Source organism: Globicephala melas, chromosome 6 (genome assembly GCF_963455315.2).
Source record: "Globicephala melas chromosome 6, mGloMel1.2, whole genome shotgun sequence".
NCBI classification, from domain to species: domain Eukaryota; kingdom Metazoa; phylum Chordata; class Mammalia; order Artiodactyla; family Delphinidae; genus Globicephala; species Globicephala melas.
In genome coordinates, this window is record NC_083319.1 from 37,721,697 (window position 1) to 38,010,054 (window position 288,358).

At 42.4% G+C, this 288,358-nt stretch overlaps 4 protein-coding genes, 2 non-coding genes and 1 pseudogene across 14 annotated transcripts; 4 read left to right on the forward strand and 3 right to left on the reverse strand.

Moving 5' to 3' along the window:
• Window positions 1–16,728: 16,728 nt before the first annotated feature.
• On the reverse strand, window positions 16,729–25,685 carry DNAJB5 (DnaJ heat shock protein family (Hsp40) member B5). Of its 6 annotated transcripts, none has more exons than XM_060300799.2 (5): window positions 25,556–25,685; window positions 24,576–24,889; window positions 21,982–22,226; window positions 18,294–18,895; window positions 16,729–18,151 (listed from the first exon to the last, which is right to left on the reverse strand). In XM_060300799.2, the coding sequence occupies exons 2-5, from the start codon at window positions 24,755–24,757 to the stop codon at window positions 17,918–17,920; spliced, it is 1,263 nt and encodes a 420-aa protein (XP_060156782.1). In that variant the 5' UTR covers window positions 24,758–24,889; window positions 25,556–25,685; the 3' UTR covers window positions 16,729–17,917. The 6 variants fall into 6 exon arrangements, with proteins under 6 accessions (XP_060156782.1, XP_060156783.1, XP_060156785.1 ...); XM_060300800.2 differs by having other exon boundaries at window positions 24,576–24,717; window positions 25,556–25,683; XM_060300802.2 differs by having other exon boundaries at window positions 24,777–24,889; window positions 25,556–25,679.
• Window positions 25,686–30,547: 4,862 nt separating this feature from the next.
• LOC115838715 (U6 spliceosomal RNA) lies at window positions 30,548–30,654 on the forward strand. Its single transcript, XR_004033733.1, has one exon. It is a non-coding gene; the product is annotated as a U6 spliceosomal RNA (small nuclear RNA).
• Window positions 30,655–35,225: 4,571 nt separating this feature from the next.
• On the reverse strand, window positions 35,226–61,392 carry PHF24 (PHD finger protein 24). Of its 4 annotated transcripts, none has more exons than XM_060300805.1 (8): window positions 61,250–61,392; window positions 43,279–43,660; window positions 42,449–42,634; window positions 38,974–39,052; window positions 38,472–38,677; window positions 37,966–38,126; window positions 37,551–37,646; window positions 35,226–37,232 (listed from the first exon to the last, which is right to left on the reverse strand). In XM_060300805.1, the coding sequence occupies exons 2-8, from the start codon at window positions 43,654–43,656 to the stop codon at window positions 37,136–37,138; spliced, it is 1,203 nt and encodes a 400-aa protein (XP_060156788.1). In that variant the 5' UTR covers window positions 43,657–43,660; window positions 61,250–61,392; the 3' UTR covers window positions 35,226–37,135. The 4 variants fall into 4 exon arrangements, with proteins under 4 accessions (XP_060156788.1, XP_060156789.1, XP_030740013.1 ...); XM_060300806.1 differs by lacking the exon at window positions 61,250–61,392 and adding an exon at window positions 60,541–60,722 and having other exon boundaries at window positions 35,226–36,296; XM_030884153.2 differs by lacking the exon at window positions 61,250–61,392 and adding an exon at window positions 60,541–60,722.
• On the forward strand, window positions 61,006–229,881 carry LOC115867787 (ras and EF-hand domain-containing protein-like; annotated as a pseudogene).
• SPATA31F3 (SPATA31 subfamily F member 3) lies at window positions 104,541–110,303 on the forward strand. The gene is given in 6 exon segments (XM_060299967.1): window positions 104,541–104,679; window positions 105,033–105,037; window positions 105,173–105,218; window positions 105,763–105,823; window positions 106,746–107,260; window positions 109,843–110,303. Coding segments are annotated over 6 exon segments (1,227 nt in total).
• On the forward strand, window positions 129,899–136,047 carry SPATA31F1 (SPATA31 subfamily F member 1). Its single transcript, XM_060300804.1, has 5 exons — window positions 129,899–130,042; window positions 130,712–130,757; window positions 131,301–131,361; window positions 132,327–132,429; window positions 133,822–136,047. Exons 1-5 carry the CDS (start codon window positions 129,899–129,901, stop codon window positions 136,045–136,047), a joined length of 2,580 nt encoding a protein of 859 aa, XP_060156787.1.
• Window positions 197,829–197,901, reverse strand: TRNAW-CCA (transfer RNA tryptophan (anticodon CCA)). The gene has a single exon. It is a non-coding gene; the product is annotated as a tRNA-Trp (tRNA).
• Window positions 229,882–288,358: the final 58,477 nt, after the last annotated feature.

Here is a 288,358-nt window from a genome sequence, read left to right on the forward strand (position 1 = left end):
CTTATAGACTTCATTTTAAAAATTGGATTCTATTTCAAGCTTACGTGCAGATTTTTACCATGGAATCTCTGTCAAATACTTTTTTGCTTTTCTTTTGGTTATATTTAAAATTAGTGTTTTTTGTTTTGTTTTGTTTTTAAAAATCAGAGTAATATATGAACATTGCTTTGAAAGTCAGATAGTAATTTCTTTTAACAAAAAGCAGGCTTGGGAATTCCCTGGCCATCCAGTGGTTAGGACTCGGCACTTTAACTGCTGGGACCTGGGTTTGATCCCTGGTAGGTGAGCTGAGATCCCGCAATCCGTTCAGCGTGGGCAAGGCTAAAAAAAAAAAGGCAGGCTCTTTGCTCCCACCTTCTTCTACTGCAAGCTCTGCTTACCAGAGGTAACCACTTTAAGTTCTTTCGGCTATTTTTTGCATTGTTCACATCCTTATTTTTTTATTTTTAAAAATAAGTTTAGGGCTTCCCTGGTAGCGCAGTGGTTGAGAGTCCGCCTGCCAATGCAGGGAACATGGGTTCGTGCCCCGGTCCATGAGGGTCCCACATACCGCGGAGCGGCTGGGCCCGTGGGCCATGGCCGCTGAGCCTGCGCATCCGGAACCTGTGCTCCGCAACAGGAGAGGCCACAGCAGTGAGAGGCCGGCGTACAGCAAAAAAAAAAAAAAAAAAAGTTTATTCATTTATTTATTTTTGGCTGTGTTGGGTCTTTGTTGCTGTGTGCAGGCTTCCCCTAGTTGTGGCGAGCGGGGGCTACTCTTCATTGTGGTGCGCCGGCTTCTCATTGCGGTGGCTTCTCTTGTTGCGGAGCATGGGCTCTAGGCGCACGGGCTTCAGTAGCTGTGGCACATGGGCTCAGTAGTTGTGGCTCGTGAGCTCAGTAGTTGTGGCTCGTGGGCTCCAGAGCGCAGTGTCAGTAGCTGTGGCGCACGGGCTTAGTTGCTCCGCAACATGTGGGATCTTCCCAGACCAGGGCTCGAACCTGTGTTCCCTGCACTGGCAGGTGGATTCTTAACCACTGAGCCACCAGGGAAGCCCCACATCCTTATTTTTAAGTAACAAACTTTTACCAATATTTCTTGATTTATTAATTTTAGACAGTATATATTGATTTTTTAATTGAAGTATAGTTGATTTACAATGTGTTAATTTCTGCTGTACGGCAGAGTGATTCAGTTATATATATTCTGTTTTGTATTCTTTTCCATTATGGTTTATTACAAGATAAACATAGTGCCTTGTGCTATACAGGAGGTCCTCGTTTATCTATTTTATATATAGTAGTTTGTATCCATTAATCCCAAACTCCTACGTTATCCCTCCCCCACCCCCTTTCCCCTTTTGTAACTATAAGTTTGTTTTCTATCAAACACTTGATTTTAAATGTGTTACAGGACATGATCCATTTTCTCATAAATATTTTAAAGTATTTATATAGAAATCTCAAGTTTTTAACAACATACACAGTTGTTTCTTTATGTATTTTTTGGCATGTTATAGTTAACTGTGTCATTATTGTGCACATAATGTTGTGTGTAATAATGTGCACTGCAATTGCTTTTGACAGATGATTTCCTTTATGTCGTGTGGAGGAAATTCACTTAAATGAGTCCTCACAGTTGACTACAGAGTGAGACCCAATGTTCAATGAGGGTCATCAACGATGCTGCAAAAGTCTGTTGTGAAAAAGTGCGTTTCTGAGCGATAAACACCAAAAGAATGCTCTACAGCAGAGAAAAATGAAAAGGCTGGTGGTTGTGTAAAAAATTTTCAGATAGTAAAATGGACAATGTTAAGAGACATTTGAGCAAATATTAAGAGATATTAAGAGCAAATTTGGTAAGGAGTTTCCTTTCAACTGTCATTTCAACATGTAAGCAATATGAAAAAATAATTACTGAGACATCTTTCATCCTTTTTGGTACTGTATTTGAAATCCAATGTATATTTTACACTTACAGCACATCTCAATTCATACTAGCCCGATTTTAAAGTGCTTTAGCCACGTGTGGCTAGTGGCTGTCATATGTAACAACACAGGAATAAATTATGAAGACAGTTCAGGATACTTAGAGAACAGTCTTTCAACACACATTCATCAGTCACGGTACCTTCTCAGGTATCTCTGGATCACATGTTTCCTTTGTGATTGAGCTGATCTGGAGCACAATCCTGAGATGCTAGAGTCTAAGCTCCATACCCAGGGGACAAAATCCTATCGAATGGAACATTCTTGCACTTGTTGGTCTGAGATTATTTACCCTTTTCATTAAGGAACACTGACTAAAAATCAGTTAAGGATCACATACAGAAAACATTTGTTTGAGATTTTCAAAGGAGAAAAATTAGAAAATACTTTAACCATTTTAAAAATTATTTATGGGTAAGAACCCAGAATTTCATTAATTCAATGTAGAAAATCATATTGTTCATATATAATGAATGTCTGCAGCTTGCCTAGAAGGAGGAGAATAAGAAGTGAGTCCAAGCACCTCATTCCTTTTTTGTTTTGCAGCATCAGTGCAGGGAAGGAGAGGAGAAAAGAGGGAGCATTTTGTGGGTAAGGTTCTGCCTATTCAATCTGGAGCTCTCAAGGGTTAACCTTAATCTCTCCTTTCTGTGAGACCCAAGTCTATATCCATAGTGTCTAAGGATGTCAGCTGCTAGAGCTCATCACTCTTAGAAAACCAAGCTCTCAGCAGGGAGAGTCATAGGAAGGAGTCAGGACCAAGAGCACTTCTCCAGTTCCCTGCTAGGTCCATCCCTGGGAATGGAAGAATGGTGGAGTGGGCCTGTAGGTCTTGACCACTAGGTGGCAGTGTGAGACACGGTGGAATGGATATCTGGAGGCAGACCTTTTGGGTCCTGTTTTGGGACAAATTGTTTAATTTTCCTAAGGCTCAGATTCCTCCTTGAGATACACTTGACCTTCATCCCTCACAGCGTGGTTATGAGGATCAGATGGGATAAAGTATAAAATGCTATTCCATCCTTGAGCCTGTCTATTGTTGTCACTGACTGTTTGACCTTGTGTACTAATGCTTGGGGCTCTTGGAGTCTAGTCTCCCAAGAGCCTCCCCCAGAGGACAGTTTTGCTCAGCTTCCTATAAGACCCTTTGCTCCTACCTTCACCGCATGTGACCAAGTCTCCTTTCCCAGCTTGGAGAGTTTGCCAGAAAGGAGCGCACGTGACATGGGACCTGCTTGCTCTTTGGAAAAATGGGTATTGATGAAGCTCTTCTCCTTCTTTCCTTCCCCCTCTTCCTAGCACGGCCTCTGTGACTGCAGGGTCCTTGCGCAACCGAGGTTGACATGAGAGGGTAATCCTATAGGGGAGGGAATGTGAAAGAAATCCCTCATTGAGGAATAAAAGAAGCGACTTGAAGTCAGTGACATAGGGAACGTGACTCCTGCCAGGCTTGCTGGGCCCTCCTATCCTCATTCTGCTCTCAGCTGCAGCTTGTACATCCTGTCTTTTGCAGCCATCTGGACAAGCTTCTTGATGAGGACAATTTGTAGCAAGATCCCTGCTGAGAGGATCATGATAGAGTGACTGTAGGAGCTGATCTTCTGATGTCTGGGGAGGTTGGGAAGCTGCTGCTTCCTCTGTGTCCCTTTGGCTGTGTCCCATAGGTTCTTTGCCTGAGCCACCCACTCTCTGTCCTCCCCACTCTCTCCAGCCCCTCTAGAAAAGGAATTAAGAGCCCCTCTGAGTGACCTCTCTGACACTGTCCTATTTATCCCTCTGTTAGCCCGAGAACCTACAGAGACCCATCTTCCCACGCTGTACTCATCTTAGTTCATTGTCTCCCTTCCTTTAATTGTACCCCAACACCCCAGTGGGCCCCAGGCCTACATCACTCTTTTCATTCACATCACTGGCCTTCTTTCTGCCATGAGAGGTCACTCTGCCATTTGCCCCCATATTTTCACTGACTTATTTTTCTCATCCACTGATAGTTTTATCTCCTCCATCTGTAGAGCTTTGCCACTGGGTGCCCTCCTTGCCTTTTTATTCACTTAACCTTCTTAGAGGTGTAGTCACACCTCTAACTTACTTTTTTTAAAAATAAATTTATTTATTTATTTTTATTTTTTATTTTTTTGCGGTACGCGGCCTTCTCACTGCCGTGGCTTCTCCCGTTGCGGAGCACAGGCTCCGGACGCGCAGGCGCAGTGGCCATGGCACACGCGCCCAGCCGCTCCGCGGCATGTGGGATCCTCCCTGACTGGGGCACGAACCCGTGTCCCCTGCATCGGCAGGTGGACTCTCAACCACTGTGCCACCAGGGAAGCCCAAATTTATTTATTTTGTTTATTTTTATTTTTGGCTGTGTTGGATCTTTGTTGCTGTGCGCGGGCTTTCTCTAGTCGAGGCGAGTGGAGGCTACTCTTTGTTGTGGTGCACGGGCTTCTCATCGCGGTGGCTTCTCTTGCTGCAGAACACGGGCTCTAGGCACGCGGGCTTAAGTAGTTGTGGCATGCGGGCTCAGTAGTTGTGGCTCGCAGGCTCTAGAGCACAGGCTCAGTAGTTGTGACGCATGGGCTTAGTTGCTCCGCGGCACATGGGATCTTCCCGGACCAGGGCTCGAACCCGTGTCCCCTGCATGGGCAGGCGGATTCTTAACCACTGTGCCACCAGGGAAGCCCGGACACCGTCTCTAACTTTTATCTTTGTTCCAGGATCTCTGCTGCTAGACCCTACCTCCCCCCAAACTCTCAAGACTGAGCCTCTCTTTATAACCAGTCTTTTTTATTACTCTCACCACCTTTTGGCCACTGCCCTTTTTGCCACTGATTCCCACTTTCTTATTGGATTGTCCTCCATCTCTAACACTTGCCTTTTCCCCTCTTCCTTCAGAGCACACTCAGATCCTATTCTCTAGCTAGACTTTGTGTCTGGACTACTTCATCTCACTTAACTCCACCTTTTCTCAGGATATCAACCTCTTATGCATGGATCTCTCTTATTCATTTTAAAAAATATTGTTTCTAAAAATTGAGATATAATTCCCATACCATAGAATTCACCCCTATGAAGTGAACGATTCATAGTTTTTAGGATGTTCTCAAGGTTGTGCAATCATCACCACTATCTAATTCCAAAATACTTTCATCATTTCACCAAGAGGTATGCCCATTAACACACTCCTCATTCCTCCCTTCTCCCAGCCCCTGGCAATCACTAATCTATTTTCTGTCTCTATAGATGTGCCTGTTCTGGATATCTCATATAAATGGAATATATAATATAATTGAAATTTTGTGTCTAGCTTCTTTCACATAACATAGGATTTTGAAAGTTTATCCTTGTTGTAGCATGTACTAGTACTTCATTCCTTTTTATGGCTGAATAATATTCCATTGTATCGATATACCACATTTTGTTTTTCCATTTGTCAGTTGGTGGACATATGAGTTATTTCCATCTTTTGGTTATTATGAATAATGCTATTATAAACATTTGTGTGTAAGTTTTTGTGGAAATATATGTTTTCATTTCTCTTGGGTATGTACCTTGGAGTGAGATTGTTGGGTCATATGATAATTCTATGTTTAACTTTTTGAGGAACCATAAAATTATTTTCTAGGTGACTGCACCATTTTACATTTCTCAGCAATGTACAAGGGTTCCCTCATGACCAATGGCATTGACATCTTCTCATGTGTTTGTTGGGCATTTAAGTATCTTGTAGTCTGGCAAAATTTCTATTCATGTCTTTTGCCTGTCTTAAAATTGGGTAGATTGTCTTTCTGTTGTTGAGTTATAAGAGTATTTTATGTATTCTGGATACTAAACCCTTATAAATGTATGATTTGCAAATACTTTATCCCATTCTATGGCTTATCTTTTCACTCTCTTGATAGTGTCCTTTGACACACAAAAGTTTTTAATTTTGATGAAATCCAATTTTTCTGTTTTTCCTTTTGTTGCTCACATATTTGGTGTCATATCTAAGAATCTGTTGCCAAATCCAAGATCATGAAGATCTACTTCTGTGTTTTCTTCTAAGAGTTTTATGGTTTTAGCTCTTATATTTAAGTCTTTGATCCATTTTGATGTTATTGTTGTTTCTTTTAAATCATTAATTAATTTTATTGAGATATAATTGACACATAACATTGTATTAGTTTTAGATGTAGACTTCATTGTTTTTTATTGTGATAAAATACACATAATATTTCTCATTCGTAAGTGTACAATTCAGATTCAGGCATTAGATACACTCACAATGTTGTGTAATAATCACCACTATCTGCTCCTAAAACTTTTTCATCATCGCCAACATAAACTCTGTACCCATTAAATAATAACTCCCTCTCCTTCCCCCTCCCACAACCCCAGCTTCTGGTAACCTCTATTTTACTTTCTGTCCCTATGAATTTTCCTACTCCAGGTACTTTATATAAGTGGATTCATACAAAATTTGTCCTTCTGTGTCTAGTTAATTTCACATGTTTTTAAGATGCACCCATATTGTAGCATATATAAAAAATTTCATTTCTTTTTTTTTGGCTGACTTATATTCTATTGTATATATGTACTATATTTTGTTTATTCATTCATCTGTTGATGAACACGTGGGTTGTTTTCAGTTTTGGGCTATTGTGACTAATGCCGCTATGAACATCGGTGTACAAATATATGTTCAAATTCCAGCTTTCAATTTTTTTGGATGTATACCTAGGAGTAGAATTGCTGGGTTATATGAAAGTTCTATGTTTAACTTTTTAAGGAGCCACCAAATTGTTTTCCTTAGTGGCTGCACTATTTTTACATTCCCACCAGCAATGCACAAGTGTTCCTATTTCTCTATATCCCTGTGAACACTTATTTTCTGTTATTTAAAATTTATTATCCTACTTGGTGGAAGTGGAATGTCATTGTGGTTTTGATTTGCATTTCCCTCATGACTAATGAAGTTGAGCATCTTTTCATGTGCTTATTGGCTATTTGTATATCTTCTTTGGAGAAATGTCAAGTCCTTTTATCTTTGATTTGGATTGTTTGCTTTTTTGTTGTTGAGTTGTTTATATGTTCTGGATATTAATATCTTATAAGATATATAACTTGCAAATATTTTCTCCCATTCTGTAGGTTGTCTTTTCACTTTCTTGGTAGTGTCCTTTGATGCATAGAAGTGTTGAACTTTATGAAGTCTAATTTATCTATATTTTTCTCTTGTTGCCTGTGCTTCTGGTGCCGTACCCAGGAAACTGTTCCAAAATGCATTGTCATAAAGTTTTTTCCCAGTGTTTTCTCCCCAGAGTGCTATAGTTCTAGTTCTTAAGTTTAGGTCTTTGATGCATTTTGAGTTAATTTTTTTTTTAACATCTTTATTGGGGTATAATTGCTTTACAATGGTGTGTTAGTTTCTGCTTTATAACAAAGTGCATCAGTTATACATATACATATGTTCCCATATCTCTTCCCTCTTGCGTCTCCCTCCCTCCCACCCTCCCCATCCCACCCCTCCAGGCGGTCACAAAGCACTGAGCCGTTATCCCTGTGCCATGCGGCTGCTTCCCACTAGCTATCTACCTTACACTTGTTAGTGTATATATATCCATGCCTCTCTCTTGCCCTGTCACAGCTCACCCTTCCCCCTCCCCATATCCTCAAGTCCGTTCTCCAGTAGGTCTGTGTCTTTATTCCTGTCTTACCCCTAGGTTCTTCATGACATTTTTTTTTTCTTAAATTCCATATATATGTGTTAGCATATGGTATTTGTCTTTCTCTTTCTGACTTACTTCACTCTGTATGACAGACTCTAGGTCTATCCACCTCATTACAAATAGCTCAGTTTCGTTTCTTTTTATGGCTGAGTAATATTCCATTGTATATATGTGCCACATCTTCTTTATCCATTCATCCGATGATGGGCACTTAGGTTGTTTCCATCTCCGGGCTATTGTAAATAGAGCTGCAATGAACATTTTGGTACATGACTCTTATATATGGTATAATATAAATATTCAGTTTTCTCAGCATCATTTGTTGAAAAGATTGTCCTTTCCCCATTGAATGGTATTGGAACTCTTTTCAAAAATCAATTGACCGTATATGTGAGGGTTTATTTCTGGGCTCCTTTTTGATTCCATTGGTCTGTATGTCTATCCTTATGCTAGTACTATACTGTTTTAATTAATGTAGTTTTTTAAAAATAATTAATTAATTAATGGCTGCGTTGGGTCTTTGTTGTGGTGTGCGGGCCTCTCATTGCGGTGCCTTCTCTTGTTCTGGAGCATGGGCTCTAGGCACATGGGCTTCAGTAGTTGTGGCACACGGGCTCAGTAGTTGTGGCTCGCAGGCTCTAGAGCGCAGGCTCAGTAGTTGTGGCATACGGGCTTAGCTGCTCCACCGCATGTGGGATCTTCCTGGACCAGGGATCAAACCTGTGTCCCCTGCATTGGCAGGCGGATTCTTAACCACTGTACCACCAGGGAAGTCCCAATTAATGTAGTTTTTAGTAAGTTTTGAAGTAAAGAATTATGAGTCCTCCAACTTTATTCTTCTTTTTCAAGATTATTTTGGCTATTTGAGACTCCTTGCAATTCCATATGATTTTGATGGTGGCTTTTCCATTTCTACAAAAAAGATAGTTGGAATTTTAATAGGGATTACGTTGAATCTGTAGATCATGTTGGATAATATTGACATCTTAACAATGTTAAGTCTTCCTGTCCATGGGTACAGGATGTCTTTCCATTTATATAGTTCTTTAATTTCTTTCAGCCATATTTTGTAGTTTTCAGGATATAAATCTTTAACCTCCTAGGTTGGATTAATTCCTAAGTATTTGATACTTTTATATGCTATTATAAATGGAATTGCCTTCATAATTTCCTTTTTGGATGGTTTATTTGTGGTGCATAGAGAAACACAACTGATTTTTGTGTGTTAATCTTGTACCCTGCAACTTTGTTGAATTTATTTATTAGCACTACTAGCTTTCTTGTGGATTCTTTGGGATTTTCTATATATAAGATCATGTCATCTGTGAATAGAAATAGTTTCACCTTTTCCTTTCCAATTTGGATGACTTCTATTTCTTTTTCTTATCAAGGAGAACTTCCAGTACACTGCTGAACAGCAGTAGTGAAAGTGAGCATCTTTGCCTTGTTTCTGATCTTAGGGGGAATACTTTCAGTCTTTCACCAGGGAATATGATGCTAGCTGTGGATTTTTTTTTTTTTTTTGCTGTACGCGGGCCTCTCACTGTTGTGGCCTCTCCAGTTGCGGAGCACAGGCTCCGGACGCGCAGGCTCAGCAGCCATGGCTCACGGGCCTAGCCTCTCCGCGGCATGCGGGATCTTCCCGGACCGGGGCACGAACCCGCGTCCCCTGCATCGGCAGGCGGACTCCCAACCACTGCGCCACCAGGGAAGCCCTAGCTGTGGATTTTTAAAAAAAAATATTCATTGTCATGTTGAGGAATTTTCCCTCTATTTCCTATTTCTGAGTTTTTGGCATGAAAAGTTTGGATTTTGTCAAATGTTTTTTCTGTGTTAGCTGAGATGATCATGTGTTTTTTTTCTCCTTTTTTCTATCAATATGATGTATTACATTGATTGATTTTCTTATGTTGAACCACCCTTGTATTCCCGGAATAAATCCCACTTAGCTATGGTAAATAATTCTTGTAATATGCTATTGAGTTCAATTTGCTAATATTTTGTTAAAGATTTTTGCGTCTATTTTTTGTGTCTGTGAGGAATGTTGGGCTGTAATTTTCTTTTCTAATCTAATTTTATTATTTAAATTTATTTTCTAATTTTAGAAATTAAAATGTATTGTTTTCTAATTTTTCATTATCTGGCTGTGGTATCAGAGTATTGCTGACTTCATAGAATGAGTTAGAAAGTGTTGCCTCTTCGATTTTTGGAAAGAGTTTGAGAAGGATTGGTATTAATTCTTTAAATGTTTGGTAGAATTCACTAGTGAAACCATCATTCTAGAATTTGTCTTTGTTGGAAGGCTTTTGATTACTGATTCAATCTCTTTGCTTGTCATTTGTCTGTTGAGATTTCTATTTCCTTTGAAGTCAGTTGATAATTTCTATGTGTATTAATCAGGGTTCACCAGAAAAACAGAGCCAATAGGAGATCATATATATATATATATATAACCTAGGATCTCCTAATAATATGTATAATTATATATATATATATATATATATATATATATATATAATCTAGGATCTCACATTGGTTATTTATGTGTGTGTGTTTGATTTTCACATATACACGAATTTCCCCATTTCCCTTCTCTTATTGATTTCTTTCATTCCATTGTGATCATAGAACATACTTTGTATGATTTCAGTCCTTTTAAGTTTATTGATATTTGTTTTAACGATTAATATGTGCTCTCACTTGGAGAATGTTTTATGTGTACTTGAAAAGAATGTATATTTTGCTATTGGATGGAGTGCTCTATAGATGTCTGTTAGGTCTAGTTGATTTATAATGTTGTTCAAGTCTTCTATTTCCTTGTTAATCTTTGGCCTAGTTCTATACATTATTGAAAGTGGCATATTGAAATCTCTCATTATTATTGTTGAATTGTTTATTTCTCCCTTCAATTGTGTCAGTTTTTGCCTCATGTATTTGGGGTTCTGTTTTTAAATGCATGTATGTTTATAATTGTTATATCTTCTTAATGAATTGACTCTTTTATAATTATAAAATGTAATCTCTTTTTTTTTGCCCCTTGTAACAGTTTTTCTTTTAAAGTTTGATTTGTCTGATATTAGTACAGACACTTTAGAGCTTTCGTTTTGTTATTGTTTGCATGGTATATCTTTTCCCATCCTTTTACTCTCTCTTTTTTTTTAAAAGATGACCATATTTAAAAAAAATTATTTATAATTTTTATTTATTTATTTATTTATGGCTATGCCAGGTCTTCGTTGTGGCATGTGGGATCTTCATTATGGCATGCGGGATCTTTAGTTGCAGCATCCAGACTTCTTAGTTGTGGCATGCAGATGCTTAGTCGCAACATGCAGACTTGTTAGTTGTGGCATGAGGACTTCTTAGTTGTGGCATGTGGGCTTCTTAGTTGCAGCATGCAGACTCTTAATTGCAGCATGCGAACTCTTAGTTGTGGCATGCATGCAGGATCTAGTTCCCTGACCAGGGATTGAACCTGGGCCCCCTGCATTGGAAGCCTGAAGTCTCACCCACTGGACCACCAGGGAAGTCCATACATCCTTTTACTCTTAATTATCTGTGCCTTTGAATCCAAAGTGTGTCTCTTGTAGATAGCATATAATTGGATTGTATATTTCTTAAAATCCATTTTTCCAATATCAGTCTTTTAATTGGAAAGTTTTAATCCACTTATATTTAGTGTAGTATATGGTAGGGGTTATATCTACAATTTTGCTTTTGGTTTTTTATATTTCTTATGTCATTTTTGTTTGTTTGTTTCTCAGTTGCTCCTTTACTGCCTTCTTTTTTTTAAATAGATATTTTCTGGTATGCTATTTTTTTTTTTTTTTTTTGCGGTACGCAGGTCTCTCACTGTTGTGGCCTCTCCCATTGTGGAGCACAGGCTCCGGACGCGCAGGCTCAGCGGCCATGGCTCACGGGCCCAGCCACTCCACGGCATGTGGGATCTTCCCAGACCGGGGCATGAACCCACGTCCCCTGCATCGGCAGGCAGACTCTTAACCACTGCGCCACCAGGGAAGCCCTGGTATGCTATTTTAATTACATTGTCATTTCTTTTACTATATTTTTGAGTTATTTTCTTAGTGATTGCCTTGGGGATTATAATTATCATAATTTATTGTCTTGGGGATTATAATTATCATAATTTATCTTGCTAATTTAGCCTGATAAATCTTATCTGTATCTTATTTTATCTTAATAAATCTTAATTTATGACAATTTAGTTTGGACTAATACCAATTCAATTTCTATAGTATATAAAAATTTTGCTCCTATACAGCTCCATTTTCCTCCCCCTCCTTTGTACTTTTATGGGCGTACAAATTATATCTTTATACATTGTATGTCCAGCAACACAGATTTATTGCTTTATGAAGGTATTATTTAAATCAGATGGGAGAAGAAAAGAGTTACAAACAAATATACATTTATACTCTCTTTTATATTTTCCTCTGTAGGTATCTTTGCCAGTGCTATTTATTTTTTTCATGTGGATTTGAGTTACTGGTCTAATTTCCTTTTTTTTTTTTTCCAGCCTGAAGGACTCCGCTAGTATTTTTTGTAGAGCAGAATTGCTAGCAATGGGTTTTCAGTTTTTGTTTATCTGGTCTTAATTCTTCCTCCATATTTGTGGATAGTTTCGGTGATTATAGAATTTTTCTTTCAGACCTTTGAGTATGCCATCCATTGCCTTCTGGCCTTCATAGCCTCTGATGAGAAATAAGCTGCTAATCTTATTGAGGATCCCTTGTGCGTAATGAGTTACTTTTCTCTTGCCTCTTTCAGGATTGTCTCTGTCTTGTCTTCTGATAGCTTGATTATGATGTGTCTAATTGTGGATCTCTTTGTGTTTATCATACCTAGAACTTGTTAAGCTTCTTGGATGTGTAGACTAGTCTTTCATTCAACTTGGAAAGTTTTGGCCATTATTTTTCTGGGTATTATTTATGCCCCTTTCTTTCTCTCCTCTCTTTCTGACACTCCCATTATTTGTATGTTGTATACTTGATGTTGTCCCACAGGTCTTCTAGGCTCTGTTAATTTTTCTTCATTACTTTTTCTTTCTGTTCCTCACATTAGATAATCTCAATTGACTTATCTTCAAAATCACTGATTTTTCTTTTACCTGTTCAGATCTGTCTTTGAGCTCCTATTGAAAGTTTCATTTCAGTTATTGTACTTTTCAACTTCAGAGTTCCTATTTGGTTATGTTTAAAAAGTAATTCCTATCTCCTATTTATAATCTCTATTTGGTGAGCCATTGTTTTCATACTTTCCAGTTTTTTCTAAAACATAGTTTTCTTTACTTCTTTGAACATATTTTGAATGGCTGATTTAAAGTCTTTGTCTAGTAAGTCCAGTATCTGGATTTCCTCAAGGTCAATTTTAATTTATTTTTATTATTTATTTATTTATTTATTGGCTTCACCATGCACGTTGTGGGATTTTTTTTTTTTTTTTTTCCACGTTGTGGGATTTTTAGTTCCCTGACCAGGGATCGAACCCAGGCCCTCAGCACTGAGAGCACAGAGTCCTAACCCCTGGATCGCCAGGGAATTCCCAGGGTCACTTTCTATTGACTGTTGTTTTTTCTCCTGCATATATGTATGGGCCATATTTTTTTGTTTCTTTGCATGTTTTGTAGTTTTTATTGAAAATTGGACATTTTAAATGATATAACATGGCAACTCTAGAAGTCATATTCTCTCCAGAGTTTGTTGTTATAGCTGTTTTGTTGTTTGCATACTGACTTTCCTGAACTAATTCTGTAAGGTCTATATTCTTTGTTGTGTGTAGACACTAAGTCTCTGCTTGATTAGCTTAGTGGTCAGTTAACTATTGAATAGAGGTTTTGTTAAATCATTAGAACAAATGAGTTGCCCAGTCTTTGCTGAGAGGATATCTGGGACTATTTTAGAGTCATTTGCTGACAAGCAGGACACGCAAGCTCCCAACCACTGTGGAACACTGATGACAAACCAAATCAACTGCACAGTCTTCAGCAGCTCCCACATCCTCAAACCTGGGAGGACCATTTGAAGCATAAATGGAGCCAGCTTTTCTAGGGTCTCCCCTCTCTGCTCAATGAGTCCCTTGTAGCTGCTGTCCTGATTTCTGGTGGTTGCTCCCCACTGGAGTCTCCCTTTGAGTCTCCCTTTGAGTCTCCCTTTGAATTTCTAATGCCTGTTCCTTCATCCCCTCTAATTTAAATGCAGGCTAAATATTCCCCACTGCTTCCCCAGCCCTGAACCCTGTTTCATGCCCAGCCCCTACCTAAGGCCCACCTTCAGTCCTTGCTCCCATTCTTACTACTTTCTTCTCCACCCAAGATTAGGGCCTTTGGAGTAACCTTTCCTAGGACCCAGTGTGAGGTACAGTCTCTCACTCCAAATGAAATAATACCTGTTATAGAAGCAGACTGAAAATTTGTAGATTTTAACTTCTTTTAGTATAGCCTGGGCTCCCAGCCCTATGTTCCAGTTTCCATTTTTCTTAGAGAATTTCCTATAAATAATATTTGGAACCAACTAAAACACCACCTTTGAAAGAGTTCCATGAACACTAGTGGGTCCTGGCCTGCAGGATCCAAGAGTTTCTGGCACTGATGTGGCCTCAGGGCAACTAACAGACAAATCTCAGAGAAGGAATGATCATAGACTTTCACAGCCCTCTGTGTTTATGAGCCAAGTCAGCGATGATCTAAGAATGATTGGATTGGGCACCTAGGAATTTTCTATGTGAGGGACCCAGCAAAGTTCCAGTTAGAAAATGACCTAGGGAAGAACCTGAGGCATAGCCTGAGAAAAGGCCCCAAATTTAACCTGTCAAGAAATTCAGAAAGCAACCTAGTGAAGGTTTTGAGGGACCATTCTTCAAAGGAGATAAAAAGTGACTTGAGTCACTCAGGGAATGGACCAGGAAATGACCTATCAATGTGTTTAAAAGAGAACCTAGACTAGAAGCAACTGGAAAATGTCCTGAAGGTTTACTTGGGCAAGAAGCTGGGGCAGACCTGTTAGAATGTGATCCCTATAGATATGTATTGTTCATGGCTTGCTGCCAAGTATACTCTAGAGTCCCCCTCCTGGAAAGTCCTATAGCCACTTGGAAACTGGATATTTGGTTTACTCAGTGAGTCAAGAACACTGCCTGAATACCTCTTGGAAGCTTTCCTTCCTTGATCTAGGCATTAGACAAGCATTAGTAAGCCCAGATTATATGGTTTGGGGTATGGTAGAGGTAGAGCTTACCTCTCAAGCTCCTTGAATCCATAAAACTGTTTAGTTTTATAGAGACTCAATCATGGCCCATTCCTCAGTCCACCCTTCTCTCTCAGCCACCCAACTGTGCAGTTGATTTGGTTTGTTTGAGGGATGGCTAAGCCGAGGTTGCTTAGCTGTTTGAAAGAAACCCCGAGGCAGGATGAGGGACAGACCGATCATAGTTATTATATAAATGAACAAATGATTGTCATAGTACTGTCACACAAAATTACCCCCTGACACACACACAACTACTATAAAAGGATTCAGGGGCTTGTTCAAAGTGAGAGAACCCAATAAAGACCCCATTCCCCAGGACCTGGCTGAACCAGACTTTCCCCCAGTTTCTTTACTATCTTGATTTTTATACAGGGGTGTGTGTGTGTGTGTGTTTAAGGTTACAAAGGTATTAAAGGACCACAAATCCCGCATGTAATCTCCAAGAATGATAAGGCTCAGATTGTAGGCAGAGCTGCAAGGCCAACTTCAGGGCTTTCTCATTGAAGTGCCCCTGGCCTCTAAGGTCTCATAGTCTATCCCCAGAAAGTACTCAGTGGGGACATGATAATTTCCCAGATCCCAGATCCTCCGCATCCACAGGGAGGTCAGAGGGAGCAGTTTGGCCCAGCATGCCTAGATCCCAAAGCTTCAGGCCTCAGGAAAGAGCTAGGGTAAGAATTTAGCCCTGGGTGAAGAGAGCGACAACCCTAGGAGACCTGGAATAGGAAAACATTGAGTAGAGGATGAAGGATTAGGGATCTCCCTGCCCAGGCTGGGGGATTAGCAGACATCCTTTTGAACAGAAACCCCTTGGTTTCTGCACTGGAAGGAACAGGCTCCACCCAAAAATACTCTGAATAAAAGAATGAGCTTTTTTCATTGGTGGTGTCCCAGGATAAAAAACAAGGGCAGGAAGATCCCTGTTAAAAGCCTAGACCTTGTCAGCCTCTATGTGGAGCCCAGGTACAGGTGAAGGCAGAGTTGTCTTCATAGCACTGGGGACACTGAAGTTCAGTAGGGCATGGCTGTCATGGGCCTGATCCTGGAAAAGAATCTGGGAGGAAAGTCAGCACCAGGAGAAAGTCCAGGCCCAGGCAGAGCCTGCAGATGAGCATTCCTGCGACTTCAGGGCTCCTCCCTACCCAGATCCAAGGAAAGTGACAAGGGCATCATGCAATCAACACACAGGCCCTGAGGACCAGTGTCTCAGCAGGGACAGTCAATTCAAAGACCTGGACAGACATCCCTGGACAATTTAGACTTAAGTATCAGTAACAGTGTTCAGGCCTCACAGGAATCCTGTGTCTTCAGCCAGGCCCTGCTAAGCATGGGCCAAGGATGCAGGTACCTCCAGCCGCCCTCTCCACTTGCCTCAGGCTCTGTCTTTGGGAATGTGTCTCTTCTAGTCAGCCAGAAAGTCCTCCTCCATCCCTCCTAGGAGGAAAATTTCTCTTAAAGGAAAATTCCAGTCCATGTAGAGAAAAATCTATTGATTCTCATGCTAGCACATCCTTAGAGGATAGTCTCTATTTCTCATAACCCAGGATATTTATTCTTTCCAAATATTTTTTGCTTCCTCTAATAGCTGAGTGATATCTTCTGTCTTTGCTGTGTTTTGGGTGTACATTTTGGAAATTCTGGGAATCTGGGCTTAGAGGAAGGAAGGAGTCAGCTTCACCTTATATCGAGGGCTGCTTGGGCTTCTCAAAGGTGAGCGGGGCTCAGGAGGGAGGCTGTCAGTGCACATCCACCCCTATCACAGGTTCGTTGCTCCTGCTCAGATTCCGTAGTTTTAAAATACTTTATTTTTTCCATAATACTGTCATTACAAAAAAATACAAAAAAACTACTATAAAAACATTCAGGGGCTTGTCAAAGTGAGAAAGCCTAAAAACCCCACCCCAGAACATGGCTGAAGCAGTCTTACCCTAGCTCCTTCACTATTTGATCTTTACACAATTATGGGAGTGAGGTGGGGTCACACAGGCGTCAGAGGGCTAGAAATTCCCCCGCAGCCTTCATGAAGGGTAAGAAATAAGTAGCTTCATATATCACAGAAATGGGATTTGGGAGTTTAGGGGTGGCTAGGCCCTGAGTTCAGAGGTGTGGGGAGAAACCTGTGACCCTGAATCTCTTGGTGGGGAATAGCTGCCACCTGACCCAAAGCCCTTTCCCTTCCTGATGAAGGCTAGGAGACAGACCCTGCCCTCCACCTCTTAGACTTAATACAGCAGCCCCCTCCCCTTCTTCTACCCTTGCACACTCTTAAGAGCAGCAGGGAGGACAGTACTTCCAGCTCTGCAGAGTCTGGGCAGGGGAGCTGTCAGGGAGGCTGCTGAGGGCCCCTTCACCTCCCTTTCCCAAATGAAAAGTGTCTCGTGCTCAATGGCCCGGTTCATGGGTTATGGACCTTCCCTTCCTATCTCAACCCTGGAGAGGCACACACAGCTCTAGGTGTGTGCTTTGTGTGCATGAATATGTGTGTGATAGCCTTGGACACTGTGGACTTGGGGGTGGGACTGGGGTGGGAAAGCAGTGTCCTTTTTATCCTCTTCCTCCCCCAGTAGGAGGAAGCTGAAGGGAAGGGAAAGGAGAGGTATTAGCAAAGCTGAGAGGGGAAGGAGGACATGCTATTTACAGGCGTGGACAAGGAATCTCTATATCTTCAAGTAGCACTCAGGTCACTCTCCAGCCACTGGAGTGGGAACTGGATTCAAAGCTTGTGACATGAAAATTAACCCCTGGCCTGGGCTAGCTCTCCCCACCTCCCTCCCACTCCCCCAAGGCAGCCCAGCTCTGAAAGGGGTCAGGGACAGGAACATTTTCCCTGAAAACCAGTGAGTTTTTTTTGTTTGTTTTGTTTTTTGCATTTAGAAAGAGTTGCTAGTGTCCAGTGGACATCAAGCTGGGTGCACAATGGGTGGGGTGAGTGTGGGGCTATTGCTGTGGAAGGCTCTGGGCTGGCTGGGGCAGGGCCTAGGAGCATGGTAAGTGCTGCTTAAGGATCTGTCTTGTCTGTGGTGTTAATCTATCTGGGAAGCGAACTTTGAACTCGACAATGAGGTCTCCCCGCTGGGTGGGCACCTTGGGGAAGGGAAGGCCCTCCCCACGGAGTCTCTTCACGGTGCCTGGCTTGATGACATCATTGCAGGGCAAAGGGATCACTCGGCCATCAATGGTGGGAATGTTCACGGTACAGCCACACAGTGCCTGGGGAAAATGAGACAGAAAGTGAGGAAAAGGTAGGGTAGAGTGATTGGGAGGGGAAGAAAAGAGAGAGTGGGGAAAGAATGTCTCCGTCACCCCCACCCCCCACCCGATAAAACCACACACAATCTGGTCCAGGCCCCACCTCCTTGAGGCTGATCAGGGCACTGTAGAGCACGTTGGTGCCATCTCGGCGGAAGTGTGCATGGGGCTTGTCTTTGAGCACAAAGACGATGTCAGCGGGGATGTTGTCAGGTGTGGCATCGCCCTCTTTGGGGAAGGTGATCTTGGTGCCTTCCTTCCAGCCACGCTTGATGACAATGTGCAGGATCTTGTCCTCGGTGCGTACAGTTCGCCCGTCAGGGTTGAGGCGCCGCCTTGTGATCTTCATGCGTTTGGTGGAGCCGTGGTAGATTTCCTCCAGGGACACCCTCAGCTCATGCACCACAGGTGGGTCCTGCACCTTGCGCCGAGAGTACAGTGGTTCTGGGGCTCGCCTTGGACCCCTACTCAGCCCATTGAACCCAAAGCGGCCAAAGGAGCCAAATGGGTCCTCATCTTCATCCACGTCCATGTCATCTGGGTCAAAGCCACTGAAGGGACGAGTGGAGCGAGTGCTGGCAAAGAAGATATCGAAGGGGTTGGAGCCGCCGAAGAAGGAGGCAAATGTGGCGTGGGGGTCCCCATGAAAGGTGTAGTGAAAGGAGCCACTGGAGCCCCCTGATGAACCGCCGCCGCTCTTCAGGCCTGGAGGGAGGAGAAGTTAGGGGCAGTATGGCTGGTCTCTGCCCCACCCCACTCTCCTCCCCCTGCCCTCTAGCTCCTAGTTCATGGGCCTAGAGGAAGAAGCAAGCTTTAACTCCCACAGAGAGGGCTGGCCTAATAGAGTAAGAAAAATCTCTGGCAAGATTTCTACTCTTAATTATATGTTTAATAATAAGGCACATCTTGAGGTTCAAAGAAGCTGAAAAGCTAAGACTAGAAGACTGGTAAGATGTGACTTCCAGCACTGTAAACTCTTCCATGTACCTGTGACCCAAAGATGTCTCACAGAGCCTTGAATGACTGGCCTGGGGTCACATTACAAGTCATACCTGGCTCCCGTATCTTTGCTTATCTCCAAAGACAGGGAAAGAGGCAATCAGACAGAATTTGACCATACAGAGGGCTGTAAGTGACCTGTCCCAAATAAGGTGGCAATACAGTCCAGGAGGAAGTCCACTCTCACTCTACTTCTTTTTTTTGTTTGTTTGTTTTTTGCGGTATGTGGGCCTCTCACTGTTGTGGCCTCTCCCGTTGCGGAGCACAGGCTCCGGACGCACAGGCTCAGCGGCCATGGCTCACGGGCCCAGCCGCTCCGCGGCATGTGGGATCTTCCCAGACCAGGGCACAAACCTGTGTCCCCTGCATCGGCAGGCGGACTCTCAACCACTGCGCCACCAGGGAAGACCCCACTCTCACTCTACTTCTAGCATGGTTTCCTCTTTCTCTGACTCGTGCCCAAATGGGAAATGAGGAGGGCCCCAAAAAAGCAGGAAAGATCATTAGCTTGGAGAAGAGGAGCTATTTCTCTACAAAAAGTTTTCAAATGCTTTGTTCCCACACTCAGGGTTCACAGTGTTGCACAGCTCCAGGGGTTGCCATTCACACATTGGACAGACATAGATTGCAATGGGAAGGGAGCTCCTTGGAGTTGTACAACACCAAGACTTACACCCCATACCTAATGTCAGAGCTGCCAAAAAGGATGAGTGAGCTGGCACACTGCAGGTGGTGACCCCAGCTACTCTCTCTCAAGTCAGGTTCTGTCTAAGGGGCTCAGATTTGTGGGGGCAGTCTTCAAGGGGGATGGTAGTGGTGGTGATTGGAGTAGTTGGGGGGCTTGTGTGGGAAGGAGGGAGGAAGGGGATTAACACTGAGAAATGATCTAGAATATATAGACTTAGGGGTGGGGCCCAGGCTTGGGGAAGGGACTTTTCTCTTTGAGGGCTTTATCTAGAATTTCATTGGCTGTGGAAGCCTGAGCCTAAATTAGCCTCTTACTTCCTGGGACCACAAGAGGAGATTTGGGTTTCATTAGAGAGGCCAAGTGGCAAGCAATTCAGTGACTTGTGACAGCTGCCTCTTCACCGTTCCCCTAAGACTCAAGGTCTGTTCTTTCCTTTTATTGAGGGTCTGATTACCAGGTGAGTTCAAGAAGCTTGGCAGAGCTCAGTGAGAGAGGGAAGTTGGACTGATGATGACAGGAGGGGGTGACTTCTCTGCAAGGATTCCTGCTGTACCACTACCACCCCCCATTCAAGCTGGGAACAACTTGTCCCCAGGGAGGGCTGCACACAGAGTCTATGTGCACAACTGTTCTAGCTGGCTACTGGGGAAGGGGCAGGGCAGACAGAAATACAACCCACATTTCCAAGGCTGCTTCTCCCTTCCCAGGCCCTGGATGTCTCCTTAAGGTTGTGCTGCATCCTCAGGAGCCCTCCTGGGATGTAGATCTCCATTAGAACTGGTGCCTGGACCTAGGGCATGAGCTTTGCCCTTTGCTTAGGTTTGGTCATGCAGAAAGCGGAGGTCTCCCAGCTCCTACCTTCTTCCTAATCAAAGGTGAGGCCGAGCAGAGGAATGAGTGCAATTCCTAGACAGGTCACATGGTGGCATGGTGTCTGTACTGCTTCCCTCTTCCCCACCACTACCCCTCCCATCCCTCTACCCCAGAGAGAAACATTTCTTAGCTGAGAGAATATTGGGGATTCCAGAAGATACCTGGTGAGTCTGGGAATTGGCAAGTCTAGTAGGTGAGGAGGGAAAAACGGAAGGAACTAGTGGCATGGAGAATAAGAAGAGGGGGTTGGGAGGACTGGGGTGTACAGAGGACAGGGCCATGGAACATAAAGCAAGGAGGAGGAAAGGAAAAGAACATTCTTTTGAGCACCTGCTTTGTATCAGGTACAGTATATATCATTAGCCCATCTAATTTTGAGACTAGAACAGGGGGAGTGAGGAGGAGAATGTGGAAGAAAGGTGGATGCCACTGGGGAGGAAGGACAGTTCCTCCTGGAAAGGAGAGTCCTCAGATGTGACAATGTCTCTTAATATAGCCTGACAGGTGCTTGTGGCTGGCGGGTGGCAGGCGGCCCTGAGGGGCAGGCCCAGAATTAGCAGCTACATCATGCCCGTGGGATGTGCTGGGAGGAGCCGCCCTCTCAGAGGCTTTATTTGGACCTTTCCTGACACCCTGTGCGTGGCCACCAGCTACCCCAGGAGGGGGCAAGGTGCCAGCAGCAGTTCCCCTTCCACTCTTGCTTGGATGCCTGCCACTTCCTCAGGGAGTCGAAACTCTACCTCTGTTTTGCTGGCCTGAAGTGGGCAGGAAGGGGGCAGGGAAGGGGACAACCATCTCTAGCTCAGAGCTCCAGTGGTTAATTCCCCGGCTGCTTAAGGGCCAAACTTTTATGCTGATGACTGTAAATGCGCTGTCCTCAGAGAGCCACACACTCCCTTTCCTAACCTTCCCCATCAGCCAATGAAGAAGCGGGGACTTCAGGCAGGACTAATAAGGCTGGGAGGGAAAGAAGGGCGGGGAAGGCCTCTGGCTCTAGCTTTTCTAAGGCCTTAACTTGAGGAGGGAGAGGGGCAGAGAGAGGCAGGGAGAGCTGTGGTGAGCTGAGGCTGGGTAGTGGGTGGTCTCTTCTTTCCTCTGGATGTCAGTGCTGGGAACACTTGCCTCCCTCACCTCCTTCTCAGTCTCCAGTTCCCTGCTTTGAGAACTGGGTCACCCAGGACCCCAGACAAGGACAGGTGTCCAGTATCAGGCTGGAGCACTGCCCTCTTACCTTCCTCCCCATACTGGTCATACAGGCCCCGTTTCTTAGGGTCACTCAGCACATCATAGGCCTCTGCGATCTCCTTAAACTTCTCCTCAGCGTTGGGTTCTTTGTTCTTATCTGGGTGGTACTTCAAGGCCATCTTCCGATAGGCTTTCTTGATCTCATCCTCATTGGCTCCCGACGGGATCCCAAGAATCTTGTAGTAATCCTTTCCCATCACAGCCACTGGACCGGCACTGGTGTCCTTGTTTCTGAAAGAAACCAGGGCCGATCCTTGATGCCTCTGTTCCCTTCTACCCCAGTCCTGTTCCTGCTGATCCTGCAACCCCTAAATGACTCACTGTGTAACTTTCAGCAGGTCATGCCTGTTCTGTGGGCCTCTGTCTCCCCATCAGTAAAATGAAAGGGTTGGATTAGATGATCTCTTCCAGCTCTGACATTCTAGGATTCTGTGATTCTTTCCTTAGCTCCTGGGTTTTCCCAACAGGAAGCTGGGGGCTGTGGCCCACTTTTTGGGGCTATTCTAAGACCCAGGTCCTTGGGCCAGACTGAGGACTCCCACGAGCCCTGCTGAGTGAGGTGGCACCATGGACTGACAGACCCACGCACAGAAGCTGGTGAAGATCAGCGTACTGGGTGAGGTCACCTGAGCATCGTGGTCTCCTGTGCCATGCTTCAGGCATAGTGCCCAGGCTAAGGGCAGCTGGGGCAGTGGCCCAGGGCTGGGAACAGGCCTGGGTCTTCAGCCAGCTGCCTTGGCCAGCCAGGCTGAGTCAGGGTGTGTGTACCTGAATTCCTCTCAGCCACTGGAGACCCCAGGCCTCCCTGCCCCCGCTCCCCAGACTGTGCTAAGCCTCACGTGTGATTCAGATTAGAGGATGACTCACAGCCTTTGGTTACTGCTGTTTCTAACCCTCTCATTAGCGGGGCGGGGTGACACCGTCCTTCCCCCAACCAGGGCAACAGTTCCCTTTAGTCATTTCCCGGTGTCTACACACAAAACTGTGTGTGAAGACATGCCTGTGCCACCTAAGCATCAGTGTTAGTGAACAAAAGCATCCTGGAGGTGGGGCTTTTAAACCTTAGCTGTTAGGAGACAATTGGGCACTAACCACCAGTTCCTTAGTACCTTCTCTACCAGTCCCTCCCTCTCACCTGCCTCAAGGTTTAGGATCTGGCCCAGTGCCAGGTCCACACTCCTCTGATAGTCCCTGACTTGCTGGGTGCAGGGGCATTTGTTATTTATATGAGGGAGAAACACAGGACTCTCATTCTTTCACTCTAATCTCCCTCCATCAATGTCTCTGTGGTGGATAGAGGGAAAGGCACTTTCCTGTAGCTAGAGCTAGTAGGGGGAATGGCCAGAAGCCATTCTCTAACCCATCTGAGACTTGGCCAACCCCTGCCAAAGCCCAGAGAACCGGAGTCTTTCTAGCAATGTCATGGGCTGGCAGCCACAGCTAAGGCCTGCCTTTTCTGCCTCTGACTGCTTCAGAGAGATTACAGGGTGTCCTGGCAAGAGTGAGGGCTGTAATGGGTTAGGGGAGGCCTCAAGGCCCCAGGTAGACAGGGACAACAGCCCTAACTCCTGCCCCCACAGGGCCTGTTACAGGTGGCTGGGTTGACTCATGGTTCTGGGAGTCACCTCACTCTGACGAAGAGAAGGCTCCATTAGGGCGGGCACTCCCCCTTTTCCCCTACCAGCATGTCATGCCTGGTGGGGGAGCCTGTGGCTGGGGAGGCAGAGAAGAAAGGGCATCTGGGGGAGGGCAGCCATTTTCGGAAGCAGCAGTAAAAGCAGTCTGAGAGGGAGTTGGGGGTGGTCTGCCGCCATCTCTGCCTCAGCCCACACCTTCTTTCCCCCGAAACTGGAAAGGAAACCTAACACACCAAGAGGGTGCCCCCAGAGAACTGTAGCAGCTTTTAGGCTGAGGGCGAGTGGAATGCCTTGCCAGTGCTTTCAACCCTCCCCTCACTGTCCCTGCATTACCTCTTCATCCGGCCAGCTTCCTCCCTTGCACCCCTGTGCTAACTGTTCTAGACCTCGAATTCTCTTGCCTCCACAGACATAGGGCAAGCTCTTTCAGGAGTTGCCTTTTTTCCTCCTTCTTTCCTCCCTCCCTCCCCTACCCACAAGCCACGTGTTGGAATGACAAAGGAGCCCCATGGCATGGCACTGCCTTTGATGGAGAGAATGAAGAGGATGTTAATGTAGAGGCAGGACTAAAAAATAAGAAATGGCAAGGGGCACTGGTACAGGGAGGGGGATGGTTGATACAGAAAATGAAGTACTGATGGAGGGGGATGAAGGATGACATGGAAATGTCTGAAGTGGCAAATGGGTTACCAATGGGATGTAGAGAGTTGAAATACTAGAGGAGGTGTTTGTGGAAAACGGATGCCTGAAGGGTTTGGTATAAGATGAATGACAAGGGGTGCGGTTCATTCAAATGTAAGGGTGGGACAGAAGGGGGGTTCTTATACGTAACTGGGGATGAGACGAGGATGAGATGGAGGAAGCGGGTAGGCAATGGAGGGGGATATGACATGGAGAATTTGACTCGGTATGGGTATGAGTGCCCTTCTCCAGAGGGACTTACCGAAACTTTACAAACCCATTCAGCGTCCACGCTCGAAGTTTTAAGGGCTCCAGCTGAATTTTAAACATCAAGCTGGCTAAGAAGTCTTCTCCCCAGAAGTGTGGGAAGCTCCGGAAAGCGCCTCGGGCCTGTAGTGGGGGTGCTGCTGGGGATGGGCAGGAGAGCACTGTGCGCTTAAACATGCCCAGCCCAGCCCCTCACCTCTGATCGCTCCACCGGAGCCTGCTTGGAGAGCTGCAGCTCTGGAAGCCGCCTCCTCGGGTTCTCAGAGGCACTTGCCCAGCAAGGCCTGTCCGGTGCAGCAGGAGCTGGACCTGATCCCCAGGTGTGGAGAGTGAAGGAATAGGGTCCAGCGGTCACCTGCTCTCAGGTGCAGCGATGTCTGGCTGATTGTGAATGGCAGTATGGCTGTGTGACAGTAAGGCTGGCAGTGCGAAGAGTGTGTGCTTGTGAGTGGCAGCGTGTACCTCTGACAGGTGTGATTGTCTGTGAGGGCCTGAGAGGCAGCGTGTTCTTCTCGCCTCTCTCCCCGGGGAGGACCAGACCCCAATCCCCAAGAATCTACTCAATGAAGTCACTGACAGGGAGTCTCCTCCCTCGCAGATGGGCGGGGCGGGGCGGGGCAGAGCTCGGCTGGGACAAAAGGCGCGGCGAGGAGAGGAGGGGAGGAGAGGGGAGGGGGCTCCGGCGGGGGAGGGTGGTCGGTGATGTCACCGGCGCTGGCTGACTGCGCTGGCTCAGAAACGCCGCCCCGGAACCCAGTGCGACCCCGCCCGACCCTCCCCCGGCTCAGACGCGGGCTGCCCCCTGTAAGAGGGTCGCGGACATCGAGCACCTTGCAGACCCTGAACCTCCACACCCCCGCGGTGGAAGAGCCGAAGGGCCCTCAGTGTCCCGACATCCCGACACCAGGACCCCTGGCTTCGCGACGCGCGACGCCCCCCTCCCGGGACCCTCGAGTCCTGGCTCGGTGCCCTCACCAGTGAGGAGCTGCGGGCGCCGCCGCGGTCCGTCAGACAGCCGCTGCCCCCTCCCCCGGCTCTGGCTCCGCCGCCTCCACTCGGGACAGGAGTCGCCCGCCCGCCGGCGGCGGCCAGCGGGCCCGGGAACCCGCCCCCACAGCTCCGCCTCCGCGCTGCCCATTGCGCCGTCTGCCCGTCACTCAGCTCAGCCTCTGCTGTAATTGGACAGCTTTCAACGAGTGGCTCTGTGGTAGCCGCCCATTCTCCGCCCCTGTCACCCGGCCACACGCGCACACATTCCGGGCCGTGATTGGTGTGGGTCTGATTGGTGCACTTTGGGATCAATCAACCACACCTCTTCGCTATCTCGTCGTGCCATTGGTAAAAGGGACAGAGGGCGGCAACTCCACGCGCCCTTTGATTTTATTGGTTGGTCTGTGGGGCTCAGACCCCAGTCGGGGGACAACTATTTTAGTCCAATCTCCGGTTTGAGAACGTGGGACGTACTGGCCACTGCCCGAATCCCGGGAGAACCTTCTGGAACCCGTGCAACGTCAAAGGCAGCCTTAAAGGAAAACTGCGCCCACCAGTTGGCGGTGACTCTGGGCATTCTTTCCTGTCTTCATTTAGGAGGGTAGGGGAGAGAATAGTGCACTCTGGGAGGTGTGGTCCCTGGACCGGGGTGAAAAGGTTACCATTCTTACCTGTCTTCCATTGAACCGTGAACTGTCCTAGCCCTGACCTGATTTAGCTTTACCTTACCGTGACCCGGAGTTGACCTGATATGACCTAACTGAATCTCAAAACAGACCCCGGTAGATGAGCATAGTTTAAGTACCCTTCTGCCCTCTCCTTTGTAACCTAGCAGTTCTCCACGGTTTTAGCACCTCCAAGATTCCCTTTATGAGTCCCCTTTTCATCCTCTGTATAATCCCCTCATCCCTGCTCCCTCATGAGCAGCCCCTTCTCAACAATCCCCACAATCCTCATTAAAGTTCTCCCTATAATCTTTCATCCTACTTCCCTTTTGAGTCCCCACATTTTATCCCCCTTTTACTCCCCCCCATTCCTGGCCCCATATGATCTCCTGTCTTTCCCCCATGATCTTCTGTCTTATCCTATTCTTAATCCTTATCTACTCCCATGTGCTCCCCTATCCTAGCCCCCCGCCCCTTAACCCTTCGTCTCAGCTCCACATGATCTCCTTTCTTAACACCCTCAGAATCTCCCATTTCAGTACCCCCGCCCCCACCCCCATTAATTCTCAGCCCCAGTGTCCCCGATGTTCAGAGCAGGCAGGGCTGCGTAGGCGGTTGCCAGCGGAAGCCGACGCTTGAGCAGACACGGTGCCTGGCGCCCACGTCACTGTCTCCCAGGCCCATCTGTGCTAGAGGGAGCGGGGGTAGGGAGGGGGTAATCCAGGGGTGAAGAGGGGGAAGGAGTTCTTGGGGGTTTTGAGGACAAAGGAAGGGCCAGAGCAGAAGCTCTCACTTCTCTTTCCTTGCAGTTTCCCTGAGGCAATGTATGGACACCCATGAGGTCATGCAAACTAGACAGAGCTGGAAACAGGCTTGGAGAGCATCAATACCTAGGCCACAGAGCAGAACAGGAGAGCAGTCTAGGGATCCTGAGGTTACGTCTGCCTATTCTCCACTATATGCCTTCTTTCTAGTTATCACGATGGGGATCCCAGGTATAAAGGGGTGTGAAGTGTGAGGCAAGGAAAGGAAATGTGGTAAGAGGAGGCAGGGTGATGGGGAGAAGGAGGGGAGGGAGGGAAGATGGGGTAAGGGAGATGGGGAGGGGAGGGGTGGTGAGGGGAGGGAGAGGGGGAGAGGAGAGAGGGAAGATGGGGTAAGGGAGTGGAGGGAGAGGAGATGGGGTGAGGGGGATAGGGAGGGGAGGGAGGGGAGATGGGATGAGTAGCAAAAGGATGGGACAGAGAGATGAGGTGAGAAGAAATGAGGAAGGGAGGGGAGGTGGGGTGATGAGGGAATGGAATAGTGTGACATGGAGATGGGAAAGGGAGGGTGAGGGGGCCCAGGAATGGTACTGGCTCCTTATATCTGAGGGCTCTCACTCCCCCACCTCCAGATTCATGGGGGCCTGGGCTGTGGGCGGCTCTGCTTCTTCCTATGCCAGGTTTGTCTATTTTACCTCCTCCAGCCTTGCCTGTGCCAACACGGAGGCAGAGTTTAGTCACCGGCCTTTACCTGGTCCCTGCTAATGCTGAAGTGTAGGCTTAGACCTTTAAGGGTGCAGGGCTGTGCCTTCAGGTATTGGTGGCACAGATTCCGTTGTTTGCTGAGTTTTCAGTTGCTGTCCTGTGTCCCATTGCCCTGGGTATCAGGAAGGTGTGAGAGGAACCAGGGGTGCCTCAGGGTGTGGCATAGGGTATGAGAATGTAGGCTCTGAAGGCAGACTGTTGACCTTGTGAGGTTACTTGCCACATTGGTGCCTCATTTCCTCCTCTGTAAAATGGGGACAGCAGTACCTCATAGGGTCGTTGAGAGGGTTAATTAAGGTAACACATGTAATGCACTTAGTTCTGAGCTCGGCCTGTACTTAGCGCTCAAGAAAGTTAACTTATGCTGTATGTTCACAGATATCTCGGTATGTGAGTGCATCTGTAAATGTTTGAGCCTGGGAATTATTTGTCTTGTTGTATCTATCATGCAATTTGTAAGTGAGTGTATCTGGGTAATTATTTTTGTGCGGTAGTGTGCCTGATTCTGTTATTTGCTGTAGGTATGTGATTTTGTGTTATTGTACATATGTGATTAAATGACTAAGTAGGCCTGTGTCTACATGACAAAGAGTGGATGAAGTGTGGCTTCATGGCTGTTGATATGCTGACACCATGTCTGCCGGTGTATGCATGCATCTGTGATCATGTCAGTTCCAAACACCCCCACTCACCCTCCCTCCCTCTGGAGATGTCACAACCCTAGATGTCCCTCATTTCCTCACCCTGAGGGAACCAGAACTCGGGGGCAGGGGCGGGGGTGGGTGCCAGTGAGGAGGTGTTTAGACAGGAGCACATGTTCCCTCCCAGACTGTGTATGGGAGGGGGAGCCCTATCTTGCACATATCCTGAAGCCTCCACAGGAAGTGCTCCCCCCCAACTTGTTCTCAGTTCCCTGTCTTGTCACCATGGCAACAGTTGCCAGGGGCTCCCAGGGTTGCTAAGATCTGGGTGTGGGAGGCTGCCAAGCCTTGTTGCCAGTAGACACAGAGAATCCTGGGGGAAAGGAAGACTACCCCCACAGTGCCGGCTTTCTGCAGTGACAGGACTGGTCCTTGGACCTCTCCTGTCCCCAAATTGTTCCTATAATTTGTATATGGCAGTACTAGGGTTAGTGGGGGGCTTTAACAGGAAGCTGGAACTAGAATACTGAGATTAACATTCTGAGAAGAAAGGGGCACTCTAGCTTGGCTATTTCCATCTTTAAGGTCGGGAGGTCCTTGGAAATTAGTGACTTGCTTATTCTGTCCCCCATCTCTTATACTTCTTCTCTGGCAATATCTCTGCTTGAGTTCTCCAATGGCTGGTGCTTATTATCTACCTGATGTTTCCACCTGGTGTAGGAATACTGCATTGACCCCATTACTCTGGATGCAGACTGACTCCTTCCTGTGGTCAGACTCTTAGCATATCACCTGGATACACACTTCATGCTGACACTTGAGCCCAGAGTTCAGTCCCACAATGAGCCCTAACTTTGGCCTCAGCCTGAGACACTGACCTTGGTGTTAGTCCTAGACCAGAAAGTTCCCTACACCCAGCCTCAGTATAAGCCCTCCTCCTAGACACAGATGAGCCCTAATCTTGATACTGATACTTGAACCATCCACAGATTCAGTTATGATCCTGTACGTTGACTGAACACTGACCAGTGATCTTACTCCCTGGTACTTGCCTCGGGTCTCCCCAACTGTTCTGAACCTACACTGACTAGTACCATAAAGGTTCAAATGGGTTTTTTCTTGGGGGTGAGAGAACAGTACTGGGAATGACCAGCAGAGGGCGTGCAACATCAGGTTCCAAAGGCATGCTTCCCAGAGCCCACCTGGAAAGGGGATTAATAGCTATATTGGGATCTTGGATCTTTTCTCTCAGGTCAGGACTCAGAGCTGGAAGCACAGCAGTTGGTTTAAGAGGTTGAACTAAAAAAAGGTTCCCAACCCAGTGATGCTGATGCTTTGGGGTCACTTGGGTCTGTATAAGCATGGGTTTCCCTACAGCTCAGCCCGCCTCAGGGCTGGGGATGCACCAGAAAGCGCTTAGCCATTTACTGGCATCGCAGGTCTCAAGAGGACTGGACACCTGGGAAGACATTTCACCCCCAACTCCACATTTCTGTCATATGCTCATACAGCTTCACTACCTTCCCTGGTATTCAGTTATCTTTTGGTCCTATTGAGCAGAAATCTGTCTCTCTTCCACCTTTGATCTTAGCTCTGTGCTTGAGGTCACATTGACTTCATTGGTCCCATCTACCAGACATCAGCCATCTGCATCCCTTGAGTCTGCTCCTTGATAGGGTGAACACCTCTCAGGCCTTCACGGGTTCTTCCTGTGCCTTGTATCAATTCCAGCCACTAAGACCATGTTCCCCTGGCTGGGTTTCATTTTATGATGCCTGGCTCTGGTTAGGTTTTTCCAGGAGTGCTGGTGCAGCATACTAGCCAGCCTGCATCCCTCCTCTGACCCTGAACTTCTTTCCGTGTAGCCTCAGGTTACATCAGCTTTTTAGTAGTTCACTCACACCAGGTGAAGACTGCATCCTCTGTTCTCCCTGACCTGCTAAATCACATCTTGCCCGTTTTGTACCTGTTATAATTTTGAAAGGAGTGTTATTATTTATTTATTTATTTTTTTAAAGACAGATACTTGAAATTAGTGAAATAAAAAACATTTTGGCACTACTTTCTGAGCTTTAGGGCAATCCTTGGGCTTGGAAGTCTCTGTATTTGATGCTTACTTAGATGGGACAAGGAGGGACTCAAGTGCTCACTTCAGCAGCACATATACCAAAACTGGAACATTACAGGGAAGATTAGCGTGGCCTCTGCGCAAGGATGACATGCAAATTCATGAAGGGTTCCATGTTTTTGTTTTTGATGAATATTAAAATGTAATAATGTAAAATGAATGTATATATGGATAAATTAGTATATTGCCAAAAAAAAAAGAGGGACTGAAGATCCCCAGCTGGCTTGGCTGTGACTTCAGCACTGTGGACAGAGGCCAATGGAAGTTCCCCCGGCTATGCCTGGGACTGTGGGTGGGTGGAAGATGATACACACACAGCCTTCAGGTGGGGCCAGAAATTCTTGCTGCTCACTCAATGCCTTACACTGTACCAAGCTCTTTCCTCTCACCAAACGTATTCTGTCCTCACTCAACTATCAGCTCAGGAAGCAGACAAAATGAACTGTTTTCCAGATTTTTACAGATGAGGAAACTGAAGTTTTGCAAGGCCAAACTCCAAGCAACCCTATGAGTGGGATGGGAGAGAGAACACTAATTACTCCATATTTAGCAAATTTAGCAACCACTGCCCTGCTCTGGCTCAAGTGCACTCCTCTTTATCTCTAGGGAAAGTCAGGGTCGGTGGAAGTTTTTGTGGAACTGAGGTTCCAGCCAACCCTGGGAACAAGTGGCAGTTGGTAGCAGGAACAGTGCTGGGAGGCTCTGAAGTTCCAGTCAGGACTGCCCGAATGAGGGTGGGGAAACCTTGCTTGTCATTAAGGTTCACATAGGTCCAGCTTTTATGCCTCTTCCTCTGTCCCAATGCTTGGCTTCACTGAGCCTGGAGATAAGGAAAAGGGACGTGTAGGATATTATTAAGGTGTTTCTGAGCCTGATGGACCTTCGTGGGAAATTTCCAGGAAGGGTGTGGGAGTCTTTGTGAAGGGGGTGAGTTGTGCAGGTGGTAAGAAATCCTCTGACATGGGCTACAGGTCTGGCTATCTGTGTATGCCTATTCCCTGGGTGTGGAAACAGGATGTGCTGGACCACACAGCAGCTTTCTTTGAGGTGTACTCTGACAGGCAGCACAATAAAGTAGTTAAGAGCATGGGCACTGAAGCCAGACTACCTGGTTCCCCTGCTTCCTAGCTGTGTGACTGTGGAACCTTGAGAAATTCTCAGCCTCTCGGTTCCTCACTTCCTCATCTGTAATACAAATCACATAGGGTTGTTTTGAAGATTTATTCGTTTATGCAAAGCACTTAGAATTGCCCAGTGCATAGTAAGTGCTCAAAAATGTTAGTAATTACAGTTGGCTGTTGAACAATGTGGGAATTAGGAGCGCCAATGCACCCGCTGCAAAAATCCTCTTGTAGCTTTATAGCTGGGTCTCCGTATCCCCGGTTCCACATCTGTGGATTCAACCAACTGAGGACTGTGTGGTACTGTTGTACCTATTTATTGAAAAAAATCTGCATGTAAGTGGACGCATGCAACTGAATGGCCTCTGGTCCCTCAGGGGTTAACCATATTTGTATCTGGGGCTCCTGTGGTTTTGAGGTAGAATATCTGCCTCTGATCCACAGTCTAGAGATGCTTTCCTGTCTACAAGTACTGGCTCTGTTCTTACCAGGCAAAAGGGATGAATGGAGATTTCATGGTCCTCTGAAAGCTTCTCCAGACCTTAGTTTACCCAGCCCTATAATATCACATTAAAACAGTCTGCAAAGATGGGGAGGAAACTCAGACCAAGGAGAGCCCAGAAGACCCGGAGAAACCAGCCAACTAGCTTTCCTACTTTGTAGCTCAGCAGAAACTGGGAAGGGAAAAATGTCTAAAGCTGGCCCTTGGTGTGTGTTTGGGGGCAATACATAGCAGACAGGCTTGGAGGGCTTACCTTTTCCTTAATTTCTTCAAAAACTTTGGCTCTTCTCTTCAGTGCCCTCGTCTCCTCTGTGTCCATGGTGGAGACCCTGCCTCCTCCCACCCCCACCTATCTTATGGGTTCCCTGGAGGCCACAGCTGCTCCTGTTTTAGACTCAGGAATTGGCCGATGATAGGAAAACAAACAGAAACTTGGTAGGTGCCCCAAACAACAGGAAACAAGAAGCCAAAATAGCATCACAATCTTTTTATTATGATTCCCACTGTGCCCAGCCTCTGGGAACATCAGCTCCTTCTGGAGTGAAGGCTGAGCCATGGGAAGGAGCATGCAGCTGTAGTGATGGGAAGACAGGGCTTGAGGATGTTCCCCTCAGCTTACTGTCAAGTTACCTTCTGCAGAAAAGCACATAGGAAGGGCATAAGGGACCAGAGGCCATTGGATCCTCCATTGTTACTTGAGTGCTCTCAGAGCCCTTCTCACAAGCCTGTGTTTGGTGGGGAGACAGATCGGAGGCCATCTCTTATAGGAGGCTAGGCTTGATGGCCTTCGTTTTACCATGGATATGGAAAGGCCTTGTTCCTTACACATTGATGTTCTTATCTGTGGTCATGCCAACCCATGCTATACAAACCGGAATGTGACTGGGCTTCTTAGTCACTGGCCTGAGCAGACCTGACACCCTCTCCATGATCTGGGTCATCAGGGCATTTGGCCCAGAGGGAAGAAAGTTTTTCCTTAGTGCTAGTGGGGTCTATTGAAGATTCTGTAACCTGTTCATTTTCTTTCCTTTCAAGGTTGCTAAAAGCAGTGGCAGCAGAAAAGCAACAGCAGAGAAAATGCCCAGTCCCACCCCACTCCAGCGTGGGCTGTCGGAGCAGGTAGGATGCATTAATATCCCCCAATCAAGAACTCTGTTGTATGGGCTTTAGCTAAGGGCCCAGAGAGATTCTGGGCAATTCAAACTAAGTGGCATGGAGAAAGCAGCAATTTTATTCCACTGTAAATAGAGGGGTAAAAAGGGGTTACGGTTACAGGTGCTGCCTGGATGTCCTGAAATTCTGGCGTCAATGTTGTTTTGCCTTTTAAACTCCAAGTATGTATCTGCCTTTACTCTGCTGGTTTAAAGGGGACATGCCTGCAGGATCACTAGAGCCTGCCACCAGTCCTGTCTGAAAGTTACTCTTGGCTCTGTGGTGGTCATGGCTGGCCTGTGACCCTGCCATACAGCTTCTTCTGAGCTTCCCTCTTGCCTTTATGGTTTCTTGCACCAGCTTTACTGAAGCCACGAGACATGCAGTGGTTGAGGTTGAGGCTTAGAGGCCTAGGCACAATCCTGAGCCCACCCCCCAGAGAGGTGCCCTCTTCCCAGGTGGTTTGATTCTGTGCTTCCCATACTGTTGATAGGAATGGGGGACCCCTATATTGGGCCACTCTAACAAGGCCAGGGTGACATCCCATAGGGAGCACCAGGGCCAGAAAGGCCAGTGTCTGGCCTGCAGCCACAGTTGCTTAGGCTGAGGACAGAAAGAGGCAACGTGCTCATAGCTTCAGCCGTGGCTGTCCTCAGAGGAAGAGCTCTTGAAAGGGGTCGGTACCTAGGAGTAAGGAAACTGCTCCATCCCTGGGATCAAAGGGGCCCATTGCTCAAAAGCGCAGAGGCTGAATCTATTGGGGAAGGCTGATCTCAGGAGAGGAAGCCACGGAGCAGACCTAAAGAGGCTACATGGCCACAGCTATTGCCTCAGCTGACCCTGTGTCCCTGAAGCTCCGTCGTGTCGTCAAATGCCCCTGTCTTTAAATCTGAGCATGGAAAAGAGGACTTCTGGGGGAAAAACAGACTTAGGGCAAGTAGTCTTCAAAGGAGCATCTGTGTAACCTCAGCCTCCCTTGGCTGGGGGGTGGGGCGGGTGGTGCTTGGGAAAAGAACTGATCTCTGCAATTTGGGGCAGCCAAGAAGAAAAGACTGAAACATTTTCTCATACTCTTATCAGAGTCAGTCGCTAATTTCTGTACTTGGCAGAATTTCAGACAGTCACAATGATGAAAGGGCTTGAAAAGGAAAGGAAATTGGCTTCACTAGGTTTATACAAGTTTGACCATTTCCATATGTACTGGAGGGGGGCTCCGTGGATTAGGACACTGCAAAGGGAGATCTCAGAAGGGGGCTTGGGGTAGAGCTTCTGCAACTCTTGACTGAGGGAGCAATGGAACCTCTCCTTTGGTAAAAAGCTAGATGCCTATGGAGAAGAGGCTGGTTACTTCTGTGTGCTTTTCTGCTTCCTAGGATTCTTGTGACTGGGCACTCTGTCTTTTGCTGAGGGCAATGTCCCCTGGACCCTTTGCAGCACACCCCCATTAAGGAAGCTTGCCGCCCTGGAATAGGGAGAGGGTGATCCCAAATGGGCCAGATCCTGTTGTGGAAGAACTCTGGGGTCTGCTTTGCCAGGCCCTGGGATACAGCTGGCCTGATCCAGTGGCCCCCAGTCTTTACCACTCACCCACAGAAAGCTAGAAGCTGCAGCTCCAGAGAGGTAGGCATCGCCTTGGTCTGTGAAGGATCAGGGAACAAGAAGATGGACTGCCAATCCTTTTGATTGATGACGAGGCAGGAGAAAAAGCTACCGAGCTCTCGAAGCCCAGACCTTGTTTTTACTCAAAATGCCCTGTCCATGAGATCAAGCAGCGCAAGGCCATTGACACAGAAGGTGATTTGCCCGAGAGTAAGCAAAAGCCCTTGTGCTTAATGTGCTTTAATCTCAGTGCAAAACCCCAGGGCTGGCTGCTTTGGATGCAGTCCTTGGGCCCAAAAGTCATATGCTTTCTCTTTCTTTCTTTGTTTTTTTTTCTTTTTTTGGCTGGACTGAATAATGGCCCCTCCTACTGATTAGTCTTAGGAGTATGGCTATGGAGTATTTACAAAGAACTGGGGGTTTTGAAATGTTCAGAGCCATACACATGAACCCAGTTCATCTTCTGTATGCTTCCTTTCAGTCCTAAATAATCCAACCTCAGAAGCCTCTTACCTGGCTTCTAGGTCTGACTCTAAGGGAGGAGACCATATAGTGCTCTTACCATGCCCCAGGTTACAGCTCCCTGCCTTCTTCTGAGCAGCACTGAGCTGTATGCTGCTGCTTCTATAGAAATGCCTTGAGCAATGGGGTTGTGTTAACTTCTGCATGACTGAGCCAACCCCCTCTCAAATAACTCTTGGTTGTCAGAACTGGCTAACCTAAGCCATTAGCTTGGAAACAGAAACTTGAACTCCAGGGCCTGTGCTTACCTGTAACATACACTGACTGGGGAATTTAATGAGAACTTAGGAAGGACAGCTGGGGCTGGGAGGCCAGGCTTGGTGGCCTTCTGGCAGCCTCTCCTTGCCCCCAAAGTCTTCCCATGCCAGGGCCAGGCCCTAAGCTGGTAGGGAAGGACATGTAGTGAGCAATGGGGAAAAGCAGCAGCTCAGGCCATATCTCAGTAACAGGGAGAAGGGAACACCTCTTCCTTCTGTGAGGCTTTGCTGGGACTTTCTCTGTTCAAGAGAGTTGAGATGCAAATCCTCTTCTTAGCTCCAGTGTCTTATCCTCATTGTCAGGTGGTTTGAAAGGAATCCCTTTTGAGGGCTTCTGTGGAGTTGCTCTTTCCTGGGCTATGAAAAAGGCTGGCTCTGTACTCCATACCATGGCACACTTTTCTAGGTCTGCAGTTGAGCTGAGCTGGAAGAATAGAAAAGCATGAGCCTTCTTCTCTCCTCTTCCATCCAGGCCTTGTCCTCATTGGAGCGCAGGCTTTGGGTCTCTGTGGTAGCTGACTTGGGTGAAGCACTTAACCCAGAGGGCTGAGACTCTTGCCATCATACCTGTTCCATTCAGGCCCCTGGGCTCTGGGCCATGAGCACCCACCTAAAAAACAGGGGCCAGGATGGCTCACCTTGGTTTTGGACTGTTCTGTTAAATAAAGACTTTTGGACTTGAAATGACCTGGCTGAGAGGTTCCTAGAATTCTGGGTCCCTGGGAGGGGCTGCCTTCCCTTTTCTAATTAGGACTCCACAGACTAGTTGCCTTCTCTGTCACCAGGAATTGAATTTAAATAAATAATAAATAAATAATAAGTGCAGTGGTGGTTTTCAACCATTTCCCCATCCCACCTGAGGGACATAGTACACACCTACCAGAACAGTGGCTCACCACAGAAGGGATTTTCAGTGTGGGAAGAGGGAGCCTGTCAGCATCTCTAGGAGAGTATGTGAGTCTGATATGCCCCCTTATTAAGAATCACTTGGCCAGAGACTGATCTATTGTGAATCAGAACTGGCCAATAGAAGGGCTGAGTAGAGACCCCTCGCTTATATCAAGGGCTTCACGAAAGAACTTTGGTCCTTCTTCAACCAAAAAGAACCAGGTCTCTGCAGGCATGGCCAGCTAGGCATGTGTGTATGTGTGCATGTGTGTGCACACATATACGTGTGCAGTGGCAGGTCCAGTCTACGGTGTGAGGGCAGGGGGTGGTCCAGGAGCAGATACTGACACAGCTCCCAGGGCTTCTCCCTGTGGCAATGCATTTACTGTCTCTGTTGTGATATGAATGGTGATTTCAGTGCCATAAAGCTTAGTGACAAACTGAGATGTGGCCAGTGCTCCATCCCCATAAGTCTCAGTACCAGAGGTTGGTGGGGGGATGGAAGAAAGTAAAGGAGGGAGAGAACGCCACTGTCCCCAAACTGAGCTTTTCTGCTCCATGCTATCCTGGGGGTTTCAGGTGAATGGCTGCACTGTTGGGGCGAGCAGCCAAGATGTAGACGACATTCTCCTGCAGGAAGGTAGGCCAGTCCACAAATCTGGAGTGGAAGCAAAGAACAGGTTTGTGAGGCCGGTTGCTGAGCCTGGAGGCTCATGAGACCTGCTCCCAGTGGCAGCATGGCTTGAGGTGGGCAAAACTCAGGGAAGCCCTGGCTTGTGCGTGACATGGTGATGGCAGGCTGTGCTTCCAGGGTGACAGACCAGCTCACTGGCCCTATGGATCTGGGGTCAAATGTGTACTCTTGAAGTCTGGTTTCTGGGGTGGGCATTTGCTGTTTTGGGGTGATGGTGGGGGTGTGTTTGTGTGTTTGTAGGGGTCAGGGGTGTAGACAGCCCAGTGAGGAGGTGTCACTCACCTGGACTCAGGCTCTGTGGGCAGCGGGGCCTTGTCCTGACTCTTGCTGCTGCTGCTGGCTGGGCTGCTGTCTGCTATGGGACCCACATGGCTGACGCTGTTGGGCACAAGGACATGTGGTTAGGAGCGGGCCACTGAAAGGCCCGGCCCCTTCCACATTCTGGTGAACCCAAAGCTCTGGATGTGCTCGTCCAGGCTTTTCTGACATGGGGCGATGGAGCTTGGAGTAGAGGCTGCTCTATGCCGTGGCCAGTAGGAGTCACTGTCCACTGTCTAATGCACAGGAGGATCTTCTGGCTGTTTGAGGAAACTGGCAGGAGAAACAGGGAGGTAGGTACCTTTCATACCAAGGGCCATTTGGCATGGAAAAAGGAGGAGGGTACGTGAGTGGGGGCAGGGATTGGTAGGGAGCAGACCTGACACTGCAGGAAGAAGCATCTGGGGGGCGTTTGCAGAACCAAGAGTGCTGGGCACGGCGGCACTCTGCCTCACTGATAGTGCTCCCGCTGCCCCGGGCCAGGAAAGTGGCCCGGGCTCGCTCCCGCTCCTTGACTGTCAGAAGCCTTAACAGAGAGTTCTGGGGAAGAAGAGATATATTAAGACCTAGAGGTGAAAATATTTTGTAAACTGTCAAGCCACAGAGAATCCTACCTCCACCATCACCTCTGCACCCTCCCTTTGAAGCAGCCCAGAGCGGTTCTGGTAACACCAACATTTGCAGTGGGGTCCAGCACTAACCAATCTTCCTTGGGCAGTTTCCCCAGCCTAGGCACTGGATCACCTGTTACTGGATAGAACCTGAGCCCTTTCCTGGTACTGGTTCCTGCTCAGAGAGTACCCAGTGCTCCTCCAACCTGCCTGGCATGTTTCCCTGGTCTCTCACCCAATACCCCACAGACGTTTACCCCCAGCTGTCCCTTACCTGGGGACGTATTTGCTGTAGAAGTAGGAGGGACTCATGGGACAAGAAATCAGGCCACTCTATGTGTCCTCGGTGTTCAGGGTCCAGGGCTGCAAACTGGCGGGCTGCCTGCTCCTCTTGCTCCTCACTTAGAGCCCTGTCACTGTCCCCTCGCTTCGCTGTTTGGTGGCGGTAGCGCAGGAAATCATCCAGCGTCAGGGAGCAGTCTGTGGGGAGGCACCCCGTGCTAGCCAGGCCCACCCTTTCCGCAGCCTCTGGAGTACCTGCACTCACCTCTAGGGTACCCTCCAGAGCCCTACCACCCACAGCTCTCATCCAGTCTTTGTCTCCATAGCCAGGATAACTCAGGCTGTGGCCAGTGGTGGGCCAACAGCTTGCGGACACGGTCCCATTTATGCCCTTGCCCCACAAATTCTGGAATACTCCTTTCATGGTTCATCCTAGAAAGTATGAAGAAGAAATCTGCCTGGCTCTCTCCATTGGCAGTGCCACCCAGCCTTACCGGGGGTAACTTTACACTGCTGAAAGGTCTCTGTGAGGCTGTACATTTCTTCCTCAGTCAGCAGCAAGTTGAGGTTGTTCTGAAAGAGAGGAAGAGCTAAGTCAGTGGCCATGTTGGCCAGTAAGAAAGAAAGGCCAAGGATCAAGAAGGATGGAAATAGTATACCAGCTGGAAGGCAATTATTGGATCATCTAATCCCAGCCGCTCATTCATAGTCAAGTAGACTGAGGCCCCAGAAAGGGGAAAGGACTTTCTCAGAGCTGTCCCGCTCTGGACAGGATCTTTCCCAGAACCCAGATATCCTGGCTCCAGCCCTGAGTCCCTTTTACTAAAATAGTGGTTTTTGAATTATTCTCTGAGATAGCTTAGGGGTTCCCTGGAGGTGCCTTAGGAAGCTGTTGCAAGGGAGAAGGGGGCAAGTGGGCAGGGTTCTGAATCCCTAGCTCCATCAACCAGAGCAGCTCCATCTTTATCCATTTTATGTATCTGGCTTCTGTGTTAGGCTGTGTTCAAAGAGTATTTTAGTTAAAAAAGTTTAATTCTAACTCCAGTTTCCATATTTCTAAAAATTATTTAATCCTAAAGTTGTATCACTTTAACTCCAGAATGGTTTTGAAAGAGATGCCATCATGAAAAATTTCCTAAAACCAAGTGAATTTTTTTGTGGTGCCAGGGAAGTTTTAATTCCAAAAGAGCACTGATGTGTTATTTCGTTAGCATTAATTTACAGTCTTACAGTCCTTAAACTACCAAATATTCTTTATAGTAGATCATTTTCTCTCTAAAGTACCAGTAAAGAACAGGAGCAGACATTTCATGACTATTCATTTTTGGATTTCATGAAGAACTCAAACCATTCTTTCAATAAACACTTTTTGAGCACCTAGTATATGCTTGGCACAATGGTGCTTAACATTGTGTGATGTTTAGTATGGCTGGAATGTAGAGAGAGTGTGTGTGTGTGTGTGTGTGTGTGTGTGTGTGTGTCTTGGGAGAGGGTAGGGAGGGGATAAAAGATAAGGGAGGGGAGGTAGGCAGAAGCCTGACTTTGAAGTGCTTCAAATGCCCTTTATTGAGCCCCTCAAATTGGGCCTTTTTTTCTGAGGGCAAATGGGAGTCACGGAAGGGTTTTTAAGTGTGGAGTGTCATAGTCAGCTCTTTGTCTGCTGTGTGGAGAATGGATTAGATGGGCAAAGTCTGGAGGCATGGAGGGCAGTTAAGTAATTGTTGCAATAAAGAAAAGATAAGTGGCTAAACTAAGACATGAGAATGAAGAAAAGGGGAGAGATTTGAGAGAGATTAGGAGGTAGAGTCTATAGGACCTGCTGACTCACTGGACGTGAGGGGTGAGGGAGAGAAATGAGTTGGGATTGGTAACTGTGGGGTGGTGGTAGTATTACTATTCACAGAGACAAGGAAGGGAGGGAGAATGGGTTTGGGGAAAAAGATGAGTTCATGTGGGGGCATGTTGAAGTACCTGTGAGACATCAAGATGGATATAAGTCCAAGAGACAGGAAATTTAGATCTGGACCCACAGATTTGGGAATGATTGGTATTTAGATGGTGGAGTAGCCACCGAAGTGGATGAAGACCCAGAGAGAGAGAGTATAGTGGGAAAAGAACCCTGAGAAACACCAGCATTTAGGACTGGGACAAGAAACTAAGGGCACTTAGAAAGAATGGTCGGGACTTCCCTGGTGGTCCAGTGGTTAAGACTTTGTCTTCCATTGCAGGGGGTTGTGGGTTCCATCCCTGGTCGTGGAACTAAGACCCCACATGCCTCGTGGCCAAAAAACCAAAACATAAAAAAGCAATATTGTAACAAATTTAATAAAGACTTTAAAAAATGGTCCACATCAAAAAAAAAAAATCTAAAAAAAAAGAAAGAATGGTCAGAGAAGAACCTGGGAAGAGAATCAGTAGAGGGTACTGGAAGCCAAGAGAAGAGAGTTGTACAATGTAGCAGGTAATGTTAACAGTGGTTATACGAGTCAGGTGGAATTTTATTGATTTTCTATTTTCTCTGGTTTCTGTATTTTGTGTAATACTTCTCACAAAAATACTCATACCCTAAGAAAAGAGGGGGCAGTAAGGAAGTGCTAAATATATCAGAGAGATCAAGTAAAAGATTCCTGAGAAAAGGTCACCGGACTTGACAATTAGGTCACTGGTGACCTTAGAAGAGCTAATTCAGCAAAATGATGGATGAAGAAGCCGAATTACAAGTGGTTGGGGAACCACAAGGAGATAATGAAGTCCTTTCAAGAAGCTTGGCTGTGAAGGGAAGGAAAGAAAAGCGAGGAGCTTGGAAGAAGTCTTTGTAAAAGGTCTCGTGGAGAGTGATGGTAATGAAGGCAGGACTGTGACAGAAAGCCAGGAAGGGAGCCGTGTAATCCTGAGGGTTTAGGAAGGAGACACTCAGTCCTACATCAGCAGAACACTGCCAAGCAGAGTTGCTGTGAGTGAAAAGTCTAGCATTTGGAGGAGTGGTGACTAGAGAAGATTGCCTGTAGAGCAGGCTGTGCTGTGGCATATTCCAGCTGGGGAGAAGGTATTTTAAGTGACTGGAAATAACTCTTCTATACTTCATTTTATGGACAAGCCATAGAGAAAGTGTTATTTGTTAGAAAGTGGCACATCTTTCCTTTCTCCTAGGCAGTAGGAAGAAGAGGGAAAGAGCAGATACTCCTTACTCTGAAATCAGTGGATGAAGATATCTGCAGGGCAACAGATCAATAAAGCAAGACTTGAACTCTATTCAGGTGTGCTGAGAAAGGGATATGAATCTGGCTTTTAATCTTTTCAAAATTTGGAAGGCATTTATGTATAATTTGCAAAGTTCTGAATCAACAGGCCTTTGTTACTTAATTCACAAAATGATTGCTTCAGAGATGAAGAAAAATGCTCCTAAGACTTAGGTAGAAGACCAAGTGAGAATCTTAGGACTGAGATGTTTTCCTTGGATGGAATCCATCCCTATTGGAAGCAAGCCGGTTAGGATTTCAGGTTGGTTTTTCAGATGAATACAATGAATGACAACTATAGACTAACAGAGAGTAAGTACTGCTCCAAGCAGAATTAGTTGTGAATAATTAGGTCTCGTCCTACCCATTCAGTCCTCTAGCTCAGTGGTTCTTAACTGGAACGATTTCGTTCCCCCACGATACATTTGGTAATATCTGGAGATATTTTGGGTTGTCACAACTGGGGGTGGGTGTTACTAGCGTCTAATGGGTAGAGGCTAGGGATGGTGCTAAACATCCTACAGTGCACACAGCCCACTCAACAAAGAATTATCGTGCCCCAAACGTCAATAGTACTGAGGTAAGGAAAGTCTGTCCTAACTCTAGTGACCCGAATCTGAATATTCTTCAGGTTACTGCCTAGAAACCAGGGTTCTAAGACTGGGCCTCCAGGAATTGTGCCAAATCCCTGGCAGTGCAGGAGCCCACCATCCCTGCAGTCTAGGCTTACACAGTAGTGGCAGCTCCAGCCTGTTTCTGTGTTTGCTGTCTCAGTCACCTCCGCGGCACTGTCTCCTTGGATGTAGCCCACGCGGCGCAGGCAGCCATCATGGAAGACCCTGGTGCAGACCCTGCACGGAAAGAGGCTCTCGGCTGTCCAGACCTCACAGACATCACACATCTCATCATTAACAACCTGGGGAAAGATGGCAGGAGTGTATAGGGATGTATAAACACAGCAGCAAGATCCTAGGCCACCAAGCACAGTGCTACTTGCCTGGGGCTGAGTGACCCTGGAGCAGCCTAAAGGAACAACTCCAACTGAAGCCAGTGTTATGGCAATAGAGCTCTCTCTCTTGAAGACAAGAACCAGTAGGTTCTTCCAGCTGCTCAGGTCTCTGTGATCATGTTTCTGAGCAGGGATGCTACTAGCATTTTTGGAAAGAATAATCTGTTGTGAGAGATTGTCCCAGGCATCGCAGGACCCTTATCATCCCTGTTTTTCTTGGCACCAAATACCAGGAGCAACTCCCAGTTTTGTGACCTTCCTGAACTCCCCCTACCCCCACCCCAAATTTCCAAATGCCTCCTACAGGGGACAGTATTATCCCTTAGGTGGGAGGGCTGCCATGGTATAATTCCTTATCACCCATTTCCTCAAGTCTTTCACTAAGACAAATCCAGGATGTAACATTTTTATTCTTGGGGAAGAAATTCAAAGACTCAGCTCCATCCTTCTGGTTTTGAGTCTCACTTCAACCATACCCAGGCCTCCCCTTCCTGCTCCCTGATCCCCAGAAGGTCTAAAACTGCGGGATTCTGCCCTTATTGGACACTCACAGGCTCTCTGGGCTCCAAGCGGATATCTGGAGGCTTGTCATCATCCAGCTTCCGGGTGGGGCGGATGAAGGCAGGGGGTGTGAAACGACTGGTCCTGTCAAACTCCTCCGGCTCCACTCCACGCCCATCCCGGAGCCTCTCCCAGGCGGCACGGCTGACACCGCTCTCTTCTTGGAGTGCTGGGGTGCTTGCCTCTGCTTCTTTCTCTTCCTGCACCTCCTGGACAGAGCCCTCTACCGTGCCACGGTGAGACCCCGAAAGTTCACCTGTGCGTCGGATGGAAGGCCTGTCCCGCAGCCCATCCTTGAAGGCAGACACAGCCAGGGTCACCTTCTGCACCTGCTCCACTGTCTGCCGCTTGGACATCAACACCCCCATGGCTCTGTGGACAGAAAGCAGAGGGGCTCAGACTCAGCCAATGGCTGACCACATTAGGGCAATTTGTTTCAACCATTCACCTAAGTGGCAAGCGCTATTAAATAGCTTCTCCCTTTTCTGGAACTCAGTAGCATGGCAGGGTGCACAGAGCACTTGTTAAGGAGTCAGAAGACCTTGGTTCTATTTCTGACTGGCCCTGTGACTTTGGTTTTCCTGTCTATAAAATGAGGGCGATCTGCTCAGCACACTTCACAGGGCTATCATGAGGATAACATCAGAAAAGGGGCTTAACAGTGCATGTAGACTAGAAAGCACTCTACAAATGTGAGATGGTCTCTCTGTCTCCCTTCCTGTCCCAAAGCCAATTAGGTCTAGGGGTCCCAGGCCTCTGATACTTTGAGACAGTAGGAGACTCCAGAGCCCAAGTCTCTCCCAAAGATGACCCAAGGCATAAAGCAAGACTACAGCTACACATTTCAGAATTCTGACTGAAGGAGTGCTCCTCTGACAAGTGCTGTGCGCAAGAATCCATATCAAACGCCTACTTTTTGAGTCAGAGTGAATGAACTGCTATTTTTAGAGGACTCCTGAATTAGGCATCCAGGAAACTCTGCCACCTCACCCATGTGGTCAAGGTCTCAGACACTTCTTTGCTCCTTCTAATTAGTAGCTATGCCTGTTTACGGGTCTGTCACAGACAACCTGCTCATCACAAGCTCTCAGGTGCTTCTCACACTTCTAAGGCTTCACTAATGTCACTGCCACATTTTCTGCTTTGATTCTCAGAACTGTTCAAGAAAGGTCCATATCCTTTACAGGTTAAAAAGGAATGTTATTCTTGCTCTTCTTCTGTAGTACCAGGGCATTGGGAAGTGAGGGCATGACATGGCACACTGCAAAGCTGGTCTGCTATTTCCTAGCCTGAAGGGTCTTAGTGGAATTCAGTTGCGGAATGTTTGTTCTAAGTGGAGCAGAGAGTCCATTTTAGCCTTGCTATCAATCCATCATAATCAAGGCTTATTGAACAGTACTATATGCAAGGCACCGACTGCTCATCATTGGAAATAGAAGATGGGAGAACAGAGTCTCATCACTCAAGGTACTTAATATCAGAACTCAAAGAAGAGTAAGACAGAGTGCTGGAAGTGCCTAAAGGAAGGTGAGACCATATTACTGGAAGTCAGAATGGGCCTTGAAGGATGGGTAGAAAGTTATCCTCAGTTTGTTTGAGGAAAAAGGTGACAGAGGGAAGGAGGAGAGATTCAGACCAACTAGAAGGCTACTATAATAGTCCAGGCAAGAGGTAGAGGGTTTAAACTGAAATGGTGGCAGCAGGAATGATACTGAGTTGATTTGATACAATGGAAATAGAGAAATTTAGGAATAAATTGATAACTTGATTGGATCAAGTGCTACGTGGCTGCTTCCCACTAGCTATCTATTTCACATTTGGTAGTGTATATATGTCCATGCCACTCTCTCACTCCATCCCAGCTTACCCTTCCCCCTCCCCATGTCCTCAAATCCATTCTCTAGTAGGTCTGTGTCTTTATTCCCATCTTGCCCCTAGGTTCTTCATGACCATTTTTTAAAAATTCCACATATATGTGTTAGCATATGGTATTTGTTTTCTCTTTCTGACTTACTTCACTCTGTATGACAGACTCTAGGTCCATCCACCTCACTACAAATAACTCAATTTCGTTTCTTTTTATGGCTGAGTAATATTCCGTGGTATATATGTGCCACATCTTCTTTATCCATTCATCTGTCGATGGACACTTAGGTTGCTTCCATGTCCTGGCTACTGTAAACAGAGCTGCAATGAACACTGTGGTACATGACTCTTTTTGAATTATGGTTTTCTCAGGGTATATGCCCAGTAGTGGGATGGCTGGGTCGTATGGTAGTTCTATTTTTAGCTTTTTAAGGAACCTCCATACTGTTCTCCATAGTGGCTGTATCAATTCATATACCCACCAACAGTGCAAGAGGGTTCCCTTTTCTCCACACCCTCTCCAGCATTTATTGTTTCTAGATTTTTTAATTATGGCCATTCTTACTGGTGTGAGGTGACACCTCACTGTAGTTTTGATTTGCATTTCTCTAATGATTAGTGATGTTGAGCATCCTTTCATGTGTTTGTTGGCAATCTGTATAAATCCTTTGGAGAAATGTCTATTTAGGACTTCTGCCCATTTTTGGATTGGGTTGTTTGTTTTTTTGATATTGAGCTGCATGAGCTGCTTATAAATTTTGGAGATTAATCCTTGGTCAGCTGCTTCATTTGCAAATATTTTCTCCTATTCTGAGGGTTGTCTTTATTCTTGTTTATGGTTTCCTTTGCTGTGCAAAAGCTTTGAAGTTTCATTAGGTCCCATTTGTTTTTGTTTTTATTTCCATTTCTCTAGGAGGTGGGTCAAAAAGGATCTTGCTGTGATTTATGTCATACAGTGTTCTATGTTTTCCTCTAAGAGTTTGATGGTGTCTGGCCTTACATTTAGGTCTTTAATCCATTTGGAGTTTATTTTTGTGTATGGTGTTAGGGAGTGTTCTAATTTCATTATTTTACATGTAGCTGTCCAGTTTTCCCAGCACCACTTATTGAAGAGGCTGTCTTTTCTCCATTGTATATTCTTGCCTCCTTTATCAAAACTAAGGTGACCATATGTGCATGGGTTTATCTCTGGGCTTTCTATCCTGTTCCATTGATCTATCTTTCTGTTTTTGTGCCAGTACCATACTGTCTTGATTACTGTAGCTTGGTAGTATAGTCTGAAGTCAGGGAGCCTGATTCCTCCAGCTCCGTTTTTCTTTCTCAAGATTGCTTTGGCTATTCGGGGTCTTTTGTGTTTCCATACAAATTGTGAAAGTTTTTGTTCTAGTTCTGTGAAAAATGCCATTGGTAGTTTGATAGGGATTGCATTGAATCTGTAGATTGCTTTGGGTAGTACAGTCATTTTCACAATGTTGATTCTTCCAATCCAAGAACATGGTCTATCTCTCCATCTGTTTGTATCATCTTTAATTTCTTTCATCAGTGTCTTGTAGTTTTCTGCATACAGGTCTTCTGTCTTCTTAGGTAGGTTTATTCCTAGGTATTTTATTCTTTTTGTTGCAATGGTAAATGGGAGTGTTTCCTTAATAATTTCTGTTTCAGATTTCTCATCATTAGTGTATAGGAATGCAAGAGATTTCTGTGCATTAATTTTGTATCCTGCTACTTTACCAAATTCATTGATTAGCTCTAGTAGTTTTTTGGTAGCATCTTTAGGATTCTCTATGTATAGTATCATGTCATCTGCAAACAGTGACAGCGTTACTTCTTCTTTTCTGATTTGGATTCCTTTTATTTCTTTTTATTCCTTTTATTTCTTTTTCTCTGACTGCTGTGGCTAAAGCTTCCAAAACTATGTTGAATAATAGTGGTGAGAGTGGACAACCTTATCTTGTTCCTGATCTTAGAGGAAATGGTTTCAGTTTTTCACCACTGAGAATGATGTTGGCTGTGGGTTTGTCATATATGGCCTTTATTATGCTGAGGTAAGTTCTCTCTATGCCTACTTTCTGGAGAGTTTTTATCATAAATGGGTGTTGAATTTTGTCAAAAGCTTTTTCTGCATCTATTGAGACGATCATATGGTTTTTCTCCTTCAATTTGTTAACATGGTTTATCACATTGATTGATTTGCGTATATTGAAGAATCCTTGCATTCCTGGGATAAACCCCACTTGATCATGGTGTATGATACTTTTATTGTGCTGTTGGATTCTGTTTGCTAGTATTTTGTTGAGGATTTTTGCATCTATGTTCATCAGTGATATTGGCTTGTAGTTTTCTTTCTTTGTGACATGTTTGTCTGGTTTTGGTATCAGGGCGATGGTGGCCTCAAAGAATGAGTTTGGGAGTGTTCCTCCCTCTGCTATATTTTGGAAGAGTTTGAGAAGGATAGGTGTTAGCTCTTCTCTAAATGTTTGATAGACTTCACCTGTGAAGCCATCCGGTCCTGGGCTTTTGTTTGTTGGAAGATTTTTAATCACAGTTTCAATTTCAGTGCTTGTGATTGGTCTGTTTATATTTTCTATTTCTTCCTGGTTCAGTCTCAGAAGGTTGTGCTTTTCTAAGAATTTGTCCATTTCTTCCAGGTTTTCCATTTTATTGGCATATTGTTGCTTGTAGTAATCTCCAATGATTCTTTATGTTTCTGCAGTGTCAGTTGTTACTTCTCCTTTTTCATTTCTAATTCTATTGATTTCAGTCTTCTCTCTTTTTTCTTGATGAGTCTGGCTAATGATTTATCAATTTTGTTTATCTTCTCAAAGAACCAGCCTTTAGTTTTATTGATCGTTGCTATTGTTTCCTTCATTTATTTCTGATCTGATATTTATGACTTTGGGGTTTTGTTGTTCTTCTTTCTCTAATTAGTTAGCACATCTTTTATCTCACACAATTACCATTTTGTTGTTGTTCTTATGGTGAGAACATTAAAGCTCTACTCTCACAGCATCTTTCAAGTACACAATATAGTATTGTTAACTATGGTCACATGCTGTACCTTAGATTCCTGGAAGTTTTTCATCTTATATCTGAATGTTGGTACCCTTTGATCAACATCCCACCATTTCCCTCACCCCTCAGCCTTTGGCAACCATCATTCTGCTGTTTCTATGAGTTCAATGTTTTTAGATTTCACACACAAGTGAAGTCATACAGTATTTCATATTTCATACAGCCTATCTCTGCCTGACTTAGAGGGCAGTCTTAAATCGACTAACGAGAAGAAGGGTAGTACCATTTACAGAAATTGGGAAATAAGAAAGAGGAATAATGAAATTGGATTTTGTATGTATTGAATTAAAGATGTCTCTGGGACATTCAGCTGATATGTTATCTGCTGCTTAAATCTTTTCAATGGCTTTCCAAAGCTTTCAGGATAAAGTCCTCCAAATTAGTTTCTTTATTATGGTCTGTGAGGCTCTCCTCGGTCTGGTGTCCCTTCTTTACTCTGTTCTAACCACACTGGTTTTTCAGTCTTTGTTTGCCATGCCCCCTCTATTATTATTATTATATATTTTTTGTGGTACACGGGCCTCTCACTGTTGTGGCCTCTCCCGTTGCGGAGCACAGGCTCCGGACGCGCAGGTTCAGCGGCCATGGCTCACGGGCCCAGCCGCTCTACGGCATGTGGGATCTTCCCAGACCGGGGCACGAACCCATGTCCCCTGCATCGGCAGGCGGACTCTCAACCACTGCGCCACCAGGGAAGCCCTATTTTTTATAAGTCTATTTATTTATTTTTGGTTGTGTTGGGTCTTTGTTGCTGCGTGCGCGCTCTCTCTAGTTGTGGCGAGTGGGGGCTACTCTTCGTTTTGGTGCACAGGTTTCTCATTGTGGTGGCTTCACTTGTTGCAGAGCACGGGCTCTAGGCGCATGGGCTTCAGTAGTTGTGGCAGTCGGGCTCAGTAGTTGTGGCTCGCGGGCTCTAGAGCACAGGCTTAGTAGTTGTGGTGCATGGGCTTAGTTGCTCTGTGGCATGTGGGATCTTCCTGGACCAGGTCTCAAACCTGTGTCCCCTGCATTGGCAGGCAGATTCTGTCCCCTGCGTCACAAGGGAAGTCTCCATGCTCCCTCTATTTTGGACCTGTGAACATTCCTTTCCCCTGATTAGAGCTCAGTTCAAGTACTGCTTCCTCATGGAAGTTACTGCTGTCTCCCCAAGCCAGGTAGGTGTGCTGACAGCACCATGCTCTTCTGCTCTAGAACACTCATCTTTGTTATTACATATTCAATAGGATGATTATCGTCAGTGTCAGTTTCCTCTCTTAGATCGTTTTACCATGTGTAGTGCCTGTCTCCACTGCCTAGCAATATGTCTAAAAGAGGAAAGGCATTTAATAATATTTCCCAATTAATTAATTGTGAATAAGTCTTTCTGATTTTTCAATAAAGTCTTAATACTCATAAAATCTGATGACAGCCAAGTCTTCTTTCTAGAAACAACTATTTTCTGGGCCACAGTGGTGCAAATTCCTACCCTGTCTGGGTGCTTGCCCTGCCATCACTTGTTGTCAAAGAAACCCAACCCATATTTTTAAATTTATAAACCTACTGATAAGAAAGGAAAGATCCCCTCTCCCCACTTGTAAAATTTGTTTGTAAAATTAAAATATATGACTAAAGAATATTTGCTTTGAATAAGTGACTGTCATTTACAGGATGGTGGCAAAGGAGATTTATTGAGGAAAGATTTATTTATTTACTTATTTATTTGGCTGCATTGGGTCTTCGTTGCTGTGTGTGGACTTTCTCTAGTTGTGGCGAGTGGGGGCTACTCTTCCTTGCGGTGTGCAGGCTTCTTATTGAGGTGGCTTCTCTTGGTGTGGGGCATGGGCTGTAGGCACATGGGCTTCTGTAGTTGTGGCTCGTGGGCTGTAGAGTGCAGGCTCAATAGCTGTGGTGCACGGGCTTAGTTGCTCTGCGGCATGTGGGATCTTCCCGGACCAGGGCTCAAACCCATGTTGCCTGCACTGGCAGGCGGATTCTTAACCACTGCGCCACCAGGGAAGTTCAAGGAAACATTTACTGATCAAATTAGGAAACTGTTTAAGGTGATTAAAAACTCATTCTTTTCCTCAGTTGCAAACAAATATGGGACAATAGGGGAATGGTTAAATTATGGTACAATGTAAGAATGAACAATATGAAAAACATTAAGGTAAAAGTAAATTTATTAATGTGGAAAGATATTCAAAATATATGAACATATTTATGAAAAATGCAAGTTACAGAAATGCTCATGTTATGATCTAATTTTATAAGAATGTATGTTTTTTCATATTTTTGTTAATCTGTTTTTTTCTAATTTTCCTACCTTGTACATTAATTATATAATTTAAAAAGTCACAGAGGCAACCTGGTGACTTGTTTTAGTTCTGGATCTGCTGTGACCCAGGACACGTTATTTTACTGCTTTGGGCTTCAGTTCTCTATCTGTTAATGCGTATGCTTGGAATATGTAGTCAAGCATTTAGAATGCTTCTTTTCCATATTCTTTTAAAAGTCCATGTGACCTAATGAGGGTATCCAGCCTTGGGTGGCAATGGGGCTAGGGGTGGAGAAGGGAGTGTGTGTATGTTAGAGCTTTTGCTGAGGCTGTGGACCCAGGCCTGTGGTCTGCAGACACTGCCCACATGGCTTATGCATACTGGCTGTGCTCTACAGTTAGGTGGAAAAGCGGGTCCCCAACTTACAGCGAGAGGAACAGGCATACCATCGCAAGAAGGAGAATGCAAAACTAACACCCAGCCCTTCACTGCAAACCTTCCTCATGATCAATTACTATTTCCAAGGCCACAGTGTTTTCCTCAGAAAACTTTCTGTGGTATGTTTTTCACATTTTTTGACTGTGACCCATAGTAAGAAGTATAGTTTATGATGTGACCCTGTATACACAAAATTATAAACACATGTTCATAGACCTATAACTGAACCCAAAGTTTTGTGAAAGAATCCTAATTTTACTACATGTGATGCTCCCAGATATTTTCTATCCTCTCTATTCTAGTTCATTAAAACAATCATGATAGTGACTCTCTAAAATGATTTGATGAGGGACTTCCCTGGTGGTCCATTTGTTAAGACTTTGCTTTCTAATGTGGGGTGTGTAGGTTTGATCCCTGGTTGGGAAGCTAAGATCCCACGTGTCACGGCCAAAAAACCAAAACATAAAACAGAAGCAATACTGTAACAAATTCAATAAAGACTTTAAAAATGGTCCACATCAGGGACTTCCCTGGTGGTCTACTGGTTAAGACTCTGCGCTCCCAATGCAGGGGGCCCAGGTTTGATCCCTGGTCAGGGAACTAGATCCCACATGCCGCAACTAAGAGCCAGCATGCTGCAATGAAGATCTCACGTGCTGCAACTAAAAGATCCCACATGCTGCAACTAAGACCCCGTGCAGCCAAATAAATAAATAACTATTAAAAAAAAATCGTCCACATAAGAAAAAGATCGTAAAAAAATGATTTGGTGACTTTGTAATGGGTCCGGACTGGCAATTTGAAAAACACAGCCTTAGAATCACTATACTTTTTTGATTAGAGAACTACGCTTTTGTCTTTTGATTTAAAGATAGTTACCCCTGAAAGACAAGGATGACATTGTGGGGTATAAGGTATGCTTTTCCCTTGACTGGAGTGACGCAAGAATTGAATTCTCAAGGCTGCCTTAAGAGTCTGTGTGGTTGGACGGTCTAGCAGATCTGGACTGATACGAATATACTTTTGAATGAAGAAAACCGTACTACATACAAGAGTTTGATCCTCTACCTGTGGGCCTATTTAAAAGAATATTTATCAAAGCATTAAAAAAATTTTATTGTTTATTTATTTTTGGCTGAGTTGGGTCTTTGTTGCTGCATGCAGGCTTTCTCTAGTTGTGGCAAGTGGGGGCTACTCTTCGTTGCAGTGTGCAGACTTCTCATTGCAGTCGCTTCTCATTGCAGTCTCTTGTTGCAGAGTACAGGCTCTGTACTAGGTACAGAGCAGAGTACAGGCTCTGTACTAGGTTGCAGAGTACAGGCTCTAGGCATGCACGCTCAGTAGTTGTGGCTTGTGGGCTTAGTTGCTCCTCAGCATGTGGGATCTTCCTGGACCAGGGCTCGAACCCGTGTCCCCTGCATTGGCAGGCAGAGTCTTAACACTGCGCCACCAGGGAAGTCCCTATCAAAGCATTTTTCACAGTGATAAAAAGGTGGAAATAACCTTAGTAGGAGAATTATTGGATAACTTGTGATATATTATTCATGCTATAAAAATAAAGAGAAAAAACTGGTTTAATCCAGTACGAACATAAAGATCAGAGCAATGACTCACATTGGCTGGATCCTGGGGCATATAGGGGTTTATATATCAGAACTCCAGGAGGAGGGAAGAAATAGTGGATTGAAAAATCATATAAATTATAATATATTTATATTTGGAAAGCAAATATCAAAAGCCATTACTTTTTTTTTCGTAACATGGACAACAAAACAGCAGAGCTTGACAGTATCCTCCTGGTTCCTGGGGGAGATACAGAAGGTGCTAGCTTTCCAAATCGTTGGGGGCAGCCCCCTCCTAGAAGTCATAGTAGAAGTTTTAGGGAGCAGTCATAAGACATTAATTAAAAAAATTTTTTTTAAATTTTATTTATTTTTTTGGCTGCACTGGGTCTTTGTTGCTGCGCGCGGGCTCTCTCTAGCTGTGGCAAGTGGGGGCTACTCTTAGTCGCGGTGCGCGGGTTTCTCTTGTGCTCTAGGGCACGTGGGCTTCAGTAGTTGTGGCATGTGGGCTCAGTAGTTCTGGCTGGCGGGCTCCAGAGTGCAGGCTCAGATAGTTGTGGTGCACAGGCTCAGTTGCTCCGTGGCATGTGGGATCTTCGCGGGCCAGGGATTGGACCTGTGTCTCCTGCATTGGCAGGCGGATTCCTTACCACTGCACCACCAGGGAAGTCCCGACATTAATGTTTATCAGCTAGAAGGCATGGGTTAAAAAAAAGGTTGATAAACACTTACGTGGAGACGTGGAATAACCATACGAAATTCACTTTTTCAAGAATGATTCACTGGAGGAAAATCAATGGTATTCATTTGGTTCTTACTGGCTTTTTCAGATAATGTAACAAGAGTTTTGAACAAAGGCCAGCCAATTAGGAGGGTTACTCTGTAAGTGACCTGACTCATTGTGTATTGGCAAACTAACCACAAGCATATCCCAGCACACTGCAGTCCTGCACAACCACTACTCTCTGTAAGGATACCAAGAATCACTATTAAGCTACTCAACTGTTAATGATGTCACTGCAGTGGATTTGGAGTTTATCTTCAAAGGAATTTCAATGAAGACTGAAGATAACATCCACCAGCAAAACAAACAGACAAAAACAAATAAAAAAACTACTTTCTAGCCCTGACCACAGGATCTTGGAGTACTGCTATTCCCCCTTCAGTTTTCTAGGCCATTTTATGCCCATAAGGGCAGCAAATGTAGAGCAGAGCCATTAAAAAGAAGGCATCAAAATCCAAACAAGACCCCAAGTCATTTTCATCACAAGGCTTTGATTTTGAGAGTAAATTGTGAGGACACATCAGAATTAGGCTTTAAGAGTGAGGCTAAAACCCCTTAATTCTTAATGGAGAGGGTTGAAACTATATGCAAAAGACACCCTGATTAAAAGCAAGTATGCTGAAATATCCACGATGTGCACCTGGGGTGTTGGAAAAATTAACAAAATCAGTTCTAATTTCTAGAGAAACAAGTGGTCCTGATTAGTGAGGAGTTAAAAACAAATGCCTGATGAGAAAAACCGGCCTCTGCTGTGCTGGAAGGAGTCCTAGGAAGAAGAGTGAGTTAAAAGGAAATCAAGTTGCAAAGATGCCACAAATTATATCTAATGATTACTCCTTTGGCTGATGGGTGGAACTGGGGTTTTCTGCCTCCCTAACAAGGATGAAAGAGGGATAAAAAGACATTGTCCCAAGAATGATGTGACTGTCAGAGGATTTGTAGAACCTAGGGAAGGCTTGGAAAAAAACCTCATGGGAGCAGGAGCAGGTGGTGGTGAATAAGAGGGACATGAGGTAGAACAGGGCTCTCTGACTCTACGATTTGGAGGAAATGAAAACAGATGACAACCAGAAACTTTCTTCAGGGAAGAGAAGTCTGTCTAGATGAATCTGTCAGGCAGTAAGACATATGTGGGCAGCTTGAAATGTGTGCGTGCAAGACACACCCATTCTCTGCAGAGCACATGCTTAAAACGCAGTGGGATGATTTATAAGGGCAAAGTGGTGGGAGTAAGAGGAGGAGGGGCTGCTCCACAGCAGGAGCTGGTGGCAAAATAAGGAAAAGGAAGGCAGCTAGGGAACCTCTTCCAAAGCTCTCGATAAAGACTTCTGGCTGTGAGGAGCCTCTCAACAGGCAGGAGTCTCCTCACTGGGCATGCTAAATGTAAAGCACATTTACTTGCTTTCATCTGATTCTTGGTATGGGAATGGCAGCTGTTTGAAAAAGGCTCAAAAGCAACTAAAAGTGATTGTTTGGAGGTTATGAAGGCTTCCCTAGGCAGGAACAAGGCAAAGAAAACCTCTGAGCTGGGAGACAGGGGAAAACAACCAGAGTGGGTTGAGCAGATGGAAAAAGGAATCCCAGTTTTTCACTGAGATTGAGAAGGAGGAAAGTCTAGATGGTTCCCACTGCCTTTCACAGAGTATGTGTTCTATAAATCTTGGTTCAACGAATGTTGCAGAGATAACTAGGCAACATAAAAAGTTTGAGATCATGGTGTCACTACCTTTTCTCTTCCTCAAAGTTGGCCAGAGAGACTGATCAGACCAAATCTTCAGAACACAATTCTAGAAACTATACAGTCACCTGCTCATCTCATCACATCTACTCTGCTTCCCCAGAGGGGACCCTATCTGCTGATTCAGGGCTAGCAGGGATGAGAACAGGTAACCATACAGTAGTTATGGGTGATTTCTTTGACCACAGGAGAGAGCTACAGAATTTTAGAATTTGGCCAGTTTCCACAACCACAATTATAAAAAAAGAGAGACTAATATTACCAAAGTCAACAGTCCCCTGCATTTATGCTGTGTCCTGGGGGCACTGTGAACTGGCCGACAGGCAGGCAGCTGCCCTGAGGGCACGTGCAGTAAACTTAAAAGTGTATCTCCTCCCTCCTGGGTTTGGGCTGGAGAAATTTAGCATGAGATGAGCAGCATCTGCAAATAAGGGTGAAAAATTTCAAGGTGGTTGACAACTGGCTCCAGGTATAGCATGTGCCTAAAAGGTTGTCTGAGAACCTCAAGGAAGCCATGTACCTAACACAGCAGGTGATTAGCCATAAGGGTATGGAAAACCAGCAGAACCAGGGTCTACAAAATGCAGAATGCACAGCAGAGACCCTAAGTTCACTGTGCACATCAACATCAATCTAGAGACTTTAAACAAAAATTATCAAAGAGTCTCCTTACCCTCTGCTCGTCTTTGAGGAATTCAAGCCCGAAATAGTTTGGCTGATCTCCAGTATCTTGGTCCTGCCTTAGGAATCCATTGCCTCACCACAGTGCTCCTGGAGCCTGTTTCTAGTCAGCCATTCTGTTGCCTGGCAGTAGCCTATGGGCTACTTTTAGTTTTCATGTCTAAAGGGGTCTAACTGATGATACCTCCCTGTCTTCTTCCAGTCTCCTCTGTTTATCCAGTGCAGTGGCACTGGCTTCAGTCAGCCCAGGAAGACACAGTCACCCCTGACTGCACAGGACTCTTCTGAGATTTCCAAGGAGCAGGAGGGCTGAAGACTGAGTAAAAATGTCTTCTTGGACTCAGCTCAAGAGAATGAGGTGTGAGGGAGGTGCTGTTGTTGTTTAATATTTACTGGAAGTCCAAAAGCTCTAATAAACATGAGGCCAAAATTATGGCATGATCTTTAGCCTCTAGGGGCCTGGGATGGGTCTTCATGAGAAGCTACAGTGCAGGCTTCCCACAGAAGCAGAGCAACAGAGCACACCATCAGTGACTGGCTGGTGTGACTGCACTTAGCAAGCAGAGCTTTTCAGCAAGATGGAGAGACACTCCCTGTTCTCTGCTCTGGGGCCCTGAAGCACAGATTCAGCCCCATTTAATGCACTCATTATACCTTAATTATCATGACTTATTTGTTGATTCTACAAATATTTGCTGAGTGCAGCCTACTATGTGTTAGGCACAAATTAGGCGCTTAGTAACTGTTGGTAGATTGAACAAATGGAACCTCACTCAGCCTGTGAGAAAGCAGTGTGAGTATGTGCGTGTGTAGGGGGCATAAGTGTAGGATTAAAAAAAAAAAGTGTTGCTTGAGCTAAATTTTGAAATCTGAGTGGGAGTTACCCCAGTGGATAAGGGAAAAAAAGGCATTCCAGGAAGAGATAAAAGCACATGCCAAGGCATGGAGCTATATGGAGACTCCATGATGGCTTAGATGGTATGAAGCCAGCCGGGTGTTAGATAGAAATAGGCAAAGAAACCTGCCTTCACATAAGAATTAGCCCAGAGAACTGGTTTGAGATAGTATGCTTAAACTATTTGTCTAGAAGGGAATATGTATTTAGATTTCAGGGAGGAAAGAAAACATAGAGAATTGGATTTTCTAAGGCCAGGTAGCAGGACAGCCCTGATAAGTCCTAGGGTTGACCAGTGAGTGCATTGCTTGGCCTTTGGACCCAACAGGAAACTCCTCTTCATAGCCTAAGGGCTGGTAGGTAGAGGCTGTAGTAAATCATTGGGGCTTTCCCTCTGGAGACCCGTAACCCTGATTAGGAGGCTCAAAAAACAAAACAAAACAAAACAAAATGAAACAAAACGAAAAAAAGGAGAGAAAACCAGCCAGCCAACCAACACGCTGTTGTTTTAGTAAGAAGACCACAGTTAAGATGAAACATTTCTGAAAACCAAATGAGATCATGTAAGAGGGCTTGTAAATTGTCACATATTATCCAAATATAAGGTACTGTCATTATTATCATAGAGAGCCAAGAGTGGCCAGTTCACTCAAAGTATATGGGCGGAAGTAATTCTGGCAGGGCAATGGCACGGGGCTAAGGACGTGGCTGCCAGAGGAGGCACAGAACAGCAGTGGTGCTTCAGTGATGCCTGGGAAAAGGCGTACTGTATGATGATTCCTATAGATACTCTGTAAAGCTGTACTTCTCTTTTTTCTTCTTACTTTTTGTAGTAAATGATTAGAGAAATGCAGACTGATCCTATGTGAACACCTCAAGGGCAAGGAACTCTCATATTTATCTAGCATAGTGCCCTGGCAAGTGGGTAGCACTTAGTAAATGTATATGGGTCTCTGAGTGGATTGCTGGAAAGGAAGGAAGGATGAAGGGGGATGTTATAATAGAAAAAATAGTCATGTCTCCAGCTGGACACTGATGGTCTTGGTTTCTTGGTCAAAAGCTGGTAAGCATTTCTGTCAGAACTTGGTCATTAAGATTGAGGGGTTGGAGTAGATAATGATATTCCCATTAGAAATGAATAAAGCAATTTGGGAAATGAAGATAGCAGAAACCAAGAGCACTGCTGGAGAAAAGCATGTGGGACTGGAAGATAATAGACTCTGTAGCTAAAAAGAAAGGAAACTTTTTGCATAAATATGATCCACTTAGGAACAGGTGTACTGAAAAAAATATAAGGAGTGTGAGAAACGGGCAGGGGAAGGTCCTACTATTTATGTGTTTGAGGAAGAGGAAGCATTGTCTAAAGATGGCAAATGTAGGAGGAAGAAAACCATAAGAATGTGGTCAGAGATGATGAGGAAGATTAAAGGCTAAAAAATCCAGACTCATTTGTGTACACTCAAGTGAAATTGTGTGAGCCATGCTCTCCCCTTTTATTTCTCTTTAGAGAGAGCTTTTTTTTAAAAAAAAGAAGATTAAGGCCACCTGATGACATCCTTCATCCCCACTGTGGAATGATTTGATTTGCAGACTCATGTTGTGATTAGAGGAGACAGTCAGTATTCTTAGGATTTTGTAATCTTAACGTTTACCCAATGCTGGACATCAAAGAAGTGATATCCAAGGTCCAATATTTGGGGAGCACCTGGAGCCATCTAGCAATTTTTCCAGGGTCATGAGTGGGTGTGATACCAAGAGCCCTCAGTAAAAAAGACCAGTTTAGGAATAAAACCCAGTGACAAATCTCTGAATCGGAGCAAAGATCATATTTGCAGGCTTGCTCTGATTTTCTTAAAAAAGATATATATCCCTGTTTATTTTGGTGTGTTAAACTGATGAAAGGTGTTTGAACTGAAAGGGGATTATAAACAATTCTCTAATAGGCAGGTGCTTAACCAATATCAGCCTTTGTCAGAGTTTGTTCCACTGAGCTGTGCATGAGATGCCACACCCAGGTTGTTCTGTTTTCTCACAAGCCTGATCTCCCTTCTCACTATGTAACCCCAGGAGCCCAGGGAACCCACCTCTGTTAAAGGAGGATGTCACTAGGTTTGGCTATGTGGAAGGAGAAAGGAAGGGGAACAGGAAAACTCTTCCAGAATACTCTGGTGAATTCCACTGCTTAGCCCCCTCACCACTCCATTTTTGGACAAGAAACCAGAGTCTATCCTTGGCTCCAAATTCACACCCTTGGGATTCAGATGGAATGAAAGCTACTACAGCCCAGGGGGTGAGATGAGGGTGCATCACTATGTCAGGCACAGACCCTTTGCATTCCCCCAGACGATGGACTCCCAATAAACCTTCCTTGGCTCTAAGCCTTTCCTGCCCTCCTCCTCATCATGCAGAGGCACTGCTGGGCAAGTATCCTGAGTGGTATCTGTGGACCAATGTCTGCTAGTGCATGGAGTCAGATGGCCACAAAGACACTGTAGGTCATGCTTCCTAAAAGTGATCCTGTCTCTCTGTCCTCTCCCTCAAGGATTCTGCAAGCAGGGAGGGTAGTCTCAGAATACTCCATCCTCCGAAGGGTTCCACTAGATCCCCAGAGCAAGTCCTGTCAAAGACTACACCCAGAGGCCTCTCTCAGACCCAATTAAGTGCAGAGCCACCCAGAGGCATAATTACAGTAGGGTTGCCAGTGAAGGAAGCCACACCCTGAAATTTGGGGGTTCAGTGGAAATCAGTTCCTACAGCACACTCATCCCCAATTAAACTGTCTTCATCCACTTAATTAATCATCACATTTACTGAGCGTATACTATTGCAAAGCCCGGTGCTTGGTATCTTAATGCAATTTATTAACAAATAAATATTCTTGCTTCTGCCTCTCCTTGATACCCAAATAAACTTAGAAAAACAGATTTCATGATTCCATGCTTTGTGACCTTGGGCAAATTGCTAAACCTGAGTCTAAAGTGCCAAATGTTTAAAAGGGGATAATTTCATAAGGCTGTTGTAAGGATTCTATGAGATGTTAAACATCCCTGGTTTAGTATTTGGCACACTGGTGCTCAATAATCCTACATATCCTTTTTTCCTTCCGTCAAAGGATTTTCTCTACAGGACCTGGCTGAGTCAGTTATTCTACCTGATTTTACTGCTTTCTTCCTGAGGGTCAAGCTCAGGGGCTCAAATCTCCTTTCTTTGCTTCAGAGGCCTCACTGGTCCTCCCCTCTCTTGCACCCTGTGCTCTGAGAGAAGTTCCTGCCTTGAGCTTGGAGCCAACTGGGCTACCACGGAGAATACAAACTCTAATGGGGTGGGGGACGAACGGACAAAGGCGCAGCCCCACAGGACCCCTGCCTCTCGACCACGCTGGAGAGATACAAGTTAGGAAACACTGAGCCCTGAAGGAGGTCAAAGCCAAAGACCTTTGTGCGTACGGGAAGTTACTCCTGGCCTGGATCCCATGGCAGGATCCTCTCCTTCCAGTCAGAGGTTTCTTCCAGGCAGTTCTAGGGCACAGTCTCGGGTCCTCCTATATACACGGGTCCTCTGTGGGGTCCGTCCCCACGGTGCAGGCTCCTAAGGCTCCCCTATGTTCCCGAATGGTCTTCCACTGAGACAACACCAGAGACCACCCTTGCCCTCCCGTAGGTACACAGTCTCTCTGGGTATGGCGTCCTCCACACTGGGCCTCCCCGTGGCAGCAAATGCCGAGAGAGCCCTGGGAATCTCCACTCGCACAGGGGTCTTCCATGGGGGCGGCTCCGCACACCGCCTCCGGGACTCTCCCAAGGGGTAGAGGCAGGGATACTCGGGGTTCATCCACTTACACAGGGAGACCCTCGGGACGGCTCCCACACAGCACCTCTGAGTCCACGGAGGGCTGTCCGCGGCCCGCAGACCCGCCCCTCACGGTGCCTGCCTGGTCCCCGCCGCCCCCGCCCCCGCTTACCGGGACTGTCAGGGTGAGGGATGCGGGTCCGGGGCTGGCGGACTCTACACCGCGGGCCCCGCGCAGCCCATGGCCGCTCCGGAGTCGGCGTGCTGCGGCCGAGCGCCGGGAGCAGGCTGCGCGAGCGGAACACCAGGCTGAAGCGACGGCGGTGCGCGCGCCCAGAGCATACCCACCCTCCCCGCCCCGCGCGGCTGCGGCGCGTGCGCCCGCGCGAGACGACCTCCGCGGCCCGGGGGGCGCGCGGCGCGCCGCGCGCCGCGCCCCGCCCCGCCCCCCGGCGCCTAGACGCGCGGCCCCCGCGCCTCAGCCGGCGACCGCGCGCGGAAATGAAGCGCCGAGGGACGGCGGGAGGGCGGTGGCTCCACATGGGCTCTGCGGCCCGCCCCGACGAGCTGTGGGTCCGGGTGCCAGTGGGCGCCCCCCACCAGCTCCGGGCTCTGCGGCGCTGGGACTGCGGCAGCCCGGACGCCTGCGGCAAGGTCAGTGCCCGCCCGGAGGAGGCGGCCCGGGGGAGGCCTCCGCGGGGAATGCCGCCGCTCCCAGTCCCGCCCGCACCGTGGCGAAGCGGAAGCATCCTGCCGCCCGCACCTGCCTAGAGAGGTGAGAATGATTCATCCAGCGGCCTCGGCCGGGCTCTGTCTCTCCTACCGAGACCAGCTGCCCACTCAGGCCTCCGGGCCCGCGACCCTGGCATCAGGACACTCACCTTCATAGTACCCCACGGCGGAGGGTCTAAATGAGCCTTCACAAAGTGCTTGGCTGGCCCAACTCTTTCTGTGCGCTGTTTTCTGGGATTACTGGCCTTTCATCTCCAGCAGAAAAGTAATGTACTTTAACCCAGTTTTTGCTGCAGTAACCTCATCACTCAGACTAAATAGCCAGCTTGTCAGGAGGCCAGCAGTTCTGAGAGACATAACCTGTATTACACCAAACTACATGCTCTGAGAGGGCAAGAAAAAGATAAAGTCATAAAGCACCTAGCAACTAATTATAAAGCAATAACTGAAGGTATGCAAATGATATGCCAAGAACTCTTTTTATTTAAATTAATTGTGTTTACATTTTAACCTACCTTCATTTTCTTGTGCATTTGATCTCTGTGTCTCAAATACAATTCACGTCGTAATTTTTTGAACGTCTAGTATTTGTTTCACTCTGCTAAGTGCTGTAGGAGATAAAAAGAAAAAAACAAACAAACTCATTTTGTTCTTAACATCATGAAACTTACCAATAGGGAATGTAAGGTAAATGTAGTGCTACATATTGCAATCACTTTTAAACAAAGTGCCAGGTATTCTATTCTAAACACTTTAAATATTCAATATATTAAATCATTAATTTTTCACACCATCCCTTAGAGGGACTGTACTGTTAAGTTTCTACCTTTTACTGGTGATGAAAATGAGGCACAAAGATATTAGACAACTTGCCTAAGGTCCCATAGCTAATATGTGGTGGAGGTAAGATTGAAATCCAGGTAGTCTGACAGCAGACCCCAAGTTCCTAACCATGTTACTGTACTGCTACTGAGAAAGAACTGGCTGCTTGCTAATCATTAATATACGGAATGCTAAAATTAGCACTTATTTCTCAGGAACCACTATCTGTTTTTTTTTTTTTTTGCTTGGGAAAGTAACACAGAAGAGAAGACAGCTTTCTGTATAGTCGGGGGGCCCCAAACCTACTTTAGAATTACATTGTACCAACAATTTCACAGATAGGGTTCTCTGAACTGTTTAAAGTGTTTTATTTCTAGGCTGTTCGACAGGCTTATACGGAAGATGAGACTGTAATAATATCACCATAGAAATCTCTGTTGGTTAATACCTTCCTTCATTATTTAAGAAAAAAGTGTGTTGTGCTGAGAACTAGAAGGGGTGCACATTAGAGTAAGACACAGATCTTTCCCTCAAGGAGCCATAATCTCACAGAAGAAACAGGTATTGACAGAGAACCATAATGCAAAACAGAAAACGACTTGTGCTCAGTAGAGGAATGAAATGTAATGGAAGTTCCAAGGAGTGGAGAGACAGATTACCTCATGAAGGGAGGTGCTTGGGTTAAGGAAAACACATAATTATCGTTTAACTTATTCTTGATACTAACGTATTACAAATTGGATAAAAATTTATCCAATTCCTTAATTTTTGAAAAATTACATGCAAAGTTCTTCTCATACTCAGAAAAGACAGCTTTTTGTTATGTTACAAGAATTGTTCAGAGTATGGAGAGGTTAGTAAGCACAAATATTTTGAAGATGGTTACCGTATTTCCTCGAGTGGGGGGCACAGAATAGAGTGATGATGCACAAGATAAGATTTTCAAGGTCAAAGGAATAGCAAAAGAAAAGCAAGGTGGGCATGAACAAGGTAGACCTGGGGGCAGCCTGGATTCTGAACAGGGTCAAAGGTTGCTGGGCAGTAGCCTGTACCACACAGAACTACTCTTGCAAGATAGAGACTATGTTTTCAACTTTTTTTTTTGGTGTGTGTGATATCTTTTAATTATGGCAAACATGCCACAAATATTCTGGGATGGTCTCAGTTCAGATATTTGGTTCCATTATGCCCATAAATTCTTGTCAATAAGATTAACAAATAAGGTCATCATATTCATGTTAGTGTCTAGAAAGTAGAGATCACTGTATGTTCAACAGATGTTTAATAAATGAGGAGTTGGAAAAGTCAGGGAGGGGCTATTTGATAAGGAACTCTAAATTCTCAGATGCTTTAATGTGGTAGGTAATAGGGAGCCTCTACAAGTTTTTGAGCAAGGTAGTAGCATGTTAAAGCTACTACTTAACATACCCTAAACATTTATTTATTTATTTTTATTTTTTAAATTAATTAATTTTTACTGGAGTATAGTTGCTTTATTTCACTGTTGTGTTAGTCTCTACTGTACAGCAAAGTACAGTGAAGCAGCTATACGTATACATACATCCCCTCTTTTTTGGATTTTCTTCCCATTTTGGTCACCACAGAGGATTGAGTAGAGTTCCTTGTATACAGTAGGTTCTCATTAGTTATCTATTTTTTACATAGTATCAATAGTGTATATATGTCATAACCTAAGCATTTAGAGGTATTATCTTTTAGATGAAGGACCGAGTGAGAATGCATATGATCTTTTGTCAGTAGTTTAAACAAAACTTTAAAATATAAACATGAGAATGACGGTAATTTCTCCTAGGCTGTAGACAAAAACCTGTTGGGATATTAAAGAGACTGTGGGGGAAAAAGTAATGAGAATGCCACTGAACTCTTTTTGTCCTTTCCATATCCTGTTGGTGACCTCTAGTGGAAGAGGACTGGTGCATCCTTTTTGCTTATAATACACATTTCTTGGGGCACCTACCTAGCACACAGTTCCCCTTTGCTGTGAGTGGCTCCAGTGCACAGGGACAAGTCCCAGCGACTTTCTCAGACTTAGGTAACTTGCCCACTGCCTACTGCCAATTTTGTCCAGAGGTAGACATCCAGCTTAAAGCGGTGCAATCATAGTCTCTCCCAGGAATCTGAAACTCAGAACCAAGCAGCAAAGAGCTTGGGAATTGCTAGATCTGAGTTAGTGAGAATGTGTTCTAAAGAGAAATTCCCACTGCTGCTGCTTAGACCCCAGATCTGTTTCAGTCCCTGCTCTTCCTGCATCTTGGATCTTCTCTTCCTTCCGTCCCTTTTCCTTATGCTTTGGCCATCCAGTTGAGGGACATTAGGTCTGTTTCTAATTTTTGGTGATTATGAATAAAGTCACTAGAAACATTTACATATAGGTTTCTCTGTGATAAGTTTTCATTTCACTTTGGTAAACACCTACAAGTATGATGACTGGGTGGTATGGTTTGACTTTATAAGGAAAGTGTTTTTCAAAATGGATGTGTCATTTTGCATTCCCATCAGCAATGTATGGGTGGGTGTTCTAGGTGCTCCACATCCTCTCCAGTACTTGGTATTATCAGTTTTTTTGTTTTTAGACATTTTAATAAGTATGTATTGGTAGCTTACTGAGCTTTGTTGGATTTTTGTAGTGACTAATGATGTTGAACTTCTCTTTTCCTGTGCTTGTTTGCCATTCATTTAACATTTTTGGTGAAGTGTCTGTTCAAATCTTTTGCCCGTTTTTTTAAAAAATTGGCTTGTTTGTCTTCTTATTGAGTTTTGAGAGTTCTTTGTATATTCTTTTTTAAAAAATTAATTTATTTTATTTATTTTTATTTTTGGCTGTGGTGGGTCTTTGTTGCTGCACACGGGCTTTCTCTAGCTGTGGAAAGCGGGGGCTACTCTTCATCGTGGCGTGCAGGCTTCTCATTGGGGTGCCTTCTCTTGTTGTAGAACACGGGCTCTAGGTGCGTGGGCTACAGTAGTTGCAGCATGTGGGCTCAGTAGTTGTGGTTTCTGGCTCTAAAGCGCAAGCTCAGTAGTTGGGGCGCACGGGCTTAGTTGCTCCATGGCATGTGGGATCTTCCTGGACCAGGGCTCGAACCCGTGTCCCCTGCATTGGCAGGCGGACTCTGAACCACTACACCACCAGGGAAGCCCCTTCTTTATATATTCTGATACAAGTCCCCCCTTTTTTTTTCATGTTTATTGGAGTATAATTGCTTTACAATGTCGTGTTAGTTTCTGCTGTATAACAAAGTGAATCAGCTATATGCATACGTTATCCCCATATCCCCTCCCTCTTGCGTCTCCCTCCCACCCTCCTTATCCCACCCCTCTAGATGGTCGCAAAGCACAGAGCTGATCTCCCGGTGCTATACAGCTGCTTCCCACTATTCCCACTAGCTATCTATTTTACATTTGGTAGTGTATGTATGTCCATGCCACTCTCTCACCTCGTCCCAGCTTACCCTTCCGCCTCCCTGTGTCCTCAAGTCCATTCCCTACATCTGTGTCTTTATTCCTGTCCTGCCACTAGGTTCATCAGAACCTTTTTTTTTTTTTTTTTAGATTCCATATATATGTGTTAGCATACAGTATTTGTTTTTCTCTTTCTGACTTACTTCACTCTGTATGACAGACTCTAGGTCCATCCACCTCACTACAAATAACTCAATTTCTTTTCTTTCTATGGCTGAGTAATATTCCATTGTATATATGTGCCACATCTTCTTTATCCATTCATCTGTTGATGGACACTTAGGTTGCTTCCATGTCCTGGCTATTGTAAATAGAACTGCAGTGAACATTGTGGTACATGACTCTTTTTGAATTATGGTTTTCTCAGGGTATATGCCCAGTAGTGGGATTGATGAGTCATATGGTAGTTCTATTTTTAGTTTTTTAAGGAACCTCCATACTGTTCTCCATAGTGGCTGTATCAATTTATATACCCACCAACGGTGCAAGAGGGTTCCCTTTTCTCCACACTCTCTCCAGTGTTTATTGTTTGTAGATTTTTTGATGATGGCCATTCTGACTGGTGTGAGGTGATACCTCATTGTAGTTTTGATTTGCATTTCTCTATTGATTAGTGATGTTGAGCATCCTTTCATGTGTTTTGGCAATCTGTATATCTTTTTTGGAGAAATGTCTATTTAGGTCTTCTGCCCATTTTTGGATTGGGTTTTTTTTTTTTTTAATTGAGCTGCATGAGCTGCTTGTTAATTTTGGAAATTAATTCTTTGTCAGTTGCTTCATTTGCAAATATTTTCTCCCATTCTGAGGGTTGTCTTTTGGTCTTGTTTATGGTTTCCTTTGCTGTGCAAAAGCTTTGAAGTTTCATTAGGTCTCATTTGTTTATTTTTGTTTTTATTTCCATTTCTCTAGGAGGTGGGTCAAAAAGGATCTTGCTGTGATTTATGTCATAGAGTGTTCTGCCTATGTTTTCCGCTAAGAGTTTGATAGTTTCTGGCCTTACATTTAGGTCTTTAATCCATTTTGAGCTTATTTTTGTGTATGGTGTTAGGGAGTGACCTAATCTCATACTTTTACATGTACCTGTCCAGTTTTCCCAGCACCACTTATTGAAGAGGCTGTCCTTTCTCCACTGTACATTCCTACCTCCTTTATCAAAGATAAGGTGACCATATGTGCGTAGGTTTATCTCTGGGCTTTCTATCCTGTTCCATTGATCTATCTTTCTGTTTTTGTGCCAGTACCATACTGTCTTGATTACTGTAGCTGTGTAGTATAGTCTGAAGTCAGGGAGCCTGATTCCTCCAGCTCCGTTTTTCTTTCTCAAGATTGCATTGGCTTTTCGGGGTCTTTTGTGTTTCCATACAAATTGTGAAATTTTTGGTTCTAGATCGGTGAAAAATTCCATTGGTAATTTGATAAGAATTGCATTGAATCTGTAGATTGCTTTGGGTAGTATAGTCATTTTCACAATGTTGATTCTTCCAATCCAAGAACATGGTATATCTCTCCATCTGTTTGTATCATCTTTAATTTCTTTCATCAGTGTCTTATAGTTTTCTGCATACAGGTCTTTTGTCTCCTTCGGTAGGTTTATTCCTAGGTATTTTATTATTTTTGTTGCAATGGTAATTGGAGTGTTTCCTTAATTTCTTTTTCAGATTTTTCATCATTAGTGTATAGGAATGCAAGAGATTTCTGTGCATTAATTTTGTATCCTGCTACTCTACCAAATTCATTGGTTAGCTCTAGTGGTTTTCTGGTAGCATCTTTAGGATTATGTATAGTATCATGTCATCTGCAAACAGTGACAGTTTTACTTCTTTTCTGATATGGATTCCTTTTCTTTTTCTTCTCTGATTGCTGTGGCTGAAACTTCCAAAACTATATCAAATAACAGTGCTGAGAGTGGGCAACCTTGTCTTGTTCCTGATCTTAGAGGAAATGGTTTCAGTTTTTCACCCTTGAGAACGATGTTGGCTGTGGGTTTGTCATACATGGCCTTTATTATGTTGAGGTAGGTTCCCTCTATGCCTACATTCTGGAGAGTGTTTATCATAACTGGGTGTTGAATTTTGTTGAAAGCTTTTTCTGCATCTATTGAGATGATCATATGTTTTTTCTCCTTCATTTTGTTAATATGGTGTATCACATTGATTGATTTGTGTATATTGAAGAATCCTTGCATTCCTGGGATAAACCCCACTTGATCATGGTGTCTGAGCCTTTTAATGTGCTGTTGGATTCTGTTTGCTAGTATTTTGTTGAGGATTTTTGCATCTATGTTCATCAGTGATGTTGGCCTGTAGTTTTCTTTCTTTGTGACATCTTTGTCTGGTTTTCCTATCAGGGTGACAGTGGCCTCGTAGAATGAGTTTGGGAGTGTTCTTCCCTCTGCTATATTTTGGAAGAGTTTGAGAAGGATAGGTGTTAGCTCTTCTCTAAATGTTTGGTAGACTTCACCTGTGAAGCCATCTGGTCCTGGGCTTTTGTTTGCTGGAAGATTTTTAATCACAGTCTCAATTTCAGTGCTTGTGATTGGTCTGTTTATATTTTCTATTTCTTCCTGGTTCAGTCTCAGAAGGTTGTGTTTTTCTAAGAATTTGTCCATTTCTTCCTAGTTGTGTCTTTTATTAGCATATAGTTGCTTGTAGTAATCTCTCATGATCCTTTGTATTTCTGCAGTGTCAGTTGTTACTTCTCCTTTTTCATTTCTAATTCTATTGATCTGAGTCTTCTCCCTTTTTTTCTTGATGAGTGTGGCTAATGGTTTATCAATTTTATTTATCTTCTCAAGGAACCAGCTTTTAGTTTTACTGATCTTTGCTATTGTTTCCTTCATTTCTTTTTCATTTATTTCTGATCTGATATTTATGATTTCATTCCTTCTGCTAACTTTGGTTTTTTTTTCTTGTTCTTTCTCTCATTGCTTCAGGTGTAAGAGTAGGTTGTTTGAGATGTTTCTTGTTTCTTGAGGTGAGATTGTATTGCTATAAACTTCCCTCTTAGAAGTGCTTTGCTGCATCCCATAGGTTTTGGGTCATCGTGTTTTCATTGTCATTTGTTTCTAGGTATTTTTTGATTTCCTCTTTGATTTCTTATTTCATCTCTTGGTTATTTAGTAGCATATTGTTTAGCCTCCATGTGTTTGTATTTTTTGCAGTGTTTTCCTGTAATTGATGTCTAGTCTCCTAGCGCTGTGCTCGGAAAAGATACTTGATACGATTTCAATTTTCTTTTTTTCTTTCTTTTTTTTTTTTTTACATCTTTATTGGAGTATAATTGCTTTACAATGGTGTGTTAGTTTCTGCTTTATAACAAAGTGAATCAGTTATACATATACATATGTTCCCATATCTCCTCGCTCTTGCGTCTCCCTCCCTCCCACCCTTTCTATCCCACCCATCCAGGTGGTCACAAAGCACCGAGCTGATCTCCCTGTGCTATGTGGCTGCTGCCCACTAGCTATCTATTTTACGTTTGGTAGTTTATATATGTCCATGCCACCCTCTCACTTTATCACAGCTTACCCTTCCCCCTCCCCACATCCTCAAGTCCATTCTCTAGTAGGTCTGTGTCTTTATTCCTGTCTTACCCCTAGGTTCTTTTTTTTTTTTTCACATCTTTATTGGGGTATAATTGCTTTACAATGGTGTGTTAGTTTCTGCTTTATAACAAAGTGAATCAGTCATACATAAACATATGTTCCCATATGTCTTCCCTCTTGCGTCTCCCTCCCTCCCACCCTCCTTATCCCACCCCTCCAGGCTGTCACAAAGCACCGAGCCAATATCCCTGTGCCATGCGGCTGCTTCCCACTAGCTATCTACCTTACTACGTTTGTTAGTGTGTATATGCCCATGACTCTCTCTCGCCCTGTCACAGCTCACCCTTCCTCCTCCCCATAACCTCAAGTCCGTTCTCTAGGAGGTCTGCGTCTTTATTCCTGCTTTACCCCTAGGTTCTTCATGACATTTTTTTTCTTAGATTCCATATATACGTGTTAGCATACGGTATTTGTCTTTCTCTTTCTGACTTACTTCGCTCTGTATGACAGACTCTAGGTCCATGCACCTCACTACAAATAACTCGATTTCATTTCCTTTTATGGCTGGGTAATATTCCATTGTGTATATGTGCCACATCTTCTTTATCCATTCATCTGATGATGGACACTTAGGTTGTTTCCATCTCCTGGCTATTGTAAATAGAGCTGCGATGAACATTTTGGTACATGACTCTTTTTGAATTATGGTTTTCACAGGATATATGCCCAGTAGTGGGATTGCTGGGTCATATGGTAGTTCTATTTGTAGTTTTTTAAGGAACCTCCATACTGTTCTCCATAGTGGCTGTAACCAATTCACATTCCCACCAGCAGTGCAAGAGTGTTCCCCTTTCTCCACACCCTCTCCAGCATTTACTGTTTCTAGATTTTTTAATGATGGCCATTCTGACTGGTGTGAGATGATATCTCATTGTAGTTTTGATTTGCATTTCTCTAATGATTAATGATGTTAAGCAATCTTTCATGTGTTTGTTGACAATCTGTATATCTTCTTTGGAGAAATGTCTATTTAGGTCTTCTGCCCATTTTTGGATTGGGTTGTTTGTTTTTTTGTTACTGAGCTGCATGAGCTGCTTATTAATTTTGGAGATTAATCCTTTGTCAGTTGCTTCATTTGCAAATATTTTCTCCCATTCTGAGGGTTGTCTTTTGGTCTTGTTTATGGTTTCCTTTGCTGTGCAAAAGCTTTGAAGTTTCATTAGGTCCCATTTGTTTATTTTTGTTTTTATTTCCATTTCTCTAGGAGGTGGGTCAAAAAGGATCTTGCTGTGATTTATGTCATAGAGTGTTCTGCCTATGTTTTCCTCTAAAAGTTTGATAGTTTCTGGCCTTACATTTAGGTCTTTAATCCATTTTGAGCTTATTTTTGTGTATGGTTTTAGGGAGTGTTCTAATCTCATTCTTTTACATGTAGCTGTCCAGTTTTCCCAGCACCACTTATTGAAGAGGCTGTCCTTTCTCCACTGTACATTCCTGCCTCCTGTATCAAAGATAAGGTGACCATATGTGCATGGGTTTATCTCTGGGCGTTCTATCCTGTTCCATTGACCTATCTTTCTGTTTTTGTGCCAGTACCATACTGTCTTGATTACTGTAGCTGTGTAGTATAGTCTGAAGTCAGGGAGCCTGATTCCTCCAGCTCCGTTTTTCTTTCTCAAGATTGCTTTGGCTATTCAGGGTCTTTTGTGTTTCCATAAAAGTTGTGAAATTTTTTTTTCTAGTTCTGTGAAAAATGCCAGTGGTAGTTTGATAGGGATTGCACTGAATCTGTAGATTGCTTTGGGTAGTAGAGTCATTTTCACAATGTTGATTCTTCCAATCCAAGAACATGGTATATCTCTCCATCTATTTGTTTCATCTTTAATTTCTTTCATCAGTGTCTTATAATTTTCTGCATACAGGTCTTTTGTCTCCTTAGGTTGGTTTATTCCTAGATATTTTATTCTTTTTATTGCAGTGGTAAATGGGAGTGTTTTCTTGATTTCACTTTCAGATTTTTCATCATTAGTGTATAGGAATGCAAGAGATTTCTGTGCATTAATTTTGTATCCTGCTACTATACCAAATTCATTGATTAGCTCTAGTGGTTTTCTGGTAGCATCTTTAGGATCCTCTATGTATAGTATCATGTCATCTGCAAACCATGACACCTTTACTTCTTCTTTTCTGATTTGGATTCCTTTTATTTCCTTTTCTTCTCTGATTGCTGTGGCTAAAACTTCCAAAACTATGTTGAATAAGAGTGGTGAGAGTGGGCAACCTTGTCTTGTTCCTGATCTTAGTGGAAATGGTTTCAGTTTTTCACCACTGAGAACGATGTTGGCTGTGGATTTGTCATATATGGCTTTTGTATGCTGAGGTAGGTTCCCTCTATGCTTACTTTCTGGAGAGTTTTTATCATAAATGGGTGTTGAATTTTGTCGAAAGCTTTTTCTGCATCTGTTGAGATGATCATATGGTTTTTCTCCTTCAATTTGTTAACATGGTTTATCACATTGATTGATTTGCGTATATTGAAGAATCCTTGCGTCCTGGGATAAACCGCACTTGATCATGGTGTATGATCCTTTTAATGTGCTGTTGGATTCTGTTTGCTAGTATTTTGTTGAGGGTTTTTGCATCTATGTTCATCAGTGATATTGGCCTGTAGTTTTCTTTCTTTGTGACATCCTTGTCTGATTTTGGTATCAGGGTGATGGTGGTCTCGTAGAATGAGTTTGGGAGTGTTCCTTCCTCTGCTATATTTTGGAAGAGTTTGAGAAGGATAGGTGTTAGCTCTTCTCTAAATGTTTGATGGAATTGACCTGTGAAACCATCTGGTCCTGGACTTTTGTTTGTTGGAAGATTTTTAATCACAGTTTTAATTTCAGTGCTTGTGATTGGTCTGTTCGTATTTTCTATTTCTTCCTGATTCAGTCTTGGCAAGATGTGCATTTCTAAGAATTTGTCCATTTCTTCCAGGTTGTCCATTATATTGGCATATAGTTGCTTGTAGTTATCTCTCATGATCTTTTGTATTTCTGCAGAGTCAGTTGTTACTTCTCCTTTTTCATTTCTAATTCTATTGATTTGAGTCTTCTCCCTTTTTTTCTTGATGAGTGTGGCTAATGGTTTATCAATTTTGTTTATCTTCTCAAGGAACCAGCTTTTAGTTTTATTGATCTTTGCTATGGTTTCCTTAATTTCTTTTTCATTTATTTCTGATTTGATGTTTATGATTTCTTTCTTTGTTCTTTGTTCTTCTTTCTCTAATTGCTTTAGATGTATGGTTAGGTTGTTTATTTGAGATGTTTCCTGTTTCTTAAGGTAGGATTGTATTGCTATAAACTTCCCTCTTAGAACTGCTTTTGCTGCATCCCATAGGTTTTGGTTCGTCGTTTCTCCATTGTCATTTGTTTCTAGATGTTTTTTTATTTCCTCTTTGATTTCTTCAGTGATCACTTCATTATTAAGTAGTGTATTGTCTAGCCTCCATGTGTTTGTATTTTTTATAGACCTTTTCCTTAATTCATATCTAGTCTCATCGCATTGTGGTCAGAAAAGATACTTGATACAATTTCAGTTTTCTTAAATTTACCAAGGCTTGATTTGTGACCCAAGATATGATCTATCCTGAAGAATGTTCCATGAGCACTTGAGAAAAATTGTATTCTGTTGTTTTTGAGTGGAATGTCATAAATATCAATTAAGTCCATCTTGTTTAATATATCATTTAAAGCGTGTGTTTCCTTATTTAATTTCATTTTGGATGATCTGTCCATTGGTGAAAGTGGGGTGTTAAAGTCCCCTACTATGAATGTGTTACTGTCGATTTCCCCTTTTATGGCTGTTAGTATTTGCGTTATGTATTGAGGTGCTCCTATGTTGGGTGCATAAATATTTACAATTGTTATATCTTCTTCTTGGATCCATCCCTTGATCATTATGTAGTGTCCTTCCTTGTCTTTTCTAATAGTCTTTATTTTAAAGTCTATTTTGTCTGATATGAGAATTGCTACTCCAGCTTTCTTTTGGTTTCCATTTGCATGGAATATCTTTTTCTATCCCCTTACTTTCAGTCTGTATGTATCTGTAGGTCTGAAGTGGGTCTCTTGTAGACAGCATATATATGGGTCTTGTTTTTGTATCCATTCAGCCAGTCTGTGACTTTTAGTGGAGTATTTAATCCATTTACATTTAAGGTAATTATCGATATGTATGTTCCCATTCACATTTTCTTAATTGTTTTGGGTTTGTTATTGTAGGTCTTTTCCTTCTCTTGTGTTTCTTGCCTAGAGAAGTTCCTTTAGCATTTGTTGTAAAGCTGGTTTGGTGGTGCTGAACTCTCTCAGCTTTTGCTTGTCTGTGAAGGTTTTAATTTGTCCATCAAATCTGAATGAGATCGTTGCTGGGTAGAGTAATCTTGGTTGTAGGTTTTTCTCCTTCATCACTTTAAATATGTCCTGCCAGTCCCTTCTGGCTTGCAGAGTTTCTGCTGAAAGATCAGCTGTTAACCTTATGGGGATTCCCTTGTGTGTTATTTGTTGCTTTTCCCTTGCTGCTTTTAATATGTTTTCTTTGTATTTAGTTTTTGACAGTTTGATTAATATGTGTCTTGGCGTGTTTCTCCTTGGATTTATCCTGTATGGGACTCTCTGTGCTTCCTGGACTTGATTAACTATTTCCTTTCCCATATTAGGGAAGTTTACAACTATAATCTTTTCAAATATTTTCTCAGTCCCTTTCTTTTTCTCTTCTTCTTCTGGAACCCCTATAATTCGAATGTTGGTGTGTTCAATGTTGTCCCAGAGGTCTCTGAGACTGTCCTCAGTTCTTTTCATTCTTTTTTCTTTATTCTTCTCTGCAGTAATTATTTCCACTATTTTATCTTCCAGGTCACTTATCTGTTCTTCTGCCTCAGTTATTCTGCTATTGATCCCATCTAGAGTACTTTTAATTTCATTTATTGTGTTGTTCATCATTGCTTGTTTCATCTTTAGTTCTTCTAGGTCCTTGTTAAATGTTTCTTGCATTTTCTCTATTCTATTTCCAAGATTTTGGATCATCCTTACTATCATTATTCTGAATTCTTTTTCAGGTAGACTGCCTATTTCCTCTTCATTTGTTAGGTCTGGTGGGTTTTTATCTTGCTCCTTCATCTGCTGTGTGTTTTTCTGTCTTCTCATTTTGCTTATCTTACTGTTTGGGGTCTCCTTTTGCAGGCTGCAGGTTCGTAGTTCCCGTTGTTTTTGATGTCTGTCCCCAGTGGCTAAAGTTGGTTCTGTGGGTTGTGTAGGCTTCTTGGTGGAAGGGACTCTTGCCTGTGTTCTGGTGGATGAGGCTAGATCTTGTCTTTCTGGTGGGGAGGTCCACGTCCGGTGGTGTGTTTTGGGGTGTCTGTGGACTTTTTATGATTTTAGGCAGCCTCTCTGCTAATGGGTGGGGTCGTGTTCCTGTCTTGCTAGTTGTTTGGCATAGGGTGTCCAGCACTGTTGATTTCTGGTCGTTGAGTGGAGCTGGGTCTTAGCGTTGAGATAGACATCTCTGGAAGAGCTTTCACCATTTGATATTATGTGGAGCTAGTAGGTCTCTGGTGGACCAATGTCCTGAACTCGGCTCTCCCATCTCAGAGGCACAGGCCTGACACCTGGGGAGCACCAAGACCCTGTTAGCCACACGGCTTAGAAGAAAAGGGAGGAAGGAAGGGAGGGAGGGAGCAAGGAAATAAAAAGAAAGTTATTAGAATAAAGAATAAAAATAATTATTAAAAATAAACAATTTAAAAAGTAGTAAAAAAAAAAGAAAGAAGAGAGCAACCAAACCAAAAAACAAATCTACCAATGATAACAAGCGCTAAAAACTGTACTAAAACAAAAAAAAACGGACGGAGAGAACCCTAGGACAAATGGTAACAACTATACAGACAAAATCACACGAAGAAGCATACACATACACACTCACAAAAAGAGAAAAAGGGAAAAAAAATATATATCTCTATATAAAAAGAAAAAGGAAGACAGCAACCAAATCAGTAAACAAATCTACCAATGAAAATAAATGCTAAATACTAAACTAAGATAAAAATTAAAACCAGAAAACTGTCAGTCGCATACAGCAAACCCCAAGTCTACAGTTGCTCCCAAAGTCCACCTTCTCAGTTTGGGATGATTCGTTGTCTATTCAGGTATTCCAGTGATGCAGGGTACATCAAGTTGATTGTGGAGCTTTAATCCTCTGCTCCTGAGGCTGCTGGGAGAGATTTCCCTTTCTCTTCTTTGTTTGCGCAGCTCCTGGGGTTCAGCTTTGGATTTGGCCTCGCCTCTGCGTGTAGGTCGCCTGAGGGCGTCTGTTCTTTGCTCAGACAGAAGGGGGTTAAAGGAGCTGCTGATTCGGGGGCTCTGGCTCACTCAGGCCGGGGGAGGGAGGGGTACAGAAAGTAGGGCGAGCCTGCGGCGGCAGAGGCCGGTGTGACGTTGCACCAGCCTGAGGCGCGCCGTGCGTTCTCCCGGGGTAGTTGTCCCTGGATCACGGGACCCTGGCAGTGGCGGGCTGCACAGGCTCCCCGGAAGGGAGGTGTGGATAGTGACCTGTGCTTACACACAGGTTTCTTGGTGGCAGCAGCAGCAGCCTTAGTGTCTCATGCCCGTCTCTGGGATCCGCGCTCATGGCCGCGGCTCGCGCCCGTCTCTGGAGCTCGTTTAGGTGGTGCTCAGAATCCCCTCTCCTCGCACACCCGAAACAGTGGTCTCTTGCCTGTTAGGCAGTTCCAGACTTTTTCCCGGACTCCCTCCCGGCTAGCTGTGGTGCACTAGCCCCCTTCAGGCTGTGTTCGCTCAGCCAACCGCAGTCCTCTCCCTGGGATCCCGAGCCTCAGCTCCCAGCCCCCACTCGCCCCGGCGGGTAAGCAGACAAGCCTCTCGGGCTGGTGAGTGCCGGTCAGTACCCATCCTCTGTGTGGGAATCTCTCCACTTTGCCCTCTGCACCCCTGTTGCTGTGCTCTCCTCCGTGGCTCCGAAGCTTCCCCTCTGCCACCCCCGTCTCCGCCAGTGAAGGGGCTTCTAGTATGTGGAAACTTTTCCTGCTTCACAGCTCCCTGCGCGAGGTGCAGGTCCTGTTCCTATTCTTTTGTCTGTTTTTTCTTTTGCCCTACCCAGGTACTTGGGGGAGTTTCTTGCCTTTGGGGAAGTCTGAGGTCTTCTGCCAGCGTTCAGTAGGAGTTGTTCCACATGTAGATGTATTTCTGATGTATTTGTGGGGAGGAAGGTGAACCCCACATCTTATTCCTCTGCCATCTTGAAGGTCCGAGCTATAAAGAACTCTTAAAACTAAATAGTAAAAAAAAAAAAGAAAGAAAGAAAGTGATGCCCAATGTTGAGTGAAGTAGAAATGCTTGAGCTATCTTGGCAGATAGTAGAAGGCTGAGGAAAGTGGCCAAGGACGAATGACTATATTATGTGAGGATACAAAACATATCCATTGATTGTATTCCATGAGAGAGCTCAGGAAACACACCATTCACCAAGGCCATCAGGAAAGCACTGGTGAGAGTAGCACTAGCATCACAGTGGTGGCTCTTCTCCACAGGTCAGGGCTCATTGTAGGAGAGGTGGTCGCAGAGCTGAGTTCATACATATCCATGGGGATGAGGCGCTTCATTGTAATAGAGACCATAATAATTGAAATGACCTTCAGGGTCTGAGGGAACAGCCAAGGGACTTGAGCTGCATGGAGTTGCGGAGATGGTAATAGAGCATGATGTCCCCAGGAGAAAAATAGGTAGCAAAGCATGGCAGGTATACACTATGATGATTTCCCTAGTTCTTTTCCCAAAGGGACCTGTGGATGTTTACTTGGGTGATTGTATATTGGGAAAGGCAAAATACCCAGACATTTTTAGACCCACAGTCTGAGTTGACATTGATACCTGGAGACCCAAAGCATCAGCATAGTTCTAATAGAGTGGACCTCTAATAGGCCTACAGGGACCACGTAATAAATGAAGTCCTTGCTCACATCTGGCTCCAAGTGGGCCTGCTGGGTTTGTGGATACACTCAGTGGTCATTTCTCCTGTTCCTGACTGCATTGATATAGTTGCATGTTAGGGTAGCCCTCATGTTGGGTTCTTAGTCTGTGGGGTAAAAGATATAATGAGGAAGGCCAAGTGGGAAGCTTTGAAATTGTTCCTTCCTCTCCCAGCCACGATAATAAATCGGAAACAATATCACATCCCTGGAGCACGACTGAAGACTATTGCTGGCTTAAACAAGCAATAGCCGTCATCATAGCTACTGTGCCAGATATGATGTAATTGCTAGAGTAGATCAATAAGACTTCAGGTACATGGTATATGGCCATTGATCTGACAAAAGCATTCTTTTCAGTTCCAATCAGAAAAGAGGGTCATAACAGTTTGTATTCACGAGGGATGGCCAACAATATTTACATTTTGGCCTCAGGGCTATGTCAGCTTTCCTGCCCAGTCATAATATAGCTTGATGAGATCGGGACAGCTTGGGCATTCCACAGACCATCACACTGATCCATTTCATTGATGGCATGCTGATGTGCTCTAGAGGATGGGAGAAAAACCCTACAAAGATTCAGGAACCTGCCATTTCAGTGAAGTTTTTAGGATTCCAATGGTCAGGAGTATGTTGGGATAGCTCTCCAAAGTAAAAAACAAATCACTGTATCTTGTGTCCCCTACCACAAAGATGGAAGCACAGCACCAGTAGTCCTCTTTGGGTTTGGAAAGCAATATTTTCTACAGCTAGGTTTATTGCTCTGGCTCACATAGAGTGACCAAAGGCTGCCAGCTTTGAGTGAGACCTAGAAAAGGAAAGTCTCTGCCAATAGGATCTGGAGGATACTATGGTGTTGGAAGTGTCAGTGGTAGAAAATGGTGCGGTATGGGCATATGTTAAGCTCCAGTGGGACAATCACGTTGCAGGCCCTTGGAATTCTGGCTCCTGCTGCCTCTGAATATTCAACCTGTCAGCAATAGAGACCAATGCTGAGCCCTTGATAGGGCACTTTTCCTTGAGGAGACTAACCAGCTACTTGGTGGCAAGTCAACTGCTTTGGGCCTCTCCCACAATGGCTGGGCCAGTGGTTCATCCTCACAGGAATATATGACTTATTTGGGGTATGGGTTTGCATTTCCTACCTGTAATGGCTCAGCCAGCATCACTATTTAGGGGCTTACGGAATCCCTGATCTACAGGCAGGGATTCTCACACAGCTTAGCATCCAAACATGGGAGCCTCTTCATAGTGAAGGAAGTGTGGAGTGGGCCCATGATCATAGGTCCACTGGTCATATCACATACTATACCAACCAGGGGCAGCTGGTCTCAGAAAATGTTGAATAGCCTTTTAAAGGCACAGCTAAAGTGCCAGTGTGTGTATGGGAAGAATACATGGCTCTGGGAAGCAAGGGGTACAAGCAGAAGTAACCCCACTTACCATTACTCACAATGACCCAGTGGGGGATTTTATACTTCCTATCCCTGCACCTCTGAGCTTTGTAGAGTTGGAGGTTCTGATCTCTAAAGAAGGTGTACTCTTGCCAGGGGACACAGCAAGGATCCTATTGAACTATAAGTGATGGCTGCCACCAGGGCATTTTGGACTCCTGTGTCCAGGGACCAGCCTGAGAGAAGAGCCACCATATTGGCAGAAGTAATTGACCCTGATCAGCAGGAGAAGGTAAGGGTGTTTTTACCCAATGGGAACAGAGAGGGAATATGTGTGGAATCTCTGTGATGCAGTTGGGCATTTCCTTGCCCTCTTGAATGGACACATGCAGCAACTGTAGTCTGAGAAGGATGTGGTTACCCACAGCATGATTACCTACTTCAGGAATGAAGGCTCAGGTCACACTACCAGGTGAATCAACAAGACCAGCCAAGGTGACAGATGACAGTGAGGGGAATTTAGAAAGGAGGAGGCAGAGTATGAGTACCAGTTGCAGGCCTGAGATCAGCAGCAGTGATGAGGGCTGTAGTTTTTTCCATTCAGTGGGCCCTTGCTTAGGAAGAGAGGCCCCATGGAACCATGGAGGAGCTGCTCCCCAGTCCCCTGTGGAGAAGGAGATGTGTGCGACCATGGGAATGTGTCTCTCAGATCTCCTACTGTGGGCAGCGTAGTTGATGCCCCACCTGCTCTGATCTACATACACCACCACATTTGCTCCGAGGCCACGTTTCCTGTGGTCTTTTTCCAGACAGTGGTGGTACACAGCAGGCCCATTCCTGTGAGACAGAGGACGCCTCTGACAGATGATTTTGGCCTGAGGATTCTACATCAGCTTTCAGATACTCTCTGAAAGCTTCATGGCATTCTAAGGCCCCTCCTACCTTCCTTCTTTGCCTCACTTCTCACAGGTTAGATGTGTGTCACTGTCTGGCAGATCTCAGCCTTCTCTAGCTTTCTCCCCATTTTTTTCCACAGGCATTTCCCCCAGTTTCTTGCAAGTCTAGTCTGATCTTGGTGTCTACTTCTTGGACCTGAACTGACACAGGTAGGTAGAAATTTACTCACTTTATAGATGAAGAAACTGTGCTTCAGGGAGGTTGAGTAACCTGCTCAAGGTTATATAACCAATAAGTGGCAGAGCCATGATTTAAATCCAGGATCATCTGGCTTCAAAGCCCATGTGCCTAGATTTCATATTTCTGTTTTCTTGCGTCTGCAGTTTCTGTTAGCTTCATTCTCCCCCAGTCTCCTGGAAAGGCTTTTGAATGTTCTAGTCTGTCTCTACCCTGCAAAGGCAGGAGGACTTTTGAGTACTACACTTGTAACAGAATGTGAAAGAAAGAACATTGTACTCTTGGGGTCAGTTACAGTTCTTGGGTTTAAAGAACCCACCTGGGAAGGAGAAATTAAGGGGACAGGGTTGCTGAACTTCCCCTCCCTTCCTGGAGAGTCTTTCTGGAGAGTTAAACCATGAAAGTTCAGAGTTTTGTTTTATAAGAGAAACTGTATGCCTTTATACCCATGATCTTACTAGTACTTGTCCCTCCTTTATGCCCCTCATCTTCTATGAATTTGTGAGTTTTCCTCTTAATTAAATACGACACAAAATTTTTAAGGAGTGAAAATCAAGGGCTGTGTGGACTTTGTGGCTAGGCATCACCTGTGGAATTCATTCACCCTTTCCTGATCACAGTTTCCCTCACTGCCCTGGCTGGCCTCAAGGAGATTGTGCTCTTTTACCATGCGGATTCTCACGTGAACATACGGTTTTTGTGAGATTCTTTATCGAAAACTGGAATATCTGAATGAGATGTTAGTAAAGGATAACAAAAGGAAAACCAACCTAGGGAGTGCTGTTTGCCTATTGCAGGCAACATGGCTTTCAAGTCAGGTTTGTTTTCAGAGTCTGCAGGATGCTTTCCATCCCTGGACAGCTCAGCCAAAGTCTTCCCTTCCTGGCCCTTTCCATTAGGTGAAAACCACTACCTTTTACAGGAGTGAGGCCAGCTAGCTGTCTGCCTCAGGGCCCACCTTAATTGTTCTGTTTCAAATAAATTGTTCTCTTTCTTTTTTGAGGACCCTTGCTTACCCTAGATGTTTGACACAGGGAGTCTCTTCACCCAACTGCTGAAACTCCCTTTCCAGTAAGGATGCAGTTTCCACAGTGTATCATAATTTAACCTCTTCTCCTTGCCCATCTTCATCATCATTCTCATCTCTACTGGATCATTCCCATATTCTCATCAGCACACAAGCATGCTGTGATATACCATCTTAACAAAAAACAAACCACAGAACTGCAAATCACAGAACTACAAACCACAAACAGTACAGAAATGTACTCTATTCTACAACCATTTTCAATTTATGGCTCTTTTCTCTGTTCTCCTTTCTAGCATAACTCTTATCTGTTTCCAGTGCCTCTCTCCCCATTTTTTCCTGAACCTACCACATCAATTAGACTTTCATTCCTACCATTCCACTGAGAATGCTCTTGTGAAGGCCACCAGTGGCCTGCAGTTTATGAAACTCAGGATTTAATTCTAAGTCCCCATCTTGCTTATCCATTAGGCAATATTAACATAGTCGATCACTCCTTGAGACCTTCAAAACGATGTTCACTTGACTTTGGAGATACCACACTCCCCTGGTTTCCTGCCTATATCATGAACTGCTCCTCCTCATATTTTTTATCTCATATTTCTTATCATATCGGAGCGCCCTAGGACTCCGGCCTCAGACCTTTTCTCTACATATATTCATACCCTATTAAAGGCTGACAAACCACTTTTATAAAGGACTAGATAGTAAATATTTTTGGTTTTGTGGGCCATATGCTCTTTTACAACTACTCAAGAAGCCATAGACAGTACAAACATGAATGTTGAATTGATCAGTGTCATGATTGCTATAAGTATTCAGTGTTTTTTATGAGCCTTACATTGCTAAATAAACAATTTATCAACCTGGTATTTTAGCATAGTTACCTGAGCATTACTGGAACTCAGAGGGAGGAAAAGTTCCCTACCTGTGTAGGGCAGGAGGGGGAGTTCTAGTTTGAAATGTCTGTATATTTTTCCAGGACCTTGTGCCCAATTTTGTTTAAAATTCAAGGGTTTTAAAAGGCTCAAGGCTCAATCTGAACTCTTTTTTCTTAATAATGTCAGCATTCAGCCTTTGCTCATCATGTGGGAGAAGGATGTGTGTAGGGGGTGGAGGGTGGCTTGGGCATGGCTGTGGGGAGGAATGAGGAACAGCTTCTTAGTAGGGTCTGAGAAAGAGGGAGGTTACTTTATTTGTTGAGATGGGGTGATTAAGCTCCCAAAGTGAATTCTGAGAGACAGCTGCACACAGAAAATAGATGGTGATTAGAACTAATTATTGTTGTTGTAGATGTTTTGCATTTCTATAGCACTTTGTATTTACAAAGAATTTTGTAATCGCTTATTAACTTTCCCCCACCAGAACCTTGTGACATAGGCAACAGTACCACAGATGTTTGTATTTGCCTTCTGGGAAGAAATTTGAGCTGCTTTGGCCATATACTAGAATTAAGGAATCAAAATCCTTATTGCACCTCTTTTACTTCCTTTGTGACTTTGAGAATCCGAATAAGAAGAACTTGAACACTGTTTTATTCTATAATTTTATTATGAAGAGTAACTCATGAAGATGGTTTAGTACTTTGCTAAATTAAAAAAGATATTATATGTAGGTCCATAATAATACTAACTTCTCAAAAATTGTTTTCTTCAGATTTTTAAAAAATAAAATTAATAATAGTGTCTATATCATATTTTTACATATCAAGTGTTTAGCATAGTGCCTAGCGTATTTACCTAATGAGTGCTTAATAAATGTTATCCATTATTAATACTGTAACAAGACCCAAGTAACATAGGCATTCTTATTGCCTCCACTTGATTTCTTTCTTTAGTGTTCCTGTCTTTGGGTAAAGATGCATGCAGATGTACATTCACTTATTCAGCCATATTTATTGAGTGACTACTGTTTATCAAGCATTGTTCTTGGAGCTAGGTATAGAGTGGTGAACAAAAAAGGAGTACCTGCTCTCATGAAGCTTATATTCTGGCAGGATGGGGAAGACTCACATCATTGTGGAGGAGGGATTTACATTCTAGTGGGAGTTAGGCTAGGATAGAGAGGATAGAAGCATGATTAGGGTATATTTAGAATATGTGTGGAAAAACTTTTTCCTGAAATTTTTATATAAAAATAGTATTTTGTTATAGCAATAGGTTAAGTGTTTATGTTTAACCTATTCATTTTTATAAAAGTATTTAAATATATACTTGTTTATTTTATTTTAGAAAAAATATACTTAGGAATTTATAAAATATTTAAAGAAAATATTATTTTATTTATTATAATATAAATAATAATACCACCATACTGAAATTTTTTAAGATAGGAAAAGTATCTATAATTTCATTACAGTATTATTCCTTTTAAGTCGCCTGCTTCAACGTAGGAAAAATGGGCTCAGTTTCCTGACATTTGGGCATGGCTTGGAGCGGCAGACAGCTCAGTGGTATGGCAGCCATGGGAAAGGATATCACATAAAGGCATCCTGAACTCCCTTAGCCGAGAGCCTACTTTGAAGGGATGAGGTAAAGGGAGAGGAATATTGGCCATGCTGAAAACGATCAGGTAAAGATGAGTAGACTGGATCAGGATTAAATCCCTGGGACATGCCAGGTGCCAGAAGACCAGAGAGAAGGTTCTGGAGGTTGAGAGGAGCCCCAGGTTCTCACTGTTGCCTTTTCAACCTCAGGTGATTTCTGGGGAAACAGTTGCTGCTATCCCCGCAACGTAAAGACTTAACACTTTTCTTTCTGTTAGGGTATTAGGGCTGTGGATTGACATGCAAGCCAGAGTCCTTGCTAAGATGACCCTGAAACAAGTTAATTTGTAGTTCCACAATCTGTGATTTTGGCCTCTTGCCCTCTTTTCCAGCTTCAACCAATGTCTTCTCAGTCTGGGTTCTTGCCTGGATACATCTAAATTGTGATGCAGTTTCCCAATTTATTCCTCACTCTTCAGACACTGAAATGAGTTGATGAACAACTTGTAGATTTTTAAGGTCAGAATTAGAGTTATGGAATTGAAAAATATGCCCAAAAAGGTCATCTGGGAAGTTTCTCTCCATGTTCCTGACCCTGTCTGAAAAGTTTGTTTCTTTGTCCTGCTTAAACCTTTAGTTCTCTGACAGCAAGATTTCATAAAATGAGACCAGCAGTCACACAAACAGTCACCAACAGTCATACCAGAAATCTTCATCAATATCAGGCGTAAATGTCCCCGATCTTGATGGAAATGTGTTGGGGGCTCTTCTGCTTCTTCTAGGCCCCTTCCTGAGACACTCCCTTGGTTCTGCTCTGGGTGTGAGCACTAGCTGCAAAGCTCTTAAGCTTTCTTTATTCTGGACACTAGAACCACTGGCTTCCTGGCACCTCCTTTAATGGTGCAGCCTCCATGCTTTGTCATTTTGTTGGAAAATCCTATAAGGGTTAGGAACAAGAGATGTTGTTTTAGGAGAAAACTCCCAAATGGTGTCTCTGATCTCAGGTTCCTTCTGTTTTACCAAAGGAAAAGTCAGCCAGGTCATCCGCTGACATGAAGAGACCCAGGTGGGAGTCCACAGCAGCACTTCAGTGCACTGAGAAACTTGCATAAACAGATGTCTTGTCCCAGGTGCTGAGAATTTAAACTTCAGGCTTGGATGAAGCCCCTAGACACATTAGGGAGACGACCAGCAGTTTTTCTATTTTATATGGAAATGCTAATCTCACTTGCAGAAGAGAAGTACCAAAATAGTATTATGATTATAACAGTAGAAATGTAGGAGTGTAGAATTTGTAATGTTTTAGACAAATTAAGCACGAAATGCAAATACCATATCAGAGTGGGCTGTGTATCCAGATCTCAGCTTAAATTCTCGGAAAGGGTTACAATGGCTAACTAGTGCAGCTGAATAAAGGGCTGCGGTGTGAGGAGATGGAGGGGGTAAAAATAGGTGATGTAGAAAGAGGAGGAGGCAGTCTTAGGTTTGTGACATCTCCTCAGCTCTTCTGGGGAAGTTGTTCATAGATTTGAATATCTACAGTAATGAATTCTCCCACTGAAATACATATACTTGAGAACTAATTTAATAACTGTTACTTGGGAGGATAATACAGACTGCTGCTTATGATGACGTGACAACTTGAAGACTTAGTACGTTTGGGCTTCTATAACAATACCATAGACTGGATGGCTTATAAATAGCAGGAATTATTTCTTTTGGCTGTGGAGGCTGGGAAGTCCAAATCAAGGTGCCAGTCAGTAGGTTCAGTGTTTGGTGAGGACCCAGTTCCTGGTTCCTAGATGGCCATCTTTTTGGTGAAATCTCAGATGGTGGAAAACAGAGGGCGAAGCAAGCTCTATCATGACCCTTATAAGGGTACAATCCCATTCATGAGGGCTCCACCTCCATGACCTCATCTAATCCTAATTACCTCCCAAAGGCCCCACTTCCTAATACCATCACATTGGGGTTAGGGTTTCAACATGTGAATTTGTAAGGGGGTCATAAACATTTAGTCCATACAGAGACATTTGATAACCTGCAAATCTGATTGCTTCAATCCTCTGCTCAGAGTGCTCCAAAGGATCCTAGTGCCAGTAGCACAAGTCACTCATTATTTATTGGTTTGCTCATATTATTTTTTTCATTCTTTCCATAAATATTTGTTGAGTAGCAGTCTGTGCTAGGTGCTGGAGATGTAGCAGTAAAGAAGACAGACAAGGGAGACCCACCCCTCTTGGAGCTTGTATCTTGTGGAGACAGACAATAAACAAATAATTTAAATGGAGGTGGTATTTTAATAATAAACTAATGTGGATTTGTTTCACAGACATCCTAACCCCAATCATGTTTCCCAAATCCAATCGTATTCCCTTGTAGCCATTCCACCAGTATGTTCTCCACCATAAAGAAGAACCATATGATGGAGGGGAAACTACCTCCAGAGAAAATGATGAAGTAAAAGAAAGCACTTTCATTGAGAGTAGGGGTATGGAGGTGGGAGGATGTACAGAAATATTCAGATAGTGCGAAGGTGATCTGAGACCCTTTGAGCCTGATGGCAGGTACAAACCTTGGAGAAGCTCTATGTTTGATGTGGAGGTGGGGAAGGGGAGAGTAGGCAACGAAGGAGCATCTGTGAAGGCAAGTGTCTGGGTAAAACTCCTCCCAAAATGCTGCTCGTTTTCAGTGGTCTGTATTTAGAATGCAGAGATTCAACAGTCCCTGTGTAGCTCTAGAGTACTGTGAGGACAGCAAGACCAAGGAACACCGGAGCCACTGAGATGATGGCCGTAATGGAGGTTGGTGGTGGTGCTTGTTGATCCCAAGTGGATTCCAGAAGGACAGAAACTAACAGTCAGGGGTGGATTAGAGATAAACAGGGTGAAACAGCTCAATTGAAGACTAGCAGAAAAAGAGTACGGAGGGCTTCCCTGGTGGCGCAGTGGTTGAGAGTCCGCCTGCCGATGCAGGGGACACGGGTTCGTGCCCCGGTCCGGGAAGATCCCACATGCCGCGGAGCGGCTGGGCCCGTGAGCCATGGCCGCTGAGCCTGTGCGTCCGGAGCCTGTGCTCCGCAGCGGGAGAGGCCACAACAATCAGAGGCCCGCGTACCGCAAGAAAACACACACACAAAAAAAGAAAAAAAACAAAAAAAGAGTACGGAGACCATCTGTACTCCCATGTTTCCAGGGAAGAGTAGTAGACTTTCCCTGACACTGGGACACTGTGTTTGAGAAGCGGGAGGGGGAAGGGAAGAACACTCCTATGAGGGCTGAACTTCGAATTGGCTTAATACTTACCAGAAAGTGACTATCACATGTGAAAAGATCAAGGGGCAAAGGAGAGAATGAAAAGAAGCCTGGACTGATAGGAAAAGTTTAGCTCATGAGAGACTTTTTTTTTTTTTGCCACAAAGCAGAAGCATAATATTTGTCAATTGATTAATGTTTTAAAACACAAGGTTCATGATGCCACACCCCTACTTAAAATCCTTCAATAGTTTTCCATTACATTTAGAATGAATCCTAAATCTTTAATAGGGCCTAAAAACCTCTATGATATTGTGGCCCTCCAACATCTTGTAGTACTGCTTCATTTTAATCTCACCAGTCATAATAGTAATAAGCTAATATTTACTGAACAATTACAAACACCCTATGAGGTGGGTATAAATGAGGAAACCAAGGTCCAGAGAGGTTATGTAACTTTTCCAAGGTCACACAGCAAGTTGGGGGCATAGCTGGGATTCAAACCCAGGCCATTTGACTTTGGAACCTGGGCACTTCATCACCACACTGTACTGTCTGTTTCAGTTCCTCATAGTGCAAGTGCTTTCCCACTTCAACCCCCTTGTGTACATTATTCCCTGTCTAAAACGTTCTTCTTCAGATAAACTCACTCTTTCAGTTTCAGCCTAAATGTCACTTCCTCTGCAAGGCTTTCCCTGATAGCCATATCCCAAAGGTTAGGCTACATGTCAGTCCTATACACAATCAGGATACCCTTCTTATTCCTAAGTAGCACTTTTTGTAATTTTATATTTATTTTGTGTGGTAACACTGCTGGTGGGAGGTTGGGTCAAAAATTTTAAACTCGAACACATACACCAAAAAAAGTAGCTTTTAAAAAAAAAACCTGACCTAGGGAATTCCCTGGCGGTCCAGTGGTTAGGACTCTGCACTTTCATTGCTGAGGGCCCGGGTTCCATCCCTAGTCAGGGAACTAAGATTCCACAGGCTGCGGTGCTGCCAAAGAAAAAAAAAAAAAAAAAAAAAAGCTGATCTAATCTTACTTTTGAGCCCCAGCCCCCTTGTTTGTATTTCTGAATTGTTTTGAAGAGCATTAGGAAAGTCCTTATACGTATAGATAAGCGGTTGTAAAATTTATTTTTATGTACTGTCTTTCAGTCTCAGGATTTTCTTCAGTTAAACAGCCATTAGAGAAGTTTTATTCCAATTTTTGTAAGACTTCATAGTTTGGTAGTTTGCAGTGTGTTAAAAATTAGTAGAGGGCTTCCCTGGTGGCGCAGTGGTTGAGAGTCCCCCTGCCAATGCAGGGGACACAGGTTTGTGCCCCAGTCCGGGAAGATCCCACATGCCGCGGAGCGGCTGGACCTGTGAGCCATGGCCGCTGAGCCTGCGCGTCCGGAGCCTGTGCTCCACAATGGGATAGGCCACAACAGTGAGAGGCCTGCGTATCGCAAAAACAAAAACAAAAACAAAAATTAGTAGAGGGCCCATTAGAGAGTGCATGCTATTGTGTATTTATTTTTAAAAAGTAAAATGTTTATGGATAAAACAGAGCAATGGGCTTGCATGACATCATGCTTATAATTGAAACTAGTAGTCCTAGGTGGAGTATTTGCTGGTGCTAGGGGTTAGGTTCCAGGGGCTGACGCTAAGATGCGTAACTTACTGAAGCAGCAAAGAACAGGATGATTAGGAAGAGTTATAAGGAAAGTTTGTAAGAAAAACTGAGAGTCAAGCTGAGAAGCCAAAAGCAGTTGAGACATCTGGTGGCAGGATCAAGGCTGAAAATGAGAGGAAAATGAGAAAAATGTACATACAGGTTTTTGTGTCATCAGAGGCTTTCATTTCACTTAGGTAAATACCTGGGACTAGGATAACTGGGCTGTATGGTAAGTCTGTTAAATTTATAAGAAACTGCTAAAATATTTTCCAAAGTAGCTGTACCATTTTGCATTTCCACCAGCAATGTATGAGAATGAGAGTTCCAATTGTTCTACATCCTGATTGGCACTTGATAACATCAGTTTTTTGTTGTTGTTTTGGTTTGGATTTTAGGCATTCTATTAGGTTTATAATAGTATCTCATTGTGGCTTTAATTTGCATTCCCCTAATGACTAATAATATTGAACATCTTTTTACGTGCTGATTTGTCATCTGTGTATCTTTCTTTGGTTAACTGTCTGTTCAAGGCTTTTGTCCATTACAAAACATTACAGATAATTTCCTGTTCCTCTACATCCTTGCCAGTATTTGGTGTTGTCAGTGTTCTGGATTTTGGCCATTTTAATAGGTGTTTAGTGGTATCTCATTGTTTTTTGTTTTTGTTTTTAATTTTAACATCTTTATTGGAGTATAATTGCTTTACACTGTCGTGTTAGTTTCTGCTGTATAACAAAGTAAATCAGCTATATGTACACATATATCCCCATATCCCCTCCCTCTTGCGTCTCCCTCCCACTCTCCCTATCCCACCTCTCTAGGTGAACACAAAGCACCGAGCTGATCTCCCTGTGCTATGCAGCTGCTTCCCACTAGCTATCTATTTTACATTTGGTAGTGTATATATGTCAGTGCTATTCTCTCACTTCGTCTCAGTTTACCCTTCCCCTTCCCCGTGTCCTCAAGTCCATTCTCTACATCTTCGTCTTCATTCCTGTCCTGCCACTAGGTTCATCAGAACCATTTTTTTTTTTAGATTCCATATATATGTGTTAGCATATGGTATTTGTTTTTCTCTTTCTGACTTACTTCACCATGTATGACAGACTCTAGGTCCATCCTCATTGTTTTATTTTGTATTTCCTTGATGACATGTGATGTGGGGCATCTTTCATGTGCTTATTTGCCATCTGTATATCTTCTTTTGCCCATTTTAAAATTGGGTTGTTTCTTTTATTACTGTGGAGTTTTGAGAGTTTTTTATATATTTTGGATAAAGTCCTTTGTCAAATATCTGATTTGCAAATATTTTCTCCCAATTTGTGGCTTGTCTTTTCATTCTCTTAACAGTATCTTCCAAAGAGCAGAAGTTCAGAATTTTGATGAAGTACAATTTATCAGTGTGATCTTTTATGAATCTTGCTTGGATAGTATATTTAAAAACTCTGTTCCTAGCTCAAAATCACAAAGGTTCTCTTGTGTTTTCTTCTAAGAGTTTTAGTATTATACATTGCCTTTAGGTCTGTGATCAATCTTGAGTTAATTTGGAGTGTGTGAGGTATAAGTCAAGAATCAGTTGGTCTTTATTGTGAGGGGGGTGCAAATGGATGCACAATTATTCTGGCACCATTTGTTGAAAAGACTTATCATTTCTCCATTGATTTGGCTTTCCACTTTGATCAAAAATCATTTGTCCATTTATGTGTTGGATCTATTTCTGGGCTCCCTGTTTTAGGAATTGACTATTATTTTTTCCCTAAAGGGCCAGATATTAAATAGTTTAGGCTTTGCAGGTCAGATGGTCTCTGTTGCAACTACTCAGCTCAGTTATTGTAGCATGAAAGCAACTATAGACAACATGTAAACGAATGAGCATGACTATGTTCCATAAAACTTTATTTTCAAAATAGGCTGTCGGTCACATTTGGCCCACAGGTCACAGTTTGCCAATCCCTGCTCTATTCTGTTCCATTGACTTTTGTGTCTCTCTTTTCTCTAGTACCACACTGTGTTGGTTACTGTAGTAAGCCTTGAAATCAGGTAATGGGAGTCCTCCACTTTACTTTTCTTTTCTTCAGTTGTTTTGGGTATTCTACTTTCTTTGCTTTTCCGTATAAATCTATAAGAAATCCTGCTGGGAATGTACAGATCAGTTTGGGGAAAGTTGAAACATTAACTAAATTAAATTTTCCAGTCTTTAAACTTAATAGGTCTCTTTGTTTATTTGGGTCTTCTCTGATTTTTTTCATCAGCAATTTTTTTCCATCAGCGTTTTGTAATTTCCAAATATTTGGGGATTTTCCAGAAATCTTTCTAGTCATTAAATAATGACTTGCAGTTTAATTATTTTATGATCAGACAATATACTTTGTACAATTTTAGTTTTTAAAAAATTGTTAAGGTTTGTTTTACGGCCCAGAATATGGCTTATCTTGATGAATACTCCATGTGCACTTGAAATGAATGTGTATTCTGCTCCTGTTGGGTGCCGTGCTCTATAAATGTCAATATGGTCAAGTTGGTTGATAGTATTGTTCAGGTCTTCTATATCCTTGCTAATTTTTGGTCAACCTGTTACAGAGAGAAGGGTATTTAAATGTCCAGGTATACTTGTGGATTTGTCTCTATCTCTTTTCTATCAGTTTTTGCTTCATGTATTCTGGAGCTCTGGGTTCTTAGGAGCATATACATTTAAAATTGTTCTCTTCTTGGGTAGTTGTTCAATTCTTCACTATAAAAGTTTCCTCTTTACTGCTGGTAATTTTCCTTGTTCTGAGGTCTGCTTTTTCTGACATTGAAAGAGCCAATCCAGCTTTTTTTCTGATTAGTGTTTGCATTATCTATCTATCTATCTATCTATCTATCTATCTATCTATCTATCTAGTAGGTTTCTTGAAAGCAGCATATTGTTATATAGTTTCGTCTTTTAAAATTGAATGTGAGAATTTCTTTGTTTTAATTGATATATATAGACCATTTATATTTACTGTGATAATTGAAATGGTTAGACTTAGTTGTACATTTTATTATTTTCCTGTTTGTCTTCTTTGTTTCTTGCTCCTCTTTCCTGGCTTCTATTGGAATTTTTGCATATTTACTAATATTCTGTTTTAACTTATTTACTGGCTGTTGGCCATGTAGCTTTGCATCATTTTTAGTGGTCGTTCCAGTGATTATAATATATAATACATACCCAGCTCTCACAGTCTATTTAAATTTAATATCACTTCGAGTGAAACACAGGAGCCTTACAACCACAAAGCTCCCTTTATCATGTCCCTTTATCAGTGTCTTATGTATTACATCTATAAATACAATGTTGTAATTGTTGGTTTCAACATTCATACATATATTAAAGTACTTAAGAGTAGAAAAATCGTCTGTTTATCCTGATATTTACACTTTCTTTTGTTCTTCCTTAATTCCTGAAGTTTCAACTTTCCTTCTGGGATCATGTCTCTTAGGCCTGAAGAACTTCCTTTAGAATATCTTTTAGAGCAGGTCTACTGGTGACAGATTCTGTTAGTTTTCTTTCTTATGAGAATGTTTCTAGTTCATCTTAATTTTAAAAAACTTTTAAAATTAAGACATAGTTGAGGTACAATATTATATAAGTTACAGGTGTACAACATAGTGATTTATAATTTTTTTTTTGATTTATAATTTTTTTTAGTGATTTACAATTTTTTAAGGTTATACTCCATTTATAGTTATTGTAAAATATTAGCTATATTCCCTCTGTGTTTGTATAATATATCCTTGTAGCTTATTTATTTTATTTTATTTTAATTTTTTTAAAACTTTATTTATTTTTGGCTGCGTTGGGTCTTCGTTGCTGCGCGCGGGCTTTCTCTAGTTGTGGTGAGCGGGGGCTACTCTTCGTTACAGTGCGCAGGCTTCTCATTGCGGTGGCTTCTCTTTGTTGTGGAGCACGGGCTCTAGGTGTGCGGCTTCAGAAGTTGTGGCACGTGGGCTTTAGAGTGCAGCCTCAGTAGTTGTGGTGCATGGGCTTAGTTGCTCCGTGACATGTGGGATCTTCCCGGACCAGGGCTCAAACCCATGTCGCCTACATTGGCAGGCAGATTCTTAACCACTGCACCACCAGGGAAGTCCCTGATTTGATACATAATAGTTTGTACTTCTTAACCTGCTATCCCTATCTTGCCCCTCCCCACTTCCCTCTCCCCACTGGTAACCACTAGTTTGCTCTCTATATTGTGAGTCTCTTTCGTTTTTGTTATATTCACTCGTTTGTTTTATTTTTTAGATTCCACATATAAGTGATACCATACAGTATTTGCCTTTCTCTGTCTGATTTATTTCACTTAGCATAAGTACCCTCTAAGTCCATCCATGTTGCAAATGGCAAAATTTCATTCTTTTTTATGGCTGAGTAGTATTCCATTGTATATATATACCACATCTTTATCTAGTCATCTGTTGATTGACACGTTGCTTCCATATCTTGGCAGTTTGAACACTTGGGTGCATGTTAGTTCATCTTCATTTTTGAAGGACATTTTAGCTGGCTATAACATTGTGGAATTTTAACACTTTAAAGATGTTGTTACACTGTCTTCTGGCATATATATATATATATATATATATATATATATATATATGTATTTTTTTTTGTGGTACTTGGGCCTCTCACTGTTGTGGCCTCTCCCGTTGCAGAGCACAGGCTGCGGACGCGCAGGCTCAGTGGCCATGGCTCACGGGTCTAGCTGCTCTGCGGCATGTGGGTTCTTCCCAGACCGGGGCACGAACCCATGTCCCCTGCATCAGTAGGCGGACTCTCAACCACTGCGCCAGCAGGGAAGCCCCCTATATGGTTTTTGATGAGAAATTCAGTCATTCAAACTGTAACGTAGTATTTTTCTTTTTTTTTTTTTAGTTAATTTTTATTGGAGTATAGCTGTTTTGCAATGTTGTGTTAGCTTCTGTTGCACAGCAAAATGAATCAGCCATACATGTACATATATCCCCTCCCTTTTGGATTTCCCTCCCATTTAAGACACCACAGTGCCTTAAGTAGAGTTCCCTGTGCTATACAGTATGTTCCCCTCAGTTGTCTACTTTATGCATAGTATCAGTAGTGTATATGTGTCAGTCCCAATCTCCAAATTCCTCCCACCCCACCCCTTTCCCCCTTGATATCCATACATTTGTCTCTACGTCTTGTCTCTATTTCTGCATTGCAAATAAGGTCATCTGTACCATTTTTCTAGATTCCACGTATACGTGTTACTATATGATATCTGTTTTTCTGACTTACTTCACTCTGTATGACTCTGTAGGTCCATCCACGTCTCTACAAATGACCCAATTTTGTTCCTTTTTATGGCTGAGTAATATTCCATTGTATATATGTGCCACATCTTCTTTATCCATTCATCTGTTGATGGACATTTAGGTTGCTTCCATGACCTGGCTATTGTAAATGGTGCTGCAATGAACACTGGGGTGCATGTGTCTTTTTGAATTATGGTTTTCTCAGGGTATATGCCCAGTAGTGGGATTGCTGGGTCATATGGTAGTTCTACTTTTAGTTTTTTAAGGAAGCTCCATACTGTTTTCCATAGTGGCTGTATCAGTTTACATTCCCACCAACAGTGTAAGAGGGTTCCCTTTTCTCCACACCCTCTCCAGCATTTATTGTTTCTAGATTTTTTGGTGATGGCCATTCTGACCAGGGTGAGGTGATATCTCATTGTAGTTTTGATTTGCATTTCTCTAATAATTAGTGATGTTGAGCATCCTTTCATGTTTGTTGGCCATCTATATGTCTCCTTTGGAGAAATGTCTATTTAGGTCTTCCACCCATTTTTGGATTGGGTTGTTTGTTTTTTTGATATTGAGCTGCATGAGCTGCTTGTATATTTTGGAGATTAATCCTTTGTCAGTTGCTTCATTTGCAAATACTTTCTCCCATTCTGAGGGTTGTCTTTTTGTCTTGTTTATGGTTTCCTTTGCTGTGCAAAAGGTTTTACGTTTCATTAGGTTCCATTTGTTTATTTTTGTTTTAATTTTCATTATTCTAGGAGGTGGGTCAGAAAAGATCTTGCTGCGATTTATATCAGAGTGTTCTGTCTATGTTTTCCTCTTAAGAGTTTTATAGTGTTTGGTCTTAAATTTAGGTCTTTAATCCATTTTAAGTTTATTTTTGTGTCTGGTGTTAGGGAGTGTTCTAATTTCATTCTTTTACCTATAGGTGTCCAGTTTTCCCAGCACCACTTATTGAAGAGGCTGTCTTTTCTCCATTGTATATTCTTTCCTCCTTTATCAAAACTAAGGTGACCATATGTGTGTGGGTTTATCTCTGGGCTTTCTATCCTGTTCCATTGGTCTATATTTCTGTTTTTGTGCCAGTACCATACTGTTTTGATTACTGTAGCTTTGTAGTATAGTCTGAAGTCAGGGAGCCTGATTCCTCTAGCTCTGTTTTTCTTTCTCAAGATCGCTTTGGCTATTTGGGTTCTTTTGTGTTTCCATATAAATTGTAAAAATTTCTGATCTAGTTCTGTGAAAAATGCCATTGGTAATTTGATAGGAATTGCATTGAATCTGTAGATTGCTTTGGGTAGTATAGTCATTTTCACAGTATTGATTCTTCCAATCCAAGAACATGGTATGTCTCTCCATCTGTTTGTGTCATCTTTGATTTCTTTCATTAGTATCTTATAGTTTTCTGTGTACAGGTCTTTTGCCTCCTTAGGTAGGTTTATTCCTAGGTATTTTATCTTTTTTTGTTGCAGTGGTAAATGGGATTGTTTCCTTAATTTCGCTTTCTAATCTTTCGTTGTTAGTGTATAGGAATGCAAGAGATTTCTCTGTATTAATTTTGTATCCTGCAACTTTACTTAATTCATTGATTAGTTCTAGTAGTTTTCTGGTGGCATCTTCAGGATTTTTTTTTTTAATTTATTTTTTGGCTGCATTGGGTCTTCATTTCTGTGCGCACGTTTTCTCTAGTTGCTGCGAGCGGGGGCTACTCTTTTTTTTTTTTTTAAAAAAAGATGTTGGGGGTAGGAGTTTATTAATTAATTTATTTATATTTGCTGTGTTGGGTCGTCGTTTCTGTGCGAGGGCTTTCTCTAGTTGTGGCAGGCGGGGGCCACTCTTCATCGCAGTGTGTGGGCCTCTCACTATCGCGGCCTCTCTTTTTTGCGGAGCACAGGCTCCAGACGCACAGGCTGAGTAGTTGTGGCTCATGGGCCTAGTTGCTCCGTGGCATGTGGGATCCTCCCAGACCATGGCTCGAACCCGTGGCCCCCACATTAGCAGGCAGATTCTCAACCACTGTGCCACCAGGGAAGCCCGGGGGCTACTCTTCATTGCGGTGAGCAGGCTTCTCATTGTGGTGGCTTCTCTTGTTGCGGAGCATAGGCTCTAGGTGCTCAGGCTTCAGTAGTTGCAGCATGTGAGCCCTAGAGCACACAAGCTTCAGTAGTTGTGGCATGCAGGCTTCAGTAGTTGTGGCACACGGGCTTTGCTGCTCCGTGGCATGTGGGATCTTGCCAGACCAGGGATCGAACCCATGTCCCCTGCATTGGCAGGTGGGTTCTTAACCACTGTGCGGCCAATGAAGTCCCTTTAGGATTTTCTTTGTATAGTATCATGTCATCTGCAAACAGTGACAGTTTTACTTCTTTTTTTCCAATTTATATTCCTTTTATTTCATTTTCTTCTCTGATTGCCATGGCTAGGACTTCCAAAACTATGTTGCATAATAGTGGCGAGAGTGGACACCCTTGTCTTGTTCCTCATCTTAGAGGAAATACTTTCAGTTTTTCACCATTGAGAATAATGTTTCCTGTGGGTTTGTCATATATGGCCTTTATTATGTTGAGGTAGGTTTCCCTCTATGCCCACTTTCTGGAGAGTTTTTATCGTAAACGGTGTTGAATTTTGTCAAAAGCTTTTTCTGCATCTATTGAGATGATCATATGGTTTTTATTCTTCAGTTTGTTAATATGGTGTATCACACTGATTGATTTGCATATACTGAAGAATACTTGCATCCCTGGGATAAATCCCACTTGATCATAGTGCATGATTCTTTTAATGTATTGTTGGATTCTGTTTGCTAGTATTTTGTTGAGGATTTTTGTGTCTATGTTCATCAGTGGTATTGGCCTGTAATTTTCTTTCTTTGTGATATCTTTGTCTGGTTTTGGTATTGGGGTGATGGTGGCCTCCTAGAATCAGTTTGGGAGTATTCAATCCTCTGTGATTTTTTGGAAGAGTTTGAGAAGGATAGGTGTTAGCTCCTCCCTAATCTTTGATACAATTCACCTGTGAAGACATCTGGTCCTGGATTTTTGTTTGTTGGAAGATTTTTAATCACAGTTTCAATTTCATTACTTGTGATTTGTCTGTTCATATTTTCTATTTCTTCCTGGTTCAGTCTTGGAAGGTTGTACTTTTCTAAGAATTTGTCCATTTCTTCCAGGTTGTCCATTTTATTGGCATATTGGCTTGTAGTACTCTCTTATGATCCTTTGTATTTCTGTGATGTCAGTTGTAACTTCTCCTTTTTTATTTCTAATTTTATTGATTTGAGTCCTCTGTGTAATGTAGTATTTTTCTCTTGTTTTTTTCAAGATTTCTTTATCTTTGGTTTTAAGAAACTTGATTATGATGTGTCTGGGCATGGTTTTCTTTTAATTTGCCCTGTTCGGAGCTCACTGAACATTTTGAATTTGTAAATTTATGACTTTTATTAAGTTTGAGCAATTTTCAAGTCATTTTTCTGAAATTATTATGAAATCCTTACAATTCTAGAACTCATAAGGGTATATTAGCTAAAATTATATTTCCAGATCTTTAACCTTAAGAGCTTAATCATTAAACAAATGATTAAGTTAATTAAAAGACCATCTTTGGATACCTGAACTATTTCTAAGAAACAGATGCAAAAATACTGCTCACTAAATATAATTTTTTTTTTTTTTTTTTTTTTTGCGGTACGCGGGCCTCTCACTGTTGTGGCCTCTCCCGTTGCGGAGCACAGGCTCCGGACACGCAGGCTCAGCGGCCATGGCTTGCGGGCCCAGCCGCTCCGTGGCATGTGGGATCTTCCCGGACCGGGGCACGAACCCATGTCCCCCGCATCAGCAGGCGGACTCTCAACCACTGCGCCACCAGGGAAGCCCACTAAATATAATTTTGATTTACTCTCATTTCTTGGAATGGCAGTATATTAACAAATATGTAAAATTATGCAAATTCACTGGATGATTATTTACTACCTCAGTTTTCTTAAGATGATATGTAGTAGATGCCTATGGAAATACTAGCTAAATCACTCTTGCTTTTCTGTCTTCTAGTTTTCTCCTATGTCTGGAGAAAAGAAAAGCTTGTTACTTTAGTTAAAGATGATCATTAATATAATTGGTTGACTATTCTAGGCATTTTTCCCTGTTTCTTCAGTAACTAGAACAATGCCTTTAACATAGACCAAAGCACCCAATTAAAATCTGTTGAATCCACCATGGCAGTGAAGATAAACGCCTAAGATTGAGCCTAAAATATCTTTACAAGAAGTACCCGTTTCGCAATTTAAAAACATTTGTTTTCTGGGGTATGGGTGGGGTATGGTATTAGCTCCATAAGTGAGAAGAGAAAGGAAAAACTTACAGAAAGACAAAATTCCAATAAAGAAATTAATAGGTCTGGGAGGATAAGAAAATAAGACACCAAACGAAAAAAAAAAATACAAAAAGAGGACTAAATTGGGTGAAAGGAAGGACAAATGAAAAGACATAGAATGTGATGGGTAAAACATAGCAGTTTGAAACACTAGCCTTTTACCAATGAATGTTTTATTATTAGAAAAAGAACTTCCAAGCTCGATAGGATGATCAGTTATCAACTACTTAAAATACTAATGATGTGTAGGAGTTTCACATTTGGGCTTTGGACAGAGGTTCAGCTCAACAGCTTCTCACTCCCTTTCCTCTCTTTCTTCTCCTTCTCACCTCTACTCCTTCCTCTCTCTTTCCTTCCCATTCCCTCAGGACTGCATGTGCACACACCCACAAAGATCAAAAAGTCTGTAGAGAAATGCACCCACGCAGAATTTATACCTAGAAACACGTATGGTCAGATTCAGGAGACCCATCTACACAGTTCATGTCCACATGATGCAGAAAAACACACCCACAAGGAGATATCCACTACCTCAGTTTTCACACAAAGACAAAAAAAAATCTAAACCTCACTTCATTGAGATGGAATATATACAAAATCAAATGTACCCATAGTAAAATAAATATTTCAGGAACCCTTCTGTTATTTCCACATATCATTACACAGAGGCACCAGCCGCTTTATCCATGCTGACTCCTGCATGTGGATCACCCTCTTCCAATTCCACGTATTAAAATCCTCTGTCTGCTTCAAGCACCAGTTTAAATGCCATTTTCTACAACATGGAGCTTTCCCAGATCACTTCAGCCAAAAATAACCTCTCTCCTCTTTAGAGGAGATTTATATAGTAGTTTACTGTACCAGGCACATTCTGAGATATTTTGAGTGTTTCTGTATAACTAACTGTTACTTCCTACTTTTAAGTTATCGGAATTCACTTATGGATAACATTTATTACTCTCCCCCCCACCCAAATGCTTTATTCAATAAATAGCCTTTGATAGATACTACTCTGTACTAATGGGAGAAAACTGAGGCACACAGAGGAAGGTAGCTCAGACTGAGAAATAGTGGTGCTGCTCTCCTCTGCGGGAGGCCGGGGATTGTGGTCTTTGCAGCAGCCTCGTGTTTAGAATTGCCCTCCCTGCCTCTGCAACTGGTCAGGAGAGTGGAGACTAACTAGGAGGAACGGAAAGGAGGGAGAACTAGGAGTCAGTGTTCCTCAGCTGTGCAAGTAGAAAGACTACATGTTGTCAAGGTTCTCTGAGCCAGTTGGTTTCCTGAAGAAACCAACTGTATTTAAACTGAATTACCAACTGAAATTAAACTGAAAGGAGGCTGAGTCATAAAATCATCATGCTAATTTATGAATTTATACTGAGAAATATAATCCCGAGGGACCTGGAATACTCCTACATGCTAGTCAGGTCATTCTCTTCGTATAGGTCCATTTACACTGTAAGTTACATTCTAGTCAGAAGGCACTTGATGAGCCTGTAATCAAGCCAGGCGTGGGAATGGGACAGTCTCAGATGCTAATGTCACTGGGCTGTTGCCCCTGGGGGACATACCTGATGAGAAGTAGGTATAACCTGGACGACATTGGACACCTTTGGACCCAGCCTTGCTCTTTCGCTCCTGTTTTAGAGTCCTTTTATTACTGTGGCCCTTCTTTTCAAAAACAACTGGACATGTGAGTAGTCTGCAGTTTCAAACATCTTATAATCATATGTTATGTCCATTTCCTCTCAACTTGATTGAATTGAAGGTTGCAAGGCTTAGTGGAGTTTAGAAACAAACTTTTTATCCATCACTAAGTTGCTACGTGACCTCAGGCTAGTGTTACTTTACTTACAGGTGATTCAGTTTCCTCCTATATAACATGAGATAACAGTACCTGGGTCTGGTTGAGGGTAAGGACTGAATGAGGTGATGTGTGTAAAGGGCCTGCCACATAGTACTTTTTCTCAGTCAGGGTCAATTCTCCTTTCTTCCATGTGTTCCTGAATTCTTAACTTCCATTTACAGATCACTGTCTAAGTTAGGTCATTGCCAGAGATGGCCAAACTTACCTATTATAGGAGAATTTTTTTTTTTATAACATCATCCGCAGATAGTTGCTTCAAATTTCATCCAGCAATCCCACTTCTGGTTATATATCTGAAGGAAGTGATATCACTATCTCCAAGAGATATCTGTACACGCATGCTCATTGCAGCATTATTTATAATAGCTAAGACATGGAAACAACCTAAGCGTCCATTGACAGATGAATGGATAAAGAAGATGATATCATGGAATATTTTTCAGCCATAAAAAAGAAGGAAATCCTACCATTTGCAACAACACGGATGGACCTTGACAGCATTATGCTAAGTGAAGTAAGTCAGATAGAGAAAGACAAATATTATGTGATCTCACTTATATATGGAATCTAAAAAAAACACCAAACTCATTCAAACAGAGAACAGATTGGTGGTTGCCAGTGTCAGGGAGTGGGGATGGGAGAAATGGATGAAGGTGATCAAAAGGGACAAAATGCCAGTTATAAGATTAATAAGTTCTGGGGGTCTAATGTATAGCCTGGTGACTGTAGTTAATATATTTGAAAGTTGCTGAAAGAGTAGATCTTAAAAGTTCTTATTATAAGAAAAAAATTATAACTCTAAGGTGATGGATGTTAACTAAACTTATTGTGGTAACCATTTCACAATCCCTACATACATCAAATTATTATGTTGTTCCCCTTAAACTAATACAATGTTATGTGCCAATTATATCTCAGTAAAACTTGGGTGGGAGGAAGAATTGTTGCTCTTTGGAGGCCATTTGCTCCCCAATACACACCCCAAAGCCCAGTGCTCTATTGCTTGAGGATTATTTTTGACACTTATTTAATACATAGATTGAAAGACTGTGCCCCTAGAGATTCTGATTCATTAAGTCTGGGCTGAGGCCAGGAAATGTATATTTTCACAAGCTTCCCAGTGATTGTGATGTAAGGCCAGGATTGAGAGCCACTGGAACAGATGGCCTTTTAAAGTTCCTGAAACGGAGTCCTCGGGACTCATTGGGTGGGCAAGTGCTGCCCTCTAGTGCCTCTAGCTGCTTGCTACACTTCTGTGTAGCGTAGTAACCTGCTGTGAAGCGCTGGTGGTCTTGCAGATACTACTCTGGGGTGTGTCCAACTCTTCCTGTCCAACTCTTGGGCATTAATAAAAATGCTAGCATATAAAAAATGTTGCTTCTGAATGGAAGCAGCTATGCCTCTGTCCCCATCACCTGAGACATCTAAGGTATTCACTAGTGTTTTCTGAGAATGAGACACAGCAAAACTCCTAAGTAAGGCTTGTGTGGAGGGACAAAATCACATCAGTGTCCTGTCAGGATTTTTCTTTATCGGGCAGTGATATGACCCATGGTGCATATGAATCAGTAATCATGAACAGTTTCCTGAAGAAATTCTACTATTACAGTAATTGTGGCACTGTAGCATTATCATGCAAGCGGGGTCCAGCTTTAGCAAGTTTTCTAGAAACAGACGAATCTGAATCCTTTACAGTTGTGTAGCCCTCCAGAGTCCACAGAGGCCTTTGATGTACTTCATCTCCCTTGTTTGCCGTTCACGATAAACCATGAGGCAGGAAGGGCAAAGCTGAAGGTCCATGCCCACATCATTAAAAGCAACAGTGGCCATCATCAAAAAATCTACAAACAGTAGATGCTGGAGAGGGTGTGGAGAAAAGGGAACCCTCTTGACTGTTGGTGGGAATGTAAATTGATACAGCCACTATGGAGGGCAGTATGGAGGTTCCTTAAAAAACTAAAAATAGAACTACCATACGGCCCAGCAATCCCACTACTGGCCCAGCAATCCCACTACTGGGCATATACCCTGAGAAAACCATAATTCAAAAAGAGTCATGTACCACAATGTTCACTGCAGCACTATTTACAATAGCCAGGACATGGAAGCAACCTAAAGTGTCCATCGACAGATGAATGGATAAAGAAGATGTGGCACATATATACAATGGAATATTACTCATCCATAAAAAGAAACTAAATTGAGTTATCTGTAGTGAGGTGGATGGACCTAGAGACTATCATACAGAGTGAAGGAAGTCAGAGAAAAACAAATACCGTATGCTAACACATATATATGGAATCTAAAAACAAAAAAAAACTGGTTCTGAAGAACCTAGGGGCAGGACAGGAATAAAGATGCAGACATAGAGAATGGACTTGAGGACACGGGGAGAGGGAAGGGTAAGCTGGGACGGAGAGGGAAGGGTAAGCTGGGACGAAGTGAGAGAGCAGCATGGACATATATATACACTACCAAATGTAAAGTAGCTAGTGGGAAGCAGCCGCACAGGGAGATCAGCTCGGTGCTTTGTGTCCACCTACAGGAGAGGGATAAGGAGGGTGGGAGGGAGATGCAAGAGGGAGGGGATATGGGGATATATGTATACGTATAGCTGATTCAGTTTGTTATACAGCAGAAACTAACACACCATTGTAAAGCACTTATACTCCAATAAAGACGTTTAAAAAAAAAAAAAGACAGTGTGTGGACTTCCCTGGTGGTGTAGTGGTTAAGAATCCGCCTGCCAATGCAGGGGACACAGGTTCGATCCCTGGTCCGGGAAGATCCCACATGCCACGGAGCAACTAAGCCCGTGTGCAACAGCTACTGAGACTGTGCTCTAGAGCCCACGAGCCACAACTACTGAGCCCGCATGCCACAACTACTGAAGCCCGCGCGTCTAGAGCCCGTGCTCTGCAACAAGAGAAGCCACCGCAATGAGGGGCCTGCTCACTGCAACGAAGACCCAACGCAGCCAAAAATAAATAGATTAAATAAATAAATTAAAGAAAAAGGAAATGATCCATTAAAAAAAGAAAAACGATAGTGTGTTCATTACATGAATGTGCCCTTGTTTAGGAAGACGCTGATCCCACTGTCCTATCCACACAAGCACCCTCTGTCAGTGGGTACCAAATCAATAAATAAACCAGTACTAAAAGTCTACTCTGCAGAAAGGCATAAGATTGTCATTTGACTCTACCTCGGCTCTGAGACAGAGGAGCAAGGGTGGGTAAGTTGCTATAGAGCAGTTTGCAGCATATGGTTTTAACAGTTTAGTGGGATGACAGTGGCTGTGGATTATCTGTTAAGTAAATAGTATACTCATTGGAGCTGGTGCCAGTGTTGCCAAATTTGGTGATTTTGTCTGGGGCCAAGAGGTCAGGCTAATGGGAGACTAAGCAGTGTTGCAGTAGTAGCTGCAGGAAGCAGGAGCTGGTTGTGTAGGAGATATGGTGTCCTATGCACCTCCTCTTCATCCCATTGGTAACCCTGGGGTTCTGGGGATGGCCGAACGAGCAACATCTGACACTGGACCTATAAGACTGAATGAAGTTTATTAATTACCTACATTCATAGTCCAGGGAAGGAGGACCCCAAGTACCACGCAGTGCCATACTGGGTCAGATTAACGGGAGACTGAGAACCTTTGCAGCAGCATAGAGGCCGGCAGCAGCTGCAGGAAGCCGGAGCTTGGTTTGGTAGGAATAACACCAGTAATAAAAGATTCAAGCCACTTTGTACGTATCTTGATCTACTGCTAAAAAGCTGATGCAAGATGCTTTTTCACTGATTATTGTTAACCTGTCATTCAGTGCTCTTTAGTTGGAAAAGTCTTCTCATTCCTGTATTATGGAATTCACAAGTTCAGGAAAGATGTTGAAATGGCTCAAATTCATCCCGTCTTCACGGTGAGACTCTTCTTAAATTATCTTAAATGTAAGGATCTATTTTGTATTTATTTTGTTCTGTAAAAAAGGACATTTAGGAAAAAACATTCACTAATCCATTATTTTGCCAAATTATTTTCAGAATATTCTTCCTTATAGGTAGCAAAAAAAACCCTCATGCTAACAATTGGGTTTTCTTGGCCTTTTGTTTTTTAAATTGTGGTAAAATATACTCAGTATAAACTTTACTATTTTAACCACTTTTAAGAGTACTTGTCCCTGACATTAAGGACATTCACAGTGCTGTGCAACCATCACCACCATCCATTTTCAGAACCTTTTCATCATTCCATACAGAAGCTTTGTACCCATTAAATAACTCCCTACACCTCTCTTTCCCAACTCCTAGTAAGGCTGTTTCTTGATTCAACTCTTAATAAGGTGGGTTCTTGATTGTGAATTAATCTTGTCTTTGAAACTAGGTTTTTAAGTGTCTTGAGAGCAGGCAGGTAACATAACTCAAATGTTTTTGTACCTTTGACACTGTTCAGCTTAGGGAATGAGACTGGGAGGACTCCTTCTTTAACTCTTCAGTAAGTTATTTAAAAGAACAGAAGCTATGTCCTTTCCTTGTCACATTAATCACTGTTCTTTTCCTGAACTTCTTGATACTGACTACCTATTGCCTGTGGCATCAAAACCTTCACTGTCCAAGACTTAACAAGACAATGTGTGCACTGTCCTCTTGTGTGTTTTCTAGTTATCTTCCCAGTACAGGTGCTATAGTTCATGGAGTTCCTTTGTAGTAGGAGGAAGAGAGACAGTAGCCACTGTCTCTGTTTTAGGGCATGCAGTGTACATAAAGACTCAGTTATCTGGGGATAGATGCCAGACTATTATCTGAAAGAAGAAGGCTGAGCCAACAGAATAAAGAGAATAGAGCATGAAAGAGTATTTGCTTCCTGTGACTTGGCACCTTTAGGCTCAGGCTCTGCACTGTGTCACATGAGTTTCTCCTAGACAAATAAAGGTCTGTGATGCTATGCATGACGGGAAACAGCAGGGCTTTTTGATGCAGTCTACTGGTCTGGTTCTGTGCTCTGTGAGGCAGAGACGATAGGTCTAGAATTTGGAGGCATTAGGTTCTAAGACCCTGAAAGCCTAGGAAGCCTAGAAAGGGGGATGGCTAGTGAGGTTTAGATTATGTTGAGGCCTACCTTTATTCTGTGGGATGTTGCATATCCTCTTTACACTTATGGTTCCATCATCATTATCCCATTAATTATTTGGCAAGTGAGAAAGAATCACCAAGATTTAAGATTGGGACCTAACAGGAGCTGCTGCTGGTAGGGAAACACTATGACCGCAACTGAACCAGTTAAGCCTTGATCAAGGTTTTATCCCCTCACTGTCTCTTGTTACCCTTAACCCCTTACCCCTGTTTTTTTTTTTAATGGAATAAATTTCCTCACTGGATCCCAGAACAGCTTCATATTTGGGTGATTCCTCTGGTTGGTGGACATTTAGGGCCTTGGATGGCTAAGGTCCTTCGGCTACTGTACCACCGTTCCTCCCTTTCTCTTGTCTTATCCTGATCTCTCCACAGAACTTCAGGGAATGGGGGTGGAGGTATGGAGTATGAAGAGCCTAAAAATGAATCAGAAATAAGAGAAAGGAAATGATGGTGTGAAAAAGGTAGAGTAGGAAAAAGAAAGGTAGGAGAATGTGTAAAATTGGAACACAGAAAAAGCTTGGGAAATATTTGCAGGTTTTGTCTCAGTTTAGACATGAAAAGAAGAGAGCACCCCAGCTTCACACTGTCTTTTGCCTTTAAGCATCACCGGAGAGTCAAACAAAGGGCTAAAGATAAAACATCAAGAGGTAACGTTACAGTCTCTGCTCTGACTTCTCTCCACTGTGGGTGAGGCTCCCATGAGCCCTGTCCCTCAATGACCCCTGGTGCCAGGCACCAGGTGCTCTAACCACTGAAGGCCCAATTTCCCCAAGTTGACAGATTCTCCCAGAAGACTTTTTTGGGTGGTAAATCAGAGCCTGGGAATGTTCCAGAATTCCCCACCTTACCCCTGGGAGTGAAGAGGAAGTAGGGGAGTGAGGAAGTAAGGGCTCTGTCCTTAACTGTGTCATTTACTAGTTTTATGACCCAGTGGACGTCACTTCAGCTCTCAGTCTTGTTATCCATAAAATGGGCATGATGATGCTGTCTCACTCACAGTGTGGTTGTGAAGGTCAAAGGAGATTAGGTCCAGGAGAGCACATCATACCTGGTTAAGTTGTAGTCAGACGTGCCTCAGAGCACTGGCTGTTGGGGTTTGCCGTCTCCTGTCATTCAAAGGTCTCCAGCTTCCTGTAGGATGTTCCCTGAATCCTCTCCCGTTCCATGTAACGCTGTCTCCTGGTTTCTCAGCTAGGAAACTTTCCCGGGAAGAAGCTGAGAAGCTGTGGGAGCTGCTCTCTGTCATGAGAAGGTGATCTCTTGCTCTTTGCAGTCTCCCAACTCCCAGCCTGGCCTGTGATCATTTCTCCGCTTGGCCTGTGGCAGGGTTGGGGAGGAGCATAATGGCTGGGACGTAGCCAGACACAGTGGAGCCTGGACACTGGTTGGGGGTTCCCAGAGGAGAGGGTGGGATCAGACGCCTCAGGAGACAGGAGTCCTGCAGTTCTGGTCTGGACTAGGCTCACAAAGGTCCTGGAATTCAGGATTTGACTAGTGCAGGATTTAAAACTACATGGGTTTTCACTCAACCACAAGACAGGTTAGGAGGATAGATAATTAATTAAGTGCATAAATCAGTCATCATTTTCATATTCTCTTTACAGCTAGACCCTTTCAAGGGCAGACCCCTGGACCCTGCTGACATACCTCCTCTGGTTTTATCTTCAGGGAGGCCAGTTCCTGGGACAGCCCTCAGGCAGGAGCTTATCATATTGTCCCCCTCTTCAGATCTCTAGAGAATAGGGATTGTCTTCCAAGAGATGTTGTGTATGCCCTGTAATCCCCAGAATGCAGAGTTCCCACAAGGACCTCCGTAGCCCCAAACGAGACTGACTCCAGGTTCTATCTGGTGATGTTCCTGGTGCTGCGCCATCAGCTAACCATTGGCTCCCCCATCTGCCTGGTTGCCTTCTCCTAGTTCAGCTACTCAGCACAGGTCAGCAGAGAACTCACCCACCTCCCAGGCTCTCAAGGCCCTGCGTTCCTTTCAGTTGTCTGAGACTTTGCCCAGGTTAGCTAGCCCTAACCTGCTGAATGTTTCTAGAGCATAGCCGTGGCAAAAACAACCTGGGGGTAGAACACAGAGCTTACAGGCCAATCTCCAGGCCACACCCTTGAAAAGAGGCAGATGTCATTCCATCAGTAACAAACGGTTGCCATGTTTCCCTTCCCAGCCAGGGTTGGCTTCCTCAGGAGGGGAGTGTGCGGCAGCTGCTGTGTGCAGATCCCTGCTGCCAAACCTGCAACGCTGTGGCTCTGGAGATTCAGCAGTTGCTATCGGGTGAGAACACCCTGACCACCACTACTTCTTTGGGGACATCGCAGGGCTTCTCTTGCCTAGAGGTTTTGTCCACGTCTAGTCTCTCTTTTGAGCAGAGTCAGGATTCCCTGCACTCCAAAGAGCTTTTGCTTCCATCAGCAACCCGCATAGTGTCACAACTAACAAGTCAGAAATCCTTAACCCAGTTAGTTGCCAGGTCAGCCACTAAGTCAACCACCAAGTCTGCCAGTGCAGTCAGCATCCACGAATACTGGGCGGACGACCAGCAGCTAAGGCAGGAATGTCAAGGGCCAGAGGTACCCTGGGACGTGGGAGCTCTGTCTTCTTCAAGCCTTGAAGAGCCTAGGATTCCTGTGAACCAGCAAGACAAGAAGAAGAGCAACTCTGAATGTGTTCCAGAGAAATAAGGCCAGCAGCCCTTGAATATCTGATTCCCTTTCTTTCCCTGAACCCAAAGCTCACAAACCTAAAATACCCCATGACCTTTCATTCCCTTCATCTCATGTTCCTGTGTCCCCAAATCCCTGATGTATCTTTAAGTATGTGTATATAAATGCATGCGTTTCTACACCTGAGGGCTCCCAAGATCTGTGGAAGATTCCTGTGGCAACTTATGTCACACGGCCCCCAAATTTTCCAAGCCTGGGGGAGAACACTACCATTTCTTTCATCATGAATGCTACCTCTAAGGCCTCTGTTGAAAAGATAGGCTTTTATCTTCCTGACCTGGGGTTCATGGGAGGTAAGCAAGTCCACCCAAACTTTCTGTTTTTCAAGGATACGTTATGGATCCAGTGCAGATGTCACTGCAAACAAATCCCAAACTCTGTGACTCTGGCTCTACCCTCTATCATCTTTTAGTTTATAAGTGTCTCTGTCCATTGCTTGGGGGTCATGCTGAGGCCTCAGTGTCCTGTCTGCAGCAGAACACAGCTGCCTTTCTATGGTTCCTCTTTTATGCACATTGAGTCCCTGGTCCACCCCTAGACATCTTGCCACAAAAGTGGAGCCTGGTTTCTTTTTCTTCAGTGATTCGTTAATGTCCAAACTGTCTAAAATTTCCTCTTACCTCAGTTAGACCCACCTTCTTCCCACATACCTGAATTTGGGCTTCTTCATCTTTCTATCGACAAGCCTATGTCAATGTCCCATTTCTGACTCTGGCCAAGTGTGAAGCCTTGCAGTGGCACCTTCACTTCAAAGGCAGCTCCAGCTTCTGTGGGGCTTGCCAGCTGTTGCCCAGAGATCTCTGTAGATGCATAGAACCATACAGCATAAGCCCTGAGACATGCTGAAGCCTGGCTCCTGAGACTTAGGGGCCTACCTGTTTGGGGAAGCCCATTTCAGTCCTCAAGAGCAAGGTAGTATTTTCCTGGAGCATGCCCTGAGCTGGTGGAGTTCCACCTTCAGAAGTGGTTGATTTGGCTGTTTGATTTACTATTGCTGGGGTCTGCCCCAGAAGATCCAGCAGTCCAACCAGTTGTTTCTATCCCCTGCTGACCAGCAGCCCCTGCCCCAGTGCAGCACACTGACCAGGGTGAGTGTCCCCTAGCCTGCAGACCCAGAGGCCAGAGGGGATAGTGGCCTCTTCTGATCTATTGTGGCCAGTAGTGCCAGCCCACAGTTGCTTCCCAGGCCATGGTGATGTTGTAGAGCCATATTGGCTAAAAATATGAGAGGATCTGCTAGGGGATTGTCCCTACCCACATCTGCAGCAGTTGGGACTCAAATCACTGGGTCTGCAGAATTCCAGGGGCCCTGGCAGCAACTCGGCTCCCTTGCACCCCAGAAAGTAAGCCCTTAAGACATAGAGGCAGCCATCAGTCCCTACATGGACTAGGAAGTGACACCCTGAATACTGACAGGCCTTAACCGGCAGCAGTAAGCCTCACCAGACGCTGTTACTGATCACCTTGATTAGCACCTACCCAGGTGCCCTCCCAGGGAGGCTTTGAGAAACTGGAGACAAGTTTTGGCCTTCCTGTCAGAACTGTGGGCCCTTTGTACTGTGGCACTCTCCAAGGCCATGGCTCTGGCAATCACTAGCCAATCTCCAATCACAAAGATGGTGCCTGGGCCTGTTGGGGGCCCAACAGAGTCTCTGGCTCAATCTCATGTAAGCAGCAGTGTATAAATCCTGTGCAGTGCAGCAGAACCAAAAGCAAGCTAGTTCCAGAGCAGTCCTAATGGTTCTTCCCCTGGGCCTCCAGGATCTCACAGCCCAGTGGGGACATAACAGAGGCCCAGGTGCTTGTGTTCAGCTGGAGGCCAGTGTGAACAACCCCTGCCTGGAAGATCCCTGAGCCCCAGGCCTCTGCAAAGGTGAGAATAACTCCCTGCACCAGCAGGGAGAACAGAGGACCCAGGGAAACTCAAAGCATCAGAGAATCACAGAGAAGGGGGTGCAGCGCCGAGGCTCTCTCCAACCAGAGAGAACATCTACCCTGCCAAGGTTCCAGTAGGGACACTTCTAAGTAGAACCCCCAGAGCCCCTGACTTCCCAAATGTATCTCCAGGATCTTTCTCAGGTAAAATTTTAGTTTGGCCAGGATGGTTGTGTTGAGTGAGTAGGGACTAGCAAGGATCTGTCTGGGTCTTTAGAGCCACCATCTCCATCCTGTCAGCTTAGTGCCCCCTGTCAGTACCTTCACCAGCTTCTCCCTTTACCTTGAGTTCCTAGAGCATCCTCCAGGATTCCTTGGGACAAAAGGACCAGATAAGAATAGTCTGTAAGGCTGTTAGGGCAAGTTGAATGACCTCACCCAAACAAGGATTCCTGAGAATGTCAGATCTGGAGTGTTCAGGGCTTAAAGGGCCAGATCTTACAGGACCAACTTGCTGGCCCACATTTTGCAAGTCCAGCATTTAAAGGAGCCACATTTTTCAGATCCAAGCTTTGCAGGGCCAAAATTTGTAGGGCCACACTTTGTAGGGCCAAGAGCAGGGTCTGGTAAAGACAGCCCATATTCACAAGAGCCCTACCCTCACAGAAGCTGCAGAAGCTGGACTGGGAAATAAGATGAAGCATTTTACACACTGGATTAACCCAAAGGTGAAAGGTCAAGGGCACAAGGAATCCATTCTCCTCTCTAAGGATGAGAAGGTGGCCAAAACCAAGACAGAAAATGTTGAGAAGAGACCACCTCCCACCAAATGCCCTGTGAAGGGAGCTCAGTCAGAGAAGGAGGAGGAAGATGTGGCCTTCTTTGATGTCCTCCAGTGCCTAGACAATGAGTTCCAGCGACACTCCCTTCAGTCCAGCCAATCCTGGTTCCTGCGCCTTTCCTGCAACAGCTCCAAGCACTGTCCTCAGCTGACTTGTGCCACTCAGCCAGAAAATCCATCCCATGTCTCAACTCTCACCTCAGCAGAAGGCACCTGTCTATACAAGGAGAATACCCAGTCCAGGAAAAAGGAGTTCATAGGTTCCCAAACTTCTGCATCCTCCTGAAGAAGGCTGTCGTCATCATTTCCATTAATATGCAGGTGAGGCAGGGCCCTCTCCAAATATACTGTGTACCTCTAAGCAAAGAACCACCTGTTTGTGCCTCTTTGTTTTTAATGTGATATGTGACGGAGAGAGTAGAGGAGGTAGATTGTACTTCCCATATGGTATGGGAGCTTAAACCCATTTTACAAATGGGCCAGCGTTCCACACAACTCTTTCAGCTCCACCCTGGATTGTGGATAAAGGGACTTGAGCAGAGAAGGAAGACCCTCATCTAAGATGCATTGGAGGTAAAGATCAGGCTTGACTTCTGTCATGGCTTCCCGTGTTGTCTTTGGGCCCCAGAGGAGCAAAGTGTGCATGATGTAGTACAAGAAGTAATAGCCAAGAATCCAGTGCACTTTTGGCCCACAGGCACAATTCATTGATAACTTTTATATATTCCCACAATCCGGAGGGAAGGTTTTTAGAGGAGTGTTAACAGTGCTTCATTCTTGAAGAGGTGCTTTGTGTTTATCAAAGGCACATAGCTAATAGGATCGATGTCAGAAGCAATTGATAGAATCTCCCCTCTCTGCACCCTGTTGTTATTGATTAGATTTTAAGGGGTAACCCATCTGGGAGCTTGCTGTAGCCCTGTTACCTGTTTGACCCCCCACTGCCTTTCAGCTGCATGGAATAAATGCCTCCTAGAATGAAAATCAGTTGATGATAATGTCTCCAAAGAGTCACAATAAAAATGACTTCGAGAGGCATCTTGCATTCAACAGTTAAAATGTTTGAGTACTTACTGTGTGCCAGGAACTATGCCAGACACAGCAGTCACCTAGACACAGGCCTTGCCTCCATGCAGATCATTATCTTATGGGGTAGACAGTCTCATATGCCCAAATTGTCTAATCAAGAGTATATACTCGGATGTCCAGTATTTGTTTCAAAAGTGAACTGATTCCCCAGACCACCACCACCACCCAATCACACATACCAAACCTGCTCCCACATCAGTTAATGGCACCTTTCTCTTGCCAGTTGTTCAGACCAGAAATATTGGTGTCAGCCATGACTTTTGCTTCTAACAATCTGCTTCTGGTCTATTAGTAAATCCTGTTGTCTCTACCTTCAAAATTCAGAAAATGACCTTGTCTTACCTCCTCTGCTGCTACTAATACTACAATAGTTTCACAATCTCCTGCTTCTTCCTGAGACCATATCTCCAACAGTCTGTTCTCAACACAGAAGCCTTATAGTGTTCAGGGAGTGTCCTGGCTGGAGAGAGAGAGAAAGAGATGGAGAGATGGATGTATAATTGTGGGACCAGATAAGGTTACTAAAGGAATGAGTATCAGTGAAGGAGAGATCTAAGGACTTGGCTCTGGGACATTCCAACATTAAGAAATTGGGAAGAAAAAGAGGAACAAGTAAGCAGAGGAGACTGAAAAGCAGGAGCCAGGGAGGAAGGAGGAAATCCAGAAAAGTGTGGCATACTGGCATATTGCAAGGAGAAAATGATCAATTGCATGAAAAGTTGTGAATTGGCCAAGTAAGATGAGGGTGTGGAGTTGACCACTAGATTTAGCAGCACAGAGATCACTCATGGCCTTGAGAAGAACAGACTCGCGTGTGATGGAGGTGAAGTGGAGTGGATTCAAGAGAGAATGAGAGGAGAGCAATTGGTGATAGCAAGTGTGGTGATAGCAAGTGTAATCAATTCCTTCAAAGGAGGTTTATTTCACAGAGGTGCAGAAAAATGGGGCTAGAGCTGTAGGAGGAAGTGGAACCCAGAGAGGGTTTTTGTTTGTTTGTTTGTTTGTTTTTCTTTTAAAAGATGAGAGACATAAGATGTTGGATGTTGACAGAAATGATGCAGTCGAGGAGGGGTAAACTGATGATGCAGGGAGAACTACTGGAGCCATGTAGTGGTGTAGAGGTGAGGGGATGGGAGTGAACGTCCAAGTTCATGAGATGGCCTTGGAAAAAGCACAGACACTTTGCTGGTGGTTAGTAGAAAGAAGGAAGCATTAATGAGGTAAGACTTTGTGTATTAGGAGAAGAAGGGTTTCGCTCACATGTAACAGAATTTGGGCAAAGACTCAAAAGGGTAAGTGAGGATCTGGGAAGGTACCATGGCTGTGGGGTGGAAGGAGTAGTATGGAGAACCAAAGCTGGAGGCAGAAGTAGAGGTAGATTCTGGAAGTTACCATGGCAAGTTTCTATTAGGGCCTAGGAGTTGGTGGCCAACTGAGGGCCCGTGTGGGTATAAAAGGGTGGTTGAATGTGCCCTTGGAACACTGGATCAGCAAGAGAGATCACAGAGAAACTCTAGATGCACAGAACATGAGGAAGAGGATGGGACTAGGGACACAGAAAGGGGGCAGGTGTGGCATCCTGGTGTTCAGACACCAGGCATGTTTGGGGGTGGGAGGAGAGAACTGGGACTCAGAAAGACAAAGAGGCTGCCCTGAGTGTTTGGGAGGGAACTCTGTTTTGGACACCTCATTCCTCTCAGAAGGTGGCACCTCTCCTCTGCATTCCCACCATCTGACCTACCACGGAGGAGAGAGTAAGGGCAGGAAGTGCTGTGGCTTCCTCATGGTGTGGTATGGGGGACTGTGAGATGCCCCCGCCTCACTGTTTCCTAAGGAAATCCAGGATGGCTCAACATACCATCAAACCAGGAGGCAGGGGCAGGAATCTCTTCCTCTGATAGGACTCAACACTTAGCAAAGTGTATCCACTGCTAGCAGGATGCAGAAAAGCCAGATGGGAAGAAGCATGAATGTGTCCCTCCTCTGAATGGTGATTCTTTTTTTTTTTTTTTTTAACAATTTCTGTTTATTTATTTATTTTGGCTGCGTTGGGTCTTCGTTGCTGCATACGGGCTTTCTCTAGTTGCGTCGAGTGGGGCCTACTCTTCATTGCAGTGCACAGGCTTCTCGTTGTGCTGGCTTCTCTTGTTGCAGAGCACGGGCTCTAGGCACGTAAGCTCAGTAGTTGTGGCGCATGGGCTTAGTTGCTCCATGTCATGTGGGATCTTCCTGGATCAGGGCTTGAACCTGTGTCCCCTGCATTGGCGGGCGGATTCTTAACTACTACGCCACCAGGGAAGTCCCTGAATGGTGATTCTGTGCCTAAGGGTTGGGGGCCCAGCCCCTATTGTGGCCCCCAGGGTGAGGGACACAGGGCCCAGGCCGACTGAACCACACTCTTCGGTGTTTTCCTAAAACATCCCCAAAGATCATAGGAAGTCTTGTGACAGGCACATCCTCCCTGCCTGGTGGGAGTTGGGCTGAGAGCCATGCAGGAGGATGCCCAGGCGAAGGAATGTGACTCAGAAGGGTCACAGCAGCGTCAGGTGGGATGCCAAGGTTAATGTGCACACATCCTGGCTTAAGTGGACCAGCCTTCCCATGGTCCCTCACAGGCTCCCACGTGCCTCGGCAGATTCCTGTTACGGAAATTTCAGACAACTGACCATCAAGATTGCTTGTCTTTTGTACCTGCTCACTCCACCCTAGCAGGAAGGTTGTTGCTGAGCTCAGGAGTGACTTGCTCAATCGTGTCATGCCAGCCTCTTGCCAGCAGGGGACTGGGACTCCCTGAGCATGAACTGAAATTCCCTGCCCTGCTCGAATTCCCAGCTTGCTGGAGACGCTCAGACTCAAGGGCTTAGTTAGTCTGTTGGTCCACTCAAATTCTAGTCCCTCTCCTCTGTGGGTCTTTTGAATAAAACATCCCCTGCCCCTAAATTCCCACATCCTCTGAATCATCCTCCTTCCACAGCCTCATCTCTATCCTTGACTAACTTTCCCATCGCCACCCTGTCCAGGCTGAATCCCTGGAAATATGTTAATAATATATGAACATAGTAGTGGAAAAAAGCAAGTTACAAAAATATCCATGTTATAGTCTCATATAAAAAATATTAACAGACTTAAAAAATTTTTTTTTACTGTGGTAAAAGTCACATAATGTAAAACATACTACTTTAACCATATTTAACTGTACAGTTCAGTGGCACTAAGTACATTGACATTGTTATGCAACTCTCACCATCATCCATTTCCTGAATTTTTCACCTTTCTAAACTGAAACTCTATCCCCATTAAACACTAACTCCCCATTCCCACTCCCCACCTCCACACCCCCAGCCCCTGGCATCTACCAATGTACTTTCTGACACTATGAATTTGACTATTCTAGGTACCTTGTATGAGTGGAATCAAACGGTATTTGTCTGCACCTAATGTAAAAAATATTAATAGACTTTTAGAGAGCGGTTTTAGGTTTGCAGAAATATTAGGCAGCATGTACAGAGTTCCCATATACTTCCTCATCCTTGGTCACATACACAGTTTTCCCTATTACTAACATCGTGCATTTAGTGTGGTACATTTGTTAAAACTGATAAGACAATACTAACATCCATAGCTTATGTTAGGGTTCACTATTTGTGTTATATATGGGTTTTATGACATATATCCACCATTACAGTATCAGAAGAGTTTCATTGCCCTAAAAATCCCCTTTGTTCCACCTATTCATCCCTTTCTCCCTTCCCCCAAAGCCCTGGCAACCATTGATCTTTTTCTTTTTAATTTTTATTTTATATTGGAGTATAGTTAACAATGTGTTAGTTTCAGGTGTACAACAAAGTGATTCAGTTATACATGTATCTATTATTTTTCAAATTCTTCTCCCATTTAGGTTATTACGGAGTATTGAGCAGAGTTCCCTGTGCTATGCAGTAGGTCCTTGTTGGTTATCTATTTTAAATATAGCAGTATGTACCTGTCAATCCCAAACTCCCAATCTATCCCTTCCCCCACCCCGGTAACCATAAGTTTGTTTTCTAAGTCTGTGAGTCTGTTTCTGTTTTGTAAATACGTTCATTTGTGTAATTTTTAAGATTCCACATATAAGCGGTATCATGTGATATTTGTTTTTCTCTGACTTACTTCACTTAGTATGATAATCTCCAGCTCCGTCCATGTTGCTGCAAACGGCATTGTTTCATTCTTTTCAATGGCTGAGTAATATTCCATTGTATGTATTGGATTGGCCAAAAAGTTCATTTGGGTTTTTCCGTATGATGTTACAGAAAAACCTGAACGAACTTTTTGGCCAACCCAATATGTACCACATCTTCTGTATCCCTTCATCTGTCAATGGATATTTAGGTTGCTTCCATGTCTTGGCTATTGTAAACAGCACTGCAGTGAACACTGGGGTGCATGTATCCTTTCAAATCTTGTTTTTCTCCGGATATATGCCCAGGAGTAGGATTGCTGGATGATATGGTAGCTCTATTTTTAGTCTCTTAAAGAACCTCCATACTGTTCTCCATAGTGACTATACCAATTTACATTTCTACCAACAGTGTAGGAGGGTTCCCTTTTTCTCTACAGCCGCTCCAGCATTTATTGTTTGTAGGCTTTTTGATGATGGCCATTTTGACTGGTATGAGGTGGTATCTCATAGTTTTGATTTGCATTTCTCTAATAATTAGCGATGTTGAGCATCTTTTCATGTGCCTCTTGGCCATCTGTATATCTTCTTTGGAGAAATGTCTGTTGAGGTCTTCTACCCATTTTTTGATTGGGTTGTTTGTTTTTTTGCTATTGAGCTGCATGAGCTGTTTGTAAATTTTGGAGATTAATCCCTTGTTGGTCGTATCATTCGCAAATATTTTCCCCCGTTCTGTGGGTTGTCTTTTCGTTTTGTTTATGGTTTCTTTTGCTGTGCAAAAACTTTTGAGTTTAATGAGGTCCCATTTGTTAATATTTGCCCTTCTGTGTCTAGCTTATTTTGCTTAGCATAGTGCGTTCAGGGTTCATCCATGTTGTAGCAAGTATCAGAATTCAGTTACTTTTTAGGCTAAATAATAGTCTATTGTATGTATATATTGCATTTTGTTTATCTGTTTATCCATTGATGGACACTTGTGTTGGTTCCACCTTTTGGCTGTTGCAAAAAATGCTGCTGTTGAACATTGGTGACGAGGTGTCTGAGCCCGTTTTCAGTTCCTTTAGGTATATGCCTAGGAGTGGAATTGCTGGATCATATGTTAATTCTATGTTTAACTTTCAGAGGAACTGCTGCCAAATTATTTTCCACAGCAGCTGCACCATTTTACATTCCCACCTGCAGTACACAGGGGTTCCAGATTTTCCACATCCTCACCAACAGTTATTTTCTGTTTTTGTTTTTTTTTGATAGTAGCCATCATCATGGATTTGGAATGGTATCTCATTGTGGTTTGGATTTGCATTTCTGTAATGACTAATGATGTTGAGCATCTTTTCATGTGCTTAATATCTATTTGCATATCTTCTTTGGAGAATTTTCTGTTCAAGTCCATTGCCCATTTTTGAATTTTTGTTTGTTGACCACTGATATTTTTATTGTCTCCATAGTTTTGCCTTTTCCAGACATTATATAGTTGTAATCATAGTATGTAGCCTTTTCATTTTGCTTCTTTCACTTAGCGATATGTATTTCCTCCACGTCTTAAATGGCTTGATAACTCATTTCTTTTTAAGGCTGAGTAATGTTTCATTGTATAGATTTACCACAGTTTGATTAGCCATTCACCTATTGAAGGATATATTGGTTGCTTCTAAGTTTGTGTTGTAAAGCTGTTATAAATATTTTTGTGTAGGTTTTTGTATGCACATAAGTTTTCAATTAATTTGGGTAAATAGCAAGAAACACAATTACTGGATCATATAGTAAGAGTATGTTTAGTTTTGCAGGAAACCACCAAACTGTCTTCCAAACTGGCAGTACCATTTTGCATTCCTACCAGCAATGAATGAGAGTTCCTGTTGCTCTACATCCTCACCAGCATTTGGTGTTGTCAGTGTTCTGGAATTTGGATATTCTAATAGGTGTATAGTGGTATCTTACAGCTGTTTTAATTTTCAGTTCTCTAATGACATATGATATTGAACATTTTTTGATATGCTTACTTGCCATCTGTATATCTTCTTTGGTGAGGTGTTCAGGTCTTGCCTGTTTTAAAATTGGGTTGTTCATTTTCTTTTTTAAATTTACTTATTTTTGGCTGTAGTGGGTCTTTGTTGCTGCACGTGGGCTTTCTCTAGTTGCAGTGAGCAGGGGCCACTCCTTGTTGCAGTGCGCAGGCTTCTCACTGTGATGGCTTCTCTTGTTGCGGAGCACGGGCTCCAGGTGCATGGGCTTCAGTAGTTGCAGCATGCAGGCTCAGTAGTTGTGGCTTGTGGGCTCTAGAGCACAGGCTTAGCAGTCGTGGCACACCGGCTTAGTTGCTCCGTGGCATGTGGGATCGTCCCAGACCAGAGAAGTGTCCTCTGCATTGGCAGGCGGATTCTCAACCACTGCACCACCAGGGAAGCCTGGGTTGTTCATTTTCTTATTGTTGAGTTTTAAGAGTTCTTTGTGTATTTTGGATACCAGTCCTTTACCAGAATATGTGTTTTGCAAAGATTTTCTCCAACTGTGACCTGTATTTTCATTCTGTTAACAGTGTCTTCTGGAGAGCAAATATTTTTAATTTTAACGAAGTCTAACTTATTTATTTATTTATTTTTTCATGGATTGTGCTTTTGTTGGTGTATCTAAAAAGTCACTACCAAACCCAAAGTCATATAAATTTTCTCATAATCTCATTTTTGAAAGAATAAAATGTATATATGTTTTTCATCTTTTTAGTAATCTGTACTTTCTAATTTACCTACATTGCAAATTAATTATATACTTCCCAGGGTTGGCAACATAGTGGCTTCTTTTAGTTTTACATATAACATTCTGTGACTCAGAAAACACAGCTTTTATTGCTCTGGGTTCAGTTTCCCTGTCTATCAATGAGTATTGGAACAGAGAGTCACTGAGTTCCCTTTCTGTCCTAAACATCTAGAATGATCATGTTTGTTTTCAAATTCTTTTAAACATCCACGGACCTAATTGCAGCATCTAGTCATGGGGTATCCAGCCATGGGGCAGGGAAGGAGTCTGTGTGTATGTGTAAACATTTTTTAGACTATTCACCTAGGAATTTCTTGAAGCGAGAGGCTGGGCCTGTAGTCTGCAGCAGACACTGCCCACATGCCTCATGTACACTGGCTTTGAAAGCCCCCAACTTACAGCGAGAGGAACAGGCACACCACACCAAGAAAGAGAATGCAAAACTAACACCCAGCCCTTCACTGCAAACCTTCCTCAAGATCAGTTACTATTTCCAAGGTCACAGTGTAACCTGAGGCGGTATATTTTTCACATTTTTTTGACTGCGACCCATAGTAAGAAATGTAGTTTATTGGGCTTCCCTGGTGGCGCAGTGGTTGAGAGTCTGCCTGCCGATGCAGGGGACACGGGTTCGTGTCCAGGTCCGGGAAGATCCCACATGCCGTGGAGCGGCTGGACCTGTGAGCCATGGCTGCTGAGCCTGCGCGTCCGGAGCCTGTGCTCTGCAACGGGAGAGGCCACAACAGTGAGAGGCCCGCGTACCACAAAAAAAAAAAAAAAAAAAAAAGAAATGTAGTTTATGATGTGATCCTATACACACATAAACACATGTTCATAGATCTATAACTGACCCAAATTTTATGAAACAATCCTAATTTTACTACACATGATTCTCCCTATATTTTCTATCCTCTCTAACCTAGTTCATTAAAACAATCCTGATAGTGACTCTCTAAAATGATTTCATGACTTCCTCATGGGTCTGGACTTGCAATTTGAAAAACATAGCCTTAGGATCATTATATATTTTTGATTAGTGAACTACGCTTTTGTCTTTTGATTTAAACATGGTTATGTCTAAAAGACAAGGGGAACATTGTGGAGTATAAGGTAAGCTTTCCCCTTGACTGGAGTGATGCAAGAATAGAATTCTCAAGCTTGTCTTTATAGAGTCTGTGTGGTTGGAAGGTCTAGCAGATCTGAACTGATACTGATATACCTTTGACTGAAGAAAACTACTGTATACGAGAGGCTGATCCTGTGACCTGTGGACATATGTAAAGGAATACTTATTGGAGCATAGTTTATGGTAATTTAAAGGTAGAAACAACCTCAACAGGAATAGGAAGTGTAGAGCTAAGCTTATTATATGGTGAACTGGCTGGATCCTAGGCAAGTGGGAAGGGTATGTAAGAAACTCTAGGAAGAGAGGGGGAAATGAGTGGACTGAAAAAGCATATCCATTATAATATACATATTTATGTTTGGAAAACAAATATTAAAAAGCCATTACCTGCTTTTTTTTTTTTTTGTGGTAACAGACTACAAAACAGCAAAGGTTTACAGTATCTTCTTGGTATTCAGGGCTACATAGAAGGTACTAGCTCTCTAAATAGTTTGGGAAAGCCCCTTCCCAGAGTTATATCAAAAGCTTTAGGGAGGAGCCAAAAGATTTTTATGTTGAAAAACTGAGAAACACTGTTCAAAGACCTGGAACAAACATACTTGGAAAATTAATTTTTTAAGAATGATTCCTTAGAGGAAAATCAATAAAATATGCATTTTGTCCTTATTGACTTTTTCAGGCAAGACAGTAAGAGTTATTGAACAGCATCCAACTGATTAGGAGGGTTACTCTATAAGTGAACTGACTCATTAATAGTGTATCAGCAAACTAACCACAGGCACCCCCTAATACACCGCAGTCTTGCTACAACAGTTATTCTCTAAGGATAACAAGAATCACTATTAAGCTACTCAGTTGTTAATTGGTGGCTTCAGGAGTCTGTCTTTAGAGGAATTTCAGTGAACTAAAGCTGACATCCACTAGTAAAATAAACTACCCTCACACACACACACACCCCCCTCAAAAAAAACACCCCAGCACTTTCCAGGCTTGACCACAGGCTCTAAGAATACTTCTGTTCCTTTTACTTAAGATGGCTCCATTTTCTTGGCCAATTTTTTTCCCCTCTAAAGGCATAAAATGTAAAATAGAACCTTAAAAAGAGTACATCAAAATCCAAATAAGAATCCCAAGTCATTTTAAATTGACGTGGCTTTGATTTTGAGAGTAAACTGTGAGGGCACAACAGAATTAGGCTTAATGAATGAGGCCAAAGACTTTAGTGGTTAATGGAGGAGACAAACCTATGTACAAAAAACACCTTGATTAAAGCGTGTGTTCCCAGATATCAGTGCGCATGGAGTGTTTGAGAAATTGACAGAATCAGCTCTAATTTCCAGAGAAACAAGTGGTAGTGGTAACGGGTAAAAACAAGTGTCTGGGAAGTCCGAGCTAGTGTAATGAGGCACAAAAAGGAAATAAGAGGTATAAAGACTGGGAAAGAAGATATCAAACTGTCTTTGTTCACAGATGACATGGTTGTCTATGTAGAAAATCCAAAATGGTTGACAAACTGGAACCAATAAGTGATTATAGCAAGATAGCAGGATATAAGGTTAATATACTAAAGTTCATTGTTCTCCTGTATACCAATAATGAACAAGTGGAATTTGAAATTAAAAACTCATTCCCATTTACATTAGCACCTCCCCAAATTACTTAGATATAAATCTAACAGAATATGTATAAGATATATATGGGGAAAACGACAAAACTCTGATGAACGATACCAAAGAAAAACCAAATAAATGGAGAGCTATTCCATATTCAAGGAAAGGAAGACTCAATATTATCCAGATGTCAGTTCTTGCCAGTTCTATAGGTTCAATGCAGTCCCGATCAAAATCCCAGCAAGTTATTTGGTAGAGATGAACAAACTGATTCTAAAGTTTATATGGAGAAACAGAAGACCTAGAATAGCTAACTCAATTTTGAAGAACAAAGTCCGAGAGGCAAAAAGTGGGACAAAAGGTATAATAGGACCATCTATCTGGCTGTTATGACCTAGAGGAAATTAGATGACTGGCTGTCTAGATGTGTTTGTAAGGTAGTAATATATATGTGGCAACTTGGGCTGTGTGTCTATGTGTGTAAAAAACATGTATTCTCTGCAGGGAACTTGCTTATTTATAAGGGCAAATTGCGGGGTAGGGGGCGGTACTCTGCAGCAGGAAAGGGAAAGAGGGAAACAGAATGCAGTTTAGGAACAGCGCTCTGTAAGAAAAAATTGCTGAGAAAGTCTGAGGAGCAGCCTCCTAAGCAACCAAAGGTGTCTCATCCTATGTTAAATGCAGTTGTAAAAGATGAGCTTTTGCTTACATTTGATTCTTGGCATGAGAGTGACAACTGTTTGGAAAAGACTCAAAGGTAAGTAACAGTGATCTCCTGAAACATGAGAAGGCTTCATTAGGCAAAAACAAAGCAAACGAAACCTCTGAAGGGGAAGATGGGTGGAAGCAACCGAAGAGCGTTCCAAAGGTGGGAAAAGAAGCCCTAACTTTTCATTGAGGTCAGGAGGGAGGAAACCAGATCTAGACAGCTCTCACTGCCTTCTACAGAGCACGTGTTCTGTATACCTTTGTTGAATGAATGCTGCATCAATGACTTGGCAACAGAAAAGTTTGAGATCATGGCATCAGTACCTTTTCTTTTCCTCAAAAATGGGCCAGAAAGACTGATCAGACCAAGTCTTCAAAACTCACTTCTAGAAAGTACACGGTCACCAGCTCATCACAGCCACTTTGCTTCCCCAGAGGTAGAGCCTGAATGTGAGTCAGGCTAGCAGAGAAGGGGCAACACATACAGTAGCTACAGGTGATTTCTCTCACCACAGGGGAGAGCTACAGAATTCTGGAATTTAGCCAGTTTCCACAAACCGCAATGATAAGAAAAGACCAAAATTACCAAAGTCAGAAGTTTCCTGCATTTATCGTAAGTTCTGGGGCATCGTGGCCTGGCCCCCAGGAGGGCAGCTTCCCTAAAGGCATGTGCAGGAAGCTTAAAAAATGCATCTCCTCTGTCCTGGGTTTGAGCTGGGGAAATTTAGCATGAGCAGCGTCTGCACATAAGGGTGAAAAATTTCAAGGTGGTTGATAATTGGCTCCTGGAAGCATGTGCCTGAAAGATTGTGTGAGAGCCTCAGGGAAAGCCACATACCTAACACAGAAAGTGGAAAACCAGCAGAACTAGGATCTGTAAGAAATGCAGAATGCACATACCAACACCACTGCACATCTGGGTGTTATCAACCCAGAGGAGACTCTAAGCAAAACCAAAGGAACAAAAGTCTTTTTATTTTTAACCCCTCGATGAGACTCCAGCTCTTTGAGGAAATCCAAGCCGTAAGTGATGTGCCTGTTCTCTAGTGACTGTTGTTTTAGGAATCGAGTGCCTCACCACAGAGCTTTTGGAGCCTATTTCTAGCCAGAGTCATTTGGCAGTAGCCTATGTGCTGCTTTTAGTTTCCACCTCTGTAGGTACAGTGTCTCTCCATTCACTCCTGTTTATATAGTCCAGCAGAGCTGGCTTCAGTCAGCCCAGGAAAACATGGCCACCCTAAATTAACTGAATTGTTTTGGGGTTTCCAAGGACTGAAACTGAGTCTTCCTGGACTCAGCTCAAGAGAATGAGGCGTAAGGGAGGTGCTGCTGTTGTTTAATATTAACCGAAATTTCCCAAAGCCCTAATAAACATGAGGACAAAATTATGGCATGATCTTTAGCCCCTGGAGGCCTGGGAGGAGCTTCATGAAAAGCTGTAGGGCTGGCTTCCCACAAAAGCAGAGTAACAGTTAAGGAACATCACACTATCGGTGACTGACTGCTATGATTGCACTTAGCAAGCAGAGCTTCTCAGCAAGATGGAGAGACACTCCTTGTTCTCTGGTCTGGTCCCCTGAAGCACAGATTCAGCCCCATTTAAGGCACTCATTACACCCCATTTATCACCATTCACTAGTTTGTTAGTTCTACAGATACGTGCTGAGTGCAGACTAGTATGTGACAGGCACAGATCAGCCTCTTAATAAATGTTGGTAAAAGGAATAAATGGAACCTCACTCAGCCTGTAGAATGCAGTGTTGAGTATGTGTGTGTAGGGGGCATTAGTGGAGGATTTTTTTTTAAAAGGTATTGTTGCATAAGTTAAATCTTAAAAGTCAATTAAGAGTTCCTACAATGTATAAAGGAAGAGTTATTCCAGAAGGAGGTAAAAGCACAGACAAAGGCAGGCACATAGATCTACAGAGACCCTATTGTGACTCAGAATGAAACCAGACTGAGTGCGGGGTAGGAATAGGCAAGGAAACCTCGTTCCACATAGAATTATCAGTCCAAAGAATTGATTGGAAATAATATGCTTAAAGTGAGTAGAAGGAAATATGTCCTTGGATTTCAGGAATTAAAAATAAACTGACCCGGACCTCACGAAGGACGGCAGGAGCGCCACAGGTATGGCGTCGCTGGCGCCGTCCTGGAGCCGTCTGGACCGAAGGCAAGAGCGCAACGTGCGCGAGCTCGTCCGCCTTGTGGCCGGCGTCCAGGACGAGGCGGACCCCAACTTCCAGCTCGCCTTGCACTTCGGCTGGTCCAACTTCAGATTTCATCATTTCTTAGATGTCAACAGCCACAAAATAGGAAAGACAATAGAAAGGATTTATGAAAAATTCATCATTCATTCTGATCTCAGCAAAGCTGCTAGTTGGAAGAGATTAACTGAGGAATTTCTAAATGCATCACTTCCAAGCATAAAGGAAATCAAGTACTGTCCACTGACTAGAACCAGAATCTCCTGGAAATTGACTTGTGTTGCCATCCAATCCAATGTGTCTAAAGCTTGTGATGAAAGAAGTATGTTCTTGTTTAATCATCATAGCCCCAACCTACTATGGAAATTGAGATCAGAGATTGGCAGAAATAATAGCACTGTCTTGCTATCCTTAAACCTTTAAATGACTTCTCTGCACTTGGCAATAATAATTATCCATATATTGCTCACTAGATGCCAGGTGCTGTTCTAAGGACTTCCATATTCCATCACAGGTCCCCAAGACCACCCTTAGGCTCAGTGGTTCACTGGAAGGATTCACAGAACTCCAAAAAAGAAAAAAATGCTATCCTTACTGTTATGGTTTATTACAGTGAAAGGATACAGATTTTAAATGAGCAAAGGGAAAAGGCATGGGGTGAAGTCCAGGAGAAACCAGGCACAAGCTTCCAGATGTCCCTTCCCAGCGAAGTTGCATGGGGATGCACTTAACTCTCCCAGTGACAAAATGTTGCAAACCAGGGAAACTCGCCTGAGTCTTGGTGTCCAGGGTTTTCTTGGGGGTCAGTCACATGGATATGCAGTGTCCATGTGGCTGCTCTTAGCTACTCAATGTCCAGCACTCCCAGAGGTCAAAGCAAGGACTTCAGGCCTACAGAATCATTCACTGTAAGTCACATTGTTAGCATAAACTGGTCAGGCTGATACAGTGTGGCCCAAAGAATGGCATACAAATATGCTGTACTAGCAGGATATTCCAAGGGCTCAGAGGATATCTCAGGAGCCAGTCAAGGGCCAGTCCTGAAGATCTTTGAGATGTTCAGCGTTTGGGCAACCCAGGCCTCCTGAGTTAACCCTTTAGTGCATACATATATTAACTTAATCTTCACAATAACCTCTGTGGAGTATTCTGTTACTGATAGACTTTCCCTTTGTCTGCACTGAGTTGGTGGCCTAAGAAAGAAAGCTTTAGGTGATTTTTAAAACTGTCCATAAATTCAAGGAAGGGCTATAAAGGTATTTCTGGAAGAGAGAACTGCAGTGCTATGAACCCATGCCCTGAGGATTAGAAATACACTTCTGTGTATTGTTCCTGCAAGGATCATTTTGAAAGAGAAGGAGGCAAATCTTTTTTTATATCTCTTCTTGATTCATTTTGTATAGCTTTCTGGGTAGACTATAGAATTTAATAATTTAGGCACTATGACACCATAATATTAATAATAAACATAATGGCAAGCATTTTTAGAGCATTTACTACATGCCAGGCACTGTTAGTCCAATAAAGACCATCTTCAGTACATACTGTTACTATCATTTTGCCAGGCAAATGCCCTCTCAGTTTCATCTGTACCAATGAAAATACCTATGTGGTGCAGAATAATTAAATGAAAGTGACTTTTGATTCCTACTTTGACCTTTTTGTTGCCATCTTTGGTTATTTTTCTGTACACCCCCAGTCATAGGGCTCACTGAACACAGTGGAACCACATACCCTAGTTCTTCTATGGCACATCCTACGTCCTGTACCTGCCCTTCCCCTTGTGCCTGAGGAATCTCATCATTTAATATTAAATTCAAATCTTGTCTATACATACTATGCATTTAACTTGTTTATTATATTTGTTATTGTTTATTTCCTATCTCTCCTTTAGCACAGGAGTTTTACAGGTGTAGGCTTTGCTCCTGATCTGTTCTCAGGCACCTAGAACAGAGTAGACAATAGATATTTGTTGAGGAAATAAATCTGTGTATTCCTTTCTGCCTTGCTGTCCCTCTCTGTGCTTGGCTTCTGCCCCACTTACACAGGCAAAGTTGGTTGGTTGCCCTTTTCTCCTTTGCTGTGGCGTCCTCGACACATCTGTTGTAGTACAGCAATAACTTCACATTTTTTTCAGCTTTATTGATATATAACTTACCATAAAATTCCTCCATTCTGAATGTACAGTTCACTGATCTTTAGTAGATATGTAGTTATGCAACCACAGTCCAGTTTTAAAACATTTCTGTCACCCCAGAAGTTCTCCTCAAGCCCAGTTTTTTTGTTCCCACCCCAACCCCAGACAGCTACTGATCTACTTACTGTATGTATAAATTTGCCTTTCTGGACATTTCATATAAATGAGATTATACAATAAAAATAAATAAATAAATAAACGGACCCAGAGAACTGCATTTTCTGAGGCCAGTGTGGTGGGCAGCCTCTGAGATGACTCCCATTGAGCTCTGCCTCCTGATTCTCATGGCATTGTATAACCTCCTCCTCTGCAGTACCTTGCTTTTGGCCAATAGATTATGGCAACACTGAGGGGTATCACCTTCCATGATTAGGTTACTTCTATCTTGTTAGCCAACTCTCTGTTGCCTTCTTGGTGTGCATGCTTTTATGAAGTAAGCTGACATGTTGGAGAGGCCCACATGGCAAGGCACTGAGGGTGGCTTGTGACAAACAACCAGTGAGGAAAAGAAGCTCCTAGTCCAGAAGAGTCTGAGGAACTGAATTATGCCAACAACCACTGAGTGAACTTGGAAGCAGATCCCCACTTGAAACTTTGGATGAGATTGCAGAACCTGGGCTGACACTTTGATTTTGGCCATGAGGCAGAATATCCAGGTAAGCTGTGTCTGGATTCTTGACCCACAGATACACTAAGATGATAAATATGTATTATTGTAACTGGCTAAGTTTTGGGTTAATTTGTTATGAAGCAATTTAATAGAGACAGGAAGTGGGGAAGCTCTGATAAATTCCAGGGCTCTTGATGTATGCACTGCAGTTATGGCAAAGGCCTTGGACACAGCATTCCTGTGCCTTACCAATTCTGTGGTGAAGTGTGTTAAAATTTTTTCCTCTTTTTAAAATTGGGTTGTTTGCTTTCTTATTGTTGAGTCTTGAGAGTTCTTTATATATTCTGGATATGAGTCATTTCCCAGGTATATGATATGCAAATATTTTTCTCCCACTATATAACTTACATTCTCATTCTCTTAACATTATCTTTCAGAGGGCAGCCATTTTAAATTTTTGATGAAGTACAATTTATTATCCATTTTGTCTTGTATGGGTCATACTTTTGGAGTTATGTCTAAGAAATCTTTGCTTAACTCATGTTCATGGGTTTTCTTATATAAATTTTATACTTTTAGGCTTTGCATTCAATCTATGATCCACTTTTTTTTTTTTTTTTGCGGTATGCAGGCCTCTCACTGTTGTGGCCTCTCGCGTTGCGGAGCACAGGCTCTGGACGCGCAGGCTCAGCGGCCATGGCTCACGGGCCCAGCCGCTCCGCGGCATGTGGGATCTTCCCGGACCGGGGCACGAATCCGTGTCCCCTGCATAGGCAGGCGGACTCTCAACCACTGCGCCACCAGGGAAGCCCTATGATCCATTTTGAATACGTTTTTGTATATATTGTGAAGTGAGGATTGAAATTCATTTTCTTGGATATTGATAACCAATTATTCCAGCACCATTTGTTGAAAAGACTTTTCTCCTTTGTTGAAAATCATCTGTCTGTATGTGAGTTAGTCTATGTTTAGATTCTCTATTCTGTTCCATTGATCCGTTTGTCTATATTTATGCCAATACCACACTGTCTTGATTGCTGTAGCTTTATAATAGGTGACTTAGTATATAACACTTAGTATTAATCCTCAAACTTTGTTCTTTTGTAAAGTTGTTTTGACTATTCTGAGTTCTGTGTATTTCCACATGAATTTTAGAATGAGCTTGTCAATTTCTCAAAAAATTGCTGGGATTTTTATTGGGACTGACTTTTATATCTAAATCAATTAGAGAGAGGTGACATCATAATAATATTGAGTCTTCTGACTCATGGACAAGTTGTATCTATATTTTGAGTTCTTTAATTTCTCTCAGCAGTGTTTTAAAGATGCAGTGCATTGTTCTTACATTTTTGCTAGATTTATCCCTATTTCATGTCTTTATGATATTTTCAATGGTATTGATTTTTTCAAATTTCAACTTCTATCTGTTCATTACCAGTATACAGAAATACAGTTGTATCTGTATATCAGCTTTATATCATACAACCTTGCTAAATTCACTTATAGTTCTAATAGCTTTTTTTTTTCAGATTCCACAGGATTTTCTATGTAGATGATCATGTCATTTGTGAATAAAGGCAGTTTTCCTTCTTTCTTTCCAACCTGGATGCCTTTCATTTCTTTTCCTTACTTCATAGCATTTGCTAGGACCTTCAGTACAATGTTGAATAGAAGTTCTAAAAGTAGATATCCTTGTATTATTACTAATCTTAGAGGATAAGCATCTAGTCCAGGGGAACTGGGAACTGGGCTGCACAGCAGGAGGCGAGCGGTGGGCGAGTGAGCGAAGCTTCATCTGCCGCTCTCCATCGCTCCGCATTGCTCTCATCACCACATGAACCATCCCCCCCCCCCACCGTCCGTGGAAAAATTATCTTCCACAAAACCAGTCCCTGCTGCCCAAAAGGTTGGGGACCACTGATCTAGTCTGTCACCATTAAGTATGACCTTAGCAGTGGGATTTTCTTAGATTTCCTTTATCAGGTGGAGGAATTCCTTTCCTAGTTTGCTGAGATGTAAAAAATTAGGAATGCATGTTGGATTTTGTCAAACGTTTTTTCTACACTGTTGAAATGATCATATTGTTTCTTTTTAGTTTGTTAATATGATGAATTATATCAGTATGATGATTTTCAAATGTTAAACCAATCTTGCATTCCTGTGATAACCCCACATGGTCATGGTTTATTATCCTCTTCATAATTTTTTGTTTCAATTTGTAAAATTTTGCTTAGAAGTTTTGCATCTATGCTTATGAGGAATATTTGTACTTTTTTTTTTTTTTTCCTTGTAATGTCTCTGTCTGGTTTTGGCATCAAGGTAGTGCTGGCCTTATGGAACGGTTGGGAAATAGTCCCTCCTCTTCAATTTTACAAAAGAGTTTGTGGAGAATTGGTATTATTTCTTCCAATGTTTGGTAGAAATAACCAATAAAGACACCTGCGGGGACTCCTCTAGGGGTGCAGTGGTTGAGAATCCGCCTGCCAAAGCAGGGGACACGGGTTCGAGCCCTGGTCCGGGAAGATCCCACATGCTGCGGAGCAGCTAAGCCTGTGCACCACAACTACTGAGCCTGCGCTCCAGAGCCCATGAGCCACAACTCCTGAAGCCCGGGCACCTAGAGCCCGTGCTCGGCAACAAGAGAAACCACCACAGTGCGAAGCCCGCGCACCACAACGAAGAGGAGCCCCTGCTCACCGTAACTAGAGAAAAAGCCCACGTGCAGCAATGAAGACCCAACATAGCCAAAAATAAATATAACTAAATAAATTTAAAAAAAAAGAATCTGCTGTAAAAATAAATAAATAAATAAAATTAAAAAAAAAATAAATAAAAGCCTAAGGAAAAAAAAGAGCTCTGTAAGGAAGTCTCATTAGTGAGTCTCAATGGAAGGCAGTGTTTACATTCTCTTCTCACTCATCTGCAAGCTTGAGGCCACACAGTCTGGGAGGCATTCCTTTCTGACTCCCACAATGTCATTTAAAGATGCTACCACCGTGGCCTTGCCGTGGTCCCTTCATGCACCTCTGATTTCCCATCATCCACTGCCTGTAACATCAAAGCTCTCCATTTCCACGCCATAACCAGACTCTGGCCATCAGGCTGGTGGAGGGTGTGGAGAGTGGAGACAAAGTGGGAGAACAGACAGTGACTGTGAGAGGCACCTTCAGTCCTTGCAGACAACCAGACACCCTCATCTGCAAACAGAATCACCACATTCACTTCTCTAGACAGGTAGAGGTCTTTGACACCACAGCTGCCTTGTGAAAGAGGAGAGCTTTGTGATGCAGTCTGGTGGCCTGGTTCCGTTGTCTGTGAGGCGGAGATGACAAAGTGTAGCATTGGAAGTCACTAGGCGCCAGGACTCTGAATGCCTACATATAGGGATGGTTGGTCTCCTTGTGCTAATGAGTAGATCATGTTGAGCCCGACTTTTGTTCTGTGGGATTTGGGGTTTCCCTTATATACCTATGGCTCCATCTTCATTATTATCCTAATTGTCTGGCAAGTGAAAAAGTGTTACCATGGATTAACATTGGAACATAAAAGGAGCTGCTGCCAGGTAGGGAAACACTATGACCATGACTGAACTAATTAAGCCTCAGATAAGAAGCTTTTAAGCTCTCAGTGTCTCTCCTTTTATCCTTCCTTTTCCCCTCCCTCCCCTTGATTTTTTTTTTTTTTTTTTTTTTTACCATCCGTTAGTTACTCTTATAAGGTATTTCCCTTCTCAGAGCCTACAAATAATTTCTTACCAGGCTATCCCTGCAATGTATTCTAATTGAAAACTCAAGAACGTCTCTCTGACTTGGGTTGAGACTTGGGTGAAATGGAATGTGCCTCACTGGATCTTAGAAGACTTCCCATTATGGGAGATTTTTCTAGTTTTTGGTCCATTAAGGCATTTGTAAATTGAAGTTCTTTGGTTATTAGACCTACACACCTTTTATTCTGTTCCACCCTTTCTCTTGTTTCATCATAAGCATGATACACAACTTCTCTTAGGAAAAAAATGCGAGGTATTGAGGATGAAAGAACCTCAAAATGAATCAGAGTAAGAAGAGAAGGGAAATATTGGGGTGAAAAAATAGAAATATGGAAAGTTAGGGAAGTTAATAAAATACAGATAAATTACAAGGGATTGGGAACTGTATATTAGCTTTGTCTCAGTTTGGACATGAAAAAGAAAATGGTGTCCCAACTTCATACTCTTAACTATTTTGTCTTTAAGCGTCACCGAAAAGTCAGACAAAGGGCTAGAGATGCAGCATCAAGAGGTAATGTCCCAGTCTCTGCTCTGACTTCTCTCTACTGCGGGTGAAGCTCCCATGAGCCCTGTCCCTCAATGACCCTTGGTGCCAGGCACCAGGTGCTCTAACCACTGAAGGCCCAATTTCCCCAAGTTGACAGATTCTCCCAGAAGACTTTTTTGGGTAGGAAATCAGAGCCTGGGAATGTTCCAGAATTCTCCACCTTACCCCTGGGAGTGAAGAGGAAGTAGGGGAGTGAGGAAGTAAGGACTCTGTCCTTAACTGTGTCATTTACTAGTTTTATGACCCAGTGGATGTCAGTTCAGCTCTCAGTCTTGTTATCCATAAAATGGGCATGATGATGCTGTCTCACTCACAGTGTGGTTGTGAAGGTCAAAGGAGATTAGGTCCAGGAGAGCACATCATACCTGGCTAAGTTGTAGTCAGACGTGCCTCAGAGCACTGGCTATTGGGGTTTGCCGTCTCCTGTCATACAAAGGTCTCCAGCTTCCTGTAGGATGTCCCTGAATCCTCTCCCGTTCCATGTAACACTGTCTCCTGGTTTCTCAGCTAGGAGACATTCCCGGGAAGAAGCTGAGAAGCCGTGGGAGCTGCTGTCTGTCATGAGAAGGTGATCTCTTGCTCTTTGCAGTCTCCCAACTCCCAGCCTGGCCTGTGATCATTTCTCCGCTTGGCCTGTGGCAGGGTTGGGGAGGAGCATAATGGCTGGGACGTAGCCAGACACAGTGGAGCCTGGACACTGGTTGGGGGTTCCCAGAGGAGAGGGTGGGATCAGACGCCTCAGGAGACAGGAGTCCTGCAGTTCTGGTCTGGACTAGGCTCACAAAGGTCCTGGAATTCAGGATTTGACTAGTGCAGGATTTAAAACTACATGGGTTTTCACTCAACCACAAGACAGGTTAGGAGGATAGATAATTAATTAAGTGCATAAATCAGTCATCATTTTCATATTCTCTTTACAGCTAGACCCTTTCAAGGGCAGACCCCTGGACCCTGCTGACATACCTCCTCTGGTTTTGTCTTCAGGGAGGCCAGTTCCTGGGACAGCCCTCAGGCAGGAGCTTGTCATATTGTCCCCCTCTTAAGATCTCTAGAGAATAGGGATTGTCTTCCAAGAGATGTTGTGTATGCCCTGTAATCCCCAGAATGCAGAGTTCCCACAAGGACCTCCGTAGCCCCAAATGAGGCTGACTCCAGGTTCTATCTGGTGATGTTCCTGGTGCTGCGCCATCAGCTAACCATTGGCTCCCCCATCTGCCTGGTTGCCTTCTCCTAGTTCAGCTACTCAGCACAGGTCAGCAGAGAACTCACCCACCTCCCAGGCTCTCAAGGCCCTGCGTTCCTTTCAGTTGTCTGAGACTTTGCCCAGGAAGCCCCAGGCTCTCAGTCCAGCACACCATAACTTGCCAAGTGACATTTTCCTAGGAAGAAAAGTAGATGAGTAAACCCCCAGTGGGTGCAGGCCTCAGAGTTTACAGGGCTAAGGGGAGCAGTGTCAATCTCCAGGCCACACCCTTGAAAAGAGGCAGATGTCATTCCATCAGTAACAAACGGTTGCCATGTTTCCCTTCCCAGCCAGGGCTGGCTTCCTCAGGAGGGGAGTGTGCGGCAGATCCTGTGTGCAGATCCCTGCTGCCAAACCTGCAACGCTGTGGCTCTGGAGATTCAGCAGGTGGTGGTGGGTGAGAACACTCTGATCTCCCCCACTTCAGGGGGCCCATTGCAGGGCTCCTCTTGCCTAGAGGTTTTGTCCACGTCTAATGTGTCTTTTGAACAGAGTCTGGAGCATGGCCCACACTCCAAAGACCTTTCATTTCCATCTGCAACCCTCACAGTGTCACAGAAATCCTTAACCCAGTCAGCTGCCCAGTCACCTGGTGCAGCCGGCGTCCACGATTTCTGGGCTGAATACCTCATGCTGAGGCAGGGATTTCATGTGCCAGAGGTGCCCAGGGGCCCAGAGACTATGTTTTCTTCAAGGATTGAGGAACCTAGGGTTTCAGTAAAGCTGCAGGAGATGATGCAGAGCAACCTCAACCTTGTCTGTGGGAACCAAGGCCATCAGCCCTTAAATTCCCAGGTGTCTCTGCTGCCCCTGAACCGAGAAATTACTACCCTGACACATCCTGTGGCCTTGCAGATGGTCACTGTCCTCCATGCCCACCTGCCATTCCTGAGTCCTGAAGTCCTGAGGCGGCTTGAGCTACATGTAAAAAAATGGATGCATTTCCAGAGGTGGGGGCTCCCCAGACGTGTGGAAGAGTCTCTGAGGCAGCTTATGCCAAATCCACCATTATTTTACCAACCTGTATATAAGCAACCAGTTTCTTTCATTCAGAATGATACTTCTCAGTTCTCTGTTGAGAGATTTGAGACCATTTCATACCAGAACTTGGGTCCGTGTATGGCTGGCCAGCCTACCCAGGCCTTCTGGGTTTCTGAATGGTCCATTACGGACCCAGAACAAATACACTGCTACCAGCAAATCCCAAACCATATGGCTCTTGGCTTGCCCACTTCAGCCCTTAAAGAATTAAGTGGCCTTTATCTAATGCCTGGGCAGCAGGCTAATGACTCAGTGGGCCACGTGCAGCCGAAATATAGCCAGCTATTCTGTGGTCTTCCTTCTCTGCACAGTGAGTCCCTGGTTGATGCCTTCTTGGGTTCTCAAGGCCTCTCCATGAGTGAGAGCATGTCCAAGCCCCACTTGAAGGATCCTTTTCTCTTCAAGGAACTCTCCTTCCTCCCTCTGCTGCCTAAAGCTCCACCCCAGTCAGCTCCACCCTCTTTTCTGTCTTCTCAAAATTGGGTTGCTCCATCTGACAACCAACAAGCTCAGCTCAGTGTCCCATTTCTGACCCTGGATGAGTATGAAGCCTTGGAGTGGCACCTGCTGCAGAGGCAGCTCCAGCTTCAGTGGGACTGGCCAGGTGTTTCCCAGAGAGATCAACACACCCAGAGCCCTGTGCAGTATAAGCCCTGTGACAAAGCCCAGTCTTCTGAGACTGTGAAAACTTCCTGGCCAGGGCATCCCACCTCAGTCCTCACACGAGAACTACTCTTCCCACAGCAGCATGCCAGGAGACAGCTGGAATTCCGCCTCCAGAGACAGTTGATTCACCACCGCTGGGGCCTGCCGCAGAAGATCCAACAGTCCATTCAATTGCTCCTGTCCCCCACTAATCAGCAGACTATGTCCCGGAGCAACACATCCCTAGACAGTGTGAATGGCTCCCGGCCTACATCTCTAGAGACCGCTGGGGCTGATGACCCATTCTCACCCATTGTGGACCCAGTGACAGTCCCCATGCCACACTTGTTTGACCAGGCCAAGGCAATATTGCAAAGCCATATCGACTCCAAATGTGGGCAGATTCACCAGGGCAATGTCCCTGCCTGTGTATATAGCTCTTGGGAGTGCATAATTCCTGGGGGCCTGGAAGTGACTCCCTTCACCTGCATCCCAGAAAGCAAGCCCCTGGAACCACAGGCAGCAAGTGACCCGGACCTACAACAGAAAATTACACCCTGGATGCTGACAGCCCTTGATCAGCAGCAACAAACCTCACCAGATGCTGTCATTGAACATCCTAAGCTGCCCCGAGCCCTGTCTGAGGACTCCATTGAGAAACTGGAGACAACTTTACGGCACAAGTATCTGGCCTTCTTGTCAGGGCTGCCGGCTCCTTATTATGTGGCTCTCTCTAGGGACATGGCCCCAGCAATCACTTCCCAAGCTATGATCACAGAGATGGTACCTGGGCCTATCGAATTCCCAACAGAACCTCTGACTCAGATGACCTCACCTGAAGAGCAGGGTCTAAGTCCTGGGTCAGGCTTTCAAGATGCCAACAAGGCTTGTGCAGACATTGCAGATGAAGTCCAGGCTGAAGTGCAGGCGGAAGAAGTAATTGAGATGGTGCCTCTAGAAAGTCAGGCAGAGCCTGCGAGGCCCTCCTCACTTGGAGAACACAAATTGGCCAAACTAAATTTCCATCTGAGAAATAAGATGCTAGAGATGCAACTGGGAATTCCCATGACGGCAAGGAAGTCCAGGAAACAAATTGTAGCAGCCTCAGAGAACATATGCACACAGGAGTCTCTTGGGAGTCTAAACAACCAAGGAAACACACTGCTCCAGGAACTCCCCATCCCACGAGATATGCCACGTGCCCCAGATCCAGAATGCCTCTATTCCAAAGAACAGCTGGCCACTGAGTTGAAGGCAGCGTATCAGAAACAGAAGCAACCCAGTTCCAGTGCAGTATCCCACGGTTCTGTCCACTGGGCCTCCAATATCTCGCAACCCAGTGGGGACCTGACAGAGGCCCAGGTGCTTTGTGGTCAGCTGGAGGCCAGTGTGAACAACCACAACCTGAAGGAGCCCTGGAGCCCTGAGCCCCAAAGCCCTGACAAGAGCAAGGACTCAGCCCAAGTACCCACACTGGCAGAAAAGAGAGAGGAGCCAGGCAAACCCAAATCGGCCGGGGACCACAGAGAAGGGGATGCCGGGTTTGCAGTCTCCTCCACAAGAGAGAAAAGCCACTCTGCTGAAGCCCAGAGGCCAGAAGGGATGCTTCTGAAAGGGACACCCTGCAGCCCCTGGCGACGGAGACATCGCTTTCACCCTGATGCTCCCTGTCAACACAGTCCCCAGCATCGCCCTCAGCTTAAACCCCCAGAGCTACCTCCTGGAGTCCCTGGGGGGAAAGACTCTGAGAAGAATGACCTGCAAGAGAATCAAGCCAAGCTCAATGTCATCCTCAAACCAGCAAGGGTTCCTGAGAAGGCCCAGCCTGTGGTGCCCCAGGTGTCACAGGGCCAGCCTTTCCTAGGCCAGCTCACTCCGGGTAAGCCGTCGCAGGGCCGAACTTTACAAGGTCAGGTTTTTCAGGGGCAGGTGATGCAAGGCCGTACTCACAAGAGGCCCAGCTTTCCAGAATCTGGCTGGAGAAATAAGATGAAATCTTTTCTGCACTTTATTAACCCCAAGACAAAAGGCAAAGGGCGTGAGGAATCCATGTCCTCCACATCTGAGAAAGTGGCCAACACCAGAAAAGAAAATGTGGGAAAGAGCCTGGCTTCAGCCAAAAGTCCCAAGGGGCAAACTAAGACGGAGAAGACAAGAGGGGACCCTAAGGCCCAATTTCCGCCCACTGGGAAGCAGGTGGGCTTGGCGTTCTTGGATGTGCTCCGCTCCCCAGACAGTAAGCTCCGGCACCGCCCCCGCTCCCATCAACTCCACTCTGCCTCAGTCCCGGGCATCCCCTGCTGCCGCCCTCGGCACCGTCCTTGAGTGGCATGTGTCACCCAACCAGGGAACCCACCCTAATTCCCAACTCTCACCTCGGAGGGAAGCACTGGTCTGCTCAAGAAGACCCCGCTCAGTCAAGAGACTTTGTAGTCTCTCCAACGTCAGCATTCCTTGAAGAGAACTGCTACTGTCATTTTCATTATACAAAAATACACTGTATATCTCTAAGTAGAGTGGTGTGCATCTGCTCCTTCTCTCCACTGCGGTGTGTTCAGGGAAGGCATAAAGGAGGTAAATGTCCTTCCTATCTAGGGAAGGGGCTTTAACCCACACTTAAGTTGGGTAGCATTCCACCCCACCCGCACCCCGGACTACGGATAAAGGGACTTGAACAGAGAAGGAAGGCCCTTGTCTAAGGTACATTGAAGGTAAAGGTCAGGCTTGAATTTTATCATGGTGTCCTTCGGCCCAGAGGAGCAATGTGGACATAAGGCTAGAATTGTCAAGGAGGAGTGGCCAGGAATCTCACAGGCAAAATTCGCTGATGACTTCTATATGTGCTCACACTCTGGAAGGGAGGTTTTTAGGAGAGTGCCAGTGTTCCACCCTTGAGCAGGTGCTTTGTGTTTATCAACAGCCTATAGATAATATGACAACAGTCAAAAGCAAATGATAGAATCTCCCCTCTCTGCTCCCTGTTGGTTATTGGTTAGGTCTTTCTGGAGAACTCACTTGGGAGGCTGCTGTAGCTCTCTTGCCTCTGTCCCACTTCCACTGTCTATCAGCTGCATGGACTGAATGACAGTGGGAATGAAGATCACAGTAGAACATGGAGAGGGGCTGGTCCCCACTCCCAAGGGTAGGCAGGGAGAGAAGCAGGGAGGGAGAGCATGTAGATGGAGGTCTGAATACCTGGGGTAGAAGTTGACATGTTCCTGAAGAGGGCATGATAAGAGAAAAGGCTGGTTAGCTATGCACTCTAAAGAACCTTGAGCCAGGAAGCCAACCCAATACCCAAGTGCTTTTAGGGGATGGAGATGAATAAACTGAGTTTTGGTCTGTTGTCCGTAGTGTGATGAAGAGCAGTGAGTTGAGCCTTGTTTTCAAAGGCAATGCATATTAATTTAAAATTTCTGAATACTCACCCTCAACCCCAGAAAACTGTTTTCCAGTGTCAGGAATTGGTATAACTATAATTCTGTGTTTTTGCTCAGCTCAAACATGAAGTCAGTGACTGTGTTCTAATCTTGATATATCTCAAGTTTGCCCCCTTTTTTCTGTGTTTACTGCCTCTGCTTGTTAGATTACTCATCCATTCTTGCCTAAATAATACAATAGTGTCTCATATCCCCAGGGCTTAGGATAGTGGTGGCATAATAATACCTTAATAGTACTTGAATTGAAAGTCTGGGCTTAGGAAGCAGACAAATCATTACATTAGTGTGATGAGTGCTATGGAATAGGGAATACTGACACACGATTACTGGGGTACTGACCTCAGGTCACAATAAAAACAACCTTGATTATGCTGTACACGTTAAACTTATACAGTGCTGTATGTCAATTATATCTCAAAACTGGACAAAAAAAGAATTTAAAAAATAATTTTGAGAAATATCTTACACTCAGTTAAAATATTTACTTACTATATGCAAGGGACCATAGCTAACATGACAAAGGCACAGGACTTGCACAATGGAGCTCATGATTGCATGGGATAGTCTCACATGCCCAAATTGTCTAATCAACACATATACTTGAATGCCCAGTATTCACCTCAAACTGTAGAACAGTGAACTCCTGATTCCCTGCTCCAAGCCATCATCTGCTTACACATATGAAATATTCTCCAGTCACAGTATTCACAACATCACTTAATGGCAGCTCCATCTTTCTAGTTGTTCAGGACAAAAACATTGGTGTCATCCTTGATATTGTTTCCCTAAATGCCCATATCCAGTCCATCCTGTTGTCTCTACCTTCTGAAATGAATTCGGAACGTGACGATGTCTCTCGCTCACTCTGCTGCTATGATTACTGCAGTAGCATCATAACTAATCTCCCAGCTTCTTCCTGAGACCATACTTCCAACAGTCTGTTCTCAGCACAGAAGTTTGATGGTCCTCAGGGAAGGTCCTGGCTGTAGAAGACTAGATAGAAAGATAGATTAAGATTGAATGATGGGCTTCCCTGGTGGCGCAGTGGTCGAGAGTCCACCTGCCGATGCAGGGGACGCGGGTTCGTGCCCCAGTCCGGGAGGATCCCACATGCCGTGGAGTGGCTGGGCCCGTGAGCCATGGCCGCTGGGCCTGCGCGTCCAGAGCCTGTGCTCCGCAACGGGAGAGACCACAGCAGTGAGAGGCCCGCGTACCGCAAAAAAAAAAAAAAAGATTGAATGATGATGATGATGATGACGATGAAGATGAATATGAAGGAGGAAGAGGAGGAGAAGAAAGAAGGAAAGAAAGAAAAAGGAAGGAAGAGAGAAAGGAAGGAAGGAAGAAAGAGAAAGAGAAAGAAAAGGAGCGAGGGAGGGAGGGAAGGAAGGAAGGAAGGAAGGGAGAAAGATACGTAAAACTATGAGACTGGTTAAGATCACCAAGGCAATGATTGTAAATGAAGGGAAGATCTAAAGACAGGCTCTGGGACACCCCAACATTAAGAATTTGGAGGAAAAAGTAGGAACCAATAAGCAGAGACTGAGAAGTAGCAGCCAGTGAGGTAGGAGGAAAACCAGGAGAGTGTGGCATACTGGAAGGCAAGAGAGGAAAATATTTCAAGCAGAAAGTGATCAACTGCATGAAAAGTTGCCAATCGCCAAGTAAGATGAGGACTCAGAGTTGATCATTAGATTTAACAACACAGAGATCATTCATGGCCTTGAGAAGAATAGACTCAGGTGAGAAGTGGAGGTAAAAGCATGATGGGAGTGGATTCGAGAGAGAGGAAGAGCAATTGGTGATAGCACGTGTAATCAACTGCTTTAGGGAGCTTTGTTCCACAGAGGTGCAGAAAAATGAGATAGCATCAAGAGGGCTTTTTAAAGGTAGGAGATATAGCATGTTGGATGCTGATGGAAAAGATCCAGTCAAGAGGAATAAACTGACGATGGAGGAGGGAAAGGGAGAACTGCTAGAGCAATGTTATGGTGCAGAAGTAACATAATAGGAGTGAGTCACAGGTTGAGGGGTTGGCCTTGGCTAAAAGCACAGATGTTTCACTGGTGGTAAGTAGAGACAAGGTGACAGTAATGAGGGACTCTGTGTATCATGAGAAGAATGGTTTTTCTACAATTAAGAGAGCAGGGCAAATACCTAAGGGGGTGAATAAGGAACTGGGGAGGATCATGGCTGGGGGGAGGGGCTGATACATAGAGCCAAAGCCGGAGACAAAAAGGAATTCTGGAAGTTGCCATGGCAAGGTTTTTTATTAGGGCCTAAGGAGTTGGTAGCAGCATGTGAGCCCAGGTGGGCAGAAAAAAAAGTTGAAGTTGGTGATCACCTGGTAACAGGTATGGCATCCTAGTGTTCAGCCAGGGACTAGGGAGTTTTGGGGGTGGGAGGAGAGACTGGGACGCAGAAAGACAAAGAGGCTGCCCTGAGTGGATGGGAGGGAACTCTGTTTTGGACACCTCATTCCTCTCAGAAGGTGGCACCTCTCCTCTGCATTCCCACCATCTGACCTACCACGGAGGAGAGAGTAAGGGCAGGAAGTGCTGTGGCTTCCTCATGGTGTGGTATGGGGGACTGTGGGATGCCCCCGCCTCACTGTTTCCTAAGGAAATCCAGGATGGCTCAACATACCATCAAACCAGGAGGCAGGGGCAGGAATCTCTTCCTCTGATAGGACTCAACACTTAGCAAAGTGTATCCACTGCTAGCAGGATGCAGAAAAGCCAGATGGGAAGAAGCATGAATGTGTCCCTCCTCTGAATGGTGATTCTGTGCCTAAGGGTTGGGGGCCCAACCCCTGGGGGTAGAGAGATGAGCTGGAACCAAGACCTTCAGGATTCTCAAGTCTCAGCAAAGTTAAGAGCTGAGAGAAGACACGGTCAGAGCCTATAATTCATGCAGGATGTTGTAGAGGGATGAAGCCTTGCTCATTCCATCCTATAACCCTAGCACAAGCCCCACCTTCCAGCTCCCCCTAGGCTCAAGAGGTAAAATCAGAATGAAAACTCTCATGGCAGGGCACAAACTCAAGTATTTACTCTTCCAGAATTGGTGGTAGATGCTAGGAGTACATCAGTGCTTGCTTGGGAGCTTTGGAGTTTCCTCTGCCCTCTGAGGTACCATATTGTCATGGCGAAAGGTTTTGACCTTCTGGAGCCCTTCTGGTCTCTGAGGAAAGCATTTCAGAATTCTATAGAGAGAATTTAAGGCAACTGCCTTCCTGCAGTGGAGGAGAATGGCTTCTCCACAAAATCACTTCTGTTAAACAATGAGTCCCAGCGAACAGGGAGCGTGGCTGCTTCCTTTTTGTACCTCCTCACTGCAGCCCACACAGAGAGGGCAACAAACACAGGACGGCACAGGAATAAACCCCACGGAGATGCTGCATCCTGCACCATGTGAGAGAACAATAAGGATAATCTTATTTTAATAAGCCAAATCCTCTTAAATTTTATAAATATTTATAACACAAAAGTGTACAGATTTTTACACAAAATATCATGGGTTTGATTCTCATCAACATTTCTAATCTTAATTTCTATGATTAAAATCTATTAACTCAAAAAGAAAACAATTTAAAATAACAGAGTATCCTTGTGATTCTAACTTAAAGTATATAATTATATAAATGTTTCATTCATGTAAGCTAGGATTTACATCCTCACCACTCTAAGGTCTGTTTTTCCTCCTCCTCCATGCAAATACGGTAAGAAAATGACTGATTAGTATAACTCAATTACCAGTAAACAGGTGAATGCCTAATTTCTGGGTGCTGTTTCCTTTTGTGTACCAGCTATCTCACTTTCCCTGAAGGTACTATGTACTTTCACCCCTATATGTGTTTCTTCAGGCTTTTCTAGACACCCATTTCTGCTTGGAAAAACTTAACCCATCCTTTAAGGCACAGTGGAAATGTGCCCTTGGCTGACGTTTTCCCCCTCCTCCTCTAGAAGCAGGGTTTTCTACGTCCTCTGTGGTGTTCTGCTTTCCCTGCCCTGAAATAGGTATGTATGACTGCCAATGGTGGGATCATGCGTCCATAAAGGCACAGTGTCCGGTCCATAATAATCACTTAATACATGTTAACTTGAGCTAACCTAATGAGTTAAATTGGCATGAGGTAAATATGCTGACCAGCTAGATAAGAGATTACTCGGCCAACTCTTATTTAGGATCCTATAGAATCATAGATATTTGAAATAATCTAGCTCTGGTTCATATTTTTGTGTTTTATGGAGAATTTAATTTGAAGAAAGATTTCTATGGCATAAAATAGCATAAAAACCACTGATTCTGGACAAACTATTTTCAGATGAGTAAATTGAAGATTTTTTAATATAAAAATCTAGGTAATCTGATTCGAAAAATTAAAAGACCCAGCAATAAGGTTTTGTTTTTTCATTCTTGAAAAGTGTCAATCTTCTGGAACTCAGTCCAGTTTGCCACAGTCCTCACCATTCCCTGAAGTGTCCCTGATGCAGAAGCTAAGTATCGAGAGTAGCACTAAACTCCCAAAATGATGAGTCTGGCATACCATGGAAATACACCTGACCTTCTCCCTGCATTTGTGTTACTTGCCTGTCCCTGAAGGCAATTGAACTTGAGTCCTCAGATTTGCAATAGATGTGTTTCTATGAAGTATTGGGGAAAAATATTGTTTACAAATTAAACTTCATCTGAAATGTATGCAGTTTGCTATTCAGAGGAATCAACTGTAACTATATACTAACTCTTTTGAACATCAAATGAGCACACTTGATTATATTTCTATTCCCTTGACAAGAGCTACATCTTAGCCTGGCATATAATTCTGAGAGCTCAGTTTGTCCTATTAAAATTTCTTTCTTTTATTATCATGACATTTACTTTTGCACAGGAGAAGCTTGGGTTCAGTGTGATTATTCTTCCTTTGCAACTAATCTTTTTGTTTGGCTTTCTTTTCCTGCATGGATAAGATCATAGTTCTTATACAGTTTTTATCACGAAAATAAAACTGTTGCCAAGACAAGTTGAAGACTGAACAACATTAAATTAATTTTTGCCAGGGGCATGGTGAGCTCATTAGAGCTGTAGATTTGGAAATTTTTTTTTCACCCTAGCAAGTTTTCCTTTGTGTATATAGTTCTAAAAAAACTTTTATCGGTGTATTGATTTCATATAAAATTTACACATGCTAAGTGGTAAACAGTTTGATGATTTTTGGTTTCAGAACATTTTCATCATCCCCCAAAGTCCTTTTGTCCTCATTTGCAGTTAATCACTGCTCCCACCCACCCCAGCCCTAGCCAAGCTTGAGCCAGAAATATACTTGCCCCGCTTATGACCTCAACCTTGGGCAGGTATTGGCCCTCCTTAATCACTCATCACTGAGGTCATCACCTCCACCAACAATGCCTTTGGACATAGGTGTTGCCAACCACTCCACATGGAGTGAACTCCCTTCCACCAAAGCACAGCCTGCCTGCTGCCCTGGCAGAACCTTACTGAGCTGAAGGGGGCGGGAAGTGATTGGATATTTGAATTACCATTCAGGAAGACACAAACGGAAAATTCTGCAACATCTCCATTTCCAGACTCACCAAGGGCCTAGTGCTCTGTGACCCCTGCCTCCAAAGCAGAGACTGTCACCAAAGAATTACTCCATCAATACTCGTGTGCCATTTCACATTCAGATATGACCTTTTTATCTGGGAGGAGACTGTTAGAGTAAGGAGGTGGTACCTAGAGATATGACTTATCATTTTCATGACACCAATAATATTTATTTAATTTATTTAGTTGCCCTGGGTCTTAGTTGTGGCTCACGGACTCCTTAGTTGCGGCTCGCCAGCTCCTTAGTTGTGGCATGTGAACTCTTAGTTGCAGCATGCATGTGGGATCTAGTTCCCTGAGCAGGGATCGAACCCGGGCCCCCTGAATTGGGAGCACAGAGTCTTAACCACGGCGCCACCAGGGAAGTCCCTTATTTATTTTAAAAAACTTCTAAAAGTTTGAGTTTGTTGTGTGTATAGCAGGTGGTGTCATAAAAATTCGGACAGTCCTTTGAGGCCATGGATACGGGAGGAGGAGATTACAGAGCTCCAAAAAGGATTTCTGAAAAGAATGCAAAAATAGCCAAGAGTGTATTTGGAGCTATGGGAAAAGAAACTATGGTTAAAAAGGTTGGCTCCGCTCTAGAAGAGCTGAATTGTTGATGTTTTAGCATTCAATAAAAATAAATACCCTTATTGATTTGGAAGATTTAACAGTCAATAAAAATAAATGCCCCGGGAATTCCCTGGTGGTGCGGTGGTTAAGAATCCACCTGCCAATGCAGGGGACAGGGGTTCGAGCCCTGGTCCGGGAAGATCCCACATGCCACGGAGCAACTAAGCCCGTGCACAACTACTGAGCCTGTGCTCTAGAGCCCATGAGCCACAACTACTGAGCCCGCGTGCCACAACTACTGAAGGCTGCACGCCTAGAGCCTGTGCTCCACAACAAGAGAAGCCACCACAATGAGAAGCCCGTGCACTGCAACAAAGAGTAGCCCTGCCCGCCACAACCAGAGAAAGAGCCGTGTGCAGCAATGAAAACCCAACGCAGCCAAAAACAAATAAATAAATTTAAAATAAATAAATAAATACATGCTCCTATTGATTTGGACGATATGTTGTAGAAGACCCCTCAAAATAGATTCCGTTTTAGTCTTTTGTTTGTCAGTTTGGTATTTGCCTGGTGTTAAACTTAAATCAGAGTTAATTTTCAGGATAAGACTGCTTTTATTCCCCTGCCTGCTTGTCATCCACTATATTCTACACCTCTCCTCCAGCATAATTACTTTCTTAGTCTAATATTTTCTTTGGAGAATCTTCTTCATGATCGACAATTTCAGTTTATGGGTTATGCTGTAGCTCAGAATTACAAGGCATTTAGCTAGAAATGCCTAAAGAGTAAACTTGAGCCCTCACGTAAAACAAAGATAATGGTGTCATTTTCAGGGATAGCGCCATCTGAAACTAGCCTGCTGGGATTATTTGGCCAGTGGGTACAGGTAGGAAAGCAACGTGCCCAGGAAGCTTTAAAGGCCTTAGATGTTTGGAAAAAGCAGATTAACACAAGTACCACTGACACCAATTCTATAGCCTTCGACAAATCATTGTAGTTGTTTTGTTTGTTTGTTTTTTATTGGAGTATAATTGCTTTACAATGTTGTGGTAGTTTCTGCTGTACAATGAAGTGAATGAGCTATGTGTATACATCTATCCCTTCCCTCTTGGACCTCCCCCCCCCCACCCCATCTAGATCTTCATCTAGATCATCACAGAGCACCGAGCTGAGCTCCCTGTGCTATACAGCAGGTTCCCACTAGCTATCTATTTTACACATGGTAGTGTATTCATGTAATCTCCCAATTCATCCCACCCTCCTCTTTCCTCCCTGTGTCCACATGTCCGTTCTCTACATCTGCATTTCTATTCCTGCCCTACAAATATGTTCATCTGTATCATTTTTCTAGATTCCACATATATGCATTAATATACGATATTTTTCTCTTTCTGACTTACTTCACTCTGTATGACAGACCCTAGGTCCATCCATATCGTTACAAATGACCCAATTTCATTTCTTTTTATGGCTGAGTAATATTCCATTATATATATGTACCACATCTTCTTTATCCATCCGTCGATGGACATTTAAGTTGCTTCCATGGCTATTGTAAATAGTGCTGCAATGAAATTGGGGTGCATGTGTCTTTTTGAATTATGGTTTTCTCAGGGTATATGCCCAGTAGTGGGATTGCTGGGTCATATGGTAGTTCTATATTTAGTTTTTTAAGGAAACTCCATACTGTTCTCCATAACTAAAAATTAGATTGCATTTACGTCTTAAAATAGGTCAGCTCCTTAGGATAATGTTCAAGTTTTGTATATCCTCTACCAAAAAAACAATCTTTTAAGTATCTTTTGTCTTACTTCTGTATCATTCTGATAAAGCATCGTCCAGTGGACCCTGCTGCAGCTGATCCAACTTATGACTTCAGTCAGCAAGCTTTCTTTTGCTTTTTCTTAAATATTTATTTATTTATTTGGCTGCGTTGGGTTTTCGTTGCGGCATGTGGGATCTTTCATTGCGGTGCAAGTTGCAGCATGGGCTCTTCATTGTGGCGCACGGGCTTCTCTCTAGCCGTGGAGCATGGGTTTTCTCTTCTCTAGTTGCGTGGGTTCCAGAGTGCATGGGCTCTGTAGTTTGTGGCACACAGGCTCTCTAGTTGAGGCACGCGAGATCAGTAGTTGTGGCACGTGGGCTTAGTTGCCCCGCAGCACGTGACATCTTAGTTCCCTGACCAGGGATTGAACCCTTTGCATTGGGAGTCGGATTCTTTACTACTGGACCACCAGGGAAGTCCTAGTCAGCAAGCTTTTGAATATTTATTTGTACCACTCTATTTTTCTTATTCCCAGCATGAACCCATCTGTTACTATCTTCCTGTCTCTAGCTCTTTGTCCTTCTTTTTCAACATTCATAATTGTCCTCTTTTCTATCTACTAAATTGTGTTCCACTATTATAGGAAATCTCACTATAAGACAGACCTAGCAATACATTTTTCAAGATTAACTTTTAGTACAAATATTTCACAACTCTTAGCTCCCTACTCCAACTTACTCAGTTTTTATGATTATTATTTTTTATTACATACTTACTAACTTACTCATTTTGCATCTAGTGACTGTGTTCTTTTTTAATGTGTACTATCAGGGTTAGTCCATAAACCTACAATTCCCCAAATAGTATTTGCTACAATAAGGAATACCAATTAATACAACAGACTAGAGAGAGTACCAACGTAGACAATTATATGTATGCAAAACTCTGTATGTATGTTTAAAGAGGTTAAGGAAGAGTTGTTTAAGATAGGGTATTATAGAAACAGGATAGCATTTCAGTAATTTAAGGTGAATCCCTGCTTTATCATGTTTCAAAGTCAATCTATATGGAATAAAAATATAAACATTGAATCAAATTATAATAAAAATTGACAAAGATTAAATCATTTATTCAATATATAGAAGGAGGATAACGTCTTCATTTTTGAAGAAATTAAAAAATTGTAAATGGATGATTGATAGCTTCAAGAATATATGTATATAAAATTTCTATACCATTAAAAAACCCCAAAGGGGCTGATATATACAATACTTTTAAAAATTCATGTTTATAAAGAAGACATTCAAACTTGGAAGGATAAACGAAAAAGAGGATATCAGTGCATTTCACTAGACTGTAAGCTCTGAGAGGACAGGGACATTTCCTTGTACTTCACACATAATAGGTATGTAATAAATATTGAATAAATAAATGATAATAAATGAAATAAAAGCCAACTTCTAAAAGCTTATTACTGCAAGAATAAATATGTGAAATAAACAACTCTGGACAACTAAAATATGCCAGCTAAAATAGTTTAAAAAATTATACAGTATCAGCAGTGTTGTAGTAGAATTGGTACACATTCCTTGTAGTGGGTATAAATTGGTTATCTTTTGGAGGTAATACGATAATTTGTAATAAGGGCGCATCATCCCCCATGCAGAAATTTATCCTAATGAAGTAGCCAAGGTTAGATATTTCATCAGATTTGCATCACTGGTGGTGTTTATGTCAGCAAGACAAGGATTACAGATCTACATTTCAATTTTAAGGGTCACCTGAGTTGAAGAACCTTGTAAAAGAGTTCTGCAATTTTTTTGATTATCTGCAGGGTTCTACTTGCAGAAGCATTTCCTTTAGTGATAGAAGGCCGGCGTAGACCTTGTATCAGTGAGGAAAAGCTAGATTATGTTGTGGTAACAAACAACCTTCAGACCTCAGTAGCTTAAAACAATAAAGGTTTTGCTCATGCCCGTCTTGGATGGGTTGGAGGCTCTACTCCACAGCTTTGTCATGCTTGGTCCAGGGCCTGGGCTAGGAGAGCAGGCACTGGCTGGAGTACTGGCCACTGTCATGGAAGAAGGGAAAGAGGACGTGGTGAAGCATGCACTGCATCCTAAAGCAACTGATTACATTTCATAGAGCAGCGAGCTCCGTGGAACGGGGAATTGGAATCCTGCCACATTCCTGGAAGGAAAGAGAAAACCAGACAGTTGTGAACAGCCGTCCTGATATCACAATCTCTTAGAGTAGAATTGTGGCCAAGGTAGTTTTAGTTTTCCACCTGCCTCTCTAATCAACAAATCTCTACTTGTGATGAATTTGATGATAACTATTCTGGAAGGAAGCAAGGCCTCCTTCAGATATTTTAACAGAAACTTTGATGTCAATATATATCAGATGCAGAAGGCAATGAGTCATTATGGCTTTCCATCCAAAGCAGCAAAATCAGATGTGCTGTCAAGCATCACAAATATACTTTCTGCACACAGCGTCCATAAGAACTGTTTGGAAAATACAGTATCATTTTAAAGATATCAGTGTCTTTACCAGTTTCCTAAAAGGTGAAAGCAAAACAGAAGTTCGTTGTTGAGGGTGTCGACATGTAAATAAGAGATGAAAACCAGGAAATGGCTCCACTGAGTGATAGCAATAATTTTCTCCAACTACCTGTGTAATGAAAATGGTGAATCTGCTGGCTCTCCACGGCCTGCTTCAAAATGGCAGATGGCATGCCTGATGGGGAGGGGAAGTCTTCATCTCCAGGGCTATTCCTTCAGTTTCCTTCCTTTGCTTCAAGCCTTAATGTAGGATAACCATTTCTATGACATGTAACTTTATCAAGGGTCCTCTGATCATTCTTCTCAATGTAAAAAGCTTCCCTGTAGGATGTTTTAAGATAAAGACTTTATATTAAATCAACTCCATGTTTTAGTAAAGTGCCAGCTTTTTAGAGTTGAGCCTCGTGTTCACAAAGAGTACATACTGGCGGTGTAAATTTGTGAGTGTCAGGTAAGATTCTCTTTCAGCTTCTCTGATTTTGTGCATCCAGTGGGAAGAAGTATATCATATAAAAGCACTGTCACTTTTATGTCCCATTATATGTGGTGATAAATCTAAAAACAAATGCTATGTAAGCCTCACTATATTTCATTTCTTTGTCAATTTCTGACTGAAGCTTGGCCTGGTGGTAAGCAAAGTGACTCTGTATAATGATCATGATGTCACTGTATGTTTTCCTTAATTTATCTTCCTAGGAAACTATTCTTGGCCGAATAACATGGTGGTGATGATGGAAACTATACTTGAAGTGGCCACGCCACTTAAGGAGCATTCCATATCCCTTACACAACCATATTCTTTGGTCACAATCAAAGCCTTGATAAAATAATTTGAAATAAAAATATGTTTTCTACAAAGACAAAATCAAAGCAACAGAAAAGAAATCCAAGAAACAAAGATACATATGTCTGTGCCTGACTTACTGAGCCCTGCAAAGTTGATGTAATTAAGGTGCATTGTTTACCAAAACAAACTCCTCTTTAGATAATTTTGTGGTTATTTGAATAACTAATAAACTGTGAGCTTTTGGTATTAAATCCTTTTTTTAAAATAAAGATGTTATTTAGAGATTTCTTTTTTTGGTAGACTTTCAGCCTTCAAGGACTCTCCATTAGTGTATGTCATATTACAGACAAAGCCATTAAAACTTTAGTTGAAAAGCGTGGGAACAGGTAAGTAACGATAAATTTCTCATTTACATGTACCTTAACATTTTTATATCACTTATTAGCTTACAGAGTACGTTCTGTTGTTGTATTTGTATTTAATTATTTGGTGTTTTCATCAAGCATTCATTGAGGTAGGCATTATCCATATTTGTCAGTTGAGTAACCTGAGGCCCAGAGACATTAAGTGACCTGCTAAGTGACACAAAGTATGTTATAGAAGCTAGACCTTCCAGTCTCAAGCATAGTGTTCTTTGTGTTATAGCACAGCTCAAGGAAACATCTTGAAAACATTTCCCCTCTCTCCTCTTGGTCAGAACTTCAAAACTAATCACAAAAAACTAGAGACTTTCCCATCGTGATTTGATTTCCACTGTCTGGGGCTGAAAGAGTTGATGCCATGCTTTCCCCCCATCGTTCTGGAAAGATCATCAAATAGCTGACTTACAGGATTCCTAAGCTGACTTACAATCCAGACTTACAGGATTCCTAAGGGTCTGATGAGGTTTGACTTCTGTAACCTGAAGGCTCATCAAGGGAGAGCATGTGGAATCCTCAAATAAGGTGGCATCAAAGATCCATGTCCGGTCTCTCAGGGCAGCTGCTGCTGCTCCCACACCTATAGAAACCATCTAGAAAGAAGCTTCATGAACAGCAGTGTGGGCTTCTTCCGTATTTGTGAGGTGAAATGATTCGGTGGGTGGCAGATTTTCATTCCTCTAATTTAAGTCTGCTTCTTATTTGAGTCTGCTTCTCCTTTGTTCCAAAGGAGTCTGGTGAGTTTTACCCAGTGTGAAAACCAAGGTGTAGGCTCTGTGCATAAACAACCCCTGGACAAACAGAATTTTTCTCTTGGTCACTCCCTCTGGAGAAAGGCTACTGCCTTCTCTTCAACTTTTTGTTTGTTTTTTTTTAAAATAAAATTTCCCAACGCCATCAGCCTGGGAAAGTCTAATTGAATAGTACATTGGATGTGATGATGTGTTAAAAATATGGTGTATGATGACCCCAACGCGAACTGGAAGTCTGATGTATTCTCAAGAATCTGTTTGAAACATCCTCACTTTGATCAACTCACTTCCTTATTATTTTATAAATCATGAAGCATAAAAATCAGTTTATATTATGTTTTTGGAAAGAGTAACTGAGAGACTCTAGATATTTGCTTGATCCTGTGGTTATTTTGATGCTTAGACGTTCTACTTTATAAGCAGAAAAAATATTCTACTAAACTGATGTAAGTAATTGGCCAACTTGTTATGAGGAGGAAGTATTGGATACATTATAATTTGTTTACAGATTACCTGTCCTTTTACCTATTGATATAATACTCATCTCCCCCCTCAAATTCTTACTTCTCTTTGAAGCCTTCTTTGAGTAGTAGGGGGGAAAAGGTGGGACTCATATAGACCTGTTTATTAGTTATGTGAATTTGGGAAAGTTATATATTTTCTGAGCCCAAGTTATTTATAAAGTGTGGGTCATAATGATTATTGTGGAGAGCTGTTGTGAAAATTTAAAAAGATAATGTATATAAGACCCTTAGTGACTAGTATTTAGTATGTGCTCAATAAATGCTACTTTAATTATTTTATTCCAGCCTACATTTGTTGTCCCCCTCTCTGAATGCCTGTGGCACATACTGTTCCCTAATATTTCTCTAACGATAACCTTGTCTCCTTAACCAGCTTTTAAAGAAAGAATACTTTTTACACCTTCAGGATCTGGCACAATGCAGGAAATAATTTGGGGAAACACCATGAATCCTCCCAACGTCAACAGCCTGTGAATTGTGTAATAACTTATTTGGTAGAAAAACACACCAAGGAGTGTGGCCCCTATGATAAAGAAAGGCTGGAGCTAGCCAATAAAAACCTCATCAAATCCAATTCTGACCGGCAAAGTATACAAGTAAATTAAGGAGGCCAACATTTCTTACGTAAGTTGGCAACAGGTTGTGGTTTCTCTGCATTATCTCAAGTCTTTTGAATCCTAGCCCTTGAACAATTTTGACATAAGTCAACATTAAATGGAAAGATAAAACGAGAAATGAAGTCTTGGCAGGGAATTCCAAAATGGTCTGTGTTGCCACAGTTTCAAATCTCACCTTTATTCACTTTGGAATATTAATACCAATGCTGTGGTTCAGAAAAGTTCCAGTGTATTTTTTCTTGTGTCTTTTTTAAAAGTTTTACTATCTGGATATATTTGCTTCTAATTGTTTCTAATGCATAGGTTAATTTTTTGAATAGCTGTACCTTTTTTTCTCTTTAAAATTTTAGCAAATATTTTCCTACATTATTAAAAACTTGCCATTAGCATCATAAGCTTTGAACATTTAGGATGTTTCTAATATTTTGAATCAAATGCTGCCCCAATGATACATCTTTTTACACGGAGATTTCCATCTCCCCTTTAATGACTATTTAGGCTAGATTCTCCAAAGTGGGATTTCTGGGTCTAACTACATGAAAAAAACCACTTTAAATCTTGATTTACATTTCCAAATGTTCTTAAGGATTGGACTAATGTGTACTCCATCAACAGTGGAAGGGAATGCCTCTTCATCATACCCTTGCCAGTCACTGTTCTTTGAGGCAAGGTGGGGAGTTGAGGCAGATTCTCAACCACTACGCCACCAGGGAAGCCCTCATTTTTTTTTTTTTTAAGGTAAGTCTTCCTTGATGATACTTTCTTTTTTTAAACAATTTTATTGAATTATAGTTGATTTACAGTGTTGTGTTAACTTCTGTATAAATTCTGTATAGCAAAGTGACTCAGTTATACATATATATGTATATATACACATGTATACATATATATATGTATATATACATTCTTTTTCATATTCTTTTCCGTTATGGTTTATCACAAGATATTGAATATAGTTCCCTGTGCTATACAGTAGGACCTTGTTGTTTATCCATCATGTATATACTAATTTGCGTCTGCTAATCCCAAACTCCCAATCCTTTTCTCCCCACCCACCTTGGCACCCACAGGTCTATTCTCTATGTCTATGTGTCTGTTTCTGTTTCATAGGTATGTTCATTTGTGTTGTATTTTAGAATTCACATGTAAGTGGTATCATACAGTATTTGTCTTTCTCTTTCTGACTTACTTTGCTTAGTATGATAATCTCTAGGTCCATCCATGTTGCTGTAAATGACATTATTTCAGTCTTTTTATTGCTGAGTAATATTCCACTGTATATATATATCACATCTTCTTTACCCATACATCTGTCGATGGACATTTAGGCTGTTTCCATGTCTTGGCTATTGTGTTCATAGCTAGTGCTGCTATGAACATAGGGGTGCATGTATCTTTTCAAATTATAGTTTTGCCTGGATATACGCCCAGGAGTGGGATTGCTGGATCATATGGCAACTCTATTTTTAGTTTTTTGAGGAACTTCCGTACTGTTTTCCATAGTGGCTGTATCAGTTTACATTCCCACTAACAGTAAAGAGGGTTCCCTTTTCTCCACACACTCTCCAACATTTGTTATTTGTAGACTTTTTAATGATGGCCATTCTGATTGTTGTGAGGTGGTACCTCATTGTAGTGAAAATAATTTTTAATGGTTCCATAAAACGAATGTGCAACTTCACTAACAGATATTTGTATAATTACTAAATATTTGCTATTATGTGTAATATGATGAAAATTTTAGGATAGAATCTTAGAGGTGGAATTATTGGATCAAAGGGCAGGGACATAAATACTGCAAAATAACTTTCTATAGAGAGGTAACAATATGCATCCCAACAGAATGTGAAAATGTAATCTAACCTCATTTTGCTAGCTTTGAGCACTATTATAACTTTAACTAAAAATATTTGCTTCTTTAATTGGGTCATTTGTAGAGACGTGGATGGATCTAGAGTCTGTCATACAGAGTGAAATAAGCCAAAAAGAGAAAAACAAATATCGTATATTAACGCATACATGTGGAATCTAGAAAAATGGTACAGATAAACCGGTTTGCAGAGCAGAAGTAGAGACACAGATATAGAAAACAAACATATGGACACCAAGGGGAGAAAGCGGGGGTGGTGGAGTGGGGGTGGTGGTGGTGGGATGAACTGGTAGATAGGGATTGACATATATACACTAATATGTATAAAACAGATAACTAATAAGAATCTGCTGTATAAAAAAATATATACAATAACATTTAAAAAACTAAAATTTCCTTCTTTGATAGATTTGAGTTATACATCATCATTTTGCTTTGCTGCAAAGTTGAACATTTATTAGAACATTTGTTTATTGATTATTTGCCTCTATTCTTCTGTGGAATACATGTTTGTATTCTTTCCACACTTAAATATTTATTATTTTTTGGAATATATTATTCTTAGATGTTATTGGATATTGTTCTTTGGAAACTAAAAATGTACAAAAAACATAATTATATGTATTCTTAACACCCCCAATTATCTACTATTAATGTTTAATTTTTTTCAATCTTTTATATTTTCAAGGAAAAGTCATCTACTTATAATTTATATGGTCATTATACATAATTTATTTTGCTTTTCTTCATAATTGGAGGATTGCTGAAAATTCTCAGCATTTTATTGACAGCATGAATTCTGGGGATGGTGGGGGGGGTTGGAAACCAAGTCATACTAATCCTTCTCTGATCCAGAATCTGTTTCTTTCCTTTCAAAAGTTTTTGAAATTTATTACATTCAATGACCCTTGTCTTTGTTGGGTTGCCCTTGAGGAGTTTTAGATATTTTCAATTTTTTTCTTGTTTCTGTTGTTCATTTTATTGGCTACTGGGGAAAAGAGATTTAATGTTATAGTTAAACATTAGACAACCCAGAAAGTCCCTTCTTACTCTTACAGGGTAAGAGTGAGGATTTGGCATAACTTCTATAAGCTGGGCCAATTTTCTAATACTACCTGCCAGATAGTATTAGAAATGTTTCTAAATGGTATCTGGTTGGTTTGGAATGCTTTCTTTAACATATAGTAATTTTTCTCCTCATCAGAAAATATTTAATGACTATCCATTCTATTACATTAATTTGTCAATTACTGTGCTAATATCCTCTTTTTCTATATATTTTTATTAAATATTCTGATATATGAAAGAAGTTCCTTATTTTTATTTTATTTTATGTTTTGTGGTACGCGGGCCTCCCACTGCTGTGGCGTCTCCCGCCACGGAGCACAGACTCCGGACGCGCAGGCTCAGCGGCCAGGGCTCACGGGCCCAGCCTCTCCGCGGCATGTGGGATCTTCCCGAACCGGGGCATGAACCCTTGTCCCCTGCATCGGCAGGCGGACTCTCAACCACTGTGCCACCAGGGAAGCCCCAGTTCCTTATTTTATTTGTAAACATTTTATTCTCATTCTTTCCTGTTTGCTTTTCTAGAAAATATTTATCAATAGAATTATTTTCTCATCAAAAATTCTCTTTGAACTTTTCTTATTAAATTCTTTGTAAAACTTTAAGCTATTGGTGCTTCCCTGGTGGTGTAGTGGTTAAGAATCCGCCTGCCAATGCAGGGGACATGGATTCGAGCCCTGGTCCGGTAAGATCCCACATGCCACGGGGCAACTAAGCCCGTGCGCTACAACTACTTAGCCCACACGCCGCAACTACTGAAGCCCGCGCGCCTAGAACCCACACACCACAGCTACTGAAGCCCGCGCGTCTAGAGCCTATGCTCCGCAACAAGAGAAGCCACCGCAATGAGAAGCCTGCACACTGCAACAAAGAGTAGCCCCTGCTCACCACAACTAGAGAAAGCCCGCGCACAGCAATGAAGAACCAACACAGCAAAAATTAATAAAATAAAATAAATTTATTAGAAAAACCACTTTAAGCTATTTTGGAAGAATTGTTAGCATTTATAAACATTTGCACTATGCATATTGTCTCCAGATCTTTTTCTGGTTCATTAATTCTTCCATCACATGCAATTTGCCATTTAATACATCAATTGTTTTAAATTTTAATTTTTACATTTCATTCTTAGAAATTTTCTTTTTTTTCAAATCTGCTTAAACAATTTTGATAGTTTCTTGTTATTTGCTCATACTTTCAATGCTGTCTGTTATTTCTTTAGTGTTAATATGCATTCTTATCTTATATTCTGTACCTAAAAACTCCAATATCTGCAGGCTTTGCCCATCTGACTTTGCTACTTGTTTCTGGTAATTCTTGCTCATGGTGCCTTGTTTCCTCTAGTGGTTTGACTTTTTAAATGTCAGCTTATGTTTCAAGTTCCCCTGGAAACACCTGGAGGACTGGGTGAACACACATTTCTCCAGTAAGGATTTGCTTTTACTTCTTCCTGGTTCCTGGAACACTACTAACCCAGAATCACTTTAAAAGAAATTCTGGACTTAGGGCTTTTCAGACCAAACAGGTGATATAAATTTAGGCCACAAATCAGTGTGAAGGCCAACTTATGATTACCATAAATACTCAGGGGAGATGGGCAATTTCTGTGGTGTCTCCTTTTTTGAGGAAATAATAGTTTATTCTTTCACTGAAGGTGGAGACATTTAAGATCCTGGCTCTGTGGGCACATTTCTCTCCTGACTTCTCTCTTTGTACACACCCTAGGCTTCAAAATCCCACGTTGTGCAGTGCCCTTAAAATATAAGGTTTGAGACAAGTACCCCCATCTTCATTCTAACTCAAGATGGTAGGCCACCCATATAGGACATGCTAAGAGAGTATAATATTAGTTTTGCAGGATGGCAAACACTTAGCCTCAGCCTGTATGAGAAGTGGAGGTTGAAGAGTTGGGGGGAGGGATTTTTTTGGAATGAGTCATTGGTATACCCTTATGGGGGAGGGAAGTGTCCTTGACCTCAAGTCAAGAGGGAAGGGGTGATGAGAACAACCAGGAGAGTTTGACCCAAGTTCCCTGTGGTTTAGGAGCCCCAGGGCCTACTGTCTTCTTTGTGTTCTTTGAGTCCATTCTGCCTCCTAAATGTGGTTGTTCTGATAGTTGTCACCTGTCCACATTGAGATGATCGCCACTTTGCGCAGGCTGATGTGTGCCAATTGCTCCGAGGCCTTAATAATGCTAACTACTAGAAAGCAATACAAACATTTAATTTTCTTTAAAAATATAATTGGTAAGCAACAAAATGCTTTTTTGGTAAACTTGTAAGAGTTCAGTGTCCACATAAATCTGTGGATTCTTATCAACTTGGTACAAGAAGTAGCAAATATGGACAAAATATGTTCTCTCCACTTTGGAAATTGATTCTTTGGAATTAGAGAGATTTAGCCTCTTGATGAGCCCATAAATGCATTAGGAAAAATGCATTGAATCTCATTGAAAGGGGAATATATAACATTGCATCTGGGAAGAAATTTAGATGGGCTAAAGCTTGCATGGAGGTAGAAATGACAATTTTTTGATGAACAAATTGTCAGCATGGGGCACATTCTTTCAATTTTCAGCAGTTTGAAATCTCAGCATTAATCAGCTTTTGTTGAATGCCACCCACTGTTCATACAGCAGTGAGGAAGGCAGTAATGAAAAATTGAAGAACAAGCATTAGATCAGAGATCATGCTGGGTGCCGTGTCTGTTTTGTGTGAAGACTTTTTTTGTTATTCTGGAATTGGTCAAAACATGCTTTGTACTCATCAAATGACTTCTGTGAATGCTTTCTTTCAGAACAATAAAGGGTGCTACTAAGTTGGCCAGCCTCCCACCAACTAGACCTTTGATATATGTTGTGTGAGCACATTCATAAGAAATCAGAATTACAGAAACATAGGGACTGTTCCGCACTCATAATTGTCTTTTTCTGTGATGCAAAATAAATAAAACTATCATGTTGCTCCCAGGAAGCCTAAACCATTTATAAAATCATGACTTTGTTTTTATAAATTGGTTTCATTTATCCATTTTAAAATTGCTTATTAGTTTCCTACAACGTGCAAGGCACTGCAGGGACTAAGTAGCTGCACAAAAATGGCCCTGCTGTGAAAGAGCACACAGCATCCACATACACTCCATCATTTGGTCCACAAGTTTTTACTTCCTCTATATTCTTGGTCTGTATTCTTCCTCGACATTTTTGGTCTATTGAATAAACGTACCAATGTTCTTCATATGTGAATGTGACACTGCTCACTCCTCTGTCTGTAAGCCATTTTTTTTGTGCTTTTTTCTAGTATTAAGGCTAGGGACTGCCAGTTCATCACTTCTGGTGTTCTTGGTCTCCCTTGGTACAAAATTATATCACATTTTCAGAAAGACTTCTCAAGGCTAAGTAGCATATAGACTGTCACCTAGATGGAGAACAAAATAAATCGATTGATACAGGACTGGATATTGTGACCTGGGCAACTTTGTTATTGGCTGTAACTATGAGTAGTTCCGTGGAGCGAACAAGAATGTGAAATGGAAGTTCAATCATTTGTGGTTCAAAGAAAAGAGAGCCAACCTGTGGACTGTTCTCAGTAGAGTGGTTTAGTAATTTGTGATGAAAACCTCAGACAGAGAGTCTTAAGTTGGGGTTAGTGACTGCTTCAGAGGGTCTGTGAACTTCCTGAAATTATGAATAACATTGAAAAAATTTTTTACTGAAGTATAGTTGATCTACAATGTTGTGTTAATTTCTGCTGTACAGCAAAGTGACTCAATTATACATATATATATTCTTTTTCCTGAATAACATTTTATATTTAAGAAGCTGTGTGTTTTCTTGAGTAGATAATCTATAGCTTTCACTGGATTCTTTGAGACAGTCATGAATTCCTAAAAAAGTTATGAACTATTGACTAAGTCAGGAGTTGGTGAATTTTTTCTGAAAAACATGAGATAGTATATATTTTAGGCTTTGAAGAACATAGAGTCTCTGTAAACAAATGAGTGTGGCTGTGTTCCAATGCAACTTTATTTACAAAAACAAGATGGTCCAGGGGCCGTAGTTCTCCCACCTCTGGTTTAGGCTATGATTTGGTAAGATGGAACTTTCAAAATACTGTGCTGAAGTACATCCAGGTCTTCCTTTTTATATAAATCATATTTAATGTATGAATTTTATTTATTTAATTTTCTTTTTTCTTTCTTATTGAAGTATAATTTACGTGGAGTAAAATGAACAAGTCTTAAGTGTACAACTCAGTGAATTTTTGCATATGTATATACCCATGTAACCACCACCCACATCAAGATATAGAGTATTTCCGGGCTTCCCTGGTGGCGCAGTGGTTGAGAGTCCGCCTGCTGATGCAGGGGACACGGGTTCGTGCCCCAGTCCGGGAAGATCCCACATGCTGCGGAGAGGCTGGGCCCATGAGCCATGGCTGCTGAGCCTGCGCGTCCGGAGCCTGTGCTCCGCAACGGGAGAGGCCACAACAGTGAGAGGCCCGAGTACTGAAAAAAAAAAAAAAAAGATATAGAGTATTTCCATTACTCCAGACAGGGCCTTCATGTTCCTCTTTAGTTATAATCTTCTCCCTCCCCTGGAAGTAACCACTCTTCTCTCTTCTATCATCATAGCTTAGTTTTACCTTTTCTTGAACTTCATTTAAATGAGATTGTAGTTCTACCTTTTAAAAAATTGTGTGTATTTGAAAAACTCCTTGTATATAGACTGATATTTGTAACACACAGACAATTTAAAAGATAATTGTAAAGTACGGAGACTAATTGGAAATCACTCATATATCTATCACCTATCTTAAGAAATGGAATATCATCTATTGCATAAAAAGCCTCTGTGTACGTCACCGTGCCTCTGTAATACAGACCATCAATGGCCTGACCTTTGTGAGAACCATCACCCTGTTTTTATTTATAGTTTTACCACATATATATGCATCCTTTAAAAATAGCTTAATTTTGCCACTTAAAATTTTTTTATAACTGGAATCATTCTATTTATATCATTTTGTGATTTGTTTCTTTTTAATATTGTTTGTGAGATGCACTGTTGTTAAAGCATATGGTTATGGTGTATTCATTTTAATTAATGTATAGTATCCCATTGCATTGATACATCGCACTTTTTGTATTTATCAGGTCTATTATTGATGGACATTTAGGTTGTCCAGTTTGGCTTATTGCAAATAATGTTTCTATGAACAGATAGAGAAAACTTGGAAATGAATGTTATTTGAGGAGGAAAATTTGGAGTGTGTTCTTGGCTATACTCAGTTTGAAGGGCTTTGGGATATATCAGTGGAGATGTTGAGTAGGTATAAGGATATAGGACTCTGGAGCTCAGACCAGGATCTGCCTGGAGATGTAAGTTGGAGAAGCTATGGCCATGGTTGACATCCAGAGAGATATTATGGTGTAAGGGAGAAGAGGATCTTGCCTTTAGCCTTGAGAAGCTCCAATAGTCAATGATCAGATAGAAGAAGCTGAGTCTGCAAAAGAGAGTGAGAAAGAATAGCCAAAGAGATATGAGGAAAACCAGAAGAATATGGGTTTTTTTTGTTTTTTGTTTTGTCTTTTAGAAATGAAAAGAATAAAACATTTTAAGAAATAGGCAGTGGTTAACAGTCCTGTGCTGCTTAAAGTATATAAAATCCATGTTTGTTGGATTTAGCTACTAGCAATCATTAGTGACCTTCATGAGAATTATTTTGGGGGAGTGACAGAGTAAAAAACCACATTGGCATGAAATGATGAATGAATGGGGCATAAGAAAATGGAGATAGAAAATAGCAATTTTATCTACAAGGGCAGGAAAGAAAGATAAAGTGATGACTGGATAGGAACGTGAGGTCAAAGGAACCTTTTGGTTTTTCATTGATGAAACTTGAACGTGTTCAAATTCTGGTGAGGAGGATCCATTTCAGACAGAAGGATTGGATATATAAGATGGAAAAAGTATAGATGACAGCATATAGTTCCGGAAAAGGCTGGAGTTAATGGGATCCAAAGATTAGGAATTAGCTTTTGAAAGGAAGAGAAGTGGTCAACTAATGTAGCAGGAGTGGAGAAAGTTGAAAGAATATGTGGAAGGATATGGTAGTGGAGTGTTGAGCATGAGGTAGGAGGCAAGGTCACTGGCTATGAGGAAAAGGGAAGTTGGAGCTCTAAGGACATGTCTAGAGATGAGTGACATAGGTTTGAAAGCCATTTCAGAGAGTGTAGTGTGTTGGCCAGACAAATGTAACAGGTTGCTGATCATTTGTTTAAAATGTAAGTATATTGTGTACCTTGCTCCAGTGCAAGGCCAGAGAACATGGATAGCAATTTATGTGGATTCTGACTATGACAGACAAGTGAGACAGGACTTTGGGATAGTGGCTAGATTATCGGTGAAATGGTAGGTCATGGGATTTAAGTATTAAGAGAATAAAGTGAGTCTTTTTTTTTTTTTTCTTTGCGGTACGTGGGCCTCTCACTGTTGCGGCCTCTCCTGTTGCAGAGCACAGGCTCCGGACGCGCAGGCTCAGCGGCCATGGCTCACGGGCCCAGCCGCTCCGCGGCATGTGGGATCCTCCCGGACCAGGGCACGAATCCGTGTCCCCTGCATCGGCAGGCGGACTCTCAACCACTGCGCCACCAGGGAAGCCCAAAGTGAGTCTTTTGTATATATGTAGATACTTGCATGATATACTGTAGTCAACATTGATTCCCCAAAAGGTCTTGCTGCTGTCAGGTGTTATCACTACATTCATCATAACTGCGCTAAACACATTTCACATGTAAATAAACATGGGACATCTGGCCTTGGGGAAAAAAAGGATAAAATGAAGAAATTAGAAGGCTGATGTTAGGAGTGAAAGCAAAGAAGACAGATATTTGGAGGTCCTGATGACGTGGAAGAAGGTCTCAATGGGAGTAGGTAGAAAAGTAGTTATAAGCTGGAAAGAAAAGGTCCAAGGCCATACTAACGGAGTGGGTGGCTGATGGGGTGCAGAGGACAAGGGTCTAAGTTATGGGGTCAAGAACCCAAGGTTAAGGTGTTAGATGGGTCATCGACTTGGCTACTGAAGTCCCCCAGGATATTGGCAGGACTTAGGGTGAAGAGGAAGACTGTGATTGTGTACTAAAGTCCTTCATGAAGGGTGGTGATTGATGTGTAACTGCAAGGGTGGTAACTGACAGCTAAGAGGAAGGGGAGAAGCTGTCATGCATGATGTGAGGGGAGGTGATAATTTTTGGCAAGTGATGATGGGGAGCACAGAGGACAAAAACTCCCTGTCCTGATTTTGAGCTACATGACAGTGAGAGAATGAACAGTCTCCACTTGTGAGGGGTGTGGGAAAGTATTTGCAGCAGGGGTCTCCCTTAAGGCAAGGTAGAGGGATTAAGCAAAGAAACAGATAAATTCATAGAGGATTTGGTGTATGGAGCAGTATTTCCATAGAGCTCAGTTCATGGGTTTAGATGGGGTAGGGTAGGGATGGGATGGGTCAAGGGTCCAGAAGTACCAAGCAGAAGGGGAGAGAGAATCGATGGCCAGAGATGTGTTCTTTGGATATTCCTGGTGAAAATGCAAGCTGGGCTTTCAGTTAATCCCTTTGAAAAGAGGGGGCAGTGGGCTTCTAAGACTTCTCTCAGAAGATGTTGGGCTGAGCAGCTGCAATTTCTGTAGTCACTTGGCCTTGGGTGGTGTTCTTCTAGGCTGCAACCCTGCAGCCAGGGCATTCAACGTTATAACCAAAATTCCTGGCTATGATTGGTTTCAGCTTTTATATCCTACCACCATACTTGCTTGTCATAGTTGGCTGGGTTCTATGATAATGCAGTCATACACTTCCATAATGTTTAAAGCTTTTAGAACAATTTCCAAGGTACTTTCAGTCAAGTACATGATCCCATATAATGCCATGCATTTTACTTTTATAAAAACAAAGCTTTGCTCTTATGGTTTGTTCACAATTAAGGCTGAGAAAAGAGAATTTTATTTTGGGTTTATAATTTCTGTTAGACTAATTGGTTTGTCAAGTGGAAACAAAAAACACATTGAGGGGGGTTAAGGTTTGAAAAATAAGCTTGGGGAGTGAAAGGCAAGGTGTTCCCCTTGTCAGTTTTCAGTGACTCTGAATGGGTGAAGTTGAAACTAATTTAAAGCAGGTGGGTCTTCATGCTGTTCTCTAGACTTGATGATGGCTTCCCGCCATTCTTTATTTTTTCACTTTTAACATAGTGTTCCTCAGTGCAGGAGTCTGTATTCTCTCATTTAGCTTTGTGACTCTTTGAGATTGGGTGGAAGTGGCAGATATTGTGAACAGTTAGCTGGTAGTGTGAAGCTCAGTTTTGGCCTTGGAAATAGCAAAAAGAGGTAGAAAGGGCATGAAGTGTTGAAACTTAGCGTCTTACAGATGCTCAAAGTTGAGTAAACTGCACAACAGCTCCTGAACCCCATTTTCCTCCCTGTTAACAATGAAAGTTATGATACCCATTTACCTGGAATAAAATAGACATTGAATAAATGTGAGGCTTTCATCTCTTCCTCTTAGCTGAACTGTTGTTTACACGTGGCACTCAAGTGAAGTTTGAAAGTGTAGGAAGGCTGTAAAGAGGTCTTTTGCCCAAGGCAGGCTAGCCTTGGTAGTGGGCAAGTCTTAAATAATGTGACATTTTATTTTACATGTTCTGGATATCCTGATACTAGTTTGGGCAGTTAAATGTTTTTAGAGAGCTGACATTTTATATCTTTGTAACTGTATTAAAGTATACAAAACTATATTAAAGTATACAAAATTAAATGAGGGGTTTGACAGTTGATGCTGTCTACCAAGAACCGAATCATTGGGAAATGCAGAATTGTTTAGTCAGATGAAGCAAAGAATTTTTGGGGATTTGTCATTGAGATTTTCTTTCTATGGGAAGAAAAAGGAAATAATTCTTTGTAGTTTGAATGGTCTGATACCACCAGGTATATTTGTGTAGATGCATTCTCTCTCCTTTCCTTGAGCAGACACACTGATTATCAAGTGCTCTGTCATTGCATACAGCATTTTGATTAAAGGGTCTTTTATATTGTTCATCTCCTATCTCATAGACTTACTCAGTGTTTCTTACAATCTCTTTAAGAGGTTTTACAGATATCGTGAAAAGAAGACTCTCAGAGAATTGCTTCTTTTTAAATTTCCTCTGTTGATTGTTTTATAGTTATAGAGTTATGGTTCACAGTATTTTGGTTTTTTTGATGGATTCTTATTTCTTTAAACAGGAACAATGAATTTGGAGGAAGAGTTTTCTCAAGCAAAAGGTTGGTCACTTTATGGAAACTTTATGGAAATATTTATGTAAATCTAATACCTAGAATGTGCCTGAAGAAAAATCCATTGATACCATTAAGATCAATGTATTTTCCTTTTCCTTCTGTTGATAAGTCTTACGGGAATTTTCACACCAAGATTTCTGAGTGCTGTATTTGGAGGATTCTTTCATCAACTTGGCACAGATAGAAATGTCATCTTGACCTTGTTTCTGAAGGATGTTTTAACCTCACTAATTAAGCAATCCCCATCACTATTCAGTGAAGCTCTCTTGAGAGTGAAGGGCCTTTGATAGGTAAATTCCCTAATTGGATAGGACCTCTCATCATGAAACAGTCATAATATGTTGATTATAGTTTTACCATTAGGAATTCCATTGCTTAACACAAATGGACTATAACAAGAATTTGATTAAGTCAATTTTAGCCTGGAGATATTTGGAAGCATTGAAAAAAGAACAAGTAACCTTAGTAATCCAGGAGTCTGTGGAAAGAGGATGAGCTTTTGATTCATGATAGCAAAATATTGTACAACAGAGTTTGGGTTTGAATATAATAGCAGTCCTCCAATGATTGCTAATACTTCTTTTCCCTGTCTCTTAAATTACATTAAATTTTTTTATTATGAAAATATTCATGAATACGCAAAAGAAGAACTGTATAATGAATTCCCATGTACCTCACTGAGCTTCAGTAATTACCAGTTTTTTTTTCAATCTTCTGTTATCAATCTTCTCCCTCTTTTTTGTTTGTTTGCTGGGATAATTTAAAGCAGATCACACATGTATTATTTCACCCATAAACACTTTAGTATTCACCTCTGTCGATCTATTTTTATGCTGTTAAAATAACTATAAATGCTAAAAATTACATAGTGCTTTATAGTTCCAGCCTGCCTTATTTCATTAGGTTATCACAAAAATTTGATCAGTATTATCATCACTGTCAAGGAGATTAAAAAAAACCAGAGGTTTTGAGTAGTTAAATGACATTCTCAGGGGCAGTGGGTTTCAAACCTGGGTCTCATAAATATTTCAGTCAGTCTTATACTCTTGTGCAGATGTGACCATACCAAGTAAAAGCTATCCCTTGGGTATTTGACTTCAACTGCTCTGGGCAGAGGCTCCTTCTTTTGGTCTTGTGATACCTGTGGACCAACTAAAGAGTGTGAGCATAGCCAGAGGGAAGTGGCCTTTGGAGATGTGTATTAAACATGTCTTTTTATTCTGATGTTTTGACATCTGGGGCTTTGCTGACCCTGGAGAGACTGCCTTTCCCAGGGCTCTAATTCCTAGACATAGTAAAGGACTCACTTGCAAGTGCACCTTTCATAAGCAAACCAACCAGTCCAATGCCCACGTTCCCCAACCACCTCCTTTACCTAGCTCTTACACTCCAGGCCACTATCTGCCAGTCGTAATCTCCCCCGGGCCATGTACCTGACAACTAGGGGCAGCCACTATGCCCTAGAATCCACCAAAATTATTCAATCTAGCCAATCCTAAACCTGCTTGCTCTGTCTCACCATTCCTTCCAATGAAGACCACAACAAAGGCTCTTGCCCACATTTTCCCCTCATTCCTTTGCCTCCTGACACTGGTACTTCCCCATGTGGCCCAGTGTGGTGTGGCATGCTACTTCCTCTTGGGAACTGTGAGTATAACAAACTCTCTTTTCAATGGCAGTCATCTCCTGATCTGCTGGCCTGGCCATACCTGGATAATAATAAAACCTGCACTTTAAAACAAAATGGTTAAGGCTGAGTGAAATCTCTGGGGCTTAATATCAAGGCTTGTTGCTGGAAGATCTGACAAGCTTAGTTGGAAGCAAGTGACAGTCCTGGGTCAGGTAACTGGATTGGAGATCAAACTCTAAAAGCAATAGGGGACAGGCAATGAGGTCAACAACATGTGAAAGAAATCGTAATTGAATGGCAATAGACAATCATTCAGTTATCTTGCTGGCTTCCCAAGGTGGGCTCAATTCCAGGGGGAATTATATTTTTCCTTAGGTATCAATATCATCTCAAATACATTCCCCTAGGACTATAAGAAGGCAGTGTTCCCTCACACCCTGTTGTTGATGCCTCCCCAGTATTTCTTCCCTTAGGCCACCATTTCTGCTGGTCCTGCATATCCTATCCAGTCTTGCACTGGTCTACAGTGAAGGGCTATATCTGGGGCTCTCAGTACCTGACTACCTCAAGTGTTTCCTCTTCTCTGAGACTCTAGTTTTCAAGCTAACTCTTACATTTCCAGCTCAGTTTCCATCTCAGGTAGAATTTTATTTTGTTTTATTTTTTTTGCGGTACGTGTGCCTCTCACTTTTGTGGCCTCTCCCGTTGCGGAGCACATGCTCCGGACGCGCAGGCTCAGCGGCCATGGCTCACGGGCCCAGCCGCTCCGCGTCATGTGGGATCTTCGCAGACCGGGGCACAAACCTGTGTCCCCTGCATCGGCAGGCGGACTCTCAACCACTGCGCCACCAGGGAAGCCCTCAGGTAGAATTTTAGATCAGACACCATAGACCCTTCTAAATCCAACATCCTCATTTTACATATGAGGAAACTGAGATTCAGAGAGGTAAAGGACTTGTCCTAAGAACATAGGCTGCAAAAAGGTGAAGGCCCTTTGTTACTAAGATACACATTATTTTACTATTCTGATAATTTTTGGTAAAATCTGACTTGTATTTAATATAGATCATATCTCACAATAACAAGTTCTAGTGGACGATGAGTTACTTGGCTGTAGCACAGTCAATATAATAAATATTTAAACAACTGGGAACTTATTTCCTTATGAAAACATTCTTATAATAGTTTATGTCATATTTCATTATAATACCTGCACTGTATAATATGTTAGGTTTTTTTTATACAGCAGGTTCTTATTAGTTATCTATTTTGTACATATTAGTGTATATATGTCAGTCCCAATCTCCCAATTCATCCCACCACCACCACCCCCCAATATGTTAGGTTTTGTCTTTCTTTTTTTTTTAAGATTTTTTTTTTTTTTTTTTTTTTTTTGCGGTATGCGGGCCTCTCCCTGCTGTGGCCTCTCCCGTTGCAGAGCACAGGCTCCGGACATGCAGGCTCAGCGGCCATGGCTCACGGGCCCAGCCGCTCCGCGGCATGCGGGATCCTCCTGGACCGGGGCACGAACCCGCGTCCCCTGCATCGGCAGGCGGACTCCCAACCACTGCGCCACCAGGGGAGCCCAAGATTTTTTTTTTTTGATGTGGCCCACTTTTAAGGTCCTTATTGAATTTGTTACAATATTGGTCCTATTTTATGTTTTCGTTTTTTGGCCACGAGGCATGTAGGATCTTAGCTCCCCGACCAGGGATCGAGCCTGCACCCGCTGCATTGAAAGGTGAAGCCTTCACCACTGGACCGCCAGGGAAGTCCCAGGTTTTGTCTTTCTGACTTTGGCTTACATACACACAAATATAGTCATAAACAGCCACAAACGCACAACATACACACACCCCACAGCTGAATACTCACTTTCCTATTGCCTTAAAAAAACCCAAAACTCCTTAACTCAAATTAACCTATATAGATGGATGGGGCAATAAATAGTTCATGTGTTAAAACCCTTCACAATAACTCATTCATTTTAATATGAATTGATTTTGAAATAATGTCCTAAAAGTATGCTGTCAGTGTAAAGAGGTATTTTATTATTTTGTACTGGTTCTGGGAAATATATGATTAAAGCGTCATTATTCAGTAATGAATTCACTTATCCAAGATGTAATCATGGACTCAGGGCTCATATGCCTGTGCTAACTACTAAAGTGACCTGGGTGTGATTAGGAAGATTCCTGAGGTCAGTGATTCGCAAACTAAAGGCATGAGAATCACCTGGGGGTGCTTGTTAAACCACAGATGTCTGGGCTCCACCCTCAGAGGATCTGGGGTGGGCCCCAGGTATTTGTATTTCTAACAAGTTACTGCTGGTTCAGGAACCACATTTGGAAGGATGCTGCCTTAGGTAATCATTCAACTGAAAGTCATGCAAGAAGAGGGGCTGGTGTGAGTTCCCTGATTCCTTCAGAACCAACTCTTGGACTTGCAGTCTTATACCAGGTAGACAGAGTTATTACTTACTATCTTCCCTGTGCCCTTATTGTGACCCGAAAGGAGGATGCTCCTAAAACCCATGCAAGTAGTAACTCAAGTCACATAAATATGTGTGAAAAATACACCAACAGTGCCTGCTGCTGGAACAGACACTAATACCTGCAATCCTTAATGCTTTAAAACAATCAGGTTTTTCATGTCCTGTAAGTTGAGGGTGAGGGGTGGTTCCATATTCTTGTGTACTATTAATTTGTAAGAAATGTGAAAAATTTTTTATAAATCTCCACTGCCATGGATCATGGCTGTCCTGTAATTTAGGTATGACTAGCACATACTAAGGTAGTGCTGCTTCTACTGTAAGCTACCTTTGACCATATATGCTGTTGCTGATTTTAATGTACTGATATTGTTGATCCTTATTATTTATGGATTCCATATTTAAGAACTTGCCTACTGGATGAAATTTATTTATAACCCCCAAATCAATACTCATGATGCTTTCCTGGCCATTTGTGGACATGTGCAGAGCAGGGACAAATTTAAGTAGCCCAAGGTGTATGTTCTCAGCTGAGATCCAACAGAGCGAGGCTTTGCCTTCTTGTTTCAGCTCTCATACTGTAAAGAAGTGTCCTTTTCTTGGTCCATTTAGTGCCATGTTTTTCACATTTTTTTGTGCTCTTTATTAGTGATCTTGCTGTTTAAAATGGCCCCCAAACATAGTACTGAAGTGCTGGGTAGTATTCCTGAGGGCAAGAAGGCTGTGACGTGCCTTATAGAGAAAATATGTGTCGAATTAACTTTGTTCAGGCATGAGTTATATTGCTGTTGTCCATGAGTCCAGTGTTAACGAACCAATAATATATATTAAATAAGGTGTCTTTAAACAAAAGCACACAAAAAACAAGGTTATGTTTTGATCATTTGACAAAAATGTTATGTTCAAATGCTTGCAGAAATCTAACCCTGGTACCTCCCCTAGGAGCAATGGTTAAGTATTTGCTAATCAGTGTTTGCAGCAGCTTCATATAACACAGGAGGATCAAGGGGCTTGGAATTACTGAGGATACCATGCTTAGTGACTTTTGTTCATCTGTTGATTAAATTTAACAATTCACTTCATGTTATCAGCACCATATGTTCACTTCTCATTAAACATTAAAATGCAGACTTTCCACCATGAAGTAATGCTCTGAAGTGTGCATTTTAGGAGGGAAAGAATCCCAGAGTACCTGTGTGATAGAAAGGGTTTGGACATTGGATCCTTTCTTCTACTCAAAAGAAGAAATATTTGAAACTGTTTCCCTGAGGAAACATTGCTATTTAGTTAAGGAATAGGTAATAGATCTAAAAGTCAGCCCATTAACTGGATCCTTTGCCACTTTTCTAACTGAGCTAAAATTTACAATAATTCAATAAAACTATTAAACAAATGAGAGATAATGCTAATAGTTATTATTTACTGAGCCCCTTCCATGTTCTAGGAACTGTACAAAGCACTTGTTACACACGTTATTTCATCAGCTTCCCATCTTCCCAATGCTACTTGTGAGAAGTAGCATTGTCCCCAGTTTACAGATAGAGTCATTGAGGCTCTGGAAGTTGAAAGAGAAACGATACAGGTCACAAAGCTAGTAAGCCTGGACCCAAGCTTGCTGTTTTCCCCAGACTCCATCCCCCTTGGCTTCCATCTATGTGGAAGGAGAAGGGAGTCTGACTTCTCCCTCAGATATGATTAGCCAAAAGGTGATATGACAGTGGGACAGGCTGATTTTCACAGACTGAATGTTGATTGCAATTCTGTGAATTTGGAGTGGACAGTACTTCTGGCTGAGAACAGACTGTTTTCATGCTTTTTGATACTGGTTGACTGGAAGCCAGTGAAAGGATATTCTGACATAAGCAGTTGAATTAAACATTTTATGTTCTCAATTTTCCCTTTTACCAGGTTCACCTTGGGCTCTGAAGTGTTCTTGCCTTGAACACTGCTCTGAATGAAGTACTGAGAGAAGAACAATACTTCATTTCTTCTTTTTAATCAAAATGTCATGTCCTTGAAAGGAATTCTCCTTTAAAAGTTGACAGTCCACTCTTAACTTGCTTTGGGATGTATTTAGATAGATTTGGGGAAGTCTAGCACAAACTCAAAATTCTGGAAAGAAATAAACTCTCATTCTTAGTCTCTTTTCACTCAAAACAGCAAACTCACACAGCAACAATAGCTTAATCTTACTCAATTTCTAGGCATTTACTTCTAATCCTTGAAGAGCTCCTAAATTAGCATTATGTGTGCCATGTTAGATTACTTGATATCTTAAATAAGAAGATGGATGCCATATAAGGGCAGAGCCTATTGCTTAAATTATTTGAGCCTAGTATAATAAGTGTTGTATTACGATCATATTGGAGGTTCCTTAGTTAATCTAGGCACGATATGGGATAAGCACTTCCGTGACTCTCTGATTTATATATTCAAATGGGGATTCTGTAGATTCTGTCACAAAAACAGACATGCAAGAGTACAGATTTGGAGCCCAGCCCCAAAAGGTGTTTGGGGCTCTAGGTATTGATCATGAAGCAAAACACAGTTCCTTGCATGTGGTCGGTGCTCTGTAAATTTATGTTAATGACTGGGTTGAGACCAGGCTGTGAAGGCTATACCACAGTAAATTATGTGTCAATTGAAATTTTGTGAATCAAATACCATTTTTTATTTTATTATTATTTTTTTTTGCGGTACGCGGGCCTCTCACTGTTGTGGCCTCTCCCGTTGCGGAGCACAGGCTCCGGACACGCAGGCTCAGCGGCCATGGCTCACGGGCCCAGCCGCTTAGCGGCACGCGGGATCCTACCGGACCGGGGCACGAACCTGCGTCCCCTGCATCGGCTGGCGGACACTCAACCAGTGTGCCACCAGGGAAGCCCGTAGATGTAGTTTTGATGTATTTGTGGGGAGGAAGGTGATCTCTACGTCTTACTCCTCCGCCATCCTGAAGCTATGTCTAATAGACATTTTTGGCGTTTCTGCCTATAGACTTATTTTCAAGAATTTGTTTCTTTGAAGTATAATTTGTTTATGTTGGTAGAATCATTGAGAGTGATTCTCTGGCATCAGTATTTTTGAGTCATCATGTCACAGGTGAAACTAATACATGGCCAAGGCTGTGAATCATTTTTCAGGCCAGTGGTTCTCAGATTTTTTGTGCATCAGGATCACCTGGAAGACTTGTTAGATTGGTGAGCCTGACCCCTGGAATTTCTGATTTAGTGGTTCGGGGTGAAGCCCCCCAGATTTCTAACAATTTCGCAGGTGATGCTGCTGTTGCTGCTGCTGGTCCGGGAGCCATCCTTTGAAAACTTGTGATTTAGGTTATAGAGATCCCTTGTCCTGAAGGAGGCTTTTTGACTCCTGAGATCTAGGTAAACATTTGCTTAAGGTTATCAAAATTCCATGCCCATAATTTTGACAAATTCTGGGGTGGGATTTACGTGCTCATGTTCCCTGCTGTCTTCTCTTGCCTCCTGGGCTCTTCCTCCCTTTCATGTGATCAGTGTTACCTCAGCCTCTTCTTCTAGTTCATTTGTGAGCAAAACAGACTTCAGCAGAAATGTTTCAGGTACCCTAGGAAGGGCTTATAGCACTTTCACAAGTTCTTCCACTGGCTCCCCAGCAGCCTTCTCACCTTGAGGGGTCCAGCCTCTCTCCATTTTTCTGTCGTCTCTCTTCTCTCCACTGTCTTCCTTATTCACTTTTCAGGAGGAAGAAAAATCCATCCTTGTCTATGAAAATTGGCAGAACTATTACATGTTATTCTGCAGATTCTTTTCTCTTGCAAGAGTCTATCAAGGTATTACCCCAGGGACTTCCCTGGTGGTCCAGTGGTTAAGAGTCTGCCTTCCAATGCAGGGGATGCGGGTTTGATCCCTGGTCAGGGAACTACGATCCCACATGCCACGGGGCAACTAAGTCTGTGTGCCACAACTACTGAGCTTGCGCACCTCAACTAGAGCCCGCATGCCACAAACTACGGAGCCCATGCGCCACAAACTACAGAGCCCACGGGCTCTAGAGCTTGTGCACCACAAGTAGAGAAGAGAAAACCCTCTCGCCACAACTAGAGAGAAGCCCGCACAACACAACGAAGAGCCCGCATGCCACAACTAAGACCCGATGCAGCCAAAAATGAATAAAGATAAATAATAAATAAATAAATCTTTTTTTTTTTTTTAAATAAAGGTATTATCCCAAACTAAGATGGTTCCCTTCTGGGAGTAACTCTGGTGCCAGATGTTAAGATAATGATTACTTTTACCTCATTATTATTAAATACACATCAAAATGATAACACTGTAACAATTATCTGGATTTATCTACTTTTACCATTTTTCTCAGAATCTCAGAATGAAACTCTGACATCTTTAAATCTTTGCCCCTGTCATGTTTACTTTTTTACTTTATTTTTATGGTCTGGAAATTGTATTAGGTGTGTTCATCGTGTGTGTTTCTGGAAGGTCCATTTGTAGCCTCAGCCTGGTTGGGAAGGCGGGACCAGTAGGTGAGGAGCGATAGGGTGGGGTTAGTGGATACGCAGGGCCAAGGTAAATTTGAGGGTTGAATTTTTGTAAACTTTGTAAAAAGTGCATTTCACAATCTATTCCAATAACCTTTTGTCCTCTTCCTTCTTTCCAGGGTTTGCTCATTGGCTAATTATTGTCATATTAGTTTGGAATGTGTGAAATTCAGTTTCTGCAAGAATGTCACCCTGGATGTGGTTAAAAAACTTCGTAAAAACTGTCAATGGTAAGACAATGTTGATTTTGCTCACTTGTGTCTCTTTCGGTCCCAAATGCCATTATGAAGTGAAGAGGAAACGTGATATTAGCTGTGCATTGGTTTGTGCTTTATAAATCCTTGTGGTTGTTTCCATTTTATTAACAGAGTTCTAGCAATCATTAAATATTTCTCAGAAAATAGCTTCTGGTAACTTTATTTAAGACTAAACTAAGGTGACTCATAGCAGACCACTGTGGCTTCCCCTCCCTTGGTCCTAGCTCCCACTTGCCTCCTTCCTGGGCTGCTCATGTTATATGGGGTGTGTAGGCTCGGCTGCTGCCCTGGAGGAACACAGTGGCTAGGATGGGGTTGGGCTCAGTAAATTTTGTAAACAAACAAATAAATGTACCTAGGCCCTGAATAAAAGACACACACACAAAAAAGACGAAACCAAGCTTTCATGACATCTCAAATGTACTTTGGAATTCATAGAAAAGTTCAGAAAAAATATTTGGAAAACTTAAATGAAATACCTTTCAGTTATTTTGGCCTCTGTCCTTGGAACACCATTTACGAGAATTATACAAGCTAAGGAAATAAAAAGGTTTCAGGAGTCACCAGAGTTGAAGCTACCATTTCAAGTGTTCCATATTTCAAGAATTATTTTATTAGTCCTAGTCTACTCTCTGAAATCTGAGCTCTTTGAATGAAATCTAAGAATTGTGTAATAATCTTTCATGAAATGGGGGAATCCATAGAACAAATAGGGGAATACATAGAACAAATACTTGTATATGGGGCCCTGGAACTTTTTAGGTTTCAAAACAAACAACATATTGGAATAGTCTGGAATATTGGAAATCTCTTTTGCCAATTGTAAAATCTTATAAAAATTAACTAATAATTTGTTTATTACTGGAAGACATGAATTGAGAGCTTAAAAGACAATGAAATATACATTATTTAAAAAAATCATCTCTAAAGGTATTGCATTCTCAACAAATGTGTTGGTAGGCAAGAATTCTATCTCATTGTACGGTGCAAATGTGACCTCTTACTTTTTCTTTTTATAAAGCTAACTTTTCATTTTATTCACTCATCTTCTATAACATTAAAGACTTACAAATTAAGGAATACATGTAACATTAGAAATTCTGATTCTGTATTTCTAATTACTACATTAGTAAAAGATGAGTATCTTAGTTCATTGCTAAGCTGAGGCTCTTGGGTATTGGTGAAAAGAGCCTTATTTGAATATCTCATCCTTTGAATTCTGAATTATATAATGCTTTCCAGAGGAATAGGAATGGTTTTAGAATTTTATAGATCTCTTTCTGACTGATCTTTCGTCTAATTTTGTACTTCTGGAAATAGGAGCTTTAATCTTTTTTGGTCTAAAAAAAGGGATTAATATTTTAACATCTTATATAGAATTGGGAACAACTTTCATGTCACACAGAAATGTATATTTCTCCATTATTTTGCATGAATATAAATGTATCTCTGATATAACAATGCACACACTGCATTCCCTAGAGCTAAAAGTAATTTTTGAGTATTTGAGATAAAATTCATAGGCTTCCCTAGGAAAAAATTCATTGTGGTCTTAGAACATGATCTGCCTACTGTTAGAATACAAGTTTTGGAAAAAGTTGAGTGTGTCCTGAGCAGCTCTAAAATAATTAGTAAATTGCTAACAAGGAAATATTGACATAATTATCATTCCAATATTACCGATATTAAAATGAACATAGCTTCCTAATAGCTGTTTATAATTATTTATAATTTATAAATCCTGCCTACTGTCAAAAAGGCTTTGGGACTTTTTATGGTTAAACACACACACACACACACACACACACACACACACACACACACATACAGCTGAGCAATTCACAATTATACTAAAAAAAAAATTTGATCAGAAACCAACTAGAGAAAGAGCAGAAATGGAACCAAGGTCAAACTGAGTCCCTCAGTTTAACACTAAACATAAGCTGAAATCACTGGCAGGGAAATAAGATGGGAAACATCATGAAACCTTGGTCCTTTTTGCCTTCTAAAAGGAGGCTTGGCAATTCTTCATTAAAGGGAAAATTAATACATTCTAAGCAGAATTTATCATAGGATTCTTCTAAATTGCTGAGGAACCGAAAAACTTAACAACCAGACAAAATTGCACAAGGTTCTGGTCAGTTGGTATTTTCTTATTTTAAAAAATGTTAAATAAGTTACCATTAATAAAATTTGTGCATTCTTCCTTTATCCTATCACCGTTCCCTTGTGATGACTTTAATTCTTCTCCTGTAAGTTGAATTATTATGTTTTTATTGGGTTTGAAGAATTTTTAGAGGCACCGAAGCTACCAGCTGTACCATCACTTCTGACCTGTGCAAAATAAAAGCTTATGAAAGAGTCAAAGTATTTCACAACACGTCTGCCCTTACCTGCTAATGTTTTCAGGAAAATAGCATTTCTAGCAACAAAGACTTTGAAAATATACTTAGTTAAATATGCCCAGAAATTTTCCCAATTAAAATAAGATACAAGATTTTTTGAAGTAACCTTACTTTATTCAGTATTTTGAGTCATAGATTGATCAATAATACAGACATCACTTTAAGTTCTGCCAGCTGTAGATATAAATTATTTTAAAATTTAGATGGAGATAGGTAAGCAAGAGGTAACTGCACATGAAATTTTGACATCTCATACAAAAATAATGCATTTTGCATGCCAAACATCTCTGCCCTCTCCACCCCTCTAAATAATGATAAAGTTAAAAAGTACAGAATTTTAAGTGTTTGTATTTTCTTGCTTGCTTGTAATGCATTTAAATTTTTACCTGAGATTACTATGGTACATTGCAATCTACTTTTCTTCAGTCACTCAATGTATTATGAGACAAGAATAAGTTGGATAACTCTGAAAGGAATATTTTCTCTCTTATAACTCACAAATATTTAATTGTATACACTCTGGTTTTATATGTACTACAGTGTACTACAGCAATGTCAGATGTGTTGATTTCAGCAGGACTTGTGTCAGGGCACTGCAGTGTCTTCTAGGTAGCCCATGTATTCCATAGGGCCCTTTCACAAACTGCAGACAATGCCACACCCTTAGACTTGAGTTACTGTGGAGAATATTCCATGCCAAGGAAATAGTTGTGCACTGCCTTTAGCTGTTTCTGGATGCTAAAATAGAAAATAAATGCCTCCTATTTCTTTTTTCTCCTCTCTTTCCTCTAATTTTTCAAAGTAGTAAAGATAGATTATGTAATCTTTGCCTTCCCCTGAGTATATTTCTAGGGATAGTCAAAAGCATTCCTTAGTACCTTGTGAGGTACTTTAAATACTTAAAAAGACGAAAAGCAACCCAATAGGACTCCTTTAAGAATCTTTTTATAAGCTGAAGAGTCCTTTCAAAATGTGAGTGATTCCTCAATAGAACAGACTACAAAGTCCAGAAATAAACTCAAATACGTACAGGAATTTATTATATGCTAAAGGTGGTATTTAAATCCATGGCGAAGAGATTGTGGTATAAATGGTGTTGAGACAACTAGGCAGAAATTCAGAAAAAAATAAAGTTGAATCTACAACTCACACCTGACCCAAAATAAATTCCAGATGAATCAGAGTTTTAACGTGAAAAATAAAACTGTGCAAAAGACTAAAAAAGAAAAGAAAAAAGCATTCCTGTGGCCTGAGCTGACATAGTACATGCTAAGCAATGTCCTTGTAAGCGACAGGTCATAATGAAATTGTGGAAACTTTGGTCGGAAAAGCAGGATCCAACTCTTCCCCTAAGGCTGGGAAATGGTTTGGTTAGGGAGAAGTGAAAAAAGCTAAAGGATGTTTAGTATTTACATTTTGTCATGACAATAGGGAGCTATCAAGTTAGTCATGTAATCAAGTGTGGCATATTTGGGGAACAGGAGGAGCCCTGATGGAGACTAAAGCAGAAATGTTTGTATATACAGTATAAGGTGGGACCAGATTGTAGAGGATTTTGGATGCCCAGATGAAGAGCTTACCCTTGGTTCTCTTTTTACTGGGACACCTCTAGGGATTGATGAGCTTGGGTGCAGGCTTTCTCAACCTCAGGACTACTGACATTTTTGACCAGATAATTTTTTTTGTTATGGGTGGCTGGGCCTGTGCATCATAGGATGTTTAGCAGCATCCCTGGCCTCTACCTACCAGATACTAGCATCTCCCCCCTTTCAAATTGTGACAACCAAAAATGTCTCCAGATATTGCCAAATGTCTCCTGGGGAACAAAATTACCACTGACTGAGAAACACTAAGCTCCAAAATGACAGAATAATTGGTGTTTAAGAAGGACTGTCCAGCTGTGGTTGTGTAGAACGAACAGCAGGTTGGCAGGACAGGAGCCTGAGAGAATGTGTTAGAGGCTAAGTATGGTATATTATTATAGTAAGGGCCTCCAATAAAGTACATCTCCCTGTATTCATGACCTTGTATAATCCCCTCCTCCATTGACTTAGAGCTTGGCCATGTGACTTCCTTTGATCCATGGAATAGCAACAAACATGACACAAGCTGAGGTTTGAAAAGCATTTGTGCATTGGTCCTAAACCTCTTGGAACACTGCCACCATGTGACAAAGCTGGTGTGAGCCTCCTGAAGACACATGTCCAGCTAACAGCCAGCACCAACTTCCAGACGTATGGGTGAGGCGCTCTTAAGACCACACAGCCACAGTAAAGCTACCATGACTATATGATCCCAGGCAAGCCAGCAGAAAAACCACCTACCTGAGCCCTGCCCAAGGTGATGGCAGTGAGATTATGCAAATAAAATGGCTGCTATTTTAAATCACTAGGTGTTTGTTGTGTTGTTATGATAACTGTTGTGATAAATGGAGTAGATTAAAATCAGTGGAAATCAGAAGGTGTGTACACAGACTTTTGGAATAATCCATGTTTCTTGACGACTCCTCAGTGAAGGGGCTTATTGAAAGGACAAAGCAGGTCAAAGAATATAAGAATTTAGAATTGAGTGCAAAGGTCAGTGTGAGTTAAGGAAGGAAGTTGCAAGAGCAGTCTTCAAGAAAGCATTTCTGGCAAAGCAGTTAAAAATATTAACTTATCTATTTTGAAAAATACAGATATTTATTAATTGCTAACAGAATGATAGTAATATTTCAAAGATTCAGTTTAATAAGTATATCTGAAAAGCTTTAAAGGCATTACCGAGGTAATAAGTGGCATTACCGAGGCCACTTTTTACTTTATATGGAAAAATCAGTCTTTAGAATAAACAGGAAAACACATAAACCCAAAATCAATAACAATTTTTATTGCACTAATAATAAAATTCATTCCAATGTATTAGCTATCTACTTGAGCAGAACTATATTCACTTAGCAATTAGATTGCTAAGACCAGGGCTTCTTAATAGAATGCCTCTCATAATTGACTAGTTAAATTTACAGATGGCGAATATCAGTGGCATTTACAGCTTGACGGATGCTGTGAGTGTTGACCTTATTTATTGTACTATTCAAGAAGAAATAGTTCTTCAGATGTTTAGCATTTAGCTTCCTGTTTAAGAACATCAGCGTGAAGAAATGTGTCAGTCAAATCCTCTATTTTTATGACACTGAAAACAATCAAATAAGCAATAGAGAGAATTCAGAATGAGAATAAATGGAATACAGAGTCATTACTAAAAGAAATGGAAATAAATAAAAAAGTCTAAAAAGTGGAGGGAACTGATGTGATAAAGTAAAAATAACCGAAATGTATTTTCACAAGCTATGAGAATCACCAAAGGGAGCATAAGTCATAGGACAAAGTGAGGGTCTCTTGAAAATAAGACGAGATTTTTAAAAAAAAGAATAAAAATGGATGAATTTTAAAGATCTTATACCCATTAAGCAGCCAGTATTAAAGAAACAATAATAGCACTGTTGAAATTAAGATCAAAGGGTAACATACATCTGCACATATAATTTCCATAAGATTTGTTTAAAAGCTACCTCAGTCCTTGTTTAAATATTGCTGCCTGTCAAGGATTTTGGTTATTAATTTTCTCAGGTTTTGGAGACAAGAACTGTGAAAAATTATTTGGATTTGAGGATCTGGAAGATCTATGTGATTCCTAATGTGCATTAACTAGTTGGATCTTAATGTTGGACGGACATGCATTAAAGAAAACCAGTAAAATCAGAGAATGGGGGTCTTCTGGTAAATCTTGTATATACAGAAGTTTACCAATTTTCCGGAATCAGAAAAGAATAAAATACACATAACGTTAACCAATTTGGAATCCTACCCCTACTTTCCTTTCCCCTTTCTGTCCAGTTAGCTCTCTACGCTCCTGCCAGCTCTAGACTGACCCGAGTAAACACTGTTTACGCCGAAGAGCCTACTGCTTCACTCTCAGCTCCGGCCGGACCCCCCAACTCCAACAGCCCCAAACTCAGGCTCCAGAGCTCCGCACGGGAAGCACAGCCGGGATCCCGGAGGCGTGGGAACCGGAGCTGGGCGCTCCTCCTCCCCTCCGGGAAGGCGCGTGCGGCCGCGCCGGGGTCTCAGGCGCGGGCGGGCATTTTTGCGCGGGGTCAGGGGCGCGCTGGCACCGCTCCAGGGCTGGCAGAACGCGAAGCCGCGTCGGAGCGCGCCGTCCCGACCCACCCAGGCGCCTCGCCCCGCCCGGAGGTTCCCGCCAGTGGTCAAACCAGCCCGACTTGCCGAATTTGCGGCGGCTCCCGGGGTTCAGCAGGTGGCTCCGGACTCCCCGCTGTCGCCACAGCCGGGGCGGACCGCGTGCCCAGTCGCGCCCCGGAGCCCTTTCGGTTGGCCCCACCAGGCGGGACGGAGGCGGACGGGGACCTGGAAGAGCTAGCCGGGCTGCGCTCCGTCTTCGTCGCCTGCGAACCGCTCAGGGAAGCTGGAGCGCGAGAATTTCAGCGCGCTGTGGGCGGAGCTGCGCGTGCAGCTGCGCGTGCTGCCGGCCGACGCCGAGGCCGGCTCCGGAGGCTGGAAGCCGACCGCGACTGTGCCTCACCTTCCAGGAGTTTGCGCTCGGCTTCCGCTGGGCCGGCCGCGGGGGACGGCGCCTTGGCTGGGGGCCGCGAGAACCAGACGGGGTCCGACCCCGGGGACAGCAAGGAGGACGAGGGCGACAAGGACGCGGCGGCGGCTCTGGCCGCCTCCTGGGACGCAGCGAGCTCTGGCTAGGCTTGACAGGACTTCCAGGCACGACTGTGGGACGAGGCCAAGTTCATCCCCAGGTGCGTGTGTAGTTTGGAGGGCGGGAGGTGGCGGTGGTGTTTCCTGTCCTCCCAGGGGCGCTGCCATCTCTTCCTCTTACACTGCGGAGCGTGCAGCCCTCCTAGTCTCTGAGTTCCTTTTTCTCCATTCACAGACTCGCTTTAACTTCCCCAAGCCGAGATGCCCTAGCGTTAAGGAAAGGGAATGCGTTCAGAGTCAGAGTTTGGGGAGAAAGTTTTACTTGCTCATATCTGAGCCCTGCAAAGGGCACTTTGTTAGTTATACAGGCCAAAGTGAAATCCGCAGCGTCCGGAGAATCTTCCCAGACACTGATTTAGGAGCGCTCCCACTTCTCAACGACTTGATTACGGCACCTTCTACTCCAGGCCTCCTGGATGCACCTGAGCGGCACCTGAGCCATGACCCGAGCTGTTAGCCAGTTTGGCTTTCTCTATAGCAGTTTTTGTACTCCCTGTTTTCCTGCTACTACATAGAAAACAAGACATTGTTGTGCATTTATATTGCTGCACACAAATATTCATTGATGCCTACAATTTTACAAGCTCATTTGTTTGATTTTCAGACAGGGTCGTAGACTTTCTTATCTCTGATTGATGGAGAAATTTAGACCTAAAGACGTTAAGGGACTTGCCCAGTTAATAAAAGAGCAGCATTTAATCCCAGATGTTGTAAACTGAGAGTGAAAACTCTCGCTTTTTATATCACAGAATAAAATGATAAAATCATGAAAAATAAACTCTCTACTCTTATGACTCCGACAGAAATAACATAACATCAGGTTACTTAATTCTCAGGCGAAAGGGGATGGCTGCAGGTTTAGGGCATAGAGGGAAAGATAGTCGGGTTTTATTGAGATTAATTTCCATCTATCTCTGCCAGGAGTCTTGGTATGTCTTGAGCTATTTTCACTTCTTCCTCAGGCGCTACAGGCATGTTAATACGATAAAATGGTTTTCTGCTCTCTGGATTTCCGTTGAAATTTTATGGATCTCTGGCTGTCATTATTAGGAAGGTCTGAAAGGCATCATTTTGGTTGGCAGTTCACATATTTGAGACATATGACTCAGAAAAGGAAATAGCCCTGGAAGGCAGCAGTGGCCTGGCTCACCCATTCACCGCTTAGACCTGCAGGGCTGGGAGTCCTCACTTCCTCCTCCGGACAGCCTCTCCCCGCAGTTTGGAGAGTTCAAGAATACTGGGCATAGAAAGTGGCTCATTGCAGTATAAGATGGATTGTGTGGAGAAAGTGTGTGTGATACCATCTTTTCTATTATTTACAAATGAGTGAAAATGCAGTGTCTCCACCAAGGAAGTAGAAAAATTTAAACTTTGCTATAAGCCATATATACTTTGGATCATCTTTCATGTGTAACTTGGTTTAGGTCCAGCTAGTTAAAAAAGGTAACAATATTAAGAATAAGGAAAGGTAAGCCCACACCACATTTTACACACACACACACACACACACACACACACACACACACTGAACTACTTTTCAGAGTCGTCAAGTCTCAGCAGCAAATATATGATACAACCTTTAAATGATCAAAATGACCTTCTTAGGATCAGCATACAAACCAGGACTTAATATCATTGGTGACATTATTATTATCACAGTGCTTTTCCAACTCTTCAGAAGTTATTAAATTTAATAGCACCAATGTCATCTGGTAGACTTGTGTCCTAAGCCCCACCCCCATCTTCTGCGAGATTAACAGGTACAATATTTGCCTTCCTGTACTTGTTCAAGTGGAAAAGAAATAAACTGAGTTGCTTCATCTGATTGTTCACATGGCAGCCATCAGCTGTTTGGTAAATTGGGTTGCTTCTATTCCATGTCCTCATACAGCTGTTCACCTTCCCTTCCTCCCATTCAAATGTGATAAAAAATCTTTTGTTATTGACAGTGCTGTTGCCATTATTTCAGCCAAATTAATCCTGCAAACATCAGAGTGCCTGTTTTGTGCCAGGCACTGTCTTATGTACTGTCCTAGGTCCCTGGAGACAAAGAGAAAGAGGAGACGTAGTTCATGCCCTCAGGAAGTTCATAGGGTGGGTTAAACATTTCTCAAAACTTTCATTGAAGAAGTTGTAAAGGCAAGAGAGTTATTTGCAGGAAACACCGTGGATTGTGGGCATAGCCTGACACACTGCCCACAAGCAGGAGCTTTCTTTGAAGTCTTGAGTTTTTATCTTAAAAAAAATCATGCATTTGTTCATTTTACTCTATAATATATTGGGGCTTGTTTTAATCTAAAATGTTATATTTCCTTTCAAGGGGAAAATTGTCTCTCTGGGAAGGTGTGCCATTTCATCTGGTGGCTTAGTTTCCCACCTGGCACTCCATCTTCCCCCAGGTGACCCTGTCCCATGCCTATCCTAGGAGGATTCATGTACAGTTTGAGGAGAACAGATATCAGATAGTATAAGAATGTTTGGTTCCTGTAGAGGCAAAATGTGGTGGCGGTTTCCATTTCAAAGATCATTCAAGGTCTTAGATCAAAATATTAAGCAAATTTGGGTTAAATTCCTCAGTTATCAATAATTGCGATATTAGAGAGAAAATAACATTGCATTGGGAAAGAATAAAAATGGTCTCTGGGATGTGTTAACACATTCTTAAGTTCGTTTTCTCTTATAATACTGAGGGACTCCTTTCCTTAAAGGCTGGGGACGGGAGTGTCCGAGTGACCTGTTGAGTTGGGCAGGTGTGAATGGTCCAGAGGGTCAGGATGGGCCATCACCACTTCCTAGTAAGCTAGAACTAGGTCAGCCAGCAGGTGAAACCAGAATGGGCAAGGTGATGTAGCTGTGTAAGAGAATTCTGGAAGGAGGATTGTATCAGGCCAAGAAAAATCCATAACGTGGGGAGAGGATGTCTGGGGAGAAGCAGAGAGCAGATTTGTAATAACCTAGTCTAGCCAGTTTCTGGTGCCAGGGACATTCGCTTGGTGAAAGCAAGGTTTGTACCCAGTACAATAAGTGTACTCAATAAATATTTGCTGAATGAATCAAATAAGCCCGTGTTCTTTGATTCCTTGCTTCGTATACTGAGAATGTAGTTAGTTCATGCTGTGTGTGATCCCTTCATTTCTTTTGTTGGTTCCCTCCCTATACTTTCAAGTTCCTAGTGAGCGCTGGTGTGTTGTGAGATTGGCAAGGAGAGAAGGGTATAGGGTGTGTGTGTGTGTGTGTGTGTATGTATGTGTGTGTGCACGCACACGCACACATTGAGCATTTGACTGAGGCAAGGGCATAACAGGAAGTCATCTCTCTCCTCTGATCAGAGCTGAAGCTTTTCAGAGTTTTCTCAGTTCCATTTGTAGTGATAGCGATTGTCATTTGTTGACTGATTCACGTTGATAAATTAACTTGGAACCCCGCATTCTTAGAAACAGAAACACAAGGGTCCAGCTGGCACTGGAACCACAATGGGTTTGTGCACGGGCACTGGTTGTGCCACAATAGCCAGACCAGGGACAGACCCAGGGTGGGTGCATCTAGTGTAACAGGGGTTAGTGTGATTGGTGACCTGCCAGACAGGGCTAGGGTGGGATTCGTTCAGGTGCCAAAATTGGACCCATGCTGTCAGCTGTTTTACGTGATTTGCACCTTTTCTACACACACAATGTTGAAGAGGACTCTTTTGCTGAATAATTTAGAAGCAAGAAACTTAATGGAGAAGGAACCAAAACTACCCATGTGTGACCTGTGTATGGGTTGTCAAAATAGTTTACTTCAGCATGTCTGTACAACTATAAAGACGTTGACTAAAATAGAGAGGAAAAGGGCAACAGTTGAACACCGGTCCCACTTCACTAGATTTTTTAAAACACATAGCTACAAGTACACAGAGGCGTGGTTTCAGCATCGGTCAGCGTTTCCTTTACATTTCCCTTTCTTGGGTTCCACTTTAGGGCTTTTCCCTCTGATCATCTTCTTTTGCAATAGTGTAGTTGCTTCATAAACCCACTTTACCTACATGATGTGGTGCTTTGCAAGATGAGAACGGAAGAGAGGAGAGGTGGACGCAAAGAGAGAAATAAACAGAGAGTGACCTGGAGACACAGAGGGAGAGGGACAGGGTGAGAGGGGGCAGAAGACGAGCAGACGGATGGAGAGACACTGACTGATTGATTAGATAGTGCCTCAGTTTCCCTTCTCTTCCCACTCAATGAGAACGGCCCCGAGGCAGCTTGAGATGCGAGAGTTAAATCAGCTCTTCTCTGGTTGATCCCAGCTCTTGAGTATCTTCCAAATGTGAGCATCTGGGTGCTTTGGACTGTGTTTGTAGTGTTTGAAGATAAATATTTTTTTTTCACTCGTATGGCCAGTAATATCTTGTGCTCTCCAAGGAGATAAAGGTTTGTTTCAGCCTTGAGGCATGATTGTGGGTTGAGCCTCAGTCCTGGAAGAGTGTTTGTTTGTTTTTTTTAATACAGTATTTATTTATTTAAAAAGTGTATTTATTTAAATTTATTTATTTTTGACTGCATTGCATCTTCGTTGCTGCGCTCGGGCTTTCTCTAGTTGCGGCAAGAGGGAGCTAATCTTCGTTGTGATGCACGGGCTTCTCCTTGTGGTGGCTTCTCATTGTCGTGGCTTCTGTTGTTGCGGAGCACAGGCTCCAGAGCACAGGCTCAGTAGCTGTGGCACGTGGGCTCAGTAGTTGTGGCTCATGGGTTCTAGAGTGCAGGCTCAGTAGCTGTGGTGCTCCGTGGCATGTGGGATCTTCCCAGGCCTGGGCTTGAACCCCTGTTCCCTGCATTGGCAGGCGGATTCTTAACCACTGCGCCACTGAGTGTTTTTGACTGTGTGTAATGCTTTCCTTTGGCCCTGGCTTTGGGGCCTATCAGTGTGCTAGCCACAGGCTTTCCAGAGATTCTCTGCCTTTTATGCACTCAGAACTGGAGATATATAGAGACAGATGCATAAAGATCTATCTATCTATCTATCTATATCTTTATCTGTATATCTCTCTATATATCTTTATTTTCTAATTGTTGCTGGCTTGTTGCTTTTTGTTTTTTCCCTTCAATATATCCTCTGTCACAATTATGTGTGTCATTACTGCTGAGTGGGAGAAGCCTACCTGTCTGTGAAAACCACAGCCTACCTTGAACCTTCCAAACCTTGCGCCTGGGCCTGGCAGGAATCTGTGTGTGGCTTAGTTTTTCTGAGCTCTGCTTGCTGGTGGTGACCCCGTCTGGTTCTGATATTTGAGTTTCATCACAAGATAGTAACTTCTTTTTGGCCTCCTGGCCCCAGAAAGGTATTCTGGCCTGCTCTGACCCTCAGATCTCACTGTTTGTTCCGAGCTTTGCTGTCAGATTTTGATGAGAGCTTGTTTACTCTGCCTTATGGTGTGGACAAAAAGAGAAAGGCTTAGGGGCTTCCCTGGTGGTGCAGTGGTTGAGAGTCCGCCTGCCGATGCAGGGGACACGGGTTCGTGCCCCGGTCCGGGAAGATCCCACATGCCGCGGAGCGGCTGGACCCGTGAGCCATGGCCGCTGAGCCTGCACGTCCGGAGCCTGTGCTCCGCAACAGGAGAGGCCACGGCAGTGAGAAGCCTGCGTACCGCAAAAGAAAAAAAAAAAAAAAAAGAGAAAGGCTTAAAATGAGGTATCATTGGAAGACTATGCTCTAAGAGCCACAGACTCTTCTCTGGCTTGGCTTTTAACCTGAAGTTTTCATTTACTCCTATCCTGAATCACTGTTCAAATTCACAGTCGTACTACTCCTGTCACTTTGAGCATGTAAACATCTTTACCTGTTTCTCAGTTACTTCCCAGGTTACATGATCTTATTTCATTTGTAAAATGGAAGTAGTTGAAACAGGCTAATGTGCTGTGAATGGAAGCTTAGAGGCTGACGGTGGAGAGAGCTTTTAGGTGATGGGGAAGGTTAGGATGCTGTAGTGATTCAGATGTCTGCTTTCTTCTCCTAAGAGGGTATATACAATACCTTCTTGCTTCATGTGTAGCTTGGTAAAGCTTAGGTAGGGCCTGACTGCGGTATATTGCTGGAAGGAAGAAATGGGAAGAGATTATTTATCATGGTACTCGGGCTTCTCCTATCTGACTGTTAGTCTCATACCATGTTGTAAAATGGGAAGTAAACACTGTTTCCCAGAGGAAAGTTGTAATGGTGGAATGACACATATGATTTCATTGATATTAGTTCCTCAAAAAAACAGTTTCATGGGACTTCCCTGGTGGTCCAGTGGTTAAGACTCCGTGCTTCCAGTGCAGGGGGCAGGGTTCAGTTCCTGGTTGGGGAACTAAGATCCGACATGCCGCACGGCCCAGCCAAAAATTTAAAAAACAAACAAAAAAACAGTTTCATTGCTTCAACTGGTAAGTGTTTGGCGTCTTCCAAATTATAATTGCTTTTGTCAGAGTAATTATAAAAAGAGGAAAGTGAATTTAAACCTTAAGGCCTTCATTTGTATGTCTTATAAAGATATATAGATGCAGTAGCTCAGACATGTTTCTTTAATTCCCTCAGTGTTCATGTGCCTGCCAGTGTCCCAGGCACTAGAGTGACCCTGACCTTCAAGAAGCTTATTGTTTCACCTTTTAAAATATCTAGGAGTTTCTAACACCTGAAGGACCTGGGATGCAGTATAATAAATGGAAAAATACCTCTGGTCACATCCTTGGACTATGGACATTTCATGTCAAGAATGTTTCTCCAATCAGGGGCCCTTTGGGTCTTGTATGCTTGGGAGTCTTAGAAGACTAAACATTTTTGTTTTTATTTTATGTTATCATTATATGATAATATAAAACAAATTATTTGGAGCACATTTGCAATCACCTGGATGACCCTTGCATGACAGATCTGGCTACAGCATTTCAAAACCTGCCTCTTTGTTTCAGACTGGTTATGCGGCACCCACAGCCCCACTTGTCATGGGCTGATGAGGAAGGCACAGCAGTGGGCTTAGTAAGTGATGTGTCCGTGTAAAATGAAACTGATTGACAACATAGAGTGTTGGAGTCTCTGTGTTCTCAATGGATAAGTGATGTGTAAAATGAAACTGATTGACAACATAGTGTTGGAGTCTCTGTGTTCTCAATGGAAAAGTGATGGGGAATGGGGTTTTGATCTTGTAAATGTAACTGGAAAGTGCAGCACACAAGCTGTGTGTCAGTGCCTACTGACATTAGCTGTGGGGATGTAGTTTCAGTGGAAGTGCATCCCTTGTTGGATTAAATGAATGTTGTTAATTATCATTCCATTGATTTTCAAACGTGTGTTGGGCACATTGTTTTGGAACTATAAGTATAATTAGTTTATATCTGTTTATGTTTGTTCATAGTTCGTAACATGATATAGACAATATTTACGTCAACTCTGCAATCCATAGGGGATATTTTCTTTAATAAGGTCTACATGTTAGTCAAGTGTGAGAAATACTGTTCTAAAACGACTTGAACTCCTCAAGAACTATAAAAGATTGAAAACATTAGTTTCTCCATTTTTCATTACTTATTGATCTTGTCCATCATTTAAATTGAGGGCAAAGATATTGTGGAAGAAGTTCATCTTAAATTGGTCCCAGTCTTAAGGATCATGTTTGTCATTTGCCCACAGAAGAAACTCTTCGTGCTTTTTTCCTATGTCATTCATTTTAATCACTTCATTTAAAAAAGATTTTTTTTTGTATCCACATGTGCCTGGGACTGTGCTAGGAACTGGGTGCTTAAAAATCATACCCAGTCGAAAATCAAAGTTTCTTGGCCAGTTGCTCGCTCTCCAGAGGCACCAGGGAGTGTAATGAATGGGAAGAATCATGAGGTGGATGGTCTGGGTCCAGGTCTCACTGGGGGTCGGAAATCAAGCACACCTACTAAATTCAGGCAGTATTTTCCTCTCTTCAGTAGAGACATTATCTCCACTTATCTTGTGTGGTGATGATACAGTTTCAACAAGAGAGATTCTAGGTCCTGGTCAGATTATCTTCAGGTTGCCATCTTCACCATCCCGTGGGCTGTGACTGATGTCACGGAGAGGGGCTCACAGACTCAGAGGCCTCCGCGGCCAGGCAGATAGCACTGACCCGATAGAATGGAGTTGGGGCCCGGTAGCAGCCTCTGCTTTATCTGCTGGGGGGACGGACAGATGTTGACAGGCAGGATATAGGCCCAGTGTTGCCAGCGATGCCAGCTTATAAAGGATGGGGAAACATCCAGCTTTTAAGTAGAAATTTCTAATTTTCCATACTCCGTGAGGTGGGAAAGATACCATTTCCAGTTTGCAACCCCTGTTTCCTACCTGTGAATATGCCCTGGTAAATTCAAGTGTCAGTTGTGATCCTGCTTTGAAGATCGGTGAACATGTGGTTCCATGGTGCCCTTAGACCTTTAATCATGTTACTTCTTCCCCTTTCAAGTTTGTGGGATCATATTTTGACCCAAAGATAGTCTATCTTTACTCTCTTTTTTGCTCTTGGATATTCTTGTCATTTCAGGGTTACCTTGTTCAGGCTCAGCCGGTGGTGCTGTACAATATTTTCTACCTCCAGATTATGCTGCCCTGATAGGTGTGTCCTTGGGGGAGGAGGGCTGAGCTCTGAAAGCACTGAGATATCCAGAACACCTTTTCCCCTGATGTCTTTCCTTCTCTTCATTTGAAGCTGGAAGTACTTGTCTGTCACAGTTTTAAGACAGGTAAAGAAATTAATTGGAATGGAATGATTTCTGATCAAAAATAAGGGAATTTAGTGATGAGAGGTCATATTTTCTGGTACCACAATGGTGTTTCCTTTCATTGCTGGAATATTTTGTCCTTCAGGCAAAAAAAATTTTTGAGGAGATGAAAAGATGCTCACCATCACTAATCATCAGAGGAATGCAGATCAAAACCACAGTGAAATATTGCCTCATGCCTGTTATGATGGCTGTTATTAAAAACACAGAAGGTAATAAGTGCTAGTTAGAATGTGGAGAAATTGGGAACCTGTACACTGTTGGTGGGAATGTAAAGTGGTGCAGCCACTATGGAAAACAGTATGCAGGTTCCTCCAAAAAATTGAAAATAGAACTACCATATGATCCAGCAATCCCACTTCTGCATGTATATCCAAAAGGATTGAAATCAGGATCTTGAAGAGATATCTGCACTCCCATGATCATTGCAACACTATTCACAATAACTAAGAGCTGGAAATGGCTGAAGTGTCCATTGACAGATGAATGAATAAAGAAAATGGGGTGTATACATACAGTGGAATATCATTCAGCTTTAAAAAAAAGAAGGAACTTCTGCAGTATGTGACAACATGGGTGAACCTTGAGGACATTATGCTAAGTGAAATAAACCAGTCACAAAAGGACCAATAATGTATAATTCCACTTACATGAGGTATCAAAATAGCCAGCTCTTAGAAAGTAGAATGGTGGTTGGCAGGGGTTGGGGGATTGGGAAATGAAGAGTCGCTGTTCCGTGGGTTAGAGAGTTTCAGTCGTTCGACGTGAACAAGCTCTAGAGATCTGCTCTGCAACAGTGTGCATGTAGGTGACAGTACCGCACACTTACAAGTTTGTCAAGAAGGTCGATTTCATGTTATATGTTTCTTAACCACAAGAAAAGAAAAACTATGGAAATATGAAATTTCTTTTTTATAGAGATAAGAAATTTGGATAGCTACAGAAGCTCTGTGTCTTGTAATTTTTGTCAGCCCCAAATACAGGCTCCGTCAGGAGTTTCCCCTTAAATGTACTCATACCTGTCCTTTTCAGGTGACCAGGCAGAAATACTCCAGTTAAAGAGTTTCTGAGAGCTCCATCCCCGCCCCCTGCCACCGCCCCACACTGGTAGCAACCACTCTCTTCAATTTCATTTTTTTTTTTAATTTCAATTTTTAAAAATTTTGGGGGGACATTCTGAGGAATGTTCAGCCATGATACCCTCTTGTGATCACTTACAACTACACAGTTATGGAGCACGCTCAAGTGGCCATTTTGTCATAATGGTATCTCTGACCTAGAGTGTTTTTGTTTGCTTGTTTGTTTTAATGTCTGGCTAGAAAACAAAAAAGTGCAAGTGAGTTATTCATTTTGAAACCTGAATGCAGTGGTGGAAGTCTCCCCTGCTGTGAGCCACCTGTGGCTGCCTGGTCCTGAGGTGGAGGGTCAGGGGGTTGAGGCAGCATGTGCTGGCTTCTTGCCCATCTCCTTAGGCGTGCTGGCCGCACAGTTCATCCCCTGATGTGACACAGTCACGTTGTAATTCTTGCTCCTATAGAGCAGAGTTACAGTCTGCTCTGGCTGAGGCAGAAGAATTTCTGAGGAGTCAACTGACATTTGCTTAGAAAATCCGTGTTTTAGGACATTTGTATGTCATGTTTTCTGACAGACATGCCGTAAACTAGTGTTAGTGTTGGTGATGCAAATACTTTTTCTTTTCCTCCTTGGGGATCTGTTGGCATAGCCTGTACTTCAGTCTGGCAGATATGAGTAGCTTGGGGATGTTAATGAATGAATTATAGCGCATGCATTTTTGCTCTAACGTAGTATGTGCATTCCAGAAAAACCTAATATTCTGCAAACACACACAAGACATATATAAAAAAAAGTAGGAATGGGGCCGACCTCTCCCTATCTGTACAGCTTGGCAACCAGAATACTCAAAAACAGTAGCAATCCTAATAAGATATAAGCACAATAAAAAAAACCCTACGTTACATTCTTAATAGACAGAGACATGCAGCAGTCCAGAATACCAGTCCAGGATAAACTGTAGATGTTTTAAACAGTGAAAATATAGGATTTTGCAGTTTATTTATTTATCTTTTTACGGTGAAGGTAACTTGATGGATGGAAGTATATGGGTTGTGGCTGCCAAGTTACGGGAACAAGGACAAAATGAACAAACACAAAGCATGTGGAATGTCTGTGTCGGGAAGAAGTCCCCGGGGAGTGGGCAGTGTGCCTAGCACTGGGTTCACTTGCAGCCGGCTGCCTTCAGTGGCGGTAATAGGCTTGCGTTGGGTGGCTGTTACTTGGGCGCAGAGCACTGACATGCTGGGAAATGCAACTTCCACTTCTGCATCTCTCACCTATTGACCTAGGGGACGAGCTAATTGATGCTCTAGGAACATGTACTCTGTCTGAGCAGTCCTAGTCTTGAGTACAAATTCATGGGAGGCTAAAGGAAGGCACCGAGCCAGAAATGAGCGTTAGATTGATTCCATGTGTACAGATCTGGAGGTTTTATATTGGTCTAAAAAGATAATGTATTGCCTCTCTCCTAAAAGATTTCAGTGAATAAGCTGTCTTTGGACTAATAAAATCTGTCCACAGAAGTCCTCTGATCTAGTAGACAGGCTGTTACAATCCTAATGAGCCCTGTGAGAATTAAAATGTTATATTATGTGAGCATTTGGGCCCTTAAAAAGTGACCTATTCTGTTGAATGATATTTAAAATTAAAGTTCTCATTCAGCAGCTGAATAAGAATTCAGTTCTTCTTGAGTTCAACTTATTCAACCAAGTAAGCTGAATAATCTTACTCAACTCTTTTAAGCAGTGCTAACATATATTCACTGTGAAGCTGGTGTATTTGTTTATGTGATTAACTCCAACGAAAGTACAATGACATAACCCATTATGTTAGGGTTCTCCAGAGAAACAGAACCAGTAAGATGTGAGTGTGTGTGTGTGTGTGTGTGTGTGTGTGTGTGTGTGTGTGTGTGTGTGTGTGTGTGTGTAGAGGCGGGGGCTGGGGGTGGATTTATTTTAAGGAGTTAGCTCACACAATTGTGGAGGCTGGCAAGTCTGAAATCTGCAGGCTGGGCCGGTAGGCGGAGACTCAGGGAAGGCAGTGGGCTGGCAAAATTCCCTCTTCCTTGGGGATGATCAGTTTTCATTTAAAGGTCTTCAGCTCACTGGAAGAGGCCTGCCCACATTATGGAGGGTAATCTGCTTTATTAATCTCATGTACAAAAGACCTTCACAGCACCGTCCAGACACGTACAACCAAATACGTAAGCACTGCAGCCCAGCCAGGTCGACACGTAAAATTAACCATTGCAGCTACTAAATAAAATGTTTTTCAGATACTCTACTTTCGAGATTCCCTATGTTACGGGAATGTTTTGGAGAGATCAGAGAGCATTTCTTTCTTTTTTTTTTTTTTAATTGCTTCCATCTTATAAAATACACACCAGAAAATTTTCATATATTTATTTGAATCTGGGAAAAATCCCTATACATATGTTATATTCCCCTTGTACCCCTTCCAAATGCCTAAACACTTGAAAACCACATACCAAGTTTCTGGGGAGGCTTTAAAGTTACTAACATTTTTCTATCTGCCAGTAAAAGGCTTGTCCTATCTGTATTCATGGCTCTGAGATGCCCTGGGAGAAGAGGGCTTACTCACCCTGGTGTCTACCCCTCCATTCTCACCCTACAACCTCACTCTTCATGAAAATATTCGTAACTGCAAACTGAGCCCCTCATGGAAGAGACATCTTGGATCTAAGCAGCCTCTCAGCCATCTGGCAAGTCACACCAGCACTTTCCATTGCTGCACTTTCCCAGGCAAACTAACTGCTTGCTTGCTCACTTCCTTTCTTTCTTTCCCTTCTTCTCCCTCCCTCCCTCCCTCCTGTAAGTGCTATGGGAAAGGCACTATGCTAACAAGTCCAAAGGTGAAATTTTAATGAGAAACAGAACAAAACTCCCTAGAGTAGGAGCAGGTTTTTACTTTACTGTCCCCAGCTACTAGTTTTTGTCCCTGAGTTGGTAGAGCTAATAGGGACGCAATTTGAGAGGCTTTGGGAAGCCAAGAGTGTTCCACCAGATATGGGTCCTAAAACTTCCATGCTCATATTCCCGGGATGAGGCATTCCTCAGCACCCAGGAGCTTGGCAGGCACAGGTTTTAAATCACGTCTTTGCTCAGGCTCTGCAGCTCGAGGCCTCACTCAAGCAGCATTGGCCACACCTGGGAGTTTTTCTAGACATGCAGGCTCTAGGTCCCACCACAGACCTACTGAGGCATCTGCATTTTAACGGGATCCCTGGGAGATTTGTGTGTGTATTAAACACTGCTGAGGAAATGAGAAACGGGGAGGGCGTGGTGTGTGACCACACTTGGTCGGGAGTTGCTTTTCAAAAGATAGAAAAGCCCCAGAAAGAGAATGTGGAACTGAGGGAGGAAAGATAAACATCATGTGCTTCAAATTTTGCCTGGGGTTGCCTCTGGTTACTTGAAATCTGAATTGTGAAGTGTTCATGATTGGATTTACCACGAAGACAAGAAATTTATGCTTCATCAAGTATACTGTGTAATGTTTTGTGAATGCATTCTTCAGAGACAAATACACATACAGAAAAGGGCACAGAGCTTGGTGTACAGCTTGCTGAATCTTTCCCGATGGAATGCTCGCATATTCAGCATCCAGGTCAGGAAACAGCATGTTACTTAGAAGCTCCCGTGCTCCCTTCCAACCAGTCACTACAGCCCCTCCCTGACCCCCCAGGCACAATCTCTTGCCTGCTCTTTTCCTTACTCCATGGGTTTGGCTTCTTGCACTCAACATTATGCTTGTGAGCTTGTTGTTGTAGATCTGTCATTTCCATTGCTGTAGAGTATTCACTGTGTGAAGATATCACAATTCATTTATCCATTTTACTATTAATGGCCATTTGGGTACTTTCTACTTTGTGGCTGTCACGTAGAATGCTGCCATGGGCGGTCTGTCACATGTCTTTTGGTAAGCATATGGAGTCCCCCAGTGCCTTGCTTTTAATAACTGTTTGCAAAATACCTTCAGCTTTCCTTGCTAACTCAGGGTCATCATTATGAAGCTGAGTTTCATCCTGGACTGTAGTATAGTGATATCCTCAGGATTTGGGTGGTGGTAGTTCAGCTTGGCTTTTTGAGTTCCTGTGTGCATTTTCTGTTTTTGCTGTCAGGCTGCCAGGTTACAATTTACTATTGTTGGTTCTTTCTTCCTTCCTTCCTGAGTACCTTCGTTTGCTGAAGACTCAGAAAGCAAAATGATCAGATATACTAGAATTGAGTGTTCAACCCCCTTGAATGTAGTCCTGTGCCAAGGAGGGGTGTCTCACAGGGTGCTGTTCATCCTTTCCTGACTTTCAGTCTTCTTTTGGATTCTTCATGGTGCCAGATATGTGAGTTTCAGATGACTGGAGTGCTGCCATCATTTTGAAATTGGTATTTTTTGCAGTTTTATTCCTTTTCTGTTTTTATGTATATTTTAACTCCTTTCCCCCTTTTGTTCATTTTGAACGTTCCCCAAAGCAGACACTGTAGTTCTAAATTATCTTTGTAGAAATTATGTCATTTAGAAAGGTAAACACAAAACATGGATATATAATATTATGAATACATGTGAGAAGTAGGCGTCTAGCCAAGAGTGGGCATAGTCTTATGCTGATATGAAGCCATAAGCAAGATGTGGGCTTGCACCTGTGTCTTCAGCTCCCAGCCCAATGGTTGGTCATTGAGATTATCTTTAATGCTTTTTCTTTTTGAGTCTTGGGAAAATGCTACAAAAACTGTACATGGAGGTAAACAGATACTGCTGCTTTGTGGGTTCTCCTTGTCCACTCAAGCAGATTATTGTAATAACTTTATTATGGCTCCTTCTTTAGTACCACTTGCATTTAAAGAAGCCATTCAGCATGTATTTCTGTTTTGTTTAGTAGCTTTTAAGCCAGTTGTACTGCCCAAAAGGGATGTTATCCACACAGGTGAGAGAGGGTAGCTCATACCTCAGGGAACCAGAACTGGAAACCAGTGAAGTTCTGGGATGAAAAATGTAAATAGAGATAAATGTAAATACACAGCTGACTGAAATTGCTTTTTCCTTATCTGATGAGCCAGTGAGTTAAGTGGTGACTCAATTAAGAGAAGACTGACTTTTTTTGTTGTTATTAATTAATTAATTTATGTATTTGGTTGCGCCGGGTCTTGGTTGTGGCATGCAAACTCTTAGCTGCGGTATGCATGTGGGATCTAATTCCCTGACCAGGGATCAAACCTGGGCCCTCATGCATTGGAAGCGTGGAGTCTTAACCACTGCGCAACCAGGGAAGTCCCAAAGACTGACTTTTCTTTTCTTGGATCTCCTGAGGGGTTGAGGTCAGATTCCTTCAGGAGATAGTGTTTGCAGATCTGAAGGTTGTTTGCTCTTTTAGTGGGCTGTAGCTCTGGGAGCACAAAAGTGGACTAGTTTTCAGGGCAAATGATCCTGGTATAGTGTGAAAAAGATTTTAATAGGATTTTTGGCTACCTTCTTTTTTTTTGTTGTTTTTTTTTGTTTTTTTTTTGTTTTGCGGTACGTGGGCCTCTCACTGCTGCGGCCTCTCCCGTTGCGGAGCACAGGCTCCGGACGCGCAGGCCTAGCGGCCATGGCTCACGGGCCCAGCCGCTCCGCGGCATGTGGGATCCTCCCGGACCGGGGCATGAACCCGCGTCCCCTACATCGGCAGGCGGACTCTCAACCACTGCGCCACCAGGGAAGCCCCGGCTACCTTCTTTTTAAAAGCACATTCCAGAAAATCACCCTTCGGTTCTTTAGAAAATCAAATGAAAAAGTAATTAAAATTTCCTGCAGGTTTCTGGGGAAGCAATGAAGTGGAGAGTATCTCAGGAAACTTCTACCATGTGGAAAATACACCCCAGGCATCATTGAATGAGATGATGTCTCAAAGGGTTTTAACTGTTGAAATGTTGAAATTGAAGATGTCAACAACATTTTGTTTTAAAGGGGAAATGTGTTGAAGAAAATTTGTAAGAAAATCTCTATAATTTTGCTTTAGTTTGATATTTTTTGGTCTATCTGCATAAAACAGAGAGACTGGAAAACGATTATTGGTTTATATTTGTGTTTGAAGGTTAGGTAGCAGGGTAGGTAGGTAAAAATCAATGATTTTTCAATTAAAAGTAGATCAAAGACTTCTTTTTGTGAAACGTTTTTTGTATAGTAACTAAACAAACTCTACATGTGTACAGATAGTTTTAAGATAGTTCAAAGATATCATAGAAAAGAAATTCTCATTTAATTACATGATTTTTCAGAGCAAACTCTTGTAACCTTTGAGAAAGACTTTTAAGAAGGCCAGAGCAGGTTGTACACAATCTCCAACAGATTTTCTTGCCAGTATCATATATACTCAAGTGTAAGGTCAAGATTTAACTGTTGAAGAAAATTCGGCTATAGCGTATGCACCCAACAGTTATTCTTCCACAATATCAATAATAATATAGTTAAATGCCAATCATGCAATAGTTAGTAGTAGGTGTTCAATATATATTAAATATGAATTCAAGAAATACATTTGCTGCTGAGTGAACAGCTAGAATGTACTTATATCCCAGAATATTCTAATTTTAGGAGAGGAAATGAGCTCTTTACTGGTACTCATGATTCTATGGTACATTAAGACGTCATTGGGAGATTTAGAAAGACAAGCAAGTCCTTACCTTCTGTAGAAGCTGGTGGTGGGTAATCTATGTTACGCAGGATTTTAAGTCCATTTTCATCTACATAATCACGTGACTTAATTTGTGGGGACTTACATACATATAATAATGTTTATAAACTTAAACATAAATATTCTTTTGTTAAAAATGCATCCTAGTTTGTTATTGAAATATATTTAGGATTCACAACATTGTTTTCGCCATTCAGCCAGAGTTCCGATTTCAGTAACCTCGACCCATAAAAACACAAATCTGAGGTGGAAGAAAACGAAGGGATCTCTGCATATCAGAAATATTAGTTACAGATCCCTGCAGGACAGACAGTTTCTCCAGCTGATACGTTTTTAGTCTTTTCAGCTTTCTTAGTGTAGGTTATATAAGAAATATTGGGCACCTCCCCCATTCGAAACAATGTAAAAGGAGAAGGAAAAATGAAGGAGAAGGCAACCAGCAGGTTGAAGTGGAGCGTATGCTCTTGCCTGTAGATTTCAGATGCAATGTGTTGTGCTTTCTAGAATCTCTCCTTTCTCACTGTGTTCAGAAGGGGATTGACCCTTTTCAGCTTGTCAATCAGATTTCCCATCGTTTGTCTCCTTCCTGACCCTGTGCCCGGCAAGGGTCCCCTGCTCCTTCCTCACCACTGTGTTCTTTACCCTCCCTGCAGCAGAGTCCTTCACCTGCCTCAGATCCAGTACAAAACGCCGCCTTCTTCACTTCACCTCCCACTGTGTCCTTCCCTGGGCTCCGACCTCATTTATTCATTAATGCAGGATCTGTTGCTGGTCAGATCTCTGGGTGCTGCAGGGGGTATGGAGACTGATAGGGTAACTGGGAAGATAAACATCCACAGAAAACTCAGTACACAGAGCTTCAGATAAAATGTGGCAGGGGAAGGGATTTCTTGTTGAATCAGGGCAGGCAGGCAGGCCTCATGGAACAGGTGACTTTTGGGAGAGACTTGACTGATGTGCAGGGTTTGATTTCTAGATAGGAAATGCAAAGAGTTTTGGTTTTGATCAGAGACTGATATTAAAATATACTTTGAGGGGCTTCCCTGGTGGTGCAGTGGTTGAGAGTCCGCCTGCTGATGCAGGGGACACGGGTTCATGCCCCGGTCCGGGAAGATCCCACATGCCGCGGAGCGGCTGGGCCCGTGAGCCACGGCCGCTGAGCCTGCGCGTCCGGAGCCTGTGCTCTGCAACGGGAGAGGCCACAACAGTGAGAGGCCCGCGTACCGCAAAAAAAAAAAAAAAAAATATATATATATATATATATATATATACTTTGACTAGGGAGGGATAAAGCTGTTTCCCAGCTCTTCAGTCTCAAAAATTGAAAAAAAAAGTAGTTAAGGGATGGGATGATGTGAAGTCAACCAAGATAATATATTTGTCTCCTCTGTTGAAAATTTATGTATTATGTGTTGGGTGCTGTGCAAAATATTTGAGGACAGTGAGAACATAAGAGGGTTTAGAAGATGGGACGTTTGAAGGAAATGAGATAGGAGAGTAGAGTGGCCGTAGAAATGGTTCTCCAAACCAGAATTTTCTTGTGAATAAAATGAGCGGAACTAATTTGACAGTGTCTTTGAAGAGTAGAAATGTTTTATTTTGATGAAGTCCAATTTGTCCATTTTTTCTTTCACAAATCATGCTTTTGGTGTTTAAGAAATCTTTGCCTACCCCAAGTTTGCAAAGATTTTCTCCTATGTTTCTTCTATTAAGTTTTATTGTTTTAAGTTTCACATTTAGGATCCATTTTGCAAGGTATGGATCAAAGTTCATTTTTTGCATGTGCATATCTAATTGTTTCAGCCCATTTGTTGAAAAGACTATCTCTGCTGGATTGCTTTTGCACTTTGTCCAAAATCAGCTTCCTGTATTCGTGTTGGGTTTATTTCTGAGCTCTCTGCTCTGTTACATTGATTGAGTTGTCTATCTTTATGCCAGTGTTACATTGTCTTGATGACCATTGCTTTATGATAAGTCTTAAAATCAGGTAGTGTTAGTTCTTCAACTTTTTTATTTCTCGAAGTTGTCCTGGCTATTTTAAGTCCTCTAATTTCCATAGAATCACGTTGTCAGTTTCTAAAAATACCCCAAAAAACAACAACCCCCAAAACTAAAAAACAAAGCCTGCTGGGTTTCTTTCTTTTTAATATTTATTTATTTATTATTTATTTATTTAGGCTGTGCCAGGTCTTAGTTGCGGCATGCATGTGGAATCTAGTTCCCTGGCCAGGGATCGAACCTGGGCCCCCTGCATTGGGAGCTTGGAGTCCTACCCACTGGACCACCAGGGAAGTCCCCTGCTGGGGGTTTGCTTGGACTTCAATTGCATCTAAAGATCAATTGGGGAAGAATTGGCATCTTAATAATAAATAATGAACAAACCTGGTATATTCTCCATTTATTTAGGCCTTGTTACACTCAATTCCAGTAGTTATAAACTTAAAACTTTATTTGAATACTGCACATAGGATATAAATTTCCATAATGTGTTAAGAGAAAAAAAATTCCAAGTTATCTGGACTCATGAGAGCTTCAGCCCCTGACCTCCTGGGGTGCCCTTCTGCCATTCTCTGCACCAGGGGTGACACATATGAGAAATACCAGCATAAGGGGCAGCACGTGCATAGAAATTTGCAGGTGATGTGATTTGAATTTAGATAAGGTGTAAGCGCTTGGAAAAACAGTAAACCCACCAGGACTTCCTGAGTCCTGATGACATGATAGGATTCAGGCAAGCACTGGGGCCCTTGGCTGTGCCAGTAGCTTTTAATTAAACACAACAGTAATTAATTAGCTAGTTAATTGATGTGTTACAGCCCTCTTATCACAATTGAGTAGTGGTCATAGAGGTGTCACCCCAGGTGACGTGTATAAGTAGGTTGCGAGATTCCTCAATTCTTTCACTCTTGTAGGTTTCCATTATGGAAGTACTGGGCATCTAAAGTTTGGTTACTCCCCTTATCTCTTCTCACCATCTCTGTAGGAGACTTGGGATCAGCCTTTTTGACGCAAAATGTTTCTCACCCACAGGATTTTGAAGAACCTATTTAAGTGAACAAAATCTTTCTTTTTTTTTTTCTTTCAGGAAAAATGCAAAGCTGAGGAAGCCCTCAGTGACCTCAGACTTCAGCGTGAAACAGAAGTGGGAGATCTACAGTGACAATAAAGAAACTCAGAAAGGTAGGTATGTGGCAGCTGGACTTTGAGGGATACCATCAGTATCTCAGTGTGTCTAAATTATTAGCAGCTAAAAATATATGGAATCATATTGAAGCAGCAGATGGATCAGATTTCAGAATCAAATTGGACTCCTTGGCAAAAAAAAATTTTTTTTTAAGGCACCTCATTTCTGTTTCTGTTTCTAAGGGCAGCTTATCTTTTGCATAGATCTAATAAATATTTCTGATCCCCTGAACACTTGTCCATCAAACCTCAGTTTTCTTTCCTTGGTCTTTACCAACCAAGGGCCCTCAAGTCCCGGGTCTGCTTATGACAGTAGGGAAATTGTCTTTCCTTGTCATGCAGCCCTACACCCAGCTTACTACAAGGTACATGTATTCAGTGAAGGTTTATTAAATGAAATGAATATTTCTCTTCTCTATGGAAAGTTCCAGATCTAGAGGATCCCTGATGAGCAAGAAGTAGGAGAGAACCTGCTGAAGTGAAAGCAAAGGTGTGATTGGTTTTGGCCTTTGCTCTATTTGGTTTCTAAAATGAGTAGGGTCTGTTTCACTCTGCTGTGCTGGTAGATGTTTAATAACAACAGGCTCTGGAGAGGGGAGGAAGGGAAGGAGGGATTTGTAGCACTTGACGATTTCCATGGTATAAATACTCCTGCCGTTACCGATTTCACGCTCCCAAGTCAACATCACTGAATACAGAGTTTGGGAAGAGATGCTTAAAATAAATAGCCTCTCACCTGCTGGTACACATTGTCTCCAGCACAGTACTGGATTCACCTCCTGCATGTGGATGGTCTCCATAACTAATGGAATTATCTTAGCTAAAATGAAAACAGGTGCTTAAAAAATAATCATCCATGAAAGTGGCATTGTGCAATTTGGGCACACCACTTTGCTTCTCTGATTGTTCATATGATAACCTTTAATGCTTCTTCCAGTATTTATACTGAATGAGATTGACAGTTAACTGCATTTTGTGGGTTATTGCTATTTAAACCTCTGAATTATTAAGAATTCTCCCCATATCCTTTTTGGAAAATTATTATCAATGTCAACCTTATATTTGATTTCCACAGGTCATTAGACCATACGTACTAAGCTTTTATTACAGAATTTGAATGGACCAATCCTTTGCTTTATGCTAGAGTCACAGATTCTCCTAGCCACTGTCTTTACTTATTTCCATGTCATCCCAAATCTTAGACTAAGAGAATGTTTGCAAAAAGAGACAGAGTTTCTTGCCCTGATACAGCATATGATGAAGACCAAACAGGCCCTGAACAGTGAGAGTCAGTAGTGACGAGACCTGAGTTCTTATCAAGACCTGCCAATTTCTGCCTGTAATACATGGGACAGTTGACTTCCTCATTTTGATCATTAGCTTCTCATCTGTAAATGGGGATTAATAATAAACTGTCCTGTCACCCTAATAACTAACATTTTATTGATTTTGTAGTTTATGAAGCTCTTTTTCATAATTAAAAAAAATTCAATTCTCAAACTTTCTCTGAGGAAAGTGCAAATTCCCCACTTTTATGGATGGGAACAATGAGTTCCAGGTTTAATAACTTGTTCAAAGTCACTCAGCTAATAAGCAATGGGTTGTCTTTCTGTCTTTACACGGGTGGTGCTTTCACATTTATACCAGACTTCCTGCCTGCCTCTTAGGGTTATCCTGTAAGAGAGTAGGAGATGATTTATGGGAGAGCATGTTAAAGGCTGTAAAGAACTATACAGAAGTTTACCAATTTAGTATAATTGTCAACACCTTATGCCACTGGTTCTGAGAAACTCATTTCTTTCTCTCCAGTCATTATTCCTATGCCACTCAAAAGAGAAGGTTCCCAGCTTTGTGGTCAGATGAATCCCCTTTATGTACTGCCAGTTCCAAGTTTTGCTACCTCTTAATTGGTTTTGTGTTTGGTTCATGACTTTCTTGTAAAATTGCTTATTTCTCTTGGATTCTCTGGTTGAGTTTTTCATTTCTTGTAAAAAGAAACTGCCATCTTCATGATATCACTGATACCTTGCAACTTACTTATTCTTTGCAGTGCATGGAATTTGTTTTTTTCTCCTTGAAAGTACTAATTTTGGAGTCCAGGAAATTTCTATTCTTATTGGACTGATTGCTTTTTAAACTTGCTACCCAGATGTCATCTTGGAATTTCAGATCATTTTAGGTAGCTGATGTAGCAAGTAGATCTGTCTACCTCAAGGCATCTCCTCTGAGAGATGGTCTTCCTTGGAGCTCTGTGTGTGAAGCTGGCTGTCAGACAGGGGACCCCGATTACTAGGTGCATGGGGTATGGATGTTTAGAGAGAAGCCTTAGCTTTCCTTTTGGGAATCATTCAGTTATTTTTAAAAAGACAAACCCTGTCTTGTTGCATTTGGAATCAGCTCTGGCTTATCTGCTCTTCTTTCCTAGAGTAAGAGCAGCTATGGGCTTGAGAGGCAGTGTGCCTTAGTATACAATTTTAACCTCTATTTTCAGCCCCCCTTCTCACTCTCTGGGGTTCTGCATGACCAGTTGTCTCTTCTTTGTTCTACAGTAGGACCTTCAAAACACATCTTCTGGACCTCCTTTTCCCCAACTCTCTTCTCTTTGTCAGCGCATTACCATCCAGTTTCCTTTTTCCAGCAATGTGTTTAAATCACTTTACTGCTGATGGGCCCCTCTTCCATTCTTTTAATTTTTTAAAAATAGATCTTTATTGGAGTATAATTGCTTCACAGTACTGTGTTAGTTTCTGTTGTACACCAGAGTGAATCAGCCATATGCATATACATGTCCCCATATCCCCTCCCTTTTGAGCCTCCCTCCCATCCTCCCTATCCCACCCCTCTAGGTGGTCACAAAGCATTGAGCTGATCTCCCTGTGCTGTGCTGCTGCTTCCCACTAGCTAACTATTTTACATTCCGTAGTGTATATATGTCCATGCTACTCTCTCACTTCGCCCCAGCTTCCCCTTCCTACACCATGTCTTTTAACTTTTATTGGCTTATTTCCTTTGGAATTTCATATTAATGAGGTCTCAAAAGGGAAAGAAGACAAATTCATGTATTCTGTCCACCGTATTGAACTGCAAGCCTCCAATGATTATTTTCTTCCTTCCTTTTTGTTTTTAAGAAACAATTAAACTTAAAACTTTTTGCACAGCAAAGGAAACCATAAACAAAACGAAAAGACAACTTACTGAATGGGAGAAAATATTTGCAAATAGTATGACTCATAAAGGGTTAATATCCAACATATATAAACAGCTCATATAACTCAACATCAAAAAAACAAACAACCTGAGTAAAAAATGGGCAGAAGAACTGAATAGACATTTTTCCAAAGAGGAAATGTAGACGGTCAACAGGCCCATGAAAAGATGCTCAACATTGGTAATCATCAGGGAAATGCAAATCAAAACCACAATGAGATATCACCTGTCAGAATGGCTGTCATCAAAAAGACCACAAATAACAAATGTTGGTGAGGATGTAGAGAAAAGGGAACCCTCATACATTGTTGGTGGGAATGTAAATTGGTGCAGCCATTCTGGAAAACTGTATGGAGGTTTCTCAAAAACTAAAACTACCATATGACCCAGCAATTCCACTCCTGGGTATATATCAGAAAAAAACAAAAACACTAATTCGAAAAGATACATGCACCCAGTGTTCACAGCAGCATTACTTACAATTGCCAAGATATGGAAACAACCTAAGTGTCCATCAAAGAAGGAAGGATAAAGAAGATGTGGTCTATACATACAATGGAATACTACTCAGCCATAAAAACGAATAAAATTGTGCTATTTGCGGCAACATGGATGGATTTGGAGGGCATTATGCTAAGTGAAATAAGTCATACAGAGAAAGACAAATACTATATGATATCACTTATATGTAGAATCCAAAAAATACAACAAACTAGTGGGTATAACAAAAAGAAGCAGACTCACAGATATAAAGAACAAACTAGTGGTTACCAGTGGGGAGAAGGAAGTGGGGAGGGGCAATATAGGGATAGGAGATTAAAAGGTACAAACTATTAGGCATAAAATAAGCTATACGGATATATTGTACAACATGGAGAATATCGCCAGTATTTTACAATAACTATAAATGGAGTATAACCTTTAAAAATTGTGAATCACTATATTGCATACCTGTCATTTATATAATATATATCAACTATACTTCAATAACAATTTTTAAAAAAAACTTAAAATCATCTTGTAAATTTAATTTTATTGCTTTTGTGGCCTTACTGGATTTTATCTTGTATATTTGTTTTAGTTTCGTCGTTTTTCTAAGAACTCTAGCAAAAATATAACTTATTTTATATTTTTACATATTGTAATGAAAATACTCTTTGGGCAGATAAGAATAGTTTACTTTTATTTTATTATTTTTTTTCATAAATTTATTTACTTATTTATTTTTGGCTAGGTTGGGTCTTTGTTGCTACACACAGGCTTTCTCTAGTGGTGGCAAGCAGGGACCACTCTTTATTGCAGTGTGTGGGCTTCTCATTGCGGTGGCTTCTCTTGTTGCGGAGCACGGGCTGTAGGTGCTTGGGCTTCAGTAGCTGTGGTACACAGGCTCAGCAGTGGTGGCTCACAGGCTGTAGAGCGCAGGCTCAGTAGCTGTGGCACACGGGCTTAGTTGCTCTGTGGCACGAGGGATCTTTCTGGACCAGGGCTCAAACCCGCGTCCCCTGCATTGGCAGGCGGACTCTTAACCACTGTGCCACCAGGGAAGCCCTTGTTTTTTCTTTTTTAACATCTTTATTGGAGTATAATTGCTTTACAATTTTGTGTTTCTGCTGTATAACAAAGTGAATCAGCTATATGTATACATATATCCCCATATCCCCTCCCTCATGCATCTCCCTCCCACCCTCCCTATCACCCCTCTAGGTGGTCACAAAGCACCGAGCTGATCTCCCTGTGCTATGCAGCTGCTTCCCACTAGCTATCTATTTTACATTTGGTAGTGTATATAAGTCAGTGCTACTCTCTCACTTCATCCCAGCTTCCCCTTTCCCCTCCCCGTGTCCTCAAGTCCATTCTCTACTTCTGCGTCTTTATTCCTGCCACATCTTCTTTATCCATTCATCTGTTGATGGACACTTAGGTTGCTTCCATGTCCTGGCTATTGTAAATAGTGCTGCAATGAACATTGTAGTACATGTCTCTTTTTGAATTATGGTTTTCTCAGGGTATATGCCCAGTAGTGGGATTGCTGGGTCGTATGGTAGTTCTATTTTTAGTTTTTTAGGAACCTCCATACTGTTCTCCATAGTGGCTATATCAATTTACATTCCCACCAACAGTGCAAGAGGGTTCCCTTTCCTCCACACCCTCTCCAGCATGTATTGTTTGTAGATTTTTTGATGATGGCCACAGGGCGACACATTTCTAATTACCTGTCATTTCTCACCATGTTGATTAGGTATGTGACTCCCAGAAAAATTCAGTTGGCCTTTATTTTGTCTTGTGCAACCTGAGAGAATGTATTCTTCCTGTGTCAGTTCTTCAAGTATTTGAAGAGAGAAACCATTACAGCTTAAGCCGAGTGCACTGACCTGAATGTTTTAAGTCTCACGTCATCAGTTGCCTTTCTCATCCAGGTTCTTGGCATCCCTTTTTTTAAAAAAAATACTTATTTATTTATGGCTGTTTTGGGTCTTCGTTGCTGCACGTGGGCTTTCTCTAGTTGCAGCGAGCGGGGGGCTACTCTTTGTTGCAGTGTGCAGGCTTCTCATTGCAGTGGCTTCTCTTATTGCAGAGGATGGGCTCTAGGCACATGGGCTTCAGTAGTTGTGGCTTGTGGGCTCCAAAGCGCAGGCTCAGTAGTTGTGGTGAACGGGCTTAGTTGCTTTGTGGCATGTGGGATCTTCCCGAACCGGGGTTCGAACCCATGTCCCCTGCATTGGCAGGCAGATTCTTAACCACTGAGCCACCAGGGAAGCCCTTGGCATCCCTTTTCAGTAGAGATATTATCCAGAAATGGATATGCTGTTCAGAATATGGTCTGACCACATTAGAGTAGAAAGGTTCACATATTCTGTATACATTTTCTTAATACAACTTGAGACTGCATTTGCATCCTGGGCATTCTAATTCTTTTTGTATCAGGAAATAAAGATGGTGATTTTTAGAAGATAGCTTCATTTATTAAACGTTTGATTTAAATGTTTTTATCTTAATTGATTGTTGCATAGAATGAACGATATTGCTCTGAGGATTTTATTTTCCCTGATGCTTAATCGTGGAATACATTGTGGCTCTTGGGAAGAATGAGATTATCGGTCTTCTTGATTCTATTGCTGTCTGATTCCACTGCTGTGTCATCTTGAGTATCGCCAGCCCTTAGGTAGCGGTCCTCTCCTTTGTCACCTGGTCATCCCACTCTCCCTACACGGGTGAGGACTGCAGCTCGCTGGCCCTTTGTGATCCCATGCGGAGGATGAATTGTGATGTTGACAGCCTGCCCGAGAACAGCTTGTCTACCCTGAAAGATTCCGAGTATGACTCGGAGGTGGAGTACAAGCAGCAGAGGAGATTCTGAAGGTTGCAGAGCTTGCAGGAGAGCTTTGGGGGTGATACTTCAGACACAGATGTGAGCCCCGAAATCACTGCTCTCCTAGGCCTGATCTTCAGTAGAAATACATATATCACCCTATTTGACCTTTATCTGTCATGGGCATTGTTTTAAAGGTCATACATGTGAAACACAGGAGAATGTTTTTCTCTACTAAGTTAGGGAAAACTCTCACAGGTTTCCTTTTGAGGCCACTTTGTTCCATAACAGCGTTGACGTAGATTCAGGTGCATATTTTTCTTCTTTTTACTTCATGATGTATATGTGTAATGAAAGACTTTGCTTTATAATGGCTGACTTTTTAATAAAAAAACAGGTTCCTGATATAAGGGATGAAGGTGGCTCAGAAGGTGTGGCTTCCATACTGGATTAGAAGCCCGAGGGGTCTGCTAGTGAAGGCCACGTTGTTATTAGCTCCTCAAGAAAGCCCATCTCGGCCCTTTCACCACAGGCAGGTGGCTTTGGGGGCACTTTTATTCATGAACACTTCATTTTTGTGCCATCTAACTTACTAGGAAGAAAGCTGGCACTACCTTTGTCATCCACTGTGGCTTTCGTTCCCTAGATGGACATGGTGGATGGTAACCATAAATCCTACGACTTTCAGAAGTCTTACAAGATTGTGCTGGCCGGGGATGCTGCAGTGGGGAAGCCAAGTTTCCTCATGAGACTTTGCAAGGATGAATTTTGAGGGAGTACAGGTGACACCCTGGGTATGGTTCCTTTGTCAGTGGATAATGGGAAAAAGACCTTCTTTAGCTTGATTCTGTTTTCTCTAGGAATTACATACACAGATACATGGATCTCTCCCTTTCTCTCTCTCTGTACAATACATATATATATATAGGTAGGTGTGTGTGTTTGTCCTTGTCTATAGTCCTCCTCTGTTTTGGCTAAGGCCTAAATTTGGGAAAGGAAGACTAACAAAGGACTTAGGTATTTACTTACCCAGCGAAATCAACCAAACCAAGTTTAGAGCCAGAAATGACAGATTCATTTATGCAGCAAGCATTTCCTGAGTCCTGCTGTGAGTCACATACTGTTGTAGGAGTACCAGCACGCAGTAAACAAAATCGACGAAGTCTCAGCCTGAAAGGAACTTACATCCAAAGGAAGGAAATGGATGAAAAGCAAATTGAAAGAACGAGGTTTGGGAGAGGTGCACTTTTACACAGGGTGCCCAGGGAAAGCCTTTCTGATCAGGTGTCATTGGATGTTGATAAAGTGATCTTACTGATGGCCTTTTTGCCATTATGTTCAAAATCATGGCTGGGTGTATGTTCCCTCCCCTCCTTCACAACAGAATATATGAATAATACCTCTCAGAACAAGGAAAAGGTAGTGTCATGGTTTCTCAAATTTGCATAATTATCAGAAAAAGGACTTGAAAATATGCAAATTATAATTTATTTTTCTTCTTCTAAAGAGTTCTTATTTTGATAACCAGAAACGTTAGAACAGATTGACTACCCTCTTCACAAGGGGTGTCTTTTTTTTTTTTTTAACATCTTTATGGAGTATAATTGCTTTACAATGGTGTGTTAGTTTCTGCTTTATAACAAAGTGAATCAGCTATACATACACATATATCCCCATATCTCCTCCCTCTAGTGTCTCCCTCCCACCCTCCCTAACCCACCCCTCTAGGTGGTCACAAAGCACCGAGCTGATCTCCCTGTGCTATGCTGCTGCTTCCCACTAGCTATCTATTTTACATTTGGTGGTGTATATATGTCCATGCCAATTTCTTCATCCCAGCTTACCCTTCCCACTCCCCATGTCCTCAAGTCCATTCTCTACGTCTGCGTCTTTATTCCTCTCCTGCCCCTAGGTTCTTCAGAACCATTTTTTTTCTTTTTTATATTCCATATATATGTGTTACCATACGGTATTTGTTTTTCCTCTTTCTGACTTACTTCACTCTGTATGACAGACCCTGGGTCCATCCACCTCACTACAAATAACTCAATTTCGTTTCTTTTTATGACTGGGTAATATTCCATTGTATATATGTGCCACATCTTCTTTATCCATTCATCTGTTGATGACACTTAGGTTACTTCCATATCCTGGCTATTGTAAATAGAGCTGCAATGAACATTGTGGTATGCGACTCTTTTTCAATTATGGATTTCTCAGGATATATGCCCAGTAGTGGAATTGTTGGGTCATATGGTAGTTCTACTTTTAGTTTTTTAAGGAACCTCCATACAGTTCTCCATAGTGGCTGTATCAATTTACATTCCCACCAACAGTGCAAGAGGATTCCCTTTTCTCCACACCCTCTCTAGCATTTATTGTCTCTAGATTTTTTGATGATGGCCATTCTCACCGGTATGAGGTGATACCTCATTGTAGTTTTGATCTGTATTTCTCTGATGATTAGTGATGTTGAGCATCCTTTCATGTGTTTATTGGCAATCTGTATATCTTCTTTAGAGATATGTCTAGTTCTTCTGCCCATTTTTGGATTGGGCTGTTTGTTTTTGTCATATTGAGCTGCATGAGTTCCTTGTAAATTTTGGAGATTAATCCTTTGTCAGTTGTTTCATTTGCAAATATTTTCTCCCATTCTGTGGGTTGTCTTTTTGTCTTGTTTATGGTTTCCTTTGCTGTGCAAAAGCTTTGAAGTTTCATTAGGTCCCATTTGTTTATTTTTGTTTTTATTTCCATTTCTCTAGGAAGTGGGTCAAAAAGGATCTTGCTGTGATTTATGTCATAGAGTGTTCTGCCTTGTTTTTCTCTAAGAGTTTTATAGTGTCTGGCCTTACATTTAGGTCTTTAATCCATTTTGAGTTTATTTTTGTGTATGGTGTTAGGGAGTGTTCTAGTTTCATTCTATTACATGTAACTGTCCAGTTTTCCCAGCACTACTTATTGGAGAGGCTGTCTTTTCTCCATTGTATATTCTTGCCTCCTTTATAAAAATAAGGCGACCATATGTGTGTGGGTTTATCTCTGGGCTTTCTATCCTGTTCCATTGATCTGTATTTCTGTTTTTGTGCCAGTACCATACTGTCTTGATTACTGTAGCTTTGTAGTATAGTCTGAAGTCCAGGAGCAGGATTTCTCCAGCTCTGTTTTTCTTTCTCAAGATTGCTTTGGCTATTTGGGGTCTTTTGTGTTTCCATACAGATTGTGAAATTTTTTCTAGTTCTGTGAAATATGCCATTAGTAGTTTGATAGAGATTGCATTGCATCTGTAGGTGGCTTTGGGTGGTATAGTCATTTTCACAATGTTGATTCTTCCAATCCAAGAGTATGGTATATCTCTCCATCTGTTTGTATCATCTTTAATTTCTTTCATCAGTGTCTTATAGTTTTCTGCATACAGGTCTTTTGTCTCCTTATGTAGGTTTATTCCTAGGTATTTTATTCTTTTTGTTGCAGTGGTAAATGGGAGTGTTCCTTAATTTCTCTTTCAGATTTTTCATCATTAGTGTATAGGAATGCCAGAGATTTCTATGCATTAATTTTGTATCCTGCTACTTTACCAAATTCACTGATTAGCTCTAGTAGTTTTCTGATATAGCATCTTTAGGATTCTCTATGTGTTGTATCATGTCATCTGCAAACAGTGACAGCGTTACTTCTTCTTTTCTGATTTGGATTCCTTTTATTTCTTTTTCTTCTCTGATTGCTGTGGCTAAAGATTCCAAAACTATGTTGAATAATAGTGGTGAGAGTAGACAACCTTGTCTTATTCCCAATCTTAGAGGAAATGGTTTCAGTTTTTCACCACTGAGAATGATGTTGGCTGTGGGTTTGTCATATATGGCCTTTATTATGCTGAGGTAAGTTCTCTCTATGCCTACTTTCTGGAGAGTTTTTATCATAAATGGGTGTTGAATTTTGTCGAAAGCTTTTTCTGCATCTATTGAGACGATCATATGGTTTTTCTCCTTCAATTTGTTAACATGGTTTATCACATTGATTGATTTGCATATATTGAAGAATCCTTGCATTCCTGGGATAAACCCCAGTTGTTCATGTGTATGATACTTTTATTGTGCTGTTAGATTCTGTTTGCTAGTATTTTGTTGAGGATTTTGCATCTGTGTTCATCAGTAATATTGGCCTGTAGTTTTCTTTCTTTGTGACATGTTTGTCTGGTTTTGGTATCAGGGCGATGGTGGCCTCAAAGAATGAGTTTGGGAGTGTTCCTCCCTCTGCTATATTTTGGAAGAGTTTGAGAAGTATACGTGTTAGCTCTTCTCTAAATGTTTGATAGACTTCACCTGTGAAGCCATCTGGTCCTGGGCTTTTGTTTGTTGGAAGATTTTTAATCACAGTTTCAATTTCGGTGCTTATGATTGGTCTGTTCTTATTTTCTATTTCTTCCTGTTTCAGTCTCAGAAGGTTGTGCTTTTCTAAGAATTTTTCCATTTCTTCCAGGTTGTCCATTTTATTGGCATAAAGTTGCTTGTAGTAATCTCTCATGGTCCTTTGTATTTCTGCAGTGTGACTTGTTACTTCTCCTTTTTCATTTCTATTTTTTTGAATTTTATTTAATTTATATTTTTATACAGGAGGTTCTTATTAGTTATCCATTTTTTACATATTAGTGTATATATGTCAATCCCAATCTCCCAATTCATCATTTGTGATTTCTTTCCTTCTGATAACTTTGGGGAATTTTTGTTCTTCTTTCTCTAATTGCTTTAGGTGTAAGGTTAGGTTGTTTGTTTGAGCTGTTTCTTGTTTCCTGAGGTAAGATTGCATCACTGTAAACTTCCCTTTAGAACTGCTTTTGCTGCATCCCATAGTTTTTGGGTCATTGTGTTTACATTGTAATTTGTTTCTAGGTATTTTTTGATTTCTTCTTGATTTCTTCAGTGATCTCTTGGTTATTTAGTAATGTATTGTTTAGCCTCCATCTGTTTGTATTTTTTACAGATTTTTCCCTGTAATTGATATCTAGTTTCATAGTGTTGTGGTCAGAAGAGATACTTGATACAACTTCAATTTTCTTGAATTTACCAAGGCTTGATTTGTGCCCAAGACATGATCTATCCTGGAGTGTGTTCTATGAGCACTTGAGAAGAAAATGTATTCTGTTGTTTTTGGATGGAATGTCCTATAAATATCAATTAAGTCCATCTTGTTTAATGTATCATTTAAAGCTTGTGTTTCCTTATTTATTTTCATTTTGATTGATCTGTCCATGGGTGAAAGTGGGGTGTTAAAGTCCCCTACTATGAATGTGTTACTGTCGATTTCCTCTTTTATGGCTGTTAGTATTTGCCTTATGTATTGAGGTGCTCCTATGTTGGGTGCATAAATATTTACAATTGTTATATCTTCTTCTTGGATTGATCCCTTGATCATTATGGAGTGTCCTTCTCTGTCTCTTGTAATAGTCTTTATTTTAAAGTCTATTTTGTCTGATATGAGAATTGCTACTCCAGCTTTCTTTTGGTTTCCATTTGCATGGAATATCTTTTTCCATCTTGTCACTTTCAGTCTGTATGTGTCCCTAGGTCTGAAGTGGGTCTCTTGTAGACAGCATATATATGGGTCTTGTTTTTGTATCCATTCAGCAAGCCTGTGTCTTTTGGTTGGAGCATTTAATCCATTTACATTTAAGGTAATTATTGATATGTATGTTCCTTTTACCATTTTATTAATTGTTTTGGGTTTTTTATTGTAGGTCTTTTCCTTCTCTTGTGTTTCCTGCCTAGAAGTTGCTTTAGTACTTGTAAAGCTGGTTTGGTGGTGCTGAATTCTCTTAGTCTTTGCTTGTCTGTAAAGTTTTTAATTTCTCTGTCGAATCTGAATGAGATCCTTGCTGGGTAGAGTAATCTTGGTTGTAGGTTTTTCTCTTTCATCACTTTAAGTATTTCCTGCCACTCCCTTCTGGCTTGCAGAGTTTCTGCTGAAATCCCCTTATGGGGATTTCCTTGTATGTTATTTGTTGCTTTTCCCCTGCTGCTTTTAATATTTATTTGTGTGTATTTAATTTTTGATAGTTTGATTGATATGTGTCTTGGAGTGTTTCTCCTTGGATTTATCCTGTATGGAACTCTCTGTGCTTCCTCGACTTGATTGTCTATTTCCTTTCCTGTGTTAGGGAAGTTTTCAAGTATAATCTCTTCAAATATTTTCTCATCCCCTTTCTTTTTCTCTTGTTCTTCTGGGACCCCTATAATTTGAATGTTGGTGCATTTAATGTTGTCGCAGAGGTCTCTGAGACTATCCTGAATTCTTTTCATTCTTTTTTCTTCTTTCTGCTCTCTGGTAGTTATTTCCACTATTGTATCTTCCAGGTCACTTATCCATTCTTCTGCCTCAGTTATTCTGCTATTGATTCCTTCTAGAGAGTTTTTAATTTATTTATTGTGTTGTTCATCATTGTTTGTTTGCTCTTTAGTTCTTCTAGGTCTTTGTTAGATGTTTCTTGTTTTTTTTCCATTCTATTTCTGAGATTTGGGGTCATCTTTACTGTCAGTACTCTGAATTCTTCTGCAGGTAGACTGCCTATTTCCTCTTCATTTGTTTGGTATGGTGGGTGTTTACCTTGCTCTGTCATCTGCTGTGTGTTTCTCTGTCTTCTCATTTTGCTTAACTTACTGTGTTTGGGGTCTCCTTTTCGCAGGCTGCAGGTTTGCAGTTCCCGTTGTTTTTGTTGTCTGCCCCCAGTGGCTAAGGTTGTTTCAGTGGGTTGTGTAGGCCTCCTTGTGGAGGAGACTAGTGTCTGTGTTCTAGTGGATGAGGCTGGATCTTGTCTTTCCAGTGGGCAGGACCGCATCCGGTGTTGTGTTTTGGGGTGTCTGTGACCTTATTGTGATTTTATGGAGCCTCTCTGCTAATGGGTGGGGTTGTGTTTCTGCCTTGCTACTTGTTTGGCATAAGGTTTCCAGCACTGGAGCTTGCTGGTCTTTGAGTGGACCTGGGTCTTAGCTTTGAGTTGGAGATCTCTGGGAGACCTTTTGCCGTTTGATGTTACGTGGAGCCAGGAGGTCCCTGTTGGACCAATGTCCTGAACTCGGCTGTCCCACCTCAGAGGCATAGCCCTGACACCCGGCCAGAGCACCAAGACCCTGTCAGCTGCACGGCTCGGTCAGCCATCCTGACACGGAGTTGCCTGAAGGCCGGGCATCCTGTCGGGGGCTCCTCTCCTCGGGTCCTGGAGACACCTGAGGGGTGGCCTCCTGTCAGAGGCTTCAAGGTCAGTTGCAGTTGCCTGAGGTCCGGGCTCGGGTGTGAGTCATGTGGGGCGTTGGGCGCTCGCCTTCTCTGCTCCTGCGCGCAGCATCGTGGGGTTCGGCTGGCGTCTGAGCAGGTTATGGCTTCCACCCAGGTTTACATCTGGGCCCCATGTTTACGACTCGGGGGGTTTACCTCTGAGGGTTTACTTCTGGAACCCAGTTTTACATCTGGGCCCGGTTTACCACTTGGTGGGTTTACACAGTGGGTGTCTTTGTAAATTTGTGGTTCTCTGTTATACCCTTCAAGATAACAAATTTGAAAGTTCACTTCAGTTTGATTCATAAAAATACCACAATATTTGGTTCGGTTGCTAGAGAGCGTACCCTATATACATACATAGAGTATACTTGCATATATACATATATACATAGACATTTATGTGCATGCACACACACAGATATAATTGAGTCCATCTAATTACATGGGCAAATAGAACATAGATTTTCCTTTTGTCTATAGATCAAATCCTTCCCCAAGTCAGCCAACCTGCGGATGTGCATCTGTGCACATGTCTGTGGTCTGACTTATAATTAGTTTGTGAAGGTTACTCCTCTTGAAGGCCAGATTCATTTCTCTCTACCTCGCTGAACTTTGGCACTGGCCCTTGTCTCATCCAAATAAGGCTTGAAAGTAAAAACCGATGGAATTATTTACATCATGTTCTCCATGTCCTCGTATATTTTTTTCAGAAGTTGATTTTCAATTGAAAACTCTCGTCGTAGATGGAGAGCTAACAGCCCTGCAGCACTGGGATACGGCTGGGCAGGAGAGGCAAGTGCTTTCCATAATGCTTTGAATTCTGCTGAGTTTTGCACAGACAAGCCATTTAAAAAATATGTGTGGTTGACATGGCCCTATTTAAGGTCCTGTAAAGTGCTGCACCTGGTTTAGAGTTAGGACATGTGGGTGGAGGTGTGCTCTTCCTCTGGTGAGCACCCCATACCCTGTGTGTGTGCCCTGTGGTGTTGCACATGGGTAGTTCTTCTCCCACCCACGCACAGCATTCCCTACCCACCACCCCCAAAATAATTTTTCTCTGATGTGCCTCTTCTTCCATCCTTCTCTGTACCTCCACATGGGATCTGGTAGCTTGCTGCTGAGGCTGAAATTTTTAGAACTTATGCTCTCAAGCTATGCTCTGAGGCTTGTAGACATTCTTGGGATTGTTTGGTGGAGAAAATGATTTGCTTTTCTAAATCAGCAGCCCAGATTCTTATGTTGTTACCATTCACCAAGTCATTCTAGGCCTCGGGGATGGCTATTTCACAGTAATAGGCTGCTATTAGATTCTTCTCAATTGGGGGTTATTTTAGAAGATGAGAAGAAAGTGAGCATCAAAGAGTTGAAGAATGAGGCAGCCCCAAACTGACTGACTGATTAGAACTGTTACTTATCTGCTTTTCTCTCTTCCAGATTCAGAAGTATTGCTTAAGTCTTACTTCAGAAGAGCAGATGGTGTTTTGCTGCTGTATGATGTTACATGTGAGAAAAGCTTTCTCAATGTACGAGAATGGGAAGGTACGGTTGAGGTAAGAAGTGAAAACAGAGAAACAAAAGAGTTACACAGGAGAGTCACAGGATGTCTTGGAAAATGCACTTTCTCTTCTTTGTCAAAACGAACTTGATTAGAAGCCACTGATCCAGGCCATCAGGAAGAACTGGATGTGAGATGTGGGGTTCCCAGTGGCATCTGGCCGTACTGGTCTCTTCCTTAGTAGCTGGGCAAGTTCCCACTGAGCCAAGGACACTACTCAAGTGAGCTTCTGGGGAAGAAAGATAACTTCTGTGTTTTCTTATAGATAAAATCAGAACCCCATGGGCAGTGAATGAAAATTCAGGCAGCCCAAGAAGGAGCAGCAGCTCTCACAAACAAGGGGGTGATGGGGCTGGGTGTGTAGTGTGATTGGAGGTATAATAGGGCCTCCATGTGTGCTAGAGGCATAGGTGAGATACCACCTGGGTGTGAGCTTGTGCCAGGTCCAAATTCTATAGCATAGAGACCTGTGTTCTCGACCTTATTCTTTCTGGTAGTGATTTGGGTGATTTACGTATCTCAAAGTACCACTGAAATAACCAGTTGGTATTTTAAACATGTGTGGTAACTGTCTGTGCTTTGTTTTGCTCCAGTAAGATGGTGTCTTTCATCTGGGGAGCTTTCATATCCTTTGGTTTCATGGTAAATACTTTTTAAAGTAGGAAATGATTTTGACCACGGTTAGTGTGCTACCAACAGTCATTAATAACCGTGACACTACAGTTCAAGCCATGGTTTAGCATGCTCTCCCGGAGAAAAACAAAACAAAACTGGTGGCTAATACAATTTTTCGAGTAAGTCTATTATCTATAATTTTAACAGGCTTTAAGTCAATGGTGGCTGAACAGAGAACTGATTGCTGTCTGATCTCAGGTTAGCCTCTAGATTCTTCAGTTGGGCCTATTTCATACCCTGTAAATCACCAGAATGAGTGTTTTCTTTCTAACTAGAGAAGTGATTTAAGAAATGACTGGTTGAAATTGCAGTAAGACTTAGACAATGATAAATAAACATGCATTTTGTTCAACTGAAATATCACGACTTAAAATTATTATAAACACAATGAAAGCGTGTTGACATTTATATAGTATTTTATTTCACAAAATTTCCCACATGTTATATTCATCTCTGTAACATATCTGAGAAAGGAAGTAAGAAATGTAATGTTATTCTCACTTTTTATGAGAAACCTAAGGCATAGAAAGTGTATGACACTGGTTTTTGGTTATTTAGGGGTTAGGAGTAGAAGGGGAAATGGGACCTCCTGATTCAACATCGGTTGCTCCTTTGATTAAGCACCAGAGTGTGCAGCAAATTAAGAAAAAAAAATCTTTTGATGTCAAGAAAGGATCTCCAGGGTAGTTAGTGTGTAGAGGAGAGGCATCTACTCAAGGGAACAGATGACCTCCCTGGGATAGACCAGTGAGTTCGGAGAATCCGGTGAGAATGGATAATCCCAGCTCACTCATACCTACAGATATTTAAGATCTGTAGCAAAACATTTTATTGTTGGAACTGTTGGATTTGGTCTTCATTTTAAGACTTTGGATTATATTCAAGGAAAGGAGGCACAAAAGGCAGGGTCGGCCACAGGGTTGAAATAGCCCTTAGTGACCAGCTGTGGCCTGTGCCAGGGGCCCCATGGCCATAATTTGCTAAATACGCACCTACATATGATAAGTGACCTTTTTAGCTATTCGTATTACCTTTCATATGGTCTAAAAAGGAAGAAAACTGTATTCAAGACGAATTCTTGAATTTGTTATGTAGAAAAAATTAGATGCCACTTGGCGTTTGACTTTTCACTTATCACAGTGAACCTTTGCCATGGCTTACCTTTTCTAATTTGAGGAAATTGTATTGGGATGATTTATATGACCACTATAAATATGGGTAGAAACTAATGGTGAGATCGTTGGGATAAGCCAGAGGGTTGAGAAGCAGTAGAATGTCAGTGGTGAATGGACCCTCTGAATGAATAATTAATATACTTCGATTGAAAATCACTGGGTTACAAAATCTTATAAAAAATGAAGACCATTTACTTACCTGTCATAAATCATTTATTGTTTGAATATTTACAATATTCAAACAATATTGATCTCTTTTACACATTCAAAAATATTTCTGAAATACCTGCTTTGTGTGTGTACTGGACTCGTGCTTGCAATATATCCATTAATAAAACAGAGCCCTACCCTTATGGAGCTTGTGCTCCAGTGGGGGAGGCATAACACACAACAAACTTAAATAAAATAAGTAGAATGATAGAAAGTGATAAATGTTATGAAAACAAAAAGAGAGCTGGATAACGGGCCTTACGGTGAGGCAGGGGGCTGCAGGTAGTGTGGTCAGGGTAGCCACACCAGAAGGTGATATTTGAGTCAGGACTTGAAGGAGGTGCCAGTATGTTCCTGTATGACTTTGGGAAGTCATTTAGACGCTCAGACCCTTGGCTTACTTAAGCAAATATATATATATATATATATTTTTTTTTTAAAGTAGTCCTTTTTTTTTAATTTTTAAAATTTATTTATTTATTTATGGCTGCGTTGGGTCTTCGTTTCTGTGCGAGGGCTTTCTCTAGTTGCGATGAGCGGGGGCCACTCCCCATCGCGGTGCGCGGGCCTCTCACTATCGCGGCCTCTCTTGTTGCGTATTACAGGCTTCAGACGCGCAGGCTCAGTAGTTATGGTTCACAGGCCCAGTTGCTCCGCGGCATGTGGGATCCTCCCAGACCAGGGCTCGAACCCGTGTCCCCTGCATTGGCAGGCAGATTCTCAACCACTGTGTCACCAGGGAAGCCCTTAAGCAAATATTTGATTCATGGCTTCCACGTGATGCCCCCTTGGATCCTGAGCAGTTCCCCACCGAACGCAATTACTTAACACCTTAATGGGTGGGGTGTCCAGTTTTAGGGAAAGCCTTTCATTTCCTTCTCCCTTTCGCTTTTACTTCACTCTGGTACGTTCAGTTGGAGGAACATGGTCTGAAAAGAAAGGAAGTCGAATACAGATTCCTTGTTCCTGAGGCTCATTTCTTGATGCTGTATCAGGTGTGACACCGAAGTGGATGAACACCTGGATGTCTTTAGGCACCGCAAAGGGTCATTCCCCACGTCTCAGTCAGGGCTGCTGTCTCTCTTGTTCAGGATCCAGAGCAAGGGTTGTCTGCTTGTCCTCCCTTCTCATCCCGCCTGCTGAAGGGGGATGTGCCCTTGCTGATCCCTTCATTTTACAGATAGGGAAGGTGAGGCAGAACCAGGAACAGACTTGCCTGACTTCACGCAGCCAGTGAGCGGCCACGTGGTGGGATTGGTGGGGTCTCAAGCTTAACCCTGCCTCTCAGCGCTTCCGCGCGCTCGCCAGCTCCCCTGTGAGTGTCGGGGCTGTGTGACAGCGTGCTGTGCTGATTTGGGGGCATTAATCTTAAGAGTCTGTTACGTTGAGTGATCGCTCAGTGACTCCTCTCAAGAAAAATGTTGACCTTTAGGGCCCTTGTATTTTGCTTTTGCTATAAACCAGAGAGCAGTGAGTGTGGAACTTTCAGACTCCATTTTTTTTTTTTTTTTTTGCGGTACGCGGGCCTCTCACTGTTGTGGCCTCTCCCGTTGCGGAGCACAGGCTCCGGACGCGCAGGCTCAGCGGCCATGGCTCACAGGCCCAGCCGCTCCGCGGCATGTGGGATCCTCCCGGACCGGGGCACGAACCCGTGTCCCCTGCATTGGCAGGCGGACTCTCAACCACTGCGCCACCAGGGAAGCCCCAGACTCCATTTTTGTCCCATTGTAGCTGAGGGAATTCTTGTGCGTTTTATACCTGAGGTAATGAAGTTGATTTGTAATCACCACTGTTTGGAGTGAAAGTTGTGGAAAATTATGTGGGCACCACAGCCGAGTAGAGTTTTGTGGTCACGCCTCTTGAGTTTTATTGGTTTATATAGTGGCAAGGGTGATGGAATCAGTTTGGACCACCCTGGCCTTGGTCCTTCCAAGGTCTTATTTAACCTCTCTGAATTTCAGTTTTCTCACCTGGCAATGGGAGAAAGTTTGGCTCCTTTTAGAGATAGTTTGAGGTTTGAAGATATTGTGTATACATCACGTGGCACTTAAGGGGCATTTGGAAATGGTAGTTCTTGTTGTCATCATCCTCATAACTTGTCCAATGTGTGACGTGTGCACAATTTTTCCTTTTCTTCGTGGTAGGCTGCAGCCCATGAGAGCACTCCTATCGTGTTGGTAGGAAACAAGGGTGATCTTCATGACGCTGCTAAAGCTGAGGGACAAAAACACGTCCCAGGGTACCTTGGAGAAAATGGTAAGAGTGAGAGTGGGTCCACGCTGGAAGGGGTCTTCCACTTTTGTCAACCTTAGCTGAAGAGGTTGTTTGACGGACCTCCACTCAGTTTGATGGGTCTTCTGTCCTTATACAGGCAGAACTCCCAGCGCCCCCGCCCCCATGCCTGTCTGCCCCATAACTGTTAGTAACTGCACCAAGAATTAAATCCCTTAGAGAGGTAAAAGCATCAGTGATCGTTTTCCCCCACTGAGTGTCAGTGACAAAGAGGAGGCAAAATTATCCCGTCTTCCTCCTCACTCTTCCCCAGCTCCTGGAACCCTTCTCTAGTCCTGGAATGTGAGTAAAAGGAAAAGAATGGGTGTCCTATTTTGAAAACATGGGTTTGGTTCCGGAGGGTCCCTGTGCCAACGGGCAGCAGGTGGTGCTGTGTGTCACCTGGGTGAAGGGGTGAAGGGAATTGGAAGACTTGTTCTTTTCTGTAAGGTTTGTATTCAGTTGGAATAGTGTAAAATTATTTTTGGTTATGCATTTGTATAGTGGTTGGACCCTGTTTCTGTCCAGATTGTTATTGTGGGTAATGTTTATTCTCTCGTTATTATCATTGTATCAGAAGGCTGCATGGCCCTCTTGTGCCTTGTCTTACCCAAACAAGGAACCAGATGCTCCTTGGGTTAAATAAGAGGTTCTTACCATAACAGTCTGACCTGATGTTGCTATCGTTGCTGTCTGTCGTCAGTACCATGAAAGGACTGCTCTGTAGCATATACATGTTAACTTTAAAAAGAAGTTTCAAGCTCACTATCTTAAAAAAATATTATTTATTTATTTATTTGGCTGCATCGCGTGTTCGTCGTGGCACACGGGATCTTTAGTTGTGGCGTGCAGGATCTTTTAGTTGTGGCATGTGGGGTCTTTAGTTGCGACTTGCAAACTCTTAGTTGTGGCATGTGGGATCTAGTTCCCTGACCAGGGATTGAACCTGGACCCCCTGCATTGGGAGCTCGGAGTCTTAGCCACTGGACCACCAGGGAAGTCCCAACCTCACTATTTTAAGTTGGAATTATTACTTGTTTTAAATTTTAGAACTTTGAACCAAATATGATAAACATCAAAACTAGGCAATGAAATACAGAAGAGATTGATTCAACACATATTTAACTGTATCCACCATGTGAAAAGCACTCCGTTGTGAGCTGAGCAAAGGGTAGAGAACAAAGCAGACTGTCCTTGCCCTCACGTAGTTTACTGTCTGGGGCAGAGAGATATTAAACTCATGTAATCCACGTGTCCCTCTAGAGATTTCAGAATTCCTGGCTGCGGGCCAGTTTTATTCCCTCTTCACGATTTCTCAGATTTCCCAAGGTTTGCTTCCTTATTATGCATCTCTTGACCTCCACCCTCCTGCATCCTCAAAGGCAGTCTCTATTTCACCCCATAACATCCTGGCTGTGCCAGGTAGCAGCACTACCCATTTCTACTAGAAATACATTCATGTTTTTTTCTTTTAAGCTTTTCTGTGGATTTGGGGGCTCACGGGTAAAGGTTTCACAGTAGTCTTTGCCTGTTGTTCGGTTCTTCCCTTTCTCTCTGCTCCGGAGCACCCATCACATCCTGCCCGTATCCCACACAGGTCTGTGTCGCCCACACCCAGCCCCACAGCACACACAGTTCTCCTTTCCTAAGGGAAATTGTCTCCAGCTTGTTAGACAAAGACACACAAAAATAACTTGGTCAATTACAGCTGTGGCAAGTGCTATACTGGGAAAATACATATGTCAAGAGGTTTTATAATAGGAAAACCTAATATCGATTTTTCAGAGTTAGAAAACACTTAACTTCAAGGGAGGATTACCTAAAAATCTAGAAGGTAGGTAAAAGTCAGCCTGGTGAAGGGGGTTAGTGGGGTAGGGGATGACTTAGTAGTGGGAACAGTAGATACATATGTCCTGAGGTGGGAGGGAGTTTGGAGCATTGGGGAAATAGAGGGACGGCCAGGGTAACTTGAGCGTTGTGAGTGAGGGAGAGTGGTGACAGGTAAAACTGGGGGGTTGGCTGGGGCCACATACAAGCTAAGCCTTGTTGGCCAGGTAAGCATTTCAGTATTACTTGAGAGGGATGGGGGAAAGCATTAAAGGGTTTGAAGAAGGAGAGTGGTATGATCGATGATTATATGCATAACCACTGGGGGGTTGAAAAATAGAGGACTAGAAAACGTCCATAGGTTTTAGTGACAGAGAGGCTGTTGAATCTTGATAGGAAGAGATGATAGGGTGAAGGGGAATGTGTGTTAGCTTCTGGCCAAAAGGAGACATACTTTATTTATTTATTTATTTTTTATACAGCAGGTTCTTATTTATCCATTTTATACATATTAATGTATATATATCAATCCCAACCTCCCAATTCATGACATACTTTAGATGGACATTTAATTCCTGAGTGGTTACCTTAAGCTATCATTTTTCTCTCTCTCAAATTATTTGATAGCGAACACTTGGTAGCACGTGTGACTCTTGGAAATAAGAACCTTAAAACATGAAATTTTGTATTACGGGTTTTTTTTTGGGGGGGATGCAAAATAAAAATCCTCTGACTAGGAGTTGTTCCTGGAATAACTAGGCTCAAACCTGTTTTTTTTAAAGTACTGAAGCTTTGAATTCAATTTCTTAGCTATTAGTTTTAGCATACTCAAAAGGGGAGTATTTTTATTTTATTTTATTGGTTTTAAAAGTTAACATTCCAGGAAACCTAATTAAAGCCTTCATTTAATGGTGTATTTATATTTTTTACAGACCTATGGGGCGTTACTTTGTAAAACAAATGCCAAAGATGGTTCGAATATAGTGGAAGCTGTTCTCCATCTCTCCTGGTAAAGTTTTGCCTTACATTTCGAAAACTGGATGCAGGATTGAATTTTCACTTAGCTGTTGTGTGTGCCAGATTTCTTGACCATAACATGAATCTACATTGGAAAACACTGTCTTGTCTTTCAGTAGTGGTTGGAGAAACAAACATGGTTTTTATAAAAACTGGTAATGATGCTTGTTCACTGTGAACTTTGGCAAAATACCTTTACTGACAAACAAAGGAGATGTATCCGAGGTGTTGTTGATGTTTCTGCAAAATGTCACCACAAAGCTAATAGTTGACGGGTATGAATCACTTCCAGGAACCAGATTTTAAACACAGGAGACTATTATGAATATAGCTGTCTATTATGACATTTTCCAAGGTAAAGGGAAAAAAAAACTCAACAAAGCAAATTGTATATCATGCCGGTTGGAAGCACTTTGTTTAAATTATTACCCAGGTAATTATTAAGCTAAGTCAATGGTGTTAACAATAAATAATATTGTGGGATGTGGATTAGAATGAAAATTGCATCACTGAAGACCTTGGATTTAACTGTACTTTAATCGTTGCAGCATTCTTAGGAAATAAGAATGTTTTCTGTTAGATTTATTTCTTCTGCCTAGTTTTCTGCCACAAATGAAAAGATGATTCTTTGCTGGTCTAAAGGGATTAAATATCCAAAAAAAAAAATAGAGAAAAAAAACGTGTATCAACAAAATCCAGGCCAATGATACTTTAATCGCTGACAAAGCAAAAACATAACTTTAGGCGTGTAGTTCTTTTCCTGATCCTTTGTGAGATTCTGGTTTTATAAGAATCTTAACTTTAGTGCAATAAGGGGCTCGGTGCTACCTTAGCTTCAGGCAGGGGGTGCTGCATTGCTGTCCTGGATGAGCAGGAAAGGATGCTGCAGGTCAGGCCCTCCGCATGGCTGCTGGCTTCTGCCCAGCACGTTGGAGGAGTGTAGTGTCAGGAGGCTCAAAGTCTGATCTTAAATCTACCCCGAACAGCTGAAGAGCCTTGACTAAGTCCCTGTCTTCCTTTAGGCATTTCTAATCTGTACAGCGAGGGTGCTGAAGAAAATGATCCCTAAGGCCCTTCCAGTCCTGACAGTCTGTGATTCTATATGTAACAGCCTGGACTCCACTGAATAACATAATCACTGTTTAACACTGGATTGTCTTGTGGGGTCATATTACAGTTAAATGACTCCAAAGTGCCACCGTCACACCCAGATTGCAGAATTTCTCTTTTTATAATCGATTCTCTATGTTACAAGGATAGGAGAGCTGGAGGCCGCTTGTGCTCTTCCCGTGTGCTCCTGCCAGAGAGTTGGCTCAGCCCCGCACCACCCTGTTTACAGTGTAGCTTCCACTCAGGTTTGTGTTTCTTTGGGAACACAAAACACCTGGGTGCAGAAGCGTTTGATAACAAGGTCACTTCTTGTGAACCACTTATCAAGGAGTTTTTCAAATGGTTGTTATTGTATTGTGGCCTGGCTTGAGTCCTCTGAGTTCTGTTAACAATGTGGTAAATATGAAAATTAGAAATAAACAAACATGTAAAGACTTTAATTTGCTTTATACTGTGCCATCAGATTTGCTTGTCAAAGTACCCAAGTCTTAAGTGAAAACGGCATAGTTTCTACAGGTAAAACTACCATTTAAAAAAGTGTTACACACCATACACAAAAATAAACTCCAAATGGATTAAAGACCTAAATGTAAGGCCAGACACTATCAAACTCTTAGAGGAAAACATAGGCAGGACACTCTATGACATAAATCACAGCAAGGTCCTTTTTGACCCACCTCCTAGAGGAATGGAAATAAAAACAAAAATAAACAAATGGGACCTAATGAAACTTAAAAGCTTTTGCACAGCAAAGGAAACCATAAACAAGACGAAAAGACAACCCTCAGAATGGGAGAAAATATTTGCAAATGAAGCAACTGACAAAGGATTAATCTCAAAAATATACAAGCAACTCATGCAGCTCAATATGACAAAAACAAACAGCCCAATCCAAAAATGGGCAGAAGACCTAAATAGACATTTCTCCAAAGAAGATATACAGATAGCCAACACACACATGAAAGGATGCTCAACATCACTAATCATTAGAGAAATGCAAATCAAAACCACAATGAAGTATCACCTCACACCAGTCAGAATGGCCATCATCAAAAAAATCTACAAACAATAAATGCTGGAGGGGGTGTGGAGAAAAGGGAACCCTCTCGTGCTGTTGGTGGGAATGTAAATTGATACAGCCACTATGGAGAACTGTATGGAGGTTCCTTAAAAAACTAAAAGTAGAACTACCATATGACCCAGCAATCCCACTACTGGGCATATACCCTGAGAAAACCATAATTCAAAAAGAGACATGTACCACAGTGTTCACTGCAGCAGTATTTACAATAGCCAGGACATGGAAGCAACCTAAATGTCCATTGACAGATGAATGGATGAAGAAGATGTGGCACATATATACAATGGAATATTACTCAGCCATTAAAAAAGAAAGAAATTGAGTTATTTGTAGTGAGGTGGATGGACCTACAGTCTGTCATACAGAGTGAAGTAAGAAAGAGAAGAACAAATACCGTATGCTAACACGAATATATGGAATCTAAAAAAATGGTACTTCTGAACCTAGTGGCAGGGCAGGAATAAAGTTGCAGACGTAGAGAATGGACTTGAGGACACGGGGAGAGGGAAGGGTAAGCTGGGACAAAGTGAGAGAGTGGCATGGACATATATACACTACCAAATGTAAAATGGATAGCTAGTGGGAAGCTGCTGCATAGCACAGGGAGATCAGCTCAGTGCTTTGTGATGACCTAGAGGGGTGGGATAAGGAGGGTGGGAGGGAGGCTCAAGAGGGAGGGGATATGGGAATATATGTATACGTACAGCTGATTCACTTTGTCGTACAGTAGAAACTAACACAACGTTGTAAAGCAATTATACTGCAATAAAGATGTGAAAAAAAAATAAAGTGTTACAGCCTTTAGAATGTTATATATAATGCAAAACATGTAAGTTCTTGATTTAGATTTCATAAGATATTTCCCGGCATGGTCCCTTTCATTCCATGTCATGTCATAAAACTTGAACTAGAAGAGTTTATGGATTTGCACTGCCTGAAACAAAATATGTTTTCGAAGGGAGGCCATAAATGTTTGGTTAACAACCTGAACTCCTCTGCTTTTTCTTGGAAAACCTCTCAATCCCAGGAAAAGTTTCTCCTAGAAATGCACTTTCCGTGTAGGGCTGATAGGAAATTCATCCCAACCATTGTCTATTGGTAAATACATTTGCCGTCACTAGAGCCACAGGCTTTAAACATTCAAGTTCAACAGGCATTAAATCGATCAATGGCCTGAAATTTGAGAAAAACACAAAAAGTTCAGGCTGATGTATCAGCACCATTGCTGAGCCCACTGGGTGTAAACCTGTCCATAAGATTGAGTCATTCAAAGTGCAGTTGTGAAGCACATGGTAGTTTTTGGTGAGGTAATTTAATTTTCCCAGCCTTAAACCTGTTTGAGTTGTATGAAATTGTATCTTCCTGATTTCCTTAAAGTGGGATGTGCCTGCATTTTTGGTAGATTAAAGAAGCTGAAGTCCAGGTGAACAATATGGGTACCTGTTTTTTTCCCCTTAATATTTGCTTTCAGGTTCAATAATATCTGCATAATTATGAGTGCTCAGCATCAAAGCCCTGTAGGGATATCAGGGTATGTAAGACAGGCCATACAGTTTAATATTAGAGGAAAAAAAGAAAACAAAATATATGACCAGGCAGCCATATGTTATGTAGCTAATAGAGGCTGTTGGACCTCCCAGAAGGGAGCGATGTGAGTTGTCTTGTGAGGATGCTGTGAGTACTATACCCATTGTACAGATAAGAAAATTGGGAATTAGAATGCTTAATCAGCTTGCTCGAAGTGACACAGCTACTAAGAGTAAAATTGGGACTTTTCACTACTCTGAATCTCTGGCTTGCCTTTTGAATGCTGGTAATCTCAGGATTCTGTTCTGCACTCTCTTCCTCTTTCCTTTCTCTCTCTGCCTAATGTCTTCCACACCCATGGTTTCTAGAACTATGTCTAGCTGATGACTTCCAATTTCTGTATTTTTAATCCTCATCTTTTAAAAAAATTCCATGACCATATTCCCATCCACTAACAAATGGGAATTCCATAGGCATGACTGCCCCAACATGTCCGAATTCTAATGTGTTAATTTTTCTTTAAAATTGTTCCTCATTCTACATTTCCTATCTCAGGAAACTACCAACCAGAATCAGTCTTGACTCCTTCCTCTCTTTCTCCATCACCTACCTCTAGTGGGTTCTGGGGCCCTATTGATTAGGTGACCTCTCTTTAATCTTTCTTGAATCTGTCCGTATTCTCTCTCTCTCTCTCTCTCTGTTTTGCTTCAGGCCTCAGAATTTCCTCCTCCAGGTAGTGCAGGAGGCACCTCAGTTTCTGCCTCAGAGTTTCTCCAGCATCAGTTCATCCCCCACCCTGTAAACAGGGTAATCTTTATAAATAAAAATCCAATTAAGACTTTCTTTCTTGTTGTAGGTAGGTGTCCCTCAGAGCCCAACCTCACCTACCTTTGTTTGCATCTCTTATCTTGCTTCCCAAATGAAAGATAATCTATCCACACAGCAAACTTTGCTTCCAGTTGTGGCCAAGTTCTTTTATGCCTGTTCGCCTCATGCATGCTGTTTCCTGCACCTGGGATCTCCCGTCCTCATTACATGAAGGTGAATTCCTATCCCATCAAGAGGTCGCTCCACTGTCAAAGTCTCCCTGAAGCTCAGTCTCCACAAAGCTGCCTTCCCCTCGCCCCAGCACAACTGTGGTGCACCTTTTGTGTTCCTGCAAACGCTGTGCTTGTGTGTTAGCAGCTCTCTTGGGACCTGGTAACAATTTATTTAGAAGACATCTGTCTCTCTCTCAAAACTCACTAGTTGAGGATCCCAGAGCTTGGCATAAATCAGACATTTACTGAATGACCAAATGGTCGAGATTTGGCATTTGGAAGTTGTACTAGTTTTCTATCGTCACCGTAACAAATTCCCACTAGCCTTGTGGTTTAAGCAATAAAAATGTATTATCCTACAGTTCTGGAGGTTAGAAGTCTAAACTGAGTCTTATAGGGTTTATGGATTGAACTGTGTATCTTCCTTCTTTTCCTGAGTCTCTGATTCCTTATCTATGAAGTGAGGACAGTGATGCTCACCTGTCACCTGTCAGGATTTTGTGCGAGCAGGTGTGAGTGTTATTTGTATTAAATAAGGAATATGTGAAGACACGTAACATAGCATTTATTAACTGGCCTTCAGCAAGAACTAGTTCCCCTTTTGTTTCCTACTCACAGTGTAGTGGTTTTCAAAGGTTAGCAGGTATCAGCTCCTTCTGGGGCTGTGCTGACCGGTTTGGTGGCCACTAGCTGCCTGAAGTATGGCTGATCCAAGCTGAGATGTGCTGGATATATTAAATAAATACTGGGTTTTGAAGACAGTATAAACATTGTAAAATACCTCATTAATATTTTTATTGGTTACATGCTGAAATGATAGTATTTTTGCAATACTGAGTTAAATAAAATATATTAATAAAATTTCACTTGTCTCTTTACATTTTTTAATGTGGCTGCTAAAAATTTTAAATTACATATATGGATTTCATTACATTCTATTCCTGTTGAACAGCGTCGCCGTGCCGGGAATATGCCAGTTCCCAGGATCTACTGCTCTGTGAGAAACCACCCAAAATGTAATTGCCTAGAAGAGCACCACTTTTTATTTTCTGAAATTACCAGAATTGACTGGATCTCGCTTGGAGAGTCCTCAGCTTCTCTCCCTTGGGTGTCTCGTGTGTTTGCAGTCAGATGGACACAGGCTGTGGCGCGTCTGCACGTCTGCGGCCAGGATGCTCCTCCCTGTGGATCTCAGCCCCCGGGACCTCTCTTACCTCTCTCCCGCGAAGAACCCTGGGCTGCTTAAATTGCAGCTCAGAGCGGCCAGGCCTGATTAATGCCTGGCTTAGAAATCTCAGCACACCATTTCCTCGCCATTCTACTGGTCTGAGCAGTCACAGAGGCGGTGCTGACCAGGGGGCAGCCGCACAAGCTTCACCACCACAGGGAGGCAGACTTCTTTGGGACCATCTTGGGGACGAGCTGCCACACTCTCCTCACCCACAGAGACTGCCATTCAGCTTGTCTAAGGGTGTATTTCCCAAGCATCCCCAGGGATAGGAGACTTCCTAGGGGGCTTTCATAAGATCATGGAGGTCTTAGGTCCGGTGCTGCCTCTAGAAGTTAATTCTAAAAGAAATTTAGGAAGAGGCAAAAGGAAGACTTCTTTTTTCCTGGATTTTAACCATCTGTTGTTATCTCCATGATCGTGTATAACTACAGAATGGTTATAAAGTCATCATTGCTTTTGTGCATTAGCTGGGGACGGGAGCCAGGTTCCAGAATCCTAAGGCGTGAGCTGTGTGTGTGGCAGACTATAAGCCATGTGAAACCACAGGAGAGAGCAAGAGTAGTCTGTGTGCGTGTGTGTGCACACATGTGTATGCACCTGGCATGTGTGTCTGTGCACATGTGTGTATGCACCTGGGTATGTGTGTGTGTTCATGCATGAGTGTGTGACCTGGTGCTTAGAATGCAGGTGCTGGAGCCCAACTGCTGTGCCACTTCTCCAGCTGTGTGACCGAAGGGAAATTTCTTAACTTCTTTTTTTGTCTTCGTTTCCTCACATATAAAATGGGGCACAGGGCTTCCCTGGGGGCGCAGTGGTTAAGAATCTGCCTGCCAATGCAGGGGACATGGGTTCGAGCCCTGGTCTGGGAAGATCCCACGTGCCGTGGAGCAACTAAGCCTGTGCTCCGCAGCAAGAGAAGCCACGGCAATGAGAAGCCTGCGCACTGCAAACGAAGAGTGCCCCCGCTCGCAGCAACGAAGACCCAACACAGCCAAAAATCATTAAAAAAAAAATTAAAAAAAATAAAATGGGGAACAATAAAATCACATAGTTGTTGTGAGAATTAAATAAGTCAACAGCTACAAAGCATTTAGAACACTGTCTGGCTGGTGCATAGCAAGTGCTCAGTAGTGCCGTTTTATTTCTATGAGCTGTTTACGGTTCAGTTTTATACCTCAGTAATCTCCTTTCTCTCTCTGTCTATATGTCTCTCTTTCTCTCTCCAGGGAAGTGAAGAAAAGAACTGGTGAGGATGACAGCAAATCCATTTCCAGTCTGAGTGGGACCAGTTCCAAAAAGTCAGCCCAGATGAATTGTTGCAATGGTTAAATCCCAAACATTCTTGGCCCATGAGGCCTTCATTTCCAGAGTACCGAATGTATGTGACTTGTTTGCTTCTTACATAGCATAGTGGGGCATCCTACGGACACTGTCGTGTGGAGAATTACAGTGTGTGGAATCTGAGAGATGCTCTGGGGTCCCTCCAGAACCTCAGCTCTTGTTTGCTATGTTTCAATGAATGATTTGGGCCCCCTGGTTAAATGTACCTGTCTTGTCCTCACAAAGTCTTACCAGATAATATATAGGTTTTTAAAGTGGTAAAAAAAAAATCACATGCTCAGATCGAAGCTATAGAAGAAATTCACTGACATAATTAGATTCATATGGTGGCTGATTTTGTAGATAACCTATAACATTTACTTCCAATATTCAATACTAGAAAACTAGGAAAAGGGGGTTACCATCCTAGCTGTGCTGTAAACTAGCCTTGTAGTCTTGGACGTGTCACCAGCCCACATTAGATCCGTTTCCTTGTCTGTAAACAAGCAGCTTTGCCTTTCAGGCCTTGGCCCTCTCAGCTCTGTAGGTCTTTAAGCAGTGGGAAGGAGAGCGAGATGGCCCACAGTTAATAAGGAGTCGGGTCATTCATGCTTTTAAAATATTTGAGTATTGATTCTTCTCACTTCATATACAAGAACAGAATTTAATTGAGGAAAAAAATGGTAATGTTTTAAGCTCCAGTGGAGACAGAAATATCTATTCTTTTATGTATAAAAAAAGAAAACATTTTTGCAACAGAAATCGTTTGTATATAGAAGAGAGTATTTTATAATCTCAGAACACTTATAAAGTCCATGGTTTGAATTAAGTGTTAAAAGTTCTAATGAAGGGCTTCCCTGGTGGCATAGTGGTTAAGAATCTGCCTGCCAATGCAGGGGACACGGGTTCAAGCCCTGGTCCGGGAAGATCCCACATGCCGAGGAGCAGCTAAGCCAGTGCACCACAACTACTGAGCCTGTGCTCTAGAGCCCGCGAGCCACAACTACTGAAGCCCATGCTCCTAGAGCCCATGCTCCGCAACAAGGGAAGCCACCGCAATGAGAAGCCCGCACACCACAACGAAGAGTAGCCCCCGCTCGCCGCAACTAGAGAAAGCCCGCAACGAAGACCCAACACAGCCAAAAATAAATGAATAAATAAATTTTAAAAATTCTAATGAAAACGTATAAAGCCACGCGCTACTGAAAATACAAAGCACAGGAAAGTTGTCACGTTTCACTTAAAAAAAAAAAAAAAAAACAACAGCAAGTGACTGCCAGGGGCTGGTGAAGGGAGGAACAGGGAGTGAGTTCTGATGGGTGTGTGGTTTCTTTGGGGGATGATGAGAATGTTGTGGAATTGTGATAATGTTGCACAACTTTGTGAATATACTAAAACCCACTAAATTGTGTATTTTAAATGGTGAAGTTTTTGGTATGTGAATTATATCTCATTAAAAAAGCACACTAGTACTTAGAACGATTTACCATTTTGCCAAGTGAAAATACCCATGCTCGAACCTCCCTGTGATTTAAAAGCATAATCTCCAGTATAACTCAAATCTCCTAACTCCCTGCTTGCCAGCATTCAGTTTCTTAAATAATGAACGGTGAAAGAAACGTTACGTGTAGTTTTGGAAAATCATCTCTTTTGAAGCGGATTGTGGTTAGGGGAGAGGTAAGTCAGAGTCCTTTGTCTGAGGAGACTAGTGAGTTACTCTCACCCGCAGCCTGGTGGGTCTTGCCCTCCTGGAAGCTGTGCTGCCACCCAGATTCCCCAGTGAAATGTCTCCAACAGCTAAATGAGTCAACACCTGACCCCAGGGTGGGTCAGTGAGGCCTGGTTTTTTAGGTTTGGCTTTTGAGTTTCAGTGGCCTTTGCCAAGTTATTCCCAACCAGAGACTTGAACTTACCTTGTGATAGGGCTAGGCCCCAAGTAGCTTGCTGAAAAAACTGAAATAATAGCTCTTATTTATTGTACTACATCATCTAAAAACATCCCTTTTTGTTGAATTAAAATAATTCCATGTAGCAGTTTTTCTCCTGTTTATGATGTTTATGATCAGACCTTAAATTCCCCAAGCTTTATTGTTATTATTTTTAATGCATATTGACCAGATATGTTACACACATAGATTATAAATAGTCACAATGTTGTTTAGCTTTTCAAGGTGTGCCTTCTCTCTACCTACTAGATCTATTTTTTTTTTTTAACTGGAAAGTTGGTTGTGTCTTCAGCAACTCTACTGTGGATTCCTGTTTCCTGTTTTTTGGTCCCAGAAAAAAGTTTACATTTTTGACCGAAAGGAATGCCTTGCTGGTGGGGAATGTCAAACTGAACCGCGGAGGGAGTGGTGGTTATTTTTGTGCCATGGTCAGCCGAAAGTTCTGCCACTGCTGTTTGCCTAGGTGGCATCTACAGAGCCCAGGTTAGAATGGACCCGACACCTATGTGTTGACTTATGGTACTCATGTTTAGGTGTTTGGTGCAATTGCACAAAACTGTGTTAGTATACATGTTATTGTGTTGTCTTTATTTTCCCCCAAAGTGTCTATATTTGTCTTACAATCTGTATATAACAATGTACCTTTTTTTTTTTTTTGTGGTACGCGGGCCTCTCACTGTTGTGGCCTCTCCCGTTGCGGAGCACAGGCTCCGGACGCACAGGCTCAGCAGCCATGGCTCATGGGCCCAGCCGCTCCGCGGCATGTGGGATCTTCCCGGACCGGGGCACGAACCCGTGTCCCCTGCATTGGCAGGCGGACTCTCAACCACTGAGCCACCAGGGAAGCCCAAGAATGTACCTTTGATATAGAAATATCATCTTGATCTTTGCTTCTGGGTTGTACGGCCGGTACACCCAAATTGATTAGATTACATAGGTGCCTCTGGTACACAAAGCCATCATCCGTAGCTCTTTGAACCTGGATAAATATTTTTGCAACAAAGTCCAAATTAGAAACTTAAAGCTCCAGTTAGCAATCTTATTTAAAGAAAAGCTACTTACATCTCTTTCCATTGCCTTGCTAGGAAATCAAGATTATTATCAACATTTGATTTCGTGAAGGTGTTCTCAAATTTAAAGAATATTTTTGGTAAGAAAAAGGTATCTAATTTTTTTTAACAGATTTAATTTGATACATTTGCATAGTTCTGTGCAAGTAACTCATCTTGGCTCAATTTTTCCTTTGAGAGCTTTTAAAACCAGTTATGCTACACTCTTTTTTATGTATCCTGACACACTGGATAATATTTTAGTTTCATCATGGAAAAGAAAGTTGGATGTGGAGGCAGCTTTCACTGCTAACTTTAGCCTCATGCATTTTCATAATTTATTTTTTCTACTTGCTGCTTTATATGACATATATGACATTTGATTATTTAATACTAAATGTGATTTGCATAAAGCCAAACTGCACAATCCTCTTGCTGAAGATAAAATCAAGGTTAAAGATAAAGATTTATTTTCATATTTGTACAGTGAATGGCTTCAGAGTGATGGTCTTTGTGGGCTTTTATAGTATATGTGTGTAAGAAATTTCATATGTATATATTAAGTAGGCCTCTGAGTATTGAATAATGATTTTATGATTTTGATTTACATGGTTTACATTTTCATAGTATCAGCTCTATTTCGCTTATACTGTTTATTTCTCTTCAAACCATTAATAATTATCCCATAAAGTATAATTTTTATAGCAATACAAGTGTCTAAGGAGCTACAGATATTTTCTGCATTGTAAATTCAATGAAGCGCGCTTTCTTTGGCTTTCTGGTTGTTCCCTTCAGCTTTGCTGCAGGTATCCCTGAAGTAGTTTTAGTTCTAGGATGTGTCTACATGAAACTGTGCAGTTGGCAGCTGGCTGGGGGGAGAAAAGAATGAACACATGGTGTGCGGTCTGTGGCACAGCCTTGTCATCTCGGCCAGTTGACCAGCTTGGGGTGTCACGGCCAGGAATAGTGAGGCTTTCATAGGATGCGCTCTGGCCAGCCTTATGACCTCAGGGATTAGTTCCTTTCTCTGACCCGCCCCCCACCCCCCCACCCCATACACATCTAGCTAACTCCTGCTCATCCTTCTGCCTTAGCTTAAGCATCACTTCCTTCAGGAAGTTTCCCCTCTCGACTTCAAACCAGGATGAGGCTGTCTGCTCTCACTTATGTAGCATCCTTTCTAACTGGTCAGCATCCTTATTGCCCTCATACTTGTTCAACTAGACATATGCCCTGAGCTTTATCCCTATTGTCTGCTGCTGCTTCAAAGAATTAACTAAGGCAGGATTTGTGGAATTTCTGCAGGCACACATTGACAGAGATACACACATACGCAATGGTCAAGGACAGTATAAATAAGAGGTAGCATGTATTAGTGACCACTGGTCTGAGCTCTGCAGCCAGCCTGCCTGGTTTGAACCTGGCCTCATGTATCTACTAGTAGGTAACTGTGAGCAAGGGGTGTAACCCAGCTTCTTCATTGGTAAAATAGGGGTGATAACAGCACCTTCCTCGTGGAGTTGTTATGAGCACTAAATGAGTTACTATATGGAAAAGGCTTGGAATAGTACCTGGCACTTTGATCACTCAATTAAAAATGAAAAAGTTTTGAGGCACAATTGATTGCATTGGTCTTGTTCAGGACCCTGGATACTACCATCAGTGTGTGATAAAATGCCCAAAATTTACCAGATTACCTGGGGGATGGGGCATTGTAGAGGATTCACTTTGACATAAGTTCACTGACCTCCCACATTTCTTGGTATTTCGATGGATACATAGTTCGGGTATCATATAGGATAGAATATTGTGTAGAGTGGATTAAAAGACAAGGAAATCATTGAGAAAAAAATGAGGGCCTGGAAGTTAGAATGGAAAGTTGTGAATGGAGTCTTTATAAGTGTAGGATCTCCATTTATTAAGGGCTGATTAGATGAAGTAGTTGAAGGGGTTAAGAAAATACCAGAGCTCTGTCTGGGATTTTTGAATCTAAATGACAGTAAAAGTGGTGGTGGCTATTTCTAACTGAATTGAAACTAACCTTTATAGTAGGACAAGTAACCTGTTGACAAGGATCTCCAGTGAATATATGCAAAAATCCTCAAGATGGGAATGAATCCCCAGCAAAGCATATTGTTTTGCAAGCCTTAAAATAAAAATAACATCTCTTCTTTCCAGATCTAGACATTAAGATATGTCTTCATAGATGAAAATGGAAAACAGGCACAAATGCTTCAACTTGAAATTACAGGGTAAGATCAATTTTCAAGTGCAAATTCTAGGAATAATTACCCAGTTAAAAATTTTCTTTTCTGCATCTGTGTATCAGATTTATTTGTAAATTTATATCTCTTAAATTTCTGCAGAGTGGGAATTTAGTTGTAAGGCCCTTTAACTTGTGACCTTGCAGGCTGGCAGTGCACAAACCATGTTTCATGGCATTTGACATACATTTTTGTAGAGTCCCACACTGTTCTTAGGATTTTGGACTTATGAACATTTTTCAATCCCAGTTTTCTGGCACATCTCCCACTTGCTGTGCAGCAGGGTAGAACTCAGGAGATGGATTAAGATCTCTTCATGGGGAGTCATGAGTAGTTCCAGTGTGGTTTTAGGAGTGAAGTTAATGTTCTTTAATTTACCATAAATATCATCTCTTCCTGATCAGTCATTCTAGAAATAGATACTTTATCTCTTAGATAAAACCCCAAAACTTCTTACCATGATCTCTCAGCCCCTTGGTGATCTCCCTCCTAACTGTTCCCTCACTAATTCAGTTGCATTTATTGAGCTTGATCATGTCCTGGGTATGATCCTAGACACTGGGGATGTGGAGTGGGTAAGACAGACACTCAAACATATTACATTATAGTAGGAGTTGACCACAAACATGTAATTTTTTCCCATCCAAGATAGAAATATGGATTTTTATCCATAGACTCAATGAGTCCATGGTCCCAAATAAGAACCCCTACCCTGGGTGAGAAGTTTCAAACATAGTATATTCAGATGAGAATTCCAATGTAGTAATCAAAACTCCAAGCTTGATATAGAGATGTTAGTCCTTTCCGTGCTCCAATTCAGTCTGGAAGCCTACTGTGGGAAGGAGAGCTTGGTCCCCCTGCTCTGTCCTGCACCCCTGATCTACACTTACTGCTAATACATGCCCCTTGAGGCTCCAAGCAAGGGGAGCCTGGTACTAAAAACCATAGATGCTATTTTATATGCTGGCAAGCTAAATCTCACAGAAGAAAAAGATGTATGTGGCCAATAGTTCAAGACCATCAAGTGTGCTGAAGTTTAAGAATAAAATGTGACCTTTGCAGGAATGTGTTATAATCTTATAACTGCAGCTCTGAAACTAGCCTGATTTAATCATCCCTCTTATAGCCATGAACATGGGCTGAGGAAATAAGGAAGGTACAAAGACTGAGGAAAATTGGGTTAAGAATCAGAAATATTGAATGTTTTCTGGGATGAGACAGTATATCATTTTTCTTCTATCTAAAACTCCATTGAAACTAGAGTCAAATGGATATTTCTTTTAAAGGTACAAACCCACAAAGACAGAAGACAATAGCAACAAAATTATGAAACTGGAGAGCAGATGAAAAATTTGGAAATGAGTTAACAACCTAAGAAAGCTGAATCCTAAGCCAGTAGTGGGGGAAAGATGAGAGGAATCTAGATTTACACTGAAGATTTTCCAGAAGGCTCAGGAATTGGTGGAAGCAGGTACCTCTGGAACTGGGGGTATAAGGGAAGGTGGGGGAAAAGCATTTTGAGAAGCAGCTCTATCCTTAAGTATTGTTCTCCTAGGCTGTGCCACTATTACTCTGACCAAAGTCTGGAGATGTATTTTCTGGAGTGAAAGAGAGGGATGCTAGATTGGGGGCTATGCTGGACACAGTTGAGTATACTGGTACTATTCAAAAAGCAGGGAAATTAAGTAACAACATCTGAGTGCTCAGTGCTAAAAGCTAATAATACCCACTCGGCTTTCAGGATACTGTTGCCTTTATCTTCCAGAGATTGAAAGACTTTTCCCTGGAGTACTAACCAGCTAAGAGGTAAGACCTCTCCCTAAGAAATGCACCCTGCCCACATCACCCTACAGTAAAGTTGCCAAGTTGCTCCCATCACTCAGAGCTTTCAATCAGGATTTTAGCTCCCCTGAACAATCGAAGGATCACTGGATTTTTGTGGAAGGCTCTAACGTGGAAAATGGAGACCAAATAAACAGAAAAATATCAATGTGGGGGGAATAGAGCTTATGGAGGGGAAAAAAAGCTATCATTAATATATTTAGAGAGGTAGACAAAACTATCACAGCCATGAAACAAGAACAAGGTACTATCAATAAGGAACATTCACAGAGCAAAAATAAGCTCTTAGAAATTAAAAACAGGGGGCAGAGTCAAGATGGTCGTGTGGAAAGACACCGAGTTAACGTCTCCCTACAACTAGGGCACCTGCCGGCCACTGGTGAGGGACCCTGACGCCCAAAGAGACGGGATGAACCCCCAAGTGAACCACCGGGGGTTGGGCTGAAGCTCCTGTGGTGGGGGCTCTCTGTTGGAACCACTGGACTTAACAGAGAACCTCAGACCCCAGGGAATATTCATCGGAGTGAGGTCTCACGGAGGTCCTCATCTCAGCCTCAAGACCCAGCTCTACCCAACAGCCTACAAACTCCAGTGTTGGAAGCCTCAGGCCAAACAACCAGTAAGACAGGAAGACAATCCCACTCATTTAAAAAAAAAAATGGCAAGAAAATATGTCACAGATGAAGGAGCAGGGTAAAAACCTACAATGCCAAATAAGAGGAAATAGGCAATCTACCTAAAAAAGAATTCAGCGTAATGATCGTAAAGATGATCCAGAATCTCAGAAATAGAATGGAGGCACAGATTGAGAAAATACAAGAAATGTTTAAAAAAGATCTAGAAGAACTAAAGAACAAACAGAGATGAACAGCACAATAACTGAAATGAAAAATACGCGAGAAGGAATCAATAACAGGATAACTGAGGCAGAAGAACGAATAAGTGAGCTGGAAGACAAAATGATGGAAATAACTGCCGAGGAGCAGAATAAAGAGAAAAGAATTGAAGACAATCTCAGAGACCTCTGGGATAACACTAAACACAGCAACATTTGAATTACAGGGGTCCCAGAAGAAGAAGAGAAAAATAAGGATCTGAGAAAATATTTGAAGAGATTATAGTGGAAAACTTCCCTAACATGGGAAAGGAAATAGTCACCCAAGTCCAGGAAGCATAGAAAGTCCCATACAGGATAAACACTAGGAATAACACACCAAGACACATATTAATCAAACTAACAAAAATTAAATTCAAAGAAAAAAGAGCAGCAAGGGAAAAACAAAAAATAACATATAAAGGAATCTCCATAAGGTTATCAGCTGATTTTTCAGCAGAAACTCTGCAGGCCAGAAGGGAGTGGCAGGATATACTTGAAGTGATGAAAGAGAAAACCCTACAACCAAGATTACCCAGCAAAGATCTCATTCAGATTCGACGGAAAAATCAAAAGCTTTTCAGACAAGCAAAAGCTAAGAGAATTCAGTACCACCAAACCAGCTTTACAACAAATGCTAAACAAACTTCTCTAGGTGGGAAACACAAGAGAAGAACAAGACCCACAAAAACAAACCCAAAACAATTAAGAAAATGGTAATAGGAACATACATATCAATAATAACCTTGAATGTAAATGGATTAAATGCCCCAACCAAAAGACACAGACTGGCTGAATGTATACAAAAACAAGACCCATATATATGCTGTCTACAAGAGACCCACTTCAGACCTAGGGACACATACAGACTGAAGGTGAAGGGATAGAAAGATATTCCATGCAAATGGAACTCAAAAGAAAGCTGGAGTAGCAATACTCGTACCTGATAAAATAGACTTTAAAATAAAGACTATTACAAGAGACAAAGAAGGACACTACCTAATGATCAAAGGATCAATCAGAAGAAGATATAACAATTATAAACGTTTATGCACCCAACATAGGAGCACCTCAATACATAAGGCAAATGATAACAGCCATAAAAGGGGAAATTGACAGTAACACAATCATAGTAGGGGAGATTAACACGCCACTTACACCAATGGACAGATCATCCAAACAGAAAATAAATAAGGAAACACGAGCTTTAAATGACACAATAGACCAGATAGATTTAATTGATATTTATAGAACATTCCACCCAAAAGTGGCAGAATACACTTTCTTCTCAAATGCATACAGAACATTCTCCAGGATAGATCATGTCTTGGGTCACAAATCAAGCCTCAGAAAATTTAAGAAAATTGAAATCATATCAAGCATCTTTTCTGACCACAGCACTATGAGATTGGAAATCAATTACAAGAAAAAAACTGTAAAAAACACAAATACATGGAGGCTAGACAGTGGGCTACTAAATAACCAAGAGATCACTGAAGAAATCGAAGAAGAAATTTAAAAAATACATCGAAAGAAATGACAATGAAAACATGATGACCCAAAACCTATGGGATGCAGCAAAAGCAGTTCTAAGAGGGAAGTTTATAGCAATTCAATATCACCTCAAGAAACAAGAAAAATTTCAAATAAACAATCTAACCCTACACTTAAAACAACTAGAGAAAGAAGAACAAAGAAAACCCAAAGTCAGTAGAAGGAAAGAAATCATAAAAATCAGAGCAGAAATAAATGAAATAGAAACGAAGAAAACATAGTAAAGATCAATAAAACTAAAAGCTGGTTCTTTGAGAAGATAAACAAAATTGATAAACCCTTAGCCAGACTCATCAAGAAAAAAAGGGAGAGGATGCAAATCAATAAAATTAGAAATGAAAAAGGAGAAATCACAACTGACACAGAAATACAAAGGATAATAAGAGACTACTACAAACAACTATATGCCAATAAAATGGACAACCACGAAGAAATGGACAAATTGTTGGAAAGGTACAATTTTCCAAGAACCAGGAAGAATTAGAAAATATAAACAGACCTATCACAAGTAATGAAATTGAAACTGTGATTAAAAAATCTTCAAACAAACAAAAGTCCAGGACTAGATGGCTTCACAGGTGAATTCTATCAAACATTTAGAGAAGAGCTAACACCTATCCTTCTCAAACTCTTCCAAAAAATTGCAGAGGGAGAAACACTCCTAACTTCATTCTACAAAGCCACCATAACCCTGATACCAAAATCAGAAAAAGATAGCACAAAAAAAGAAAATTATAGACCAATATCACTGATGAACATAGATGCAAAAATCCTGAACAAAATACTAGCAAACAGAATCCAACAAACATTAAAAGGATCATACACCATAATCAAGTGGGATTTATCCCAAGGATGCAAGGATTCTTCAATATATGCAAATCCATTGATGTGATACACCACATTAAGAAATTAAGGAATAAAAACCATATGATCATCTCAATAGATGCAGAAAAAGCTTTTGACAAAATTCAACACCCATTTATGATAAAAACTCTGCAGAAAATGGACATAGAGGGAAGCTACTTCAACATAATAAAGGCCGTTTATGACAAACCCACAGCAAGCATCATACTCAATGGTGAAAAACTGATAACGTTTCCACTAAGATCAGGAACAAGACAAGGATGTCCACTCTCGCCACTCTTATTCAACATAGTTTTGGAAGTCCTAGCCATGGCAGTCAGAGAGGCAAAGGAATACGAATTGGAAAAGAAGAAGTAAAACTGTCACTCTTTGTGGATGACATGATACTATACATAGAAAACCCTATAGATGCCACCAGAAAACTACTAATCAGTGAACTTGGTAAGGTTGCAGGATACAAAATTAATGCAGAGAAATCTCTTGCATTCCTATACACCAACAATGAAAAATCAGAAAGAGAAATTAAGGAAACAATCCCATTTACCATTGCAACAAAAAGAATAAAATACCAAGGAATAAACCTGCCTAAGGAGGTGAAAGACTTGTACTCAGAAAACTATAAAACATTGATGAAAGAAATCAAAGATGACATAAACAGATTGAGAAATATACCATGTTCTTGGATTGGAAGAATCAATATTGTGAAAATCACTATACTACCCAAAGCAATCTACAGATTCAGTGCAATCTCTATCAAACTACCAATGGCATTCTTCACAGAATTAGAACAAAAAATTTTACAATTTGTATGGAAACACAAACGACCCCAAATAACCAAAGTGATCTTAAGGAAGAAAAACGGAGTTGGAGGATCAGGCTCCCCGACTTCAAACTAACCACAAAGCTGCAGTTATGAAGACAGTATGGTACTGGCACAGAAACAGAAATATAGATCCACAGTACAGTCTAGAATGCCCAGAGATAACCCCACGCACATATGGTCACCTAGTTTACGACCAGGGAGGCAAGAACATACAATGGAGAAAGGACAGCCTCTTCAATAAGTGGTGCTGGGAAAACTGGACAGCTACATGTAAAAGAATGAAATTGGAACACTACCTAACACCATACACAAAAATAAACTACAAGTGGATTAAAGACCTAAATGTAAGACTAGACACTATAAAACTCTTAGAGGAATACTTAGGAAAAACACTCTTTGACATAAACCACAACAAGATCTTTTTTTATCCACCTCCTGGAGTAACGGAAATAAAAACAAAAACAAATGGGACTTAAAAGCTTTTGCACAGCAAAGGAAACCATAAACAAGACAAAAGACAGCCCTTAGAATGGGAGAAAATATTTGCAAATGAAACAACAGACAAAGGATTAATCTCCAAAATATACAAACAGCTCATGGAACTCAATATCAAAAAAACAAATAACCCAATCCAAAAATGGGTGGAACACCTAAATAGACATTTCACCAAGGAAGACATACACATGGCCAAGAGGCACATGAAAAGATGCTCAACATCACTAATTATTAGAGAAATGCAAATCAGAACTACAATGAGGTATCACCTCATGCTGGTCAGAATGGCTATTATCAAAAAATCTAGAAACAGTGCTGGAAAGGGTGTGGTGAAAAGGGAATCCTCCTGCACTGTTGGTGGGAATGTAAATTGATACAACCACTATGGAGAACAGTATGGAGCTTCCTTAAAACACTAAAAATAGAACTACCATATGACCCAGCAATCCCACTACTGGGCATATACCCTGAGAAAACCATAATTCAAAAAGAGTCATTTACCACAATGTTCATTGCAGCACTGTTTACAATAGCCGGGATGTGGAAGCAACCTAAGTGTCCATCGACAGGTGAATGGATAAAGAAGATGTGGCACATATATACAATGCCATATTACTCAGCCATTAAAGGAAAGAAATTGAGTTATTTGTAGTGAGGTGGATGGACCTAGAGTCTGTCATACAGAGTAAAGTAAGTCAGAAAGAGAAAAACAAATACTGTATTCTAACACACATATATGGAATCTTAAAAAAATAAAAATGGTACTGATGAACCTTGTTTTGGGGCAGGAATAAAGATGTAGACATAGAGAATGGACCTGAGGATATGGGCTGGGAGGGGGAATCTGGGGCGAAGTGACAGTAGCATGGACATATATACACTACCGAATGTAAAATAGTTACCTAGTGGGAAGCAGCAGCACAGCACAGGGAGATCATCTTGGTGCTTTGCGATGACCTAGTGTGGTGGGATAGGGAGGATGGGAGGGAGGCTTAAGAGGGAGGGGATATGGGGATATATGTATGCATATGGCTGATTCACTTTGGTGTACAACAGAAACTAACAGTATTATGAAGCAATTATACTCCAGTAAAGATCTATTAAAAAAAAAGGAAAATATGACAGCAAAGTTAAAAAAGTAAACAATACAGAGTTTGGAAGACAGATTTGAGGAGTCTTCCAGAAAGAAAAGCACAAAGAAAGAAACCAGGAGAGGAAGGAAGGCCAACATCCAAGAATAGCTGTTCTGGAAGGCAACAACAGAGAAAGCAGGATGACAAAATAAGACAAATTTCCAGAGCTGAAAGACATGAGTTGCTAGATTGAAAGAGCCTATCTAGAACCCAGAAGAATGGATGAAAATAGAGTATACCATCGTTAGGACCCTGTGTCTAGGGAAAAAATTGTCCAAGTTTCCAGAGAGAAGAAGCAAGAAAATCAGGAAACAAGAATTAGAATGGCTGTGCACATTTCAGCAGAAACACTAGAAGCAAAAGGCAATGAAGCAAAGCTTTCAAACTTCTGAAGGAAAATTCTTTCTAAGCTTTAATTCTGTACCTAGCCAAACTATCAAGAAAATGTCAATAATAATGACATTTTCAAGATATTCAAGGTCTCCAAAAACCTTCTCTTTCATATACTCTATGCACTTTTAAAAGAAGCTCTTGGAGAACTTGTTCCAACAAAGGAAGAGTAAGTGACATGGAATATAGGAAATAAGAGATTCAGCACAGGAATCGTATGAAGTTCAAGTCCCAGAGAGATACTGAAGGGAGAGCCCAGGATGAGAGACTTTGCAGTTGCAAAAGGATACTGGTCCTGATTGGAACAGTGTGACTTAAGAAAGCTGTCATCTAAATATAGCGAACACTGCTGAATGTTATACATGAAAATTGTTAAGAGAGTAAACCCTAAAAGTTCTCATCACAAGAAAAATTTTTTTCTGTTTCTTTAATTTTGTATCTAAATGAGATGATAGATGTTCACTAAACTTACCGTGATAATCCTTTCATGATGCATGTAAGTCAAATCATTATGCTGTGCACCTTAAAACTATACAGTGATGTATGTCAATTGTATCTCAGTAATACTGAAAGGAAAAAAAAGAATTACAAAAAAGAATAAAAAGTCCATTAAAAAAATCACCAAGTGCCATTATAGCATCTTTTTATCTGAGGACAGAATGCTGCAGTGAGCCTGACCCTAGTTCTCATCTGTGCTCTCCTGTCCTTGCCTCCACGTGCTGATGAAGTTCCTGCTTCCTTCCCTTCATGCTGTTTGGATTAGCTGTTCATTCTGCCTCACTGGAATATTCTCTTGGTGGGAGGCTGTGTCAAACTATAAAACAAGAGAGGGACGGAGGAAGGGGGAGAAAGAGAGAGAGAGAGAGAGAGAGAGAGAGAGAAAAGTTCATTCTTATATTACCACAGACATCCTGTACCCAGCTCACACTAGATCCTCCCAGATTGCCCATCTCTGGTAAGCCTTGTTTCCAGAGAGTTACTCATTGGATTTTCAACTGATGTGCCCAGAAGGAAGGAGAGAGGGAGGGATGGAAGGAAGGAAGGAAGGGAGGAAGGAAGGGAGGGAGGAAGGAAGGAAGGAAGGGAGGGAGGGAGGAAGGAAGGAAGGAAGGAAGGAAGGAAGGAAGGAAGGAAAGAAATAAGAGGAAGGAAAGAAGGAAGGAAGGAAGGAAGGAAGGAAAGAAATAAAAGGGAGGGAAGAGGAAGATTAGTGTTATATGGAACACAATTTTCAAACATTCTCTAATTTAAATATTTGAATTTCATTCAAAAAAATTTTAATCACTTGCCTATGTTTTTCATAACTGTAGACAAATGGGTCTTCACAATAGTATTTTAAAGTTCTTGATTAAATACTACTCTGGATAATTCAGGTTATCAGACCCTCTGATAGCCATTTGTCACTTTCTTTTCTACCAGCATCTGAGTACCCTTCTTCTCTAGAGGGAATCCCACACCATGAATGTTAGTGGGAAGGAGAATGCCACAGATCCTGAGAGAAACTTAAAGGAACAAATATTTTCTCTCCCCATCCCCTAAAACCCCAGTTTATATGTATAACCTAGACTTAGCACCTATCTCTAAGGGAGTGATACAGACTTAAAAGTAGTTATTAAATCACTCACACCACAGTGATGGTAGAGGGGATGCTACAGTGGCAATATCTTGGTTGGATCACAGACCTTCTGGGGCATTGATGTGGTTGAATTCCCCTGAGATGAGCTTCCCTTGCTTGGTTTCTGCTTATAATCTGTAATCTGCACTGGGTTCTTAAGCCTTCTCACTGATTCTGTGAGTTACCCAAAGCCTGTAGATAAGATTATTTTCTGCTAAGACTCAAAAAAGACTGTAAATCCATTAATGTTTCTAGTTTGTTTACATGTAACATCTCTTAATTTCGACATCAAAACCCCAGATAATTAGTCTATGTATTCTGTCTTGTTTTTCTTCCTGATCTGACGAATTACCACAAACTCTATGACTTAAAGCAAGATAAACTTATTATTTTACAGTTTTGGAGGCCACAAGTACAAAATAGGTCTCATGGACTAAAATCAAGGTTTCAGCAGGATGGAATTTCTTCTAGAGACTGTAGGGAGAATCCATTCCTTGTCTTTTCCAGCTCCTTAGAGGCTGCCTGCACTCTTTGGCTCATGACATGACATCATTCCCCCATGCCCTCCAGCAGTGACATCATTCCAAGTTCCTTTTCTGCATTCATGTCTCTTTCTCTGGTTCTGACTCTCCTCCCTTGCTCTTTCCCTTGTAAGGACCTGTGTGATTTTGTTGAGATGACCTGAATAATCCAGGACACCCGCTGCATCTCAAGATTGTTAATCACATCTGCAGAGATGTGATCCTTTTGCCAATAAGGTAACATGTTACGGTTTCTGTGGATTAGTACTTTGGTGGGCTATTAGTCTCTCTACTGCAACATCACAATAATTTTGTACCTTTATTTTCTTTTTACAATTTCAGAGTCATTAGGTGATGTAAATTTTCAAAAGGAAGAATGCTTTATATTCTCTCATAGTTTGCCTTTTAATCTTCTAATTTTGAGAACCTAAATGAGCACACACCAAACATTTTGAGACCTTTTTAATATTTGTATGTGAGGTGATTTTTAAAAATTCATAAGTGCTTTTTAAAAAATATTTTATATATATTTTATTTTTGGCTGTGTTGGGTCTTTGTTGCTGTGCACGGGCTTTTTGTGGTTGTGGTGAGCTGGGGCTACTCTTCGTTGCAGTGCGCAGGCTTCTCATTGCGGTGGCTTCTCTTGTTGCTGAGCACGGGCTCTAGCACACGGGCTTCAGTAGTTGTGGCACACGGGCTCAGTAGTTGTGGCTCGTGGGCTCTAGAGTGCAGGCTCAGTAGTTGTGGCGCACGGGCTTAGTTGCTCCGCGGTATGTGAGATCTTCCCAGACCAGAGCTCGAACCCATGTCCCCTGCATTGGCAGGTGGATTGTTAACCACTGTGCCACCAGGGAAGCCCATAAGTGCTTTTAGAAAATAGGAAATGAGCATTTATTATTTCAAACATTAAGTTTATCTAAATGACCACAACCTGACATAGAGCTGGCCAAATAAACACACAGCATCGGTTAGAGGAAATACTCTCTGAAAGGTTGGGCAGAAAGAAAAACAAACAAAAAAAGATATGCTTCCTATTCCTGAAGAACATATCACTTAGTTGACAAGATCACAAAAGAGGCCATCTCCTCTGCTGCTAGAGAGAATGGAGCCATTGATAAATTCCAGCTGTGTAGTGACTGGGAGAATGCGTGTTCCCGTGGGCTTCTCCGCCATCCATTGGGTTAATGGGTACTCTGTGCCTCTTATCATTTTAGAGGCTGTTCAAATGGCTGTAAATGGATATGGTCCTTTGAGGAGTTTATAACTCCAGAGATTGTAGACTCGATGGGATTTCAGTGGGAGCACTGGGCAAGTACACAGATGAACGACTAAAAATACACATCACAGCATGTACAGCTGACCTTGTGCAGGTGCTCTATCATAAAGGGAGCTAGATATCTACCAGACGGTACCATAGAGCTTCAGCCAGACTTGTGGCTAGCTTAGATTTGGGCAAGGTATGGAGAGGACATACTTTTCTTATTTTAGTCAGAAAAACAAGTATTTCCTAAGTGTTTACTGTGTCCTACAAGCTTTCTATGTATTTTCTCACTGTATCCTTGCAATAACTCCTGTTTTAACAGAAGAAGAAACAGGCTTAACCAAGATGAGTGACTTAGCTCAACTGATTAAGGACCTAAATGGCAGAGGTAGGATTCCACCTAGGTCTGTTTGAGTCTTTCCACTACAGCACCCTGACTGAGACAAAGTATGTCTTAAAGATCACCCAGATTTACTGAGTCTAAATGATCTTGGAGAAGAAAATATTTCATGACGATAATTATTTATATATACTTTAAAAAATTATAGGAAACATCTTTTCTTTCTATTGTCTTGACTCCTCAGAAGGAGAGATAAGATTGTAATGTAGCCAATGCTCAGATTCAAATTCAAGACAGTCGTCATCTCAATGGCCTTTGCCCTGTGGCAGGCCAGGTCTCTTTCAGTTTTTGTTCTGGAACGACTATGGTTTCTATAGGGTTTTTCTCCCTCCGTCTTGTGTATTGGAAGCTCTCAAATTCTCCTAAGAACCAGTTCGTGATTTCCCAACTGGATGGTGAGCAGAGGAAACACTCTCCTCTCCATGGACCTGACGCAGTGAGTGGACACCCAGGATAGAATGAATGCCCGTGCTAAGAGGGATTTTAGAGATTATCCATTCTAAGCACCTTGTATTTAACTGGTGAGGTAACTGGTATTTGGGGAGGGCCTATGACTGTCTGGTGTTGTTTCAGAGCTGGACCCAGAGTCCAGGGCTCCTGTCTTCAAGCCAACACTCCTCCTTCTGCTTTGCAGGACCAGGAGCTGAGAGTGTGGGCCAGCTTTTTCCCCTCCCTTCCTTCCATTTCTCTTGAGTGCAAAGGTAAAGGCACAAAGGGTGTGGGGTTTTTGTTTCAACGCACAGAAGGAAAGGACAACTGGAGGCATATGGCCCAGTCACTAGTGACTCCCCTGTTAAGCATAGAAGTAAAATTTTTTCCCAAACTAGACCTTAACCTAAAATACTTGGGGTATTTAATGCAAAGCACTCACTGTCAGGTAATTAAAAAAAAAAAAGCAACCTAGTAGGCAAAAGACTTAGGAAATTAACCGAAGGTCTTAGGGGAAAGGAGCTGTTCATGTGTGTCAGTTACATAAAGGAATACAAATTGCATAGTGACTCATCAGAGTATAAATTCAGAAAACCTAGTCGAGATGGCTTTTTTCCTTTTGATATGAAACTTACGAAAGTAGCATATGTATCTTATGAAAAACCCAGTTTTTTCCTTTTCATTTCTTCTTCCTTTCTTTTTTCTTCTTTCCTTCCTTCCTTTCTTCTTTTTGTGAAGTATGCACTTACTCACTTACTTGCTTTTTCCATTAAATCACCGTTGTGGGTCAAATTGTATCCCCTCCAGAAGATATATGGAAATCCCAAACTTTGGTATTGGTGAATGTGACCCTACTTGGAAATAGGGTCTTTACAGATATTCAAATTAAGATGAGGTCCTACCTGACTAGGATGATCCCTAATCCAATGTGACTGGTGTCCTCATCAGAAGAGGAGAAGGCAGACAAGCAGGTAGGGAGAATAGTGTGTGATGACGGAGTCTGAGGTTAGAGTGATGCAGCTACAAAATAAAGGGACCCCAAGGATCACCAGCAACACCGGAACCTAAGAGGAAGGCATGGAACAGATTCACCCTTAGAGCCTTTAGAGAGAGACTGGACCTGCCAACTCCTTGATTTTGGACTTCTGGCCTCCACAACTGAGAATACATCTGTGTTGCTTTAAGCCACCTAGTTTGTGGTAATTTGTTATAGTTGCCCTAGGAAACAAATACAGTCCTCAAACATTTCCAGAATTCCTGCTACAGCCAGAAGCTTTGAGTAGCGAGGGCGCTGGGGAAGAGAGGACCAAACAGGTGCATAGAACAATGTTTTACCTTCTAGGAGATCACAGTCCAGCAGTTCCATTAGGAACCTTAGTGATTCCCCCATCCTATTCACACAGGTTTATCCACTTTTCGGAACAATCGAGGGCAGGTGACATCCATGGTGACATCTGTGGTTGCCCTTTCAATGCGCGCAGTGATGGCAGGAAACACTGTGGGGAGAGGAAATGATAATAAGTCTTTGGAATCAGGCAGCCATTGAGATCAGCCTCAGAGAACTATTGAACATTTCAGTAATTTTCAATTACCGAAAGAACAACGATAATATTTAGGGTTCTGTTTGGAGTTATTTTGGGGTTCTTAGCAAAGATGAAGAGGACTGAAGAAATCAGATAGTAGAGGGTAAGAAAGTTCTGTCTGAAAAGCTGGGATTCAAGGGGAAAATGTGGGGCAGAGATCAACAGCTCCCTGAGGACCCACATCACGCTAGCATCACCCCTTCCCAGGTCCTCTCGTAAACAGTAAATTCCTACTGAGTTGGCTTGAATTAAGTTGTGATCATTTCCCCAGCTCTGATTTCACGTAAAGAGTTGAGCTGGTAATGAGAGAGGAGGGGACCCACAGTGGCTCTGCTTTTCCTGCTAATGAACTTACCCAGGCTGGTCTTGTCCTCTGAAGCCCAGTTCAGACCATTTCCTGTGTAGACTTTGGAGACCATGAAGAGAGAGGAAGGTGGAGGAAAGACAGTGGAAAGTCTGGGGTAGGAGAGAGCAGCAAGGAGAGGTAAGACCGGAATGAGAAACTGGTTTGTACCCAAATGTTGGTGCTCGCACCTTGACAGAGCCTGACTTGAATGCTTCCCAACCTAAAATTTGTAAGGTAACTATGAGCTGCTTCGATTTTAAAATCAGCTGCTCACTAAGTGATAATTTAAGTTTAGCAGCACTTAATTGGAAGAGGTTTATATGTCTAATGGAAACGGCCTAATAGGCCGAATAGGAGGCAGCATGATACAGTAGAAGACACAGAAGACCTGCGTCAGGCGTATGCCTAGAGCAGTGTTTCTCAACTTTTTTTCATTATCATCTCACTGAAGAGTCATTTAGACATGTTTTCCTAGTTGCCTCCCACATGAAATTTTATGCCATAGATATCTTAGAAATTTGTTGATATACTACATGCACATCTGTGTTTATATACTGTTTAAATTTGTTTATATACTGTTACAAGAAGCAGTTTGTCCCATCTGGGGCCAATATTGCCCCGTTGATAATTTCTGCTTTAGATGAGAACTGACCTCACGACCTAGGAATCCTCAGGAGTTGGGACAGGAGTCACTGGGTACAAGCTGACAGACCTGGCCTTGAAGTCTACTTCTGCCACTTCCAACTGTGCCCGTGAGCAATTTACATAACTCATTCTGAGTTTTAGTTTCTTCATCTATCTTATCTATATTAAGAGCAATTTCGGTGAAAAGGTAAAGAAAGTTTAAGTACTTTGCACATTGCTAGACACCCAGTCTGTGATCACAGCAGACGTTTTTTCGGGCTCTTTGCTAGACTGTTGTCCAGCCCCCGGCATCTACCATCAATGAATGGGGTACATGACAGTGACGTCGGGGAGTTAGACAAATGTGAGCTGTTCATTTGCAGAGAGTTTTCCTCCTTGAGGCACTTTTCTGTAATGAGCATGATGACCTTCTTCTCTAGAAGGGTTTGCTGGGCCTGGGCAGCCTGGATCTTCGGGGAGCTCTGCTTCTGCTTCCTCTCACCGGCCTGTTCATACCATGCAGAAGAGGGCTGCAGGCTGCTGCTGGCTTCCCACTTCTCAGGACAGATCGAGCCAGAACGTAAGGGCCTCTCCAGGGAATTCAAAAAGCCAAATGAGAGAAATATATTAAGAAACAATAACAAAAAAGAAAAGTCATAAGCCTTCAAAGTGTTTAAAATTAGGGAGCAACACACAGATGAACTGTTGTGTAGAAGAAGACTTGTCTTCAGTTGTGGTTTCTAAGCGTAAGATGACTCCCTATTTAGGTAGCGGGAGAAGAAAAAAGAAAAGGAAAAAAATTATAGAGGAACTCTTCTAAGGAGATGAATGAGAGAGGAAAAATGCTTCCTTCACGCGTGCTGGTGGCACTCAGGACGAAGTTTAGAATAGGGTGGTCTGTTTCTAAATGAGGTTTTGGAAGATAATCAGCTGTGAAATTTTAGGAGATGACGATGATGCATTTGCATAGGCCAGGGCTTTTGCTTTTCTCTTCCCTACAGGACATCTGAATTTTTGCCATATTACAAGGTACTACAGACTGAGGCCTGGAAGGACTTGAAGGTAACAACTCCAGCTTTTTGACAAATTCTTTGAGAAATCTGAGGACCTCCCCCGCCCCCAAAGAGGTTATCGTTTACCCAAGGTCGCACAGCTAGTGAGTAGCAGATGGACATACCTGGGTTTTCTGATTTCAGATCTGCTGGCCTTGTTGCTCCAAGTTAGCAGTTAGTAATGCCAGGATGCAGAAAGAGCACAGAGTGTGGTTACAACAGACTTGGATTGCAATCCTAGCTCTTCCCTTTATCAGCCATGTAGCTTTAGAAAAGCCATTTAATCAGCTTTTCTCAACTAATAGCACTCTGGAAGAGCAAGTTTCTGCTTGTTGTGAGAGGCAAGTGTGTCTGCACATGGTAGGTGCTCCATCAACGGAACCTCATCTCAAATTCCAAACCCAGGTGTCTTGGATCCCAGAGTATGGGCCCCTTTGCCCACAGCCTTGTGAAATGGGTCTAATCCTCTGTAGCACACGAGATGCCAAGAAATCCCAAAGTCTCCATCAATTTTTATCATATGAAGTTTATACAGCATCATTCATTATACGAAAAATACATATTAAAACAATAATACTATCTCACTCTTCCTATTTGTTGGCAAGTGTTTGGGGAAACAGGCACACTCATTTGGAATATCAATTTGTATCACCTCTTTGGAGAATAATTTGACAATACATATCACAACTTAAAATGCACTTACTCTTTATTAACCTCCCTGTTTCACTTTTACAGATACATTCATACACATCCAAAATGTGTATCATTGCAGCATTCTCTGCAACAGCAAAGTTTGCACAGGAACTAAATATACCTTTGAAAAGACATGATAAATTGTGGTGTGTCTGTACAAAGAAATACTATGCAGCCATCAGGATGCACCAGCTCTGCGTATACTGTTATGGAACCATTTCTAAGATGTCCTGGTAAATGTAAAAGAAAGATACAGACTGATAAGTACAATATGATATGGCTTGTGATGTATAGGATGTAGATACATTTATGCTTATATAGGGAAAGGCTACCTGTGGAAGTATCCAGAAGAAATTCAGGGGAGGAAAATTGGGGAACTGATGGCCAAGGGTGAGCATGAGATTACCATTTGGTATACCCTTTGGAAACTTTTGAGATTTGCTCCATGTACATGTATTACCTATTTTAAAAAATAAACACAAAGCAAAGAGAAAGCCCAGCCAAACAAATAAAATACTTGTGGTCTACGGTGCTGGCACAAACAGCCCTCCTGCGCATCTCCTCCAATGTGCTTGGCCCAAGCTTCTTTGTCTCACTGGCCTCTTGTATCCTCACCTTGGCTCTCTCTTGACTCCCAATACCCACCACCGGCCTCCTTTGTCCTGAAAACCTGTTTCAAACAGCCTCCTCTGGCTTCCATCTCTGGTGCTGTCTCTTGGGCGCAATGCCAAGCATGTTCTCTGGCTCTGCGGAGCTCAGCTTGCTGGAGCCCGCCGACGCCTGGCCAGGCCAGCCAGGTCGCTAGACAACAGGCCTCTCTTGGCAGCAGCCGCTGCCTAGGCGCAGGGAGGGAATGGTGTACGTGGTTGTCCACTGTGTAGATGTACTACTGGGGCTGCCTGTGGTGACCTTTTTACCTTTGATTGGCCCAGGGCATCTTGGTTTCTTCATTCAGTTGTTTCTTCATTGGTTGATTTGTTGGTTCTTTTGTTCATTCATTCATTCAATACTTCTGAACCAGAGAAACAGAAGCTATGGTCCAATGGGATTCATTTTAGGGATGTGCCTGGGAATTTCATTTCCCTCACTTTCCTTTTCCCCAACCCTATGGATAATTTAGATGTTATCATATCCTGATAGCGTAAGACTTAACAATTAAACCAGATGAACATGTTGCATTATCAGGGTTAGCTTCTGGGGGTTACAGTTAAATGACCTCCCTTTCACCCTCACTGGAAAGGATCTACAGCAAAGAGGCGTTTAGTTTAATGACATGCGCAGATGAGTCTTATTTCTCGTGGCTGATTTTTTAAAAAAATTTACTCATTTATTTTTGGCTTCGTTGGGTCTTCATTGCTGCACACGGGCTTTCTCTAGTTGCGGTGAGCGGGGGCTGCTCATGGCAGTGGCTTCTCTTGTTGTGGAGCATGGGCTCTGGGCACGTGGGCTTCAGTAGTTGCGCCTCGCGGGCTCTAGAGCACAGGCTCAGTAGTTGTGGCGCACGGGCTTAGTTGCTCCGTGGCATGTGGGAATCTTCCCAGACCAGGGATCGAACCCATGTCCCCTGCCTTGGCAGGCGGATTCTCAACCACTGCGCCACCAGGGAATCCCTGATTTTTTTTGAACCAGTAAAATCCTTATTTTGAGACTTTTCAGTGTTTCAGTTTTTTCAGAGGGCATCTTGGGGAAAACAATGAATGCCTGTAGGCCATTGACCACTTTCTATCTTCAGCCATCAGGGATCTTGGTTGAGGTTAGAAGAGCTGCCAGGAACCGCCTCTGGCTTGATTAAGCTTCGGAAATACCTCCATTGATACTATTCAAATGTTTATTGAGTACCTACCTCAGACAGGATACTGAATTGACTTCAGAAAATCATCTTTGCCCAAGGCCTGGGAGGGGAAGGCACATGTGGACTCTGGTGGGAAAAGGAAATTCCTTGTGGGGTGACTGAAGAATGGGCTGGCTCAGCTCCAACCAGAGAAGGATCCACGAGAGAAAGCCATTAGGTCCTGAACACTGATAGGGTTTATGGCCTCTGCGCTTAGTGAGGTGATCTGACCTGAATGGGCATCTGAGCAGGAAAGGAAGCCTACAGAAGTGGCAGCAGGAGTGGTCCCTAGGAAGGCAATGACTTACATCAATTGGAGGCATCATCTGGAACAATTGCACTGGGAGAAGCTGTAGTTTCTTGTGTTGTCCGATAAAAAATGTTCTTTAATGAGATAGCTTAGCATGGTATTTACGAGTACAGACTCTGGAGACAGACTAACTACCTGGTGATCTAGGCTCTATCGTTAAGTTTGTTTAACCTCTCTGGACCTCACTGTCCTCATCTGTAAAATGGAGATGTGATAGTGTCCACCGCACTCCATTGCTTGAGGACCAAATGAGTAAAGCCCTAAGATAGCACCAGGACCATTGTAAGTACTCAAAAATGTAAACAGTTATTTTGACTGTGCTGTTTTGCCCTTCTGAAAATAACCATCTTCCAATGAGTTGAACTATTAATTTGCCTAATATTGAATTTTGTATTTGTAGGGGTAATAGGATTTTTGCACGGCAAAATACATGTTTTTTTCTTTTTTGTGTCTCTTTGCTCTCTTGTTCTTTCAACTTCAAAACCCTAGGTTTTTTGATCTCGGAGAAATGATGCAAACGAAGGGAGCCACACAGTCTGTGGTCCTGGGCTGTGTTCCTGAACATACCTGTGCTCCTTCGATTCAAAGAGGAGCCTATAGTTCTTGACTTAAAATGTCACAAAGAGATTGTAGCTGAAAATCCCCAAGCTCTTGAATGATTTGTCTCTGGCTTTTGCCCCTCTTTTATTGCAAGTATCATTAGTAATGTTGACTAAATCATTACCTCTCCAAAAGCCTGCCTAAATTATCTTTTTCCTAACTTGTGTGTTTATTGCATTAATCATTTGGAAATAACGTCCTCACGAAATACAAGTTCTTCAGGTGTATTTAAAATGGCTTGCATTTGTGTACAAGCTGACATTGCCTGAGGAGAAAGTCAAAGACCTTGTTAACAACAGACTTTTGAGTTTGCCCTTGAAATAATGACAATTAGGAATACACCCGTCAGATTCTGTCATTTGCAGAACTTCAGTAATCAATAAGACATCATCAGCCTTGTCCTTTTTTCTATGTCCACAGTACTCCCTGGCTTCTGATTTGAACCTGAATAACTTTTGAATAAATTTCATTTTTGCAATTGAAGTGTAGTTCTGACCAGATGGACCTGTTCAGACTTTTGTAACAATCCATTTCCAAATGATTTTCCAGCTATTCAGTTCAAGCTGCAAAGCTAACTGTTGTAATGAAAATAACTTATTTTCCAAGAGCTCCTCAGAACCATTCTTTAAAGGATCTTCCTCTTTAGGGCCACCGTGGGTGTTTTCAGTGAAAAATTATTATATATCTTATGATTGTATATTTTATAATATATTTTGTTTAAGTGAAGCTGAGGGAATCATTTCAGTTATTTTACCCAGCCCCACGCAGTGGGAGAAAGGTCCCCTTTTAACCAAACAGCCGGCCACTGCTCTTTGAAGAGCAATGTGTCAGTTCTTCAGTAGTACCTCTAGGTGGCAGTGCAGCCCAAGACAACGTTCTTGGTCCGGGCTTCCTCCCCTCCCCCTCTTTCTGGGCTGGCAGCACAGGTTGGATTGGCACGCAGGGAAAATAATCATTAAAAATAAATGCAATCAAAAGGAATAGGTTATTATAGTGGCACACAGGAACTGCTTTAGTTAGAAGTCTGTCACCCTCCCATTAGAAATGTTGTTTGGGAGGAGTTTGCCACTGGGCTGTGAACATTTGCTAGAGGTTAAAAGTGACACTCGCTGCGCCTCAACCTTGTAGCCTATTCAATCCTAAGAAGTTTGACTTTAGATGGTCGGGTGGCTTTGAAGTAGCACGCAAAGGTGCACAGATGGATTTGCTTTGCTTAAGGCGATTCATAACTGTTTTTGTAACACTGACATGCACTATGACCCAGTGATGTACGGTGGTTTCATTGGCCATGAGAGTGTGCGTCCTTAGGAGGATTTCAAGATTAAATTCTGAAAAAAAACTGTTGTGTGAGCAGGGAAATATGATTAGAAAGTGTTGTTTAGTAAAACACTTTGGTAGGTTTAGTAAAAATCTTCCCCCCGCCCCTCCCATCTTCTCTGAGGCCAATCCCCTCCCACTGCTTTTTTTTTAAGATTTTTTTTTTGATGTGGACCATTTTTTTAAAAGTCTTTATTGAATTTGTTACAATATTGCTTCTGTTTTATGTTTTGGTTTTATTGGCCCTGAGGCATGCGGAGTCTTACCTCCCCGATGAGGGATCGAACCCACACCCCTTGCATTGGAAGGCAAAGTCCTAACCACTGGACCACCAGGGAAGTTCCCCCCTGCCCCCTTCTGAAGAAGCTATGGTTTTCTTCACTTTAAAATCAGGAGTTACCCTCCATGAACGTTATCATCCCACGTGAGTCAGGTGTTCTGGGTTATGCTATGGTAATGAGCAACCCCTAAGTCAGAGCAATTTATCCCCACCGAAGTATATTTCTCACCCACACAGCATGACTAAGTTGGGCAGCAGGGGACTCTTATCAAGGAGCTATCACAAAGCACCACCATCTTGTAACCGCGCCGAATGGAATGTGTGTTCTTGGGCCCTCTCTTCCACACTCTGCTCTGGATCGGACACACAACACTTCTACCCCTGCTTCATTACACAACTCGTTTCGCAGCCCTGCTTAATGGCAAGGGCCTGGGGGAGACGTTGGCTGAGCCTCACAGCCTCCATCAGCAGTTTATGATCCTATGATGCTGTTGGGGGCGTTATCTTATTTATTTTTTAATGCCCTCAACTGTCAACACCACACACATGTTCGTTCCTCAAAAACTAAATTTAATGGAATACCTTGATGAATGCCCAGGCCCCCTCCAGGTGCAGACTATATGATGTTTTCTGAGGAGCTTGTTCTCCTTTGCTAGGCAAAATTAATTGCTTCTTCTCTGTGGTTTGGTGGTACTTCGTGCATGCTGATGGTTTTGCATTTGTCACAGCCCAGTTTGTTGCTATTCTTTCTCCTCTGATAGAATATAGTCTCCAGGATGGCAGACACTCATCTTTATCCACCTTTGTATTACTGATGCCTGAGAAGATAGAGATGAAAAGAAGAAATGGGGGGAAAAAGTTATTCTATGAAAAATAATGATAAAAATAATATTTTAAGCTCCACGTGCTCAAAATACTGATTAAGTTTTTAATATCTATAATATACATAGATGCCTGTCTTTTTCAATTCCTATAATAATTCTATAATGTAGGTAACTGAGAAATTGCATTTCACAGCAGTCAAATAACTTTCCCAAATTTCTGAGGTAGAAAATGCTAGAGGTGAGATTTGAATCCAGGCCTTTTTGGCTGCAGAGTTCTACTTCTGAACCATTATGCTATGCTGACTTCTATCCTGATATGTATGTTTTATTTATTTATTTAAAATTTTATTTTATTTTATTTATTTATTTTCGGCTGTGTTGGGTCTTCGTTGCTGCACGTGGGCTTTCTCTAGTTGCAGCGAGCGGGGGCTACTCTTCGTTGTGGTGCAGGGGCTTCTCATTGCGGTGGCTACTTTTGTTGTGGAGCACGGGCTCTAGGAGCGTGGGCTTCAGTAGTTGTGGCACCCAGGCTCAGTAGTTGTGGCTCGCAGGGTCTAGAGCACAGGCTCAGTAGTTGTGGCACACAGGCTTAGTTGCTCCGCTGCATGTGGGATCTTCCTGGACCAGGGTTCGAGCCCCTGTCCCCTGCATTGGCAGCGGATTCTTAACCACTGCGCCACCGGGGAAGCCCCTGTATGTTTTAATAACAAGCACATAATTAAAAACATAATTGTGGTTGGTTGAAAAGTTGACTATACAAAGTAGTGTCAACTTGGAGTAAAGCCTTCCACGAATGGCAAGAGACCTGGATTCTATTTCCCACTCACTGGCTATATGACTTCAGCCAAGGATCTTCATTTGCCTCATCCCAGTTTCCATATCTGTAAACTTATAAGTTTGGATCATTAATTTTCAACTTTACTGTACATACTGGAGACTGTTAAAATGCAGATTCTGATTCAACAGGTCCAGGGAGTCTGAGGTGCTGTAACTCTAACAAGCTTCTTGGTGATGCTATTGTTGCTGGTCCAGGAAGCATATTTTGAATAGCCAGGAGCTACATGATTGCTAAGGCTTCCTACTGTCTGAGTCTGTGAGTCATTAGAAACTCTTGATTGAACTGCTTCTGAATTTCTATAACTGGCACAAAAATATGAAATATGTTATCTTAACATCCAGGTACTTGATCATTCACCCCAACATTCACTCTCTCTTCTTCCAGCAGTAAATCTGGAGTCTCCCTGGAGATTCTCTCCAATTTTCAACCTGTGCTTCAGGTGAATTTGGAAGGCATCAGTGTTTATAATTTTCTGGCCACTACATTTGGTTCAGGGAATGTCACGAGACAGATTGAAAGCCAGTAAAGTACAATCAAATGTGTGCCTGAGAATTCAGGGATGGGGCAGAGACTGTTTTTGCTGGACTTAAAGAACTAGAGCGGCCATGACCATCTCACCTTACTACCGTGTGCACAGTAAGGTTATGCAGAAAGAGAAAACAGATCGAAGATATGGAGGGAGAGAAGCCAAGTCCTGGGAAGTCTTTTGAGCTTTACTTGTAAGAGTAACTGGGATGGCTCACCCATACATGGATACATTTATTAACATGCGTGCATATGTGTGTGTGCCCTTGCACACGTGTGCCATGTGTGATTACCAATTAAAGGCATATCAACTGTGTAGGTTCAATCTCCTCCCAGATTAGGGCCTTAGACCCTGGGATCTGGGCTCAGCATTGGAGAATGGGCCCGAGGGATTAATTCCTGAGAATTCAAGGCTGAAGACACCACTAAAAGCCAAGCAGAAAGTACAGCAGAGGCATGGATGAAGCAGAGGGATAGGAAATGGGAGGTAGGCTACAGGACCACTAGAGAGTCAAGGCCATAGCCCAAGGGATAAGAACGGGACCTGCAGAGAGGTCCTGAGCTGCTGGTCTCTGGCTGTGATGCCTCCCACAGGGAAACTGACCTCTGCAGTAGGTGAGGAAGGAATCATGAGGTGTGCCAGGCCAGGAGGATGTAGAACGAGGTTGTGCTACTCTCTCAGGCCTTAATAAGGCAAAGTCACAGACTATGGATTGAAATTTGTTTGGCTAGGAAACCGCTGCTTACAGTGCATGTGCCTGCGTGTGTGTGTGTGTGTGTATCTGTGTGGGTGGGTGTGTGATTATTTATTTTCTGACAGAAGCAGTAACCTCAAATAGTCCCTTGAGACTGGGCAGCGATTATGAATGTCACAGATGAACTCCTTGTAGGATGGCCAACTTCACTTTGACCTGTGGCAAAGCTATTTGAATTTTATTAGGGAAGCAGGCCAACCACCCTATTAGACCTTTGGGTGATTAAAAGAAAATCATCTTATAAAACGTTCCATTATGGAGGTCTCTTAACTGACCGTGGCTTCTTGATGAATTTAAAATATCTGATAGGCAGATAGCATAACAGTAACAATTTGTCTGAATCAGACTAAGCACACTCAATTTTGTGGAATATCACGACATCGGTATTTTTCCTATTTGTGAGCAATCCCCTTTTCTCCCCCATCACCCCAAACATGGCTGCTTCAGCATATTCCAAAATCCATGTTCCCAAGATTGTTTTTGTCTTGCTTCAGTAACTCGGGAGCATTTATCCATGTAATAGCATGGTCTTCCGCTCCACTGCTTATATAGCCCTCACACCTCAATGAATTTGCTTGATGGGATGCAGACAAAATGTTGCTTAGTATATTTTATATATCTAAATGAATACTTATAGCAAACAAAGGAGGCAGATATTTTAAAAGAGATATAATCATTTTGAGGCAAGTGGCTAATTAAGTTTTTATCATATATAATAACTTACATTCTGTGTACCCCTCACTTGCCTTTCAGGACAGTGTGTTGAGCCATATTTGCCTAAATGGTGGATACTGACATGTTGGTTTATTAATAAAGCAAAACACAACCTAAAATATGATTGTAAGCTGCGATCTTGGTTTAATTATTCTACAATAGTCATTTACATGTACAGAGATCCTATGTGTTCTCTGAACAGGAAATTTGTGATTGGGGAAATTAGACAAAACAATTTATTAAAAGGATGCCCATATTATGGTACAGACTCATAGAGGAATCTAATGCAGTTGAGAAGAAAGAATGCAATAGGTTTATACTTGCTGACCGGGAAGAATTTTTAAACACAAAGACAATTTTGTAGTAAGTGTATTTCATGTAAACCTGTTTTTATTAAAATATTAATAGTAAAAATAATACTTATAAAACTATGAAGGAAAATACTTATAATAACTTCTTCTTATAAAACTATGAAGGAAACTGTAACCAAATTGTTTTCACAAGAGAAGTAAGATAATGTGTTACTATCTCTTTCTGAATACATTTCCATATAATTTTACTGTGGAATTTATTTTATAATGAGAAAAACAAAGTAAATGTTTTCTTTGTTTCCCAACTTAGTGTATATAGAAATAATTCTGGGCTACCATTGGAAATCTGACCACCAAAAAATGATCTGTAAGGTAAAATGAAGCAATTTCTCTCTCTCTCTCTCTTTTTTTTTAATTGAAGTGTAGTTGATTTACAGCACTGTTCCAATCTTGGCTGTGCAGCAAAGTGACTCCATTATAGGCATGTAGACATTCTTTAAAATGAAACAATTTATATTGCTGTTTATAGAAAAAAAGAATATGATAGAAATCCTTGAATGTCTGGCTTGGCAGGGAACTTAGGGACAGGGAATCTGATTCCTCGTTTTGGTGATGGGGAAAACGAAAGATTAGCAAGAGAGTGTCTTTCTTGAGCTCAGGCAGTCGGTGCATGATGAGATGGCCATGGACCCGAGGTCCCAAGATTCCCCAGAGGCCCCACCCACCGCTCTCTCCATGAGAATATTCTTTCCAGTTTAAAGGTAAATAATACCCAAGATTTGAAATATGTCTGCCATTGCATCTGAAAGCTAAGTAATACTTTATCTCATTAACTTAAGAATCCTGAAACACCTGTGTCTTCACTGCCTGTATTTTATTACTGTGCTGTACGAGTCTCGTTTGGAGTGTGGGAAATGAATTAATCATGACTCTTCCTTGCAGCCCTGTGAGGCGGTGAGCTCTTATTATGGTACCTTCATTTTCCAGGTGAAGGAACACGGCACCAAGAGGATAAGTGATGTGCCCCGGGTCACATGTTGGGTCAGTGGCAAAGTGGGTAACAGTCAAGCCCGGGTTGGAGGGTTTTATCTCAGATTTGTTCTGTTCCTCTTCATTAAAAACAAGTTCAGAAAGATCCAGGACACTTACAGATTCTGGTATTTGGGGATTTCAAGGGTTCGATATTTTGTAGTCAAAAAAAAAAAAAAAGAAAATTATAAAGTTAGAAAAGCAAATATAACAGGAATATTAATAGAATAATTAACTCTTCACCATTGAGCCTAGATTTGCATATTTGTGAAGTACGGAGTACTTACAAAATGCCTGTGTTTAAACAATCTATTTCCCTTCTATGAGAAAAATACTCTTCATCTGCTTTGTCTTTTATAAAAATGTGCACATGTCCTATAGAAAGGTTTTAAATTTGCCTATCTCAGACTTGCATGATCTAGCAATGAATTTGTTTTTAGTAGATCATTCTATGCATAAGAATATTTCAATTATGTTTTTTGAAATCTAAATCAATCCTCTATTAATTTGATGGGAAAGAGTCAAATAAGGTGAAACACATTATTCAGACTCTCCTGAGACCCTCACACCCACTGGGACTCTTAATTCATCAAGTACACTGGTGAGAATTCACAAACAGTTTTTTTTTTTCCATTTTAGGTCTTTGGGGGGGAACTTGTTTATACATGCAAGTAACTTTAGTCATCTGCTTCCTTATGAAACACACACATTGTTCATTCGTGGAAAGCACTGAAGCTCCTGCCTCCCACGACAAGGGCAGAAATTTGGTGATCAGAGAATGGAGTGAACTGGGTACCAGTCAGCATCTTAGTTGCCTCCAGGAGTCAATATGGGTTTCTGTCAAGTGACAACTGACCCAGGAAAGCAGCAACAGCACTTTTAGGATAACGTGGCTGGGGGAGTTATCTGGGCTTTGGGTTAGAGTTGACCTTACAAAAGCAGTATTATGAGTTGCTTCCTAGGTTGAGTGCGGGTAGAGAGGGCAGTCTTCAGATACACAGGCCCAGGTGACCTCCAGAACGTGATGACTTATAATGGAGACCACCTGCATTTGCAGTTAGAGGAACCACTGCCCCCAACCCAGTAATGTTGGTGTAGAGAGATGAGCAGAGCTAATCGCACCCTTCCTCCCACGAAGTATACGTTCTTCCTTCCAGACTAAGTCTGCAGAAACCTCCATGAGTACCAGCCGAATCCAAAGACAGTTCTATACAGAGGACATGGAATGGGCTCTGTCATTCCAGGGGTGGACAGCAAGGGGGCTAGTTTGGTGTGTCCTGAGGGAGGGCTGGTGACACCTCGAGGAAGGCTAAAAGAGGGTACTGCAGGAGAAGCTGGGAAAGAATCTGGGGAGATGGGGAAAGTCAGACATAAGAAGCACATTCTAGGAGTGTGTGGGGTTGGGGAATGAGTCGTCCCCTCCATAGATCTTTTGTCAAGGGCTATGATGGAGGAGGGCTCTAGGCAGAGAAACTAGCATGAAACATACTAGTTGAGGTGTGACAGTGGCATGTTGTAACTAGAAAGATGGTGGAAAGTGTGGGCTAATGACTCTAGAAAGGGGAATTGAGACAGATCGTGAAACTTGTATGATTTTTCCTTCCTGAAAAATTGATCATAATAAGCGTTAGCTAGAAACATTTCGAGTGACTCATTTGCCTTTTGGCCAGTATTACTTATGACCTTATTACTAAAAATATATGATCAAATCATAGAGAGGTGGACACAGTTTTCTTTTGGTGAGCATCATTTAGCTAGAATAATATTCTTTGCATAGCATTGTCTGTAAATCTTTTTGTGCTAGTTATCTACATTCACTGGAGAGCAGTAGTTTAGAGATGATCCATTTTGCAGGTGATTAAATGGAGAGCCAGAGGGGCTGGGGCATTTCCAAAGCTACAGAGAAAATCAATGGTGAAGCTACCACAGGAATCAAGACTCCTCAGACCCAGGCTGATATCATTTTCCATTGAACTGTACTATCTAGTACTACTTTAGCTAGAATACTTTCCCTGGCAAATATTTCTCTCCCTCCCCACTCCCTTCACAAACCTGGAAAGGAAAGATAGGTCGGTTGAGTGACAGGGTCACCTGGAACTAACACAAAAAGACTGGATAATTTCTTCGCCTGCATCATTCTCAGTAGGATGTATTTCCTCTCTCTCTTTTTCACTCACGCCCACCTCCTCCACACGTTCCAGCCCCACAAGTCAACGCTCTCCATTTTATAGGGCTGTATTGAGTCCAGCTTAATAGTGTATCTTGCAAAATATCTATATTAGATTTATTTTATCCTTCAGAGGAGAAATAATCACAGAAAACAAGAGTATTTCTTTCATTTAGGTCATAGCTTGTCACATCTAGCCCAAGAAGCACTAGCTGAAATTATTTGTTACATCTCATCTGGGTGCTGCAAAAAAATTAGACATTGTTTTGAAACATCATCGCGTTAGATCTCTTCTTGGTGGAGAGTTTTCATTAATTTATGCAATTGTCAAGCTGCTTCATGTTTAAGTATATACTCTGTAGAATGAATTCTTTTCTGGGCATCACGAGAGTGCAGAATTTAGAAACAATGTAGCAACAGAGATGATTTGCCCTTCTATTTATTTTCTCTCTTTTGGGAGACTTTGTTATTTTAAAAAGGAAGACTGGGGCTTCCCTGGTGGTGCAGTGGTTGAGAGTCCGCCTGCCGATGCAGGGGACATGGGTTCGTGCCCCGGTCCGGGAAGATCCCACATGCCGCGGAGCGGCTGGGCCCGTGAGCCATGGCCGCTGAGCCTGTGCGTCCGGAGCCTGTGCTCCGCCAACAGGAAAGGCCACAACAGTGAGAGGCTCGCGTACAAAAAAAAAAAAAAAAAAGAAGCCTGCAGTGCAATCTGTTTCATTCTGCTCTGATGGTAACCTTCCCTTGTACAACATATCAATTTTGAATGATACGGATTCCTTCTCCCCATAAACACACAAACCTATCAAGCTCCGAGATGGCTGACAAAGCTTTAACTTTACTGAATGTGATGCTATAATTAAGGAAATGTGGACTGTGGAGGTAATCATTAGTTCTTCTGTATGAACATCTAGCCCGGGATTTTGCCGCCTACTATGTTTCTTTGTTAATGACAATGTTGGGAGGCTTCCATGTAATTGAAATTGCCCCCTTTGAAGAATAGATGTGTGAAGGGATCATGTAATCTCATAATGAGCTAGCAATGGAGAGATGAAGAGAATTTATATACTGGCACGAAGTGGAAATAACCAGTCGTACAGTAAATTTCTGTATGAATCTGTAAGTTTGTGCAGTAGAATTAAAGTAAGTATTACCCACCGCTGCATAAATTAAAAAAAAATGCTTCTAGGCTATTTTAGGTAGATCATAAATGAGTTCCAATCATATTCCATGGATTCAGCCATTTGGGGTGGAGGACCATATATGTCTTATGTGGGGTTGGGTTGTGAAATGTATTGCTCAACTATTTCTGTGACAGTGTTGCATTCCAAGCGTCCCACCAAACTTGCTCAGAGGTCTGTGGGTCTGATGCACTTTGGCGAGGCTGGACTCTGGGTTCCAGGCTATGGGCTGTGGTTTGGGTTGCGTTTGGGTTTGCTCCACGAGTTTCTCATCCGCTTGGACCAGTAGCCATCCAGAGTCTGCTCTTCATATAGCAAATGGCAGGACTGCAAGAGAGCAAATTGAAACCCGTGACCCGGCTGGAGTTCTCAGCCCTGAAATCTCACACTGTCTCTTACACCTATGGTTCATTGGCAAGTTGCAGGGCCAAGCTCAACATGAACACAGAGGGCAGGAGTTCTAGGCCACATGGCAAAGGCATGAATGCATAGAATTATAATATATATAATAATTGCAAATAGTGATTGAAGCCACAGCAAGGCCAATAATCTCCATTCCTACAAATTTCCCAGCTGGTTCTTATGACCCCCATCCTTGAGAACTATTGGATATATTTTGTTTATTTTTGTAGTCTCCTTACTCACAGTTTCTCTAATCAGCAATAAATGTCAAACTGTTAATACTGAATTCACTTCGAATGAGGATCACGTGCTGTGAGGGGAGTATTTGCTCCCTGAAGGGTCTTGTCTGTTTCTTGGGGATTTGTTTCAGGATACATATAATTAGGGCCAAAGAAATGTTTAAATTTTGTCTCATTTAATCGCTAAGTACCTTTTAGAAAATGTGGAAAACTCTGTCATAGAAGAGTCCATGTCATCCGTAAACCCCCTCTGTCTTGGGGAGGAAAGAGAGCTGCCACCTCCTCCACCAGCATCCTATACCCCCTTCTCCTCCTGGATGTCTGGCCAGTTCCGCGCATGGGAAGAAAGGCTACACTTGCTTAGCCCAGGTTATGTCCGAACTGCTCTCAACCTTAGATATGTATGGGTATAGAGTTGTGTTCAGTTCTCCAGGAAAGAATTTAAGTATAGGATGCATTTACTATCAAATTCACACATGAGAATGTATAGTGCCTTTGCCTGAAAGGGCACTTAGAAGTTCATATTCTTTTTTTTTTAATTTATATTTTATTTTTTTTGGCTGCATTGGGTCTTCGTTGCTGCGCGTGGGCTTTCTCTAGTTGCGGTGAGTGGGGGCTACTCTTCATTGTGGTGCGTGGGCTTCTTGTTGCAGTGGCTTCTCTTGTTGCAGAGCATGGGCTCTAGGCGCGTGGGCTTCAGTAGTTGTGGCGTGTGGGCTCTAGGGCGTGCAGGCTTCAGTAGTTGTGGTGCGTGGGCTCAGTAGTTGTGGCTCGCGGGCTCTAGAGCGCAGGCTCAGTAGTTGTGATGCACGGGCTTAGTTGCTCCGTGGCATGTGGGATCTTCCTGGACCAGGGCTCGAACCCATGTCCCCTGCATTGGCAGGAGGATTCTTAAACACCGTGCCACCAGGGAAGTCCCAGAAGTTCATATCCTTTAGCAATTTATTTTCATATATTCTAATGGAAAGGAAAAGAAAAATGGTTAAAAAGACCTCTAGGTCCTTACTGCATAGTTATTCATGAAACCCTGCTGAGCCTTACTGTACTCCTTGCTCCACAGTATTCCATTCATTTTATTTTCACATTGTCTGAAGACAAGTGTATTTATGGAGCAGACTACTTGAAATAGGAACTGTCCACTAAACCTTGAAAATGTAGTCGCTGAGTCTATAGCTGGCTTACCATCCTGGTGCTCTCTCTCAACACTGAAGCTCTTTTAGAAGAGACCTTTTATCCACTTTATAAGTATCAGGCCCAACATTACATATAAGCATTTCACAGGATGCAGAGATGGAGAAATGAAGGAGGCAAGAAGGTACTGTTCCTCTGTTCAGCCCCTTGCACTAGGTTTGTGTCCTAAGGAAAGAGGAGCATCTCTGTGTTTCTACATGGAACACGGCCCTAAGGAGAGTGAAGGGCGCACCGGGCTGTCCTTCCATCTTCAGGGTATGAACCACTCTTCCAGGTTTCCTGGCAGACTAGAAAATGAGGCTCTTTCATGGAGGGCACACAGCAGTGTCAGTGTGACAGAGCCATCCTCGGATACCTTAGCTGACACCTGACATCCCAGTGGCTGCCAAAGTGGAAGAACAAATGGAACATGTTTTTGAAACCCATGCAAACATCTCTGAGGATGCTCAGAGTCCTGAGCAGACTCAGTGTGTGTGTACTTAGGGACCAAAATGCTACAACAAGACAGAACTGTAAACCAGGAAATTTTTGCTTGATACCATTTCTCGAACTCTATTTACGCCCACAAATAGGTGAGACCCAAGGCAATTCAGGTCACACTGACAGATGCATTTGGCCAAGCTGGTATGTTGAATACCAACTGTTGAGTTTCTTGACCTCATCTGAACAGTTCTCTGATGTGTATGGTCAAAGGGAGGTCATGGATCCCAGGAAAGCATCTCCCTGCCACACCTGCTCTGTCCCTGCGTTCTTTGTTCCTGTAAGTCCCCAGTTCATTGCCGTCTCCTGCTCCCACTCTCCTTGCTGGCACAGGCTTTTTTGAAAATGATGTGTCTCGTTCCTGGCTCATTCGTTGGCATTTCACTGAAACACCTGCTATCAGACCTCAGGAATAGGGAGAGTTATTTTTTTGCCTGGTCAGGAATGAGCATTTGGTGGGAGTCATTTCTTTAGTGTGCAATGCCCTGAACCCAGTGCTTTGGGTGTGGAGGTCCGAGGCATTTCCTTGGGGAATCTGGTCAGCTTCCTGGTATAGAAGACTTAAGTTAGGCACAATCCTTAAAGCAGTCCTATGAGAACTTATAAAATACACTTCTATGTTAGAAATGTCCTAGCAATTTTGGAATTAGGTACTTTTGAGTATTTTTATTCCGTAGACATCATGGATGCCATATCTCAGTTGCATTTCAATTACTGGCTTACACTTCCGCAGTATAAATTTTGTAACTTCTCGCCCACAAACTAGACTGAGCACTGAGCTTGCTTCCTTTATTTCCCTCCCTCCCTCCCTCCCTCCCCCTTTCCCCTTCCTTGTTCCCTCCCTCCCTCCCTCCGTCTCCCTCCTTCTCCTTCCTTCTCTCTCTCTCTCTCTTTCCCTCTCTGGCTTGGGTGATTGATGATGCCATTCAGAAACAGAGAGGATGATCTATTCAGTTTCTAATATGTCACATTTGAATTATCTAAACAGGTAGAGATATTCTCTACCCAGTTATGTCATACATAGTAGAAACTTTATAAACACTTGTGATTAAATATATTTGGGGTCCAGTTCTGGAGCTCAGCAGAGAGGGCAGCCTGAAGATGTAAGTAGGGGTCTTCAACATACAGGATGGACGACATGGGCGTCTTGGGTTTAGAAGATGTCCCTTGGGGAATCTGCACAATGTGAGAATGAAGGACAAAGCTCTGGGGAAACAGACCAGGGGCCAGCAGAGGAGCTGAGAAGGAGCAGTTAGAGAAAAGTGAAGATAACCAGGAAAGAGAGAGGTAATGGAAACTGAGGGAAGAGAGGATGCAAGAGGGACTGCGGGACAAAGAAGAAAAGGCCTGCAGCGCCCTGAATCCTGCAGCCCCCAGCCCTGGCACCAGGGGGCAGGGAGCAATCACTATATAGTCACAAAGTTTGCTGCTTTTTATAGAGAGGAAGGACTCATTCAGAACCAGAATGAGCGACATTGCCCCCTTTAAACATTATTTTTTATTAATAAACCTCCACAGAATTAACAGTATTTTAGTTTAAAAAAATTTGTCTCTTCTTTTTTTTTAACCATTACTCATCATCTCTTTGATGATTTGCTCAAACCCAGTACACATGTATAGTGGTATCAGAACTGAGAACTGAGGGAAACCACTTTATTAACGAGAGAAGAGTGCTTATTTATAGAGTTCCTTTAGTCCTCACTCTTATAATGTCTACTCATTTTCAGATAAACTCCCCTTCCTTTAATGAAGTTATGTCATAGATCTGTAACACAGATTCTTTGTTTAAATTTAAAAACATTTAAAAATAAATGTGTACCCCCTTCACTCATTTCTCCTACCACCCCACCCCCTGCCTCTGGCAATCACTACTCTGTTTCCTGTATCTGTGAGCTTGTTTTGTGTTTTGTTTGTTTGTTTTAGGGTCCACATATAAGAGAGATCAAATGGTATTTGTCATTCTCTGTCTGACTTATTTCACTTAGCATCATGCTGTCCACCCATGTTGTTGCAAATGGCAAGATTTCTTTTTTTTTTTTTTTTTGCAGTACGCGGGCCTCTCACTGTTGTGGCCTCTCCCATTGTGGAGCACAGGCTCCGGACGCACAGGCTCAGCGGCCATGGCTCACGGGCCCAGCCGCTCCGCGGCATGTGGCATCTTCCCAGACCGGGGCACGAACCCGTGTCCCCTGCATCGGCAGGCGGACTCTCAACCACTGCGCCACCAGGGAAGCCCAAGATTTCATTCTTTTTATGGCTGAGTAATAGTCCATTGTGGGTGTATGTGTGTGTGTATATATATAATATATATAAAATTCTTTATTCATTCATCCATTGATAGACACGTCTGTTGTTTCCATATCTTGGCTATTGTAAAATAATGCTGTAGTGAATATGGGGGTGCATATATATTTTCGAGTTAGTGTTTTTGTTTTCTTTGGATAAATACCCAGAAGTAGAATTACTGGGTCATATGGTAGTTATAGTTTTAAGTTTTTGCGGAACCTCCATACTGTTTTCCATAGTGGCTGCACCAGTTTATATTCTTACCAACGGTGCACAAGGGTTCCCTTTTCTCCACATCCTCACCAATACTTGTTATTTCTTGTCTTGTTGATAATAGCCATCCTAACAGATGTGAAGTGATATCACATTGTGGTTTTGATTTGCATTTCCCTGATGACTAATGATGTTGACCTCCTTTTAGATTACTGATTCAGTCTTCTTACTAGTAATTGGTCTGTTCCTATTTTCTACTTAATCATGATTCTCTCTTCATAGTTGTATATTTCTGGGAATTTATTTCTTCTAGGTTGTCCAGTTTCTTGGTGTATAATTTTTCATAGTAGTCTCTTACGATCCTTTGTATTTATGTTGTACCGTTTGTGATATTTCCTCTTTTACTTCTGTTTTATTTATTTGAGTCCTCCCTTTTTTTCTTGGTAACTCTAGCTGAAGACTTGTCAATTCTGTTTATCTTTTCAAAGAACCAGTTCTAAGTTTCATTGAACTTCTGTATTGTCTTTTTGGTCTCTGTTTCTGCTGTAATGTTTGTTATTTCCTTACTTCTACTAACTTTGAGCTTCATTTGTTCTTCTTTTTCTACTTCCTTGAAGTGTAAAGTTCGGTTGTTTGAGACTTCTTGTTTCTTGAGGTAGTTATTTATTGTTATGAATTTCTCTCTTAGAACTGCTTTTGCTGCATCCCCCAAATTTTGGTATATTTCCATTTTTGTTTGTCTCTAGGTATTTTTAAATTTCTCTCTTGATTTCTCCTTTGACCCATTGGTTGTTTTGTTCTTTCTTTTCCATGTTCACTCTTGTTTTAATTATATATGGCAGAGACCCTGACATTCAGAGTACCAAAAAAATCCCTCTTAATAACTACTGTTCCTACCAAATAGATATTTAACATATGATGCTTATTGAGAACCTACTGTGTACATGGGGCTCTGCTAAGTACGGGAGGGGGTGGTTACAAAGAAGTATAAGGCTTGCTGTCTGCCCTCAAAGAACTTACAACAAAAGGCTGATGAACTAAGGGACACATTGGGCAGGCAATATACAAGATGTGATACATGTACAGGAAGGTGAGGCCGCTGTGATGTGATGTAGTTTGAAATCCAGACTTTGCTGCTTATTAGCTGTGTCAGCTTGAAAAATTAATGAACCCCTCTGAGCTTCATTTTCCTCATTTGTACGAACTACGTAGGCTTCGGACTACGAAGCCTACCTCGAAAGCTTATCATGATGTAATGAGCTAGGGCACATGGAAATCTTAAGGTGTCGTTATTATGGTTTCTCTGTGCTAGATACTCAAGAATGGCTCCTGGACGGGATTTGGGTTTGGCTTTGAAGAATGGATAGGGCTGAGAAAGCAGAAAGTTAGGGAAGGAAGCCATTCACCCAGAGCTCTCCACAGGCAACAGTGTGACCTAAGTAGTGTTTGTCTTCCCGCTCTAGTATTTCATTACCCCATTCTTACCCGAAAACCCCCTTTTCAGGATCCTGTTTTCCAGAGACATGTTGCTGCCATGATTTGAAACTTTAATATGCACCCCCACTCAGAGTCAGTCCCTCTGTGCCTTCCAAGGAAGCTGCTGTCTAATCCAATAAGCCAGACAAAGTGGCAGTATGTCTCAATTTACTGATCTGTAAAGTGGGGGTGACATTACCTCCCTTTCCTTCCTTAAGGTTTACTGTGAGAAGCAAATGAGATCATTGATGTGGAAGCACTTTGTAATTGTGAGGTTCTAACTACATAGGATGTTGTTAGGATTACAAACTCAGCTGCTGATTGAATTCAATTAGATGCTACGTGGAAAGATAGGCCTGACACAACATCTGGTCTGTAGGCTCTTTCTTGAGAAATGTCAAAAGGTATATATATTATTAAATGGAAAGAGTGAAAAGAGATCGTCTTTAAGGTCTGTTATTCTCTCTTAGGGGAATCTTAATGTTTAAAAGTAGCTCTCTAGAATCCATGACGTGTGCTTTGTAATCAACCCCCCAAAATGACCGTTGAGAAACGGGGTTCAGTCAGGCCAAGCAGGAGGGAGGAGCAACACCTTGCCTGCTGCGGGTGTTGGGGGAGAGACCTGTGGACTGATGGAGTCTCGTAGCACTTGCCCGACATCTCAACTCGTGGCCTCCTCTCTCACTGAAGAGAGCGCTAGGCTAGTTTTCGCAACTCTAAAAATTGCCTATTTTTTCAAGGGTTTCCCAGGAGGTGGATTTTTCACTTGTCCTTCTCTTTTCTGTCTGTAATGCTGTCTCCTTTCGGCAGTTTCCCCAGCACCTCCACTGGGTTTTATGACTGGATGGACGTTGAGACTTTTATTCCTGTGGGTGTTGGGTTTCATTTTTATTCCTAAACCTTTATGGTCTTCTGGTCGCTTGCACGCTGAAGCATAAGGAGGGGCTGAGTTTCCTAAAGCAGAGGCCGTTGGAGGCTCTTTGGGCGGAGCAGGAGCTGGAGCTGAAGCGGGAGCCCAGACCTATTGGTGTTTTAGTAGCATGTTGTTTAATCGCCACATATTTTTGAATTTTCCAGCTTTCTTCATGTAATTAATTTCTGGTTTCATACCATTGTGCCTGGAAAAGGTACTTGATATGATTTCAGTCCTCTTAAATTTATTAAGACTTGTTTTTTGGGGGCTTCCCTGGTGGCGCAGTGGTTGAGAATCTGCCTGCCAATGCAGGGGACACGGGTTCGAGCCCTTGTCTGGGAAGATCTCACATGCCGCAGAGCATCTGGGCCCGTGAGCCATGGACACTGAGCTTGTGCGTCTGGAGCCTGTGCTCTGCAACAAGAGAGGCCGTGACAGTGAGAGGCCCGCGCACTGTGATGAAGAGTGGCCCCTGCTCACTGCAACTAGAGATAGCCCTCGCACAGAAACGAAGACCCAACACAGCCAAAAATAAATAAATAAATAAAATAAAATAAAATCAAAAAATAAAAAAAGACTTGTTTTTTGGCCTAACATATTATCTATCCTGGAAAATGTTTCATGTGTACTTGAGAAGAATGTGTATTCTGTTGCTTTTGTATGGAATTTTCTATATATACCTGTTAAGTTCATTTGGTCTAATGTGTCATTTAAGGCTGATGTTCCCTTATTGATTTTCTGTGTGAATGATCTATCCATTGATGTAAGTGGGGTTTTAAAATTCCCTACTATGATATTGCTGTCTGTTTCTCTCTTTAGGTCTGTTAATGTTTGCTTTATATATTTAAGTGCTTCTGTGTTGGGTGCATATATATTTACATATGTTATATCCTCTTGTTGGAGTGACTCCTTTATCATTATAAAACTCCCCTCCACTCCCTCTTATGACACACCTGGCTCTCCTTTGTGGAAGCCAGAGAGCCCCCAGGAAAGCAGACCAGATGATACCTCAAGCTGGTCTCAAAGAAGTAGAAGTTTGGGGCTGCCCTGGTGGTGCGGTGGTTGAGAGTCTGCCTGCCGATGCAGGGGACATGGGTTCGTGCCCCGGTCTGGGAGGATCCCGCATGCCACGGAGCGGCTGGGCCCGTGAGCCATGGCCACTGAGCCTGCGCGTCCAGAGCCTGTGCTCCGCAATGGGAGAGGCCACAGCAGTGAGAGGCCCGCGTACCGCGGGAAAAAAAAAAAATTAAAAGAAGTAGAAGTTTGATCGGGGTTTTTCATTGTCCCAGGACCCTTCCTTATAATCCTGTCCCAGGTCCAGTTCTGTCCCAGGACATTGACTACCCACATTCCAGATGGGGGTAAAGAGGAAATTGTCAGGAAGGATGGTTCTTATCAGCTGGCCACTGTCACTGTCACCCCTTATTTGGAGATGCTTATCCTGTTGTTCTTTTCCTATTACCTCCATTTCATTAAGGCTTTTTTTCCCTGAGATTTTGTCTTGTTCTTTCACTTGGAACATATACCTCTGTTTCTTCATTTTCTTAACACTGTTTTGGTTTCTTTACAGTAGATGAAACAACCGCCTCTCTCAGCCTTGAAGGAGTGGCCTTGTGTAGGAGATGAAGCTTGTTGTTCAGCCCTGCCCCAATGCTTTTTTGTCTCTCAAACCTTTGTGCTTATGCAAGCAGCCCATTGTATTTTTAATAACTCCCGTAATTGAGAATGTGCCAAGACCTGTCAGCATCCCTAATGGGAGGATCTCGGCCCCTAGATTCAGGCTGTTTAGAAGCCAGACCCTCAGGCAGTGGCTTTTTAAAGTATGAAAACGTACACATCTACATTTTTTGTAGGACCATAAGTGTAAGCTCTGCTGGCCAGGTGACCTGGCAGTCACAAAAATCAGGGCTCCAAACAAGTATATAAGCTCTTTCTGGGAGATACTGGTGAACTGGAAAGAGGCAGAGGGAGAGTGCCAAGATGGCATCCACAGCCTGCATTCCGCATTCTGTAATTACGGCGAGCAGCTCCGTAATCCACTAGATGTGTGCTGAACCTGAAGCCTGCGCCTCAGGCTGGAACTCCAGGATAAGCCAGGAAGCATCCTTCACAGATGACTGGGGGATGTGCGTCAGTCTGCCTCCGGCTCAGTCCCTGGGCTGGCAGCCTGCCAAGAACCATCTCTCCGATTTGCTACAATCCCGTAGGATCCACAAATGCAAGTCCCCCTGTCCACCAGAGCCAGGCAGTCAAGGGGCATCCCCTGGGCAGCAACTGCAAAAACTGGGGCACCAGATACAAAAACCAAGGCAGTGGCCAAGTGTAAAGCTTCCTTCCAGGAGACACCGGCTGTCTGGAGGGCAGCAGAGGGAGAGCATGAAGACAGTGCCTGCCCTCCAAGGCCTCTGAAAAGGATTACAGTCAACCCCTAGGTGTGTGTTTAATTAGAAGCTTGCCCCTCAGGCCACAGCCATGATGATAAGCTAATAGGCCTTCTTCATAGAAAGATAGGCTTCTGGGTCTGTTGCCTCTTGCTGTGCCCCTGGGGGGGGTGTGGTGGTAGCTGCTTAAGAATTCTTTCTCCTTTGGTTGTGTGAGACCCACAAGTGTAAGCCCCACTGCCTGCCAGAGCCAGGTGATGGGGATGTGTACTCTGGCATCAGCTGCAAAAATTGGGGTATGAGCTCCTTTCTGGGTGACACTGATTTTTACAGTCCCAGGGGACCAGGAATGCAAGCTCCACTTGCCTCCAGAGCCAGGTGGTCAAGAGGTACCCCCGCCCCAGGTGGCAGCCACAGAGATCTGGGCACCAGGTGCGTGGAAAGAGCTCCTTCTGGGAGATACTGGTGCTCTGGAGCACAGCAAAGGGAGAGTGTGAAGATGGCCCCACCAGTCTCCATCCCTGGAGAATGTTCCAGCAGGCTTCTAGAGGTGTGTGTTAAATTAGATGCCTGACCCTCAGGTCAACACTAATATAAGCAGGTGATCCTCCTTCATGTTAAATCAGGCCTTGATTGGCTGCCTCTGAGCTGGGCCCAGGGGCGGGTACATCTGAGCACGGGGCGCTTGAAGAGCTGGCGCTCAGATAACTCCAGCTCTGTGGGTCTCAGGATGTGAGCCCTGTTGGTTTTCAAAGTTAGGGCTTTTGGGGGCTCGTCTCTCAGGTGCAGGTCCTAAAAGGTAAGGTGTCCAATGTGGGGTTCAAACTCTTTCTTGGGGAGAAGCTCCGGGTTTTGAGTTTTCTCCCGGTTGTGGCTCACTGGCGTGAGCTGGGGGTGGCGTTTATATCGAGATTGTATGCCCGTTTCCATGTGGTTTCCTTCTTGTTTGCCAGATGTGTCGTGGTCATTCATCCGGACTTGGACTTTAGGTTTTCTTAAGAGAAAAATTTTCCATATGTAGCTGTAGACTCAGTGTGTCTGTGGGAGGAGGTGAGTTCAAGGATCTTCTTAGGTTGCCATCTTGAACCGGAACTTTTCTAGACTGAATTTTAAACACTCTTCAAATCATGCGAAAGCTTGCTGCCTACAGGTTTTTAGAGAAAGTCATAGGAAACGAACTTTTTAAGTAGTATCAATGCTAAAAGAATTATCCTGGCGGCATAAAACATTGTGAAGGTTTTCCTAAGTGCTCCTTGAGACAATAGGGCCTCAATGATTGAGATTTGAACTCCTGTGATCTGCTTAATACTGACAAGGTTATTCTAAGGGCTTTGTGCTCTCGAACATGAGCAGCATTTTATTACCCTAGATTTCAACGGAACTTCTGAAATGCCAAGAGTTTGCCTGCTGTTCCTAAGCTCGGAGAAATATAATCTGGTCCAGCAGGTCGGAGGACCTTACCTTTGGTTGTGGCCCACCGTGAATGTGAAATGCTAAGTCTTCATAGCCAGAGCATTTGAAATGCCCTTTCAGTTGTTAATTAGTAGATGCTTTCTCTACCACTGACTACCTGGGAGTGACGTGAAGGAGAATTTGCCTAGTTTGCAGGGGGGTGCCTGGGAGAGCCATTATCGCTCACAGTGTGTTAGAAATGAAAGATTGAAGAAAAGATGATTAAAGCCCCAGCAGCTGCCTTCACAAATGAACTTCAGGAGAAAAAGCAGTTTACTGTAAACGTGGCAAGGCTTCATATTGGAGCTTGATGAAATTAAAGGCAATGCCAGGTAATATAGACCACTGTTGAATCTTTCTTTTATTAAAACTGGGTTAAAACAAGGAGTAGGAATTTGTCAGGTGCAGTAATTACTTTGGTACTTTACTGATGAAAGCTCTCTTGGGCAAAGCCCTCCTCTCATCTATTTTCCATTTCCTCCTAAGTTAGACTTTCAGCTGCTAGAAGAGAATAAATATGAGCTAAGAAGAGGGTAACTTCAAAGCCTATCCATTTATGAATTAAATATTTCTAAGGGTAATACTGGTGATGTTTTTCCTCACTCTTTCAGTTGCCCTGAATTACTACCTTGAGAACATTTCTAGATTATTTGGTCAATTATATTCTTAGGGGAACAGAGAAACATACGTGTTGGGGACCATAGAAACAGGAAAAAAAACTCTGATGAGACAACATTTGTTGCATGTGAAAATACTATAACCCAGCTGTTGCAGCTAAAGCGGGAGATGGAAGAAGGATACCGGGGGATTAATAGTGGGATAAAAGAAACTGATAAGGAAGCGAGAAGTCTGTGAGGTCCTTGCTGCTTGTAGTGTGGTCTTTGAAGCAGCATAAATGTTACCTGGAAGAAATCACCTGTTAGAAATGCAGAATCTCAGGCCTTACCCCAGAATACTGAGTCAGAGTCTGCATTTTAATGTGATCTGCAGGTGATTCATATGAACATTCAGGTTTAAAAAGCTCTGATCTATAGGCAGCCCTATAGATGCCCATCTAAGCGCTATCAAAGCCAGGGAGACCTATACAATTCAGAGGATATTCACAGCTTCTCAAGGCATTTGCAGAGGGCGTGCAAGTGGAAGGAATTACACATTCAGTGCTGGTGAAGATAGCAACAAATAGCTAGAGAAATAGAAATTCACAGGAAATCTTTAATTTTTTAAATTTTATTTAAGTGTAGTTGACTTACGGTGTTGTGTTAATTTCTGCTGTACAGCAGTGACTCAGTTATACATATATCTATTCTTTTCCATTATGGTTTATCACAGGATTTTTAAAAAATAAATTTTATTTTATTTAGTTTTTTTAAAATTTTTGGCTGCATTGAGTCTTCGTTGCTGTGTGCGGGCTTTCTCTAGTTGTGGTGAGCAGGGGCTACTCTTCGTTGCGGTGCATGGGCTTCTCATTGCGGTGGCTTCTCTTGTTGCGGAGCACAGGCTCTAGGCACGTGGGCTCAGTAGTTCTGGCTTGCGGGGGCTCTAGAGCACAGGCTCAGAAGTTGTGGTGCATGCGCTTAGTTGCCCTGCGGCATGTGGGATCTTCCTGGACCAGGGCTCGAACCCATGTTCCCTGCATTGGCAGGCGGATTTTTAACCACTGCGCCACCGGGGAAGTCCCTATCACAGGATATAGAATATAGTTCCCTGTGCTATACAGTAAAACCTTGTTGTTTATCCACTCTGTATATACTAGTTTGTACCTGCTAATCCTAAACTCTCAATACTTCCCTCCCCTACCTCCACTCCCCTTTGGCAGCCACAAGTCTGTTCTCTGTCTGTGAGTCTCTGTTTCGTAGATATGTTCATTTGTGTCATGGACAAGAAATTTTTATAGTTAAGGCAAGAAAGCTCTCTGCTTTAAGGACTGAAATGGTGCAATAGTAGAAAGGAGTTAAAACTCTTTGCAGTATATTTACTTGTTATGAAAAAAGGCACCGAATGATCCAAACAAGGGCAGCATAGCTGAGTGTGAGACGTGGAGCTACTGGAAGCAGAAGGGACACAGCACCAGGCAGCAAGACGGGTGTGGTCCAGGATAAAGATCTGCTTCTAATCAGTTTTTGCTCATAGCTTTTGTAGTGAGGTGGAGTTAACAATAAACCCAGACCATGGTTATCCACGTTAATTCTTAGTAATTTACTGCATATCCTTATATATTCCCACGTGCACTTAAATTAACTCGAATAAACTCTACATAATTTGTTCATAAATAGGTTTTGTTTCTTCACAAGCGTGGGTTCATTTCCCAGCTTTTATATGCTGTGACTTTGACCACCTGTATCTTGGCCTCACTTGCCTGTTTCTTCAGCTTTAAAATGGGGATAACAGTAGTACTCAGCTCAGAGGTTTGTTTGAGAGTTAAATGAATTAGTACATGTTATTTGCTTAAAAGAGCACCTGACATATAGTTAGGGCTTAATAATTATTGGTTATGATTATTATAAAATCTTGAAATAAAAGTATCCCTTCGGATACTTAAGGAGAGGTAGCTGAACGAGGAGGATCCAACCAGCGCTGGCAATCACCGTGCTAGGACAGATCACATCAGTTAGACATATTGTTTTTAGATGCTCCAGACCTTAAATATGGATAATAACATAAAAATCAGGTAGGATTTTGAGTAGTCATAACTTAAATGTATTTTTATATACCTAAGGAATGGACTCCCTGGAAATGGAAAATCCATTATTTATCTTTGCTTCCAGAAATCTCTTCCATTTTCTTGGGTCCTTTCTATCCTTACTCATAGAAAGGATATGGAAGGCCAAGTCCATACCAGTCATTCTTGGATAGATAGTGATAGCTGAAGTACTGTGGCTGAATTTCACTCCTTTAAAAATTGACTGAGGAATTGAACTTACTTTGTAGCCGTATTATGCATCTTGATCCATGTGACAGGATTACTAGAATACGATGGAGTGAAATTGTGAAATATTTAGGATCAGCTGGATCTCATTAAGAATGAGCTATTTATGCTTAAAACCTACTTTAGTGAAAAAATATTTTTCTCAACTACTTTGCAGTAGTTTTTCATGTGCATTTTGAAGATTTTCCTCTTCCTCTTCCTGTTCCTTCTGCTTTCTTGAGGGGCATTTCTGCAAGGAAATGTCATTATAAACACCATGTGTCATAGGTGATGGCAGTAATCTCCAAAAGCAATGCATTTGAATAGCTCTCCTTGAAGAGGCAGGACAGTTATGTGAAGTAAATAAGTTTGACCCATGTTATAGGCTGGATATCTGAAAACTTTTCCTTCTGGTCATGGTTCTGCTCTGACATTGCTGTCATCTCCCTTCTCGAAGACTCTGTGTCTCATCTATGAAATCTGAACTAAAATATAAAATCACATATTCAACCAACTTAAAATTCTAGGCCTCTATGATTAGGACCCTACACAAAGGAATTATGAAAAGCATTTCTAACCAATTAGTTAAATTTCACCTGGTTTAGGAGAATTGGGGTCAGGAACCAACACGAGACTACCCTGGGGAGAAATGCAGGTCTTTCCCTGAATATACTTCACTTGGGTAAGTGTAATTTCTGAGAATAATTTCTTTTCTTGATTTTTTTCCTTCGGTCTGGGGCCATGTTGGTCAGCCTTTTTTTTTTTTTTTTTTTTTTTTTTGCGGTACGCGGGCCTCTCACTGTTGCGGCCTCTCCCGTTGCAGAGCACAGGCTCCAGACGCGCAGGCTCAGCGGCCATGGCTCACGGGCCCAGGCGCTCTGTGGCATGTGGGATTTTCCCGGACCGGGGCACGAACCCGTGTCCCCTGCATCGGCAGGCGGACTCTCAACCACTGCGCCACCAGGGAAGCCCGGTCAGCCTTTTTGTAATATGAATTTTTATTTTCAAAACGGACTTTCTCACATCTCTCTCTGTACTATTGAAGATGTTGACAACCTATACAAAATCAGGAGAAAGAGGTCTTTGGGATGCTAATGCATTACACTCAGTCTCTTGGCCCAGGTGGCCCAGGTTTGGTGAGGAGGACATGGCAAAGATGCAAGGGAGTCCTGAGCCAGCAGGGATTACTGTAATTGAATTCCTGGGCAGCCCCTTGCTGCCTTCCAGCCCAGACACATGTCTTTGCCTTTTTTCTATTTTCTGGCTTCCATAAATAATCTGCAAAGTGGACAGTTGGCGGCCAGAAAATCAATTGGCCCTTATATCTTCTCTAATTAATTTCTCATTGTCAAGCATTCACAAGGCATTTGTAGGGAATAAACTAATTCTTCTACCTGTTACGGTGCTTTTGATAGATGACAAAACATAGATTCAGGGTGGAACAAACAGGTAAAGTTCTATAGCTGAGTACACTATCTGGACTTCCTTTTATCTTGTGTAACTGTAGAGGACAATGTTTTCCCAAATACCATATTATTAATATAAATAATAATTAATTTAAATATGTTATCTTTTTTAACTCTACCTTTTTAAAACTACATTTGTGTTGTGTGACAGAAACAAACTGTGGGTATTATAAGTAAATAGAAAATAGGGATGACAAAATGAAAAGTAAAATCATAAAGTACATGAACATTCCTAAGGCTTTGAAACATGCATGTGAGGAGACCAGCAGACACATATATTGGGTGCTCAAGAAATATTTAATGGATGAATGGAATTTTCCAAAACAGTTCTTATTTGTATTTCTTCCTACCGTCAGCTTAGGAGATAACCTATTTGTTTTATACTTGCCAATGTTGTTCAATTCTTTTCCATTTTTTAAGAACTTAAGTGATATATTCTTACTACACACCTATGAGAATGGCTAAAATATTAAAATACCAAAATACTGAAAATACTAAATGCTGGTGAGAATGTAGAGCAACAGGAACGTCATCCATTGCTGGTGAGAATGCAAAATTGTACAGCAACACTAGAAAACGGCCTGGCAGTTTCATATAAAGTTAAACATATACTTGTAAGACTCTGCAAGCACACTCCTAAGGTATTTGCCCACGAGGAACGAAGATTCGTGTTCATATAAAAACTCTACACAAATGCTTAGAGTAGCTCTATTCATAATCACCCTAAACTAGAAACAGCCTAAATGTGGGCTTCAGTGGGCAAGTGAATAAACAGACTGCTGCATTCATGTGATGGAATACTACTCAGCAGTATAAAAGAACAAATTTTTGATGCACATAACAAGTTGGATAATCTCAAAGGCACTATGCTGAGTGAAAGAAGCTAACCTCAAAAGACTACATACAGCATGATTTTCTCAAGGAATCAGAACTACAGTTGACCCTTGAATATGGGAATTAGGAGTGCCAACCCCCCACAAGTCAAAAATCAGAATATGACTTTAGAGTTAGCCTTCCTCATCCACGGTTTTGCATCTGCAGATTCAACCAACCTTGGATCGTGTAGTACTATAGAATTTACCATTGGAAAAAAAAATCCTATATAAGTGGACCTGCACAATTCAAACCCATGTTGTTCAAGGGTCATCCGTACAGTGATGGGGAGCAGGTCAGTGGTTGCTAGGGGTTTGAGGCCAGGAGAGTGTGTGACTATAAAGTGAGAGCAATGGGGAGTTTTTTTTGGGTGTAATGAAACTGTTCTGTATCCTGACTGTGCTGATGGTTACATGAACCCATACATGTGCTATAATTTATAAAACTGTACCTCAGAAAGGAGCCAATTTTATGGTATAATAATTTTTAAAACAAAGTGGAAAAAAAATACATTCTTATTGAAGACTATTAAACAATAGGGAAACGTAAAAGTCAAATGGAGTCTTCACTCCTCACCTCCCTAACTCATACCAGGATGTGTATCCTTTCAGAGCTATCTATGCTGTTCTCACCAGCTGAGAGTTGCTGGGAAAGACATCAACTCAGGAGCCACACAGCCTTGATTTGTCCCAGCCCCTCCACTTAATTGTAGCTTTGTGACTTTGGGCAAGTTACTTAACCTCTCTGTTTCTCATGTTTCTCTTTCTTATGTACAAAATGGTGCTTATAGCTTGTTATTTACATAACAAGCACTGTGTGAGCATTTGCCATTTTTACTATAGGAACATATGACATGCACACATAAAATAGGTTTGTATTTGTATCGTTTTGACATCTTTTGTTCATTTGACACTACATAATTAATATATTTCCATGTCAGTATATAAAGATCTTCCCTACTTCTATGAATTGCAAGGGCTGCATAGTAGTAGTCTATTATATATATGAGTTAAAATATATTTAATATTACATATTGATAAATATATATTTAATACATTCATATTAAATTTAATATTACATATCCTATTCATAATATAATATATTTAATAATGTTCTTATTGATGAAGGCACCCTTTTTAACTTAAACTGGTTTTTTATTTTGAAAAATTTTCTCTACCAATCGGATCCCAATGTGCTCGCAATCTTCCAGGATTTGTTCACAGTTCATAGTTCACTGCTGGTATCCTTTTCTCCCTTCTCATCCTCTTCTTCCCCTTTCTCCTTCTTTTAAAAGTCTTTTCCATAAGTTCCGTGGGCTTTTCGGGAGGCATTGGAAGTGATGTGTGTCTTCAGTCCGTCATCTTGAATCAGAAGCTCTTACCCTCCTAACATCCTTTCTTAAACCCATCCTATGAGTCAGGGGAAGTATTGAGGCAGAAGATTGCAGTGCTTAGGGAAGAAAACTGAATTTAAGTTGGGAAATTTGAGTGTGAATTCTGCTTAGCCATCCATTAGCTGGCTGAAAGTGGGCATTCACTTCACATTCTCTGGTTCTCAGTTTCAACTGTAAAGTGATATGCTTAGACTAGATTAACTCTAAAATTCTGTTACCTCCATTTACAAAGTGGTAACACTAGAGCTCACAGAAATGATTTGCCAGTGGTCATCCAGGAAGTGAGATGTAGACTTGAGTCTTGAGCACGTGTCTTCAGATTTCAAATCACAGCTGCACCAAGCCTGAGTAATGCCACCTCAAGAGCTAAGAGTGAAGGGGACACATCTCTCTGAGAGCCATTTCCTACCATGTGTGGACGTGGGCGTGTGTGCCCACACACAGAGGCTGTCCCAGGACGTCGCCTCGTGGCCCTTATACGCCTGCCCTCCAGTGGACAGAGCTGTGTTCTAGAACGTTGCCTGCTCCGCCTCTCGCGGGGTGGGGGCGGGGGTGTAGCTCGGCTTTGGCCCAGCCCTGAGAAGCAGCCCTGTACAGATGGTGGTGCGGCTGCGTGCACAGTGGTCGGGCCTCCCAGCACTGGAGAGCATGGCTGAGCTCGTTCCGAACTCGCTCTGACAACATTCCTCTCCTGGCAGCCATGTAATCTCTCCTCCAGCCTTGTGCAAGCAAATGGCTTTGCCGCGGCTCCCCTCAGTCCTGGTGTAAGCAAGGTACAAGCATCAGGGCTGTGCATTTGTGTACATTTCCCTTATTTGGATCTTTCCACAAGGCCTTCTCTAGATGTCCATTTCCTCCTTCCTTTCCATGGATTCCCCTTTGGGTTGTATGAACATGGTTTTTCTTTTTAGTCAATATTAGGATTATTTTTAAAAACTTGCAGCAAAACCCCCCAACTCCTCTAAACACACAAACAAGCCAACAGAAAATCAAACCAGCAAACAGATGCATCTTACAAATCCATTAAAAGTGCTGCTTCAACACAATCACATCAGTTTCTAGTTAGGGGATGGTTTACTTGTTTCTTACACGGTTTAAGAATTGAGTGTTCGTCTATTGCCACACACCTTTAACTACTTTTGAATATGAGCTTCTGGAATTCTGATTTGTAACTTCATTCTTTCTGGCCTACTTCTTCCTTCTCCATTCCCTGGTTCTGTCCATTCCCTGAGTCTTATGCAATTATACCATCTGGCCGACCTTTTGGTTACTCCAGACCAGCTGTTCTCAACTCTGGCTGCACGTTAGAATCACTTGGGGATTTAATTTGTCTTTGTTGGATTCTAGGTGTGCATATATTTAAACATACCTTAAGTGACTTGTACATAGAGAGGGGTAAGAAATGGATAACATTTGTGAAATGGGATCAACTCCTTCCTTTTTCTACCTACCTAATCTAGCTTTTTCCTCTTTTGGTGATTCTCAGAGAGAAAATAGGAGGTTCCCTTGGGCAGTTGTTGGCTTTCAAGCCTTTGATCTGACGATGCATTCATAACTCTCTGGGAGTGTGGTACCCACCCTATGGGCTTATAGTCACTCTTAGAGGTCACAGGATGAACACGAGGTACAGCATGATTTTTCACTTTTTAATTTTCTCTATATCACTCTTTCAGTCATAGTTTAGAAACAGTAGATGAATTATGTAGGATTTTTAGACTCCTCAATAAAAGGAGAAGGGGAAAGGGAGCTCTAGGTTGAAGAAATTTGCATAGAAAGAAAGTATGCCCCAGTCACTGCACGTTTCAAAATATGTGATATCAGTATTTGAAATGTTTTTGAGTCTGGTTCTTTTTAAAATACTTAGGGGCATCCTGGCTATAAAGACACAAGGCATTTTGCACAGGTTGTATGTTTAAGCTCATGGGAAGAGAGTCATAAAGTACATCTTCCATATCCACCTTCTGTTGGGTATTGAGAAAACTCTTTTCTCTTCATCTAAGCACCTGTGTTGAATTTGGTAGCTGTGGTGTTTGGACTGATTCAGCAGTAATTAATCTCCAGGCTAATTATGAGCTCTGTTGTCATTTTGCTAGATATAATTAAACTGCATAGCTGGAGAAAGTTGGGGAACTATGGTTTCCAAGAAAACTCTTCCCTGTAACTTGGCAAGGAGCTCAAGAGTGACAACATAATCAGCCAATTAAATATAAGCTGGAAGCCTGATGTCCTTCAGGATGAGTTTACGTGAAGAAGACAAATGTATGTTCACAAGAGGCACCTGCTGTTTTCCTGCTGCCTTTTTGGAAAGAGCTTGGAGTATTCTAGAGGTTTTCTCTCATTAATCCTTTTGATAGCTTTATTAAACAGGAAGCAGAACAAACATTTTAGTCCCTTTCAAACAGATGAGATGATTAACATCGTGAAGGTCAACTGTCTTGTCAAAGAGCATAGTGACCATGGGTCAGAAGAAATTTCAGTAATGTATTTCCTTTAAAAATGTGATGATTGTCTACATAGATTCCTATAGCAACCATCAAATACATGATTATCCTAGCATAAAGATATGAATTGGTGAATAAATTCTTTAAGTCTTTTGGGGCCAAAGTTCTGTTCCATTTTTTTAGTCTAAGGTAAGGAGGTACAGACCCTAACAAAGGTGGGTGTTGCTGAATCACACTGGCCTTGGCCTTGCTCAGAAGGGCCACTTTGAAAAGATGAGGAAGAAGGTACATCTGGTCCATATTTCCATAAAGATCAGCCCTGGTGACCTGTTTGGCAAATAAGTTGCAGGCTTCCAATGCCTGACATAGGTAGAAAGACATATCGTACTTTGTTATTTTAAATAGGTTTTAATGCTTTACTAGATCTCTGAGCAGACTCTTTGCCTTGGTGTGCACAGAATACATGGTCAAGGAGAAAGCATTTAAAGCATGGGACAGCTACTCTAGTTGCTGTGTTTCCAAAAGCATATGTGGGTGTGTATATGGGCTCCACCAGTGATACTCAAGAACTCAGGATGATTTGGGGAGGTACATTGACTCATATAGGTAGAGCTTTATATTGTTGGATATTTTTTCATAGTTTTATTTATGGCAAGGGATTTCCATTTAAAAGAGTAAGGAATAAAAATTTCCTTTTGAAAATTTATCAAAGTAAAACTGTGACCCATATAATTGTTAAATAAATAATGATATGGGTAATGTGTGGGTAGAGGCACAATTATGAAGGTGGCACTCGAATGACCAAGGTTTAGGTCACAGGGGCCTCTATCCATTCTCTCCTACTCCTGGTAAGAGATTTATCTTCTTGATTCCTTTGCCTCAATAGTAATTCCATTTTGTTAAAGGTGGGTCAGATAAGAAAACTAATGTGTTGTACCATTAAGTCACAAATACGTGTTCCGTTGCTATTGCAATAATGAAAAAATAAGGAAAACGACACTCAAACGACACAAAACGACACTCTGCCTTGAGTCTCCGAATTAATTTTAGTGCCCAGTCATTGGACTAACAAAAGTTTGGGTCTTACAAACATATGACTTAGTGCCTATAATAATCACAGATTATGATTATTCCCCGAGAGTGTTTATTCTTTCCCTGCTATGCTGAAAACAGACAGACATGATAAAAAATCTGTTTCTTCCTAACCAGGGACAAACTAAATGGCAAGAGATCCAGGCTTTGCATATTGACTTTGGCTTTGGAAAAATAAGGGAAACTCTAAAGGACGATATCCCAGTCCACATTTCCTGACACACACAACACGGATAATCTCGCTTACCTTGTGCTAAGTGAAAGAAGCCAAACTCAAAATGTTACATACTTGTTGATTACATTTATATGACTTTCTGGACAAAGTAAAACTATGGGGACAGAAAACTTATTAGTGATTGTCAGGGGGCTAGAGGTTGACTTCCAAGGGGCAGGGAAAAATTTTCAGGATGCTGGAACTATTCTCTATCTTCATTATGGTGGAGGTTGTGAGACTATATCCATTTGTCAAAACTCTTAGAACTGTACGCTAGAAAGGGTGAATTCTACTGGCTGTAAATTATACCTCAACAAACCTGACCGAAGAACAAATAAATGTTCTTAGTGTTCCATAAGAAGAATTACAAGTAAAATATGAAATAATAGTCAAACCAAAACGAAAAGCCACAAATACCTGCAAACCATTTCTTGAGGGTGGAGAAAGTCTCAACTTTCAAATTGATTTACCTTGATAGACAGCCTCTTAATCTGTATGTCTAGAGTGAAAATATCAAGTGTATCCTTTTATACAAACTGTTTCTATTCAATCATTTTTTTTTTGTTCACGACTAGATTCATTTCAGCCCTACTGCTCCTCATGGTTTGAACAATTTATCATGGCAAATCGTGCTTTCTCTGGTCGGGTATTATATCAGTAAATCGCTGTTAATGATTGCCCTGTAGCAGTTTTTTTCATATAAAACACACTCTACCTTTGGTACAATTAGGGAATGCCTAAGAGTGGAAATGATGGAGAAATTAGGAACATATAAACTTTTGGAGATAACGTACTCCGAATTAGTTCGGAGTGGCCAACTTTTAAAATAGTGTGATCGGGTACAGATAAGGTTTGTAGCCCCTCTTACCTTGCATGTCCCCCTGTCCCCATGCTCATGAGATTGTATGGAAAATTTTGGCTCACCTGGGTGTCTTCAGTCTGTGAGTTCCTTAGGAGCAAGAGACACATTCATTTTTGTATCCTATTTCCTAGCACAGTGCTTGTAGGAACTAAAAATTACTTCTGAATGAATAAGTGAAAAGTTATGACTTTCTAATTATCTTAAATGAATCATTTCCAAGTAAAAACGGACTTTCGCAAGGAGTTGGGCAAGTGGCACGAATTCTGACATGCCAGGATGGACACGTGAGGCCATTTGTCTGTGATACTGTAGGTGTAGCTTTTCTTGGAGGCGTGTGGCTGGACTTGAAGTCTTCTTGAAACTTGTTCTAGTTGCTGGTTAAAGTAAGAACTACTCAAAGCTTTTAATGCATTAATTAAAATTTGTTTAAAGTAGTATAATAATGAAAATTAAGTCATTTAAGAAAAAAAGGATGCATTTTTAAAGGTTCCTCTGCCTTGCAAATATAATGAATTATCAAAGGTTACATGTATTTTATAGACACTGTTTTTATAGCACTAATTGACTTTCTTTTGAAGCACTGGTATATTGTTGCCAATTCAGATCATTCCATAGTTCAAATAAGAGGTCCCTTTTCCTCATGGCTTTTTAGGGAAGTCTTTGAAAGTAATACATGAAAATCTGATTAATATATAGTCTAGTTTCCATAATTGTATCTGTTGTGATTCAAGGACTGATTTAAGATTTCTATTTCATTTCATTTTTCTTGTTTTGTGGCAATCACAGACAGTTAGCCATGTTCACCTTCTGATACCTATGACACAATTTTCATATCACAGAAGGCAGAACTCACCTTACCAAGCCCTCAGGATTGTTTACTGATTATAGACTCAGTTAATTCTTCTCAAACAGTGCAAACAGTCAAGGTCAGCTCCTTTTTGTTGATTTATTTCCAAGAGGCCTCGTAGGATACTGCCCACCTCTGTAGCTCCATTTCACAATTTATCTTGGCTGTGTTTCCCTTCACACATCGTATTTATCATCATTTCACTTATCCCAGACTTACTAATCAATACATCAATTAACAAATATTTGCTGAGTTCTTTTTGTGGTGGCACATGATATTTATCTTGCCCAGGAGACTTTCCTATGGTAACTACACTTAGGTTTCCCTTTGGGGCATCTCTCCCTACAGCTCTCTGTTATGTGCTGCTTCAGCACGAGCTCCAGCAGTGGGCACATGACTCAGACTGGCCAATCAGTGTACTCCATTTCTCTGGCCCCAGTGACTTGTGTGGTGATGGGCACACGACATAAGACAGTCCATTAGGAATGAATTCCATGACTTTCGACTAATGGGAAGAGAAGCTTTCTTTCTCCCAGGGTTACTAACCAGGTGCAGTATTTCTGGGGCTATCTTTTTTTTTTTTTTTTTTTTTTTTTTTGCCGTACACGGGCTTTTCACTGCCGTGGCCTCTCCTGTTGCGGGGCACAGGCTCCCAACGTGCAGGCTCAGCGGCCATGACTCATGGGCTCAGCCGCTCCGCGGCATGTGGGATTCTCCCGGACCGGGGCACGAACCCGTGTCCCCTGCCTCGGCAGGCGGACTCTCAACCACTGCGCCACCAGGGAAGCCTCTGGGGCTATCTTTAATCCCACTATTAGAGGATCTTTGAAGAATGAAGCCAATATAGAAAAAAACAGACCCAAGGAATGGAGGAAGAAATTCTTATGTCCTCTTTAAAAAGCCTGATCCGGGCTTCCCTGGTGGCGCAGTTGTTGAGAGTCCGCCTGCCGAGGCAGGGGACACGGGTTCGTGCCCCGGTCCGGGAGAATCCCACATGCCGTGGAGTGGCTGGGCCCGTGAACCATGGCCGCTGAGCCTGTGCGTCCGGAGCCTGTGCTCCGCAACGGGAGAGGCCACAACAGTGAGAAGCCCGCGTACCAAAAAAAACCCAAAGACAAACAAAAAAGCCTGATCCAATTGTGCCTGAAGCTGGTATCAGGCTACACGTGTACCTTACGATATACACTATTTCTGTCCTTCACTAAAAAGGACGACTGATTAAAATACTCACATGTGCAAAGATTCTGAAAAATAGAAATTTCTGGTTTCCAAGGGTTTACAGTAGATCAGAAAGAATAAAATATAATCATACCAAGTTAGCATTACTCTTCAAAAGTATGCTATTTTTTCTCTCTATCCCTGAAATTACATCAGGATTGTTTGCATATATTCCTTTCTTCAAAGATAGATTGCCGAGAAGAGAGCCTGGTCTTCCGTTCACCTTTTTCTTAATATCTAGCAAAGTGCTTGTACATGGAAAATATTCAATAAATTTTTACTGAATTTATCTGAAAAGGCAACTAATGGTACTCAGGGGTTTATGGTAAATGCCAAATGAGTAGTTTAGATCATGACATCCTATTGTTTTATGTTAAATCGCATTTTTTGTCCTCTGGGCCAGGTCTTCTTTCAGATTGCTACCACTAGATGATTTGTGTTTTGTTTTGCTTTCTTGAGCAAAGCCATGGCTCAATACTAGACAGAGGCAGCTATGTGGGGATAGAAGGGGAATTGAGAAAGCCTCCAGGGATTTATGTTTTACAAGGAATATGCTCCATTATCAAAATAGTATTAAATTATCTTGTTCACTTATCAACTTTACATTGATAAACCATAAAATTTTAATTTTAATTTTTTTTTTTTTTTTTTTTTTTGTGGTGCACGGGCCTCTCACTGTTGTGGCCTCTCCTGTTACGGAGCACAGGCTCCGGACATGGAGGCTCAGCGGCCATGGCTCACGGGCCCAGCCACTCCGCGGCATGTGGGATCCTCCCTGACCGGGGCACGAACCCGTGTCCCCTGCCTTGCAGGCGGACTCTCAACCGCTGCGCGACCAGGGAAGCCCAAAATTTTAATTTTAATGAGGAAAAGAGAGAGGAAAATTCACTCCCAATAATCAAAAGTATATGCAATAATACTAATATCTTGATCATAATCATTGTTTTTGACCTTTC

Bases quoted from the DNA above. Each gene is read 5' to 3' on its own strand.
- DNAJB5 (XM_060300799.2), bottom strand. From the start codon at position 24,757: ATGTTTAAGCGCACAGTGCTCTCCTGCCCATCCCCAGCAGCACCCCCA. The intron at 22,227-24,575 runs GTAAGTCCCTCT...GGTTTCTTTCAG, and splicing joins AATGGGTTTGTAAAGTTTCG to AAACAAGGACACCAGTGCCG. The intron at 18,152-18,293 runs GTGGGGCCTGGA...CATTTTCCCCAG, and splicing joins CCCTGATCAGCCTCAAGGAG to GCACTGTGTGGCTGTACCGT.
- PHF24 (XM_060300805.1), bottom strand. From the start codon at position 43,656: ATGGGGGTGTTGATGTCCAAGCGGCAGACAGTGGAGCAGGTGCAGAAG. The intron at 38,127-38,471 runs GTAAGGGACAGC...CTTCTTCCCCAG, and splicing joins TACAGCAAATACGTCCCCAG to AACTCTCTGTTAAGGCTTCT. The intron at 37,233-37,550 runs GTGAGTGACACC...CTTCCACTCCAG, and splicing joins CCCACAGAGCCTGAGTCCAG to ATTTGTGGACTGGCCTACCT.
- SPATA31F1 (XM_060300804.1), top strand. From the start codon at position 129,899: ATGTTGAGCCCGACTTTTGTTCTGTGGGATTTGGGGTTTCCCTTATAT. The intron at 130,758-131,300 runs GTAATGTCCCAG...CTGGTTTCTCAG, and splicing joins TAGAGATGCAGCATCAAGAG to CTAGGAGACATTCCCGGGAA. The intron at 132,430-133,821 runs GTGGGTGAGAAC...CTCTTCCCACAG, and splicing joins TGGAGATTCAGCAGGTGGTG to CAGCATGCCAGGAGACAGCT.